At 44.1% G+C, this 241,817-nt stretch overlaps 1 protein-coding gene across 2 annotated transcripts; it reads right to left on the bottom strand.

Annotated features, from left to right (window-relative positions):
* Positions 1-16,086: 16,086 nt before the first annotated feature.
* Positions 16,087-136,430, bottom strand: LOC103184115 (protein diaphanous homolog 1). 2 transcript variants are annotated; one of them, XM_042339834.1, is made up of 28 exons: positions 136,228-136,430; positions 112,805-112,831; positions 110,718-110,861; positions 110,131-110,232; positions 109,628-109,758; positions 109,345-109,428; positions 108,435-108,498; positions 108,154-108,293; positions 107,770-107,878; positions 106,764-106,874; positions 106,000-106,118; positions 104,116-104,232; positions 99,395-99,510; positions 98,959-99,023; positions 97,737-97,916; positions 93,571-94,209; positions 92,069-92,183; positions 90,778-90,786; positions 56,076-56,171; positions 55,020-55,114; positions 54,714-54,815; positions 51,789-52,028; positions 47,674-47,803; positions 46,266-46,390; positions 39,388-39,552; positions 38,336-38,468; positions 25,045-25,134; positions 16,087-16,776 (listed from the first exon to the last, which is right to left on the bottom strand). In XM_042339834.1, the coding sequence occupies exons 1-28, from the start codon at positions 136,360-136,362 to the stop codon at positions 16,604-16,606; spliced, it is 3,756 nt and encodes a 1,251-aa protein (XP_042195768.1). In that variant the 5' UTR covers positions 136,363-136,430; the 3' UTR covers positions 16,087-16,603. The 2 variants fall into 2 exon arrangements, with proteins under 2 accessions (XP_042195768.1, XP_042195769.1); XM_042339835.1 differs by lacking the exon at positions 112,805-112,831.
* Between the last annotated feature and the right edge of the window lie 105,387 nt (positions 136,431-241,817).

Here is a 241,817-nt window from a genome sequence, read left to right as displayed (position 1 = left end):
GTCATGTCTCCCCCAAAACAACTTTTTTGCTCAGTTTTTATTTTTGCCAGTTGTCAATTTTTGCAACTTTGCTCCCCTTCCCCTCACCTCTTCTCTCATTTCTGCTGCACATCAGTCCCACCATTTCCCCTCTGCTAAACAGGGAAAGCTCGCACAGAACAAAGGAAATTAAGACCAAGAGCTCCCCTCCGCCACACTGAGGCAGAAAACATGCTCCCAGCAGCGTTTCATTAACTCTGGAGTGCTTTTAAGCAAATATGAACGTCAAGGATGATTCATGTGAATGTTAGCATTTCACCCGTGCGGTTTGTCACTCCAGTGAACAAAGAATTTACATTGAAGAAATGTAACATTAGCTGTGGCTCCAGACTGCACATGGGATCAGGGCTCCAGTCTTGTCTTTAATTCAATACACATTTATAGAATTCATTGAAGTGGAAACACACATGATTTGGCTCTTAAAAAAATTTTTCTCCCATTTTGATTTTACTTTCTGTTCGTAGAAGTGTCACAAGCGACTATGAAATACACTCTCTTCACGGTGGATCAAGCTTTCAATTGCTTGTAATCCCCCCACACCCCCCACTTTCTGGAACTCTTCCCCCTTTACTTTATTTCAGCTACAAAATATACTGTCAATTCACTTTACAGTAGATTCTGTGAAGCGCTTTGAGACGTCTTGAAGATGTGATAAGGCGCTATTATCAAATGCAAGGATTATCATTATTCGTTCTTTCTCGGTGTTCAAATCCTTCTTAAAACTAAAAGACATAAAGACCACCCCCACACACACACAGAAAACACATAGTTAAACAAAGGATGTGCAATTGTAAATCAAGGAAAATTAAAGGTGACAAATAATTGGGAAGTGAGGGTCTCAAGGGATATGGAGAAAAGGCAAAAGACAGGTAAATGGGATTAGAAGATCTACCTGATCTAATACACTAGCTAAAACAGGCTCGATGGGCTGAATGGCTTCTTCCTTTTCCTGTTCCTCTGTTCCTAGCCAACAACAAGAGGTGCTGAGATGTCAGTCAAGCTCCAAGTGAGGCAAGAGGAAAGCAAACCCAGGGGTTAAACAATATAGAACATACTGAATTCATTTCAGTTATTTAATAGCATTGCATTCAAAATGCCTTCACATTCACATACAACACATACAACACGAGTGAAATCGGAAGGCAGTTTTTCACGCAAAGAGAAGTGGAACTCTCTCCCCCAAAAGGCTGTGGATGCTGTATCCACCCACGTCTTCAAGACTGAGGTGCAGAGATGTTTGTTAGGTCAGGGTATTAAGGGATACGGGGCAAAGGTAGGTAATTGGAGTTGAGGTACAGGTCAGACATGATCTTATGTCATGAATGTCCCCACCCATCCTCTCCGCACATCCATCATTATGGCTGAGGAACAATGGGGCAATGTCGCCGCCCTTGTGGTAACTATGTGGCATTTGCATATCACATCAATACATTGTGGGAGTTGAACGGCTTTATTGCTGAGTGCACTTGTGTAATGTACCACTCTTAATGCAGAATTTCATTCTTTATTTCTCTGCTGACTTCCTGCTGAAGCACTGCTTAGTTTTTTTAAAAAAAAACGCCATCATTGCGTTCAGTGACAGGGAGAGTTAAAATGAAATTCATGGACCTGGAGTCAAGGAAGGACACACAAATCCGATGTAGCACCACCCACCGTTATGTTGCTTTGGTCTTCTGCGAGATTTAAAGCTGTTAACACTATTACTGCTGTTGGTGTAATCCGCCAACAGCAGGTCTACTTTACAAAAACATTCAACAAGAAAATACGTCTCTCAGACTGCATATTCTGCATTTGAGCTCACAGTCCAGGCTGACACCAGTGCAGTGTTGAGGGAGCACTGCAGTGTCAGGGGTGACATCCTTCAGATGAGATGTCTTCTGATGTGAAAAATGCGATAACAAATTGAAGGATTAATTATTGTCTGAACAATTTGTTCACAACTTAGATTCCAAATTTGAGGCTGATTTATTTTCCCGCTATTGGTTAGAGCACTCGCCTCGCAAGTGGGTACGATTGCTGGGCACGGTGAAACCCGAGGCGAGTTTTCTTACTCTGCATGCCTCTGTTTACCTAGTAGTAAGTTGGAACCCAGTTGTTAGTTGATTGACAGATTGTGTCCGGGGGTAATAATCCCTTTTTAAAAAATAATAATAATTTGGTCACTCAATTCATGACTGTGTGATATTGATGTGCACAATTGGCTGCCGTGTTTCATCCACAAAATACACAGACAATTCACTTCACAGTATATTCTGTGAAGCACTTTGAGACGTCTCAACAATGTGATAAGGCGCTGAATCACATGGAAAGATTATTATTATTAATATTATTATTCTCTATCCATGGCCTCTCTTTATAGCCTTCTAGAAATAGATCTTCATTGTGATTGTGGTAGTCAATGAGCATCAATCCCTCTGACATGATTTTTGGCATTTAGCCAAAGTATTTCCGACAAAAATTAATGGAACATGATTGAAGTGACATCTGCTTTATAGACACTTTGCTAATTTGTCACACTCGGGCACATTTAACTACAATTTGTCATGACACAGGACCAGGACAATTTGTCCTGGTTCAGCAGGGTGTCTGGGTGTTTGGGTGTGATAGCATCTCGCTGTCTATATGGGAAAACAAGGTGACCAATTTGGGGTGTAACTAATCATTGTACAAACATCACCAATAGGACCAGATATGCAGTGATGAACTCATTGATATAGACACACTTTAAGTAGAGACAGTAATTTGCTAATTTGCGGTATTTCTTAATAACAGTTCCACATGAATTGTGGGGTGGGGCTGGGGGAGAGGGGGGTTTGGGAAAATGTGTTCTACAGTAAATGGCATTTTGTCCTCCTGACATGTGCAAATTCTCTCCTTGACATCTGGTACAGAGGTCACGAAGGTCGAGGGAGTTCTAAGGAATTCCTTGTTAAGCAATCCTATTAAGAAATGTCACAAGTTAGACCCCCCCCCATGATAGCCATTTGTGTGTTCAAAACCAACCTTATACACTTCATGTTTTCTCAGAACCCGAGGATTGCTTTAGATTTCACTGCAATGAAATTGTAATAATATTAATAAAATTAATAATAATTAGAATAATCTTTGCATTTGCAGTGTCAGCTTAGACTATGCGATTCCAAGTCTCCACATGGGGGCTTGAAACTTTCGAATCTGAGCCATTTGACTCAGAGGTGAGAGCCCTCATACCACTGCACGAGGCTGACACAATACATCCCTGCACAAATATCCTGAGCTGATTTCAACAGATAAACTTGGATTTAAAATGAGTAAGTGAGCAATTCTAAACTGACTAGCATTAGTCTACACGCACCCTTTTTGCATTGATTTTACACCCTTCACCGCATCATTGGAATACATCATTATACGTTTAAAAAGAGGGAGCATTTATTCCAGGCACAGCTCTATTCATTCCCACCCTCGAATCAGCACTCTGTTCCGTTAAGATGCTTTTGGTTCATACTGAACACTTTTTGAAAAAAATACTTGGCTCGTTAAGATTAAGTCGAAATCCATTTTTTTCTTCCTGTGAGCAGCGATATACTCAAGACATTGGCAACTGAAGCCTTTGAGTGATGGTTCCTAACTTAGGGTCGTAGAATTGTTCAGCACAGAAGGAGGCCCATTCCGCCCATCGTGCCTGTGTCGGTTCTTTGAAAGAGCTACTGACAATTCCCACTCCCCCCGCTCTTACCCCACAAGCCCTGCATTTTTTTTCCTTTTCAAGTGCATATCCAATTCCCTTTTGAAAGCTGTTATCGAATCTGCTTCCCCCACCCTTTCAGGCAGTGCATTCCAGACCTTAAACTACTCTCTGGGTAAACAAAATGTCTCTGGGTCACCTCAGAGTTAGAAAAAAATCACTGCTTTAAAACCTCACTGTGTCTGACACGAGTAAGGCATCAGTGCTAAAACTAGGTCAGACTGCTGGGAAGGACATAGCACAAGGCAGTAAGATGAACCCTCAGGGAACATCGCAGTGAGCAGGAAGCTCTACATCATGATCGCTCTGCCCCCTTCCATCTCTTTACTCGCAAATAAATGGAGAAGATTGCCGTTTTTCTTTTTAAAAAAGAGATTAATAGATTCCGACAGTGCAATATCTTTAAATGTGTCATTTCTCCTGATGTGTGACTTTACTGGAGTTTAGTCCTCTAACATATTGCTTGGAGCACACGCCTCGCGAGCAAGAAGCCCTCAGACCTTAGGCAAGTTTCCTAACTTCAGTTTACCTAGCAGTAAGTTAGAACCCAGTTGTTTTGGTGGATCGCTTTAAAGAAAAGAATAATAGTTTGGTCACTCAATCCTTGGCTGTTTGTGGGACGCTGCTGTGTGAAATTCGCTGCCGCGTATTGCCCACAAAATACACAGTCAATTCATTTTACAGTATATTCTGTGAAGCACTTTGAGACATCTCAACGATGTGATAAGGTGTTAAATCAAGTGCAAAAGATTATTATTATAATTATTATATTACTGGGGAGGAGAGGGGGGAACACTTGTATCATTTTTAATACAAGATTGTGAATGAAGCGATATTACCACCCACCAAAGCGAATGCCCAAATGCTGCATAAACCTATCTACGACACAGAGTTAAAGGACTGGAGGCCGGGGGTGGGGGTGGGGGGGGGGAGGGTGAAATATCCTCACTAATTCTCTAAGATGGAACCGCAGAAATCTATCAAATGGTAGGGGGTCATTTGACCCATTGTATTAGTGCCGGTAATTATCTTCACTTGATCTGTTTTTAAGCCCCATCTCACTGCATCCCCCCCCGCGCCCCACACCCCCACCCCCCGACTCGCCTTTCAAACAATTGCAAAGAACGCTCCAGCGTTCCTCAAATTGCTAACAGGTTCTGGAAGCTTCTATCCCACCCTTTGATCAGCACGTTTAGAACATTCCAGGCCTGCGTTAAGCGCACAGGAGAGAGCTGGCTCTTGCGTTGATCCCACACATCCTGAGACAAGGAGAGAATTGGAAATGACAAGCGGAGAGGTTCATCCGCTTAAATAAAGGCTCCTTGTCTTTGATCTCATTAAAATTTCAACACTGCTGCAGAGGGGAAGCAAAGAGTGTGTGTGTGTCGGGGGGTGGGGGGGGGGATGGCGTGGGGGGGCTGGAGGTTGGTGTGTGGGTGGTGGGGCGCTGGGGGTAGGAAGTGGGGGAGGGAAACAGAAGAAATTTTTGCTCACAAAATACACGTCACTGCACTTTGCAGTATATTCTGTGAAGCGCTTTGAGACGTCTCAACAACATGATGATAAGCGCTATAATAATAATCCTTGCATTCAATATAGCGCTTTTCACGTCTTCGAGACGTCTCAAAGCGCTTCACAGAAAATACTGTAAAGTGAATTGACTGTATATTTGTGGGCGAAACGCGGCAGCCAATTGCGCACAGCAGCGTCCCACAAACAGTCGCAATCTGCACGATATCAAATGCAAGGATTATTATTATTGTAAGTGCCAAAGCAATGCATTCTTCTGATTAAGTGACATAATTGGAGCAGCACATTTGAGTGAGGATGGAGAATCGGGATGTGGTGTCTCTATTTTGCCATTTGATTTGAATCTGTTCTGACACGGTTTCTCTCCCATCTGTCCATTCCACTTTCACTCTCCGCGATCCATCATTGCGCCCACCTATCCTATCACACAGAGCCTTTAAAGTCTTCCTGATCCCTTCACTGTTATGTGGCACAGAGACAGAGCCCTTGGGACAAGATTCCTGACGGAAAGCTCCTCTTGTGCTGAGCACAGTCACACAGCCTGTGCCCCTGTCTGTCCCTCCCACTGAGCAACTGAACTCATTTCCTTTAAAGCAAACCTTTTTCTAATTGCAAAAGACTGACAAACCAGAGACTCCTATATTAAAATAAAAAATGTCTGATCAGTGAAGTGCTGGAGCTCATGCAGCGTATATGAATCACTGCAATTAGAGAGGGAGACTGTTTCAGAAACACCAGAGACAACAGAGAGAGACTGTTTCAGAAACAACAAAACATAGGCCTCGCTATCTCAGTGCGTTAATTCTCCAAGACACTGCCCTGCATGTAGGGATCTATGTAAATGCAAATTGATGTTGTTCTAGTTTCTCCCACCCCCTTTATCCACATTCATCTTTTTCTTCAGGATATTCCTGAGGGTATTCCCAAAGATTGCAATCCTTTTGCTGATGAATTTCTGCCACTGATCCTGCATACTACTACTAATAATAATAGTTAGACAGATTAATTAGATTTATTTTAGGAAATAATATCTCAGGATACAGTGTATAGTTTGGGACACCACATATGCATTGCGACTGCCAGGATGGTGGAAGGCGACTGGATGGATTTTGTTCTTCTTTCGACCCGCAAATTCTTAGGTTCTTATAATAATAGAAAGAAAGATGAAGCACATCTCAATCCGCCTCATTGATATTCAAAGCGCGGTGTCCATTTGTTCCATTAAATCTTTAAACCCATATGTGCTGCAATGAGGGAATGACTCACTCATCAAAGCCCGAGAAGCCTAGCTCTGTGTGACTTGATTTATCTATGTTAAGCAGCATTGTTCTGCTTTCAAGGATCTTGCACCAATTTAGCGAGCAGTCACCTCCCACACACACACCCCTTTCCTGGACTTGGCTATTTTGGGATTTCGGTGATATCTCAGCCATTGTGAGTGTTGTGGGCTATAAACAGCTTGTGAATATCTACAGGGAAAAGTTCCAGAATAGGTCAAGCGAGCTTCTGAATGAAGTTCGATGGTGTCACACTTCCTTTCTGTTCCGGATCCGTACACAAACAGCTGAACAAGTGTAAAATAGGATTGACGAGCAGCTGTGAGTCATCTTATATTTGATTCAATTCAATCAATTTCATCTGAGCGCAGGCCACATTTGAGTCACTGACTTCACGTGTGAGTCATCAGCCAGACTCTGACAAAATATACCAAAACAATATCATCCTTACATCCGCTGGGTTTATTTCTGCTTCCCGTTGCTAATTCTTTTGGACTTTTTTTCTTTTTAAAAAACTTCCTATAAACAAATTAGTCGTGATGAGATCATGGAGACATTGAAACCCAGCTACTGGATGGAGTAGGATGGAATAACTTAGTTTAAGAGATTTGCAGTGGAGTTATTATAATAATAATCTTTGCATTTGATATAACGCCTTATCACGTCTTCAGGACATCTCAAAGCGCCTCACAGGATATACTGTCAAGGGAATTGAATGTGTATGTTGTGGGTGAAACGCGTCAGCCGATTGCGCACAGCAGCGTCCCCACAAACCCACCCGGGTCCTCTCGTTTTCGAGGCGAGTGCTCTAACCAATACGTTACAGGACTTCACAAGAGTTGGCAGGGTATAGGTAGAGGGAGGTTGTCTCCCACTGTTTTTACTCTTGAGTCGTTCTTTCTAGGGCCCACTCTGGTTGGTAAATCAAGCATTAAAATCCAGCCACCGTGTGCACAATGTGGGGTAAGATACGCAGTAGTTTCCTAACTTGTTCCTTGTGTTATTTAAGAAATGGATGGAGTCCATTCCCTCCGACATGGAGTTCCAGAGGGTGGGGACAGAAAGGTTGAAAGTCCATCTGTTGATAGTGGAGCGGGCAGGGTGGGGGGGGTGGGGGGGACATGGAGCAGGCCAGTGCCGGCCGAGCAGAGGGAGCGGGTGGGTTGATAACGTTTTAGTAAGTCGCAGAGGTAGGGAGGAGCGAGACCGTGGAGGGCTTTAAAAGTGAGGACGAGGATCTGGGACTCGAAGCTCTTAATCCCATGGGAAAGAACGAGTTCCAGGGGATTCTGTTGAGTTGATTGCGGACGGCACGGAGGAGGCAGGGTATGAAGAGAACGGAGGATGGCATTATTATTCAACAGCTGCAGTTACCTGCAGCTGGTAAGGATGTGTTGAAGTTTTGTAACATCCTCCCTGTTGGTAAGACTTATTGTCTGCTGGTTCCACGGAACTGCATAGCTGAGACAGCTGGATCCCAGATTAAAGTTATTCTTAGCACACTGAGGAGAGAATGCACATTATAATTTGTCAGGCTACCCTTAAACTGTCTTGAAGCAGCTTTCAACAGGAGAAAAAGTTTTAACTTTGCACATTCTTCAGAGACCAGCTGTCGTTCCACAATGAACAATATCCTCGTTGGCAGAATTTCCCAATTCTGCGTCAGATTTTTTTTGGGGGAAAAAAAGTTGGCCTGAGCATCCGCAGCCTGGAGAGAAGGTTCCTGGCTCCTCGTCACTGTCTAGCGACCTCTGCTGGTAAATGATGTGGACATTGGATATTGACAGTCAACGTTGACCTGCACAGCTTTTAACAAAGGACCTTTGAGACAACACGTAGCTCTTAGGCACCAGAGGCCTGAAATACCACCCCTTATTTAGCCTCCAACACTACCTCGGACCCGGGTTCGATTCCCCAGTATGGTGAAACCTTAGGCAAGCTTCCTTACTCCTGTTTACCCAGCAGGAAGTGGGAACCTGGTTGTCAGCTGATTTGTGGATCGCTTTTCGGAGCTAATAATCCCTTAAAAATAAATAAATAATAAGTTGGTCACTCACTCCGCAACTGTTTCTGGGTACTCCGCTGTGCTCAATTAGCTGCCGCGTTTCACCGACAAAATATACAGTCAATTCACTTTACAGTATATTCTGTGAAGCGCTTTGAGATGTCTTAACGATGTGGTAAGGTGCTTATGTCAAATGCAAGGATTATTATTATTTTTATTATCATCCTCAAGTAAAACTCCTGTGTTTATTGAGCTAAAATGAACTTGTGCCATGAGCTAGGTCCCTACATGAAGCCTTTATTCTCATGTTTTCCACCAGCAGACTTGATTATTGCCAACATTTTAAAGTGTTGCAAATATCCACTCAACCATAATAAAAACCCCGGGAAGTGGCTAAGTGCACACACAGAGAGACAGACACCTTACAGACCTTTTTAGAAAATGACAATGCGGTTGTGGCTTATTTATCCGGAAGAATAGATTCTTGATTAACTACATTAAATAGAACAAGCTCGTTAAGAGAATAAGCTTTCCTTTCAGAGTTGAATTGGGTTGCTTGATATTTTGCCTTTGTTAACAATGTATAGGCACGGCAGCTGCCTTGTCTTATAACCCCTACAGACATTTGAAGGGGAAAAGTTTTAAAAAAATAATTATTTCCAGATTTGTCACAGTAAAAAACATCTGCTCAGTATTATCTCCTGTGATCAACCACCAGTGGAAGGAAAAGGAAATGCTCTTTCTTTGACCTAAAATAGCTGCATTATTTAAGACGTTGGATCGACTTTGATGCATTTCAGCCAAAAAACGTTTTTGGGTTTGATCCAGATGGTTTGTAATCGGGGACTATGTTCTGCTCTGTTTGGTCCTTGCACTGACAGCTTTACATCGCAAGCTGTACTTGCTGATTTGTTTTTAATGTTAGAAAATGTCTTATAAAATGTGCACACGACTTTCAAACAGATATCAGTGTAGGTTTCACGAACGCATGGAGTGATAATAAAGTGTGATTTGAATGTAAGAATACGTGCAATTTCAATATTTTTAAATTCTCCAAAAAAACGCAGCAAACCCTTGTCGAGTTTCAATGGCAGAATCTTGAAATTCCACCTCGTCGGAATCTGGAAGATCATTTTACCTCAAAAATTTAAGGTCGTGCTGAATTGTGGAAAATTCTTTTAAGGAATTATCCCGAGAAAGCGATCCGCCAATCAACTAACATCCGGTTTCCTGCTTACTACTGGGTAAACAAGTCGGATAGAGAATATTTATTTAATATAGATAAGAGAATATATAATAGGTAGAGAATATCACTTGGTATTTGAGAAAGGTGCGAGACCAGGAAATCATAGACCAGCTGACAAAACATCAACATTGGGGAAAACACTCAAGGGCATTTCATGGGAACGTCTTAAGGTTTGGCTAAGGACAACAAAGGTCACAGGGGATCATTTGAACGGATTTATAAGAAATTGTTCCAACCTGACTGGAATTATCTGGGAGATAGATGGTGCCTGACAAGGATAATCCTGGGGATATAATCTATTTGAATTTTCAGGAGCCATTTGATAACCTTCCTGATACAAAAGAAGATTGAGGCTCATGGAATTAATGGTTGGATTAAGAACAAACAGAAAGTGATAAATGGAAAAAAGCTCTGACTAAGGAGCTGTGATGATACAATATTATAGGGCTCTCTGCCCTGGGTTCCTCATGTCGTTCACACCATTCATAAATAATAACACTTGCGTTTTATATAACACCTTATCACGTCGTTGAGACTTCTCAAAGCGCTTCACAGAATATATTGTAAAGTAAAATAACTGTATTTTGTGGGCGAAATGCGGCAGCCAATTGTGCACAGAAGTGCCCCAGAAACAGACGTGGATTGAGTCAATTTTTATTTGAGATTGTTATCCCTGGAAAGCGAGCTGCCAATCGACTAACAATCGGGTTCCTACTTACTGCCAGGTAAACAGAAGCGCATGAAGTAAGGTCTAGCCTCGCCCGGGAATCCAGGAACAGGGACACAAACCCATTCCTACTTCAAATAACCAAACAGCAATGCATTTGATAAAATATTTGTTTTTATTTACAATTCAAATCAAAAATTCAATCTTTAGCTTCCAAGCACAGTGAAAACATTTCTATCAAAAAATCCTCAAAAAAACTCCACTTTATGTTTCATAGTAAAGGTTTATTTTCTCCTCATTAAAAAATATTCTAATTGCCAATTGTTTGGCTTTGGTCCACTTAAATTTGTTGCCTTGACGGTTAAGTGAGATGAAGGGGGTTCTGTCTGTCTACGTTGAACTGAACTGAACAGTGGCAAGACAATTACCTCGGAGGACTTTTGGGTGTGAAGTCTGTAGCTCAGACTGTAGGTCAGCAATATGAACAAGAACATTTTCATTATGAAAGCTGAAAAGGCGTAAAGTAAGAACAAGATAGAAATCATACAAATTTAACTCTTTACAGTTCCAGTGACAGACAACCCATGCGGGCAAATTATTAACTACAATCATCAAACTGACTCTTCCAACAGCAACCAGGTCCTAGCCTTATATTCCTTAAAAACAATACGTTGTGGGATTCTGCCTCCCTCAGATATTTTAGAAAAACAAAAAAATGTCTAGCAGGGATGAAGAATGTTGATGTGTCAGAAGTAAAAAATGATGAACTGCAATTGATCAAAAACAAATCCCTGAATAACACAACACTATATGATAAGCATCGATCCAGATATATTACCCCATGTTAGCACAACACTGAATGAATTCAACATTCAAAATGTATGAACCTTGCTTTTCATTGAAATTCAGGCGCGTCTTAGTTACAATGCCAAACTGTGCAGAATGTGCAGCAAATGGGGTTAGGATAAGGAAACCGCATCTGATTTAACCCAGGAGTTTGCACATTTGGGTCTAATTTTCCATCAATCATTGTTCTCTCCAGTGAGTGCTCTACACGTTCAGATAATTGATGACTTCGCAGAATCTGGTTAATATTCTCAGAAACACAACTGTAATTGTGCAGATCAAAATGGCTTCCTGTGTGGATTAGTTCCCCATTCTAGCAATGAACGACGACGAGGGCTTTTCACCATTGGTCAATTGGGGTAAACCAACCCTGGCTTTACATTGGAGATTCCTTCAAGTCAACTGCTTGTGGCATTCCACGGAGGCGGCTTTACAAACACAATTCAAAATTTCATTCGTATAGTGCCTTTCACATCGGGAGGACGTCCCAATGCTCTGACACAAGAACCAGGCACCTGGCAAAACTCGCTCACCACTATGACACACTCACAAGCAGGACTGCAAATGACCTGCAATACAAATAAAATACTCGCTGCAATAATTCAAAGTGATCGGAGGAAATCAACCCTGAACATTCAGGAGCATTTGACTGATATTCTTTATATAAGAATTTATATAAGACAGCTCTGCAGTCTCGAACTCAAAGGATTCCAGCGCTTTTTACAATCACACAATGGCCATAATATTTAGCCAACTATGAAATCATCACAAACAATTTTAATAAAATATGCATCAACTTCAACTCGGTACAGTACATTTAAAAGAATTCCAACCACATTACGGGATTTGACCTTTTAACATCCCCATTAAAAAGAAGTCAATACCATTAAAAAATACCTTTGAACTCCCTCCCTTCAAATAGAGTGCTTCTAATGTTCATTCAGATGAAAAGTTATTGTGTCCTTATAGCGTGGCTGCATCTATGCCCTCAAAGTGCTTAAAGTTGAGAAATTTTTATTTTATTTTATTTTCTGGGGTATTCGATCTTTCATAATAATAATTTAAGTCAACTGTATATTTACAGCAAATTAAATCATTCCAGCAGGATATGTATATCACTTAACTCAGCTCTTATAACACAACTCTGGACAGCTCCATATCCAGTATTACCAGAGTCCATAAGCACTGAACTTAGCTCCGACACTGCCCGCATGTTGGAATAGATTTTGTCTCTTGTCGCACATAAAGAATGGCCACTTGGTTGAGGTACCAGAGGGCATCCAGCACCAACTGAACCAACTGCCCCAACACAAGTCACCAACTTCAGAGGGGGGAGAAGTTTTTATTGGGAAGAGGGAGTAAGAAAGCTTCAATTCGAATAGGATTCACACACAATCAGAAACATTAAGACTCTGTGAATAAGGACCAACGTTCCTTCTACCACAGAAGCCAGTGTACCACTAATTGAGGTCAGTACAACAGAGAATCTAGAATCCAATTAGTGTGAAATCCTGACCACAGGAGTGGCTGGCTGTCAAACACAGGTGCACGTCAAGTCATTAAATTGAAGGTCGAGAGAACGTGCAAAAGAAAAGTGCAACCGATTAATATGTGCTGGTCAGACCTCCTCAATTCACAGCACGAATATACCTGATTACAGCAATAATCCACCACTGGCACAGAGTGCTTGACTACGTTGCTTCACACAATGGGTACGTACGGCCACATATGAACAGCGGCCTTGGGTGACATGTTAACCTGGGAGCGTGCTGTGCTGCCTAATGAGTTACTGATCCCAGCTGGCTTCCAGGCGAGCCACTGCACTGAAGCGTGCTGTCGGTATGTTACGCCACAACAGCTCTTAGTCGCACTAGGATTGTACAATAAACTCCTGGCCCAACAGGAATGGCCAATGTGGAAAATAATAGACCGAGTAAATAACCAACTTAACCCTTTCACCAGCCTGTTATACTTACTCAACGACATACTAGAATGGATATAGTGTAAAGCAGCAATACTTCTGGCTATCAAGGGCTTTGCTTGTGGACAAGGGTATGAAACACTACAGAAAAGCAATTTTAATTCAAACTACAGTGTGGAGTTAACAAACTCTGCAGGAGAAGGGATGGAGTGCAAGCATGTTAATGTGGAGAGAGGAAAAAGGGTAATAATGCCTTAACTGTATCTAATCAGAGCTGAATTCAGCGTGAACCATATTGGCGCCTGGACTTGCACCAACAAGCTCAGAGTGTAAGTCTGTGCGGAATGAATAGCGACTGAGAAATTTATAATTCGACACAACGTCAAAATTGAGATTTTGTGTTTAGCTCCATTATACGTTTAAAATTATCTATTGACCTCAATAATGAACCCTTTTTTTATTAAAAAATAACACTTGCAGAATGTTGCAAATAACTTTTTGAAAAGATATACCTAGATAGAGAAAAAGTAGTATTTTTTTTAATACAAAGAGAAAATAGTGCAATGATAAGATTTCTGGCACCCACAAGGAATTTATTGTGTATAGGGTTTTTTTTGCTGGTGAAAGGGTTTTACGGGTGATATCTATGAATTAATGTATAACTATACAGAGAGGGCTTAATCAGCATTCAAGTGAAATGGGTTCATTTGTTGGAAATCAGTCAAAAACCACATTAACTTGGCCCCACACACAACAGCTGGAGGGAACCACTCAGAATTGTTCCAAAAATGCAAAATTCGAGCAGTCACGGATACGTTTTGTTCTTTCTTTCTCTCTCTCTCTCTCTCTCTCTCTCTTTCCATAACTTCAAAACAAGTTCCAGTTTTACATCGCGGTGAAGTGCAGCTATTTTTATTGTGTCGTTGGCCAAGTAAACCCACTCAAGCCAAAAACCTTGCTACGTTTCTTTGTGAAACCTGGAGCAGTCGTGCTGTAAAGTCTCTGGGTGGGTGTGTTTGAGGGGTGAGCAATAAAACACGAGTACAGTAGTTCTATACAGTAAGACCATCTGCTGATCAAATAGGTTCGAAAAGGTCTGATCACACGCTCCTTTTGACTCCCGCATTGACCCAGACATACAGTAGCAAAGATCCCAGTGACATTCCATCAGGGGTTTATGCAGCTGACAAGCATTAACACCCTCAATAAATACAGCAGGACATGACCTGAATCAGTACACAGGGGCCACGTAAAACAAATTAGCAGCGGATGAGGAATTTGTTTTCTGTGATGAGGAAAAAGTACCCGTACGAGCCCATACATTCATTTCGCAGGGGTTCACAGTCAACAACTTTTTAAAAAGGGTTCTACTGTTTCGCAGTAGTTTCTGATGATACCTGAGAGACATGTAGTGAGCACTTTTCCTGAAAAACAGTGGACGTGTTGTGTGGTATTAAAGTTCCTGGAAAGTGGTGTCTGAGAGAAGAATACGTGAGATTGTAAAGGACATTGATTGTAAGCAAAAATTATTTTTTTCCGATTTCAAAATACTCAGCAGTAGCATTAATTTCACTATGCAGCAGAAGGCACTTTTCCGGGCTTTTTACTGTTTCCTCTCTACCTTCCTCACGGAAGGGTTGTTTTTTGTGCAAACAAACAGAAAAGGGTGGTGCACAATATTCCGCACGATATTCAACCTGCTGTGCTCAGATGAGTAGCTATTTTTTAGCTACAGACATATAACAATAAGTCACTATTAAAGCATTACTATACATCAACATGGTCAAAGGAACTTGCTTTCCGAACACTTGACAATTGTGAATGAACTGAAGCTTTTTTTATGATGTCCGCCAGCTGACATCTCGACCAATTAACAAACTGGGTAACAAGGTGTAAAGCTTATTATGGAGGTGGCTGTGCGCTCATTGTGGCTGACGTTATGGCTTAACAGAGCAGCACGCGGCAGCTGCAACTGAGAATCTATCAACAGAAGTGAATTTACTAGAGTGGAACCTACTGCAGAGAACAAAAGGCAAAATACTGTAGATGCTGGAAATCTGAAATAAAAACAGAAGTGGCTGGGAACACTCAGCAGATAAGGCAGCATCTACAGAGAGAGGAAAGTGAGTCAACGTTTCAGGTCGATGACCTTTCGTCAGTACTCCTTTCGTCAGATGTTGAGTGTTTCCAACCGCTCCTGTTTTAATGTCCTACAGAATGTTGCCCTTTCACATGAAAGTAAACGTGAATACTGAGATCAGAACACTGAAAGATGAGCGATATAACACTGATTAAAAGCAGTGTGAACAAGGTGGCAAAGGTTCATTATGCGGAGTGTCAAGCGCAGGCTGTAAAATGCTGTTGGAATGGTTGGCAGTAAGCAGCCACTCTCTAAACGCTGTGTCGATCTGACAGCTGAAACTTCTCCATTAACACCGTAAACAGCTGACGCACTTGGGATAAAGTGGATGTGGTCTTGGATTTGGGTCTATGCACCAGTGTACAAAAAGGTACATGTTGGGAATTCTGGCTTGTTAAACGTGGCTGTAATACTAAACGTAAAACTGTTCGAGATACTCTTGATAGGTCCTAACAGTGACTGAAATTTGTGTCTCCTTATGTAACATATCTGCGGTGCATATGTGACTGTTAGTCTCTTAACTTTGGACTAACTACAAACACTCTTCCATTGGGTTGAAGAAGCTGGATCGCTCTTTCATATACTGAAACCACTGTGTGTTAATAGTTTGGTGATATAATGGGTGCTGTACAATGGATTTTGTTGGCAGCTTTTGTCCAACATTGGATATTAATTTGCATTCTCTCTGTGATCTGGAAGGAAGCTTTATATTTATTTAACAATACTGACAATTTAAAAAGGTCTGAATGTGAAATCTCTCCGGTAAAGTTGCAGCGATCAATTATCCTTATCTACTAATTTCTTTTAGGTGGCCTCGGGATTCGACGGGCAAACACTTTATTACAGTAACTCGCGATTTAAAAAAATAATAGAAGAATTATCAAAAGATGGAAGAGGATTATCAACAGAACGGTTTAAAAACTTGAGACAACAGAAGCAAAGGCTCCCAAACACCAGAGGTTGGTCTGATAGGACAATCCACGCGCCCATTGCCAAACCTGCACTTGGAGAGAACAACATCCTTGCAGTATTAATTGGATCAGCAGCTCTATAGTGATATGAAGCTGTATCAAACTCCATGGGCCATCTCATGGTGAAACAAAAGTAGTCCAGGAATGTGACTGTAACAAATGCAGAGTACTTGAAGCATTAAAACCAAACAGGAGAAACGGCAGGGAACCTTGGAATCCCAGGAACTTCCTATGAGTTTAACTGGAGCGTGTCAGCATTTCCTCCATTAATTCATCTTGTTCCTTCGGCGTCGCGACCGCCATTTTGTCCTTTTCGATGATCTTCTTTTTACTCGCGGGAAGGCCAATGGCGTCGTCTTTAGTAAGTTCTTTGGCTAAAATCGAGGTCATAGCACATCCTTTTCGGTTAGCTGGCGAGAGTGTGGTGGGGTGGGGTGGTGGGGGAGAGAGAGAGAGAAAGGAATGAAAAAAAATTAGTTTCTATATTACTCTCCAACATTTGTGCGTTCATTCTCAAACAATATACGGATTATCATGCAGTGCGGGTTCCTATGTTTCAGAACGGTGTCTGTTCCCCATACCAAGCATAGCGGAGAATGTAAAACCAAGTAGACAGCACTGACAACCATAACATGACAACTGGCCAAAGAAGGTGAACCCGGACAAATCTGTATTGTTATAACAATCATTCTTGTATTTGATACAGCGCCTCATCACGTCTTCGGGACGTCTCAAAGCGCTTCACAGAATATACTGTAAAGTGAATTGACTGTATATTTTGTGGGCGAAACGCAGCAGCCAATTGCGCACAGCAGTGTCCCCACAAACAGTCGTGGATTGAGTGACATGACACAGCTCATTATCTTGGGCTACTATTGATGGAATTGATTCCATCTCCCCCACTCCCCCTTCCAAACACAGAATATTCCCAAATTCTCTTTTTTTACCATCTGTGCTAGACTGAAGAGAACGTCTGACTCCCCACAATTAGGTACAGCACAGAGATTTGCTCCTTTCACTGGCTGGACCTGTCAAGTTAATGGTTATCTTCTGTCAGTGTAACTGAACGATTCTGGTAATCACTATGCTTAATACCATCAAAATACAATGCACCGATTGTCAAATTGTCTAAGAGGCACTGGGAGTAAGTAGAGCATGCCTGGGGTGGGGTGGGGTGGGAGGGTTGGGATGGGAAGGAGGAGGGAGGAAGGGAGAACATTTTAAATGTTAAAATATTAGCAAAACTACACAACGTAGAAGCAGACCATTTCAGATAAACGTTTACACAAGTTTAATGCACGGGACCAATCTAGTCTGACTTGGTGAAAGTCAGACATCCTGTATTGAGGGCCCTGGAGTATGTATAAGGATAAGGAGCATTTTCTTGCCATTCTATTTCTGCCGTTTACCACACTCACTGATGGAGCAAACTGGACTCTCATGGGCAAAGCCAATTAAATGCTCGATAAACCTGAGACCGATAAAATTCTGCAGAAAGAGTCTTTTTGTCAAAAAATGTAACTATAAATCGTCACCGTTACAACCGATAAAGTCATTGACGTACGGCCGTGTAAACCCTGGCAAGCTAAGCGGTACAGGCGGGGGGTTGGGGAGGGGAGGCTGCTGATCACACCATCTGGCAATGACTTGCAGAAGGTGCACTGCAATTAATACGAGCAGCAGGTAGCTGCCATGCTGTGCCTCACTTACATTGGAATCTTCTTCCAAAGAGCCACGAGGGCTCAGGCTCTCAGCACCACTCCAATGTAATGTTTTAGCCCACGAACTATATATAGCATAGTGGACTATATACACATTATATATGCATCGGGATTTCTTTAGTTAGAATTCTATTTCAGGACTGGGTTTTAATTCGGTGCGGGCATCACTTTGCTATTTTCTTCAATTTCTTCAATGGGTTTTAAATGCCACCCTTGAGATAACGTTAGCTCAACACCTGTGTTCAGGTTCAAAGTAATTTACAGCAAAAATAATCAACTTCAAATAAGCGTGTCTCGTTTTGTCTCGTCTTCTCCCTGAGACTGCAGGGGTTTCACTTGAGAGCAAGACCATCAAACACTACCTTGAGTCCATCGACCTTGCTGAGGCTGCGTAGAAAGAATTAGTGTTAGCGCTGAAGGGTACAAGATGGGGATTAGGGAGAATGAGGGCGAGGATCCCAATGAAACACTGCAGTGAAGGCTGGGAAGATTTGCTGAACATCAATACATCGAGGCAGACCATTCTCAGGACGGAGTGAGATCTGTATATGAATTAAGCAACCGCCTGCTTGAGTCCCTAAAGCCACAAGTAACATACAAGTAAATTAGAGCCATGATCATAGTCATGCGGAATTTAAAAAAATCAATCCATTATCTCCTCTTACACTCAATTGAATTGGGAGTTAGTTTTTTATCCCACGTTAGGCTGTTGTTCATGTACACAGCCGTCAAAGGCCCAAATGTACTAAAGTTAAACATCAATATTCTTGGAAAGTTGCTGTTGAAGGAGATCAGTGACATGGACTGAATGTTGTACCATTCTAACATCTGATTGCATACACAGGCCTATTTGTTGAGAAGACATTTACATTGCCAAGGTCAATAAAGAATGCTGAATTTCTGATGAATTCACTGTGTCATTGCTCAATGATTGAAAGAGCTGAATGCATGTTGGTAAATACAGAACACACAGAAAACAGCCCCACTCATCAAACATAAAGCGCGTGGAATAACACGATTCAAAACTTCAAAAGACGCTATTTTTAAATATCGACTGTTTATAGGGATCCAGAAAGTCTTAAAAACACAGCGAGAAAAATATAAGTACTTTGCGTATTTAACACATAGGAATTATGTGTTGCAGACAAACAGGAGTGTAAACTAATTGGACAAATATTAGGTCCAAGGAGAAGTTGGTGTGTGCCAAATATCTGCCTCGTAATGTTTTCGAATTATCGGTAATGATATTAGCCAAATGGACTTCCCAGCCTTACTGGATGTAACTGCAGGATAAGGATCAGGAACAAGCAAACAGCTTTCGCTATTTATTTTTACCGGATCGTTGTCGCCAGTGAAATCAGAGAGAGACAACACTGAGTCTAAAGGAAATAAAGAGAAGAAGTTAACTAGACAGATAACCAACAAGACTGGATGCACTGAAATACAGCTGACAGAACTGATGATGGGGGGGGGCACAGAGAGAGAAAGGAAATAAAAACATTAAAATCAGAACTGATAATCACATCACCATTAATTATAAGCAGACAAGAACAACTTCATCGGACTTGAATCTTGCACTGTGAGCCACCTAGAGGAATCTGTCCAAGTCCCATTTTGTGCTGACCTTGTTTTTGGTAGATTGCCGGGGTCCGACATACAGTTTACTCAAACAATAAGCATTTTGTCATGGAAATAATTTAAAGTTGATTTGATTCGTGAACAGAAAATCTGATTGTTCATCACAAATGCTCCGTTTTGAAAAGGCGTGACAGACATTTTAAATGTAAAACATAAGTTAAAGAAAACTAGACATTTTTTTAAATACACTTTCCTGGAGAATTCTAACCATTTCATTTACCAAAGCATCATTATCCCAGGACGAGTTGCTCTTTCTATTGTTAAGTAATGAAGCCAAACACAAGTGATTCTCCAAGTAAATTCAACTGTTTTCACTCCAAACAGATTCACACTTGAGCGAGTCGAAAGGCAAACTTTCTCGCTCAGCTGGTACTGAATTCTTACAATATTCGTGGTTCCAAATCAAAGTCAGAGCAGGTAGGATGCCAGTCTCACCTACCACAGAGACAGCTGCTTAGTGACAGACCTTTGCTGTAAGGTAGCTAAGTGCCTCTTTCACACCATTGAGTGCTGACTTGGAGTCTCTGTCAGGCTGCTGGCAGGGGAGAAGCACAGAGATGTGTCGGGGAAGACAGCAAAGATCTTCCGCGATTTCTTTCCTTCTAAACCCAGAGGAAGAGTAACTAACAGTGAAATATCGGTATGGAAATGTTTTTCCTGCCAATAATTCATCTTAAGGGGCATCGCTTACGTGACGAGCAAATGTGTTGGGCCCTTTTAGATGAATCAACGAAATCACAAGCGGCACAAAACCTAATTAGCACCAGCATGACTGTGAAGGATCCGGGGAACATAATAAGGCAGAGAATTGCTTATAGCCCCAATGACCTCAATCTGCTCAGTTCAGACCAAATGTTTATGAGGCAGCAACCCACCGTTTGCCAACCACAGATCCACAGAGCTGCGTGAAGTGGACGGAGAACAATGGTTAAAGGGCTTACGTTCCATCACTTTTACCATCAAACTGTTTCAGCAGGCAGGCAAGTCTCATCTCTGGATCCCGTCTGAAACATTTCAGGCTAACAGAAGGTTGAGATGTGCCCTTGGAGTGAATGACAAAAGGATGTCGGGCGGCGGGGGAGAGCAAAGAGAGAAAAAAAATGGCATCTTTGTTTGAAAGCCATCTGTAGGTTTTTGTTCAGGAATGTCCACACGGTCAAACAAACACGGGCTCGAGCCTCAATTGGCAAAGACGGCGCGTTTTGTTTTCCAAAAAGGGTCTGATCGAACAGCAGCTGTTAGTGAAGATGCCACCATTGTGCACTGGATGCCTCGGGTCAACCATTCAGGAATTCCAATAGACAAGTGTGCAGATGGCTTGCGGGCCGAATGGACATACAATGCCACTACACGCGGCACGGACGCCAGAGTCTGCCACTAATCTGGATGCATGTCCTTCCATCCAAAGGCATCTGTTCATCGCAACCCTTTAACCTTCCCTTTTATACCGTTCACAGAGCAGGCTATCAATTCTTGAAGCACGTCATAAGATTAGCTTTCCTCTTTCTTTGGGTCATTAAAAGTATACACTGCCGGTACGCTCATATCTTAATCTCATTACCAGCCATAACATTTAAGATTTAGATTCAGGCTCTCGTCTTAGAAGACACAATTGGCAAGACAAAGTCTCTTCCAAAATGCAACAAAAGAGTAAGGTGAAAAAGGACATTCACTTGCTAATTTATGAGTAGGGCACAAGGCCTGTTGAGAATGGGCTTGACAAAAGAAAGAACATAAAGGGAAATTAATGTCCAAGACATTCGTCCCTGAAAGGAATTAGGTGATTCTTTCAGTCTACTTTAACCTTGAATAATCTTTAGCCCACGTTACTATTGGAGTTAATGACAACACTCCAGCAAGTCACTTTTGGGCGCTAGACCTTCAAAATAATAAGTTAAAATTGATCACTAATTAAAAGCAGAGCTCTGAAGCTGAGAGCGATTAATTAGTATTATTTGTTTATTAAACTGATCAAAATTCTAAGGCCAATTGTCAAATCAAACTTCAGTTAATTTCCAATAGTTCGCCAACATTTTGCCGAGAAAATATAGTGAATCCACTTTACAGTATATCCCTTGAAGCGCTTTGAGACGTCTCAACAATGTGATAAGGCGCTACATCAAATGCAAGGATTATTATTATTAATAACACAGAAGAAAGCATTGCGAATAGTATGTATTTGTTGCATTCAATGTGTTGCATTACCCTCTCCTTCCACTCTTAAATAATCAGTGAAAGAGTAATTATTTATACTTTATTTACCAGTGTAATTGGGGGTTGGGAGAGGCTATTTAATGTTTTACCAACTGCGATGGTTGTCTGTTCTGGATGTAAGTGCAGTTTTACAAAAAGCAAAAAATATCCCACTGCTTCTGAGAATACATGTATAATATATACAGTGTGTAAAGTGTGCATTCATTCAAAGAAAAAGAGCACTCAGCCATGAGCTGAACAACAGCAAAGGGCTCTGTGCTGGAGTGCAATACATTGTCGAGGTCAGAGTGTGGTGCGCCAGCACTGGGTATTTCCAGGTCAGGCTGAGTGAGCTCTGCGGGGCTGTGAAATGGTTTGAAAATAAGAGTACTTTAAAATAGTAATGATAATGATAATTATTGCATTTGATACAGCGCCTCATCACGTCTTCGAGACGTCTCAAAGCGCTTCACGGAATACACTGTAAAGTGGATTAACCGAGTATTTTGTGGGCGAAACGTGGCAACCAATTGCGCACAGCAGAGTCCCCACAAACAGGCGTGGATTGAGTTTTGATCATGAAAAACACATGCGCCCTTTGTTGTCCTTTGACCAAGGTTCTTTGTGAAATAAATTTAAAGAGACAATGTACATCATCACTCCTTTCAACCTGATAGTTCATGTGCTGTTTCTTCCACGCAGAGAATCTGCAGACAGAGCACAGTCTGGGCATCAATAACCCAAGCTCACCTGACTGACTGTGCGCGTGCTTTGTTAACTGATGTGCAGCCGGGCAAAAGACTGCAGTGATAGCAAACCGCTCACAGCCACACCCAGGCAGGGAGCATAATGCAATGAAATATAGTGCTGCAGTACAAGCAGAATGCCAGATTGCAGGGAGCGAGGACTGGCAATGCATAGTTCAAGGTCTGTAGTGAAGGGCACAGGGAGGAGATGTAAGCTCTGTGTATAAAAGCAGAAGGAAGTCCTTTGTGTATTCAATTTAGAACACTGGTGAAACTTGTGCATCAATATTAGATATATTAACCAATTGACAACTGTTTCAAGTGTACTCACATAGCAGCACACACATCTGGATCTAAACACACCTAAAGGTACATTAGTCCAGAAGGACGGACAAATTGTAACTAGTCTACACGAGGTTAAACTGCTGGAGGATCTTGTGTTTAACAAATGGAATGGTTTGATATAAAGAGAAACAGTGATCTGCACTTTAATCTGATCCTGCAATATGCTATTTTTCATATTTCTTCAAAACGTTTACCATTAGAAACATACAGGGAAATGTATTTATGAAAGGGCATTGCAAACAAATATGTTTATGTACAAAATGCACAGCCACTGTACTTTAGTTTCACCCACAGAAATATACAGTCAATTAACTTTATAGTATACTCTGTGAAGCGGTTTGAGATGTCTTGAAGACGTGATAAGGTGCTGTATCAAATGGAAGAATGATTATTATATCCTGTGAAACACTTTGAGTGGCTTGTCTGATGTGAAAAATTACTCGCTGAAATCAAATAGAAATTTACATTTATATAGTACCTTTCATGTCAGGAAGACACCTAATATTGGCTTGGCTTTACTGTGAGGACTACTATAGTTAAATATGTGGGCAGTTTTACAGTCGTGGATTGTTTAAGATGCGCTATTTCCTGCTGAGCCGAGCAAGACCTGTGAGTCATTCGCCCTCAGCCTCAGAAGATTCAAGGTCTGCAATGCTGACATTACGTCAAGCACTCCCTGAAACAGGAAGATATCATCGAACGCGAAAAAAAANTCTTTACATGTGAGGCACTCAGCAGCGAGTTCAAGACAGCAAACCAATTTCAGTTTCTCATGTTTTATGAGATCGTAAACTCTTTGATTAGGTGACAGGAGCCTCTAACTCACACCCAAGCACCTAGTTTGTGCGTTCACAATAAACAGCTCGGCAAATTAACATTGCTCGGTGAGCAGAACAATAGAAACATAAAGTATTTATTTACGATAGCACTAAGTGGAGGAAAATGTGCTACGTTTCTGAATATTATATTTGACTCTCAAAGCTAAGGCACACAGGTCAACACTTCTCAATCTTTTGTTCTGAATCATTTCCATCTGTAGCTGGACCAGGTTTAAGTTAATAATGGAATGCAATCATTAGGGATTTTCAATCTTTTCAACCCTTTCTGATTTATGGCATTCATATGTTCCTTCTGCAGACACTAAATTAGATTATATTGATTTGACTGTGAAGGTGGTTTAGTGGAGGCTGCTCTTTAAAGTGAAGCTGGATTGTTTTACACCAGTCACTGGGGTGGAGTGTGTTATCATTGATCTACTGAATTCTCATGCGATTCCTTAAGAAAACCACACAGTTGTCATGTTGTCTCCCTGAAACTCCGCTCTAACATCATTAGCTTCTGCATTACCAAAGGGTTCCCTATTCCACTTCTTTAGTAGGGAATACTTTTAGCATTCAATATATATCGGACTCCACATATATATCATATCATCTGCTCCCAAGTAGTCTGTAATTCAATTTCCATCATAAAGCACAGTGGCAATGGATGTCTGTGAATTGCATATCTTTAATTTTAAACCATTCAGGATAATGCGCTCATTTAGTCCAGCAGAACACTGGGCTCTTTGTAAATCTGACATCATCCACCAGGAATAATTGTGACATTAGGTTTTGCAAGTTGAAGGTATTCTGCATAACGTCTGAAATCTTTGTAGCGTACAAAAGATATCCCCTCTGTATAATTTGCCAGAGCGGCTCTCAAATTGGTTCCTATTATCTGATAATCAAATCCTGGTTGATATTAGCGTGGGATCATTTCCTGCGCTCTCTCCTAACCTTTGGCAACCAGTGTGCCACTGAATGAAGAGAGAGAGAAATGACCAAACACACCAAACTGAGAAATGCAATGCATTCTGAAGAAAATACTGAAGAAAACACCACAAAAAGATCTTGGATTTCAGTAAAACCAGTGGCTCCCAGCCCTTTCCAAACCATAGTGAGGGATGCAGGAGCAGGAGAAGTTTAAATGAGTTTCTTCATATTGGTGGTGTACAGTACAGTTATTGTCCAAGGGGGACAAGAGTTTGTGTACATACCAGCTTGCCTTGGGCCACGCTTTCTTCTGAACGCTGCTCCCGACTGTAGGGCCTCCATAAGGCTGTCCATTACTCCCGTCTCATCACCCACTGTGCAGGACAGAACAAGAGAGAAATATGTTTAATAATGTGGTTTAACACCGCAGCACCACAAGATCATTGCCAGACAACCGAGGACTTCCAGACGTTCTTGCAAGTTGTTGAACAATTTAACCCACTTTTAATTCGGAACAGATTCTGCCACCTGACCGTTTGAGAAACGGTAAAATTATGAATATTAATTGAAGTAGAGCTAGAAAGTCTATTCCCAAATTGATCAATATATGACGACAGATTTCTAAAATGGGGGTTTGAGTTCAATATTTGGAAACCTTATTGAGATTCCTCCTGGTACTATTCGCATTTGACTCATCTCACAGACAGTCAGAAAGTCACACCCGGTGACTCAAATCTGGTTTGAAGTCGACTCATTTCTGACCAGAATAGAACCAATATATATTGGAAAACCATAGTGAGGGCTCTGCGAGCTCCTTTTATCATCTGACTTCATTGATATGCTTTTCATCCTCTGTGGCGGCCTTACAGGCAAAGTGTGTGACACTGTGTAGCATCGTCACCGTGACAGCATCATTCGCCTTTCCAGTGAGAATTAGATTTGCAGATAGTGATAGATTCTACAAACTGTACTTCAGAAATAAAATAACTTCAATAAAAGGAATAAAGATGTTCCCAATTCACAGTGTGATGCTCAGAAGATACAACTGTGACCAGGGAATAAATACATCAGACAGAAGGTCAATATATAAATTGGTGTGAAGAAGTCTTAATCATAAAGGCATTTTTCTACTCTATCCCCACACTGTACACTGGAAATATAGTTGTTTTTCCACTTTGCTCCTGAAAGATGATTCATACTGAAGAATCATTCTCCAAAGCACTGAGGAGTTTGCCCTCTGGCTTGTCACAAAAGTAACCTTACGAATTGGCACAGCGAGTGATTTGATTGTGCAGTGCAGATTACCATAGCGCATGAAGCTGAAAGTGAACCTGGATTCTGTGTGCATTGAGGAAGGATATTTGCCCACTGGGGCATCAAAGGAGCTGCTGCCGAGATAATTTCAACAGCGAGAGAAAGTGTGAGACAGCCAAACTATAAATAGCTGTGGAAAGAAATGTGAGATTGCTAGAAATCAGAAGGAAATGGAGAGGCTCGGAATTCAGAGCAGCTTAAATGGAACTTGAAAGAGAAACTTAAGTAAATGATTCAAGGGTGAACTTTCACAGTCTGAATGTTCTACCTGGAACTGCAAGCCGGCAGCAAGCCACAAGCCTCAAGCAAGCCTCTCATCAAGGAACGACGATGTTTGAACACTACTCCAAACCAATTTCAAATCATCTTTCATACATTTAAGTTATTTAACTTTTATACATTTAACCCGCGACTGTTTGTGGGGCATTGCTGCGCGCAATTGGCTGCAGGGTTTCGCCCACAAAGTCTATTCACTTAACAGTATATTCTGCGATGCGCTTTGAGGCGTCTGAACGACGTGATAAGGCGCTATACCAGATGTAAGCATTGTTAATATTATTATTATAATGTGCTGATATTTTAGAATGCAAGAGGTCTTACAATAAAAAGCAAATTCAACAAGCTCCCCTCTCCAAGTGTATCAGGTTTCATTCAGAGTTTTACCATTACACAAACAACTTGTGTTAATGATGGAAAAAAGGTCCAATTCATAGAAAAAAACATCTCACAGCAGTTTAGCAGCTTTTAGTACCAACACTAGTAACAGGTTCGACGAGGGCAAATAGCCACGGTGTCAGAATATGCCTTTAAGTGCTCGGTAGATCCCTTTTTTTTCTTCCAAAGCGCTGCACTGACAAATGGCTGCTGACACAACCCCTGCAAAGTGCAGGCTTTCGGCTGTTTCTGCATCACATGGGATCAGTTCCTTCCTGTACAGATCTGACTGCAGTCGATGGAACAGACTGAGTGCATTTTGACTTTTAAAGCCACACTTCATCCTGGGGCGGCACAGTGTACTCTGTACTCTCCTTTTTAAGAACAATAAAGAGATCTTACGCTGAACATTTATCATGGAAAAGCATTTTCTTGTGCAACTGCTGAATGTCACTTACTCTTTGAAGCGTTAGAAAGAAAATGGTAAATTGCCCATTTTATTAGATTACTCTTTTCTTTGTTGGGACTCGACTAGCTCTTTCCCCACTCTCCATTTGAGATAAAACTGGCTTAGCCATCAGAGATTGCCATACTTTTTTCAAAATAAACATCACTTTAGAGCAGCAGCAGCCATACACAGAGACTATTGGCAATGGCAGTTTTCGTTAGACAGTTGATTTTCTGGTTTAAACGTGTGCCGGGCCTCTGAATATATTGTCCTTCTGATAATGTGCTGCTGTCTGGGGAGGGGGTAAGGTTTTTAAAAAAATATACATTACCCGCGTGACACGCAGGTTTTACGCCCTCTCTCCCCCAAACCCTCCGCCTTGCCCCCTCTCTCCCTCCCTCCCTCCCCTTTTTCAAATCTTGCCTAAAGACCTTCCTTTTTGATTGTAATTACAGTCACCTCCCCCCTCCCTCTTCCCTGGCTCGGTGGGTGTCAGGCTCCCGTCACTGTCAGGCGCTGTGGAACGCTACCCTGTGTGAAGGGCACTATACATAAATACAAGTTGTTGTTTTTGTAAATCTGGCTATTTGAGGAGCTATCTTGCAAAACCGCACGAATAACCTCCTCGGCCCACACTTCACAGTCAATGATTTGCATCTCGTCAGTGCAGCGAGGGTAACAGACTGTGCGTGCAGAGCAAGTGGGGAGACAGGAGGGCTGGGGGAGGCAGAAGGGTTTATTTTTTCAAGAGTCTGCTCTGCTGAAGCCTGACCTTTGGGAAAGCCTCTCTAAGCGACACACCAATATCGAGGCTCGTTTCCTGTGCAGATTATATTAACAGTCTTTTCAAGGCAAAACATTTAGAGTGGATGACATTTGGGTACGGGTTACCACGCCATGAAAACTGTAGCTCGCTCGTCAGGAACGCACTACATCTTTAGTGAATCTGTCTGACGATTCCATACGCCCCCATACTTTCTATGTGTGGAATAACAAGTCAATTTCCCAACAGAGCCAGACAAGAGCCAAGCTCCGTACAGAGGCTCACAGAGACTGTTGCTTAGCGACAACCTTCAGCGGTGAAGTGTATTGGGTCTGCGTATCGGGGGGGAGGTGGGGGTGGGGGGTTGCTTAAGGACAGTCATGTTAAAGCAATTTAATGCAGACAAATTAAAATTGAAATGAAGTTTCGTGTCACCTCTTCTGAGATGGTACAGTCGACCTCTAAGTGAGGGCGATCCCCAGAAGGATGCAATATAAATTGGCTCGGAGCCAGTCTGTAGGAAAGCCTGGTTGTGCTGGACCAATAATAATCAGTGTATGACTTGAGAGCATTTACGGTTACATCATTCTGTTCCAGAGAAGACTGGAACCTGATCAGACCAGATTATATATATTTTTTTTAAAAAAGAGCTGGTTCCCGTTATCTTCTCCTGACCCCTAGGCTCGTGATCCACCACCACCACCACCCACCCCCACCTTCGTATTACACTGTCCCTATGTGTGCTTCTTCTGCTTCTGACCACCCACCCGTACTTCTCTTCGCCTCTCCACGTAAAACCAGCGAGCAGGAATCAAGCGTAAATAATTCATCACAGCCCTTGTATTTCGCCTCCTAATTGCTGGCGTCTCTGCTAATTATAGCAGAAATGTCAAAACAGATAGAGGCCACTCTTGACTTTTAGCAAATCTTAAATGAATCACAGGAGGAGCGATCGACAGATTACTGCAGCTGATCGTAAACTGGGTGAGGTTTATAAATAGGAGTGAGTGGAGAGGTTGCATCATAGCAGCAGGTCATCGCCCATCCTATCCAGGCTGGTGCCAGCTCCCCCTCATCCGAGCTCCCTACTCAAAACCCATTTCCCCCTCGTATATAATGGTACATTTGCAAGTGCAGTTCTTCACGTTTAATATGTCGAGGGTACATTAATGCTGGTTCTGTCCGTTTTTAATTTGCCCTGTGTTCTGAATAACTGCAAATTCAATTTAGTGTACTAATGCTTTTGCTGTCTGACACAACAACTTGCACAATATAACATATTTCATGTGGGACATGAACAACTCGAGTGCCCTAACAGCACAAGTATCGTGAATGAAAACTCACAGTATTGAAACTATTTATGTCTTGAGAAAAAATGGTGTCTTTTCTGTTCAGAGGCGTGATGCGATGTTGCAATGAACATTAAAAATTACAGTGTGCATCTCATCGCGAGCAAGCTAAACACTCCAGCATCAACTAGTGACGAAACCTAGGAAGCGCAACTCAGGTCTGAGCTCGCAGACGTGCGAATCAAATCCGAATATGGAGTTTAAAGTGGGTAATGTTTCTTCAAAAGGCTGAAGAGAATAGATAGCTTTCAATGCTGAAATCCTTTAATGCTTTGGACGTTATGCTTCAAAGATGAAACCCCTTAAATGAAAGCATGCACGGGTTGCTGAAAGGTTATGGAAAAACATTCTGAAGAGAGAAAAATGAAGAAAGCACTGTTGCTCAGTTTAGTGGGGCCCCATCTTTATAAGAGTTGTGGGGGAACAGAGTTCAGCTGGAGTTAACTTGTCTCCTGAATATGATCACCGTGGTTTCTGGGAGGGCGCACAGAACTTGGAGGAATTGCACTGAGATAATAAAAACACGCGTAAGATTTTATTTAAAAAAAAGTGTGGGTAGCGACACTCACTGAGATGCCATCATTGGTACCAATTCTACAACAACGGCGAATGACATTTGCCCGTCACCTTTTGCGTCGAGAAGGTGCTGGACATTCAAGGATTTAGACCCGAGCTGGAGGTTTATATCCTACAAACAACAGTCTGACTTTCTATCCTTGGAACATGCATCACTTTAGGCTATCAAAGTAAAGATTCCAAACACCTTCCAGCTTGTCATCGTGCTGAAGTGGTCACTCATTCTGTGAAGGGCTTTGAGATGTCTAAGACTTGAAAGGCGCTTTATCAAATGCAAGGATTATCATTAAAATCTTAGTAGATTCCTTGCCGATGCACATTTTATCCACTGCGTTATAGAGCATCTACAGCAATACCAGTAAGTTCACTGAAACGGGTCATCACGGCGACATCTAAAGCCGACTGAAAGCACTTAGTGGTTCCAACCTACAATATCATCACCGCCCACACACATCTCTGCAGTGCTTGGATCAGTCTAGACAGTCTGCATCAACAGCACACATTGAGACAACATGGAAACAATCATATGATTAAGAATTTAGGCTTTCCTCATATTAAAAAGAGGCCTTTGAACGCGAGTAAGGGACAAATTGCTCAGCTTCTTCAGTCGAGGCATTTGTTGGAGGGACAAACAGAAGTCATTAACCCAGACAAGTAATGCCGACATACTTCCTGCTGAACACACTAAGATGCAGGAAATGATTGCAAAGGGAATACGGATTGAACATTTAGTGGATTAAGATTAATGTTTGAGTCGCGTCTGCCTATTGACCTCAGAGCTACCCTGTTCTAAATCTCAACAGGCATCTGAGAGGGCTTTAAAGCAGGAGTTTAATATTTCCATTCTCTACCCCCCTGCTCTCTCTCTCCCCACCCTTTCTGATCCCAACCCCCAGCTCAGGTCCAAATCCCTGACTGTCCAGCGCCTTGGGACGTCCTCCTGACTTGAAAGGCGCTGTGTAAATGTCATTTGTTGTTGTTGAGGTGCTATATCGAATGCAAAGATTGTTTCTACATCTGTAAATGGGACCTGTGTGTGTGTGTGTGTGTATGTGGGGAGGGGGGCACGGTCAATGAAGTCTGTCACATCTAACTTACAGCAAGACGATTGGCTGTAAACCTGACTACACTGTTGTATTAAATGCAAGGATTATTATTATTGTTACATTCAGCTGCAGATTATAAGACCATGGAAGAGGAGGAGAGGGAATCACACTGGATCCTGGTAATCATTCCCAACACCGCCAATGACAATATTTTCCAAAATGTTGCCTGCTGAATGGATTAATATCCTTCCCTTTACAGTTGTTACATCTTGGAATAATGTGCATTAATCTCAGTCAGTGCAAAAATAAATATTTTCGTTTTCTACCTTCAAACCTCTCTCAACAGCTTGCATTTACATAGCAGCTGCCACGAAGGAGCAGAGTGCCTTCCTGAGATAATAACAATAATCCTTGTATTTGCTATAGCGTTCCATCACTTCTTCGAGACGTCTCGAAGTGCCTCACAGAATAAACTGTCAAGTGAATCAACTATAATTTGTAGGCGAAACACGACAGCCAATTGCGCACAGCGGAGTGCCACAAACAGTCGTGGATTGAAGCGACTCATTTATCATTATTGTTAATTTTTTTGAAGGAATTATTACGCCTGGAAAAGCGATCGACTACCAACCGGGTTCCGACTTACTGCTAGGTAAACAGAGTGGTGTGCGCGTAGTAAGGAAACTTGCCCAACATTTCGCCCTGCTGGGAATCGAACCCAGGTCCTCGCGCTTGCGAGACGAGTGTTCTAACTACTGAGCTAAAGGATGGCAATGGTTCGATAACTTTCGCAAAAATGACTGCAAGGTTCGAAGGGTTAACAGCCTCACAGAGCATCATTCGCAAGGACGTTGAGTGGAATGATCCCCTGCGCTGAGCTGTGCAATAAGTATTTAATTGCTCAGGAAATTAACAATGACCGAGGGAATACTGTGAGATGACCCTGCAAACCACTCCTTGTGGGCTTTACATCAGGAATGTTCCACTGGTCTGCGATTGCTGTGGTCTTTCTTTATTCTTCCTGGGAAACGTTCCTACCAGTTGTACAAATGCATCGAGAAATATATTGCCCACGCAGTGATGAGGACAGGCAATGGCTATTAATGCTCCTAGTGTTACCATCAATGATAGCGAGAGGACAGTGATTTCATTATAAAAGGAACTAAAGTGGCAATGCCACACAGCCCTTTTTTATGGATTGTATTTAACTCTCTTCTGTTAAAAGTGTGTCTTAAAACAGGGAAATCTCTACAGAAAATTAAAGCAGAAATTGGAGCCAATTCATTCAGTCAAAGGCTTAAACAAAAGGCAGGAAATCTACAGCTCAATCATTTCCTAATGAAAGCCTGATGCAGAATGGGACAGGCCAAGCTATAACAGGTATTGAATAATCCTTTATATCCATAATAAAACAAAATCCTGAGAAATATAGATTACCAAGGAAAGTCGACACCTTCATAATAATCAGAACAATAATCCTTGCATTTGATATAGCGTCTTTTCATGTTGATGAGACGTCTCAAAGCGCGTTGCAGAATATACTGTAAAGTGAATTGACTGTGTAATTTGTGGGCGAAAGACGGCAATTGCACACAGCAGCGTCCCCACAACCAGTGGTGGATTGAGTGATCAAATGGATGGTATTTATATATTACAACTGAAAGAAAATCAATATTTGAAATGTTAAAAATGATTGAACCTTAAATGAATTCGAAACATCTTATTGCTGTGTGCCAATATTTAATCTGCCGCAGAAAATAAGACACCTGTTTGCTAAATTTGAACTCAAGATATCAACCGGCAAGACCGGAGGTGATGTCCTCAAAGGGAATGCTCAGAGTTAAAGCTTCTTTTCCATTGAGATCACTGAATTAAACGAGTCCCCTGCAGTGATTTAATTCCAAGGAATTCCAACGAATACTTGTTTGTACTGTACTTAAGGAAGAATTCACAGTTCATTTCAGCTTTGCCAGATAAAGTGGACATTAGAATGCCTGCAGGGATAATTACAGCCCTGAAAACAGGATTATTTATATGCCAGATCCTAGAATCTTCTAAATACAACACTGACTGACTGTCACTCTCCGTGGCAGCTATATAATTAGGATCAAGGAGAGATGCCGTGCATTTAAAAAAGAAAGCTGAATGTCTCAGCCACCTCTCTGGGAAGCCAAGCAACACTAGTCACAAGATCCAGAATTATTTCCAAAGGAAAATCTTGAAAAAAATTGCTTGTGTCCTTCCTTAAAGGGAACACGTTCTGGGACAGGGAGAAGAGGGGGAAAGAGATGGGACTTTTAATCTAACGTGAAGTACAGTAAACCTCACATAAGTCGTATCATGACATAACATAAGAACATAAGAAATGCTGGACGAAAAAAGACCCAAGGTCCATCTAGTCTGCCTTCCGTCTTCCTGGCGGTCGCATGCACATATGTCCCAAACTCCCTATGTACAATATCCCATAATGTTATTTCCTAAAAGAAAACTATCTAATCTGTATCAGTTGGGACCATACATTTGATATGACTTATGCAAAGTATGAGTTATGTCAAACGTGCATAGAGTATAAACTCTTGAATGGGACTTGAGCAGATGTATGACTTAGGAAGTTACATGATTTATGCAGATCAGGCTTATGCGAATTCTACTGAATTGCACCCGGCCAAAGTTAAGGAGACGCAAGTGATTTCAGGATACGTTGTTAGTCAGGGAAGCTGGTCGGTGAGGCATGAAACAAGTCAAGGATTGCTTTAATAATCGCTTTTCAGTTTCCCAGATTTAAGTGCATCTATGTGGACAGTCTGAGTCTAAGGACTGATCACTGTTACTTGAATGACATGTTGATCCTCAATACACACATACACACGCACACATGGGTAAGGTTACTGAATTTCACTCCCGCCATCACTCACGGAGAAGGGCAAGGGGAGAGCGTTGGAGGACAAAGAAAGATCAATACGCATGTATTAGTTTAACAAAGGAACACTGCAAATAGCAACACTGTGTAGGTTAATGCTATAAGGTGGCACTTGTCCAAGGCAAACAGATTGGGAGGAAAGCAATTGGAATAAATTAAGAATGTGAACATAAAGTATGTTCCTCTGACTGCTTTGTCAATGGGCATTAATATCATAAAGTCTAAACGTCTTGGAAGGAAAACACAATACATAAAAGATGATCTGAAAATACCAGTTTTATAGACGCTTTAATATAAAACAATATCATGTAATAAACTTCACCGTCTTCCCATTTTACTTATAATGATAAAAATTATAATAATCCTCGCAATTGACACAGCGCCTTATCACGTCTTCGAGATGTCTCAAAGCGCTTCACACAATATAATGTAAAGTGGATTGACTGTCGACTTTTTTGTGGGCGAAATATTTTGTGGGTATATTTTTGGTGGTCTTTATAACGTGAATACCTGCAATTAAAGCCACTGAACTCATTTTTTTCTGCATCCACTTATTGAGATGAGAACCGCTGAGCATTTATACAAAGATGTGATTGATGAGGAGTGCCGCCTCACACACTCGCTGGTGTGTGAAGTGCATTTGGCGGTCACTGTCGTATTATAGGCTCACACTGAGCCCAGCGGACACAGCCCAAACAGCTTTGTGTGTCAAGAACTGCAGTGGGAGATAGATTGTGACTGGTCAGGGTCAGTAGGACAACGGATACTAACGATACATGCACTGGAGAGAGCTCAAAAACAGTCACGTTACCATGATATACGTGCAGGCAGATTACTTTCCCCAGATCACACAGAATACAGCCAGAAATGAAATGTTCTGCGCTCGATTAAATCGGCCTAATTCAACATTAAAACTGCACAGGATCTCATTCGTGCACGAGGATGAATGAATAAGGATTAAATAGTTAAATGTTCCAGTGATTTGAGCTGCAAACCTTCCCCACACGCACACACGCGCTATCCCTTTGCTTTCCAACAGAATATCGATTGCCTTTCTGGGCATTGAATGGATCCCACTATGAAATCATAAATTTATATCATGTCACGGATTTCAGGGCTCAATGTATGAAATGAGACAAAATTATTCCACCAAACATATTCAGATATTCCCTGTCAAATATTTGTAAAAGAACATTTCTGTTGTCTTTACAAGGAGCAGTGTAATGCTACATGAGAAAAGGTATAAGGAACATTATTTACTGTACTACAGTGACTGAGTCAATTGCATAATTACCATCCTGCATAGTTGCAGTGCTGCATTTGAGCCTAAAAGAGTTAATGAGAAGCCTGGAAAGCAATCGGATTCTAATCCATCAGAATTGGTCGTTTGAAATCTAATTTTGATAAGATTGTTTAAAAAATATATTTAAAACATATGCACTGCCTCGATTATTAAAACCTGTCTTTTAAATGTAAAATGGCAACAGAAGCATGTGTTTCCATGTGATTTGCAGTCTGTTTAATAAAGAACATCCCTCCCTGAAACCAATGGTAGAGTCTGCGGAGCCTGTGGGCAGCTGTGGCCCTTTGTAGGATTCTACCATTCTACCCCACCCCCCACCCCGATGGTCAGACTCTGCAATATAGCCCAGGACTTAATCAACTGGACGTTTCTGCAGCCACAGAAATTCAGCTTTAAACTAATCTTGTTCATTCATCAGCGTTTCATGTACCAACTGCTTGGCATTACCTCAACCGTAAATCGTTTTTTCTAATGACAGAATTCATTATTGGGTCCTGGTCACAGTGAGAGATTAAAAGAGAATTTTTTCCCCCTTAAAATTCCGTCGACGTCACACATGCAACCCACTTAGCGAAAAAAAAGGCCTAATAGAATAAAGGCTTTTGTTAAAAATAGAAAAAAAATGCACTTTGATCTTACAGTGCCGACTGTGTGCGGTGCTCTGCAATGGAAATCCAGCCAGATTACAAGCTGATGCGATGCTACATTGGAGTGGAATGATCATGTTATGAAGCTAGGATTAATATGTAGGAGAGGTTATCAACTGAGGTGGATTACCTGACCAGAAATTTGGACCGGGGAGGGGGCCAGTTAGGGGGACAGGCGGAGAGAGAAAACCACCCCGACAGAAGAAAATTGTCCCATGTCTCAAACATCTACTTGCCCACACTCTTTTGTGCTAGGAAATGTACAGAAGGCAGGGAGAGGAGAGGTGCGTGTGATTGGGGAGGGAGGAGATCAAGAGAGCAATCTATAGAACAGTGAAGGGATGATATAAGCGATGGGTAGGTGATGTGTGGGGAGGGAGTGGGGGGGGTGGGGAAGAGGGGCCATAGAAGAGATTGGGGTAGAGGAACACGCTATCAGGGGAATGAGGGGCAAAAGGGCTGTGACATGAACAAGAACACAGCTTAGAAATAAAAAGAGGCAACTTTCATCTCTGAAGCGTGAAAGATTCAGAGCTGGGAGCTCGGAAACCTGTTTTTGTTAATGCTGGAACGAACATACACAGACACCGGGGCGTGAAACAAAGAGGAGGTCGGTGACCGAGTCTGACTGCAGAATTCATGCGTCACTTTAAGTGATCTCCAACCCCACCTCTCCCCACCGTACTGTACAGTCGGATGAAATCACGAGCCTCAGCCATGCGGCAGACAAAAAAAAATCTGTAGTGTTGCTGCCATCCTCAGGAATAGACAAGACAGGTAACCACACATCACAAAGCTCCTTACAGAGGATTGAGCAGTGAGCAGCTGCAGATTCTAAACCCGAAAATAAAATAACGTTTAAGGGAAATGCTGCCCCCCCCCACCACCACCCCCCCACACACCGCCACTAAACTGCAGCTTCCAATAAACGCAGGCTGATTAAATCCTAAAAAAAAATCTAGGTTACCATAGAGACTGTGCCACCGGTAAGAAGAGTTTAGTCAGCACAGCCTGTCTGTCAGCATAATAAAAATCTGCAGTTTTTAGACGTCTCTCTCTCTTTGACCTGAGTTAATTCCCCTCCAGCCACCTCCCACCTCCCACCGCCAGGTTTTTGCCGACACCCCCTCCTCCCCGGTGCCTGTGGACACAGCCTGCGTCAGATGTTCAGCTCTCAGCAGCAAAAAACAGTTCTGCTAATCACAGAGCGAGCTCGTAAACTGTCAGCTTTCCTTCCATTTTGTACTGGGTTTGCAAAAACAAGGTCCAATTATATATAACACCTCTCTCTCTCTCTCTCCCTCTCTTACACTCCCCACCCTCTCTCTCTCCCCCCACACATCCTGAGCAGATGTAGCAGACCTACCCAGCAAGCCACCAGACACACAACTAAAAGCAGAGCCTGACCCACTCTGAATATTTATTTACATGTGTATTATTGTACAGCCAATTGTGCATGGCAGTGTCTCACAAACAGTCGTGGATTGAGTGACCAAATCGTGATTGTGTAATTGTTTTTTTTAAGGGATTATTATAGATAATACCAGGCAGGAAAGACAGGGAAAATGGAGAATTTTTTCCCCTCGTTTGAAACCAACGACAAAACTAAACACTCCCAGTTTCAAGGCTGCTGTGGCATGGATCTGACATTATGCAGTATATTTCCTCCCCCCTCCCCCTTCACTGCTTCAATCTCAGCGTCTGTCGAGCACCCTCTGCTGTAACGCGATGCAATTTCTGGTTCCCACAATGTATGGGCACAACATTAATCACACGACACCACTACGGCCTGAAAGTGACATGTACAGAAAAAAAAACATCAAAAAAACCTCCTCCTGTCCAAAATAATTGCTTTGCGATAACAAGAGATAATTTTCTATACACTTCCTCTGGCTATATTTTTTATATATAAAAAAGCAAGCAATACAATGCACAGGCATTTTAAAAAAATAGCGGTCATCATTTTAAAACGCTTCCCATGTTCTACGCATGTCTGATCATCTGAGGCTCATATCAAAAGTAGTCTAAATTTTGATTTCTAATACCAGGGATGAGGGACTTCAGTTATGTGGAGAGACTAAATTGTTGTCCTTTGAGCAGAGAAGGTTAAGAGGAGATTTAATTGAGGTGTTCAAAATTATGAGGGGTTCTGATAGAGTAAATAAGGAGAAACTGTTTCCACTGGCGGGTGGGTCGGTAACCAGAGGTCACAGATTTGAGATAATTGGCAAAAGAACCAGAGGTGAGATGAGAATAATATTTTTTACCCAGCGAGCAGCCGAGATTTGGAACGCACTGCCTGATAGGATGGTGGAAGCAGATTCAATAATAACTTTCGAAAGGGAATTGGATAGGTACTTGAAAATAAAAAAATCGCAAAGCTATGGGATAAGAGCGGGGGAGTGAGACGAATTGGGTAGCTCTTTCAAAGAGCTGGCACAGGCACGATGGGCTGAATGGCCTCCTTCTGTGCTGTAGGATTCTGTCATAATGCCCTAATTGAAATCCCAACACACCAAAATGTTTCAGCAAATAAAGGGGGAAGAATTTCTGACCTTCGCTCATGTCAATCAGCTGGTTCTTCTGTTGTTTTGCCAGCCTATCCTTCTCTGCCTTTTCTCTGGCGAGTTTGGCTCTCTGGATTTTCTCTTCCATCTCTTTCCGTTTCTTGTTTTCTGCCACCGATTGCTGAGGAAGAGGAGAGGGCAAATTAGACAACACGGCAGGTTACAATTCCTTACCTTCGACAGGCTGACTAGCCTGGGTCCTTCTATAATAATACTTGCATTTGATACAGTGCCTTATCATGTCGTTGAGACGTCTCAAAGCGTTTCACAGGATATCATAATAATAATCCTTGCATTTGATATAGCGCTTTTCACGTCGGGAGGACGTCCCAAAGCGCTTCACAGAAGACACTGTAAAGTGGATTGACTGTGTACTTTATGGCTGAAACGCGGCAGCCAATTTCGCACAGCAGGTCCTGTAAACAGCCATGGAATGAGCGACCAAATTTATTTGGGGGATTTGTTGGCCAGGACACCAGGAGAGAGGAACTCCCTTCCTTTTTTTCCAATAGCGCCACGGGATCTTTAAGATCCACATGGACAGGCAGATGGGACCTCATCTCATCTGAAGGACAACACCTCCGACAATCCAACAACCCCACCCAGCACTGCATTGGAGCGTCAGTTTTGATGATGTAACATTAACTTGATAATGAACGTATACGAACAGGACTGTGGTACTCAGTATTCAGCAATCGTGATTTGCCTGACTCCAATTTTGCTGACTTACTCTTGGAACAAAACGTTCTTGTTCCTCAACAGACTGCACTCCCCTTCACTTTAACTCAATCACTGAATGTGCTTCAAACAATACAATGACATTTTAAGCACTTTCTCTCCAACAGGAAAGCCTCAGTTGGCTGTGTTTTATATTAAAAATGACTTAAACTCCAGTAACCTTTGCAGATCTTTTACAACAGTATAAATCCATAAATGCATGCAATGGTAACCATGTGCCAACCAGACCCAGGGTTTGAATGGACAAACCCGTGGCTTTAAAAGGGAACAAATATTTCATTACCTCCACATAAAGCACTTACCAAAAACATATTCTTGAAGTTACACAGGTCGCCAAAGAATTCCTCGATGCTTATTTTCTTGGGATTGAATATAAAGTATTGCCCAAGGTCTTCAAACTCTTTTTCCATGTTCTCATGCATTGTTGACAACTTGTCAAACTGTTCTCTTGCAACTTTTACGAAGCTGTGGGAGGCTTTGGTTAAGGAAAAAGCACTGTCAAAATGGGCAATGCAGCAATCATCACATAGTGGACACACACAGATACGCACACACACAACACATTTTTTGTTAGCACAACTTGTGACTAACTTACAACATACATTATAAACACAGTGCCCCCAATCACAGCTTGCATTTATTTAGTGCCTTTCACATAATAATAAACCTTGCATTTCATAGAGCACCTTATCACAGCTTTGAGGCGTCTCAAAGCGCTTGACAGAATATACTGTAAAGTGAATTGACTGTATATTTTGTGGGCGAAACACAAAATCAACACAGGCCTGACAAACCCATGTCAGTTAGTCACAGCTGCTTCTGCTAATTTACCAGAATCAAATCCTTAATTTCAAATTTGTGCAGGAAATGCAACTCTTATGACCCGGAGTGATGTGATTCCATTAACACAAACAGTTATATTTCATCGAGTTTAACTTTGAGGAAACATGACAATGTCAAATCAGCTGACTGTGACTCCAGCAAATATATTTTTGACAGTAGGTTGGCATTATTTGATCGCTACTTTGCTAAGTCATACCAAATATTGATTTCCCCCACACGCCATTTATGTGATTCCATGTATAGATTTGCTGCAGACCAGTCAAATACTGTGTGCACCCAAAATGCAAGAATGGGCTTTTGTACCACATTTCTCAACACTTCACATACTATCCATGACTTAAGTATCACAAACTAATCATGTTCATCAATTTAATCCATCATCAAAACATTTAAATGAAGCAGAAAGGTCATCCCTGTGTAGTCTCCCCCCCGATCATCTCAAATTAACCGGTTTATGGAGAGTTTCAGCACATCTTTGGAAGTTACGAGCAGTGGAATGAAGTTGATTATGCTCCTACAAATGACAATACTTGGCTCTGAACCCTACCATCATGTCTGCAGAAGCTACTCATTGAAAGTTACACTCTACCCTTCAGGCTCTCCGGAATCTGTGACCTCAATTAATTTTACACAATCTCCTTTTGCGTAAAATTGCAAATCACATGAGATACACGGGATGTTGCTAATTGTGTCTCGACTTCAGTCTTCGAGTTCCTTTTTTCCCCACATTTCATTAGTTTCCCACAACAGCCTTTGATTACCAGAAACATTGGAAATTAACCTCCCAGAGAAAGGAAAGATTTCACCATCATCAATATTGCAGTAAATCTGACAAAAGAACAAGTCCAAAAACAGCAAACAAGTTGTATTTATTGAGCACTTTTCATGCAACAGACTCAAATATTAGCAGATTTCCTACAATGCGAGTACAAACGCAATTTGCCTTTGTATATTATGGTCAGCTTCCACCTTTCAGCACATTTCTGAACAAGCTCGATTTAATAAAGAACTGAAATGTACTCATAAAATATTCACACTTTGCAATTTGGGGTCAGTTTCTGCTGATATGCATTTCTTAAAATTCACGGCAAGCACCTTTTTAATATATATATTATTAAGACTACAATTCTCATCTTATTACTAATAATTTAAAGGTGTGCAATTACTGCAGAGAGGATTGAGTTACAACATGCAAATTCATGCACAAAAGCAATAATGCTGATGAAATGGAGAAAAGGGTAAACAGGCAAGTAATCTGTTGGCATCATCAGCAATGCTAAACTGCTGTTTCGGAAACACTATAAAACCAAATAAACAGCTCGCTGCCTCAATCTTTAAACACTTCAAAGTAATTTAAAAAGTAGTTATTACTTATAAGTAATAATAAGCAACAATACTAATCAACGACTGTGTATGGGACACAACTGGCTGCTGCGTTTTGCCCACAAAATACATAGTCACTACACTTTACAGTATATTCTATGAAGGGCTTTGGAGACCTCTCAACGTGATAAGGCGCTGTATCAAATGTTAGGATTATTATTATAAGTTTATAGAATATATAGTAAAGTTGATTTACTGGTAATCCGCTCAAATGTTTCCATTTGATTTTCCAAATTAAAATTTGCCATTTTAGATGCTACAAGAAATCACACACACACACACAACTAAAATCCTCATTTGGCTCAAATTACACCGACTGAATGTCTGTAGAACATCAAAAGTCACGAGCATTGAGGCAGACATCCGGCAGGTGAAACTCTAAACCTTGTATAAGACTTCAAACCCCCTAATACTTGTGTCATCGAAAAATTGCATTTCACGCAAACCAGACCTTCCTTCCTTAGAACTGTGCGCCAGGTCTCAGTACATCACTTCCTGTCCCGGAGACAGCTAAATAAACAGGAGAATGTGTTGAGTCTTTATATTCTGTCAGGCTCTGTCACGGAGAGCACCAAAGCGAATCAATTAAAATATTGATCGGAGCTGCTTTACAGTAATCAGGAGGTGAAAATGAACGAGCAATTGTGAAAAAAAGTGCCTCCAGTAACGCGAGCCAGTCCTAATGTGAAGAGGAACAAAAATGCGTGTTTGGTTTAAATGCCTTACTGTGTTCTTGGCTCGACAGATTAAAATGGCTGATTAAAATCCCGATGCTCGGCAAAGATCAATAAGGCGGTCAATGTCTTTTCAAAAAATCAGAGAATCATAGAATTGTACAGCAGAAAAAGAGGTCATTTGGCCCATCGAGTTTGTGCCGGCTCTTTGAATAGAGCAATTAATGTCAGTCCCACTCCCCAGCCCTTTCCCCATAACCCTGCAAACCCGTCCTCCTCAAATACCCGTCCACCGCGTTTTTAAAAGTAGCTTTCTGTAATGGGCCACTCAAACCCCACTCAGTATTTTAATCAGAGCCTCACCAATGTCTAGTATTTATACGTGCGAAGAAGAAGGGTCTATATACAAGAAGGACTGAAGTGCTTTGAGATGCTTCGAAGATGTGAGAGAGCGCTATATCAAATACAAGGATTATTATAGTTCATATCAGCATCTTATACTCAACGCTGCTGCTCAGCCAACTCTGAAAACGTACTGGACAAATGATTGAAACCAATATAAAGTGAATTTATGCAGCTAATGACACACTGATAAACTTTCGAAGAAATAATGTTGCACAAAAATATGAAGCATTTTTGGAAATGCATTAAAACATTTACTTCCCTGATCCAAACAAAACTTTTCTCTTAATAGCGATACATTTTTCACTGCTTCATTAACAGAACATCTCTATTATTGGCTTCTTCCTATCCTCACTAAGTGCTGGCTGCTAAAAGCTTTATTCACACTTGTTTACTCTAATCGAATATATGCTGGTGCCTCGTTGAAATGATACAGCCAATTTACAAGCACCAAAGTGTCTCTCATCTTTTTAACAGAGCTTATATCTTAATGAACATCAGTATCGTACCTTCGGGTAAGTGTTTATCTATCACATCAAGAGCAGAACATTATGTAGGTTATGGTACGCACTTTTCACACAAAGCGTAGCAGAAATCTGTGACTTTCTCCCTCCCTCCCCCAATCAATTGGAATTTTCAAGACTGAGGTGAAGAGAGGTTTGTTAGGTCAGGATATCAAGGGATATGGTGCAAAGGCGGGTAATTGGAGTTGAGGTATAGATCAGCCATGATCTAGTAGAATGGCGGAACAGGTTCGAGGGGCTGAATGGCCTCCTCCTGTTCCTATGTACCAATACAAATGCACCTCGCAGTCTGACCTTTTTCAGTGTTCTGCTTTTAAAAGCACTGAACACGGCATTATAAGTAAGTTTCAAGGGGTTTTCTCGATTGTACATTATTTCCTCTGAAAATCCATCCCAGGTTCTCTCAATTTAACCACATGAAATGGACGCTTTTAAAACCTTCTATTTTAACTGTTAGAAACGAGGGAGAACCATCAAATTCAATTCCAAACTGTTATTTTGTATGTACAGCTTTGTCAATGCCAGCGTATTATACAATACTCTGGTTGTTTCGAGCCTGTTATGAACACAGATGAACAAAGCCAACTTGGTTGCTTAGTGCATTTAAATTTCATTTCACTCAGAGGAAGAAAAATCTTGGACTGAACTCAACAGACACCCAATAGCTGGTCGCTGCTTAGCAGATCTTAAGCAAAAAACACCACCTCCCGCTGATGCTGGATTTAACGCGGGCCAAAGTAACGTAAAGGAAGCTACCGAGGGAATAGTCCTCATAAGGCTCCATCTCTCTGAACCCAAAGAGAAGTGTTCAATGTCTCAGTCAGAGAGACATTCCTGATTATGACAAGACATGTTGCAACCGCACTTAGTGGGCTCTGTGATCATCCAAAGTCATTCAACAGTTATGTCTGACACACTAGCTTTCTTGTCATGCAGAACCACCCCCCTCCTTTAAACACCTCAATCTTTACCATCCATTCGACCTCTCCCTAAAAATTCTCCTCGTCAACTCTTCCCTTTCCCCGGCTCGGTGCCGTGCTCCGCCACTGTCGAGAGCCTTGAGACCCTACCCTGGGTGATGGGCGCTGTGTAAATGAAAGTTGTTGTACATCGCCCATGAGTTTTGTCCCTCAGATGATTCAAAAATCTGACAAGTAAATCAATAATGCGCTGAACACGCCTTGAGTCATGGACAATCTCTTCTCGTCTAGAAACCCCAGTACAATTTTTCTAAGTCTCTCTGCGCTCCCAGCAACTAACAAACAGCGATCACTTTGTCAAAACCTGTCCTTGTTTCCAGCTGCATCCTGTTCCCACTGTTGGGAAAGAGGCCAAAATTAGAGCCTAGCTTTTTTCTTCCTGCGTCAGGAATCTTGTTCTTCTCTGAAGAAATAAGCAATTGTGAAATGGATAAAAATGACCAGTATAAAGTGGCCATAAAGTTAAATGACCAACTATTAGACTCCGATTTGCACTTAAAAGAATACGAAACTTGTTACTAAAATTAGCTTCATAACAATATAGAACTTACTATGGAACACCTGGTCAATGTGGGTTGGAAGTCTGTACTCAGCAACAGTGAATGGCATGAATATAAAACTAAAAGTAAACAGTCCCAATGATACACTGAGATGCCAAACCTACAATGTATACGTAACTCCATTGCTCTTTCAAATCAACTTCAACTTCTTAAAAATATATTATACAAAGGTAATAAAATTATATTTTTTTCTCAAACGTGCTTGCATCTTACCAGGATTGGTTGATGACTTGAGTGAGAGGGCCACTTGTAACATCCAATAATTTGAGGATTAAAAATCATGGCAAATCATATTATCCTCCATTTATTTTAATGTCCTTATGCAAGACTTAGAAGAGAATGCAAAGGAAAGTGCGGATTTCAATCATATCCCAAACAAACACAGCACTAAAGCTAAAACTTCTGAGAAAATAAGCAGCAAAGTGATTGCTTTTCCTCATATGCGCCAGCACATCTGATCTCACCAGGTTCTGTGAAGAAAACCAGTGAGTTAGCATCTCTCTGAAGTTAAGTTAACTTAATTCCCCCTTTTCCTTCTTCCTTTTTCATAGAAATGGCACTCAACTTTGTTGAATTGTGAAGGACTGAGTAGTGAGAGAAAGGTCAGACTGTGAGGTCCTTGGCTTAGATTTTGTATATTACACAGAAATATCCTCAAGGAACAAGTTAAACACACAACAGCTGTCAGTACAAGGACTGAGAGTTGGAAATAAACACCTTTTGTCACACCCCGGTTTTCTGTTGATAAGAAAGCCACATGAAAACGACAAGGTTGAAGTAGGGGGTGAACTTTAACCCAGGCTCCCGAAGCAACAGCCAGACAACACTGTGTGTGCTAAAACCCAGATTATTTTACCATTTTCTACAGTGTGGATTTTTGCGAGCGAGCCTTCAAAACTGTGAAAATCAGCAAGGGCCTCACAGTAACAACATGTGTTAGAAGGATACTGCTGTAGATCTGAAGAACATTTATTGCTAGCTTCAGAGGTATAGCCAAGGAGGGCAGAACACTCAATAGCCTCTTTGTCAATCACAGAAGTCTACTTACATTTATTCTCGTTGGCTGGGTTGTAAAAGATGATAAGTGACAAGTCTAACTGGACAACAGAGTACATTCTCGTCATTTTATGAGTGAGAGTAAGTAAAACGTATCAACACAAAAGTATTTATTTGGTCAGCTGGGTGCTGACATACGCGGAAACCCATCACCGTGCTTAAGAGTATCCAAACTAAGCTGAGAATTCCCAGAGATAGATTGTTGGAATGGAATGCGCTCTCTTTCCCTGGAGGAACCCATCCTGCTTACCTAATTCCGGAAAGTATTAGGCGCAGGTTGGCAAGACCCGAGGCTTGGTGACCCCAGAGTGTGTGTTGCGGTAACTGCTGGAGACTGACCAGCTAAAACCACACAGCTTGTACATTGGCAAAGGAAGAGATGATTTTGAAACTCTGTTGAGTTTAGATTTATAGCTGTTGCTGTCGAGCACTGCTGGACATCAGAAAGATATCTCTGAGCCAATCTACAGCAGGTTCTCAGGATCTGTTTCAGATTCCTTGCCTGTGCCACATGCTGCTGATCTCACATGTTTAACCAGCCAACTGGAATCATAACTCTCGGGCATGGATACTGCACAAATAATTAAAGTTGATCAATAAAAATTGATTGAGTTCCTTTCATATCGACAAGCTATTTTGTGAATTCTATTGTTGCTGAATGTAAGATGCAGAGAGAGAGAGTGAGTCAGCTGACACTTACGTTGATCAATATATCAAGGTAATGAAATTTATCGTTCATTGCACCAATAAAAGGATATTGTCATTTTCTCTACAAACTTGTCGTGCTCGTCTTGGGGCTCTGGGAAGTCCGTGATATCCTTTTCCAGTGTGGAAATCTGTTTCCCCATTTGCTCCAAGTTCTTCTGAAGAGTTTCTGCAGAAACTGTAAAAGCAATCAAAGCATCAATGGCTGTACCTGAACACTGAAAATTGTCTTGTAGCTTTCTAAATGAACACCGTATCTAGTAATGTGTTTAGCACGCTCGCCTCGCAAGCGACAAGACCTGGGTTCGATTCCTGGGCGGGGCAAAACCATAGTAAATTTCCTCACTCCACACTCCTCTGTTTATCCAAGCAGTAAGGAACTCAGATGTCAGTCGATTGGTGGATCGCTTTCCGGGGGTAATAATCCCTCAAAGAATCATTTGTCACTCAATCCACAACTATTTGTGAGACACTGTTGTGTGCAATTTTGCCCTCAAAACACAATCAATTCACTTTACAATATATTCTGTAAAGCGCTTTGAGACATTTCAACGGCGTGATAAGGCGCTATATCAAATGCAAGCATTATTATTATTATTCTTGAATACATGAGTCAAATCTGCCTGCACCAAGAGGTGGTTCTTAAGCTCCTTCATCATGTGGGATGGAGTGAAATGTTGGGCAAATCGTCCCTGATCTCAGCTGATAATCCAGCTCACTATCAGTTCATTTTTATTTCAATGATAATAAAACTATTTCAAGCATTTTTTCCAGGCAGACTGGAAGATAAGTTACGTTTTTTTTCTCCAGCTGTGTGATAAGCAGATAGAATTTGGGTATCAACACAATTCTCGTCGGGCTGTGTAATTTTTTTTCTCAAATGAAAGATTACGGCTTTAAACTAAAATGGCACAGGCGACATCTTAATTCGCAGAAGCATCGATGCCTCAAAAGGGTTAAGGCGTACACTGCTATCAGAGGAGGTAAAGGCTTCTGATGGAACCACAGTGTGCTCTAGCGACGACAATCCAAACTGCGCAGCAGGTCTATTTTAAAGTGAACAGCAGCTTTCCTACTCTGATTAATAATTGAAGCCTGCACAAATCCCTGTAGGTGTGTACATCTGCAGATAGGCATCTCCTCCACCTCTTCCATCAGTGAACTCCTTACGCATCTCACCCATTTGTTCATTTTTAATACAATCACTCATTGCGGTTTCCATCAGAGAAGCCAGAAATCATGCCTGCGATGCATGCGCTCGCAAGACAAATTGAATTGAATGCTGGAGGCAAAAGCTCTCAATGCTAAGTAGGTCAGCTACACAGACAACTGCAGTCCCGGTATTGATCAGTGGTGATGCACTTTACAGGAAGCATTAATGGTGGGAGATGGGAATGATGCTATATGCTGCCCATTATCTAGGTCACTGTCTTTACAGACGTACATCTCACACGCCCTCACCTCGGCTCGCCTTTTCCACATGGTTCAGCTCCTCTGTGAAGCCAAGGATGTCGGGGTATTGCTCTTCACAGATTTCACCTAAAAAGTTCATCAGTGTCATCTTCTGATCAGCTGATTTTGTGTCTCTGAGCTATTAAGAAAAAAAGGAGAGAGAAAAAGTGCTCAGTGTGCAGCAACAAACAACAATACATTACATCCACACAGCGCCTTTCATCGAGAGGACATCCCAAGGCGCTAGACAGTCAGGGATTTGGATCTGAGCAGGGAGTTGGGCTCAGGAGAGGTGGAGGGTGGAGAGGGTAGGGTTACGAGAGTGACCAAAGGCGCAGTCGAAGAGTGAAATCCGAAAGCCACAAGAACCCAAACATAATGCATGTTAAAAACAAACCGACAACTGATAATTGCCCTGTTCAATCAATTGACATTGTATGCTATATTAGAACACTACAGGAAGTATTCCTACATTAATGCCCAGAATTCAGAATTGCTGAAATTTCCATGCAACTCCCAGTTGATGTGATTGTACTGCAGGACCTTAATGAACAGCGTTGCCTGGAATACATTTGGGTAACTGTTGTGATTCTCTCCTATTCTCCATCTTGGCCTGTGCCCCATTCGAATAAGTGGTACATGGGTCAACATTCTCTAGTTTACCATCTGTCCTCTGGAAAACCTATAGTAAGATTATGAATTTATGTAGAACCTTTGTTCTACTAATCTGTGGTGGGACATATTCATTGATGAATAAAATGCAGCATCACCTTTTACGGTCAAATCCCACTAAAGCAGCAATTCTTACAGCATCTGTCTTTTATTACATTTTCAGAGGTTGACATGCAGATGTGGTTGAGAGAACCATTCTGCTCTCTGGTTGTGACGTACTTGTAATGGATTGAATAAGTATCGCTGTTTTTTTCCCCACATAGCTGTGGCAAGCGCTGGGAGAAACTGCTTCAGGAGTGAGGCCATTTGTTTGGCTTTGCTCCCTAGAGCTGAGAGGGGAACAGTTTCTGTTACAATTAACCAATAGCTCTCCAGTTTTAGGTCTGATTCGCAGGAGTTGATGGGAACACAGGAACTGGAATAGGCCATTCAGTCCCTTGAGACTGTTCGGCTATTCTATAAGATCATGGCTGATCTGGGGGGGGGAAGAAAGTGGGTGATTGATATTTTTGAAGCGAGAGGGTGTAAAGGATAGTAACATGGAAGGATGCCTGCCATTAAGGCAAGTGTTGACAGCTAAGAACTGTCCTGATGTAATAAATAATTCATGTGATAAAATGTTGCAAACCCATCGTCTTTTAACTTTGTTTTATTTCACGTCTGTGCCTCGTTTCCAAGTTCCTATCATCACATCCTTTTCTTTCATGAGTTTTAGCATTCAGTGTTTTGCAGAGTTTCTGAGTATGGCAGCAGAAACTAAGCTAATTTTCTGAAGCAGTTAGATTTTAGAACCTTATAGGTGAAAATTGACTAATCTTGAAGTAATTACTTGCTAATTGCTTTTGAGGGATTTGACATGAAAGGGTGCTATAAAAATGCTTGGATCTTTCTTATTGCCCTTTGAAACAAAAATAGACCCAAATAAAAATGGTGAGCTTCAGTCTCAAAAAGATGCAATCATGTGTGGGAAGACATACATCACTTTAGAGTTTTTACTTAGCACCGGAGGATAGGAGTGGAAAGTTATTTTAGAATAGATATATATACGACTGTTTGTGGGACACTGCTGGGTGCAACTGGCTGCCGCGTTTTGCCCACAAAATACACAGGCAATCACTTCACAGCATATTCTGTGAAGCGCTTTGAGACATCTCAACGACGTGATAAGGCGCGATATCAAATGCAAGGATTGTTATTATTATTATATCAGGGGAGAACGTCTTTAGGCAAACAAAGAACAAAGTAAGTTAAGAATGAATAACTTTTTTTAAAAAAGTAATTTTGTGCAAACTTAGTAGAATCTTCATCATTAAAACCAGAACTTTTTAAATTAAATACTAAAGTTAAACAAGGATACACGCGGCTAATTTGAAATTAACCCTCATGAAAAATTTAACTCGGTTTATTTGATGCTGTTCCCCAAAAGATCTTTCACTTTCTACAACACCAGAGTAAACCTCAACGTCTTGATCTACTGTGCCGAGAGATAATGAGACTAGTTGGAAAGGTTAAAGCTGTGTTAATAAATATTTCTGCAGGAAAAGTAATTCCAGTCTTCCATTCGAATGGCATTTTATCGGTGAGACCTGCAAATAATATTGAAGTGGGCTGTCGGGAATCAATTTTGAGAGATGTGTGTAATGTGAAAGGTTTCAGATGTACCTCTGCTCGGACAGCAAATACAAGCGTCAACAAACAACTCCGCAAGCATTGGTCTTCATTTCTAACCCATCCCGTTGTATAAATATCATGATTTAAACCATGTCCAAACTGAAATTGCACCAAACGTGTCCTGAATCGTTGCAAAATAATATAGCATACAAGTCTTGTTAGTTTGGGAAGCACTGAAGCAACCTCAAGTACTCTCCTCGCTCCACACACCCAGACCACAGTTGAGATCACCTAAGTTAGCGCAAAGCTAACATAAGAGTCTAATTTCGAACTCGGTTTGTAAGGCTGTGTCCTGAACTAATCTATTAAGAGTCAAATGAACTAAGGAAACTCTTAGAAACTGTCCTTAGCTTCGCAACTGAAACACGGGATTTTTTTAAAAAGAACAAACCTTTATCGCCATTTAATTCACGTTTCACAATATCGAGTTGAAGTTGCATCTCGCTGGGACGTGAACATACTTCATTAAAAAAGACAGGGTGCAGCAAAGTCGATTGAATAACGCTTTCCACTCATTGCTTTGGAGTCAAACCTTTGCCCTCACTGGAAAACGTTATTAACAGAACGCCACTCACACAGAAGCTGCTGAGGGGAAGCAAATTAAAAAAGGCAAAATGTATATAAAGGAAGGGATCCACAAATGATGGCAAAGGTACTCAGCCTTAAACGGGAGAATGGGAAGTTGCAATGATCCTGCTCATAAGACTCCTCTTCAAAACATTCTGACATTATACATTATATTGTGAAGATTTCCAGCTTCTTCATATTTTACGGAGCCAAAGTCTATTCCTTTCCACTCCTGTACATTCTGGACAGAGGACATTGCTGTGACGTTAACCTATCTTTCTGTCTCGAGCAATTTCTGTCTGCGTAATTGGCTGCTGGGTTTTGCCCACAAAATACACAGTCAATTCAATTTACAGTATATTCTGTAGAATGGGATCAGATGAGAAACGTTGGCAAATTTCTTGCTTAATAGCAAAATCCCAAATTCTGTAATCGCAAGTATTTGACCATAGATATCGGGCACTTAAGCTTTTAGTGACAGAAGAACTTCCTCTGTTTCCTGGTCTATTAAAAGCAGAGGAACAATATCAAGTAGGGAATATTGGGAACCTGCCAAAAGCTGGTAACAAAAAGAATTGGGACAGCTGGAGACAGACCACAAGGGAGAAATCTAGCCCAAAGCTGCTTACTTTGTGACATGAAAGTCACAATTCAGTACATCTTCGCAATTTTCACCCACAAAATAAAGTCAATTCACTTTACAGTATAGTCTGTGAAGCGCTTTGAGATGTCTCGACGACCTGCTAAGGCGCTGTATAAATGCGAGGATTATTATTAATAATTGTTTGGAAAAATGATGTGCGCTGATATTCCTGAACTCGGGACAGAGTAAAAACGGAACATTGAAGTTTCAAAGCTAAGGTTGACGTGCCCTTCAGATTAGCCTGGTCATGACGTCAGCCTGTCTCACCATGAACTGCGGGAATCGTAAACTTCAGTCAGGCCTGCCAAAATACAATGTCCGTGGCCTACATTTATCCTCACCACCACAGCATGTGTTTTTATTTCGGAAGATTTCCCAAATGGTTGAGTTCATGGGGAATCGAACGAAAAGTAAACATTTTTATTTTGCTTTCCCTTTGCTTCCCAGGAGTTAGCTGTCACCTCGGCCGTTTGCCATGATATTGAGAGCCTATTTGGCACTGGGCCACACCATACGCAGCTGCTTTAGGAAACAATGAATCACGGTTAAGGGTTGTGAGTGTAACACTTACCTTGCAGAGGAAGCTGATGCTGAAACCAAACGCGCCAGCATTCCTGGATCCAGCGTTCATGAAGTTTCCCACCAACAGGATCAGTTCCATCAACTTGGCAAACTTATCACTGCTCCGCACCTCCTCACAGGCTGCCTTCACAGACACGATGTCCGGCTTCAGGTTACTGACCTGCTCTTCAAACTGCAGCATGAACAGGATCGCCTGTAGCCGAGGCCTCAGGCGGGTGACAGAACTCATCTGCAAGCGGGAGACAAGAAAGGAGAACAAGGAGCAATTGTAACAAGAACACATCTCTCTGTGTCTGGATGAAGCAGCAACAACAACTACCACAACTTGCATTCACACAGCGTCCCTTCATGCAGGGTAACGTCCCAGAGCCCTTGACAGTGGTGGAGCACAACCCCATCAATCGATAACCTTATCAGGTTTGTCTGTCGTTGGACAAGACGAGAAGAGATAATGGAGTGGAGACCTGAAGGGGAACCTTGCTCTCTCTTTTGCTCTTTCACCAGAGCAGAATCCAGATCATCCCTCATGTGTCACTCCCTCGGGTTTGTCTCACTCACACACTCACTCACTTGTCAGACACCCGGCTATCAAAATAAAACAGCTTAACAGTAGTGAGTGGATTCAAAGGACACATAGCTCTGAGGTTTGAGCCATAGACCTGTTGCAATGGATTCTGTTCTATCTGCTGTCCAACTTATTGAGAATAAATGACCAGATGAGGCCTTGCAGTCAGAAGAACAAGGACTATGAGCTTCAGAGCCAATATGTCACCTTGTATTACATTGGTGCATCAAACACAGGAAAAATCAATGTCAGCTCAGATCAGGAGATCAGACAGACACGGTCAGAAAGATGGAGAAATCATTTACATGAGATGCGAGCAGTAAAAGAGTTGATCAAGAAACGTACGCTCGAGAAACACTTTTGTTCTTTTGAATTTTAAAATGATCCTCAGAATAATCCTTTGATTTAAACAGAAACCTCAATCCTTACTTATTTGAATGAATATGTTTGACATTTTTGGAGCTAGTTTGGATGAATGGAATTCTACCACGTTTCCACACAGTAGACGTTTTTTATCAGAAATCACAGTAGAGGAAAATGTATCGCAAAACCCATTTGGCACAAAAAAAAGGAGTGACAATACCCGAAAGCAGTATCAGAGAGAAATGTCAGTAACTGAAACTCTGGAACTCTCTCCCTCTATCTCTCCGCCTTAACCCATCCTTCCCCCATCTTCAGGTCACACCTGAAGACCTTCCCCTTTGACCGTTCCTACGACCTCTCCCTCCCCCTGGCTCGGCATCAGGCTACTCCACAGTCAAATGCTCTAGGGTACTATCCTGCATGAGGGGCGCTGTGTAAGTGCAAGTTGTTGTTGTACTCTCAGCAAAAGGATCATGCATCACATTCATCTACCCTCATTGGGTTAACACTCGATGTTCTCAAAGTCAGCCGGTTAACATTCTGTGAAGGTGGTGAATTTCTTCTGACAGAGGGAGAAGCAGATCAGGGCCATGCCCACCCAACCCCCACACCCTACCCTACTCACCCATCAACAAGTAATGTTCACGACATGCAGCAATATCTAGCTCAGTCTTTCTCCTTCTCCCATGAGGACCCAAGTAGTGAAAGGCAAGTAATGAGGAACTTAAAAGAACTCAAATGTTGAAAGGAACAGGCAGCCAGGACTATCAGCACGACTGAAGTACAAAGCTGGTAGTGACTTGAAATAAACCAATTTTTTTTTATAGGGAAAAATAAAGTTTTTAACTAATAAAATATATTTGTTCAATACATTGGCTACACAGGACCTTAAGGGGCAGTAACAAAAACACTGACTTCCTTCATTCGCACAGTCTACCAGGAGTTTTCTGCCATAAGTGCATGCAAGACTATTAAATAGTCTTTATGCTTTTCCCGGTGACTTGATTTAAAAGGTAAGGCAATAGAGTTAATTAATTGCACGCTCAGTTCCCAGTGTCTCCGTGATTCACAAGGGACGTCAGCGATCGATCGCTCTGCTCTTATCCATTTCTGCTGGATGCCCTGCAAGCTGCCGCAGAAGGGGAGGTGGCAACCAGTTCTCCTTCAGCACGATCAGCAAATGTCACCCTTCTGTGACATTGTGAAGCAAATGCAGTCACCACCCGCAACACGTCTCTGTGACAACACGGACCCCAGCGCTTCACTGCTTACCCGTGAACACTGCTGTTCGTTTCGTACCTTTATTTAACCTGTTCAATAAACCCGTCCTCAGTTCTAGGGATGTCCTCCCGACGCGAAAGGCGATTTGTTGTCGTTGTTTATTTCCCCTGCCAGACTCCACTGGCTCCCTCCCGATCACCGAACATATTCATTTCAAGATCCTCACACTCGCCTTCAAATGCCTTCACGCCCTGGCATCTCCCTAAGTCTCTGACCTACTTGTTCCCCAACCCAGTGCGTCACCTCTGCTCGACAGGCTCCCCAGTCTCCTGTTTGTTGCCCGTGCCTTCCGATCCACCATCGCTCCAAAACTCTCCCCTCTATCCCTCCGCCTTGCCCCCTCCTTCCCCATCTTCAGATCGTGCTTACGGTCACCTACCCCCACCTCCTCCTTCTGCCATTGTCAAGCGCTCTGATTCTACCCTGCGTGAGAGGTGCTGTGTAAATGCAAGTTGTTGTTGTTGTTGAACAGCCAATTTGTGAGCTACTGGCCGAGCAGGAATAGGTCACCCACCCAGCCGCTTACGACATTCAGACAGATTTTAATACCATTTCCCTTTCTTTTTTCCACATCCTTCACCTCCTTCTTCCCAAGGATGTACCTCTCTCTCGCTTCCTTTTAAACATCCTGGTTTAATTTTTCCTTATACTGCCATCTGGATCAGTGCATTCCAAACATCTGAGTGAGTGAAATCTTTCACCTACCACCACTCCGAACTGCTCCGATTCCGAGAGGTCATCGTATTCGTCCTTCAACTCCGCTAAAGCGCTCAGCTGATCCTGTTCGGGAAGTTGCTTCAGGAGGTTCTAGAAAGAAGACGGCGGATTCATGGTTAGACTGCACCAATTCAATGTTATATTGCTTTAACTGATAAGTCATTCAAAGATCATTAAAATGAGCCCGATCTCTATTGTTGGGGGGGGGGCAGGGAGAGAAAAATACTTTCAACACCAAGTGCCTACTTGTCAATGCTCGCGACATGAGGTATTAGATGAATCCCAGTAACTTGCCTGAACAATGGACTCCGTTAGAGTTTTCTCATCCACCTCAAGGATCATGTTTTTGATACTCTTGTAGGGCATTCGAAAAGAACCCAGGAAGATAGCTGGATCAAAACAAGACAGGGTATAAGCGAGCGAATAACAAATTACTTTCATATTTGTGCCCCGGCTGACATTCCCTGGCCATTCGCCTCGTTTCTCTTTCCTAAATGTACAGGAATCGTAGTACGTCACCTCAGCTTGGCTCGGTTACCTCTGGATCAGAAGGTTGTGGGAACAAATCTCATGTTAGGATATGAGACTAGAGAACTGTCTGGCACTATAACGTAGTCCTGGGGTAAGGCCGCATTGTCACAGATGCCGTCCCTCAGTTCAAAGGCGAAACTAAGATCCGCTAAAAGCGGGGGATGTTGAAGGTTATTCTTTAATTGTTCTCCTGGTGTTTTGGCCAACGATGCTCAAGGTGAATGGGCCTCTGAATTCACGGCTGTGTGGTACCTTGTGTGGATATTGGCTGCCCTTTTGGCCTCCAGCTATACAATCACTGAATTTGACCGCAAGTACCTCACACTCATGTTCAAATCCATTCACTCCCTGGCATCTCCGACCTCCTCACTCCGCCAATCTACCATCTGGTGCCTCCGCTCGACTGGCACCGGGCTCCTGCTTGTCCCTCGCACCCTCTGCTCTACCATGGGAGGTTACGCTTTCAGCCACTGCTTCCCGAAACGCTAGCACACACTCCCTCAATCCCTCTGCCTTAACCCTCTCTGCCCTTTTCAAGTCCTGTCTGAAAACCTTCCTTCCTCTGCCCCATCCCCCCCCACACCCACCCCTTGGCTCGGAGTCAGGCTTCGCCACTGTTGAACGCTCTGAGACGCTGCCCTGCATAGAGGGCGCTATATAAGTGCAAGCCGTTGTTGTTGACAGCAATGATCTGTGAAGCTCTTCGAGACGTTTCAACATTACAGGCTCTGTATCAGTGCCCAGGATTATTATGTCAAACAGTGGATTGACTTTGCTGCGCTGCTGTATCCTGAAAAATATCTGAGTGTTTTCTCTTACAAAGATTCTGTGCGGTTTTTCCATCCAGCACTTTTACTTCTTTCGCCTTCTTCTTCAGAACTGTTTTCTCGTCTGCTCCTTCTTGTTCCTTCTTAGCTGTTTACAAAAAAAACAGGAGAACTTTAATTTAATTTTAAATTCAGTAAACAATACTCCACAAAACAATCATGTGTAATAAGCCCAACTTGGCCCCACGCACGCACACACACACCAAAGATATGTTAACTGTGTTTCCCGTTGGATGGAACACAGATTGATCCAGGGAGAGACAACAAGAGTTGGGATTAGGAATTCAGGGCTGCCATAAGCTTCGAGGCACAAAAATCCAATCATGGTTGACAGAAAAATAAAGTAGCTGAAAGTCTGGCCAAGGGGAAATGAATTGAGAAGGCAGGTAAATGTCAGTTTCTATTCTGAATGTCTGTTTCAGGGGGAGGGGGTGGAAGAGAATAATAATAATTCCTGCATTTGATATAGAGCCTTATCACATCGTTGAGACGTCTCAAAGCGCTTCACAGAATACACTGCAAAGTGAAATGACTGTATTTTCTTGGTGAAACACGGCAGCCAATTGCGTACAGCAGCGCCCCCACAAACAGTCGTGGATTGAGTGATCAATTTATAATCTTTTTTTTAAAGAGGGATTATTACCCCCGTAAAGCGAATCCGCCAGTTGACGAACAACTTACTTATGAACACACGGTGTGGCGCAGCCCAAATGCGCTTTACAAAGAATACGCAGTGTGTTTCGGCTTTTGAATGATCACGGCTCAAATAAGTAAAGGCTACAAATCTGATTTCTGTCTAGATTCAATCTGAGATCAATTTCTGATCTAAGGGTATGGATATGAACTACATACACATCAACAAGCAACGCTCTGGAAACTATCTGAGCAATGTCGAATCTTATAACCTGTGTGCGTGTGCTTTTTTAATAACTCATTGCTTATCTTTGTGAATTTTCCACTTAACAGAACACAGACTGTCAAACTGCTATGATACTGTCAACTTTTTCCCTCTCTCGATGAAATTTATGCAATCTGTTCGCGACATCAAAGAGAAGCAGTGTTTGGCAAACCACATATATATTGGGAGAGCCCGGTTAAAGCTGACAGCTCAATTACATTACAGGATATCAGACATCATTGCAGTATGAAAAAAAATAGAAATAATGATCACATTTTAACACCAATCCTAAAAGAATGATGGAACTCCTGATCGCAACCTATAATTGACTGACTCCCAGTAATTTTCTTTTTCAACCAGCAATAGATCTCTGATACAAATAGACATCTCTATAGCTCCGAAAAGCTGACATAATTCAACAATTTCAGTTCATTCAATACCAGGGTTTCAGTTCACTGCACAGCAATGAAGGAGAATGAGTTTTATCAAGAATTAAATCACAACATTTTATAGAAACAGAAATAGTTTCCCAGAGCAGTCCCAAGGACAGATAAGCTCTCAGGCGTACAGGATAGAGCTGTGCTCACACTGTATGGCAGCGTAATTATGGAAGCAAAACTACAGACGTTGTTTACCTCGGATCCTCAGCACTTCACATCAGATAAAATATATATACTGTATATCCGGGATAAGAGCATTAGAACTAAAATAAAGTTATCATCACTTCTTTCTTGCAAGCTTACAGTGGACAATTAAATCTTGTAACATTTTAACTTCATCCCTGTTTCATGCCTTTTCAAGGCTCTGCCACCGTTAAATGCTCCGAGACGCCGCCTTGCACGAAAGGCGCTATATGAATGCAAGTTGTTGTTTTTGTTGTAAGGTTTTGGGGGGAGAAATCTGCCTGCCAGGATTCACGCTCTCCTCAGCGGCCAAAAACGTGCAAAACATTGCTGAATTTTAAACTGACAGTATATTCTGCAGAGCGCTTTGAGAAGCCTCAACGAAGCGATAAGCGCTGTATAAAATCCCAGGATTATTATTATATTCTTATAAACATATCCCTGGATCAAGATTGCCGATGAAAAAAAAGAATAAATTGCAATGTGGGACACAACATGTCAAGCGACTGCCAGGATGGTGGAAGGCAAACTAGATGGAGCTTGGTCTAATTCCGCCTAGCAGACGCTCATGTTCTTATGTTCTTATGTAAGATTTGTGCTCAGACGGTTTAGAATTCCTCAATCTTTGAGCCAAAAAGGAATTTTAACGACTGAGATATAGTGAGTAACAGATGCTGGATGTGTTGGGGCTGAATTATTCAACATGCAGAGTTAGGGCAAAAAAAGGAATAATGGGAGCCATTTACAGTGGGTATGGGGGAGGATTGTAAGTTTAGGCTGAGTGCCTGGTCAGAAATTCAATACAAGAGACAAGAATGAGGGGAAATAGCTTGGCATTAAAATAATTCTATGGTTGCAGCAGGAATGTATTAATATGGCCCTTTCTTAAAATATCTTCACGGACAACTTAGTACATGTTATAGTAAAGTATCTTCTCAAAGGTAAATTTCAATGCTTAAAAAACTAAATAATGTCTTCAATTATTCCCGCTGCAAGCGGGTGAGGAGGAAAGCAAGATGTTTTGGCTTTGTTTAAAGAGCAGGAAGAAGTCTGGTCTCCGGAGGAAGTCTGAACCTTGTCAATCAGCACATTAGTTATTTAATTCTGCTGATGTTTATAAACCAGTTCAAGCTCCCCTTCACCTCCTTCCCGCTTGCGATTTACGATGTGAACAGAACCACTCGAATTACTGTCTGGAAATTTCCTGAGAGACCTTTCTTATCCTTTACATTAACCTTCTCCCTAACACACATCCTTCCCTCCATTTTCGGTCACTCTCTGGTGTCTCCACTTCTTCCTGAAGTCTCTCTCCCGTCAACAAAGACGGCAGGAAATTCTACGCTGAATGAAGTCACGCTCACTGAATCTCAACACGAAACATGGGTCAGTCACTGCGCTGGTCAGTTTTTCTGCTTTGTGCTTAAAGGAACGATCACCTAACTATAAGTCACAGCAGATCAGGATGCCACCTACTGATAACTTGCATTTGATACAGCACCTTATCACGTCATTGAGGTGTCTCAAAGCGCTTCACAGAATAAATTGTAAAGTGGAGTGTATTCCGTGGGCGAAAATACACAGTCCTTAGCTGATCATGCACACTGTTGCTATTAAGGTTTGAGAATGGTTGTTTTTGAGAATTATTAGAATAATTCTCTTGCGATATTGAATGGGGAGAAAAAAAAGGCACCATTTTATCTTTCATTTTGATTCTTAGACGGAAGAGAACAATCTATTGCGTTTTTCCCACAAAATATCAGTCACTCCACTTTACAATATATGCTGTGAAGCGCTTTGAGACGTCTGAATAACGTGATAAGGCGTAAGGCGCTATGTCAAATTCAAACATCATTATTATAGCAGTGTTGCCTATATTCTTCCAAAAGAATGATGCAAACAACTGCAACCTAAACAAAACTCGATCCATTTGAGGGGCAATTTGCAGATATTCTCTCTTCTCCAGAATCAATCAAAGAATAAAATCTAAGGGGCAAGAAATAAAAAGACTTTCATCTAATTCAAAGAGAATTTATCTTTGTATACAGAAAGCTTTTTCAGAAGCGGGCGACGCGCAATTCAGCAAAGATCAAATAAAAACTTCTCAAAAAGTACTCAAAGAGAGCATTAGTATTAATCTAATCTTGTCTTCACAGATGCTTTTCTTTTCCCCCTTTTAATTAAACTAATGGTACAGCAGCCATTCAGAGAAGTCATTTACTGGGATCACATGGGTCAGAAAAGTACGGTTTTAGCTGATTAGTGTATCTGATTCATTAGTCTGTGCATGATCCAATTCAAAAACAGGTTCATGTGCTGGCGGGTCTACTCATCAAAGCAGAAGCCAATCAATCTGCTTCATTAGAACAAGACTGTGAATACAGTGATTCTTAGGAAGAGTCATTAGAAATTCAATTCTTTCCATAATTAATCTTTCCGTCAAGTAGGTCAGATTAATTATATGGAAGGCTAGCAAAATTAACATAAAACTCCAGTTTCATGTAGAAGTAAATCTAGTTTATATTGAGCACCGTAAGGGACCCATTGTAAAGTTTAACTTGAACTTTTTATTGTTTCACTTTCCCCCCCATTGTAACTTTTGCTTTGAATTTCCTCCCTTAATTAACCTCCTGCTGCTGGACAATTAGCAATGAGTAAGAGTGGTCCTGTGGTGTGGGTGGGTTCACAATGCCTGTTGCCCTGGCAGATTTACTGACTGACAAAAAGGAAGAATGCTTAATTGCACAGAAAACTATGTTTGCCTTCAAAGCAGCTATAATAATAATAATAATCCTTGCAATTAATGCAGTGCCTCAGCACGTCGTTAAGACGCCTCAAAGCGCTTCACAGAATATAATGTGAAGTGTAGTGACTGTATTTTGTGGGCAAATCGCGGCAACCAATTGTGCACAGCAGCGTCGCACAAACAGTGATGAACTGCTTTCACTTTTGTTTACCAACTGTCCCCAAAAGCAAAGGTTCCTCTGCATCTCTTCCATGTTCATACCGACATTTCCAATTGCACTGATTGTTAACATCGATGTTTTGCCCTCCTGTCATTTAAATGTGTGTCTCCTCCCCTCAAGCCCCTTAACTGTTCAGTACTAACCCCACCTGAATACATTCCCAGTCTGAGTATGCTTACTCCACTCTTTCTCTGAGCCCATTTGGAAGCAGTGGTACATTTTAAGGCCAGATCCTCTCTTGTAGTTTTACTCCGAGGAATACACAACCACACCCCAAACCGTGGGCCGGCAGGGGTCCCCCACCCTCCTCTCTTTCCTCCATTCTCCCCGCCACACTCCTACCCCCACCCTCCTCCCTTTCCTTCACCCTCCATGCCACCCTATTACCCCCACCTTCCCTGCCCTCCATCTCTCCCAAAACCCAGCTCGGGTGCACATTCTTGGCTGTCCAGCACTTTGGGACGTCCTCCAAGCTTGAAAGGTGTGTAAATGTAACGTGTTTCTAGTAAGATGCACAATTGGTACCGACCCCTTTTCAAGAGAAATACCCAACTGAGCCATGTGTAACGTACACATTTTCATGGCACAGATGCAGCTACCTCAACCTGTCAGAAACAATCATGGTGAGATGTTCCTTTTCGGCTTCTATGTTTAAATCAAGGATGTGAATCATAATCCGCAAATTGTTTACAGATGGAACCTGTGCGGTAATTAAGGCCTGCAAATACTTCATCTTCAATCATACCAGCCCTGAAAGCTGTTGCTGAAAGCTTGGGTGAAGTAACTGCTTTGTCTCTATCTTGCACAGATGTGCCGACCAAATCCCCCAGAGATTTAATCGCCCGACCTAAAAACGTCAGAAAATTACAGCGGGTGCAGTGGAAATTACTAGCGAGCACTTTAATCCACCAAGGTCCTCTCAGTCACACAATTCTCAGCCAATAAAAGTGCTCAGTGCTGTAACACACAGCCTCGCGGCTAGTCTTCAGCTGGCTCGGTTGGGAGAGTGCCTCAGGATGCTTTGATTAAAATGATTTTAGTGTTGTCGGCCTTTAAGATGCTGCGAACATCTCACAGCGCCTCTCTGCTTCAAACCTCTTATATTCTCTGTGCTTTAAAGCTACAGACCTTGAACTACAATAAGCCACTGAACAAAGCAGCTGCAGGTTTAACACTATATATAACATTGTACTTCTTGACTGAATATGATCCTTACAGTGAGGAGGGGGAGGGAAAGCAGCTTACAAACATCTGGTTTCAATAAGTCAGTGAGCCTTCATTCTGATGGGTGCTTTACAGCTCTTTGTTTTCTCTGTGTTCTGTAATAACTTTGAGATGCTCTTTGATCTTCCCTTCAAAACCAACAAGGTTCTGGTTTTGTTTATGGGTATTTGCTATTGAAGTTTTTCAGTCTAACGAACTGCAGAATGCACTGCATTATACTTTTATTAAAACACCCAAACCCTCCTGTAATAGCGATTCTGTGTGCGATATCTGGCTGGGTGAAATCCTGCTTACCTAATTCCTAATACTGAGCCTAATACTTTCCGGAATTAGGTAAGCCCGATGCGTCCCTTGAGGGAGAGAGTGTGCATTTCACTCCAACAATCTATTTCAGGAATTTCCATGTGCAATAATAATAATGCTTGTCCTTGCATTTGACATAGCGCCTTATCAATCACGTCTTCGAGACTTCTGAAAGCGCTTCACAGAACATACTGCAAAGTGAATTGACTGTATATTTTGTGGGCGAGACGCCTGCAAGCTTCCATTTTAACACTGCAGTGTGCGGACGGGATGACTCACATTAGCACCACCTGCTGTTTAAGACACAAAGGCTTTTGCAGCCTGGATTCACACAGAGCTGGCGCACATCTTTGACTAGTCCCTCCACAGTGAAACCTTGACAAACAATCATCTTGCGACTGAGAAACTCTTTCCTTCCAGCAATTCTCCTTGCCATCCGAGTCCTCGACTGCATGATAAAGACTTGCACGTTTTCCTGTTCTTTTATAGGCAGTAAAAGACAATCGTGGGATCTTAAGTTATTTTCCCCACCTATAGTTGTTTATTGGTAACATGTGTTTCTAAGTGAAACCACACCATTAGGCACTAAAATGTACTAAAACAGATTCCCTCCAAACACTCTCCTTGCTGCCATCAGACAAAGAACTTGGCAATTACTTTACTTTATAAACAGCACATTTTCACTGCTGTTTCGGTCTCATCTGTCAATATCACCTCCAAGAGCTTTAGACGTCTTGTCACAAGGCAATAGCAGTTCGGGAAATATCTGGAACCCACTGTTATGGGTGAGAAGTTTTGTTTAGTCCAGTGGCAGCCCTTTTCAGTAGAGTTTTAAATTGGCCTTCAAACACACATGTTCCTCACCCTTGAAGAGACTAGATATAGTATTGGCAGAAAGAACAATACTAAGCTTGTACTACGGCTGTGAGAGTGAGTTGCTGAAAATTGACGCTTCTGTGGGTTCAAAACACTCACCCCATTAAAATGAATGGGTCTGTATGGGAGGTTCGCACACTCTCTCAAATCAGTGGCTTCACCAAAGCAGCCAAGAAATACAGGAGGCAAGAACTGCGTAGCCTCAAAATGCAAGGATTATTAAAATGTACAATTAATCCAAAGTAAATACCCTTTGTCCATAACCAGAGGGACTGCTCTTCCCCTGAAGTATTATTGACACAGCTGAAACCTTTTTTGGTTTGCACAGGTGTGAAGATGAGTCCCACAGGGCAGTCAAATTACCAATCCTGCCGACAGAAACGTCAAGTCAGGTTTCACAATGCGACGCGTGAACACGTCAAAACCAGGGGAAATCAAATCACAAGAACAAGAGGACATTTGTTGATTCGGTGCTGTCCACTCCATTTTCACTCCTTAACCCAAACGCGGTGCCTAACGGAACAAATGTATTGCACGGCACTACTGTCTGCGGGGAAAACAAACACTTCCATCTCACTAATGATAAAGACCTTCATAGCTCACTTCAACCTGCAGCATTTATGAGATCGCTGCTTTCCACGTTCTCAAAATAACATGGGGGTAATGCATTACAGAAGAGCGAGGCCCTATAGAATTATATCCGATTCAGATGCATTGCACAGAACCAGACACAAATGCACGCACTTTACTGTGTGCACAACAGAAAGATGACAGTTAGCACCATCTGAAATAGAGGCTAATGCTTTCGATTTGCCCTATTTGAGAAACGTATGTGGGCGGCATAAGCAATATTTTTGTGTTTGTCTTCCAGAAACAGAACATAACATTTGCAGGTTATGGAGGTGTTCACATACACAATTTATCCATAATACAGTAAACCTAACATAAATCGTATCAGTTGGGAAACAATCATTAATATGACTAATGCGAAGTATAAGTTATCTCAAACTGGTATAGAATATAAACTCTTGAACAGAAATTGGGCAGATGTACGACTTAGGGCGATTATACGATTTATACAGATCAGACTTATGCGAGTTTTACTGTATTGCATTTCTGATCCACCTCAAAGAAACACTTCAATAAAGTGCAATGAATATTCATGACAAAGTAATTGAGTCATGAAACAATAGTCTGAGGTTGCAAAAATCAGAAAAGCAACTAGTCATTAAGTGTTTTGTCTTTATAACTCCAGCTTTTAGTAGCCATGGAAACCCAATCTATTCCTATTGGAGTCTAGGAGACAGAACCTGGGAGATTGATGGACAGTTAGGGCTGTCCAAGATAGAACTCACAAGGCCTCAGTTATCTGGGTTGGAAGGAGCAATTCTTCCACTGACAGACTGTTACCTGATTGAGACCTGGTGTGCCCTCCAACAATCAACAAACCTTTTATTCATGAACAAACCCAAATTTGCCACGCAAGTCAGGATCCGACATTACATCAACATTGCTGTCGTGTCATAAGGGTCTAATGGGGGGAAACGCGAGAGACGAGTCTTGCAAAACAACATATGGTTTTATCGTGAAGAAAGCTACCCGTATTCAGGAAATTGCCTGAAACCACATAAGCACAGAAGTCTATTGACAGAGTGTCAAAAAGGCCATTGTTGCTTAAATCACAGGGTCAATCGGCGATTAGTTGCTAGTGGCCATCAACAATATTCTCCCTGTGACTCCATGGTGAATACACCATGTGGTGTGATGGTGTCATGCCTTGAGCAATTCAAGGCAAGAATCTTTGGTCTGTGTGAATGTAGTTGGTTGATCTCAATTTAGGGCAGTCATTGGTCAAAGACAACTTTGCAGGGCAATGGGGAGAGAGCAGGGGGAGTGGGATTGATTTGGAAGCTCTTTTCAAAGAGCCGGCACAGATACAATGGGCTGAATGGCCTCCTTCTCTGTGCTGTATAATTCTATGATTCTCTGATAGTGTGTTACAGTGTCTCTGGTCGAGAGAGAGAGACAGAGAGAGGGGGGGAGGGCAGGTAAAAATGATTCCAAGATTCTTGTAATCAAACAGCCTACCAACATTTAATGTCACATTAAAGTGTAAGTTACATTTCAGTCAATAGAGGGTGACTGGATATTTAACGTCTGTCCTTGGCCCGAGGTGCTGTTTACTGCTGCTCACCCCATTAATCCAGTAGTTTCCTTACTCTGGTATTTTCACAGTAAGCCCTATTACAGTCGATAACTCTTTGCTTGAAAATGCACTTGAAAATCAGAAGGTAGGATTATGAAAGAAATTGCAATATATGGTACAAAACTAAACTCAAATCTTAAGATATGGGGGAATTATAATTAAGTTTAAAATCCATCTAAACAGATATACTTAGAAAAAAAATTAACGGAGAACATATAGATTCCCTGATAAAAGTGTTGTATAAATGGCATCACTGGAATAATCAGACACCATTATGTCAGAGGATCTTGCCTAAAGCAGCAACCTGAAATTGGATTAATTAAAACTCAAAATCTAAAACTATCAGACATCTTACAGGAGACTAACCAAATTAGATCTTCCAAAGGATCTCTGGTTACTATGCCCAAGGGGGTGATAGCGGGATTTCAATCATCCCCCAAATTAAAAAAATGCAACTTTCAAAAGAATATTTCTACATCTTATCTTAAGTCATCTTTCACAAGCGAAACTCTTTTCTTCCTAGAGGACTGAATATCACTTGCACTGAAAAATAGTTTTGTCGGAAAGAAATGGCTGTAAGTTCTGGAAACTCCAGGACTTGTCCTTCCTCCAATTCATCCATCCTATTTCCCTTTCTCCTCGAACACTCTCCCACAATCCCTCCGCCTTGCTGCCCCTCGTGTAGGATGCTACGTAAATACAAGTTGTTGTTGTTATTATGCGTGCCACAAAATTGTAAGCGTAATGTAAAATATTTTCACACTGTAAGAATTGTATCTCTTTAACTCAAGGTTTTCTTTTCAGTATTGGGTGGAACCTCTTAAGACAACCAGGAATAGACCAATACACAACTGTCCTCAAGCCCCAAATTACACAGCTCTTGTCATCTGCAGAATAACAGTATAAAAATGACTGGTTTATTTTGTCATATAACACCACAATACAGCGTACCGTGGAATATACTACATCAGATACTATGGTTTTACTGAATAGGTGACAAGGGGAATGAAGAGGAAGCAAGTTTATTTTGTGGGGATGAAGGATAGCTTAAATGCCCAATGCAATTCACAAGAACAGCGACATTAAAATTATATTTCAGTGCCGTAGAATACTTCTCAGCTGTTCTGCAATAATCCAGGATTAATCTAAAACCCGGATTTCCTTGATGAAACCGAATCTTTCACAATTATTTTGTCTTACTGAAAAAATAAGACATTTGATATACTTTGCGTAAAATATTTATGAGGTGAATAAGAACAACTGACTTGGAGCCTCAGCACATTTATTTTGCCTTCACATAACAGATTTTAAAAGGGAATTAGGTAAACATTTGAAGAGACAAGGAACAAGAATAGACAGGGCAGGCACAGTGGGTTGAATGAATCCCCCCCTTCTGTGTGGTAAAATGCTCTAAGTGAGCAAGAGAAAAAATAATTTGGTCACTCAATCCACGACTGTGGCACACTGCTGTGCGCAATTGGCTGCCATGTTTCTCCCACAAAATATACAGCCAATTCACTTTACTGTGAAAGCGCTTTGAGACGTCTCGAAGACCTGATCATACGCTATATGAAATGCAAGTATTATTATAACGTAAAGCTGGATCGATATCATCTCTTGAATTCCAACCCTATACAGACTGACTAGAGGGATTATCCTTTGTTGTTGATTCAACTAACATTGAATAATGTTAGTTCGATCTCAAAACCAAACTGTCTTTAATCCAGGTATCACACTTAGAGGGGCCATGGAGTAGCTTGTGAATGAAGTGAAAAACAATCCCAAAGGTATAATAGTGGGGCAGGTGTTTGAGGTTGGCTCTGGGCTATGGTGTTGGGGAACTTTAAGTCCAATTCCGCTCTCCCTGAACTTCCAATGATCAATGCTGACAGTAAGAGATGTGAAAGCGTTCCATTTTCCCCAAACTCACCAACATCCAAACAGTTAAAAGATTTGTTCAAGAACAATCTAGATATTCAACTTGATAGAAAGTACGGCATCAAATATGCAAGACTGAAGGTGATTACATAGCTGTGGCAAGTTACACGGTGTGTGGATTCCACCGTCAACGAAAACGCTACTTCCAATTTACAATTCTGCATTATGTATCATTTCACATCATTATGTATCTTTCAAATCATTTGGACTGGAAAAAAATTCATAATTTAGACTCATTTTAAATTTATGCCATCATTAAAATTAAACTATCCCCCCACCCAAAAAAAAAGATGTTCCAGGTGTTTAAATGATTAAACATGACAAAGGTCACCCTAGGGATACCTTTAGCTGGTCAGTCATTGTTAGTATTTAACAAGAGGTGACATTTCTTTAACAAATACTCTGAAGATGGCTTTACGATTTCCTTAAGGTAGCGCCTTAGCATACACCTTCCCACAGGGTGCTTTTCTCACATGCTCTGCGGAAGCTGATGACTCAGGTTTTGCCTTCTGACAGCTCTGGTATGTTACCCAAATGGTCATTTTACACACATTGCTTATTTGACTGTGGAAACAATCAAACACCGCACTCAGCTCACCCGCCTAGACAGTTTTTAACAGTGACACCTGGATAATAAGTGGATAAAACCTATGGTCAATCCCCCTTTCCCCAAACTATGTGGAAAGAGCGGCGGAGTGGGACTAGTTTGTCAGCTCCTTCAAAGAGTGGGCCCATGCACGATGGGCTGAATGGCCTCCTTCTGTGCTGTAGGATTCTATGACTCTGAATCCAGGGGCAATGAAATCAACAGTGGAGTCATTCCCATTGCTGTTCCAGCTGCAATCAACTAACTCAGCACAGACCAACAATGGAACATAAGACCTTCTTGATCTCTGTGGTTAGCTCTGTCACTGCAATGCAGTCTTGCATCGAGCCATCACATCACAAAGAGTGTGGATACCAAGACGTACATTGAGAGAAAATGTACGTGGCTAATCTGAAACAGATTTACTATTTTAAAAACGTTAACCATGAACAGCAAAAACAGAAGAAAACATTTGTTTTAATCTCCTAAAGAGCTATTCGGAAATTCACTGTTGAAGAAATCCCATGGAATCTTACATTAATACTGAAAGCTCCATTGTTGGCTGCTCACATATTAAATTGGGACCAAGTTGACCGAAAACTTGAGACGCCAAGTAAAAGTGAGCTGAAATAAAAACTTGGCTTTTGCCGAGCAGTTGAATGGTGTCCTGTCCGGGTTTTGACACACAATTAAAATGAAAACCTGAAATGAAACCAGAAAACGCTGGGAATAAACAGCGGGTCAATCAACATCTGAAAGAGAAAGAGGCCATTAACATGAACCTAAACGTTAACCTTGCTTTCTCCTCCTGATACTGATTGATAGGCCATCCATTACCAACAGTCTCGAGTGTAATTTCAGGACGTTTGTTTTACATAGCTGGAGCCACTGCTTTGATCTTCAGCACTGCTCGGCTTTTGAGTTTAGACATTTCTCTGGTGGGGTCTACAAGGTTAACAGATGGTGCCTGAGGTTCATACTGTTCCGCTCTGCTAAGTCACAGCAGCTCCTCACTGAGATCTCTAATAAACACAATGAATGAGATGTATTGTATATCTTCAAGGAAGAACTTAAGACAACAAATGGCAGCAGTTAAGACTATGAAATAAAATGTGACTTAAAACTCAGCCCATGAACCCGAAAAAAAATCCCTTTATCTTCTCTCTGGGCACCGGCACGGACTGGCTGGGCAGAGTGGCCTGTAGTTCTTTGTACTCTTAATAAAAATAAGAATCCGCACATTTGATACTGCGCCTTATCACGTCGTTGAGAAGTCTCAAAACGCTTCACACAATATATTGTAAAGTGCAGTGACTGTGATATTTTGTGGGCGAAAGGCGGCAGCCAATTGCGCACCGCAGTGTCCCACAAACAGTCGTGGGTTGAGTGACCACATTTTTTTTGTCCGTTTTGTGCCCTAGTTCAGCCTCTTTACATCAATGACGTAAGAAAAACTTCCACTTGTGCGCCGTGTTTCACAGGACAAATGTTTTGCAGCACTTCGTAAAATGAGAATAATTAGAAATGCTGTGAACTTTGTTCTGTGGACTTACCTGACAGATAACTTGCACAAACATTCAACATGCCACAAATAGCAGTGAGATGAATAGCCAATTAACCTGCCATTTTGGGGGTGAATATTAATTCTCACATACGATTTGAAGCTTCCTACTTTTCTCTTAAAATCATACCCAGAGATCCTTTATCATACGTCTAAATGGCAAGATAGACAGGTCGTAGGTTTAAGGACTCATTTGGAGAAAAGTGCCCAATTTCACAACTCCTTTGAGATGTGCTACCCTGTGAAAACAGAACATACCACCTTTGCAAAAACACAACTGACATTATTCGTGTCTGTTCTGAAAACACTCACATTCAACAGATGAAATTACTTCACCCAGCTTTCCTGCTCAAGAGAGATGCATAAAGGCAAGTCACCGTGAGGTCGGTAAAGAATAGAGAGATGAGACGGAATTGGAAAGTTTCCCTCATTTCTCAAACTAGAAAAGTTCTCCACATGATATCAAGTGTTCGTGCTCTGTCAATATACTTAAGCCAAGTTTCTTATCAACTATCTGCAGCGACTAAATAATGAGAATGCTGCCTGGAAATGTCAAACCGGGAGCCGCATTTTAATTTGACATTTGGAGAAAATAGATTTCGACTCCGAGGTTGAGAGCCGTGTCGACGAACCAGCAAAATTTACTTTGCCGAGTTTAGAAAAAAAAATTGCTGATTTGTCGATGAAATTAGGTCAGTTATGGTGACCGTACGTGTCTCTGTGACGTTCCTCAAATTAAAGTATAACAAATTGCGAGACGGAAGGTTTTAAAATCCACCCAAATCGGATTATTTATTGGAATGGAATCATTAAGCTAAATATTAAAAGGCAAGTTTAACGATTTGTAATTCTATTTATCAGCTTATGTACAATGATACAGAGCTTCTCACGTTACAATGGTGAAAATGCCTCCACTTAATACAATCACTCATCTGCCAGGGAAAAATAATTCCTCAAAAAATATAATAATTTGGTCACTCAATCCACGACTGTTTGTGGGGACGCTGCTGTGCACAATTGGCTGCCGTGTTTCACCCACAAAATACCCAGGCAAGTCACTTTATAGTATATCCTGTGAAGAGCTTTGAGACGTCTCAACAACTTGATAAGGCGCTGAATCAAATGCAGGTTTATTATTATTATTATTATTATTTTTATAAGAAACTTCTTAGTTGAATGGAAATTTCACTGTGTTCTCTGAAACGCACTCTGCCAATCTATCACAACTTTGTGCACATCAAGGTGAGACATGTTATTGCTGGCAAACAGAACACTTAGCCATTTTGAACATCCAACGCAAAGGATTAAATCCTCACAGGTCAGGCATAGCAAAGCTCCCTCTACTCTACTGCTTCCACTTACATCCGACTGACTGCTTTCAATCGCCTTTCTATTCGACCAGCTCATAATTGTTTTGCAAGATACAAACACAGCATTGATCGCAAAAGATTCAGCATGTAAAACCATTTAACGTCTTAAAAGTAGTACAGTGCCCAAAGTACTACAAAACAAAACCTTCCTGTTCAACCCGACAGTCCACAGTTAAACGTAGAGTAAGGATATATACATTACACAAAAAATGATTGAGGAACTGCGGTATCAACTCAAGACGGCAGCAAATTTACTGAGTGAAATTATGTTGAGATTTATTCTGCAAACAGAAAGCGATTTGACTAGTCCTGTGACTTTAGCTGTCTATTAGTGCTTTGTGCCATACTTTGTGTTTAAGAACTACCTCGGAGAATAAGGTTTTAATAAGCCCAAAACACTGCGGTCACTGAATAAATGACGAGCGAATAACCCCTTCACAACAACAGCTTGCATTTACATAGCGCCCTTCACCCAGGGTAGCGTCTTGGAGAGCTTGAAAGCGCTTGAAACCCCACCCCAAAGCCACACGGAGCAGACAACTGCCACCATCTACCTGGACAGCTGCTCCCAACAAAAAAAAAGACCACAAGGAGTGAACTGCACTACATGGATTAGACAGAAAACAATCCCAGGAGGGATACCAAGGTTGTAATCTCATCTCAGGGGCCCCTTAGATAACCGCAATAATTGCCTCTGCTTTTGCTTTTGTGGTTTATAAGAGCATCTGAGCCCCTTAATAAGAGCGCTGACTTGTAATCACTCCCAGATATCTGCTGTTGTAAAGCCCTCGGGCATTGCTGGTTTTTTCCACCCGCCCCCTCTTCTCCCCCTCTCTCTATGTCTCTTCTCAGCACACAAGGCTGCCTTTCTCCCTGGGATCCCCTCTGTCTGGCAGGACAGGGTCACCAGCCATTTCATTAGCAGCCAGCGGAAGCAGTTTGATTGAGGTTAAATGGATCATGTCAGCATTTCACGAGGTATGATTGCAAACAGTTCAGCTGACAAAGTGGCAAGTATATTCAATTTACACGACCCTTCCTGAGGAACTCGGTGAATTCTCCGGTAAGAATAAAAATGTTGGGACAAATAATAATAATAATCCTTGCATTCGATATAGCACTTTTTCACGTCTTCTGGACGCCTCAAAGCGCTTCACAGAATATACTGTAAAGTGAATTGACTGTATATTTTGTGGGCGAAACGCGGCAGACAATTCACAGTAAGCTCACACATATCGCCACATAACGCCCAACTTTTCATTGGAAAAAAAGAAGCTGCATATTTATAGTGACTATGAGGTTCAAACACCTCAAAGCTCTTCACAGTACAGCGATTACTGTCACGGTGCAGTGACTGAATTTTATTGCCACACATTGACGCCTGTGCACTAAATAGCGAGTACCACTGCCCCTAACAAGCTGCCCTGCCCTGTGTACACTTCACAGCTTTTTGTCAAGACAAAGCAAAGAAAGTTTTGTAACAAAGTTGTTAGGAGGTTTTGAATGATCACCAGCACAAATGACCCTCAATTCCAGAAAACAGGAGCCCTTTATCTGGTGCACTGACGCAAGTCAAACCTTGAAGAATGTTGCCCCCTGTTTAATAGCCTTCATTCTTCAAGCGCCTGAAATGCAATAGGATTCGGTGCTGATTAAACGGCAAAACTGTAATTACATTGCGCAGCGCAATTGTAATAAGTCAAGGGTATCAGTAGTGAGAATAAAGTTTTAAACCAAGCTTTACTGTTTTAGGATGTGACTAATCATTTTCAGAGATTGAAATCTGGGAAACAGTATAAACCCCACAATTAAGAGTGCGTCAACACTTTTTAAAACCAGATTCAATTTTGGAGTTTCATAACCATTCAGGTTTGAAGCAAAATGGGTACATCTATTTTTCTGGATGGCACCTATGAATGCCAAAGCAATAGATTTGTACTCTGACCACACTTTTTGCACACTTCCCTACCCCACACCTCCCCTAACCAGCGACAGATACAAAAGCGACTGATGCTGTCCTCAATTCAAAAGCGACTGCAGAGAAAATCAATACAAAGGCTAATCACATATTAATTCCTGGAACCGATTATGCTGTTCACTGGTTGCTTAATCAGCCAGCCAGCCCGCCAGCTGACTTTGCTTTTGAAAGAAAGCTGTAATAATGCCGTCCCTGTATTCCTGTAGCTTTGGTGACACAAATGACATCTTTCTGGGTTATTTCCATTCTATCAGATGATTCAGATTGGCTCCATTCCTCTTCCCAGCTCTTTCTCTCTCTTCGACCTTGAGCTTTATTGGGTACTTGGACAGCAATGCCAGTTTTATCGGGTTGTAAATATTAACTGTTCCCTCCTTGAACTTGGAAGTCTCAGTAAATGCAAATTCATATTTTTATATAAAAATCATTCATTATTGTATGTAAATAAAACAAATAGACCGAGGTACGACAAATGGCACCAACCTCTTAAAGTCTGGCAAATGTTGCACAAAGGCCTTAAAAACTGCTGATAAAAACTGAGAGGAAACGGTCAGAAAAGACAGAAAGGTTTACAGTGGGGGTGGTGGGGGGTCCTAATGGTGGCTTCAACGCAATTTTAAAAACAGCTTCAACCTGTGCTCCAACCCTCCTGATCCCAACCCCCAGCTCGGATTGCACATCCATGCTTGGCTGTCCAGCGCTTTGGGACATCCTCTCAACGTGAAAGGCACTGTGTGAATGCAATATGTTGTTGTTGTTAAACACTGTAATGTAAGTACAACCCAATTACAAATTTCCAGAAGCTTTTTCAATGTGAAGAACGTGTCCCTTTAAGACTTGCTGCTCAACACAAAGGATGTTTGCATGTCTTCAAGGGGAGCCTTGGTTCCCATGGAGAAATGATTGAGACTGTGCCCTCTTGTCACCACATTTGGTGCACTCTGTGAGCTCATTAGTTTAAAGTAATCAAAATAATCACGCTCTTAAAAATGAGAAGGCTCATCTATTCTCTTTGAGAGCACACACTCTGTGGCAGCAATTTATAGGACATCATTTCACAAATCGTTTGAAATGCAAAGCTCCAGATTTTAAATGCGATTGCAAATAGCCCGCATCAACCTTCAGCGAGCTTTCATGTTGTTTACAGATTTCACACTTTTTCAGGGACTTTTTTCTCTTCAACTTTTTGTTAAAAAATTGCCGTAAAAATTCTGCAGTAAATTTTTCCATATTTCAGATTTGGAAATTTCTTCCAGATTATAAGTGCCACCATTTACAATAATCTTCATTTATAATAATAATAACCCTTTAATTTGATATAGCGCCTTATCAGGTCTTCGAGGTGTCTCAAAATAATATATATCATATATGATTTTACAATAGTATATAATATACCTTAATTTATAATAATCCTTGCCTTGGTAAAGCACCTTATCCCGTCAAAACATCTCAAAGCTGCACAGCAGTTAATTTGGCCATTTGGACAGAAATGACCAAATTAACTGCAACTTATAATTGCTAAATAGACTTGCCAGTGAACGAGAGAACATTTCTCTCTTTCTCTCTTCTATTTTCCTGCCCTTGGTCCTTCGTAAAACAGAAAATAAATAGAATTTTAGTGCAACAAAAGAACATTTTCCTGCTAAATATCTATAACATGCAAAGTATTAACAGTATTCCCAATACTCTACTCTTTTGGGGGGGATTTAACATATTTGGAAAAACCCAAATCTCCATGAGACAACAACATCTTTCATTTGTATAGGGCCCCTCACACAGTATAATAATAATTATAATAATAGTGCAGGGTCCCAGAGAGCTTGAGTCATCTGTTGCGAGACGGATTGGGAACAAATCTAAACCTAGAACTGCGTACACACCCTGCCATTATAAAGCTAAAGACTCCAGAATGATATCATCAGAAGTGCCCAAATAATCTATTTCGATGCACAGAGGCACTTTCAACGGAACACATACTCCGTATAAATTTCAGCAATGGCTTTCTCAGTGACAATGATATATGGGTAAAGCTTGATTTTTTAAGAAACAATCGATGGAAATTATAGGCCAGAAAAATGCATTAAATTACTACATATAAAACGGTTTAGATGTGCTTATGCAATGATAAAGGAACATCTTGACTGCCTGTCGTAATGGAGAGACCTTCATCCTGGTCCACTTAACCCTAATTGTCAGGCATTGAGACCAGTGGATAGTTGAGGTTTCCAATATATTGTACCACCGAGCAACTCAACTGACTAACAACTTAGTTGGAGACATTTGAGAATCGGATATCTAATTGGCGTTTACACAACTGTTGCACATGCAATAGGTTTTATGCCTGGCCTGGTTTGGATGGTCAGAAGCACTCAATGTTCGCACAGCTCAGTTAGTGAGGGATAGCAATTGTTTCACTGTGCTCATCAGCCCACCAGAAAGTCGAGACCAAGCCCCAGACTGGGTTTTAAAAAGCTGGTTGGAGGGGGGAGTAAGTAGGTGGATTATTTGGCATTAATAATCGAGGTTCAAATGTATAATAAAAAAGATAGGGGGTAAAACAGCAATATGGGAATGGTTTTATTGTAGCCTGGGAACAGACACAGCTGAAGTTACAGTGTGTACCATTTCTGTTGACCTCCTTGGCTGCGTAACAATGAGAAATTTCATTGGTGCTGACCAGGCAAACTGATGGATCCCTGCAGCAGCTCAGCCTTTGAATGCAGATTAAGGTTCCAGCAGAGCAGATCACACTCAATTCAGCACAATTGCACGATTACATTTCTGATTGATGTGAACTGCCGATGCAGCTCTGGGACGCTACCCTGTGTGAAGGGCGCTGTAGCTATCGGGAGTGACCTAACAGCCGTTTCGATCTGTTTATAGGTGCGAATAAGGTAGATGGTACGTTAGTCCTATGGCAACTACCTCAAAGTGACACCTGCAGTTTGACAAATCTGCTTTCTCTGCTGCTGGGTTTCTAATTAGGTAGGTTTCACGAAGATAGAAAGTCCGAATAAATCCAATGCTCATTTTGCATGTAACGCACATTTCCTCCATATGCATGCAGGTGCAAATGCGTATACTTTGTGGAGCGGTCTTTGAAACTTGCTCAGCTTTGCAAGAGTAAAGAACTAGGATACTGAACAGATCTGGGCACAGTCTACCTTGACAGAATGTCAAACATGATTTCCGCAAAGTTAACTGAACCAGATAATTGAATGCTCTTAGATACCTGACGCCTGAATAATTTTCGAACTGTTTCTCTGATTTTTTTTGTCCGAGTACCTGCTCGGTGACGTAAGAAACTAACGTTTCAACAAGACAGGTTGAATTGGTAGTCAATGATGTCCTGGCGTTTAACTCCACTCCCCCAAGAAAATCACCGCCTCTTCAGAAATGAAACAGACAAGTCCATTAAGACGAAGAGCAACAAGCATTGTAAATCCCAAACGACACTAAACAATTCTAGGTGGGAAGTACTCCACAGCAAGTCTGGTATATGCGCCTTCAACTAATGGATCCATTAACAGGAGATGAAGGAGCCTTTTTAATCCTGATGTGGAGTTCAACGAACTGCATATAGGAAGGAGGCTTAGCTTGTGTTTGGGAAAAGAGCTGAACACCTTTTAGGATACCAAAGAGCACACAAGTCGAGCTCTCCACCAATTTAACAAAAAGTGAGCTGTTGAAATATTTAAGTAGACACAGGCCTTTTAGGAAGAGGCAGGTGACCCGTAACTTGCATATTCACAGGGAATCCCATAGGTGTTCAATTCTGGTTCATGCACTTTTTTTTATATTACCTTGATGGATGTGAGATCCTCAAGCAGTTATGTTAATTAAAATCATTTTCTCTCGATCGCAAGGCTTCACCCATGAATAAACGCAGCTTGAGTGAAGGAGAGCAAAGAAGGGAGAGAAACTGGCAGAGAGAGAGAGAGAAAAAAAAATTGGGACAATTGTAAGCTTGGAATTTTGGAAGGAATGAAGAAACTGCATTTCATCCGAATAAACGGATGAATCATTCTTCTTACTTCTAAAGGGAGACGAGGACATGAGTATTAATCAGGCTGATTAATATTTTCAACAAATTAACTTCATTAATAAGTAGGCTCCAAAATTCACCTATACACACGTGCATAAAAATTAAACATAATGATAAGTGTATGAGAGAGTCACGGTTGTGATTGGTAAAAGGCTGTGGGCTGCATTGCTTGTGCACCTGTTGCAGATTAAATGGGCAAATGTTAGCTTTAGTGCAGAACATTGCAGCTGCATACTGTTCGACATGAAGGGAATGGGACAGCTGTGTCCAGTTTCTAGTCGTTCTGTGGCTTTTTGATTGAATACAGATACGTTTCAAAACAGTCCAACTCCATTGGAGGAATGCAACGTGAGAATAGATATCTGATCAAAGTAGATTGTATTCTATATAAAATATAGTAAATTTCCTTTGAAAAACACATGCTAATCTGGCTCTAACCCTACTTAATATGCCTCGTTAGAAATGTAATTTTTTTAAAGAAAAAAGTCCAGGATGAAGACTTATGATATGGGTTCAATACCCAATTCAAAAACGAAAGAGAAAAAAATATTTTCTCCTTTCATACAGCTCACAACACGAGAGAATGAAAGAGTGCGAGTGTTTGTGTGTGTTGTGCGTATACTGGTCTTCTGATCAGTCTTCTAGCCTCTCATTAGGAACTGGCGTTAAAATGGCACCTTTTCACCACATAATTTGGGTTTAAAGCACTCTCAAAAGCAAATCTCTTCAAAAAAAAATTGGGTCACTCAATCCACAATGGTTTGTGGGTATGCAATTGGCTGCTGCATTTCGCCCACAAAATAGACAAGTCAATTCAATTCCAGGCACTATCTCAGATGCAAGGATTATTAGTTTTATTATGAAAGCAACAAAATCTTCCAATAATCATCCCCCAGCCCGGATAGGGACCTGATAAATTTACACCGCAACAGAATGAATACAACACATTCAAATTAGTTCCTCGCAACATTCTCCGTTCGTTACCCTTCGGAGGCTTTCTGCACCTGGCAACGTGGGTTACAGCTGAAATCAGAGGATGCTTCTGTTGAAATTAATTTGAATGTTTAGATGCACAAGCGGCCTCATCTCCCATCAAAGGCTGAGCCAAAGGACACCCGTCCTCAATGGGTTATGTCCTCTTTGCTTCAAAGGATGATGAGACTAAAGATAAAAGCGTCTTATGTAAAACCTTTCTTTTGCTAGCCAAAACAACCTCGAAGCACTACAATGTTCTTTCATCAAAACAAACGAGTTTCCTGCTGCAGAAGCTCTTCCCCACTAGGGTCTCTGGCATTTAAAATAATGTCCTGTGCTATTAGACACTGGAAGATGAATGCTGGCTGCCAGAGAGCCAAGCAGCATGCAGTCTCTGCAATGAGATTTCATTATTGTGGAGACTTTAATCAGCCTGCACTCTGAGAGTAAAGGCAAATATCATGGAACACATTAAAGCTACAGTACATTAAACCCGGTGCCTATCTTGGTTCATTGAGGCTTGTGCAGGTCAGAGATGAACGTCTTTTGCCTTTTGGTGCCAAATGACTTGGGAACAAGCCAGTTTGCTGGCTATCCATTTGTTAAACTTCCTTCTACCAGTATCTGTGTCGAGAGGATTTTAACTTCTTATGAACTGTGGTAGCACTTTTTAAAAAAAATCCATAACAAAATGCCACAGGTTGAAAGTTTCCTTGCTTCAATTTAGGAGAATATTACATGCATGGCCCAAAGCTATGTCAGTTGAGTTTTCCCATTCATTGTGCTGAAATATAAGCAAACTCATTTTATTAGGATGATAATAATAATCCTTGCATTTGACAGAACACCTTATCACGTCGTTGATATCACCATCTTAACTGGACACAAGGCAGGAGGTGGGACAAGTTTCCATCTTTCACCACCTCCATTCCCAAGGCAAAAAAACGGGTCTCAAGGTGAGATTTACTGTGCACCACGTGCTCAATCTAACTCACAGAATCTCAGCCAAAACCAAATGGGGTCTTTGCAGTTTGTTGGCTTTGGCTTCCAAATATCACAAATTCATAAATTCCCATCAGGCATATTTCTCTGAACATCTGCTGCTGAGGCACTTGAGAAAAGTAATGAGATATGTGTGTCTGGCATGAGACGTACATGTCTTGCGACCACTGAATTTAAGTTTTATTTCAGATGTTTCTTCTCAAACTTCTGCTTCCTTACCAGTTTGGTGCTGTACTTGCGACGTCCCCAGTTTGCTGTTTGTGTGATGATGAATTAAACATGAATTAAAAGCTTTGATTGAATGGAAACTGTTCATCCACGGAATTTCTCAATCAAGATTTAATCATCACCCACCCAGCTCATGAGCACACGCACACACGATTAGGGCTTAAACACAAGCTCCAATACTGTTGATGACTGTTGATGATTGAAAACAAACTTTGCAAAAATTAGTTTACGTTCACATTTGCCAACTTACAGAATGACACCGTTTAGTGATCTAAAGCTGAACTGTTTGTGTGGGGGAGGAGCGCGCCATTACGGAAATTATAACCAACAACTTGCATGCACACAGCGCCTCACGCAGCTTAGGGTCCCAGAGCGCCCGACAGTGGCAGAGCCCAACACTGAGCCGGGGGTGGGGGGGGGGAGAGAGGGAGGGGGGAGTGACTGTAGGCACAGCCGAAGAGGAAGGTCTTCAGATGCTACCTGAAGATGGGGAAGGAGGAGGGATAGAAGGACAGTGTTCCTGAGTTTCGGGGCGAGGTGGCTTCTACCAGAAATTACTAGGCAGGAAACAAACTAATGTTCCACATGAAACCCATGCTCATCAGTGGAATTGTTAGGCTTACTAAGCCTTAAAGACCATAACAAGAACAAAGATTCAAGGGCATAATATCACAAGTAGAACACTGAAGTGGTAAGCTCACAGAGCAATAAGCAATAACTTAAGATGTTGCAGAAGGAATCAGATGAAACTTGCTTCACTGCTCCTGGTGTTAGAAGGGAAACAGAACAACAACAACAAATTACATTTGTATAGCATCTTGCACGTCGGGAGGACGTCCCAAGGCGCTGATCCTCAGGAATCTTTGTAGAAGCTGAGAAGTATAATCACAATTCAAAGAACATTGCACTTCCCAGTTCTTGAGGGAAATCTGTTAGATAAGAGCTCTTCGACAACCACTGAATAGCACGAAATGGATAAAAACAAGAGCCACTGAACTGAACTGCGACCACCTCTCAAATATTCATCTAAAAAATTTTAAAGCTTATACACTTCTCAGGGCTAAAAGGACGAGAGGTTTTTAATACTCAAGAAGCCATGAAATATTGATGTCTTTTTTTAAAAAATATGATTTCCTAATTCTGAAACGTGAAGTTTCACTTTGCCTGACAGGGACTAATCTGGCTTTTTTTTAGGTGAGTGAATAATATAGCGAGAGATAGGATAGGTGCTGTCAAAGCTTTGTGATGGTAACATGCTAAACAACATGATGCTGAATGCTAAGCAATCTAGCTCTGTCAGATATTTCACCCCTTATCTGATGCATTGACAGTCAATAACAGGAAAAATCTTTTATTCAGGAGTTTTTTTTAAACTTGCTGGGAAGGAAGAGCAATGGTGAAACAGAGATTCGTTCAGCTATAAAACTGCTTCTTAAAAAACAATAACATTAATTTAAAAACCTCTCCGGTTGAAACTACTCTGATTAATTTAGTTTACAAAAAGAATACAAATCATCTGACATTTCTCCGAGTTTTACTTTTTGTGTTTTCTCGTGTGCAATGTCATCTGAGGCGTGTGGAGTAAGGAAACTTGCCTAAGGTTTCGCCCTTTCTGGGAATCAAACCCTGGTCCTCTCGCTTGCAAGGCTAACCTACACTACAGGACTCAGTTTATTATATGGATTCATAATGAAAAAAACTACATTAAAAAAAACTCAGTTCTATTAAAGCTGAAAACCTGTTACCGAGGCAAACTATCACCTCTGAAATTGTTAGCTCTTTCTTCTCCATAAAGCACTGATTTTGAGCAATGAAATTGATTACATTCAGAAAGGTCACACAACCTGTTTGGATGGATTACTGTATAAATTTAGCACCGCAAAGAGTCTGGGTAATTACTTATTGAACCGTCTTGAGTGTGGGTGGACTGAATGAACATCAGATGAAAAAAAAAATAATTCAAAACACAATGTGCAAGAAGACACGCGCTATGTGAAAGCTATTGAGGTATGTTATGTAATTCAAAGTTTCTTAAATGAAAACCTTTTCAGGCTTTTTTTTTCTTCGCCATAAAACAAAAGTCCGTTACCAATTAGTGGTCCTTTGGGCATGACCTTTGCAGCTCGAGCAACAGTGATTTGGGAGTGGAAAATATAAATCCCTTTTGCTGCATTGAAATCAATGTTCAGCTCATAGATGATAAACCTAACATCATGTGAAGTGAACAGCACTAGATGTGCTATGTCTTTCCTTCATCTTTAATATTTGAATACTGTCAGAATTATTTTTCCCTACTTTTCTCTTCCTTTAAATAAAACTGGGACGTTTGACTAATTTTTAACTCGCACAATTTTATAAATGATTAATGACTTAATGCAGCGACTGAACACTGTCATTCGTTTGAGCAAATGAAAGTAACCGATGCCCAACCGACATGTCTACTCAGAATTATTTTGAAAACAATTGCACTTTTGAACCGATTTGAAAAACATTTCCAGCTTGGCTCTCGCTGCCACAGGCGATGTGATAAAGCTCAGAAAGAAACTTAATGAAAGGTTATACTTTGTTCGTGTGAGTCACTTTATTTGACACAAAAAATGTACATTTCAATTAGTCTAACAAGGCACTTAACCTTTAAAAAGTGCCGCTTCCTGAATCTGCTCAAACTGAAAAACACAGAATCAAAACCTGACTATTATCCATTGAACAGACTTCGGGAATTGAATAGACATTGAACAGATTCTAAACTGGGGCCAACCTGATCGATCCTCACACTTGTTTTCAAATCCCTTTACGCCCTGGCACCTCCCTACTTCTCCGACCTGCTTACTTCCCAACCCACTACCCGCTGCCTCTGCTTGACTGGCTCTGGCCTCCTGCTTGTCCCTCGTGCTGTCTGTTCCACCATCGGTGGCCGCGGTTTCAGCCACTACCCCCTGAAACTCTATCCCTCCGCCTCGCCCCCTTCCTTCCCCATCTTCAGGTCGTGCCTGAAGACCATCCTCTTCTCTTCGACTGTGCCTACGGGTCACCTCCCTCTCTGGCTTGGTATCGAGCTCTGTCACCGTCAAGTGCTCTGGGACTCTGCCCTGGGTGAGGGGTGCTATATAAATTCAAGCTGCTGCTGTGGTTGAAAACAATACACTCCTAAAACACGACCAAACATTCTCCGGTTCTCCGGCAGGAACTGGATCCTGTGGCTTAAACGAATCCCTGAGTTGATGGCGGAAACAAGGTCAGACAAGTCCAATGACAATGAATTGTATTTAAGGCGATGTTGCAATACGACAGCTGTTGAACTACTGTGTGTTGTATTAATTAGCGACAGGGACTGGATCCTGTATGTCGATTCGGTGCACTGTTCAAGGCCAGCAGATACACTCATTACCAGCTGCAAAACATTCTCCTCGGGACCGAGTCGAAGCAAAGGGGTCTGTATACATGCACAAAGCTCACAAGTGCAAGTACAGCAACAAGTCACATTAGTACAGCGCCTTTCACGTTGGGAGGACGTCCAAAATGCTGGACAGTGAAGGATTTGCACCCGAGCTGGGGAATGGGATCAAGACGGTTAGAGGATAGGGAGAGACCCGCATGTGCAAAACCATAGTGTTCGATTTCATACCATAATGAGGGAATCACCATACTTAACCAGTCTAACCTTTATCTTTTTACCCTCTAAATCCTTGGAGGGAATTAACAGCACAATGGCAACAATGAATTCAATGGATAAAACATATAAATGGATTTAAAAGGATGAAATTCTGATTTTTTTTGCTGCTTCGCAAAGAACAAGATGCCCCTTGAATGGTGAGATGATATATATGAGCAAATTGAATAACCTGGATAGGTTTATAAATTAAAAAGATACAAGTAATAAAAGCACACTGATGGTCCGAATTAATAAAAAATATATACTTTTTCAATTAAGGTTATATGGAAAGGAATACTACAAGTTTAATGTTGGCTGATTCAATATAGTTAATTTTTAATCTGCAAGTAGGAATGAATGAGCTAATGCAAGACCTGTGTGCAATCAAGCGTATAATGTGGTTAATTAATAATTGTTTTTCACATGAAATATGAAGTTCGGAAGTCCACTGACATCAGGAAACAAAATCGCATGTTTCAGAGATTTACAGAAAAATACTAGTCATTGACTGACTGCTGAACTAACGTGACATTTTAGAAGCTGAAGCATTAAAATCATAGGAAATAGCTCGTGTCTTGCAGAGCAAGTTCTTTTCTCAGAATAAACATTGCAAAATACAGGCACTTATCCAGTGAAGTCCAAGCATATTTCAGATTGATATTTATATTACTCTGGGTTTTTTCCACAGCTAGGAAAAACATCACGCAACAACGATTCAAATGTGTGTATAAATTCTCGGAAAAAATGGCCCTTTAAGTCTCATGAGTTGCGTCTACACTGGAATCTGCGTGGGTCAAACATGTACAAAACTAAACTTGTTTTTTAATGAACCAGTCAGTACTTGCAGAACTTCTCACAGTAGGGCAGTTCAACAGGCAATGCTGCATTATTGAAAGCTAACCCTGAATAATAGATTGGAAATAAATGCACAAATGTGGTTCTTCGGCTTAATGATTACGACAGGCTTCAGCAAAGACCGTGTACATATGTGCAGATTAGCCACAACTGAAGGCGGTGGCATAGTTTTAATTTTAATTTGAAAATTAAAAACCTTACAAGGGTGAAATTAGCCTGAATTTTACCTGTGGATGTGCCTAAACAGAAAGGTTTAGGCGATTTTTAAACGGGACCTGCAAACGGTGACGGGAGGCGTAAAAGAAAAGCCAGCTCACATCAGAAGATAATTTCCTTTATATGACATGGGAACTCTGTTCCAAGTAAATTATACGGACAATGTCCACATAATAATAGTACTTGCATTTGACTTAGTGCCTTATCAGGTCTTCGAGACGTCTCAAAGTGCTTCACAGAATATACTCTAAAGTGTAGTGATTATATATTTTGTATTATTATCATTATTATTATACAAGTTGCAGAGAAGAACCAATTATTTGAACCTTCGCAAGAACAAGAGATAAGCAGATGGATGCATTCTGAAACACTTTCATCACTTTCTGGTTCTCACGGTGTGAGTGAGTCAGTGAAGAGTTAAACGATGGGGGGAAAAAATCTTTCTGATCCAGATAACCAGGAGGAAGGCTGCAGATTTGTTTGAATTATCCCACTTCCTTCTTCTATCTTATAAAACAGAATGTTTTCCGATTGTTTTTGAGTTTCTAAATCAGGCTTAATACCGCCCGCAGGAAATGTCACGACATAAAGAGTTGCAGACACGTGAAGAAATATTTTTAAGACCCATGAAATCATAATCTTAAGTCACAATGTTCTCTTGGTTGCAGTTCAGATCTACTCTTAACACTCTGTGGTTAGTCGATTGGCGGATCGCTTTCCGGGGGTAATAATCCCTTTGAAATTTTTTAAAGAGATTGGTCACTCAATCCATGACTACTTGTGGGATGCTGCTGTGCACAATTGGCTGCCATGTTTCGCCCCCACCAGCATCTACAGTTGATTCACTTTACAATATATTCTGTGGAGCACTTTGAGACTTCTCAAAGACGTGTTAAGGCAGGTTCTATATCAAATGCAAGGGTTATTACTGTATTGTTATAATTATTGGTCCTGTGACACCATTCAAAAAGAGAAAGGGATTTCTCCCTGTCTCCTGGCTCACAATCAATCATCCAGGTAAATTGGTCACTCACTTTGCGGCTGTTTATGGGATCTTGCTGTGTGTAAATTGGTTGCCAAATTTCCCTACAAATAGATCGCTGCACATGAAAGCAATTACCTGTGGAGTATAAGGTGTTTGGGTGTCATAGGAGGCATTTCACACGTAAGGATTATCATCATTATTATCAGATTGTGACAGCTAGGCGTTCAGTGCTCACAGCGGGAGTGAAAGCGACCTGTAAGAATGACAAGGCCATCGAGTTAATAGGTAGCTTTCACCTTCAGTGTGAATCCTGGGGATCACTGCTCCCATTCTATTTTTTCTGAGGTTTTTGACCAGTGAGAGCAGCAGGTCCAGCAGGTTTTGGTTAATTGATTCATTTCAAATGACAAATTTCCAGAATCTCTATTGCTGTCCTGTGAATACTAAACCACAACAAGATGAATACAAGCAACCACAGGCAAGTGTTTACCTACAGCCTTCTCTCAATAACCTGAAAGCCAGTCGACTTTGAGACGTCTCATCGTTGTGATAAGCAGCTATTATCAAGGATTATTATTATTATAATATTCTAAAAAATAAACGGCAGAGCAAGACTCCGGGTAGGAATCTATTGCTTGGTCTATTGAAAGCATTTGCTACAAAAGTCTGTCTTATATTTTTGACTATGAACAGGTCTGGTATAAAACGTAGTACTTTGTCTATAGTTGTCTATAGACGACCTTCTTCAAAAACAAATCAGGGCTTTGCTGGGAATGTGTGAGAACGGGTACAGGATAACACTGGCACGAGATATCCCTGCCATATATCCTCTCAAACTTTCCTTCCCCTTCAAGATGACACGTGATAAATTACTTGAGTGCTTATTGCTCCCTGCTCGTTGATTTTTTTTACATAGATCAGTGTTAGTCTAATAAAAGTGTTTCATAAGTTAAACACATTCATCAGTTCGTTCACTGATATCTTGTGGAGTCCTGTGGTGCAGTGGTTAGAGCACTCGCCTCGCAAGCAAGAGGACCAGGGTTTGATTGCTGGGCAGGGTGAAACGTTGGACAAGTTTCCTTACTTCAGATGCCTATTTACCTAACAGTAAGTAGGAACCTGGTTGTTAGTTGATTGGCGGTTTGCTTCTCAGTAATAATCTCTTCAAAAAAAAGTAATAACAATAATAATTTGGTGACTCAATCCACGACTGTTCGTGGGATGCTGCTGCGCGCAATTGGCTGCCATGTTTCACCCACAAAATATACAGATGATCCACTTTACAGTATATTCTGCAAAGCGCTATAAGACATATAAGTTATTATAAATATTGTTGGTGCAAAACAGTAAGGAGAGGGGAGAAAGAATTTGATATCACATCAGGAATGAACATTTGATATAGCGTTGGCGCTATATCAAGTGCAAGGATTATTATATTATTCAATAATGCGCCAAGGATACTTTGTCCTGCTTGCAGTTGCAGTCTGCCAGCAAGATTAAACAGTGTTTCTGCATCACCTCCAAACACAGATTACATTTTCATTAATTTCCGAAAGTGCTTTCTTTGATTGGAGTAATAATGCTCAAGATCATCTTTTGCTAATTCTGCTAACACGTCTTTGCGCACACCGCAAAAAACAACGGTGACTTCGCATTTTGTTTTCAAATTACACGGCATGTCTGACAATTCATACTCATTTAGAATGAATAAAATGTAATAGGCACAAAGGATTCTAGCGTTTATCCACAACACAGTGTTAAGACTTCTAAATAATTTCCACCCACGTAATGTTTTATTTGGCATGTGAACTTGACATGTTAAGCCTTAACCTGTTTTTTCCAACTAACATTTGCCTGTAACAGATGTTGCTGGATTACTGAATCATCACTGTAATGGCATCGCTCTTGGTCAATTCAGGAAATGAGGTGTCAAGTCCTCAGGAATTTAACCTGTTGACGGCTGAATGGCAAAGCCGCGAACATTTTTTCGACCCATTACAATTTCTATCAATTTGAATTTCTGACTTGTAAAATTGCACTTTGCCCACTGGTCATAAAATTGCATTGTGATTATTTTGCTGAATGCCAAATTACGTTAGCATCTCCAGGCACACGAACTGTGGGAGGAAAAAAAGCGTACAAATGGCCAAAAATGGTGCCTTGGGTCTTTGGGATGTAAAGTACTTTGTGCTTCGAGTCAATCTTTGAGCTGTATGTGTTCCTTGCTGGACATACATTTCTTTTTGGTCCTGCCTTTCGAATGCCTTTTCAACACCGTAAAGCTACTATTCCTAGCGACACCTAAAAAACACTATAATCCTTGCATTTAGCGCCTTATTACGTCTTCTTGGATGTCTCAACGCGCTTTACGGAATATACTGTAGAATTTGTGGGCGTAACACGGTAGACAATTGCGCACAGCAGTGTCCCACAAGCAATCGTGGATTGAGTGACCAAATTATTATCATGATTATTTTTTTTCCCACTTCAGAACACCACAAACAAGTACTGGCTTATCACTCTTGGACACTTGCATCTGCAATGCAAGTTAACATAGGAGGCACTCAGTACCAGAAACGAGCACAGTTTATATCGACTCCAGAAGTGACTTGTAGTTTCTCAATAAGAGCAAATGCAATCCATGATCTCAAGCATTCCAGTGTCTCATTAGCTGCACATGTTCTAGCTCCTTAATTTCCTGTTAACAGGCCCTCACAGCTTTGCTTAGGATTTCCATGCAAATAAAGATTCAATGATCCTTAAGCCAACATTCCTTGCCCGCTATGACTCTCAGCTCGTAGTTTCTATCAGTTCTTCTGTAAAATGTGTGTCTCACTGTGAATGTTTAGCACTCGTAATGGGTTATAAAAATAATAACAATCCTTGCATTGGATATAGCGCCTTGTCACGTCGTTGAGAAGTCTCAAAGCGCTTCACAGGATACACTGTAAATTGGAGTGACTGTGTATTTTGTGGTTTCATTGATTCCTCACACAAAAAGACAGTGACATTCGAAGGCCAACGTCAGTGAGAAATCGAGGTAAAGGAAAACATAAGCAAGAAATTGGGAGAAAAATGTGTAGCACGGACTGATGACCGGTTCTGTGGGCCATGGTAAACCTAAACAGCCTCACTGAAAGTCATGGAACAGTTAAAATGCAAAGGATAATCCAACAGTCACCCAGTAAACAGAAAACCACAAGCACTTAAAATCTGTTCCATTACCAACATCGCTGCCTATTTTCATAAGAAATTATCTCATACACCGAGCATTCATCTACTCAAACATTTTTTCGTCTAAATAATGGATTTTTTTTCCCAATAGTGATGTTTTTTAGGGTCACTCTGTCCGGACACATTAGGCTTGCAATTTGAGTGACTAATATTTAATTTCCCTCCCAAAATAGATTGGTACATTAATGCATCAAGTGGTAAACAGGACAAAGGTCCCATGTTCGATCCCTTGTTTATCTTGAACTCGTCCATCTCCAGTGGTAATAGTCAGCGCGGAAGGATAAGAGCGTGTGTGCATGCAGACATTTGTATTTATGCTTCCCAACCTACTTCCCGCAGCCTCTGCTCGACTGGCTCTGGCCTCCTGCATGTCCCCCGTGCCCTCAAATGCAAGGATTATTATTATTATTATATAAGAAATGCGATAGCATATTGTGAAGAGGATGACACAGTTAATTTACCGTTTTGCAGTCTTTTCTGAAAAAGCTCACAAAAAAAGCCTTTGTCAATTTAGTTGCCACACTAAGGTACAGCTAACACTGTCCGACCCTAACACACATACAATATGTTCCTTGTCACTCGCTGGCAACAGAGAGATGCATTTAAGCGCGCAATATAAATCTTTCTAAAAATTAGTCAGAGTCCTCAGCAAGTCGGAACTGTATTGAAGACAATTCTGATGCAATAGTTTAACCACAACAAAGTAGACACATAGGCAGCTTTGAAAACAGCAGGAAATTTCCCCTCTCTTTGACTTAAGACATCGCTAAACTCTCTCTGAAATACTGCAAGTATTGAAACACAAGTGTCAATTAATCAATGACCCACAGGCGACAATTCCATCAGGACACTTATTTCTCCATTTACTCACTGCGGGCGGTCTTGTAAACGCAGAATTTCAATTTACTGTTAAAACTTTTAACATAGTTATGTCAAGGCATTTTGTACTACAAATAGCTTCAGCTACATAGCAAAAAGTCACAGAATCCTACACTTTACGAAACGGTGCGGGGGGGAGAGGAGAGAGAAGAGCGAGAGATGTTGCACCCCAGTAGTAAAAGCTGAGCACACTCAACAATGTGTTTAAGCAGTGCGATTTTCCATCGTGTGAGTACTTCAAAGTGCAAAAAACTTCAAGCCATGTGAAGCATCAACCCCCTTGCATTATAATAATCCTTGCATTTGATTAACGCCTCATTCAAGTCGTTGAGCCATCTCAAACGCTTCACAGACTGTAAAGTGACTCGACTGTATATTTTATATCGCAGAGCCTTTAGTTACAAAATGCGACAAAAGATATTTTAAAGCAGAGAGTCAACAAGGAATCTGCATTTCAATTGGTATGATTCACAACGGCAAAAAATGCCATTTCATATCAGCATGAACTGAGTTGCACAAGCTACAAAGCCTATGATTTTTCCCCCAGAGCCACAGGACTGAATTCCCATCCTGACACAGCTTTGAGCCCCACAGCTCCCATTACTCAACCTGCCGCAGTCAAACTGAATTGCATTCGATCTCGGTTGGATGCAAATGGACGTCAGAAAAGATGATCATTATAGTGAGTGTTAAGCTCCACTCAGCCTGTGTGCATGGTTACATTAGAAGGAGCGGGAATGGAAAGATATCATGGTACTTTTTCTCGCATTGTACACAAGTGAAAAACTGGTATGCAAAAGAGGTATACTTCTGCAAATATACCAGTGTAGGCACGACAAGTGTTCAGGTTCTTTTCACAATGAACAGAGAATTTCCTGCCAAGGCTTATCCTGTGATGTTGACTCAACTACCTGAACTTTAAACAGGTGTCCCTTCCATATAAGGCGGTCCCTGCACCTTCCCCATCTCTCCTGAACGCTCTCCGCCCTTGTACGGTATATTGATTTCCAGAGTGGGGATTTCACTCTCGATGTGTTTCTAATACAAGAGTTTAAGACGAGGAAATCAGAAGATTACAGACATTTGGAATCCTTTATAAAAAAGGTCTTAAATCCAGTCAGTAATCAGTGAAAATGGAAGTAGGATTAAGTGCGATGCTGGACATGTAGCTTCTTGATGATTAACTTTGGTCTGACTTTCAGCACTATAATATGGGCAGTGGAAGTTTTTTTATCATCAGAGCAGCCCAGATAAGGAGTTGGACAAATCTTGCACCATTTGCTCTATTTTGTCCCACAATATTCCTTACCCCCAATGAGCAAAATAGCAAAACTACATACAATGTAGATAGACCAATAACAGTGCTAGCCTGTGTTGTGTAAGCTGATACGATTTGAAGCCGTCATAGGAATACTGAAATTGGTGGGAGTGGGAAAGCATGCACTATAATTATTTTGGGTGCCTCTGTCAAGGGAGAGGAGACAAACATGTAAAAAAGATACTGCTTCAAATATAAAAGAACACTGTATTTAGAGACTACATTCCTGTATGTGGTTTATATCTAGAAAGCTTCAGCTAACATCAACTTAAAAATAAAATTGCAACAACCCTCTCAAACCCATTCACATATTTCCTCATTAAAAACAATTAGTAGAACATCCAAGTTAATTCAGCGTACTCAAAAAATCAATCAAGTCAGGATGAAAAATACTGTACGAAGAATCGATTAATTTTCAGATCCTTGACATTGTTACTTGCCTGGGATCTACATGAAGTCAACACTGATTTACTTTGTTCCTCGTCTCTCTCCTATTCCAATATGTCAAGCTTGCACTGGTGCCTCTCAGGATATTTCTACCTCTCCTACCCACGTGTTAAATCAGTTTTGTTTGTTCAAAGTGGCTTCGAAGGTTTCCGTACACTTGTTTTCGAGGTTGCAGGTAAGGAAACCTGTTTGACACCCACTGTTTTTAACATATACACAGCAGGGAACTCTTACGAGAGGATGCTTGAGCTTGCTGAAAAAAATTGCACTTACCCTAAAATGCTCCAATAAACAGATACATTTAACCAGTTTCAAATAAAGCCATTCCTTACCTTTCTTATCTGTATGATTTTTCATTGAAGAATTTCATTGTGTGCGAGGAAGGAGATGGGGGGGTTGGGGGAGGGGGGGAGGGCAAAAGAATAAAGACAAGATCAATTCCAGGACAGATATAATGTTAAACATATTCAGCTTCAAACTATGAGCGAACTCATTACAACTCCAGAGTTTCCAGCAGTACACTCATTCAGTTTGAAGCTATTTGAACAGTTCTGGATATAGTTGTGTGAAATGCAATAGAGAAATGCAAGTGAAGGGTTACATTAACGCTTACATCTACTGGAGCAATACTCCAGTTTACTCTGTATCTGGAATACTGCTTAGAATCCACGACGCACTGAATTTCCTTCACAATTAGTTTCTACCTGTAGGTTTCCCTTGCATTTTCCACCTGCAGAAATATCGAATGCGATATGTGACAATAGGCATTCTTTGTTCTATGGAATGTCTTCTCCCATAATTGTCGAGTTTAAATAACAATCAATCACAGTTATCCAGCAAATCATTTTGTCTCATTATGAAATTGGGTGGAATAATTCACGTATTCCATACAAACTAAACAATGGAAATGTGTTGTCACTGTTGAGATGGCGAAATACATCAGTGTACCATGGTGTGAATGTGAATATCAGATGCCTAGTTTGTAAGAGCACAACAGTGACTAACTCCTAGGTAGGATAGGCCTTGAAGTATAAGGGATCACAAGTACATTTATAAGCGATTAAGTCAGTAATCAGACAACATTGAGACGTCAGTTTAAAACCTCATTAACCACAAATGGGTATTATTTGTTTTGTTTAATTTGTCATTCATTTATTTTTAGACATACTCATTAAGTATTGAACTTTTGGGAAAAAGCCAGGTATTTCGTGACTATATTAAAAAACAATGGCTCTATTGATTCCGCCCTCCACATCAGCAGAACGAGGATAGAAAGTGTGGGAGCAAGCACACACCATCTTCGGTCAACTCCAGGTCTATAAATAATAATCCTTGCATTTGATATAGCACCTTATCACGTCTGCGAGACGTCTCAAAGCGCTTCACAGATTATACTGTAAAGTGGATTGATTTTTTTGCACAGAAAACACAGTGAATCCACTTTACAATATATTCTGTGAAGCGCGTTGAAATGTGTCAATGACGTGATAAGGTGCTATATAAAATGCAAGGGTTATTATTATTATTATTATTATCTGGGATGAATTGAATTCTAGATCCCTCAGGCTTCCATATGACCTAAACAACCCAGTCAGCATAGAAAATATCGGCCAAAATACTTACTCCTTGCCTGTGAGGAGAATGCGACTGTGAGTTTTGCGAAGAGTTCTGTACTCTCAAATTTATCTTCCTTCACCTTGACCCAGAAACACTTCTCTGTCATTTTTTCAGGTTCAATCTAAAGCAAAAAAAAGCACAAAAATGGCAAATAAAGATTATAGATTCGAGTCATTTATAAAATTGTTAAGTGAATCAATCACTGAGCATTGCTGAACTAGATTTGCTGCTGAACAGTGTTAGTTAGAGCAATTAAGGGTCATTTTCAACCTCATGGCAGTCATTGATACAATTTCCAAGCAATCTATCTGCCAGCGAGGGATAGGAAACAGAGTGGGAAGAAACTGTAAAGACCCATCACTTTGCACTTGAGGATAAAAGTAGACAAAGGCTTTTCTTATTCCCGTCTCTCCCCCTTCCACCTCTATCATGCCCACCAGAGACAGTGTACAAATGCACAGGGGAAAACGATCATATATTTAGATTCATCGGCAACAAAGAACAAGGTGAGAATTGTTGCCAACAGTGTTACCATCCATCAATAGATAATCCAACTCAGAGATGGCCATTGAAAATTGGTCCACTGCCAAATACCAGCCTCAACCAGAAATACACTTGGGAGCAAAGTATAGCATTGGAAGTCAAGATGATCACACTACAGTAACGATTACAAGACATCAGAAGCTACTAATTGCATTTTTTTTCTGAAAATACGTGCTAATGAATACCAAAAGTATCTTTTTTTTCCTGAAGTCTGTTTACCTGCACACGAACCTCTAGCAGTAACGGCAGCAGAAAGAGACAGAAGGACTGGTAATATACTTGAGATACATTAATCAATGCAGCCACCGTAAAGATTCCTTACTAAGCTTTTCAATGTGCCTGTGTACTGTAAATAATTGATACTCATAAACTGGAATACATTACCCTCCGCACTTTATGAATCCATACCTAGCAATTGACTCCCGTTAATTGCAACATTTTTCATACTGTTTTCCAGGTTAACTATTTCTCAGTTTTTAATAAGTCAGTTAAGTCGTCTACCACCCGAAAATGGTAATAAGACCCTTTAAATTATAAGGAGCGTATTATTACCATTTCAAAAGAGTCTGAAATTTATTTCTTCCATTCTTCCATACTGAGGAATAATTCGTCGTGAAAAGACGAAGCCTGTTAGGCCAAATCTATGACCAGAGGTGCCAAAGACTTCCACCTGAAACACAGGGTAGCTTTCGAACACTCAAGGTGCTCCCATCCTCGCCTCCTGCAATGCACGTCTCAAGACCCTCCTCTTCGACCATGCCTTCGGTCACCCTCCTACCACTAGCCTCCCCGCCCTCCACCCCCTCCTGATCCCATCCCCCAGCTCGGGTCCAAATCCCTGACTGGCCAGTGCCTTGGCACGTCCTCCCATTGTGAAAGGCGCCGCCGTGTAAATGCCATTTATTATTGTTGTTGTGAGAGCAGGGGAAAAAAATGTCGACCTTAAGACGAGCTCTTCCACTTACTTTTGACCAGTTCGCCCTTTTGAGTTGAACTTCCGGCTTGTAAGTCTTTTTGGTTTGCAGTCCGAACGGCAAGGCAGGAGCTCCCCAGGCACAGGCCGGGGGAGGGGGAGCCCCTGGTGGGAACGGAGCCCCAGGAGGTGGGGGAGCACATGGAGGCATCCCAGGTAATGGGGGAGGTGGCGGGGGTCCTCCAAATTGCCCTGGTGGTGGAGGTGGTGGAGGAGGACATCCTGGCAGCGGAGGTGGTGGAGGTGGTCCTCCTAGTTGCCCTGGGAAGGGAGGCGCTGGTGGAGGACCTCCCAGTTGCCCTGGCAAGGGAGGAGCTGGTGGAGGACCTCCCAATTGCCCTGGCAACGGAGGAGCTGGTGGAGGACCTCCCAGTTGCCCTGGCAACGGAGGAGCTGGTGGAGGACCTCCCAGTTGCCCTGGCAACGGAGGAGCTGGTGGAGGACCTCCCAGTTGCCCTGGGAACGGAGGTGCTGGTGGAGGACCTCCCAGTTGCCACGGCAGCGGAGGAGCTGGAGGTGGTCCTCCCAATTGCGTTGGCAACAGAGGTGCTGGTGTGATGTTAAGAGGCTCTTTTGGGATGTTGGCTAACTTGGTCTTTGCTTCCTTCAAATCGTCAGATAATTGTTTGATCTATGGACAGAAGTGACATAATTAAAAGTAGGAACTCAATAAACTTGGTGCTGGTAATCGCTTGATACCAGAATGAAGCCGTGTTGCAACTTATAGTAAATTACATCCACACAAAGAACATTGAAAAATCAACAACAACAACAACTTACATTTATATAGTGCCCTTCTCTCCAATGCAGATCTCAAAAGTAATCATCAAAACGTGCAGCACTGAATGAGCCCTGTGAATATCCGTCAGGACAAGTAACTGTTCCTTTATTTTGCAGGCGAATGCGGCAGTCAATTTGTGCACTGCTGGGACTAACTCTGGAACTCTCCCCCTCACTCCCTCCACCTTCCCCACTTTCAAATCCCGCCTAAAGAACTTCCGATTTGATTGTACTAACAGATGGGCGCTATATCAATGCAAGTTGTTGTTGTTGTTGTTGACATCTTATGTCGCATCTTACGTGAATTTAAAATCCAAGAATTTAACATCTTAAATACTGTATCTCTATAAGATCTCCTTTGAGATGTCTCGTTCAAGCCTGAAGTAAGTCCCGAAAAGAAAAGTTTCTAAAACTGCAGGAGGTGGTGCTGCAGTCATCAGTCTCAGTCCAGCAAAACACTGCAGGCAAATCAGCCTCTCTAAGGACACCTTATATATTGGCTGCAGTGCCCCTTCTAACATACTGTGGTAATGAACTGAGACAGCCTTGAAACACTATGGACTATGCCAACGTAGCAAAAAAAAATACACATTGCTCAGCTAGTTCCTCCAGGACAATGCAAGGACCTGTTCCTGTAATGAAATTCCTTCACAGCCTGTAACTCAAGAGTAATACAATTTATTTATAAGGACAGTAATATATCGAGGATATAAAATAAGGAGAACAGTGGTGGGTAGAAGCTCAAACATATGCTCCACTCCTCTTCAGGGCAAGGTCAACACAGCAAGGAATTAAAGATAATAAAAATCTTTGGGAGTCATTACATTTACACTGAAACCAATCCACCTGGATAGCAGTTTGATAATTCACTCAACAGTTAATGAGATTTAAGGAACTATAGGATTGGATTGTCCAGAGCTGCTCTTTCATAATAAAAATAATCCTTGCATTTGATACAGCGCCTTATCACGTCATCGAGACGTCTCAAAGCGCTTCACAGAATATACCGTAAAGTGAATTGACTGTATAATTTGTGGGCGAAACGTGTCAGCCAATTGCGCACCGCAGCGTCCCACAAACAGTCGTGGATTGAAGTGACCACATTATTATTTTTTAAATTTTATTGAAGGGATTATTACCCCCGGATCAGCCATCCGCCAATCGACTAACAACTGGTTTCCTACTTAATCCTAGGTTAACAGAGGCGTGTGGAATAAGAAAACTTAAAGGAAAAGGTTTGGATCTGCCCGGTAATTGAACCTAGGTCCTTTCGCTTGCAAGGTGAGTGCTCTAACCACTACGCTACAGGACTTCATTTTTGATACTAAATCCTGCAAGATTTGTACAGTATTTGGTGAGAGAAATCCACTCTAGCAGTTAACCAGTTAACGAAGTAATTCAATCAGAAAGTAAGAATAGGTTTTCGTTTTCTGGTTTCTGAAAAATTTAGAGTTTGAAGCCAAACACAAACCCTAAATGAAGGTTCTTTCAGACTGTGACTGCAGCGGGAGAGAAACACATCCAAAATTGTCACCAGCAGGACTTTTACACAAGAAAAATAGGAGCAGTGTTTCTCTTCAGTGAACTGAACAGCTGCTAAAGTTAACATATGTCCCATAATAGTGTTGGTTCTGCCTCTTGCTTCTTTTGAGCACCGTAATGAATTGCTGCTGTAAAAGCCTCCAGTACTGAAGCAAACCACATAACGCACACTCGTCATAGTGACATGTTTGAAGACTCTAAAAAAAACAATGTTACTGGCCAGACCATTACTGCAACTCCTAACAGCAGTAATTTAATCCCTAAACCCCAGTCAGTCAGTCAGTCAAGACTTGCTGCACAAACAATGCAAAATGTTTGCATATTCATTAGAATAGGGGTGAGCGAGAGTCAGTGTGCATCAGCAGATCCCACTGCCTCCTTCACTGGTCGGGTCTGAGAAATAATAATGTGGTGACATGTTGAGAAGGAAAAGGCTAACACGAACTTCAGCATTTTTACTGAATAGAAGGAAGTTGCCTGGAGGAAAAGCCAGCCCCATAATTAGGGCAGCACAAAGTGTGTGTTTGGACAATACATACTCTCGCGTTTTAGGCCAAACTTTTAAGTTTGGAACAATAAATTATTCAGGACAAACCGTCAAATGTCTCGGCTGCAAAAGATGCAATTTTAAGGGGAAGGGGATGAAAGCTCAAGTCCGCATTAAGTTTTATTGATAAGTCTAAGTTCATAGTCATGGTATTCCTGAAAACCAGGACTGGATAATAATAATCTTTGCACTTGATATAGCGCCTTATAATGTCATTGAGATGTCTCAAAGCGGTTCACAGAATATACTGTAAAGTGGATTGACTGCGTATTTTGTGGACGAAACACGGCAGCCAATTGTGCACAGCAGCGTCCCACAAAGAAGTGGATTGAGTTTTTTTTAATTAAATAATTAAGTCATTTGTATTGATGAAATCCAACCCTTTCAAAAAAGCTGCACAGTGCAGTAAGTAAAATTATGGGTAAATTGCCAAACACAGCTTTTACCATTGGCGGGTTATTGGAATGGCAGGAATGTTTGTCTGTCTGTCTGTCTGTCTGCCATAAACATCACATCATTAAATAAAATGGCCAAATAGATCTCATGTTTCTAAGATGCACAGTTGGGACGATATATTCGTCCATATAGTCCACTTGTTCTGACACTCCCCCAGTGGGAATAGAGTTAGGTGGCCAGTTTAAGGCAGACAAGCTGAGGCTGTTAACTATTGACTGGACGCAAAAAATATTTCGAAGGTTAAGTTTGTTGAACAAGTTGCCTCAACTATAACATGGGAAAATAAATGGATCTCAAAAGTCACTGCACATGTCTCGTCATGAAAGAATCTGTTATCATCTCTGGCGGGTGGGTTGGTAACTAGAGAAGACAGATTTAAGATAATTGGCAATCCACTGCCAGGTTCGATAATAGCTTTCAAACGGGAATAAGAACATAAGAAATAGGAGCAGGAGTAGGCCATTCGGCCCCTCGAGACTGCCCCGGCATTCAATAAGATCATAGCTGATCTATTCTAACTCCACCCACCCGCCTTAGCCCCATATCCCTTAATCCCTTTATCCACAAGAAATCTATCAATCTCAGTTCTGAATTGGATATGTATTTGAAAAGGAAAAAAATGCAGGGCTGTGGGTTAAGAGCGGGGGATTGGGACTAGTTGGAAGCGCTCTCAAAGAGCTGTCACAGGCACGATGGGCCGAATGGCCTCTTTGTGTGCTGTTAGATTCTGCGATTCTATATATATATTCCTGTGGTTGCAAATATTTTACATTCAAGTCTCTGTAATGAAAACCATCTAGTCTGGGAGCTTGCTCTGAAATGACCCTCGTTACCTCTTCCTTCAGATGATTAATTTCACTGTTCAGTAAGCTGTTTTCTACGTCTGCGTCAGACTTTGCCTTCTCTAATGTCTGCTGCTTTGTGTGAAGCTCTGTGAGTTTCCCTTCATAATCACATTCTTTCTTCCTGATTTCCGCCTGCAGTTCATGGCGGGCTGTCAGCTCGCTATCCAGCTGTGAAATACAGAAGCCAATTAATATTAATCCACACATATACACAATACTCACGATGACTACATCTGTGTGGCACCTGGTACAAACCTGAGAAGTAGGAACAAAAAGCGAGGGGTGGGGTGGGGGGCGGGGTAGGAGAGATGGGAAAATGCTGGACATTTTGGTAATATCTGTAACTTGATGGACTTGTGACTATTTTAAGAGATATTGTTAATGGACACATTTTCAATGACGGTTCAGAAAACATAAAATTTCAGAAGCCCTGGCCTGGCCACCCTCCCTCCCCGCCCTCCACTCGATCCCAAACCCCAGCTCGGGTTCAAGTCCTTGACTGTCCAGCGCCTTGGGACGTCCTCCCGACGTGAAAGTCGCCGTGTCAATGTCATTTGTCATTACTGTAATTATCAGACGGCTTAACGCCTTGCAAAGGCTGTCAGGTGCATAGTCGGTGCTACACAATCGTGGGGGAAAGAAACACAACATAGGGTCATCTTGTATGGAAAAACCAGAGCCAGAGCCAGTCATGAAGACTGGTTTGCAACACTGGTGGACCCGTATAGCCCAGACTGACAAACAATGGTAAGAACTTTGTATAAGCGCTTCACGGTGATGGGTGGCGAGGGGTAAGGGGCTTTATCCTGGTCTCTCAAGACAGCAAAATAAACAAGGCTTATAAAAACAAATTTAAGAGCAGAAATTAACCTGCGGAAAATACTGCTTGGAAATTACATTGCAATGAAAGTTCCGGGGTCAGTCAGAAGCATTTGGATGATGACAGTTAAATTATTTTTTTTAAACCGATAGTGCAAGACACCATTTACTTTTCACTGATAAGGCCAACCCTGGCTGTCAAGCCATTAACTGAGAACATCCGTACATAAAAGTGCCAGCGAGGGGCGATTTAAAGGCTCGCTCAGGCACATTATTAAAGGTCTGACCATCTGACATGTCTGTGGCGTTCTGAGAGTGGACCCGTCCATCACACACACACTGCCAAGGCCAAATTGACTTCCAAACCTAAATTAACTTTCTGCTGAATTACCTTTTTTTCCAGATCTACAGCTTTGGCCTCACTGTTCTGCACTTTGGTTTTGTCAATCAAGTTGTCTGCAGAAAAAAAATGTTCAATGACAGGGTTGTTCGATCTCTCAAATCTGCCAGACTGAGAGTGCCTTCCGTTCCACCATCGGCCACACGACGCCCCGAAAATCTGGGATGCTCTTCCTCTATCCCTCCGCCTTGCCCCCACCTTCAGATCACGCCTGAATGACCTCACTCTTCGACCGTGCCTCCGGTCACCCCAACCCCCACCCCCCCTCCCCGGCTCAGTGTCGTGCCCTGCCATGTCAAGCACTCTGGGACACTGCCCTGTGTGAGGAGCAGTTGTGGTTGCTCTTGTTGTTGGCCCATTAGCTGCACCGCAACATCAGACCAGGAGACGCGTTAGAAATTCCTTAATAGCTTGAAACTGCACTTACCGATTAAATGGTCTACATTCAACTGAAATCTCTTGCATTTGAAGTCCGGATCACTTCCATTTTTGTGCAGAACGATCTGGGACACGCACTCATCTAAAAGCTTGTAATAGTGTGGCCTACAAAACAGGTAAACGTCTGTGTAAGGACATTGTCAACCCTTTGGTGTTGTTATAACGCTGCTCGATCTGCAGTACTACCGGACAATCTATTGCTTTTTAATATCATCGGTGGCCGCTCATTCAGCCACTAAGCCCCAAACTCTGGAACTCTCTGCTTCAATCCCTCTGCCTTGCTCCTTTCCTTCCCCATCTCCAGGTCATGCCTGAAGACCTCCCTCTTCGACCGTACCTACAGTCACCTCCCCCCTTCCCCTGGCTCCGCCACTGTCAAGCGCTCTGGGACATTGCCCTGCACGAGGGGCGCTGTGTAAATGCAAGTTATTGTTGCTATTCCATTTTTCACGAGTTTGAATGTGAATGAATCACAAAGCAATGCTCAAAAGCACAAATGGGGAGTTTTCGGTTTGTAGCTTCTAAATAGTGTCCGGAAGGTTTTACATAAAAAAAAGTTGGTAAAGTACTCCCAATTCCAAATCTGTATCTAATACAGATTGTTGGCTTCACAGATGGAAAACATAACTTTCCAAGGAACGGCACACACACTACACCCACAGACACACACACGACACACGCATAAACAGACACACACACTACACCCACAGACACACACACGACACACGCATACACAGACACACACACTACATCCACAGACACACACAGACACACACACTACACCCACACTACACACACAGACACACACAACCCACAGACACACACAACCCACAGACACACACACTACATACACAGACACACACACACACACTATAAACACCCACAACACACCCACACACACACACAGACAGACACACAGACAGATACGCGCACGCACACACACACAAAATGTACAACTGGTCTCAGAGCCCCTGGGGTTACGAAGGGCAAAACAAATACACATCCAGAGTTCCTGCTGCTGAGATATATCCAGTAGTTCCAGCTCCCGGAGAACAGGCGTCTCCTGTGGAGTTCTAGGTTTGTGTGAGTTGAGGTCTTGGAAATGCAATGGTAGAAGGGAAAGAGGAAATTGAAGAGGAAAAACAAACATGGGTTCCCAAAACTCTGGAAGACTCTCTCACAAACCCTCTGCCTTGCCCCCTCTTGCCCCATCTTCAGGTAATGCCTGAAGACCTTCCAGTTTGACGGTGCCCACCATCACCACCGCCCACCCCCCCCCCCACCGGCTCTGCCTCTGTCAAGCGCTATATAAATGCAAGTTGTTGTTGCTTTTAAATCTGTCCCCTGTATTCCATGTCCCCCGTGTTAAAGAGAACAGAATTGTTTTGGTGTAGTTATCAAGGGGTTAAGCATTGCTGCAACACTGCCCTTTAGGTCATCTCGAGAAGGGTATTGATTCTCCTTAAAAGTTACATTCAACGAAGGTGCATTGAAACGACCGGGACGCAACAGGATTTATCCTTAAAAATCCTCAACGATATTTGCGATTTTATGAGAAAGTTGGAAAAAAAGGTTGTAATGGGGAACCATTAACGTGGAAACAAAGCAGGGAGGGGCACTGCAGTGCACGCTGATGTGTAGTGGATTACTGGCTGGCAGACACACAGCCCAGCACAGCTCACAGGGAAAAAAACACAGAACCCTCCATCTCCTAATTTCATTTCAGGCAGAAGACGGAATTATATATTTTTTAAAAAAATTATACAAATTATTTTCTGCACCTGGAGGCACGGACGGTTTGGGCTTTTATCACTGTTTATAACAAATAAAATAACAATGATAATTTGGTCACTCAATCCACGACTGTGCTTGTGGGACACTGCCGTGCGCATTTGGCTGCCGCGTTGCGCCCACACAAAAAAAAATCAGAGTAAAGCCGGTCTCGTAATCCCACACAAAACTCTGTTAAATTAAGCTGCTGTAAATCCTGACAAAGAAATGAGGGTGGTTGCTTGTACAGTACGACAGACAGACGGCATGTTACAAAATGGAGTAGCTTTAGTTTAAGGCAAACAATTTAGTTGGAAGTCTCTCTCCTCCGTGCCCCTTCCCCCAACCCCTCCCCACACACACACACACACACAACACACAGGATACTGAGTCACAAACACACACGCAAACAGAAGTTAAATCCGCAATCCATGGCATTCTCAGAACAGTTGCCAGTACAAATTTTGCTTGAAAGAAAATACGCTGAAAAGCATTTATGAAATCATTTTTTTCCCCAGCTTGTGAAGAACCATGGTGGTTTGGCAATAAAGCGGTTCACATTGTTCAGACCATCTGTTTGTCATTAGGGGATACTTCACTTGGTCTTAATTCCGACCCCCCCCCCTCCCCCCCCCCCCCCCACCAAAAAAGAGTTTTATTATTATTAAAAAAAACGGCGCAGCAGAATTTCGCTAACCTTTTGAAAACGCAACACAGAAACTGGCAGATTTTAACCTTTAGACAAGTCTAAAAGTATAAAAAGTTATATATACGGTGATTCCTGATGAAAGTTAAAGCCCATTCGTGAAATAACGCAACACAACAGTGACACCTGCGGACTTACTGCTGTCAGTACAACGGAGGAGTGACATCTGACTGCTGTCCATCACAAATAAGGCCATCCCTACACCCCACATACATTATATCTTAAAGCTGGACTGTCTTTTACAAAATAAATCAGAAAATACTTTGCAGATGATCAAAAGTGAACTGAACAAACCTGGCAAATTTATTCTTAATTTAGTTTATCCCCCAGAGGGTAGCGTTCAAAATCCTCAACCTGGCCTTCAAACCGCTCCACTGCCTACTTCCTACCTCTGTAGGCATCGACCTGTCCTCTCTCTCTCTCCGCTCAGCTGGCTCCGCAGCCATCGGTGGTCGGGCCTTCGGCTTCTCTGCCCCCACCCTTTGGAACTCTATCTCAGTCCGCTCGCCTCGCTCACTCCTCCGCCTCCTTCAATGCACGTTTCAAGACCCTCCTCTTGGACCGCGCCTTCAGTCATCCTAACTACCCTTAGCCTCGCTGTCCTCCACCCCTCCTGATCCCAACCCCCAGCTCGGGTCCGAATCCCTCATTGTCCAACGCCTTGGGTCATCCTCCTGACGTGAAATGCTCCGTGTAAATGTCATTTGTTGTCACTTGGAACAGTTATCACAGTCTCCTGATGCGTCGCTGAGAACCTCCATCATTTGCAACAATACGGAGCCCAAACTCGCTATTTTTATTGAACATTTGGGAAAATGGAGGAACGGTGACAGGTTACTTTGTGTTAGAAATGCTGGGGGCACCTTATCCAAAAGCACACACTTTGCTGCAGTCAACACTTTTACCATAATCATATCAATAATCCTTGGATTATTTGACGCAGCGCCTTATCACGTCAAAGAGATGTCTCAAAGCGCTTCACGGAATAGATTGTAAAGTGGATTGTTTTGGGGGATGGGAAGGAGACCGATTAGCAACCAACTTTTTTTTAGACAAATACACACACACACACATATATATATGTATATAAAGATGCTTAAAAAAACATTGGGATTGCAGAGGGGAATCCATTCTTATTTGTCCTTCCCGGCAATGTCAGTGGCTTTAAAGGTAGAGCAACGGCGCCACTTACTGTTGAGCATCATTTACAGCAGTTTGTCTGGGTTTCCAGAATTAAGATTTTGAGCTGCAATATTCTTCCGGTTGAGACAGTCAAAGTTAGTGGAATGAATCTCAGCGCTAACCCCCGGTCACAGAATCCACTTCCTCCCTCCGACTTGTCAAAAATGACTCAACACCACCACCGACAACTTGCATTCATATATATAGCACCTCTCACATCGGGCGGACGATATATTTCATGGATGAAATGGGTTCTCAGTTTACCTGCCGCTCAATATGAAGCCACAGAATATTAACCGACTGTTGGTCAATCTGAAGAGCCAGTGACAGCTTATATTGTGGATTCCCACCACCAAATCCAGTATCAACTCATTATTATATTTCTCCCGGAGCTCTTTTGAAAAAGAACATCGCTGACACCTACTGTTTGGGATCACTCACCGCATCCAGATCCCACACAACACCAACAGCCTCAACCATCTTTAAGATTTAATGTGCATTGATTTTTACATTACTCTCAGTAAACAAGGCAGGGAGGTGACAAGGACCTGCAAAATCTGGCTATGCTACACCACAAAGCGCTATTACATGGGCTTAATAGGACCGTTAAGAATTATTGGGGGAAATTAAAAGGACTAAAGAAAATGAAGGCATGAAGCAGGCTGGAGAAGGGAGAATAATAAATCCAATAGGTTCATGTAAGGGAGAACAATTAATAGCCTGGAATGCTGGCAGCCCCCGCCTTCCCCTCTTTTAGATCACCACTGAAGACCTTCCTTTTCGACTGCTCTTACGGTCACCTCCTCGCTCTCCCCGCTTCGACGTCAGGCTCCTGAATGAAGGGCGCTATATCAATGTTGTTGTTGCTCAGTACAACATTTCGCTGAAGGCATCAAGACAGCACCGCAACTTGCTCAAGGGAAGCTGAAGTGGTTTAGAATAGTACGGCCCAGAAACAGGCCATTTGGCTCAACCAGTCCCTGCCAGCAATAAGCCAGCGTTAAACAGTACCTGACACGCACTGGACAGGATTCTGGGAAAGAGTCACTCACCTGGCCTGGTAATCGTTGCGTATCAAAAGCATGTGCTGGAGTATAGAAAGGAAGTACAGTTCTGCCTTGGAGTCCTTGACAGTGTTCAGTAACATCTGGAAGACTTCAGTAACATCTGTGCAACTGTTGTTAAGGACACACACCCACTGCACCATTCAGAGAACCCGCCTTCCTAAGTGCCCAGCGCTTCCTTTTTGGGCACAGTGCAGGACTCAAGATCTCAGATATAAGGTGCAGTATAATAGATCAAAGTTAATGTCAAAAACAAACTCCCTTCCTGGTGATAATATAATAATAAACCTTGCAATTTATACAGCGCCTTATCACGTCTTTGAAACATCTCAAAGTGCTTCAGACTACACCGTAAAGTGAATTGACTGTGTATTTTGTGGACGAAACGCGGAAGCCAATTGCGCAGAGCAGCGTCCCACCAACAGTTGACCAAATTGTTTTTTTTAACGGAAGGGATTATTACCTCCGGAAAGCGATCCGCCAATCGACTAACAACCGGGTTCCTACTTACTACTGGGTAAACAGAGGCGTGTCTGTAGAGTAAGGAAACTTGCCTTAAGTTTCACCCTGCCTGGGAATCGCACCCGGGTCCTCTCGCTTGCGGGGCAAGTACTCTTAACAAATACACTTCAGGATTCCCATCAAACATTCCTTTATTTGGAAGATTCGATGCGCTGATCAGGTTACTTTATCCAGTCCCGGTTTATAGTATTTCCAAAAAAAACTTCTGTGTCAGAACAAGTCGGTTTACTCTGTTATCATACCGCTGTTTCAGATCAGCGGCTAATTGCAGATATTTGGGAGCTCTGTTTAATGGAGTCAGGAAACCCCCCCAGGAGCGGAATCCAAAGTGAATTAAGGAGCAGTAACAGCCACACAGGCGATTTTAGTGCGAATGAGTAATTTGCTGCCATCGAACAAGTGCTGCATTTTAGGAAATTCATGCATGAAGCAGCCACACTGATTAGGTAATCACAGTAAGTTGTTTGAAGGATGTAATGACTTAGCGCAGTCATTATATCACTAATACTAGTCTTCAATGGGAGCTCAAGACAAATGTGCTTGTGAATGTTGCGGTGCTAAAAGAATTTAAAACATATTATGTACCATGGCCATAATTACAGGCTCTGAATATCTCCTATCATCTCAACACACTCCTCACGTCTGCTTGGGAAACCGCTACCTTCCTCTTTGATTGCTTCAAACTCGACAGCAATTTAAGATATAATTCAGTACAATTATAATTCTGGGGCCTAATTCCTTACCTCAGCCGAGGAAATGCTTTCTTTTGAGATTAAATCAAGAAAAAAAAATCTGTACGATAAACACATTTTAGATATCCTAATAATGACGTCTTTCACCCATTGCCCAGAAAATCCCCTCGAGTCACCGTTGATACGAAGCTTTCCTCTTGTGCCCGGGAAATCGAGTTGCATTCATCTCTCTTTTAATTTCTTTACGTTTTGAACGTTTCACGGACAGGGTGAAACCCCAGACAATTTCTTCATTTGCGAGTTGAACAACAGAACAATCGCAATCTAATTGAAACGTTCCGGAGGACCACTTGTGCGGATGCAAAGCTCAGCTCCACATCACACTTGCCATCTCTATAAGCACCATCTGACAATGCTTCAACACTGAAGCAATTTGTGTTTAGTTTAGCTCCACACTTTACCTTTACTTACACCCCTCCCACTCGTGCCCCCGTGGTACCAGTCTACAATGAGAGCAAAGGTTTTCATGAGCAAACGGGGAAAAAGCTCCAACACCCTCCAATGCCTGTGCCAGGTTTCGAGACTCTCGGATCTGAATCTAACTCAGCGGATCTCCCGAACAAATCGTTGCGCAGTTTTTTATAAAAGAAAAGGATATTCCATTTCTATCCTGATATCATCCAGGCGAGTTTTCAAATCATCCGAGTCCTCCTCCCCATGTTCGTCAAAGACATTCAACTGAACTTTAAGCTCTTCGGTCTCGATACGTCTCAGCTCCTGTGAAGCAGTGAATGAAACTCTTTGAAGTACACGCGGATCATTAACAGTTACAGAGTTCTATTGCTGCGTCACAGGTTGGTTAGAAGTGTCTGAACGTGGAAAACGATGGTTCATCTCAAGCCTCCCTAATGTGTGCAAAATATTTCTGTCACTGTCCCAAGCACACGCTTTGCAAGAAAGTTATCAGAAGGTGTGAGAGTTCAAGACTTAACCGTTTTCAGGGCTGCAGATGTATGTTCTTAATTAACAATGCACAAACAAGCCACACGGTGTCAGCCTGCTTCTGAACACCGGGAAAGATGCCAGTTGTGTGGAAAATCAGCCCGGGACTCAAGGAGAAACCACTCAGTCAAAACCGTCTCAAACCCCCTTAAACGACGGGGTTAACTTCGATTAGTTAACTTCTGATCGGGAGGGCATTCTTAACATCAAAATAAATGTGATAAATGTTAGCGTACACTGGAGCTGTGAACTGCACAGGTGCCACTTGAGAATAAGACTATTTATTAGATCAGGGTATTAAAGAATAGAGGGCAAGGGCGGGTAAATTGGACTTAAGGTCCAGATCAGCCATGATCTTATAGAATGGCGGAACAGGCTCGAGGGGCTGAATGGCCTCCTCCTGTTTCTAGAAGTCCTTACCGGTAATAACTGACTAAGTCCTGATCGTAGCAGTTCACTCCGCAAGTGAATTCGGAAGTCGAGTTCGTCAGCGGGGATGATGAGAGCGTTAATGAACTGCATACACGCCACCTAAAGGGAGGGTGGGGAAAAAAAATATTGAAGCACGTTCAAAAATCCCAACACAGTTTATTACAAAAAAAAACTAATTTTAATCCAAAAGAAAAGTGGACACGAAGAAGAAATTGTTAAATCGATAAGTTTTATCTATATTTATTAGAAGAATCCAGAACAGAAAGCTGGGTGTGGTTTTGTAACACAAGGATGTGAACAAGACGACATAAAACTGTAAAGAAACACCAAATAAGATGTTCTTGTGATGTACATTTTTGATGATCTCAGCAGCGTTAACTTTACTGCTGAGAAAGCATTTGATGATGACAACCATTTAGCTTATTGGTACGAAACACTGATGGGCTTCTTGTCAAGCTACCCTACCCATTAGGGCTGGGGCTGACAGTATTGACAGCACATCTACTTCCTCCGAGTATTACTGCTGAGCCAGACAGACTCATCAACCGTGGAATATTGCGTGTCTGATCACGGAGCCTCTTTGGCTCCAACGAGACACTTTCCCCGCTATGTCATGAGCCGCACACAGGCTCCGCTGAGAACGAGGGCTTTCTTGTTGCATTTCAGAATTCATTCAACAGCAACTAATGACATTTTACACACACAGCGCCTCGCACGTTGGGAGGATGTCCCGAGGCAGTGGACAGTTGGGGAGCTGGGGTTGGGATCAGGAGGAATGGAGGGCAGGGAGGGTGGGCGGATGAGGGAAGGCACGGTCAAAGAAGAGGAGGGTCTCGTGACGGGCCTTGAAGTAGGCAAGGGAAGGGGTGAGGCGAAGGGACTGTGCGATGGAGTTCCAAAGGATGGGAGTGGGGGGGGGGGCAGAGAGGCTGTTAGTAAATAGTGTAACTAATTTGGGCTGTTTTATTCACTTATATCTTTTCAGGTGAGTTACCTTCAGCTGAATACTGGATTTATTTATCAACCCATCCAGCACCGGTTTGAACCGTTCACTGTCCTCCTGCTCCGCTCTCTCTGTTAACGCTCCCAATACTTTTTCATGTCTGGAGAAATAAGAAGAACAAAAAAAACAAACTTTTTATTTTACATTTAGCTTTAGTTCTACATTTTCGAAATGATTGAAACATAATTGACTGATTTGCAATCTTTTGGTTCTTTCCTCATCTCTGTGACGTCTGCCTTATCCGAGGTTCAATGCAATACCTAAGTACAGTACGTTGGTATGGACGAGCGAATGTTGTGAAGTCTTAATATAAGAGCACAGAGTCACTTGCTCTTATCGTCTGTACAATATCTTGAACCAAAATGATAAGCTTACATGCTCTCTGTGTGCGGCAGGATGCAAATAGCAGAGAGGATCTTCACAGCATCTGTCATCATGCTCGGAACTTTAGGATCGACAGCCTTGACCAACAGAAGAATACCTTCCTCCGAATTCAGCATCGTTTTTATTCCATACTGTAGGGAGCGAGAGCCAACACTGTATTATTATCTACGACAGTCTTTCAGAAATGAACACAAAAGCCTGTAAACACAGGTGAGCCAATGATATGCTAAATGATTTGTTACGATCTGGAACACACTGCTTGTTGTACTCACCTTGTTGTTCATAAATGCTTTTAGGCACCTGATAATTTCATGCTGAATCCTGTGATTCAAGGAGCTAAAAGAGAATGCGACACATTAGTACAGCGCGAAACTAAAGTGGTAATGTGGCCAATAGCTCTCATGCGAGTAATAATAATAATACTTTCATACAGCGACTTATCAAGTCTTTGAAACGTCTCAAAGCGCTTCACAGAATATCCCGTAAAGTGAACTGACTGTATATTTTGTGGGCAGAAGTAACAGATGGAATCAGAAATTTCAGAGGAAAAAGGTTAGAGATTTGGATCGCACAAGTTTCCATGTTTATTTTGGGGGCTCCCGTTCTGCTTTTAAAAATCTGAATGATTTAAAATTAAGACAAAGGAGCGGAATTGCCAATCATGTGACAAGTAAAACATGGAGCACAGTTTCTCGTCAGGACCTATCGATCGCAGTGAGGTGGTAAAAGAACAGCCAAACACGGCCTACAAGTAATGTGATCTACAATGCCTTCACTGACGGGAAAAGTGGGTCCAAGTCATCACTAAATGTGCTGCTTCATCAACGAGACTCCAGCAGTTACCCCCAACGAACACTTTGGGCTCCCCCCCTCCAAGCCTTGCTTCTCGCAAACCTGCGGCTAATACTTTTTGGAATTAGGTAAGCAGGATGCATTTCTCCAGGGGAAGAGAGAGAGAGAGAGAGCGCAATCCACCTTTCCATGTGTAGGTGGGTTGCATGGAACTCTCAGCTTGGTTTGGCGACAACAGTGATGGGTTTCCGCGTGTGTCAGACGCCCGGTTGACCCAAACAAAAACATAGAACTAGTGGGAAGCAACCGAGAGAGTGACGGAAGCAGAAATGGTGAGAACTAAATAACATACAGCCCCTTGCAATAATTGTAAATGGGATGCTTGCTTACCCTGGTTCCTGCTGTTCATCTTGAAGCCCTTTCAATAGATCTAAGAGCGTTGCCAATCCCTCCGCACCAAAGTTCTGCACCCAGCTGTGTTGTCACAAAAGAACATAATTACTTAAGATGATTCTAATCAGTTCCCGATTTCTTAGCAGTCTCCCTCAACTTGTGTTTAAACAACGGCACAGACTTGCTGGGCCGAATGGCCTGTTTCCCAGCTGCATGTTCTATGCTGAAACCTTGGGTATTACAACGCACTAACTATGAGTAGCAAATCCCACATCGTTACCTGACTGGATTATTATTGAGAGAGACTCGCAAGGATTCCAAACAATTCAGCAACGGTCCCTCTCGCACTCCCGACTTCAGTTCCTGGATGTACATCACAGCTGAGCGGGAACTTTCTTTCTGGCTTTGTCCCTGAGTAAAGCAAACACAAGTCAAAGACACTTCTACTTAACGTGAACGAGTAATACAGAAATACTTGCATTAAATATAGCTCCTGATCACGTCGTTGAGACGTCTCAAAGTGCTTCACAGAATATAATGTAAAGTGGAGTGACTGTGTGTTTCGTGGGAGATACGCGGCCGCCAATTGCACACAGCAGCGTCCCACAAAGTCGCGGATTGAGTGACCAAATTATTATGAATACAGTGTGTATTAGGGTACTATTACTCATTAGAGGGGCAAGGGAATTCTTTACAATTGTGTGTGTATGAGGGAAGAGATGGGGAGGGGGCTGAATGGGAAGGCATTGGGTGTTGAGGACTTGTCTTCTCTTATTAACTCACCGCTTTGGAGGTATGTAGATACTGTGAAACCATTTCTCTTTTTATCATGATGTCTTTGTTTCTCAACGGTCGTTGTCTCTCTTCATTCAGATTCATGTCGACCTGACGAATGAAACATCCAGCGAAAGCATCGTTGAAAGAGAATTAATAAGATTAATGGGTTCAGAACAATAGATTGTTTGAAACAATAATAATGATAATAATCGCTGCATTTGATACAGCGCCTTATCACGTCGTTGAGACCTCTCAAAGCACTTCACAGGATACACTGTCAAGTGAATCGACTGTGTATTTTGAGGGCAAAAACCCAGCAGCCAATTGCGCACATCAGCGTCCCACAAACAGTCATGGATTGAGTGACCAATTCTTTTGGGGAGGTATAATTACCCACGGAAAAGTGATCCACCAATCGACTAACGATAACCAGGTTCCTACTTACTGCTTGGTAAACAGAGTGTGTGTGTGTGTGTGTGTGTGTGGAGTAAGGGAAACTTGCCTAAGGTTTCGCCCTGCCTGGGAATCGAACCCGGGTCCTTTCGCTTGCGAGACGAATGCTCTAACCACTGAACTACAGGAATAGCACCTACCAGCATCTGCTCAAACAGCTCCAGCACATCTTTATCAGACAATGAATCCAACGTGGACGACTGTGTTTCATAAATCGGTGGAGCAGAGTGTTTCGACTGTAAGGACGGCTTCTCCTTTTTCCTCATGCTGGTGAAGCGTTCCAACTGCAACGCAAACCAAACAATTAACATCAAAATGTTTCCTCGTGTGGATTACGCACACACTCACACACACATACATACATACACGTGGTCATTTTCAAATGAACTGCTTTGTGGTGTAAACTTGGAAATTAAGAAAGCTTTCACTTGTATGTAATGTATAGCTCTGTCCTGCCAGGTGTTCTCACACTACAAGTCGTGTCGGTTTTTTCCCTCCCTCTCATTATCTTTTGAGGCTTATTCATAAGGGGGCAAAGAAAATGATAGCATATTGCAAATGCTAAAAATATACAATAATAATAATCCTTACATTTGATATAGCGTCTTATCACATTGTTGAGACGTCTCAAAGCGCTTCACAGGTTATACCGTAAAGTGAATTGACTGTGTCCTTTGTGGGTCAAACGCGGCAGCCAATTGCGCACAGCAGCGTCCCCACAAACAGTCATGGATTGAGTGACCAAATTATTATTGATTTTTTTTAAAGGGATTATCATCCCCGGAAAAGCGATCCGCCAATCAACTAACAACTGGGTTCCTACTTACTGCTGGGTAAACAGATTTATTTGTGTGTGGGGTAAGGAAACTTGCCCAACGTTTCGCCCTGCCTGGGAATTAAACTTGCGAGGCAAGAGCTCTAACCACTGAGCTGCAGGACACTTTGCCCTGGAAGAAAACGCAGTCCATGACATCAAAGAGATTATCAGTCAACTACATGAACATGATATACTATGCTGAAGTTTACGGTTTGCATGCCCAGTGTAGCAGAACATAATAAATTTCTATGCAGTGTTGAAAGGAACCAAATGTACTATTCAAAGGTCGTGCTTGCCAACTTAATTAAGGTAAAGTCAGCGTCGGCTGACACAAAGCCTCACTACCTTTCTTTGAAGCAGAAAATCATATTTTGCTCAACGCTCTGCATCATCATCGCTTCCCCTAACTTCCTCTCTCAACCTGTTCGATGTCCTCACACAGTTCATGAAAAGTGCTTCCCGAACGCCGTGACTGGTAATAATGGTGATTTGGGACCTTCGAATCAAGCTACAATTTGCAACAGCTTTCTGCACCAACTGCTTGGCAATTCTGAGAAATTGGCATCAGAAGCAGAATTCGGGGCCTGTCCAAAGTTCATAGTCCAATGATTTAACCACAAAAGAAAATCACAAGACAAGATGATTCGATCCATAATTTCCATTCCTTCTACAGCACATCAGTCATTACACTTGCATTTGATATCGCACGCTTTCACACTGAAAGGTCTCAAAGCTTCACATGAAATTTAAACTGCAGCGATTGTTAAGGAAAAAAGGTAATGAGGATTGCTCTCCATTGCTCTCCAGTGCGACGCTTAAGCGAGGAAAGATCTGGTTCGCTGTTAAGGCTCTCAAATAAATAAAAGCTACTCCGCGTGAGGTACGAGAGGACATGTAATGGAAAAGGAGAGAAACCACAATCAGGGAGGGGAAGGAAAGGAGAAAATTGGCGAGTAAATAATCATGACGGTATTTTAATAATAATAATGCTTGCTTTTAATGTAGCCCCTTATCACGTCTTCGAGACGTCTCAAAGCGCTTCACAGAATATACTGTAGAGCAAATTGACTGTATATTTTGTGGGTGAAACGCGGCAGACAATATGTTCACAGCAGTATCCCACAAACAGGATTGAGTGGTCAATCGACTAGCAACTGCGTTCCTACTCACTGCTGGATAAACAGAACCATGCAGAATAAGGAAATTTGCCCAAAATTTCGCCCTGCCTGGAACCGAACCCAGGTCCTCTCGCTTGTGAGGCGAATGCTCTAACCACTGAGCTGCAGGAATCAATTATATAACCAAAGCAAATTAAGCCACGTCGTCAAGTCTGCCTGAAATCAGCAACATTGAGTTTCAAAAGCATGAATTTGCAGTAAAAGACAGTGTGGGGGAATCCAATACTCTTACCTCATCAGGAATCAGCTTCTTTAAAGTCTGTGTGTCAGAAGGAGAGAGAGAGAGAGAGAGAGAAAAAAAGATAAGTTTGAGTCCACCACCAAAAATAAAAAAAAAACTCAGAAATCACCCAAGGAGCAGTTCTGAATCAGTGGAGACACAATGTACAATTTTTACTTACTTTCCAACACATGTAAAAGTTAAGAGTACGTATTTGGCAAGTAACGCAGCCAGAATATCAATTGCCCAAATGTGAGTGAGTGGGTGTTTCAGCGACGCTGCTTGTAGTACCGATTATCTTCCGTTAGAGGGAACTAGTGCACTGTGAAAACACCATCTCGTGAACATCCAACGTGGAAACCCCTCACCGTTGCCTAAGAGTCTCCAAACCAAGCTGAGGACTCCACGCCGCCCACACCTACACGTGGAAATCCCAGAGGTAGATTGCTGGAACGGAATGCGCTCTCTCTCTCTCCCTCCCCCTGGCGGGACGCCCTGTTTCTTTGGGGGGCAGCCCAGGGTGTGCGTTGGGGGTGACTGCTGGATTCTAAACTCAATCCAGTAGTACCCTCAAGATCACTGTGTCAACACTGATAAGATCGCACAGAACTGTGGAAAACCCTTCAATTCGAGCGTAATTCGGAAGCCCGTCTTTTTAAGAACTGCAGAAAACTGGATTCCAAATTAAGAACGAATTCAAGAATTGTTCACAATTCAGCGCAATTTTTAATCCGTTACGGAAATAATATGTCAGGATACAGCGTGTAGTTTGGGACACAACATGTCAAGCGACTGCCAGGGACGGTGGAAGGCAAACTGGTTGGAACTCAGTCTCCTATCGTCAGCAAGTTCTTATGTACTATAATTCAAGCAACGTGAATTGTTACAAGTCTCTTATCCAAAACTTGTGATCTTAACATGAAAGAGCATTAAAGCACCTGGGTTGTGATCAACAACTAACGGCCTAGGATTGTTAATATCAAAAGTCAGGTACTTATTTTATTCCCAACACAGAAAAGAAAAACAAAACATGTCAGTGAGTTCCCTCTGAGATCTATTACAGCGACCTGACAGTAAAACAGTAAAACACAGTAAAACACTGGCTCAGGCGAGTATTGCAGTGAGTACTTTTCCATACACACACACAGCCACTGAAAGGATTAATGCGCCGCCGTCAATGCCGGGTACCTGTTAATCAAGCAGGTTTAGAAAAACAACTGTGGTTCCATCTGGAACATTGCAGACGGGAGGGAGTGTTTGATACATGGTCATTCACCTGGTTTCTGCTTACTCGATGAATGCATTCCCCCCCCCCACACACCACATCCACACACGCACGCACGCACTCCCACCCAAAGTATAACTCACGTCCAGCCCCCCCCCCACATCAGTCAGAGCTATCGCAGTTGAGATATGTGAAAGTGCACTGTGATTGATTGCTGATTAAAAGAAATCTTACTGGCCCAGCGCCCACCAGTCAAAGGCAATTTGTTTTGTGAGGTTGGTCAACAGTATGGAAAACAGTGACAGGAACCAGGAATGTATGCACATTCCGATAAAGTTCAGAAAGCTTAATATACCCTGAAAATTTGAAAAGTGCCATAAATCTCACAAAATATCGGGCACGTGCTCGGGTGAGATTTGCCCTCTCCCTTGCTTTGGCACGTTTTTTTCAACATAAATTAAGCTTGATTAATTTTTGTTCCTTTTCAGGCCTGCTGTTACCTGCTTGATGTTGGTACAGAAGTGGCTTTGATTTGGATACGGTCACATTTGAAAAAAAAAGATTTTTTTTTTCCTCATTGTATTTTCTTGAAAGCAAGGCGAGTAATTAGGTTAACGAGATTGATGTTGGAGCATGGAACCACTTCACAATTACACGATGCTTTTGTGATGTCTGACATCCCAGTTGCATGTGGAATAAACGCTAACACGATGTACGTTTAAGAGAGTAAAGCAAAATGTGTTCCTGCATGTTACTGCAATTTCCCCGAGTCAAAAACAGGTCACAACAATGCGAAACAGTTTATTAAAATTTCCTAATACCCTTGAGGTCATTACAGCAGCATTAATGAACGCTGCTCATTAAAATACTGTTCAGCAGGAGTCATGTTTGCACCCAGTTTCATCTAAACAATTCGACATTAATTCTAAATTATTCCTAAATCCAATTCTTAAGATTCGGCTTAATATAATTACTCACATTGTGAGTTGTTGAGAAAAACTAGGAATTACCATAAAGCTCTTAAGACCAAAAACCTTGGTCTACAAGTCTGTAATTTGACATCTTGTAGCTCTTTATAAAACATAACTGATTAGAAATGACAGCGTATGTTGTTATAAAGGTAAATGATTGTCAAGTCAATCTTGCCAAGCACTGTCCCACAATTAATTCCAACAATTTGGAGCACTAACTGAAAATTTATTGAACCAAGTAAAAAAGAAAGAAGTGCATTGTTAATGGGTCTCGTCTTAGAATTACAGAATCATAGAATCGTAGGGCTCAGAAGCCATTCGGCCCATCTCCCCTCTGGTTCGTTTGCCAATCTTCTTAAATCTTTGTCCTCTGGTTTCCGACCCACCCGCCCGGCAGCGGAAACACTTTCTCCCCATTTACCCTTTCAAATCCTCTCATGATTTTGAACACCTCTATTAAATCTCCTCCACCCTCTCTGTTCTAAGGAGAACAGGTTCTCAAGTCTCTCCAAATAAATGAAGTCCGTCTCCAAGATCCTGACATGTTTTCGCTATAGATCACTGATTTCCTTTCCTGTGATGACATTGTGAGAGGATTTAAGAGGCGACCCAAAAATTATGTTGAACAATCTCTGTTCCATCACTGTAATTGCTTTCTGAAGTGATTTATGTTAAATTAAATGAAATGTAACATCTACAATCATTAATTACATTTTTTTTAAAAAAAGAAGAGCTATTTTTGTTTCCAGGGTGATGTTGCATAAAATATTCACTGTGCCGATGATAAAAACATTACCGTTAATAGCGACTGGTCTGCAGATCATCCAATGCCCTTTATATCTCCATTGGATTCAAGTTTGATACAAGAACAATAATTGAATTTATGCAGCGCCTTTCGCATCGGGAGGACGTCCCAAGGCGCTGGACAGTCAGGGATTTGGACCAAAGCTGGGGGTTGGGGCTCAGAGGGGTGGAGGGTGGGATTAGGAGGGTGACCGCGAAGGCGCGGTTGGTCGAAGAGGAAGGTCGTGAGTCGGGCCTTGAAGGAGGCGAGGGAGGGAGGGGGCGAGGCGAAGGGACTGTGGGATGGAGTTCCGGAGAGTGGGGGCAGAGAGGCTGAAGGCCTGACCGCCGACAGTGGGGCGGGCCGGGCGAGGGATGTGGAGCAGACCAGAGCCAGCTGAGCGGAGGGGACAGGTGGATAGGAGCACGATCTTGGTGCGTTTCCTGTTCCCTCCTCTCCAATGCCAATTTTGAGCTCCGACCAGTCTAACCGTTCGTATCTTTGAGTTCAGCAACGTAGAGGTTCTCTCCTGACCGAACGAGAAGGAAACTCATTCAGGACACATCACAGCGCTGAGGAAATGGGGCCATGCAACCCAAGCACTCCAGCTGCCATGTTAATCTTCTTAATTGTGATCCGGTATTGAAGACATCATAATTACAGCTTCACACATTAGTGGTGAATAACTGATCGTGTTTCAGCCTCCGTAGGGATGTTGTAACGTATTTTTGGATACTCAGCCTTTGCATAAGATCTGGATCACACATTTCGATTATAAATAAGGTGTGACGAGCAACACGGATGATTCCCTTCGTGTGAGGAGATGAGCTATGAGAATGATTATTAGGTGAGTTTTTTTTCTGTCTTAAAAAACAGACTGCGCCGAAGTAACTTTAATAACGATAATCCTTGTGTTGGATACAACGCCTTATCGTGTTGTTGAGACGTCTCAAAGCGCTTCACAAGAATATACTGTCAAGTGGATTGATTATTTTGTGGGTGAAACGCGGCAGCCAAATGCCAGAGCAGCGTCCCCACAAACAGTCGGGGATCGAGTGACGACATTATTCTTATAATTTTTTTTTTGAAGGGATTATTACCAAAATATATAAAAGATGTCGTAGGCACTAACATAAATTGCCCCAATGCAGTTGTCAGATAATTTCCCGAAAGAGCACTGCTGACGAGCCAGACAGTTTGAACAAGTGCAGGACACAAAGGCCTGCTGTTGTGAATGTATGTACAGTACTATAATAAAATTGATAGGAAGACATTGAATTATATTCAGTACACATAGGTAATTACATCCTTTCCTAGAGTGCATTGTTTGTGCAACACTTCTCGGTTTCACCTCTGTGATTGCCATTCCGAGCACACACTCCGAGACTTTACAATTTTTTTTAACTTGTCACACTGTATAACATTTCATTAATCAACAAATCAAATACATTGAGTGATGATTACTATCAACTGCAAGTCTGAGAGTCAATGTTTCACCGGGAGCTTTATTTTAGCACACGATTTAGATAAGAAATACAATTTCCAATATCATTCTTTAAATCAACGAAATAATGATTATTTTGCGAAACCGTTTTTTTTCCCCGGATATGAAAATATGCATTAGAGTTTAGATTTTTAAACTTTGGTTTAGACTGCGAGCAGATGTAAATTCCATTTCCATTTTAATCTGTTCTACACTTAGCGGTCTCGCGCACTGCGAATTGATCTCAGTTTAGAGGACAACCCGCAAAATATAGTCAATTCACTCGACAAGTATATTCTATGAAGCGCTTTGAGACGTCTCAACGACGTGAAAAGGCGCTATATCAAATGCAAGGATCAGTATTATTTACAGTATATTCTGTGAAGGGTTTTGAGATGTCTCTCGGACGTGATAAGGGGCTGTATCAATATCATTTTTATTATTATTATTATGCAGTAAAAAAAATAGGCAGTATGTAGTATTCTTGCAAACCGCAAAAGCAACACTCAAAAGATTTTTCAATCGGTCCGAGAGATCCTGAAGGCCGAGAGGTGGCCGAAGAAAGGGTTAAAAGGACAGGCCCCGCTTCCGCAATGCATTTGGCACAGCCACTTGTTTTGGTATTTAATAGGCTTCTTTTGGATTAGCAAAATAATTGGTTGGTGCTGAGATCAATCTCTGGGGAATCCTGAAAGCTGTTCAGCCCTGAAGCAGTATTTACATGTTACACATTTGCAGGAATCTGCAAGGTTGCACATCACACGGTTCATCGGTTAACCTTGCCACTGTGTTCCTTGAGCCAAACCGTCTCTCAAAGGGATTTTAAAAAAAAATTTACATTAATTGGAGCAACCGGTTCAGCGGACCGCTAGCGGTGTATTTAAGTACCATTGCGCTTTAAAAGCTCGCGGTAAAGAGGCGTTTCGTTCTGCCCACAAAATACACAGACACTCCACTTTACAGTGTGTCCCGCGAAGCGCTTTGAGACGTCTCGAAGACGTGATGAGGCGCTGTATCAAATACAAGAGTTATTATGATTGTTAAAATTGCAGCTATCGCATCCAATCAGTGGAAGTCGGCAAGTTACTTACGAGACTCTTCCCCATTTCCGAAACCAATTCTCAGATACACAAGTTGAAAACAGTCGGACCTTTGACCCGTCATTTGTTCCCGGGGTGAGGAGGAATAGTTACACACACACAAACCATTTATTTATATAGACAACTTTATGAAACTTTGGGATTAATGTTGACCTCGGGTTCAACTAAACTTTCTTACTTCGCTTGTTAAACTCACTTGGGTCCAATTTGGAAAAGTATTTCTAATTAGCCAATTTAATTTAAATATACACGCACATATTTTGCATTTTCTGGCATTCAACTAAAGTACACACCAAAGTTTTGTGCCACTAGAACATTTTATCTTTTTTTTTAACTCTGTGAATCACTGGATAAGGCTGAGATGACACTGATGATAATAATAATCCTTGCATTTGATATAGCGCCTTATAACGTCGTCGAGATGTCTCAAATTGCTTCACAGAATACACAGTAAAATGGATTGACTGCGCATTTTGTGGGCGAAACGCGGCAGCCAATTGCGCACACTTTAAGCGAGGATGGTTTCGGCAAGAAACGGATTCCCCGCAAACAGCCATGGGGGAATCTTCAATTAAGATAGAAGACTGTTGGTTAGCAGTGAGGGAGTGAGAGCGAGTGAGCGAGCGAGAAGGACTTTTGGCTTTAATAAATAAAACTCTTCACAAGATTTCCCCCAGGAACGTGGCTGCACAGTGTGTCAGTGAAGTGTAGAAACTGGGACACTTTCTCAGTGGCGTCGCTTATCAAGCGTCTAACCACCCGCTCAAGCAAGTGGTGACTGATAGCATCCATTCATCCACCCATTTCTGGCTCAGATTGCTAAAGTACAGTCAGAGTCTATTTGATGGACTTCTCCAAACACTTAACATTCCTCATTTCTCTTCCACATAACAAGCCCTGCTTGTCTTACGCATTCTCCTTCAGGTCAGAGGGCGAACAAACACTCACAGCCCTCATAACTCCCACGTGAGTTGCGGATGAAGTCATCGAAGGAAGTACCAAATAAAAGCTTTGATGGAGAGTCAGCAAATAGATTAAGCGTCACACCCAGGCGCTCCTAAACACTAAGCTAACTAACTCGAATTAAGTACGCAGTCAAAATATACTCTTTTTTTAATATATAAAAAAGAAGAAGTTTTCTGGGGCAGAAAATCGGTCTGAAAGTTTAAAGTAAGAGGATGGTGACCCAGTTGACTTTTACGGTTTGATTATGCAGTACTGCGCAAAAATTCATAGTCAACTGTTTCAGCAAAGTATTTTGCAGCACACAGAGGAATTGGGTACGTGGAGTGTGGTCCAGTACTGTGAAGGCAGATTGTCTTGGGTTAAGCTCAGAGCTGGTATCCATTTATAGGTTAATCTGCCTATTATGCTTTCGCCCACAAAAAAACAGTAAATTCACTTTACAGCGTATCCTGTGAAGCGTTTTGAGACGTCTCGCAGGCGTGATAAGGAGCTGTACCAGATGCGAGGGTTATAATTAGAATTCTTCAACTGACGGTATTCTGAGTAAAGGTGCTATTTGTTCAGCCTATTGTGTAACGAGACTGGGTTCGTTTTGTTAAAAATACAAAATATTAGGCCACAAATGGAAACAAGTTAGTTTAGCTAGAGCGTACAAACATTCACAAGAACCTATAAAAATATTTACTCAGGGAGTGAACACAAGTTTTGTGTTATTGCTACAGACATTTCCTTTTGTTAAAAATATAGAAACTCGGAAAGGCTAAATATCACTTTCATTTACAACCATTATATTTTGTATAAGGCTCTGAGTTAATTTTTAAGTAAAACGTGCTCTATACATGTAAATTATAATTAAACTCACTGCAGTTGTATTATTATTAGTTGCTGGTTCCAACGCACAGCAAATAGGCACTTTTTCACTCAGCAACTCTGCCTAATTTACTTTGAATTGAATCGACTTTTAAAGCCTGTTTCTTATATTTAGTCCAACATACTTAATCCAAGAATAATAACTGTTCGTTGCAGTGTTGCAGTTGGCTTAATTATTTTTCTTCTCGATTTTATCTCACCTCAATTTCTATTTAGTATGTGTTACGTATTAATACGTGTTAATGCAAATTAGTACATTTTTGTTCCCTTCTGCGCCTTTCAAAGCGCCCCCTTCCAAGTCCTAATTGCCCGCTTTGTTTCTCTCAATTTCCCCATAATTTCAGCAGTTAGTTGCACTGAGCTTTGTAAAGTTCCTTAAGCCGCTGCGTCATTGCAACTTATAAAGACATAAAAATACACTCCCTTCCACCCTGTTAGGGCACCACGCCTGCTACTTAAGTCAGTGCAGGAAATCAGAGAAAACAGAAAACAGTTCAGTCCTGTCTCCTGTACTTTGAACTACACAACGTGTTAAAATGGCTCTACCAACAGTCAAGATTAATTTTAACCCTATCCCCTAAATACTTCTGCTGACATACTTCCAGCAGTATACAATACGGCAGTTTGAATCAATCAATTTTCCCCAAGAACAATCACGTCTATATTTAAAACTTTACTGCAATAAACTCTACTGTGACTCACTACACATGATTGTTATTCCCTACAGAAGTGCAAAATTAAATACTGCAAATAGATTCACCCCTTTTATTAAAAAAAATGCTAGAATTAAGCGCTTTGACCTTGGGCTCCTACAACGGCTCAGTAGGTGCGTGCGGTATGAGGTGTGCGCAGTTAAATGGTACTTCACGCCGGCTCTCGTCAGGCTTCACTGGCTCCCTATCGCAGGACGGATCGATTTCAAGATCCTCACACTCGTCTTCAAATCCTTTCAGCCCCTGGTACTTCCCTACCTCTCCCACCTGCTTACCCCCCCAACCCACGACCCGCTGCCTCCGCTCGACTGGCTCCGGCCTCCTGATCGCGCCCTCTGTTCCACCATCAGTGGCCACAATGTCTGCCACTACCCCCCGAAACTCCCTCTATTCCTTTGCCTTGCCCCTTCCTTCCCTATCTTCAGGCTTGTGCCTCAAGACCTTCCTCTTCGACCGCGTCTACAGTCACCTTCCACCTCCCGCCGGCTCTGCCACCGTCAAGCGCTCTGGGGCACTACACTGTGTGAGGGGCGCTGTGTAAATGCAAATTGCTGTTGGTGGAGAAGCAGGATTTAGGATATCCTATTTTTTTTTAAATAAATATTTCAGGTGGGGAAAGGAGGGAAGTTTTTGTTTGCAAAGTTAAGACAGAAATTTGTCAGCTTTTTTTGAATATTAAATAAGTTCCTTAAAATGTTTTCCTTTACCCACACAAGTTTAAAACAGTGACCAACTCGCCCATAAACCCCAAGTAAGACTGGCACAGAGGTGAAATGAAACTGCTGCAGGAAGGAAAATCTTCCTTCACAATTTATACTAAAACCGAAGAGTTAATGGTGCAATAGGATTTCAATTGTGCTGATCGCATATGGTAATATCCGGTTCCCATCATAATAATCCTTGCATTTGATATAGCACCTCATCTAATAAAAAATTGGACTTCATCCACACTGTTTGTGGGGACGCCTCTGTGCGCAATTGGCTGCCGTGTTTCGCCCACAAAATATGCAGTCAATTCGCTTTATGGTATATTCTGTGAAGCGCTTTGAGACGCCTCGAAGAAGTGATAAGGCGCTGTGTCAAATGCAAGGATTATTATCATCTCATTGTTGAGACGTCTCGATGCAAAAGGTACCAACCAGAGAGACAAAGACTTTTTAAAAATACAGCTTAAACCGGACACATCGGGTTAACAAGCAGACAAGATAGGAGTCAACTTAAGTAATTACCAACTGTCAGAGTTAAAAAAAAACTTGCATTTTTATTGTGGTTATGACAAAATTCTGGGGAAGATTGTCTTTAATAGATTGTGGCAATTTATTGATCGCAGAGATCGCACACGGTGATGTGCCACCACTGTCGCCCTCAAAGTTTCTGGTTATATCAACCTGTCCACTTCCTCCACTCAGCAGTCTCTACGTCCTCTGCCCGGCCCATCGGCGGTCGGGCCTTCAGCCTCTCTGACCCCACAGTCCCTTCGCCTCGCTCCCTCCTTCCTTCCCTCCCTCGCCTCCTTCAATGTCTCAAGACCTTCCTCTTCGACCGCACCTTCTGTCACTCTCCTAACCCCACCCTTCTGATCCCCAACCCCCAGCTCGGGTCCAAATCCCTGACTGTCCAGCGCCTTGGGACGTCCTCCCGACGTGAAAGGCGCCGCGTGAATGTCATTCGTTTTGCTGTTGTTGCGTTGGCTACAATAAAGTTATTCTACAAGAAGGGTCTTATAGGTCCTCACGGATGTTTGCAAAACCTTCCTGCGTGTCAAATGGCTGCTTCGTGTGCCTACAAAACCAGGCACAGCGCTCGTCAGTGATTATTAGTGAAGTGCAATGAGGCACTGACATGATAAGGCCCTACAAAAATGCAAGTTCTTTCTATAATTCTCAAAAATCTTATCTTCCTTCACACATATGCCTTCCGCCTTTTGCAAGTCTTCCACAAAGCCCTACAGTAATTTCAAACGGTTGCTCAACCTCTCACATATCAGCTTCCTATTCATTTGTTCAATAAAAACCGCAGTATTATGTTCAGGATATGCGTCGATACAGAACCTGCGCGTTTCAACAGAAAAGAAGTAAAAGTCTCAGACAGCCTTTCAAGTTACATTTTCTTAATAAAGTTTTCCCTCGTTTGTCGGGAGCTGTTCAGGTCTGAACAGTCGAGTGTCCAGCAAGTTGCAGATCTGTGTAGAAAGAAGGTATGGGGGAAGCAAAGGTTTGCTACTTCTCCTTTGTGGTTTTGAACACAGGAAATGTCAGCTTCTAACTTTGGTGCTCGGATGCTGGCCTGTGCGTGCATCTATCTCCCTCTCAGCCAACGGCAGCTTCTCGAGGGCCAATCAGCTATTTGAATAATGATCCTTGCAACGAAACACGCTGGCACCATAATGCCCACACTGCTCACTCTGCAAGCTGACTATTGCTCACGTGGATGAGACCCTTTAAAAAACACGAGACTTCATTTTGTGATCCACTTTCTTTCGCCTTGACCGCACCGCACGCTGCAGTAAATCGTGTGAAGCGGTTCGAGATGTCTTCCTGCCGTGAAAGGCGCTGGATCAAACGCTAGGGTTATGATTCACGGAAAGCGGCGTAATCAAAAGTTAGAACGGAAAATGTTAAATCTATTCCAAGAGAATTTTGTTTCAAAAAGTCGTCATCAATGGGGCAGATCACAGTAATTTCACGGATCTTTCAGATCACGACTGAAGAAACTTCCTCTTCGGCCATGCTTACGGTCACCCTCCTCTCCTCTCCCCCCACCCCCCCCCACCACCCCAGCTGGGTGTCAGGCTCCGCCACTGCGACCATCGGTGGTCGGGCTTTCATCCTCTCTGCCCCCACACTCTGGAACTCCATCCCACGGTCCCTTGGCCTCGCTCCCTCCCTCGCCTCCATCAAGGCCGGTCTCAAGACCCTTCTCTTCGCCCGTGCCTTTGGTCTCCCTCCCACCTCTCTGCCTTCCCTCACCCCTACCCCACCCCTCCCCCCATGCTCGGGCCCCGACCTGACTGTTCAGCGCTTTTGGGACGTCCTCCCGACGTGAAAGGCGCTCTACACATGTCGTTTTGCTGTTGTCGTTGCAAATGTGCACGCCCCTGTTGAAGCTCGGACTGTACAAGTGCATGTTTAACATCCAAGGATTAACATCTTAGCACATAATTGCACCACTTCTAACAGCGGGCAGCACAAACTCCAGAATACGTTTTACGCAACCGTTTGAGTCAAACCAACATTGTCACACTCCAACGGGGGGAGGAAATGAAATCACACAGTCCCTCCAATCTGACAAATGCACGGTGTTTCACTTGCCAACTCCAGCTGTACATCTACCGTGTTCACAACACGTCACGTTTATGGTACCCAGCACGCAACATATTCCTTTCCACCGCTGCAAGAAGTCGTGAGGTTATGCAGTGGATCTATACTGAATCTATGACTCAATCACGAATCCGGCAATAATCGCAGCCAACACAATATTAATACTTCATGTTTAGGAGGCAGTTCATGACATGATATGGAATACTGAGCATCCACTACGCTCGTAACAACTGGCATCGAAAAAAATATGTGCCTCCTGACTCTACAAACCGAATAAACTGTGAACATTAACAGATAATTGCACTTGTGAGCAAGATCTTCAAAATCAATTCATAACTTTAGGAGCATCTTTGTGGCTGGCTACGTAAAGTATAGGGCTCACCATTCCATCTTACTGAAGCTTTATTTGGGGGAAAAGTACAAATACCACTCTTAAAAACTTACAGCACAGTTGTGTATCTCACGCTCAATTAATTTCATGCCCTGAAACTACCTTCCTGAGGCTGAACAAGTGAGAGATGGCTTTGCTTCTGACCGCAAGGGGCGGGGGCTGGAGGAAGGGGCACATATTTCGGTCGTGCTCTTCGGTTATTCGTGCATAATTATAGAAGTTACCCTGTATAGTGCTGTGAAAATGGAAACGCCCCACTATGCACCACCAACATCAGAGTACAGGCCATTTAGTAGGCGTGTTGAAAATGATGATGGGTTTTGATAGAGCAGCTGGGGAGAAACTGTTTCCGCTGGCGGGTAAGGTCGGTAACCAGAGGACACAGATTTAAAATAATTGGCAAAAGAATCAGAGGGGAGACGAGGAGAATTCTTTTGTTACCCAGAGAATTGTTACGGTCTGGAATGCACTAACTGAAAGGGTGGTGGACGCAGATTCGATAATAGCTTTCAAAAAAGGCCATTGGATGGGTACTTAAACAGGAACAAATGTGCAGAGCTATGGGGTAAGAGGGAGTGGGGTGGGTGTGTGTGGGGGACTAGTTGGTAGCTCTTCCAAAGAATCGGCACAGGCACAGGAATGGTCCCCTTCTGTGCTGTAAGATCTATGATTTGAACGTTTCAGCAAAATCTATGAACACTTGCCAATAATTTACTGCTTTGTATTTGAAATGGCTCGGAAAGTGCTCTGCCAAGTTTTTTTTTTTGATTCCCAATGAAGTCCTATGAAACACTGTGCCAAATGGTCGCTAATGCAATAACTCTACCTACACTTCAGAAAGTGACAACGCAAGCAGAACCGGCCAACAAGCACTGAGCAAAACAGGATATGTATTAGCAGCTTAGAGCAAAGTTGCTAACAAATGGATCTCTTTCTTCATGACCAATGCAACCGGCTCACGTGATCACAGCGACACAGAGAAAAACAAACATCTCAAGAGTAAAATGACCATCGCAAAAATAACATTTTCTACAGAGGTAGTGTTGAATTTAATAATGATAATCCTTGCATCCGATGCAGCACCTTATCACGCTGTCGAGACGTCTCAAAGCGCTTCACAGAATATACTGTAAAGTGGATTGACTGTTGTGGGCCGAACGCAGCAGCCAATTCAGCACAGCAGCGTCACGCAAGTTTTGAAACTGGAATGAGACTTTTGAATTAAACAATGCAGTTTGGGTTATCAAAAGTTGGAACTTTTTATTTTAAGCAACAGTTACAAGTCTGCCTCGTCTCCCACGTCTTCAGTTTCCTCTCTGGCTCTACAGTGTAACTTTTCCAAGATCACCCTTCACAGAATAATTCACAGGTCCACTTCACTCAAAGTACTACGTTTAATTGTCTAACGGGGCCGAAATGTTTACAATCCCCATTCTATCTAAAGACTGGTTGGGGAGCAAGTGGAGCGAATAGGGCTTGTGATCCTCATTATGCAGACAATAATTTTGAGGGCAGGTCAGACTTAAAAGTGTGCACCGTAAGAGGAATACTTGCAAAGTTACCTTGGGCCAAAGTAAGATTACATTTCAATGTAGATGCAACTGCTGGAACAATGCTCTTGAACATGAATCACACAGCAACTTCATTATTGTCAACCATACCAATCTCAAGACCCTCTTATTAACCGCTTCTTCCATCCCAACCCTCCCTACCCTCCCTCCCTCCTACCCCAACCCTCCCTCCCTCCTACCCAACCCTCCCTCCATCCTCCTCCTAACCCCAACCCTCCTCCCTCAACCCAACTCCCTCCATCCTCCCTCCTACCCCAACCCTCCCTCCCTCCTACCCCAACCCTCCCTCCATCCCTCCCTCCTACCCCAACCCTCCCTACCCCCCCTCCTCCCTCCTACCCCAACCCTCCATCCCTCCTACCCCAACCCTCCCTCCCTCCTACCCCAACCCTCCCTACCCTTCATCCCTCCTACTCCAACCCTCCCTACCCTCCATCCCTCCTACCCCAACCCTCCCTCCATCCCTCCTACCCCAACCCTCCCTACCCTCCATCCCTCCTATCCTGTGAAGCGCTTCGTGCAGTTCTCAATGACGTGATAAGGCGCTGGTATCAAATGCAAGGATGATTATTGTCGTCATAAAGGAGAATTCAGAGTGAAACAAAACGCTGAGATTCCGCACAGGCTCCGCGAGTTGGAGTCGGCAGACAAAGAGGCCATGAGCACTGCAGGTTTACGAAGGAACAGATGCACCGGTACAGCAAGAACAAAACTGAACACACCCCACCATTTGCTGCTTTGCAAAGAGCCAACAGCTTAAGACAAGTCATTCTGCCTTGTCAGCCCGGACGGAGTGCAGTCTTGCTCTGCGAGGCCACGTGCAGTAACAAGGGTCGCTTTCCACCACCCCAGAACAGCTCCGAAACGAAGAGGCCCCTCACAAATACCGATCAGCTGATTAGGCTTTGGGCTGGTTTACCACTGAGCCGACACTAACATAAGTTCACTTGACCCCTGCCGCCCGCAATATTTAACATTCCAGAAGCTTTCATTCAGCGTTTCTGCCTCCGCACTCCCAACTCATTGCCTTGAAAATGTTCTTCGGCCAAGAATATAGCACTTCTCAATGATCACGTCTGCCTCGCTCAAGGGCATGAGTCACTACCCCAGTGCCCTCCTCACTGGTCCCCAGCTCCACCTCCCACAACTGATTCAGAACACCGCCGCCCACACTAAAGAGACCGTACCCCCCCGCCACCCCCTCCATCACACCAGCCCTCACTTGGCTCCACTGGCTCCCTATCACAGAACGGATCGATTTCAAGATCCTCTCACTCGTCTACAAATCCCTTCATGCCTTGGCACTCCCCTACCTCTCCGACCTGCTTACCCCCCCCCCCCCACTCCACTACCCGCTGCCTCCGCTCGGCTGTCTCTGGCCTCCTGCTTGTCCCTCCTCTTCCGCTCCACTATTGGTGGCCGCGCTTTCAGCCACTACTCCCCGAAGCTTTGGAACTCTCTCCCCCAATCCCTCCGCCTTGCCGCCTCTTTCCCCTCTTTTCGATCACGACTGAAGACCTCGCTCTTCGACTGTGCTGACGGTCACCTCCTCCCGCCCCTCGGCTCGGCGCCAGACTCCGCCACCGTTAAGTCCTCCTAGACCCTGCCACCGTGGAGGGGGGGCCGTGTAAATTGCAAGTTATAGCTGCTGTTGTCACTTCTTTTAGCATTTCCACCATTCCCTTTGTTTCACGCAGCCAACGGCACTTCATATGTGTGCGCCTTTCTGTGATTGCGTCCGTTAAACAACATCAAATTGAAAGGGAATGCCAGAAGATGCGTTAAGCAACAGGTTTGGGATAACAGGAGGCATTGCCTCCCACTTGATGGCAATAAACGTGAATGCGTCCAATCTGCTCACGTCAGAGAATGCAGAGAATGCTCCAATGCCTTGTGCCGAGTGGTACAGCATAACACCAACTGAGCAACGTTCCAGAAGGAGCTTTTGTGTTTAAGCAAATTCCATCCAAGCACAACCCAAACAACATCTCGCATTGAACAGAATGGCCAATTTTTTTAAATTTTTTTTTTAAAAACGAGCCAGAATATTAGTGCTTTTCAAAAGTGCACACTGTAGAGATGTTTTTTTTTAAACGGGTTACACACTGCGTGTAGTGGGACGGTTTGTTAACGGTTCACTAGTGCTCCATTCACTCGGGGCAGTTCAACAGAAAAGAAACCGACGTAAAAAATAGGTCACCCGTCCTGAGCTAAAGAGAAACTGCGCGCCAGAGTAACACAGGAACCGGAACCACAACCTCAACGCACAGGCGCTCACACGCCCTTCCACAGTACAATCCACAGCAAAGGATGCAATAGATCAATCAAAGTTTAATCCCATCGCAGCCTTTGGAAATTTTGACACAGGCTCACAAACGTCGCCTGGATTCAAATCCATTTATCAAGGCAGTCAAAGTCACTCAGTCTACTCTGCAATTATTTTCCGCCGGGCTGTGTCCCCAATTGGCTGGTTGGCAGGTACACTGAGATATTGTTTTTCTCGGAGTCTTATAAATTATACATCCCACGCGAGAGTAGATCAATTTCGCAGCCCAGAGAAGCTGCAGGCAACACATCTAACAAACAACGGAAGTACAATCAAAATATTGAATTATTGAAAGCGTAATATGTTGATTTTCCAAGTAGTGATATTAAATAAAAAAGTACACACTGATAGATACCACCAGCAAACATTTATGCAAATATTTCATCAACAGAAAAGTAAAGATTGCACATTATAAAATGACTGTATCATTCCCCCCCTACACATAATTTGAAAACTGGTGCTTATTCGGAATTTGGGACAAAATCCGATGATCAGATCGGTTCTGCATATTGCGGTTCACGCAAATTACACACTTGAAATGGAAAGACCTTTTTTTTAAGTGCGTTTTTCTAATCCAGAAACCATCATCACATAATTGTTTTCAAATTGTGTATCTATCACTTCTTGCAAACACAAGTTTTCTAAACCGCAGACTTTTTGACCCTAACTATCAATTTTGATTGTAATTATCAGTTAATACTTAATGTAAATCAGTGAGCGTTAACTCAGGGCTCTGGGACGCTACCCTGGGTGGGGGGGGGGGGGGGGAGCGCTGTATAAAGGAAAGTTGTTGTTGAAACAAAACGCAATAAAGAGGTAAATCCAAGATCGGAAATTTTATGTATCTAAATGTCTGCAGAAACCTGCGTAAATCCATAAGAATCTGCGGTGGATTCCGACACTGCAGTGCAAGATTTCTGCCAGTTTCCGCCAAACAAGACTTAAATACCACAACGTTACGGTGGTGGATATTTAAAGGAAGGACGCTTAAAATGGCTTAGACTGGAATTCTTATGCCAGTATATAAGCAAATAAAAGCACACTTCTAAGAACGAAATATACCACGTCAATATAAAGATGAAAAACGAACACGTTAAGTGGCACGATCCACAGTGTGATGGCATTCAAGCATACGTCGGCCAGTTTAACATATAAATCCCGCAAAATGGAAACTAAGCCGATGAAATACACCCGCACCACAGTGCCAGGACTCTAATGATCAGATCAGCTGAAACGAGTCTTGAGGAGAAGGATTTCTGGAGGGAGTTTTAAACCGCCGAGTTTAAACAACAGCTGCGTTTCCAAGAAAAAAGATTTATTCTGCGGGAACGAGATTAGCGAAACGCGGCAGCGCAGTCTAGGGATTGAACGGCAAATGGAATGTGGACAAACCTCAGTGTACTTATTTTAATTGCATCACAAACTTTAATCAGCCTAAAATGGAAGATATTGTGGTTACTGCATTCACTTCCTCCATTAATGTTGGAGGCTCTATTCGAAATACATCAGCAATGAGAGCCTGTTTCTCACAATCCAGACAGAACAGGCGCATGTTTGGAGCAAGCAGATAGATCAAGAAGGATAAATCAGTCACCGCAATAGATCCAAATCAAGTTAAAAGACAGAAAATCTATAGTGCACATGTTCGGAACTGTTGCACAAAAAATAAGTTTGATTTTCGAAGCATTTTGCTTCTGTTTCTTAATGTCTTATTTATCTGAGTATTATCGGATGCTGGATCCATTTAAATGTTCAACACTGAGGTGAATAGATAGGTAATTTGCTAGGTAAGGGTATCAAGGGATAATAATAATAATATGGTGCTAAAGGCAGGTAATTGGAGTTGAGGTACAGATCAACCACGATTTTATAGGATGGCAGAACAGACTCGAAAGGCTGAATGGCCTACTCCTGTTCCTATGTTCCTATAAGTGTAATATAAATTGTGCCGCTTTTCTCCCACAAAATATACAGTCAATACACTTTGCAGTATATTCGAAGCGCTTTGAGATACCTCGAAGACATGATAAGGCGCTATATCAAATGCAAGAATTATTATTATTATAATCCTACCCAAGGAAGGCTAAAGCTCGAGACGGAAACCATTATCATAATTAAATGGTTGAGCTAAAAGAACACCTTCAGAAAACACAAGACAACAGGATCAGAGCAAGAAATTAAAGGCGAGGAAGATAATGACTATTTACCTGCTGTGTCTTTCAGCATATTGCTTTCATAGCTTAGAATCTGATCTGCTAATTATTTGCTGCACGTTGCTTTGGTTGAGAACAAGAGTACACAACCAGTCCAAAAGTATGTGCTTAAGCCTAGTGGCTGGTAATAATCAATTAACATTGCACAGTTTACAATTAAGTGTGGAGCGGTCGGTTCCCAATTGGTGCACTGTGCTTCAAACCGTTTTGGTATGAAGTTGAATTGCTCTTTCGAAGAGCTGGCACAGGCGCGATGGGCCGAATGGCCTCCTTCTGTACTGTAGGGTTCCATGGCATCCGCACAACGGGTGCAATGATATACGAGCAAATTCTCCAATTGTGCAACTGTGCCCCATTTGAACCTGTACGGTTATTATCTTATTATTAAGATTTTTACAGTAGGAGTTTTCAAAAAATAGTATGCAATAGGGCCTGTGTTTTTACAGCATATCTTGCTCTTGGGGAATGTTCTGCGCCAGAAAATGAGTTATAACTTTTTTTNAACGTTCTACGCCAATGTCATATTTTTCAGTTGATGAAGGTGACGAAGATGATTCATTGGGATAGTCCCCCACCCTCTCTCCACCCCCAGGAAAACAATGGGATGAGCTGTCAGGGAAAAGATCAGTGGGAATGTGAACCCACACATTCCCACTGTTTGTAAACTGGAACCTCTGACTCACAGTATTGTACTTCCTTTTTTTTAAACAATAGTCTACTTGACTGTATGACTTCTCGTCTAAGTATAAGTCCCCATCCGTCACTTCAGGAATCAGGCAGAAAGTACAGATCACTTAAATTGTTATGCGTCACACTTCCATTCTACAAAGAGTTACCATTCCGCATAACTGAACCAGCAGATAGATAGCCTTCGAATGTATTCCTGAAAAACTAGTCTGTGCAGAAATGAGATCATGCCGAATAAATGCACTCAAGAGACAAGCATAAAGGGTACACTTGTCCACTGTCGGACTCGTAGGCTCTCACTCCAGCGCAACAGCTGAGGTTGAGTGCCGCATTTTCAGAGGTACCATCTTTCGGAACAGACTTTAAACCACTGATATTTCGGAAAGGTGTTGAAACACCCAGTGTCACGACGAGAAGGGAGAGCAGTAAACTTCCAGCCCAGGGCAGAATGAATAACTCTAGCAGGTGACACAGAAACTTGGAAAGGTGTCAAATCTGCAGAGGTTTTGTAAGACAGAGGAAACGCCTGTGTCCTTTATCAAATTGATATCACGCTTGTTTATTTATAAGCAAAACAGAACTCGGGGACTCTTTTTTTTTAAAAAGAAAAGCAGCGTTATCTTGAAAATAGCAGTGTTAAAGCAACAGGATTGGTACCTAAACTGTGCAGCTATTAATGAAAGAGTTGCAACTCATCTCGAAGATTAGATAATGTCTCGCTCTCAATTCAGTGTAACTTCCTGTTTATGGCAGAGACACTGCACATTCCACTACAAAGAAACCCTTTATATTTAGTTCACAAAGCGGTTTGATGATCCTTCATTCACTCACTCACTGCAAACTCTGAACAGCAAATGGCCTACAATTAACTATCATCCACCACGATCATATTTCACCCTCAGGTGGAATTCTGAAGATGATTATTCTCAGTACACCTGTATGCCCCGAACTCTTTTGGGGCGTTGAGGATTCCCTGGGGGGGGGGGGGGGGAGATGTATGTCGCAGTGAGGTAGTGTGATGGACAGCGTCACACCTGGTCCTCTCGTTGCTTGCGATTGTCGAAATTTTACAAGAACGAGCACGCCAAAAAAGATTTTTTTTTCCACAATGTATGCATCTCGCTCGGGTGCCTGTGCGGAAGGCCCCGGCCTGCCGGCAACTATGTAAACAGATTTGTGGTCTTGCAGTTAGTTTGGAGAAGAGGTTGTCTGAGGACGTTTCTGTTTCAAAAGGGAAAGCGCTGGTGGTTGCCATGATCTGATTTGCGTGTGGAAATCCCCGTTAAACACAATGTGGTGTACAGGAAACTCAGAAGTTTGATTCAATCAGGTCTCTAGGAATCTCCAATTAACCTGATGGGCGAAGGGTCATCACTGGTGTAGCGCTGGACAATGTCGACTAGAAGGTCCCAGTATCAAGTTCCAATTGGTATTGATATCAGTCAGGGCCTACGATTGGCCTCAGGACCCTGGGTTAGGGAGGAGAAAACTCAAAAGGGGTTTCCATCACTCACAGTCAAGGCTACTTGGCCAAAATACTATGAGGACAACAAACAGCCTTCTATGGAACAATATCGGAATAATACCCGAGTACGAGAGAAAAGGAGTTACAGTATATTCTGTGAAGCGCTTTGAGACGTCTCAACCACGTGATAAGGCGCTGTATCAAATGCAAGGATTATTACTGTATTAAACACCTTCTGGAGAGAAGAGAGCAGAGAAAAAGTTAAGTTCCAATTTTTTCCCCCATTGTTTTCTCATAAAATTGACTTCCATCCAACACGAAATTCAGATGCGGAGATTGAAAAGTCTTTCACTGAATCCAACCATCAATAATTGATGTTATTATGACCGCACCCCACCCCAAAAAGAGCTTATCCTCCTCAAATTGAACGTTTTAAAATTCCAATTGCAACTGAAAAGCATTAACTTCCTCATCTCTTCAGCAATTGAGATAATCAGAAATATTGTGAGGGTTGTTGAAGGCTGTTAAGCAAACCCAACGGTCAAACAGGCACTAATATTTCTAACGCAATAGGTTAGGGTTCCTTGAAATTTTCGAGTTGAATGAAGTAGCCAAAGATAATTACTGAGTGGCAGCTCCCCAAATATAATTTGCTCAAAATACGACTCGTGCTAATTTAAATACATCTGCCCTTCTTATCACGCTTAAGCAGCATGCACGGCGCTCGGGGAGAGAGCCAGTCAGGTGCGAATCAGTGAGTGCGAGAAATACTAAGCCGGACGTCCTCCATTGGCACGAAGAGCAAATATAAAAAGAAACCCACTTCCATCACGAGAATAGAACGGCGGCATGCAGCAGAACCTTGGATAAGTACCCCCCCCACCCCACCCCACCCCCCCCCCCGCCCCCGCGTGCACCTCGATTGGTAAGAGCGCAACAGGCGGAGGTAGCAAATCGTCAAAAAAAAAAACAACAATCACTCTTATTTTTTTCCAAACGCAAGAAAATAAGCAAAACGTTCGAGGGTGTCTGAGGGAGGAGACCCCAAAGGTCGCAAGGTCTCCAAGCGATTTACGGGTGATTACTCTCGAGCCCGAGTGACCTCTCGGTGGGCCGAACGCCGCGGGCAGCCGGTCCGCGCGCCAGCCCGGTCGGTGGAGGGTGGAAAAAAAACCCCCACCACTGGGAGAGACTTCCCTCGCTTTCCGAACCGGGTCACCAGATCTCGAGAGTCCACCTAAGTAAAGGTTTGCCGTCTGCCGTAAGAAGGAAGGATGCTGACCCCCCACCGCGGCTCCCCTGGAGCGTCAGCCTGGACTGGACTGGACTGGACTGACAGCAGACTGACTGCTGCTGCTGCTGTTGTTGTTGTTGTTGTGCTGTTCAGTGTAGTGACTGTGCGTCTTGTAAGCGAGTGCACAACCTCCTCCTCCCACCCCCCCCCCCCCAGCACACGGGCAGAGACAGAAATAAAGAAGGAAAGGGGAGAAAGAAAGAAGGAATGAGATGAAAGGTGAAGTGAATAAAGGAAGAAAGAAGGAGAGGGAAAGACAGACAGAGAGAGAGAGAGAGTTGGTGTGAAGGTGAAGGAGGGGGAGAGGGAGTGAGAGTGGCAGTGAAGGTGAAGGAGGGGGAGAGGGAGTGAGAGTGGCAGTGAAGGTGAAGGAGGGAGATAGGAAGGGAGAGGGGGAAGGAGTGAGAGTGGCAGTGAAGGTGAAGGAGGGAGAGAGTGAGTGAGAGTTGTGGTGAAGGTGAAGGAGGGAGAGAGTGAGTGAGAGTGGCAGTGAAGGTGAAGGAAGGAGAGAGGGAGTGAGAGTGGCAGTGAAGGTGAAGGAGGGAGAGAGGAAGGGAGAGGGGGAAGGAGTGAGAGTGGCGGTGAGGGTGAAGGAGGGAGAGAGTGAGTGAGAGTGGCAGTGAAGGTGAAGGAGGGAGAGGGGAAGGGAGAGGGGGAAGGAGTGAGAGTGGCGGTGAGGGTGAAGGAAGGAGAGAGGGAGTGAGAGTGGCAGTGAAGGTGAAGGAAGGAGAGAGGGAGTGAGAGTGACAGTGAGGGTGAAGGAGGGAGAGAGGAAGGGAGAGGGGGAGAGTGAGTGAGAGTGGTGGTGAAGGTGAAGGAGGGAGAGAGGGAGTGAGAGTGGCAGTGAAGGTGAAGGAAGGAGAGAGGGAGTGAGAGTGACAGTGAGGGTGAAGGAGGGAGAGAGGAAGGGAGAGGGGGAAGGAGTGAGAGTGGCAGTGAAGGTGAAGGAAGGAGAGAGGGAGTGAGAGTGAAGGTGAAGGAGGGAGAGAGGGAGTGAGAGTGGCGGTGAGGGTGAAGGAAGGAGAGAGGAAGGGAGAGGGGGAGAGGGAGTGAGAGTGGCGGTGAGGGTGAAGGAGGGAGAGAGGAAGGGAGAGGGGGAGAGTGAGTGAGAGTGGCGGTGAAGGTGAAGGAAGGAGAGAGGGAGTGAGAGTGAAGGTGAAGGAGGGAGAGAGGGAGTGAGAGTGGCGGTGAGGGTGAAGGAGGGAGAGAGGAAGGGAGAGGGAGAGAGGGAGTGAGAGTGGCGGTGAGGGTGAAGGAGGGAGAGAGGAAGGGAGAGGGAGAGAGGGAGTGAGAGTGGCGGTGAGGGTGAAGGAGGGAGAGAGGAAGGTAGAGGGGGAGAGTGAGTGAGAGTGGCGGTGAAGGTGAAGGAAGGAGAGAGGGAGTGAGAGTGGCAGTGAAGGTGAAGGAGGGAGAGAGGGAGTGAGAGTGGCGGTGAGGGTGAAGGAGGGAGAGAGGGAGTGAGAGTGGCGGTGAGGGTGAAGGAGGGAGAGAGGGAGTGAGAGTGGCGGTGAGGGTGAAGGAAGGAGAGAGGGAGTGAGAGTGACAGTGAGGGTGAAGGAGGGAGAGAGGAAGGGAGAGGGGAGAGTGAGTGAGAGTGGCGGTGAAGGTGAAGGAAGGAGAGAGGGAGTGAGAGTGAAGGTGAAGGAGGGAGAGAGGGAGTGAGAGTGGCGGTGAGGGTGAAGGAGGGAGAGAGGAAGGGAGAGGGGGAGAGTGAGTGAGAGTGGCGGTGAAGGTGAAGGAAGGAGAGAGGGAGTGAGAGTGAAGGTGAAGGAGGGAGAGAGGGAGTGAGAGTGGCGGTGAGGGTGAAGGAAGGAGAGAGGGAGTGAGAGTGACAGTGAGGGTGAAGGAGGGAGAGAGGAAGGGAGAGGGGGAGAGTGAGTGAGAGTGGCGGTGAAGGTGAAGGAAGGAGAGAGGGAGTGAGAGTGACGTGAGGTGAGGAGGGAAGAGGAAGGGAGAGGGGAGAGTGAGTGAGAGTGGCTGAAGGTGAAGGAAGGAGAGAGTGAGTGAGAGTGGCGGTGAGGGTGAAGGAGGGGGAGGGGGGAGTTTGGTGACTTACGAACTTGCTCCTCCTCTCCCCCTCCTCGAGGCCGCGCTTGGCTTTGCTGGACTTGCTGTCCCTGTCCTTGTCTTTGCCGCGGGCCGGGCCCTGGGCCTGGGCCTGGGCCTGGGGGTCCCCGCGCTGCCACTCCATCCTCAGCCCCGGGCCTAGCGCTCAGGCTCCCGGCGCCGACCTCACGGGAGAGAGTGAGTGACTGAGTGAGTGAGAGAGAGAGAGAGAGAGGCGGGGAATCAGGAGGGGATCAGCACAGACACAGAGAGAGGGGGGGGCAGGGGGGGCGGGGCTATGTGGGGGGCGTGGCTGTGGTGCGGGGCGGGGCTATGTGGGGGCGTGGCTGTGGTGTGGGGGCGTGGCTGTGGTGTGGGGGCGTGGCTGTGAGGGGCGTGGCCATGTGGGACGCTGTGGTGGGGGGCGGGGCTATATTGGGATGGGCGGGGCCGCAGTCGCATGGTGGGCGGGGCTAAGGTGGGGGTCAGGGTGGGCGGGGCTGGGTTGTGGGGTCAGGGGGCGGGCTTGGCTGGGGTTGGTGGGGGGGGGGGGTCACCCCTTCAACAGGGAGGCTCTCAGCACTGAGTGAGTGTGTACAGCCACTGAGAGACGGGGGGGGCACTGAGAGAGGGGGGACACTGAGAGAGGGGGGGGGGGGACACAGCCACTGAGAGAGGGGGGGGGCACTGAGAGGGGGGAGGGTGACACTGAGAGAGGGGGGGACACTGAGAGAGGGGGGACACTGAGGGGGGGGGGGAACACAGCCACTGAGAGGGGGTGGGGGGAGGGACACTGAGAGGGGGGGGGGGGGGACACAGCCACTGAGAGGGGGGGGGGGGACACAGCCACTGAGAGAGGGGGGGGCACTGAGAGAGGGGGAGGGTGACACTGAGAGAGGGGGGGGACACTGAGAGGGGGGGACACTGAGAGGGGGGTACACAGCCACTGAGAGAGGGGGGGGGGGCACTGAGAGAGGGGGGGCGCACTGAGAGGGGGGGGACACACAGCCACTGAGAGAGGGGGGGAGGCACTGAGAGAGAGGGGGGGTACACAGCCACTGAGAGGGGCGGGGGTGGGGGGGGGGTACAGAGCACACAGAGAGAGTGGACACAGAGCGCACACGACTGCACAGTGACCCGGCGTCAGTACACTGCAGCGCACAGCTCACACCGTGCAGTCTGTGCTGTGTGTACACACTGTATGTGCTGCATATCATTGTGCGCGCGCGAGCCTGCGCGCGTACAGCGTGTGTCACCGTTGTAGCGAGCGGGTTGACACGCAGAGTGACACACATCACGCAGCCTACGCTCACACTGCGCACTCTGTATATGAGCCCAACCCCCCCCCCCCCCCGGTCATGAAGGGCGCTGTGTAAATGCAAGTTATTGTTGCTGTATTTAGCACACAGAGACGCACAACGCGCGCACGCGCACACACAGACACACACACGCACATAGACACACACGCGCGCACAGACACACGCGCACACAGACACGCACACGCACATAGACACACACGCGCGCACAGACACACACAGACACACACGCACACACAGACACACACACGCACATAGACACACACGCGCGCACAGACACACACGCGCACACAGACACACACGCGCACACAGACACGCACGCGCACGCAGGCAATAGGGTTTTGCAGTTACACGGCTTTTCTCTATTACGTTCCTGTTTTTTATTGCACTGCAGTTGTTCCTTTAATAATACTCCTGTATCTTCGAAACAAACTCAAGAGGTGCTCCAAATAAAATTGCTGTAAACCGAAGCGGCTATTTGTCGTCTCCAGTACAGCGGCCAACGCGTGCGCAGTAAACAGCCGCGAGCAATGTATTTTGTTGTGTCTGTCCAGGATGAAGAGCGCATTCCGTCAACTGAGCTTGTGTTTGAGGCGTCGTGCAAAAGGGTCCCGGCCATAAAGGTCTCTGACGCCGAGAGCCGCCGGGAGTGCAAATCAATAAAGAAACCATTGTCGGTTACGGGGGCGTACAAGGTGTTTAATTGTCCAGCCATCTAAGCGACTTGATTCAATTCAAGTCATCAAATAAATGCGTGCATCGTAAAGCGTAATTTATTTACAGCAGAAGGCTACAACCGTGCCCTTCCACCCCCCCCCCCCCCCCCCCCCCCCCCACCACTAAATCCGCAGCATACAGAATTTCGGTCTCTTTCTTCAGCCTCTTTCACCGCCGCTGGAAATAATCAACACAGCTTGGAGCAGAAGAACAACTGGGAGCAGGAAGCTAAATTAATACTACACTGTCCGCTCCGGATTGCTCTCGCCAGAGGTTTAATAGCATCGCAAGTTACTGCGAGAACTGACGAGAATTGAGTCTGCATTTCGAGCAGATATTGGGTTACGAACTTCGACTGTACGGCATGTTTTCCATCTGAAGCTCCCACTGGTAAAGAAAGAAAAGGACTATTAAGACACAGTTCTCACAAGAACAAAGGTCAGTTATTGCCTTACAGAGAAAAGGGGGACGACAGTGGAATCTCACTACTGTTAGACAAGAAAAGCCCTTGAGAAAGAACGGCGTAGATTTTGACTCCTATAGAGTATTGGGTAGAGCGCTCCCCTCGCAGGCGAGAGGACCCGGACGCGATTCCCACGTAGGGTGAACATTTGCTCATATAATTACAACGGTTCTTCACGTGAGGAGAAATTATTGTCATGCGTTAGCGTTGCTTTCTCCCCACTCCGCTCCCCGCTGCCTCCGCTCGGCTGGCTCTGGTGTCCTACTTGTCCCTTGTCCTCTCCGCTCCTCCATCGGCGGCTGCACTTTCAGCCATTACCCCCCCCCCCGAAGCTTTGGAAGTCTCTCCCCCAATCTCTCCGCCTTGCCCCCTCCTTCCCCTCTTTTTAGTTCACAACCGAAGACCTTCCTCTTCGACCGTGCTTATGGTTATCTCCTCCCCTCCCCCCCCGGCTCGGAGTCAGGCTCCGCCACTGTTAAGCGCTCAGAGACACTGCCCTGCACAAAGGCGGCTGTGTAAATGCTAGCTGTTGTGATTAGGTAGAGGTTGGAAGAGGACTTCCACTAAAAATAAATACAACAATAACTGCAGAACACCACCTTAGTTTCAAATCATTTCACAGTTCACTAAACTCAAGAGGCAAGTGAGAATTCTTCAGCATAATAAAAATCGAAGAGGCCAAATATAGGTTCATCTGAGAATATTGCCACAAATCTCAGCTTTGAACACTTGGTCGGGATCTTACGGATTCTGGAAATTTCAATTCACTTTCAATGAAACATTGGCGTTGACTATTCCTGCTTCGTTTTGAAAGTGCCAAGTGGAATCACTGTCCACTTCACACTCACTTCCCAGGCCTTGAAGTTGAAGGTGAAATATTTTGTGCGTTGAAATATCTGTTAGGTGCAAAAAAAATAAAGGTGACATTCATTTGGGGGTCATTCCCTTCTGGAGCAGTCATGTTCTTTTTAAGCAATGCATAAACGAACCTTGTTAACGAGCAGCGTAAAAGCTCTGCGGAACTTGGCCGGTTGTCAGTCAACTGGTGGATCACTTTCCGGGGGTGTAATAACCCCTCCAAAAAAAAATTGGTCACTTCAACCCACGACTGTTTGTGGGGCACTGCTTTTGTGCAATTGGCTGCCAGGTCCCTCCCCCTCTCCCCTCCAAATACACAAATAAGTCCACTTTACAGTATATTCTGCGAAGCGCTTTGAGACGTCTCAATGACATGATGAGGTTCTATGAGGTCAACACTGAAACGTACTCAGTTCTCAACATTATTTATCAAGGGCAATGACGCCAATGGGGAAAAAAATATTTGCAATGTAAAATACTCGTCCCTTGGAGTTTAGGGGGAAAAATTCATTACAAAGTCCTTTTGCTTCTGAGAAGGCTGCACGTCAATATTCAAAGCGCCAGTCAGCTAAATTATCCACGATGTCTTGAAGCAAAGACTCTAACTGCAAACTAGGCTGGACAAGCATCTTTCTCTGCCCTTGATGTGGATCCTGGAACTGGCAGCATTTCAAAGCTTTCAGTACGAACCAATTCTTTTCAACAAGAGGACTGATGCTGAGTGGAATATCGTTCAGATTGTGAACTCCTGTATCCTTGAATTTCACTCCCTGCCTTTCAGTTCGTTTGCCTTTGGAAAACGCCAGCAGCTTATTTTGCAACAGCATCATCTCTTGAGCGAATTCCCATCGGCAACCAACTCAACCATTCTCTTGCAAGCTTCAGTCAGAAAATGGAGCAAGCACATTTTGTTTGTTAGTCGTACAGAATCCATGCGAGGAAAGCAAATGTGTTTCAGTCTAGTCGGACTTGTGCTTCTGAGCCCTGGCTGGAGGAGACACGTTTCAGCAAAGCTTCCGATAGGATGTCAGGCCATACGTTCGAGGTGTGTGTTATTGAGAATCGGTCCAATTCATTGGTGGTATCTTTCTCCCACCCCCGCACCTCGTGCAGTTCCTGTTTTTCATTTCACATCCTGAAGATTCCTGCTCATTATACTTTCACCTTTATGTAGTGTGTACACCCCTGTTGACTCTAACAACAACTTTGACAGCGCCCTTCATGCAGGGCAGCATCTTGGACCGCTTGACAGTGACGGAGCCTGATGCCGAGCCATGGAAAGGGTGGAGGTGACCGTGGGCACGGTCAAAGAGGAAGGTCTTCAGTTGTGATGTAAGCTAGGGGAAGGAGGGGGCGAGGTGGAGGGATTGGGGGAGAAAGTTCCAAACATTCGGGGTGCGGCTTGAAGCACGGTTCTTGATGGTGGAGCGGAGGGGCCGAGGGACAAGCAGGAGGCCGGAGTTGGCTGAGCGGAAGCAGCGGGTAATGCAGTGGGGAGAAAACACCTCAAGGCAGGGAGGTGCCAGGGTGCGAAGGGCTTTGTAGATTAGCTGGTTAAACTCCAGCAGTTACCCCCAGTGCACACTCTGCCCCCCCCACCGCCCACCCCAATATTAACACATGATAATATCCCATGTTGCAAATTTACCTTCCCCAATGTGTGTGTGTTTAACTTGGTACAAATGGGAGCAATCAACTCACAGAAACCTTGTGTTGTCTGACCTTTTTCCGGCCATTATTGTATTTAGCAGCAAAAAGTCATGCCCCCCTCTTGTGCTTGATTCCCGGCATGATTAAGAGGCAGAGATCCACAGTCAAGTTTAGACATTCTCATGCATTTAATAAAGGAAAGTACAACTGGAAAAATAAAGCGGTGCATCAGTTCAAGAGAGAACAGAGGCAGGAAAGACAGATCTTGTTTCCTGAATGGAAAAAAAGATTGTTTTGAAAATCAAGATGACAATGTTTTTTNGGCATCTTTAAGAAAGGGGACGGAACTGAAGGTTGGTGAGACGCAAGAAAGAAATTGGAAGCAAAGAAAAGAACTTGCATTTGTATCACATCTTATCAGCCCCAAACTTCTCCCAAGCAATTCACAAGTAACATCTGATGTGTGATGAGTGCATGGGGTAATATTCATACTCTATTTTGAGAATTCCTTGGGGTAATTAAGAAATATTTGATAAGCAACAGTAGTGGAGCATTCAGCTCCAGGAATCGACTTCAACTAACTTGCTCGACCCCCATTTTTATTTATTGAATTGGGCGACTTTTTAAATGTTGTTCGTCAGACGTTGGTTGGGGCAACTTCCAACTTTTTTTATGTTTTAATATTTGTTTTCTGGACTTGATCCATTGAGGAGAAGCGAAACTGTTCACTCTCATGCTCCAAAATAACTTTTAAGTTGATCGTCTGGCTTAGGCTAGGAATAGGTTCACTTAGAAGCAATGGAGAATCTCTTCTCTTTTCCATCATCCATCAAGACAGGGAATCAGGCAGAGAAAGGAACAGGCGATCAATCTAATTTGCGGCCCAAATGTGGAACGCAAATCACAGTTCAACTCTGTGTAGATTCATGCCCAGAGTAAAATGGATGATGGGGGTGGGGGGTTAAAAACAACACAAACAACACATTATATTTACACAGCGTCTTTCACATCGGAAGGATGTCCCAAGGCGCTGGACAGTCAGGGACTTGGATCCGAGTAGGGGGTTGGGATCAGGAGGGGTAGAGATAGGAGAGAGGAGAGTGATTGAAGGCGCGGTCAAAGAGGATGGGTCTTGGGACACTGCTTGAAGGAGGCGAGGGAGGGAGTGAGTCAGGCGTAGGGACTGTAGGATAAAGAAGACATTATTCAAAATATTTCCACCAAGTGCTTGCCAAAAATAACATAATGTAAGTAAAGGCCAAGCGAGCGAAGTAGCAAATGATTTGAAATGATGGTTTATTTAGCGGAGAAGCTTGCAAGCTCAGATAATGTCATTCTCCAAAAGGTCAATGTAACCTTTTGTAAAATAATTTGAGTGACAACTTGTGATTTGTATACAGAGCCCTCAATCCCAGGACCCCTCCCCTCCCGAGGAACATTAGAAAGGAGTACAAGAAAGAATAGTAATGAGAAGCACAAAGAGAGAGAGAGAGAGAATCAGATTTTATCGATTGGAGATGTGTGTGACAGAAATCGTGTGCAGGCAGGTGTTGAACAAAGGTAATAAAAATGTCAAGGAAAATAGTGCAGACGTGAATTCTTGGAATTAGTTATGCTTTTTATCGTTATGGTTCTCTTCCTCCCTTTGGTTAGAGAAAAAAAACTTAGATTTTAATCACAACAAAACGTGGTTTACTGCATAAATCAAGAAATATTCAATCAAGGACATTTATTTTGTCGACTGGTCTCACAAAGGTTAGCCATCACTGCACTAGAAAGGTCAGCCTAGTGTATGACAGCTCAATCCTACAGTACTCTCAACCTCCTGACCCAGAGCTAATAATAATAATCTTCGCATTTGACACAGCGTCTCATCCCATCTTCGAGACGTCTCAAAGTGCTTCACAGAATATATTGTAAAGTGAATTGACTGTGTATTTGTGGGCGAAACGCGGCAGCGAAATGTGTACAGCAGCGTCCACACAAATTATTTTACCCCACTGAAAACGATCCGCCAATCGACTAACAACCGGGTTCCTGCTTTCTGCTGGGTAAACAGAGGCGCGCGCGTGTGCGTGTGTGCGCGTGTGTGTGGAGTAAGGAAACTTGCCTAACGTTTCACTCTGCCGGGAATCAAACCCGGGTCCTCTCCCTTGCGAGGTGAGCGCTCTAACTAATACGCTGCAAGACTCCACGATGAGAGGCTGACACACAGTTATGTTCCCTCTTACCCGGCTTTCGACGTACGCAAAACAGTTGTCTATTGCAAATTTGGAATAATTTAAATGCTAAAGAATCCGAGCAGCACTAATCCATGATCCAGCCTTAAAGACCTTCGCTAGTCACCACTGCCCAATTAGGACCACTGCCATTGATAACTGCCTTCCTATTGTCTCACTGCTTGATTTGCCAGCTCACTCCTCGATACCATTAACTTCTCTCTTCGGCTAAAAGCCTCACATGAGAGCCTTTATTTACTGTTTTATTGAAAGCCAAAATATATAACGTCAGCCACATTACCTTCATCCACTTTGTTAAATCTTCAAACCATTTCAATAGATTTGTTAGGGACTCGTTAGTCCTTTCTTCGGTTGCTTTGATTTGGATATATTACCATTACGTTTGCCTGATGTGCTTGACTTATTCCTTTTACAATAGAGGCCGATAATTTCACAGCTATAAACGTCAAAGCTAACAGGTTTACAATTCCCAGGATCATGCTTCTGACATGTTTACAGATTGGATTCACATTAGCTCGTTTTCAATCCTCTGGCACTGTTCCCATCCCCAGTGAGCTTTGCATATTGGTTAGCACAGAAACCCTTACATTTAGGTCAGTACATTGAGATCTGTTCCACCTGCGCTTCATGCCTCGCGACTCCCTCTGACACGCTGGTTTCTTTACGCCCATTTCATTAATAACCGATGGAGCGCGATTAGAGCACTCGGCTCGCAAGCCAGAGGACCTGGGTTCGATTCCCGCGCGGGGGCGAGATGTTGGGCAGGTTTCCGCACTCCACACGCCTTTGTTTACCTAGCAGTAAGTAGGAACCTGGTTATTAGTCGATTGGCGGATCAGGGAACAATAATCCCTTCAAAAAAAATAATAATTATAATAATTTGGTCACTAAATCCATGACTGTTTGTGGGGACATGCTGTGCACAATTGGCTGTCAATTCACTTTACAGTGTATTATGTGAAGCGCTTTGAGGCATCTCCAAGATGTGAGAAGGTGGTGTAGCACATGCAAGGAATATTATTATTATATTGCGACAATAACATGCCATGGGGAATCGCTGTTATGTGTAGTGACTGTGCATTTGTTGGCAAAAATGGCAGCTGTAAAAAAATTTACACACGCTTGGGTTGCACGTGAATGAAAGTGAACGTTCGGTTTAGCTGTTAACCGGGAATACTGAGAGAAACTCACTTCTCTTTTCAAATATTGTCCGGGATCGTTTAACACTAACCTGAACAGGCAGGTAGGGCATCATTTTGACGTCTCATCTGAAGGACACCTCCGACAATGAAGCACTCCCCTCTTATTCCCATCTCTCCACCTCTGCGTTTGCAAACATAACCTCAGTAATCTCCCATCCCCCCAATGTATAAATATTTTCCCCATTCTTCTCTCTTGCAATAATTTTTTAAACAGCTCTTGCTTTTATATATATGTGTGTGTGTGTAATATATATATTCCAATCTTCTTTCTATTCAATTTCTCTAAATCTCTAAGAACATCTCTATATGCTTGCTTTAACTTCCATTTACTGGTAAGATCTGGGTTTTGATGTTTGTCTCCTTTTTCGTTTCTAGCTTGTCCAATATGTTCCTGTGCACATTCAATTTTTCGCTAGTGTTTTTCACTTCCCTTAATGTTGTTAAATGCATCTTTCCTTATTGCCTTAAGACCAGCTTTGCTGAAATTCGCTCCATTAATTTTATTATCCTTTGCCTCAGCTCTGCATTTCAAACCCAAACTAATGATCACAGCCACCAAACTATTCCCCAATCTCTCATTTTCAACCCACACATAATTTAGAGGAGAAAGGAGTTGTGAGAGTAAGAATCCTTGGTAGCAAATAGAACAGGGGGCAACATTTGCAACGTTTGATGTGTTACTTGTCTCCCGGTGATAATTATCGCATCACAGAAATTCCACTTTGTCGATCTTGTAGCCTGTTGGTGAACTCAAGTCAAATTCAACTCTGCCCTGTGGCGTAATAATAATAATAATAATAATAATAATAATCCTTGCATTTGATATAGCACATTAACACGTCTATTGAGAAATCTCCAAGCGCTTCACAGAATAGACTGTCAAGTGAATTGACTATGTATTTTGTGCGCAAAATGCAGAAGCCAATTGCACACAGCAGCGTCCCACAAACAGTCGTGGATTGAGAGATCAAAATATTATTATTAATTTTTTTGGTGGGGGAGGGAGTGTTCCCATGAAAGCCATCGCATTGACTAGCAACCAGGATCCTACTTACTACTAGGCAAACAGAGGAGCGTGGAGTAAGGAATCGTGCTTAAGGTTTCGCCTCGCTCGAGAATCAAACCCGGGTCCTCTCGCCTGTGAGCCGAGCGCTCTAACCACTACACTGCAGAACTCCACGAATCTCAAAGAGAGAAAAAAAAAGTCATCATTTTTGTTCCATTTCCAACAGCCTTCTTCAGTGCCTCTCTGAGCGAGGTTGTCAATTCCGTGACAATTCACGCTGAACGCTTGGCTTTACTCCCGTGTGGCATTGAGATCACAAGGGCAAGCTCTACTGTGTTTGGCAGCATTCAAACTCCTTCAAGTAGGACCTTTCATAGTGGGAAGAGAGCAAACTTCCAGCCAATCAATTTGAGCTTACTTCAAATAAAGGCAAAAGGCAATGTGCTTACCCAATGTAATAGCTTGCGTTGCCTTCATGAATTTTAATATCGGATAACACGACAGTTTCTCAGATAGGTCGTGATATCTATTTGTAAAAAATGTAGATTTGTCTCTCTACACCTCAAAAAAAAGGCGCTGTGCAGCATAGATAAGAGCGGTTGAAATATTTTCTTATCCGTGCTGGTTTCTAATGGACAGTCAATGAATGAAAAGAAGCAATGTCTTGCAAGGCACATTTTAATGGCCAGTCTAGGTATTCCAGGCATGTATTAACAGCGAAGAGGGTGCTTTAGAATAAACTTGACTCCAGTCAAGTTCAAGGCGCATTTTCTGAATCATGTTATTTTATGACTGAAATATTCCAGTGTCGCTCAAGAGTCGAGCAGGACTTTTTGGGGGGCAAACACATGACCCATTTCAATTGACTATTCTTATCGAGCAATTAGCAATTTTACTCGCCATTTATTCACATACATCTTTTGATTTTATTATATGATCTATCCTTGCATTGATTAACACGTAGCTAGAAAGAGAGAGAGAGACGGCAGCGTATACTGACAAGGATGTTACAAAGGACTAATGGATATAGTCGGTAAGAAAGATTGGACTGGAGATGAGAAGATTGAGAGATGGCCTGATAGAAGTCCTTCAGATTATGAAAAGGTTCAATAAGATGGATGTTAGTAGGCTCTATCCACTTGTTAGTGAGTGGAATCCCGTAGCATAGTGATTAACGCACTCGCCTGTGGGATAATAATAATCCTTGCATTTGATATAGCGCCTTATCACATCTATTGAGAAATCTCCAAGCGCTTCACAGAATAGACTGTCAAGTGAATTGACTATGTATTTTGTGGGCAAAATGCAGAAGCCAATGGCACACAGCAGCGTCCCACAAACAGTCGTGGATTGAGTGATCAAAATATTATTATTAATTTTTTTGGTGGGGGAGGGATTATCACCCATGGAAAGCCATCTGCATTGACTAGAATCAGGATCTTACTTACTACTAGGCAAACAGAGGAGCGTGGAGTAAGGAATCGTGCCAAGCTAGAGGGCAAGCTGGTGGACCCGGGTTCGATTCCCGGGCAGGACGAAATCTTAGTTTCCTTACTCCACATACACGCCTCTGTTTACCTAGCAGTAAGCGCTCTGAGACGCTACCCTTGGAGGATGCTATATAAGTGCAAGTTGTTGTTGTTGTAGGAGTAAGTAGGAACTCAGTTGTTAGGCGATTGTTGGATCACTTTCTGAGAGTAATAATCCCTCCAAAAAAAAAGGTTGGGTCACTCAATCCATGACTCTTTGTGGGACGCCGCTGTGTGCAATTGGCTGCCACGTTTCACCCACAAAATACACAGTCACTACACTTTGCAGTATATTCTGTGTAGATTGCCTGTGGGCAAACCGCTGCATCCATTTGCAACCAGCAGTGTCCTACAAGCAGTTGTGAATTACGTGACCAAATTATAATTTTTTTTGAAGGGATTATTATCTCCGGAAAGCATGCGGATTAAGGAAACTTGCCCAAAGTTTCACCCCGCCCGGGAATCGAACCCGGGTCCTCTCGCTTGCGAGGCGACTGCTCTAACCACCACGACACAGGACTTCATAAACCCTTCTTTAAAAGATGGAAACATTGGTCCGCAGAGCAGCGAGGCGGCCTACGGGTTAACAAAACAAAACAAAACAAAACAAAAAGCCGCTAATATTTCCAAAATGATTGAAAGATCCGAGATGCGGATTTCAGATGACAGTTGGCGTTCCACACTTTAAATTTGTAATTTTCAAACGCCTAGCATTCTGTGGTAATTAACCTGAAGTCATACATCCTCTGATCACGTTAATTAACAGTGCGAGCATGCCAGCCTTTAGACAGAGCTGCAGGAATGCAAACGGTTAGCAGGCAATTAAAACAAGACCTGCGCTAACGCACATTAATCACATTGGAAAAGTCTGTGGAAAGTCAAAGCAGGATTGTCGTACCTTCAGCTTCATGTGATGAAACGCCAAGAGGACATTTATGATACCGTCAAAAATAAATGACAAATCACAGAACGTACAGAAACGGTGTTGTGACTGTGTATTTTGTGGGCGAAAGGCAGCAGCCAGTTGCGAGCAGCAGTGTCCCCACAAACACTCGTGGATTGAGTGACCAAATTATTATTATTATTAGTTAACCCACGAAAGCCATCCGCCAATCGACTTACAACCGGGTTCTCACTTACTGCTGGTAAACAGAGCCGTGAGTGTGTGTGGAATAAGGAAACTTGCCTAAGGTTTGGCCCTGCCCGGAAATCAAACAGTCCTCTCGCTCTCGAGGTGAGCGCTCTTACCCCTGAGCGACAGGACTCCACAATGACACAGTCCGGGTCACTGATGTCAGCCATTGACTCCATCAACATGAGTCTTTCTCCGCATTAACAAAGGAGTTGCATTCTATTGGAGATTGATATCCTGTGTGACCTGCTCCATGCTCGCTGCCACCACAAATACGTGTATAGGTCACAAGCAGATCACTTGCCTGGGTAAGCACAGGAAACATGTTATAATGTTAACTGACATCTCTTTGAGCATCTTAGAATGTTTCCACCCAAACATAAACAAAAGCAACGGAGGGGAAGACTGTGCCCGATTGGGGACAAGTCTGTGGCATTAATATAGGAACATAGAAACAGGAGGAGGCCATTCAGCCCCTCGAGCCTGTTCTGCCCTTCTATTAGATCATGGCTGATCTGTACCTCAACTCCATTTACCTATATTTGCTCTTTATGTCTTTATACACTGACCTAACAAAAATCTATTCACCTCAGTCGATTGATATAATCTTACAATGGAGGGGATTTGTTAGAGCAAATAAGGCTGAAACTGCAATATTTCCACTGGTCCATGAGTCAGTAAATATATCAATTTAAGATCAACGCCAAATTATATTTCAAAAAGCCAATTACACACAACAGTGTCCCGCAAACAGTCGTGGATCGAGTGACAAAATTATCGTTTATTTTTTTGAATGGATTATCACTCGTGGAAAGCGATCCGCCGATCGATTGACAACCGGGTTCCTACTTGCTGTTCGGTAAACAGAGGCGTGCGTGTGGAGTAAAAGAAACTTGCCTAAGAAGTTTCCTAAGGACCCGGGTCCTCTCGCTCGCGAGGGGAGCGCTCTAATCACTATGCTACGGAACTCCGCTAGTCACGTGAGTCCCATTCTGTGAGTGGGTCTAATGCATCTATCTGAAGAGCCTCTACATATGCCTGTGAAATCGCCCCCCACCCCCCCCTGGTTTCCCAGGCAATCTTTGAGCATTCATCCATTACATGCAACTGAACTGAATAAACCATTTCCATTTGAGGATTCACTGACTGCAGGCTATTATGCTATTTCCTCTTGGTTTCATTTTGCACATGTTGTCTCTACTGCATATGAAATATTTTCAGGAGCCCTGGTCAGTGTCATTTAAGTTGTTTTCCCAGTGCATCTAATAGACAGAGTTTCTGCACCATATAACCCACGAATACATTAGCATCTAAACAGTCCCTGACTATTGAGTTAATCCCCTCATCTTTTTCAATGCAGTCCCAATATTTTCCACACAAACTCTAATCTCTTTAAATCGTGCGTCCCTGCTTATTTTCTTTCGATCCTTTTCATTCTATTTTACTGCCTCTGTTTTTTTGGCCCCCTTTACACTCATTCTTGAAATTGATTACACGCCATTTGAGATAAGACTGGGAATCGAACCTGTGACATTCGGGTCTGTCTCCACTGGGTTTTGCTTTTCGCTCTGTAACCCACTGGGAGGAACCTGTTTATGTTCTGTTTTAGCAATCGACGGTAGATTGGTTGAATCACTCACTGAGAGTTTTGTTGTTTCGATTTCAAGATCCTCACATTCGTCTTCAAATCCCTTCATGTCCTGCCAACAATTCCCCAAATAAAATTGGATCACTCACTCCACGACTGTTTGTGGTGGACGCTGCTGTGCACAATTGGCTGCCGCGTTTCGCCCACAAAATATACGGTCAATCCACTTTACAGTATATCCTGTGAAGCACCTTGAGGCGTCTCAATGACATGATAAAGCCCGATATCAAATGCAAGGATTATTATTACTACTACACTACAACACAACATTACACTTGAGCAGAGAGCCCAACAGGATAAAGAGAGAATGGAGTGAGGTGGAACAGAGCGAGAATTCTGTTAAGGAATTTGGTGAGAGTGGGAATTCTTCAGCAAGAGATTATTATGATTATTATTGTTATATCAACAAAGTCTCTTGAAACATCTGCGTGCTTCTCTGTGCTTTGGGTCATGACACAAACCAATGTTCACTGAAGCAATGGATTCATCATCTGAATTCTCCCCATGGAAACTGCTAATGTCTTCATTGACATGTTAATTTAACACTGAATTTTCACAAACTACTACAGTGGAGTGGGTGATATCCTGTGTATACTTACCTTGCATCCTGTAAGCTGTTTTCTCTGCAATCATCATGCCAAGGAGAACTCTTGGCTTCTGCCACGTTTCCATTACAATGTCCTGAGTTCCCGGCTCTGTGATGTTATCTTTCTTTACAGCGTACATAATCTACGCTTTCGGGATTATTAGCAAAGTTATTTTATTAACCACATTTTTCCATTTTGCCCACAGTCAATCTACTTTACAATATATTAATGATAAACTATTAAATATAATAGTAATTTGGTCACTCAATCCAACAACCACAACTTGCATTTGTATTGCGCCTTTCGCGTCGGGGAGGACGTCCCAATCCACGGCTGTTTGCGGGGACGCTGCTGTGCGCAATTGACTGCCGCATTTCGCCCACAAAATATACAGTCAATTCACTTTACAGTGTATTCTGTGAAGCGCTTTGAGACGTCTCGAAGACGTGATAAGGCGCTGTGTCAAATGCCGGGATTAGTATTATTATGCTTCACAGAATATACTGTAAAGTGTAGTGACTGTGTATTTTGTGGGCAAAAGTTAGTTCTGTTAAACACAATTCTGTTTCTTCTGTTGGGTTAAAGCCAAAGCCATCATTGCAAGTGTAAATTTTCAGTGTTGAATGTCACAGACACTCAACTAACTGAACGACTGTGAATAGACCGCACACAGAGCGGAGCAACTTTCAGATGCAGATTAGGAGTTCAGATCCTCCCTATTACCAACACCATTTGTTAACCTCTTGTCAAAATGAGACAGTTTAGCGGTTCAGCCCTGGGTCCCGGAGAAAGAGCAGCGACGATTCCTTTAAGCCGTTTTAAATGAGTGTATTATTCTACATCCACTGCAACATATTTCAGAATTAACACTCCGGGCTGCTTTTTTTGTGTGTCACTGGGGCTCGACAATATGAATTCCACCCCCTCCCCTCTCTACCCATCTCCCCTCCTTCTCCCCCTGGGATAATTGTGGGCAAAAGTGCTGAAAATCAGCGAGGCACTTCGTAGAAAGCACTGTGGAACACAAGGGTGAGCGTGACTGCTGGCTACAGATAGGGCTATTTACTGAAATGAAAGGATTATGAAGAATGCTATTTACTTTTCGTTTAAAGCCTTTATCATGTGACCCGCCGCTGACAGCCCGAAAATGATTTCCAGTCTTGTGAAGACATGAAAATCATCAGTCCTTTTACCGGGCGGCTGAGTTTCATCAGTCGAACACATTCCAGGACTTCAGTGTGCTGAGGAATTAATGTTCCCTGACTTTTTTTGCGTCCCACTTTCTGAAAGACGGCATCTCCAAATGCAGATTAATGTTATTCAGCACTTGAACCGAATTAAATTCCCTACCCCTAAGATAGCTTGTGTCAAAAGGCAATCGTTCAAATGCCAGCAGCCACAAACCCACTCAACCACTTTTTCTGCATTAAGTGACAGTCTCCAGTGAAAATCTGTGAATGTCTAACTGCAAAATAACCAATGCCTTGCAACAAGAAAAATGTGGGTTTAGAGTTGAAGACGGAACATTATACAGTACCTTGATCAGCTTAAGAACAGTATTTTCCTGCGGCTTTCACTATCCCATTGGGTATGTGAATTCTCTCAGCGTGAAATGCTCTTTTTGGCTTTCTAAGGGAATCGTCCCACTCAGCTCCTGTTATCCCTGCAAGTCAAGCCCTAATGGTAGGATGGTCCTCGCTGGACAAACGGGCCTCTCAATGCAAGCTGTATGGGTTTAGCTGGTTAGACTCCAGCAGTTACCCTAATGCACACTCTGGGCTCGCCCCCTCCAAGTCTTGGCTCTCGGCAACCTGCACCTAATAGTCTCCGGAATTAGGTAAGCAGATTGCGTCCCTCCACGGAGAGAAAGAGAGAGAGAGAGAGAGAGAGAGAGAGCACGTATTCCGTTCCAACACTCTATCTTTGGGATTTCCAGGGGTTGGTGGGATGAATGGAATTCTCAGCTTAGTTTGGAGACTCTTAAGCAACGGTGATGGGTTTCCGCGTGTGTCAGACACCCCGGCTGACCACCCCTCCCCACACCCTCCCCACCCCACCCCAGTTTAGTAAATACCCGTGGCAATTTCTGACCACGATTTCAACCACCACCACAACAACAACAACAACAACAAAAAGCAGTGCCTTGGGACACCCTCCCTGATATGATGGGCCGCGAATTACGAATGCAATTAATTGTTGTTTTGTTGCCGACGGACGCATCACGATCTTCGCACCGCGAAAACTTTTAACGGCGTGAAAAACAAAACGACGTTCAACACAGTTTAAGATTTTTTTTAAAGTTACGGAGAGAGGCGGCACAGGAGCTTCGAAAGGACTCTCTCACTCTCTCTTTCCTCCTGTAACTGGAAGGAGAACATCTCAGTGTGTTACGTATCCAGAAGATGGAGCTCCAGACCTATGATTTTGTGGTTCCTTTGCACTGATCACATCCAAGGGCCTGAGATTGATGGCCTTGGTTTATCTTGGTGGAAAGACATACGGCACAACATCACAAGATGGGTTTGGATAAAATAAAGCCCTCTGACCCATCTGATCTCATCCCTCCAACCTGACCATTACCCCCCACCCCATCGCAGCACAGAGTTGCTTATTAAATGACTCCCAGGATCCTGGCCTCAACCACCCTTCCTGACAACCCTATTCCACTCGTTAATTACCCTCTACGTTAGGGTGGTCCAGGCTGGATGAGCGGTGAGGTGAGAAAGCTTGCCAGAGAGCAATATCAGTGGGCGAAACGCGGCAGCAAATTGCGCACAGCAGTGTGCCACAAGCCTCCGTGGATTGAGTGACCAAATTACTATTATTATGTTTAAGGGATTATTACTTACGGAAAACGATCCGTCAATCGACTAACAACCTACTTACTTACGGTAGGTAAACAGAGGGGGGTGTGCAGAGTTAGGAAACTTGCCTAAGGTTTGGTCCTGTCCTGTCCGGGAATCGAACCCGGGTCCTCTCACTTGCGAGGCGAGTGCTCCAACCACTACACTACAGGGCTCCACGTCAGAATATATGTACCGATCCCTCCCCACTGTGAGAGTAAGGACAAGTCTGTCTGCTTCAGTCTTTGTCCCTGAACAAAGTTTTTCCAGTCTTATAACCAGACGGCCCAGTGGTGCACAAGCCTCTTAATCTGAAAAACGGGAGGAAAAGAGAGAAGCCATTCCATAATTACCTCTACAGGGAGCGAGAGACAGTGTGGCTCCAAATGGAGGGGGAAAAAAAAGCCACCAAACACACCACTGCAGCCACACTCTGCGTGTAATACATTACAAGCTGCCCTTGACTTTAATTCCCCCGGAGTAACACCAATAAAATTGTAATACACTCACCTTTTCCAGCACGTTAATTGTCACCGTGCTTACCTGTTAAGAGGCCGTGTTCTATACCCACACAGGCTCTGCTGTGCCGACGTCTCAGTCAGTTCTCGCACACAGACTGACGGGGAGAAATTCCACTGAGGTCTAAGATTTGCTCCATTTAATCGGAGGGCTGCCTCTGTACGATTTCTTATTCCGCGTGACAGGTAGGTACACGTTAAACACAGCAAACACGAGAGTTGGGGAATACTAACCGACAGCACAGGAGGTCTTTAGCAAGGATGACAATCACCCACAGCACGTCTCCATTCATAAGAATATTAGACTCAATACCACCCCTGGAGAGACTCCAGAGAGAGGGAGAGCGAGAGGGCAAGGATTTAGAGCACAGCTGCCTGCAGTATATTCTGTGAAGCACTTTGAGACGTGATAAGGCGCTATATCAAATGCAGGGCTTAGTATTATTATTATTATTATTATCATCATCTGCAGCCTCAGTCTGGGCCTTTGTGGGAGGGTTCAGGCACTTCCTAAGGTGACCGCAAGTCTCAAACGGAACCTTTGTACTTTGTACCACACGCCCACATCACGCACACACACACACACACACACGCGCACTGCTTTCATTCTGCATAAAACCCATGCATTATTTCCGAGGTAGCGACCGTCGTGGGACGTTGCTTCACATTAATAACCTTCCATAATTTATAAGTCAGCACTTAACGACGCTCTGGCCTTTACCTCCCCCCAAACCCACTGTTCATCTCTGTTCCAAGTTCCAAGAGCGCTGATCGTTCATTTCAGTCAGGGTGACAGGTCCACCCAACCTGCTCCCCCTCCTTCTCCCCCTCACCACCACCAACCTGCGTGGAGTCCCGTGGTGTATTCGTTAGAGCACTCGCCTTGCCAGCGAGAGAACCTGGGTTGAATTCCCGGCAGGGCAAAACCTTGGGCAAGTTTCCTTCCTCCACATGCCTCCATTTACCTACCAGTAAGTTGGAGCCCGGGAGTTAATAATCCTTAAAAAGAAATTTGCTCACTCAATCCACGGCTATTTGTGGGGACGCTGCTGTGCGCAATGGGCTGCCGCGTTTCGCCCACAAAATGCAGAGTCACTACACTTTACAGTATATCTTGTGAAGCGCTTTGAGACAAAGCTAAGATGTGATAAGGCGCTGTATCAAATGCAAGGATTATTATTATTATTATTATTATTAGAACCGTCCCAATAACAACGCCACCGCAGCAAATCGCATTTCCAAAATCTAAAAAATACAGCAAAATCGACCCCTCCGAACCTCCGCCGTTGGCCCCTGGTTCCAATTAACAGGAGCGAGAGCCGGTCACGCCAGCCTTTGCCCTCGCTTCACAAAAGCAGCCGTGCGCGGCAATTCGCAATGTTAAAAGAAGCTCAGCAACTCTAAATACCAGAGGCACGCAGCTCGCAAACCCTTCCATTAGCAACGTGCTTCACACTTGTACAAATTATTTTTTAATAAGGTTAACGTTGTATTCTCTCGCCTTGTTCTTTCCAGCCCCGACTTAATTGCCAAGCCATTAGCGAAGGCACATCCGCGCGGGCAACTAGGAATCCACGAGTTATAAATTATTAGCAATAATTCCCCAGATGGATTGCCGCGCTGCGTGTGTGTGAGTGTGTGTGTGTGTGTGTTGCTGCGAGAGAAATGCCACCGTTTCCCATTTAAGTTATGTGTTTCTTTCCCGACAGAGCGCAGGGGTGTTGGGAGTCACTGAATTCTCAGGAATTGTGCCCGGTTTATGGTAATGAACGGGAGGAACATGCCACCTGTCTAAATCGCGCCATTAAATGGTGAATTTCACAGCCGCCGAGCACAAAAACGTGACATCTTCCAGCTCTTCACTGATCTTCACTTAATAATTTCCCGTCAGCCCTCCTCCCGTTCAGAGGTCAGGCAAAGCGACCCAATTTGTAGCGACCTAAAAGGTTTGTTCTTGGGAGCGGATTGAGAATGGGTTGCTTTTAGTTAACAAGCTGAGATTTGCTCTAATTGTCGCTTGGCGAGGTTAGCAGAGGTTTGACGTAGGGGTGGGGAGAAGTGGGGAGGGGGGGGCGGGGGGGGTTGTCGGGCGAGATGGAAGTTCCGAGATTCGGAAATGGACCCCCATCTTAAGCTTGAACAAACAAGACCGAAAGAAAAGTGATTAGCCAGCGGGCGGGTGGCATTTCCTTGGCGGCTTTCCCTTCATGTCTCAGTGATAATGGAACTGCGAGTGGGCATGTTTACTTCCCCCGTGGTCGAGTCCCAATGATTAATGGGCTCTGGCAACTTTCGCTGGAGTCTGAATCTATTATGCTTACATGCAGAATTCTGATTGCGAGTGGAAATAAAGGAGCTAAATTTAGAAATTCCCTCAGTTTGGGATTGTGAATGGACTCATACCTGTAGCAAGAGGCGACTTGCAGTGGGTCTAAGGGAAGGGTTAAGACCCCACGGTACAAGACAGGACAGGAGTGATAATAACTTGGTCACTCAATCCACGACTGTTTGTGTGGGACGCTGCTGTGCGCGATTGGCTGCCGCGTTTCGCCCACAAAATATACAGTCACGACACTTCACAGTGTATTTTGTGAAGCGCTTTGAGGCGTCTCGAAGACGCGATCAGGCGCTGTATCAAATGAAAGGATTATAATTATTGAGTCTCAAAGACTATGACAGATGAACTAAATAGTTGCTAGCTGGCTGATGCTCAGCTTGGGCTCTAATAGCTTATGGAGAGTGGCAGGAAGGGAAACTTGAGGAGGAGAGTAATCCTGTAAAAATAATAATAGTAAAAATAATCCTTTCATTTGATGTAAATGCAAGGATTGCATCAAGTCTCTGGACGTCTCAAAGCGCTTCACAGAATATACTGCAAAGTGGAGCGACTGTATATTTTGTGGGTGAAGTGGAGGAAGGCTGGAGTTCGACAATCTTGAGGTGATGGGTTGGAATAGTAGCAGGAAGCCTCACGTCAACCCCCTGAAGTTGAGGCAAAGATGAGAGCTTGAGAGGAACATGAAGAGAGGGGAACAAATCTGTGGAAAGACTAAATCAGTGAGCGAGCAGTAAATGTATGGAACAGGCTCCCCAGAGAGAGAAAGGCGTCAATTCTTTCAAAAGCAAATGAGTTAGATTTCTTTTAGTAAATAATATCTTGGGATACAGTCTATAGTTTGGGGCATGACATGTACAAGTGACTGCCAGGATGGTGGAAGGTGAACTGGATGGATCTTGGTCTTCTTTTGTCAAGCAAATTCTTATGTTCTTATGAAGAGGAGGAGACGAGTAGTCTTAATGAATCAGAAAAAATATGAACGAGAGAGAGGGGGGGGAGGGAGAGAGATCACTTCAAACGAGAACCTTCTTCTTGTATTCTGCCTGTAGTGCGAGAGGTGCTATAGGAACCTCCTCAGATTTATGTGAAGCCTTGGATGGATTCAAGCTTCATACGGAGATAAGAGTTTTTGAGCAAAAAGAAGTGTTCGGATATAAAGATGAAACCTGGTGTCTCGGAAGCAGCTTTAGCAATGGAGATGAGAGCGTTAACTTTGAGATGAGAAGGACTGGGGGAGGCCTGGGTGAAGGAATAATGTGTGGCTGGGGAAACATCTGAAAAGGGAGACTTAGCATAAAATTAACATAACATTCAAAGAGGAAGAAAGTCGAAAGAACTTCAATCCGACGTTGAATTCTATATTGGTGACATTTTCCGGGAGATGGACATTTTAGTGAATGATCATTATAATAATCCTTACATGGGATGTAGCGCCTTATCACGTCGTCGAGACGTCTCCACAGATATATTGTAAAGTGAATTGACTAGGTGTTTTGTGGATGACACGTGGCAGCCAATTGAGCACAGCAAAGATATTTTGTCCTGTGAAGTGCGAGTCTGTGACCTGGGTACAAACTCCATTAGGATTATTGCATTCGCTTCTGGAATCTCATTAGAACTGTTGACAAAGTCCAATATTTATATTTTGCCCACAGAATATACAGCCGGTTTTTGTCGGTGCTTAAAAATGGGGTTAAGGGCCGAGACTGGGTGGAATTTCAGGCATCTGAAGTGACAGCCAAATATGTTTTGGGGTCAGCCAGGTTTAAGGATCTCCAAACCAAAGTGAGAATTGCACGCATCCCACCTACACATGGAAATTCCAGAGATAGATTGTGAAATGGGATGCGCTCTCTCTCTCTCTCTATCTCTATCTCTCCCCCCCACCCACCCCACACCCAGAGGGAAGCATCCTACTTACCTAATTCCAGAAAGTCTCAGGCACAGGTTGGCAAGAGCCAAGGCTTGGCGGTGGGGGGGCGGTGGAGGGGGGAGCCCAGAGTGTGCGATGGGGTAGCTGCTGGAGTCTAACCAGTAGCTTTCCCCCTACTTGTCCAGCTAGGACAACCCCCCCCACCCCCACCCCACTACCCTGTCGGCAGCCACATTATAACCTACCATGCGGTTATATTACGAGACATTCCAAGTCTGAACAGCAGAGGGCGGTCTCGGCTTGTGATCTTCCATCAGGGAGTGAGGCTGATCTGAAAGAAAGAATAAAAGAATAAGCAAAGCTAATGGGTTTTACAGTCTAACGCCAGAAGCCCAAGCAGATAATACTACCAATTTGGTTAATGGAACAGGCGGTTTGGAAACTTTCGGGGCACGGCGACGTCTACATGTGGGCAGGACTCTCCGGTCAAGGGGTTGGTGGATTTTTCTTGGAAGACACAACCAGCTGTTCATGAACACTTGGGGGAAAAAAAGTCACTTGGAGCAGCAGCAGCAACAACAACTTGTATTTATATAGCGGCCTTCAAACTGGGTAGCGTCCTGGGACGCTTGATGGTGGTGGAGTCTGACACCGACCATGCGGAGAGGGAGGGGGAGATGACCGTAAGCACGAACAAAAACCTTCAGGCGGGATTTGACAGTGGGGAGAGAGGGGGCGAGGTGGAGGGATTGAGGGAGAGAGTTCCAACAACCACCACCACCGACATCTCGAGACCTTCACGGAAGGGATGGGGGCGCGGTGGAGGGGGTAAAGGGGAAGGAGAATTGAAGTTTTGACTTGGTCGGAAAACGGTAAGGAACAGAAGACAGGTCTCCGCTCAAAAAGTCTCTCTACTGATCATCGGTGTGTGAAAAGGAGAATTATCAGCGTGTGAGTTATACTGCGATGTGAAAGCTCCATTTGACGGGTGCTTAATTGCTGAGGTGTTATTTTATTTAGCGTGGTGCTCCTTAATTAGTGCTGCTGGCTACAGTATTAAGATTCCAATTCCAGAAACGGCGGGGAGCAAATTAAAATACGTATATAATTGCAATTTTAGGAAAAGAAAGATATTTCAAGCAAATTAGAAGTGCAACTACCTGCCGGGCCAAGGTTCGTACATATAGATCAGTGGAGCAAAGTGAGGTTCTCACCTCTGGGAACCAGCGCTGTGTTTATAATAATAATAATAATAATAACTCTTGCACTTGATATAGCGCCTTGTCACTTCACAGTATATTCTGTGAAGAATTGAGACGTCTCGAAGACGTGACAATGCGCTATATCAAATGCAAGGATTACCATTAATAATAAGAGTGAATACCCAAGATAAAAGAAATTGTGCCCAATGAACTGCCGTGTTCTCCTACGAAAAAAACTACGCGGTCGCTCCGCTCGATCGTAAAATCCTGCGAAGCACGTTGAGACGTTGTGTGCCAGGCGCTGTGTCAAACACAAGGATTATTATTATTAGTAGTATTATTATTAAGCGGATCAAAGACACTTTCCTTTGGTTTTATTCCAAAGTAAGCCCCTTGGGGGTGGGGTGGTGGGTGAGTGAGGGGAAGGGGGGGGGTGGTGTGGGGGTAGGTGGGGTTGGGGTTGGGGCGGGCACACAGATGAATTCACTGATGGGTTCAATCCCAATTGCACAATTGCCTTCGGGATCAGAGATGCCTGGCTGGGTCCCTCCATCGGAGCTGTTACATTCTCGTGGAGTTCGAGTGGGAGCTGATGATGGCACAGATGTAATCTCATGAGATGAGACTCAGAGTTTATGAGATTTCACAATTTGTACAATTGAATTCGGAGGCTTGGTACTGGTATGGCTCGCTCTGCGTTGCCCCTGGTCCTGACCGTCAATTTAGAAGCGAGAGACTCGAGGCAGGGAGAGATCGGGATTAACCCCTCGATTTCCAGAAAGAAGGCAGCCATTTTCTGTTCCAAGACGAAACCGGTTTGGTATTGTTTTCACCCGACAGACTGTGACACTGAAATTAATAATAATTCTTGCATAATGTTATAAATGATATAATAATAATAATAATAATCCTTGCATCTAATATAATGCCTTATCATGTCGTAGAGACATTTCAAAGCGCTTGACAGAATATACCATAAAATGATTTGTTTGTATTTTGGGACGAAACGTGGCAGGCAATTGCATGCTTTGAGTGACCAAATTATTATTATTATGTTTTTTGAAGACATTATTACCCCTGGAAAACGCTCTGCCAATCGACTAACAACCGGGTTCCTACTTACTGCTGGGTACACAGAGGCGTGTGTGTAGAGTAAGGAAACTCGCCTCAGGTTTCGCCCTGTCTGGGAATCGAACCTGGGTCCTCTCGCTTGGCAGGCGAACCTGGGTCCTCTCGCTTGGCAGGCGAACCTGGGTCCTCTCGCTTGGCAGGCGAACCTGGGTCCTCTCGCTTGGCAGGCGAGCACTCTAACCACTGAACCACAGGACTCCACTCATTTGGAGGACGGCTTTTCTGAGAAGTTTTTGCTCTCCCAGGTAATGTCAGCCTAAACTGTGAGCTCAAGAGCTTGACGTGGAGCTAGAACCCACAACCTTCTGACTCCGAGGTGAGAGTGTTAGCGGCTAAGCCATGTAGGTAATTGGATGCTTTACGGCAGTCAGTCTGAAGGGGTCAAAGGTTGGTCACGTCTCTATGTTCTGAAATGTATTGACGCAGCTCAATTGGAACAGAAATAATTGGGTTTCAGGATGTGATCAACCTTCTCCCCCGGGGAAAGACAAGAAATATCTGAACAAACACATTACACTCAATTAATTTTGTCAATAAAATGCTTAGATACGGGCAATTAACCCATTGAGACTTGCCCTCAGCTCCGAAAATAACACGGCGGCGAGCCAGGACCCTGGAAGTAAAGTTAATTGTATTTTAATGAAGTCAGGAGATTGATCCTGTTAATCCTGTCTGTATAAAATCCACTCACACAACATGCTATATTAAATATAAATTTGTTATGTATTTTCCAGATCATCACCTTGCTGATTTTTTGAATGGTTCTTAATTTGGTTTCTGTCCGCCTTGCGATTGAGACAGGCCTGAAGGAAATCACTATTACAAAGAAACATGGAATCTTTCTCTCAGTTAATTCTATTTTATATCCCCTCCAAACCCAAGAAAAATTCCTGGCGTCTCCGACAACACAGCACTGTATAACAATGTCAGTCTGGACCGTGAGCCCAATGTCCTGACGTGGGGGCTTCAGCACACGACCTTCTGCCTCAGACATGAGATGTGCTACCAACTGAGCCAGGCTGAGACCTTGGTCTTCTAGTTGTGGGGGAATCGTAATCAAAAGAGAGAACCTTGGCTGATGTCCACCTTTCTGTGTCTGTTTTGGATGAAATGCGGCAGCCAATTGCGCACAGCAGTGTCCCACAAACAGTCTTGGTTTGAGTGACCAATTTCTTTTGCGGTGGGAGGATTATTACCCCCAGAAAGCGATCCTCCAATTGCCTAACAACGGGGTTCCTACTCCTCACTGCTTGTTAAACAGAGGCATGTGTGTGTGTGTGGAGTAAGGAAACTTGCCTAAGGTTTCCCCCTCTGGGAATCGAACCCGGGTCCTCTTGCCTGCGAGTGCTCTCACCACTGAGCTACGGGAGGGATTGCACTACACCTAAGCGAGTGCTGTGAAGGCTGAGCATTCAGCAAAACCCAATGCCTTTCTGCAAATAATTTTGCTTGTCCTGCAATATAAAATAATCGCCCAGATTTTAAATTTGATGGAGGGTTTGCTCATTAAAACGTCAAAACTATTCAGTTCGGCGGTGAGAAATGCCTGCCGAATAATTTGCAATAATAAAATCAGCTTCGATTAGATGCAACAGTGGCAATTGAATCAGTAATGAAATATGAACCAAATTAATCTCAGGCTGGGTACATTACTGGGTTCTGTGTTGTCATTTTCTTTTACTCTAGGAATACCGCACTTAATCAAACGGTTTTGCACCAATGAGTTTTACCTTAATATCATTCTGTCACTCGCCCACACGCGCCCCCAACAGCACAGCTCCTCACCAGCTTCCTCCACACCTTATTTGTCTTTTCCTTCTCCTTTTTACCCCTCCCGCCTACCCACTCCCCGTATCGCGGCACTCCCCCCACCCGCCCGTCCCACCCACATCTGTGCCGTGCTGGGGGGGGGGGGGGTTTGCGGGGGTGGGGAGAATGTCACACTGCCACAACTGAAACAGGAATAATCCTTGCACTCGATACGGCGCCTTATCACGTCTTCGAGACGCCTCAAAGCGCTTCGCAGGACACACTGTAAAGTTTTGTGGGCCAATTGCACAGTGACCCACAACCCACTTACTCCCCAACCCACTACCCGATGCCCCCCCTCCCCCGAAACTCTGGAACACACCCCCTCTATCCCTCCTCCTCGTCCCCTTCCTTCCCCATCTTCAAGTCGCAACTGAAGACCTCCTCTTCAACCGTGCCTGCGGCCACCTCCGCCATCCCCTCCCCCTGGCTCGGTGTCGTGCTCCGACACTGTTGAGTGCTCTGGGACTCTACCCTGCCTGAAGGGCGCTATATAAATGCAAGTTGTTGTTGTTGTAGTTGATTCCCAGGGCCTGCCCAGGGCTCTCAGTTTCCAGCCTCCACCATTTTTATTCAGAGCTTGATTTCATCTTGATTTAAGTACACTCTGCGATTGGAAACCATCAGGAGACTCAAGTCCCTACAAGGCATTAATTTCCGGAAAGCGACATCTCATCCGGGTTAGCCACAAGATATTGAACAAAGTAATTATCTCACAAACTTGGCCCTTTTTGTCAGTGCTTCTCTTTTCGGAAAGAATTTCTCCTGAAACGTTAATGAATGATAACTTCACCGGAGGGTTCAAACCTGCTGTGGAGAGATATGCTACCCCCACTAACAGTGTCCAGCTAACACTAACGCTAACGCAACGCACGGATGTTCTGCAGCTCTCTAATCGTGGAGGTTTGAACGATTATGTTGTGCGGAGCAAGTCGGCGTTCAATGAGCATCACCATCATCACACAAAAAAAATCCAGACCACAACAACAACAACCTGCATTGACTTGGACCCAAGAGGCCGTCGAAGCTGAGAGACCGCCATATTTAACAGGAAATTGGATAATAATACAAATAATACTCCTTGCATTTCTTACGGCACCTTATCACGTCGTTGAGACATCTTAAAGCGCTTCACAGAATATACTGTACAGTGAATTGACTGTGCATTTTGTGGGCGAAATGCGGCAGCCGATTGCACACAGCGGCGTTCCCCACAGACGGTCGTGGATTGAGTGACCCAATTTTGTCTTGAGGGATTATTACTCCCGGAAAGTGATCGGCCGATCGACTAACAATCATGTTCCTATTTACTGCTGGTAAACAGAGGCGTGAGGGAACTTGCCCAGGGTTTCGCCCCCGCCCAGGGAATTAAACTTCGGTTCTGCCTTCGCTGTGCGCAATTGGCTGCCGTGCTTTGTGCCAACAAAATACTCAGTGAATCCAATTTACAGCCTGGCCCGTGAAACGCTTTGGGACATCTCAACCGTGTGAAAAGGCGCTTTATCAAATGCAAGGGTTTTATTATTAATATTATATCTGTGTTCACTTCACGGGTATTTTACGGAATGCCTTTTCTTTTGTCGCTTTGTGGTTCTTATTCCTCTGACATCGCCCGACTCCCCGGAAGCGAAAGATTTCATTTCCAATGGTTTCCCTCTGATTTAGTTTAACATCTCCTGTGCGCTCTCTCTCTCTCTCTCTCTCTCTCTCTCTCTCCCCTAAACTAAAAGAAGCACACTTGTAAATCCTGAGCATCAATAGTAAAGACAAGCGGCAGAGGTAATGAACAGTATTCAAAGCATAATCAATACAGCTCGTTTGCTAGACTTCAAAACTGCTTCTGCAACGAATTGATATCCAAGAGCCATTTACAGCTAATGATGACGACAGTTTGCTCCTTCTCTCTGCGGGTGTCACTTTCTGATTGAAGATACAAGGGGACCGGAGACACGCTGTGCACTCTAGCAAGGGTGGAGGGGGGAGGGAGTGGTGGGGGGAGGTTGTGGAAGAGGGTGGATGTGGGGTAGGGAAGAGCTACAGTGCAAGCGAAACAGAATGACAGGGAGATAATTAACTGACAAGTGTCACCATCACCAAAGACAGCGAACCAAGTTATCCTGTGCCCAATGCAATTGGTGGTAACGGGGGAGGCGGTGGTGTTGGTGGGGTGGGGGTTGCGGAGATATCATCAGCCACCCCCTACCCTCCCATTGATTTATACGATTGATACTCTTCACATCCTCTCTCTCTCTCTTTATTTCTTACCCCTGCATCTTCGATTACCACCCAAAGAAATACATAAACAGCAAAAGGAGCTTGGCTGTAATCAATGCGGCTCCATAAATACTGCCTTTTAAAAGGCTTTTTATTTTCTCGCTGGCAAGCAATTAAGTAGACAGCAGTAAATATGGTTTTGTGCGACACGGTTGCTGAAGCATCCGAGGTTGTTATTGGGGAGGGGAGGGAGAGGGAGGGGTTTGTGGGTTATAAAAAAATCATGGCTGTTCATAAATGGGTTTGTTCAAAGTGACTGGGAGAGACCAACAGAGAATATTGTCAATAATAATAATGCAGTGAAACTTGCATAAGTCTGATCTGTATAAATCGTGTAATTGCCTAAATCATACATCTGCATATTATACTAAATATTATATATTACGATACAGTATATTCGGAGACATCTCAATGACCTGATAAGGCGCTGTGTCAAATGCAAGGATTATTATTATTATTATTATTATTATTATTATCTGCTCAAGTCTCGATTAATTTCCTGAAACTTGTGCGCGTTTTACAGAACTCATACTTTGAATAAGTTGCATTAAATGTTTGGTCCCAACTGACGTGACTTAAGTGAGGTTTACTGTAATATAATTGTATTTAACGCAGCCTTTGGTGTCAGGAGGTTGCCTCGAAGAGGCTCAAGGGGCTGTTACCGTGAAGTGCAGTGATTGTGTGTTTTCCTTCCCTCCTCCTGCAAAAAGGTCTTCAGAGAGGTTTCTCACCTGGTCTGGGTTATTGTGGTAATTGACAGCTGATAGGTTTCTTCACTCACCAGGTTTCGACTGGGGCAGCAGTTAATAATGTCGGAGCCTGACATCAAGCCGGTGGTGGGGATTAATCAATAGTAGGCTCCTCACCCTGCTCTTTGCTATTCAGTAAAGCAAGACTCTGTTCTGATATCTCACTGACGCACTTCACTACGGAGTCATTCCTGGGGTTAATTCAGAGAATGTGTTTTGCGAAAGCGAGTCCTTCAGCAGATTTCCTGAACTGTGATCAATCCCCGCCCCTCCACCCACCCAACGGGCTGACATTTCTTTACCACTACACCCACCCACAGCGAGCATTCCACAAGGAAGATAATTACAGCTTGAGATTTAATTCGAGGACGAGAAGGAGTTCCTCTGGTTCCCCATGACCCGCTTCCTCGTTTCTTGTCAGCGAGTCAGTCTGACAGAACAAACCCACGTTTAGTTTTTAACTAAAGGTGTTCGAAAGCTCGGTCAAACGAGATGGAGCTTTAGGAAACAGCTCGATGTTGTATTGAGATAATGGAGGGCAGAGACGCTGGAAGGATGAGATCAAATAATAAGAATAATATTAATAATAACCCTTGCATTTGATATAAAACCTGCTCACATCTTCCAGACGTTTCAAAGCGCTTCACGGAATATACTGTAAAGTGAAGTGACTGTGTGTTTTGTGGGTGAAACATGGGAGCCAATAGCGCACAGGAATGTCCACACAAACATTCGTTGATTGAGCGAACAAATTATTATTTATATATTTATTTTTTGAAGGGATTATTACCCCTGGAAAAGCGATCCACCAATCGACTGACATCCAGGTTCCTACTTACTGCTGAATAAACAGAGGCGTGTGGAGTAAGGAAACTTGCCTAAGGTTTTGCCCCCATCGGGAATCGACCCAGGTCCTCTCACCTGCGAGTCGAGTGCTCTAACCACTACACAACAAGACATCACAATAAGCCAAAGGGTCTTCTTCCTTCAAACCTCTCTCACGAATCCTTCCTACTTGTGTGACTGATTTCACATTGGGCCATGTCTTTAGCTCGGGGGGGAATAGATTCTGCTGAATCCAGCTTTGTAACATCATCAGTGTATTTTCACATCTCACTGGTGACATTTAATAACACAGAGGTTTCGGCGAGAACTTTTCAAAATTAAATTACGTTGTGAATGGGATTTTGATGGCTTGGCACCCAACTTATTTATTTTTCACACACGCAGCCTGACCGAGAGTTAATACAGGCTGTAATGGCTTTCTGCAGATGACCCTTCAAAGAAAATGCAACTTAATTCAAACCAGGATATGTGTCTCACGCGTAAACAGAAATGTAATTCAGGGAGAAGCTGGACTAACAAATATATATATCTTTTGAACATTTCGCCAACAAAATATACTTTTAATTCACTTTACAGTATATCCTGTGAAGCACTTTGAGATGCCTCGACGATGTGTTAAGGCGCTGTATCAAATGAAAGGATTATTACTAGTGTTAATTTTATGATTCCCTGTCTCGCCTGTGCCTTGTTAGCTTTGCATCCCTGTTGTGCAGCTTTGCTTTCTCAAGTCAAGTTAAAAAACACAGTCACTACACTTTACAGTACGTCCTGTGAAGCTTGTTGAGATGTCTCAAAGACGTAATAAAGCACTATATCAGATGCAAGGATTATTATTACTACTACACTACACAACACAACACTACAGTACACTACACTTGAGCAGAGAGCCCAGCCATGTGAGGAGGGAACTGAGTGAGGTGGAACAGAGTGAGAATTCTGTTAAGGAATTTGGTGAGAGTGGGAATTCTGATAAGGAATTTGGTGCGAGTGGGAATTCGGTGCAGAGGGGGAAAGAGATGCATAATTATAAAATATATAATAGTTATATTAAAATAATATAAAATATGTCTGGGAATATAACTGCGCAGCTAAGATTGGTTGCATGCACAATGTGGGCTATGTGGGAACTCCAGGATGCTTTGTGTGCCCTGGACAAACATGTTCGATTCAATAACAAATTTTAAGAGAGAAGTAGATAATTATTAGGGGAGGACAAGTTTGCAGGGCTATGGGGTGAGAGCGGGGGAGTGGGGTTGATCAGGGCTGCGGGGGGAGAGCGGGGAAGTGGATTTGATCAGGGCTTTGGGGAGATAGCGGGGGAGTGGGGTTGATTTGGAAAAGCTCTTTTCAAAGAGCAGCACAGACACGATGGGCCGAATGGCCTCTTTCTGTGCTGTATAATTCTGTGAATCCACACAACACTGCATTACACTACATTACAATCAACCCAACAGGCCATTTGGAAGAAATACAATCCTCGGCTTGTGCGGTGGTGCTTTTAACAACTGGCACGGCTGACCTCTAACAACCGGGGAAGTTAAGGCTTTAAATCAAGCAGAGTTATCAACCTTTCGTGAGGACAGATATTGATTTCAATTAAAAGACAGGTTAATTGCGGCAGGCGGCTAATTGCTTATTGGAGGTGGTGTTGGGGGGGAGTGACTGGGGGCTGCGGGGTAGAACAATGCCGTAAAAGTGGCGACTGGGTTTCTGTCACACTTTGACTCCGTGTTGGGTTCAAAGCACCTTTCACAAGCCAACTGCCGATCGATAGACACGATTGTACGTGAGAAGGGTTGCGGCTTGACTATTAATTCTGACTATTCCCATCAATTGATGCTGTGCCTTGACAAGGAATTCCCAGGACTGCCAACTCTACTCCGTTTCTTACGCAAGTTTCCTTACTCCGCACACAGGCCTCTGTTTACCGAGCAGTCAGTAGGAATCCGGTTGTCAGTCGATTGACGGACCGCTTTCCGGGGGTAGTGAGGGGTAACAATCCCTTAAATAATAATAATAGTTCGGTCAATTAATCCACGATTATTGTGGGACCACTTCTGCGCATAAATTGGCTGTAGGGTTCCTCCACAAATACCAACTTTACAGTCTGTGAAGTAGTTTCTATTTTCTCTACAGATCAAGAGACCCTTTCCTGGTTTCTCTAAAAACAACAACAACAACAAATTACATTTAAAAGTGCCTTTCATGCCGTTAGGACGTCCCAAGACGTGGACAGTTAATTTAAGAGTTTGTGCCTGAGCTGGGGGTTGGAATGAAGAGGGGTAGGAGGGCAAGGTAAGGGTAAGAGGGTCACCAAAGTCGCGGTCAAAGAGGAAGGTCTTGAGATCGATCTTGAAGGAGGTGAAGGTGGGGGCGAGGACAGAGGGACTCCGGGATGGAGTTCCAGAGGGTGGGGACAGAAAAGCTGAAGGCCTGACCGTCAATGGTGGGGCGGGGGACATGGATCACTCTCCAATCCAGCATTCCCATCCGGACTCGCTTTCCAGCCACTTCTCCGCTCCCCCATCTTCAGACTGAGCCGTCACAGTTACCCACTCAAATCTCCCTGAGTCAGCGGATCTCAGTGAAGCCGAGGGCATGATTACATTCGCAGCTTTCGCTCTGTTTTCGAGGTGCAAACTGATATGTTTCTGGATGTGCATAAGTATAATCCATTAGTATTTCACCTTCCGTGCTGCTGATCAGCAGAACGTGTCTGTTCACATTCACTGGGTGGCTAGGGTATCATCCGTCAACTGGCTTGTCACTATGCAAGGCTGCAACTGTCATTTAGCCACCGACGCTTTTAATAACGGAGAGAGAAGGGATCTGAGAGAGAGAGAGAGAGTCAAATAACATTTCTGAGATCTGTCACTTTAACAAGAGGTGAGGGAGTGTGTGTGTGTGTGAGTGTGTGTGAGAGAGAGAGAGAGAGAGAGAGAGGGTGGGGGGGGGAAAGCCGTGCCTTATAAAATGCGAGAAACGTAGATCTTAACGGAACATAAACCCAACAACGTCTTCCCGTTGATGCAGCGCGTTTCACGCGGGATAGCTCCTCGGAACGCGAGTCGCAGGCGCCAAGTAACGAAAATAATAATTCTTGCATTTGATATAACGCCCTTATCACATGTTTGACACGTCTCAACGGGCTTACAGGAGGGCTGCATTGTCGGGGGTGCCCTCCTTAGGTGGGACGTTAAACCGAGCTCCAGTATCTAGGGATGTGGAAATCTGGACCTCTTTCCCTCCCCAAAAGGCTGTGCATTACGGCTGATCCATTCACAGTTTCAAGACTGAGGTGGAAAATATTTGGCAGATCAGGGTATCAAGGGATATGGAACAAAGGCGGGTAATTGGAGTTGAGGTACAGATCAGCCATGATCTAATAGAATGGCGGAAGACGCTTGAGGGGCTGAATGGCCTCTTCCTATTCCTATGTTCCGATATAGAAAATCAGTCCTGCGCAGTCGGTTTGAGGTGTAATTCAGCAGCAAGCAACGGCCCATTCTAATCAACATCTCTGTGAAATTGCGGTCAGTCTGTCAGGCAGTCAGAGCACAGAAAGATGACCAATTTATTGAGTAATTATGCTTCAAAATTGATGCTGGTGAAAGGTTTTCTGATGAACATTGGCGGCATTGTATTGCCACATTACCTTGTTATTGGGATTGAATGCTCGCTTTGCACTTTGTTGCCTGACAAAATGAAAGGACAATAACAGTAATCAAGCATTCACACATTGACGGGCAGAGAAAGTATAGCAATAAATCGCCTCTGTATACCAACAAATCTCCAGCTCCAAGTTCCGCCCAGTCTCAGCCTCTCATGGTAATTTTGTCTTGCAGTTCAACATGGAGCAAGGTTTGTAGCAAATGCTTCAATTTCATAATTATAATCACAATCCTCGCGTTTGATATGGTGGCTTACCACGCCATTCTGACTTCTAAAAGTGCTTCACAGAATATACTGTAAAATGCGGTGACTCTGTACATTGTGAGCAGCCAATTGCACACTGCAGTGGTCCACAAATAGTCGTGGATTCAAAATACTTTGTTTGAAAGTATTATTATCCCCAGAAAGCGATCTGCCAATCGACGAACAACCAGGCTCCTGCTTACTGCTAGGTAAACGGAGGTGTGCGGAGTAAGGAAACTTGCCTTAGATTCCCTGCTCAGGAATCAAACTCGAGTCCTCTCACATGCAAGGCGAGTGCTCTAACCACTACGCTACAGATCTCCATGATGAAGGATGCAGAAGGTCCTTCGACCATTTGATCTCATCCCTTCACCACACACACAAGCTGACTGTTCTCCCATCACACCATCGAGCTGTTTCTCAAAAAGTCCCACTGTCCTGGCCTTAACCCCCTTCCCTTCCTGGGAGCCCTTTTTTCCAGTCGCTTGAGGGGCTGAATGGGCTCCTCCTGTTCCCTCTGGGGGTAAAGAAATACTTCCTGACGACTGTCCCGAAATTGGTGAGTGAACTCGAGTAGCTTCCAGGGAAACACACGAGACCCAAATGAAAACAGGAGAACTCTACACTGTCTCGAAATAAAAACAGAAGTCGCTGGGAACACACTGCAGGTCAGGCAACATCTATGGAGAGAGGAAAATGAGTAACGTTTCAGGTTGATGACTTTGCAGCTACACCGTCTCGCCCGCCTGTTGAGGGATATTACACAATGGGACGTGACACTCTGGGAAAACGAGAGGGAGTTTCTGCCCCGGTCTCCTGGCCAACAATCCTCGAGATAAATTGAAGTGCTAGAAAAAAAAACATTCTAGCCCAGATGTACATACGTGCCGAGATCCAAAATGTAATTAAAAAGCTTTATACTGCAGTAAGCAGGTCAGATTGTGCCGGAAATCTGCTATTTAATTCATGACCCTTTGGTTGCGGCTTAAATTTCCAACTTTCAATATTAAAGGCACAGCCTAAATCCGGGCCTAATGTTATTGTCCATTATTTTGCTGCTCAGCGCACTGCGTAACGTCAACCCAATTGAAGTCGGATTAGTCATTGGGTTGGCAGCAATGAATGCACGCAGCATTCAAATTGACAGTTTAGGACAATTTAAGGGGTTTTTGTTTGGGGGAGAGGGGTGGGTTTGGGTGTGGAGAGGGGTGGGGTGGGACATTAACACAAGGCAAAAATAAATAAGATTGCTTGCTTTTGATGTGGTGCCTTATCATGTTGAAACATCTCAAAGTACCTCACCATAATTGCTGTTCAGGTTAGTAACCGGTTCTTTTGAGGGCAAACGTGGCGCTCAGCAACCCACACGGATAATATCTATCCTTGCATTTGATACAGTGCCTTTCACGTTATGTCGGGAGGAGCTCTCAAAACGCTTCACAGGATATACTGTAAAATGTAATGACTGTGTTTTGTTGGTGAGCAGCTGGAGGTTATTTCGGCCAGGACACCGGAAGAAACTCCCTTCTCTTTCCCAATAGTGTCTAAACAAGAGCACAGACAGGGCCTGAGTTTGACGTCTCATTAAATTCATTAAACAAATGAAACTCACAATTCGGCAGAGAGGCTGAAGGGCTGATCCCGGATGGTGGGGTGGGCCGGGCTGGGCCGGGGGGACGTGGAGCAGGCCGGAGCCAGCTGAGCGGAGGGAACGGACAGGTTGATATGGCATTAGCAGGTCACAGAGGTAGGAAGGATAAGGTCATGGAGGGCTTTGAAGGCAAGGACGAGGATCTTGAATTCCATTCAGCTCGTTCAGTTTTTATTTGGGGACTGATCTTCCGTAACCTCAAAGAAAATGGAAGAGGAAAAAAAAACAGTTTCAAATGAAAACTGCCTTTAGGACTCATCCAAAATTTGACACAGCCTTAAAACTTGAAGAAGGCACTCTTAAGGCTGAGAATATGAGGAATTTCAGACCTCGGGCACCTAATCCTTGTGAGACTGAGACTTGTGACAACCTGCCCAAGTCTCTGAAACACATCAAATATTATTTCACTAGTCTGCAGATTGAAACACCAAACGAAAAGCGAGCGATATATTAATTTCCGATTGAATAATTCATTTCCTGACTTTTTTTTTTGAGTTAAAAAAAACACACAAAGACGTGCTTTAATCCGAAGACGGGCTGATATTTTTTCAAACCTTCCAGAGTGTGAGGGTGAGGCGGGCGCTGCGTGAGAATGGCTGCATTAAAATAAATAAAGCCGGTGACTGTGATTTAGTTAAACATCACAGAACGGAATTAAAGCTGAATTATTCATGCCACAAAATGGACCCTTCAGATTCTGTTCCTCTCAAATTGCAGTCAGAAGCAATCATAGTCATCCCACACCCCCAGGCTTGTGTTTTAATAACTCGAAATGCTAACAAGTCCAATTTATGTAAGCCGTGTTGAAGTTATTAGAATTTAAGTGAATTGATTTTTACCCTTTCACGTCTTTTGTCTCAGACGTGGCGGAAATTTGGTGTCGGAACTCCATCTCCATCTCACACTTCCTTCACCTCCCTCCCTCCCTCCTTCCCTCAACTCCTTCAAGGCCTGTTTCAAGACCCTCCTCTTCGCCAGCACCTTATCACGTCGTTGAGACATCTCAAAGCGCTTCACGGATTATACCGTATAGTGCAGTGATTGTACGTGTATTTTGTGGGCGAATCACGGCAGCCAATCGCACGCCGCACTGTCCCACAAACAGTCGTGGATTGAGCGATCAGATTTTATTTGTGGAGGGGTTATTACCCCCGGAAAGCAATCTGCTATTTGAATGACAACTGAGTTCCTACTTACTGCTGGGTAAACAGAGGCGTGTGGAGTAAGGAAACTGGCCTAGCATTTCACCACTTTGTGGACACCCTGTAGATACATTTCCTGATTAGGGTTCAAAGCAGGTTTAAAAAGTGAAGGACGCACACACACACACATATATATATATATATAATAATCCTTGCATTTGATACAGCGTCTTATCACGTCTTCGAGACTTCTCAAAGCGCTTCACAGAATGTACTGTAAAGGGGATTGACTGTGTATACATGCGGGCATTTTAAAAACATATCATTTTAATCACCACAATCACTGTGTCACCTCTTGCTCTGTGACACTGTACGATTTGCAGGTTGCTATGAAGCACTCGCGGCTGCGTAAGGAATCAAGCGGAAAAAAAAACCCTCTTTAAAACGCACTTAGGACCATATCTAAAAATTACCATAACGATTGGGTCTAGGACAACACAATTAAATATTTAGAGGTTGAATTTAATACCCTCTCTGCTGAATTAAAGTGCTTCTCTGGGTTAATCGTGTCATTTTTTTAAAAATCCATAGGGGATGCCTAATTTAATTTCTCAAAGAAAATCATTTCAGTGTGGAGGAACCGTGGCAACAGCCCTGATAAAATGTCACAAAACTAGTTATTTCACTACGCGAACTTGGGAGACAGAGTAAGAGACGCTGTCCTTCGGATAGACGTTAAACCTCACTCCCCGTCTGCCTGTTCAGGTGGATGTTAAAGATCCCGCAGAGCTGTTCAAAAAGAGAAGGGAGTTTCTCTCTCTCTCTCTCTCTCTTTCTCTCCCGGTGTCCTGGCCGACAATCCTCACCAAATAAAATTGGTCACTCGCTCCACGGCAGCTTGTGGGGACGCTGCTGTGCGCAATTGGTTGCCGCGTTTCGCCCACGGCATACACACCTTACAGTATGTCACGTGAAGCACTTTGAGACGTCTCGACAACGTGCTGAGACGCTGTATCAAATGCGAGACCTCGCAAAGCGCTTCGCAGAATTATTCCAGCGAAAGTGAATTGACTGTGTATTTTGTGATCGATTGTTTAAAGAGGAACTGAACAGTGAGGAGGTCATTGCGTTATAAAATAGCAATTCATTTGTATGGATTGTCTGACTATTAACAATTGTAAATTCCCATCAGACCTGCATTTAATTAAATGCTTCAACTATTGTCACAGTTTACCCCCCCCCCCCCCCCCACGCACCCCAACAACAGAAAGACCACAATTTAACCAGATGGTCTTTTTTCGGAGCTAATTTAATTCCATTATCTTCCCAACCGTAATTTTCAATTGACAGACAAGCCATGTTAATGAGATTTGCTGAATTGAATTTGTTTGACCCAATCTTGTTGCACCCCCACTCCCCCTCCGACTCGTCAGGTAGACAGTTCACTCAGTGTTGAGTCTAACTCACGTAGCTGGACAAGCAGTTGATGGAAGCAATTCTAAAAACAGTCAAACTTTTATCTTTCGGCTAATAAATTACTCGTTAAAAAGTGGCGAGGAGAGAAAGGAAAAGGAAATTTGAATTTTTAGAGTAATTTCGAAAGGGAAATTACTGTCAAGTGTAGTGACTGTGTGGTTGTAAGGGAACGTGACAGCCAATTTGTACACAATAAGATCCCACAAAGAGCCATGAAATGAATGACAAGTTAATCTGGTAGGTTGTGGTGCAGGACACCAGGAGAAAGTTCCTTCCTTTCTCTTTCCCATGGGTATTACAGGATCTTTAATGTACACCAATGGGAACAAAATGCATTTATGTCTCTACAAACACAAAGTCACTACAATTCACTGTAAAGTCCTGTGAAGAACTTTGAGATGTGATACGGCGCTGTATCAAATGCAAGCGTTAAATTTAAATTTAAAAAGAATTTGGCCACTCAATCCGCGACTGTTTGTGGGACAATTGGCTGCCGCGTTTCGCCCACAAAACACACAATCAATTCACTTTACAGTATATTCTGTGAAGCGCTTTGAGAAGTCTCGAAGACGTGACAAGGCACTGTATCAAATGCAAGGATTATTATTATTATCTCTGTTATTATACAGTACTTTTCACCTGGATGTCTGAAGCACTTTATAGAGACTGAGTGTAACTGGGGCAAGATGGAAAATAGGAGGGAAATTGTCCTGAGGCAGAGCTGAATGGTTAGTTTTTTTTTAAGAAAGATTTTGAAGGCAAGGCAGGAGTGTCCGTGCCAAGACTGGTCACCTCTTATGATGGAGACGTGGTGTGATTTGTATCATTTCTCAGCAGCATTCCTTAATAAGTGGGTCAAGTATAGAATCTTTCCGGTGATTGTATTCCTAGCCCCGGGGTAGATATCTTCCGGGGTTCCCTGCCAACAAGTAAAATCAGTCGCTCACTCCATTTGTGGGGATGGTGCTGTGAGCAAAAATTGGCTGCCCATGTTGGACCACAAAATACCCGCAATCACACCACTCTATATAGGATAACTCTCGCTCGTCTCCAAATCCCTTCACACCCTGGCACCTCCCTACCAATCCAACCATCTTACTCCCCCACCCCACTCCACCATTGCCTCCACTCGACTGGCTGCGGCCTCTAGCTTGTCCCTTGTCCGCTCCACCATCGGCAGCTGCCCTTTTAGCCACTACGCCTCGAAGTTTTGGTACTCTCTCCCTCAATCCCTCCGCCTTGCCCCATCCTTCCCCCTCTTCAGATCGCGCCTGAAGACCTTCCTCTTGGACTGTGCTGACGGTCACCTCCTCCCTCTCCCCGGCTTGGCGGTGTCCTCCACCACCGTTAAGGGTTAGTTAACTGAGACTGTATCTCACGTAAAGAGCGCTGTGTGATGTTGTATGTCCTATAAAAGCTTTGAGACATCTCAACGACACAATAAGGAACTGCATCAAATGCCAGGCTTATTATTGTTACTGGTGTTATAATATCAACTGCTTGACCACTCAATATTTACAGCTGTTGTCCACTCTTGTAAGCAAAGGCTCCTTTGTAAATGTTTAACCGACATGATGTAGATTGTGATGAAGGAAGTCAACAGGGGTGATCCATGATTTATGAGCACATCTGATGAGCACAGCTTTGCCTCTTAATGACTTATGACTGGAAAAGAAAGTAAGATAACCTCCCCTCCATTAGCATTCCACCATCTATTACCAGCTTGTGATATTGAGTTTTTTCATAATTAATGGCTTTACAGTGCTCGTTTCTGTTGGAGGCGAGCACCCTATTAGATCACGCAATAGATTAGTTTGGAATTAACTCGGGTCCCTCGAATGACGGGCGCGGGTTATTATTATTCCACGGAATCCTTGGCAAAGAGAGAGAGAAAGAGAGAAAGAGAGAGAGAGAGAGAGAGAGTGAGGGAGAATTGATAAGGCAAGCGCCAGATCGATACAGAAACACAATCGTACAAAGTCCCATTGGGGAAGACTCCATCACATAAGAATCCATTTGTGACTTTACTGCAGTCAACAGGTAATAAATTATACTTCTCTTAACACATCTGTCCTGATCTATTGGATTCATTAGCGGACAAGTGGTCTGGATAACACAGTGACCTGGAGCACTGACACTGACTGTGTGAACAGGGACAGATGCACGCATTTGGAGCCCCAGAGAGTAGTGGCTGGAGCACTCGCCTCGCAAGCGAGAGGACCCGGGTTCGATTCCCGGCCGGGTCAGGGCGAAACCTCGGGCAAATTTCCCTTACTCCACACACACACACACACGCGCATGCCTCCGTTTATCGAGCAGTAAATAGGAAACCAGTTGCTAGTCACGATGGCGGATCGCTTTTCGGGTGTAATAAATCCCTTAACAAACAACCAAAGTTTGTGGGACTTTGCCGTGCGCAAGTGACTGCCGCGTTTCGCCCGCAAAGTGTACAGTCTTTACAGTATATTCTGTGAAGCACTTTGAAAATGTCCTCTTGACATGAAAGGTGCTGTAACCAAATTTAAAGATTATCAGATTAAAAACTCTCACGTCTTCAGAGGAGGAAAAGGGGAGATAAACAGAACAAACACTGTTGAAATTGGTTGACAGGAGAATACAGTTATCTCGGGGAAGAAACGAGTGGTTTGAATTTCTATTTTCAAATGCTTTGATATTAAATTGCGTTGTTTATTTGCATTTGTAATTATGGAGAGAGGTCCACTTTTATTATGATCAAAGCATAATAATAAAAATGATCTTTTCAGGGTAGATTTGTGATTTCTTTGTTTAGAATTTCAGCACTTGTCTGTACCAGGCTTTATCCAACCCTCCTATAGCTGTCACCTATACCTTTCCATATTATATAATAATATAATACAATAATATAATACAATATAATAATTCTTTATTTGAAACAGCGCTTTATCATGTATTCGAAATGTCTCAAAGCACTTCACAGAATACACTGTAAAGCGGAGTGACCGTATGACTTGTGGGCGAAACGCGGCAGCCAACTGCGCACGGCAGGGTCGTGGATTGAGCGACCAAATTATTGTTATTATTATTGTAATTTTTTTACAGAACAATCACATCAAACCCCTTAACTTTACGCCAAGCTCAAGATTTTCCTTTAAACTCAGCCCGCTTTACCCAGATCAGAAAGTAGAATTATGCAGCACTAATGAGTTACCCCCAGTGAGTTTTAGTGCTCAATTGCTCAACCGTCCCACTGATGCTGAGCTTCATTATTCCTTTGTGCTTGTGAAGCAGCGAGGGTCTATGTTTTTGATGGATCTCTCACGCTAAGCACAAGCTCAAGGCTTCCTTCCAACCCAGCTTGCCACCGCGACCTCAAGAACGTGTGCAGGAAAGAATGCACTGCAGAAGGAGATCTGCTCCTTGATTGATAACAATATAAAGACTTGATTGAAGAATCTTGTCGTTGGAGAACCTACAGAGTACAGGTAGAGGCCATTCAGCCCATCGTGTCTGTGCTGCCCCACTGGAGCTCTCTACTCCAACCCCATCCGCCACTCTCTCCCCATGGTGTTTGTGCTGGTGCTCACTCCCCTACTGCTCCTGCTGTGTAGACTTGGCCACTCCTGCCACGGATTCAGTGACAAAAACAGTAATAACAATAACAACAATCCTTGCATCTGACACAGCGCCTCATCACGTCTTCGGGACGTCTCAGAGCCCTTCACAGGAGACACTGTAAAGTGAATTGGCTGTGTATTTTGTGGGCGAAACTCGGCAGAAAGCAGCCCGAGCAGAAAATACCTTTATAATTATTGTTTTCCGCACGAAGTGTACTGAATTTAGTTTAAAAAAAATGCCCCCAGATTGGGCGACTTCGGGAGCTTGTTGAGCGGCAAATAATTTCTGCAATAACACCTCAGTGGATGGAGATGCTAATTACTATTTGTAATCTGCTGATTCTCCAAACCTCCCAGTAAGTCAAGAACCACCCAACCCTGACAACTAATAATTAAAAAGAAATGCGAGAGAGAAGATTAGAACCCAAACATGGCATTGCTGCTGATTGTGGAAACGCTCTGGGTCCGCACACCAGATAGACTTCCAACCCTGACGCTCCCAGCAATTTATATCCGGAGCTGCCGAGATTGCGGAACGAATAACAGCATCAAAGTAAGCGTCTGACAGTGGGGGGGGGGGGGTGCAGGTGAAGAGGAAGGCAGTCAGGTGCCCACAAAACACAGTCACTTCACTTGGCGGCATATCCCTGTGAAGCGCTTTGAGCCGTCCTTCCGACGCGTAGCTGTGGCTCAGCCACCTCCGCTATAGAAATGTAAGGGATTGCTATTAATGATACTATCATCTTATATCTGGGGATCAAATCTACGCACTAGTTTGCCTGTGTAGCCATTGAGCTACAGAACAATAGAGATTTTTTTTTTAAAAAGTATAATAGCAAATGCATAAAAGGAACTGGTGCATTTTTTCTAACAACCAAAGTGTTTGATTTTTGGAAAAATCTGCACGTCAATCATTTCCATTTGGGCTTGTTTTGAAAGGTGCTGCGTATATTCACAATTTATGTCAATCACGGCTACTTTTATCTATAATTGTGGCAGCGAACACGAGCATCCTGATAGTCCCCTCACATCTCAAGACGGGGAGAACAGAAAGAAAGCGCTAGAACAAGCCCAGCTAGCGGCAGATTCATCTAATTACCTGACAGCGATATGGATCTGGACTCGGAGAGCACGGCGAGGACAGCTTGGCAGGTAGTGATGGGAGAGGCCAGGTTTGGAATATTGCACACAGTGTGGGCACGTCACCTTTAAACGAAGATTGACGTATCATGGAGGGTGAAGGGAACGTGGATAATTCTACCATCTGGGCTCCAACACACGAGGAACTTCTCACAGAACAGATGGTTTCACTGGAGGACACCTGAATTGGACAATCGAGGGACATGATTTGGGAGTTTAAATCATAGAGATCTGCAGAGGACGTGCTCCAGGTCTATAATGATGATGATAATAATAATCCTTGCATTTCATGTAACGCCCTATCACGTCTTCGAGCACGTCTCAATGCGCTTCACGGGATACACTGTAATTGGCAGCCAATGGCGCCCAGCGGGTTCCCCACAAACAGTTGTGGTTTGAAGTGACCAAATTCTATCTGTTTTTTGTTTGTTTATTGAGGACGTCTCAACGACGTGATAAGGCGCTATATCAAATGCAAGGATTATATTGCAGTGATAAAGGTATCTAAGACAATAAAGGGTCTAGAGCAAGGAAATAGAACTGACTCATTGACGAGCAAACACTGACATACAAAAATGATCCGGCTGGCCTTTTACAATGTTGTATATTTCTAAGGTATGTGGTTGAACGTCTCACCTGAAGGACGGCAGAGCTCTCCCAGTACCGCACTGGAGCAACCGCCAGCCGAGGCTGTTGAGCTCACGTAACTGACGTGGGGCTTGAACCCACAAACTTCTGAACCCAGAGAGCGCTACTGACTGAGCCAGGGTGATGCTCTCAATCTCACACCTGCCAGAACACAGCACATCGAGGTGTACAAGGCTCTGCCGAAGCAATTCAGTAAAATAATCTCTGGTAGCAAAGCAAACAAACACACGCAGAAACACACAAAGATTAAGCAACAAAGCAAATGCAATAAACCTCAAAAGAACTGAACGGCTGACGGGTGAAGGCACAAAACAACTGAGCTGTCCGAATCGCTGGGATTAAAGTGAATCGCTGTGTCCACGAGTCAAGATTACATTTCGCTTTGAAAAGGCAAAGCGCGGTGCTATCTGCAACAGGCTGCTGAATGCGTTATGTAAATTGGGACAACTCCGTGTCATTTATATGGCGTGATTAACAAAGCAGGCCAAGGCTGCCCGTTCCAAGTAAATCTTCAAACTCACATCAATATCAGGCCGAGAGAGTGCTGGCTCGATTCTGACATTCAGTAGCCAAACGTGTCACCTCGGAGCCAGTTCAGCACCAAGGAGACCCCACTTACCTCCCTCCCCAACACACGGCGTTAAGTGCTTTGAGGCAATTCGCCTCATTGTGCAAGGCTCTACATAAGTAGCGAAAGGGCGGGGCGAAACCTTAGGCAAGTTTCCTTACTCCACACGCCTCTGTTTATCCAGCAGAAAGTCGGAACCAGGTTCTTAGTCGATTGGTGGATTGAAAAATATAATAATAATAATTTGGTCGCTGAATATAAGATTGTTTGTGGGCAATTGGCTGCCCTGTTTCTCCCATATAATGTACATACAGTGCATTCACTTTAGAGCATACTCTGTGAAGCACTTTGAGACGTCTCAAAGACACGATAAGGCGCTGTATAAATGCGAGGATTATTATTATTATTATGGTAAACACAAGTTGTTCTTGTTTAGGAATACAGATGTGGTAATCTGGCACCTTTCACAAACCAGCTGTTGCTTGGTGTATCCCTCCACTGTTTTTATTTGCAAGTGATAAAAAAAATTGTTGTGTTTTATTTTTCCGATTGCTTTTTTAGTTACGGGGTAAAAAAACAGATGAAAAACTGCCAACTGCTCATATTTTATACATATATATATATATAGATACACACTTAGTGAAGACACAAAACCCTGATTCAAACAGATTCCTTGCCAAATCACTAATGAATTAGCCCATTAAGATTAATGAAAAAGAGTTTCCCCAAATGTATCACGAGCCTCAGTGTCCTGCAAACCATGTTCCATTTCACCTCAAAGTTGCTGATTTGCAATTCCATGGGCACTGATCCATCTCCGGTCTCTCACTCTGTAGAACATCGGTCACCGTGAGTGTGGAGAGTGTGTGATTCACTGAGCCAAGCTCGCACAACGTCCGTCCACCAGTGGGTACACTCTCGAGCAAGGAATGACAATCAGAGGCCTTAAATTCCACCTAGACTTACAACTTGCATTTACACAGCGCCCTTCATGTGGGGCAGTGTCTCAGAGCGTCTAATGGAGCCTGACACCGAGCCGTGGGGGGGAGGGAGAAGGTGATGGTAAGCACGGTCATAGAGGAAGGTCTTCAGTTGTGATCTAAAAGAAGGGAAGGAGGGGGCAAGGCGGAGGGATTGGGGGAGAGAGTTCCAAAGCTTCTGGGCTTCGTGGCGGGAAACACGGCTCGTATGGAGTGGAAGGGATGTGGGATAAGCAGGAGGACGGAGCAAGCTGAGCAGAGGCAGCAGGTAGGAGTGGAGTGGGGAGAGAGGAGGTCAGAGAGGTAGGGAGGTGCCAGGGCCTGAAGGGATTTGTAGACGAGTGAGGGATTTGGAGACCAAGCTAAGAGTCGGATTCAGAAAGATTCACCAATTCTGGGTCAATTTAAATCCAAAAACAAAACAAACCACACCAAAGGACCGGATGGAGTTACAGACTCCGCTCGAAAAGCCAGGCAAGATTCCGGACACTGTTAAACATCAATATGAACCTGCGGTTTTATTTTTGGGGGCGTTGGGTTGGACAGAAATAGACGCAAAGTCATGGCTGGCCTCCAATACGGGACTCGTGCTCATTAAGGCCTAGAAGGGAACAGGTTGTGGGAAGGGTCTCTATGTATAGCCTGAGCAGCGTGCCCTGCCTCCGCTCCTGCACAGAATCATTTGGCGGAAAAAGATCAGAAGAAAGCACATCAAAGCAGAACGCCTTTTGGTATCAGTCAAAAACATTTTGCTCATTATTGTAGATCATTGATCAGGACTGAGTTCTATCTTTAGATACGAGCGCCCATTCCCCTTTCCTGACGAGACTTGTTTTGCCCTCGATTGCCATCCTTTGAGCTGCCTCCAAGGTATTGAATGTTATTATCAGTCGAGTTTCTCTGCCGAGTGGCGTGAAGTGAACTGAATCCATGGGACCCATTTGAGACCAATTCTTCCTTGTATGAAGCCACACGGCCAACAGCCTGGGATGGCAATCCTGCCTCCCTGTCTATCCCAGAGTTCTGCTAATTGGTGCCCAAGTGCCCGTTACTTTTCATTCAAGGGGTGAGGTTTGTGACATTTCAACGTGCCCTTGAATGCGATGCGATAACGCTGCACATCTCATCCTCCCGCGGCTAATGAACACATGAAACACTCGGGCGTCTGCCGTGTGAAGACAAGGTCTTTTTCATGTGGAATCAATGAAACTCTTTCCCCCTTATAAAGAAAAGAGGGGATGTGATTGCTTATCCTTTGCAGACTCCAGGGACACTTACTGACTATTAAATGGGGTGGGGTGGGGGGGAGTGGGGAGAAGGGACGAGATCACAGGCAATTGGCAGACCGATCTATATACTCCTTTTGATGGATATTGATTAGAGCGGTCGCCTCGCAAGCGAGAGGGACCTGGGATCGATTGCCAGCCAGGGCGAGACCTCAGGCAAGTTTCTTTACTCCGCACGCACGACTTTGTTTACCGAGCGGTAATTAGGAACCCGGTTGTCAGTTGATTGGCAGATTAACTTTCCTGGGGTAATAATCCCTCAAAAAAAGAATAATCAGTTGGGACACCTGCTATGTGCAATTGGCTGACATGTTTCTCCCACAAAAGACACTTTACAGTATGTGCTTTGAAATGCTTCGAGGTGTCTCAACGACGTGATAAGGTGCTGTATCATACGCGAGGATTATTAGGAGTAGTCGTAGCATATGCTGGAGCAGAGAAGATCCATCAGGTCGACAATACTTTGTTAGATCTACAAATCCTAATTTATTAAAAGCAAACATTTGGTTTGCATGCCACCTAGACTGTCCATCAAAGCTCGGTCTATAAAACATGCAGTGCGATGTAAATCAAAAAGGTTAAACATTACAGCGATGGGACACCAAGTCCCTACAGTCGATTTAGAGCTACATGATGGCTCAGCTGATATCAGCACTGCCAATACTGTGTCAATGTTGTGTCTATGTTTCAGCACTTTCTACAAATATTCTATGGATCAGCCCTCGGAAGTTAAATTAAATTGATGAACACACGGCACAGATGGAAAGTTAGGTGATAACTCACTGCCACGTTTATGAATGAGCCTGAATGCGAGTGTATTTATTTACACCGGAGATTTATGTGGATACAAGCAAACTATCAGAGCAGAATCGGAAGCCAAGGGTCCAAATTAACACGCTCAAAAGTGGCACGAGAGATCAGAGAGAGAAAATATTCTCTCACACAGCAGTGGGGCAAGAACAATGCTGATCTGTGTTGCCAATTCGTTTTAAGAGGACATCTTGACGTTGTGATGGGGAGGATGAGACAATAACGATAATAATCCTTGCATTTGATACAGCGCCTTATCACGTCCCCGACACATCTCAAAGCGTTTCGCAGACGACAAAGTGGATTGAATGCGTACTTTGTTATGTACCTTTTGTGCCACCAATTGCAGTGTCCCACAAACATTCGTGGATTGTCTCAAGACTTTACTCTTTGACTGCGCTTTTGGTCATCTTCCCGCCCCTACCCCACTTTGCCCTCCGCCCCTCCTGAATCTAATCCTCAGCTCGGGTCCAAACCCTTCACTGTCCAGCAACTTGGGATGGTCTTCTGAGGTGAAGGCCGCAAGCATAAATGCAATTTGTTGTTGTTTTATCGTTGTTGTTGGTGGCACATTTTTTGCACGGCCCTAAACGGGAAGAAAATCCTCCCATTCTCAACTCCAGACCCCTTTTTCGCTGTTAATTTTTAACACCTAACTTTGGGAATCTCTTCGTTAACGAGAACAAAAGAAAATAATGTTATATAACTGTGCAATGGAGTAACGTTAGCTCAGTGACCACGGTTTATTGATAATAATAATCCTTGCATTTGATATAGCGCCTTATCACATCTTTGAGAGATCTCAAAGCGCTTCGCAGGAGACACGGTGGAGTGAATGTTTGTTGGGGAGGAAGCCCATAATTTATGCGTGAATCAATAAGATAATGGGTTTGACGTATAAACACTAGGTGGTATTAACACACAGATAATATGGAAAGAGGCTGGACAGATGTTACAAGGAACACAAGCGAGATTATTGCTGGATAAAACCTTTGCTCAGTTACGATGCCAGGGACTGCTGGGCAGGATGAAAGACTGCAAACAAGAATCGAGCGGTTTTAATGCATTCTCCCCCAAATTCCCCCCGGGGCCTGAGAGTACAACAGAAAAGGAAAGTGCAGATGAGCTGTTGACTTGCTGGGCTGTGCGAGGGGAGTTGCAATTGCATGTGAATGCTTTTTTTTAATATGCAAAGCTTTTTCCCCTCACTGACTGTGGAGAGGGGAATCCACATTCACTAGGAATTAATACAACTCTGGGTTTAACATCCAGGCTTATCCCAAAACTGCCTGGAACATCATGGGAACAAATTAATGCTTCCCTTTGATAATAATCCTTGCATTTGATACAGCGCCTCATTATGCCTTCGAGATGTCTCAAAACGCTTCACAGGATTCACCGTAAAGTGAATTGAACGTGTATTTTGTGGACCAAATGCGACAGCCAATTGCGCACAGCAGCGTCCCCGCAAACAGGAGCTAATCAGGATGCCTCCCACTCACTGCAATGTTCTCCTGGCTCCAGGAAATATCTGTGCCCGTCACAACACAAGATTTGCTGAAAGACTTTACACCCAGCCCGAGCTACAATTAATTCATAGAATCATAGAACCTTACAGCACAGAAAGAGGCCATTCGGCCCATTGTGCCTGTGTCGGCTCTTTGAAAGAGCTACTGACTAGCCCCACAGCCCCCACCCACTCTTCCCCCCATAGCCCTGCACATGTTTTACCTTTCAAGTCCCTATCAATTCCCTTTTGAAATCTGCTTCCACCACTCTTTCAGGCAGTGCATTCCAGACCGTAACAACTCTCTGAGTAAAAGGTTACCGACCAGTTTCGCCTGATGTCCTCTGCAGGAGTACTTAACTACTTAACTACGGCTCCATCCAGAATTAAAGTCCTTCTTCCACCAACCTTATTAATAACCAGAATGTATTAGGTGCAGGTTGGCGAGAGCCAAGGCTTAGGGGGGGGGGAGACCAGCGTGTGCGTTGGAGTAACTGCTGGAGTCTAACCAGCTAAACCGCACAGCTTGCCATCGAGAGCCCTGTCTGGCCAGCTTTCCTGCTGCTTGTCCAGCTAGGACCACCCTCCCTGTTACGGCCCTGGCTTGCAGGGTTAACAGGAGCTGAGTTGGATGACTCCTTGCCCCCACTCAAAACAACAGGAGCACTACCGTAACAGGTAGAAGGCAAAATGAATGTGTGCCTCGCACGGTTGGAAAGGGAACCTTTAAATGCATTACTTGACATGGAAAGGATAAAAAAAGGATCGAGGGCATTGCGCAGGCTGTGAATCAGCGCGGAAGAAATGTGGTGCAACAATCATTTAAACTGAATTTTTTAGTACCATTAAAGTCTGAATATTTTAACATCAACTTTTAACCTGATTTTAATCATATTTCACGGGGCGAGGGGGTGGGGTGGAGGGGGAAGTGCTTTCTCAACAGCTACAAATCCTTGAGAGAGAGCAAGTGTGTGTGTGGGGGGTGGGGGGGGGGGTGGGGGTTGATATGTTCAGTCACAAGCGATGTGTTAATTAACCCAGCGGGTGTTAACCCTGGAGGTAAGCAGGGAAAGGGGAGGGAGGGACGTGGGGACATTCAAACAAATCATTTTAAAAATAATAATGTGGTCACTTCAATTCACGGCTATTTGTGGGGACGCTGCTGTGCGCAATTGGCTGCCGCGTTTCGCGCACCGAAGATGCAGCCAATTCGCTTCGCAGTGTAACCTGTAAAGCTCTTTGAGACTTCTCGGAGACGGGATGAGGCAAGGGTTAACTGACAACAAGTCCGCTAGCATTGTGGAGCACACAGGTCTTCACTCACTATCATGTAACCGGTCATGTCACAGCTAAAGGTATTTATAATTTATTGGTGACTGACATTTCTTTTGTAGCAGTCAAAGTCAATGTGAAATCATTCTATTTCACACAGTAGAGAAAACCCACCCTCACTGCGGGAATCAGCTCTCCCCCCCCCCCCATCCCTCTCCCTCTCTGCTCCATGTGCAGATTGCCTGCTCGGAAATCCAGGGCTGGGCTGACCAGGGAAATCGCAACCCTCGTCCATTCAGGAGGAGTCAAACTCTACAAATTTGTGGATCGTTTTCCGTTCCCTCCCTGCTTCTCTCCCACCATCTCTCCCTCCCTGAACTGCACACACACACACAAACATCGTGTGAAACACACACAATCAATCACACACACATACACACACACACAGTGAAACACACACATACACACACGCACAGAGTGAAACACACATACACACATGCGCACACATACACAGTGTAAAATCCTATGGGCAAGCCTGGAGTTGAGATTTCTCCACTGGTCGAAACCAGGGAAACCTTCTTTAATAATAATCTTTGCATTTGACTATAGCGGCTTATCACATCTTCGAGACGTCTTAAAGCGCTTCACAGAATATACCGCAGAGTGAATTGACTGTATATGTTACGGACGAAATGCGGCTTTGTACTGAGAGCTCAGACTGTGGGGGCTGATTGGCGTAGGACCCTGTGGGAAATTGGATGTTTGAGGTCAGGACAGTGGACTCATCGAAGAAAACGGGAATTATTTCTGCTCCGACACCTTGCAAAACGTTTTCCTTCAAATGCAGCCGTTTGCAGTTTGTCTCAATTAAACAAACATCCAGGCGGTGATTAGAATAAAGCCCATTTTTCACTCAGGACGTCAGATATTCTCATTAGCATCGCAGAATTTAATACAGATGTAATTAGTTTCAGATTCACTCCTCTTCGTTAGGTTTTGTTCTCGAGCTCTCATTAGCAAATTCATTCAGTCATTTAGTCAGTTAATGGTGGCCTGGAATTAATAATAATAATGATAATTCTTATGTTAGATACGGCGCCTTATCACATCGTCGAGACGTCTCAAAGCGCTTCACAGGATATACCGTAAAGCGAGTTGACTGTATATTTTGTGGGCGAAACGCGGCAACCGATTGCGCCCAGCAGCGTCCCCGCAAACAGTCGTGGATTGAGTGACCACATTTTTTTTGTCTTGGATGGGATTGATACCCCCGGGAAAGCGATCCGCCAATGGACGCACAACCTGTGACAGGATTCTAAAAGTAATATTAATAAAAATAAACAAAAGAGGCTGTGTCAGAGATTTCTCTGCTTTGGGACGTCGTCCTGACGTGAAAGGCATGATACAAATGTCATTTTTTTGTTGCTTTCTCTCCCCTCCTCGAAGCGCTCTCTCTCTCTCTCTCTCTCTCTTTCTCTCGGTTGCTCAGTACAGCTTCGAGATCGGAAGGCCATCCGGCAAGGCAGCAGATGGCACCTTTGATAATTAATTTATAAATAAAACACAAATCCAACTGCTTCAGTAATCCATAGTCATCTGATTAAAGAGGAATTTGCTCATTAATCCACTGGTGTCTGTGCACAGAGCGAAGAGGGAAGGGCAGAGTTGGTTAGTGTCTGTCTTCAGTGCGGGAGCTGGTGAGCCCATGAAATACATACATGTACGCACACACGCACACACATGCCTTCACACACACACACACACACGCGTACCCGCACACACATGCTCACTCGCGCGCACTCTTGCGCACGCGCCTGTGTCCGCACACCTGCGCACACACGCATGCTCGCACGCGCACACACTCATGCACACGCACACACACACACACCCAAGCACTTTACCGTATGTCTTATGAACCCCTTTGAGACATCACAATGATGGGCTGAGGCTCGGTATCAAATGCAAGGATTATTAATTAATATTATGATGATAATAATGTTGTTCGCTCAGATGCCGGCTGGAGGGAATTAGGTCACGTTTCATAGCCCCGTCCAGCCAAAATGGCATCCGCGTCACAAAAATAAATGTTATTTTCTCCTCACAGTTGGATGTCACATTTCCAGCCCATTTTCCTTGAGTTTGAAGCCAGTTACCTTTCGCCTTCGACGTAATTCACAATACATTTTAAATCAATTGCCCAAAGCAGGAAATATTGTATTCGCCTGCATTCCGACATGTCATTCACTTCCTTACAATTCAGAGAGAGAGAGAAAGCGAGAGCAAAAATTATATGTATTTTCAGAGTAAAATATTGCTTCACAAATGGTACGAGAAGCAAACAAGGAATCCAGGAATAAAAAAAAACAAATTGCCTCCTTCACTCAAGACTCAATATTACCAGCCAACATCTTAGTGTCTGTGTTGCAGATTTGGAAAGATGAATATTTCACACACGGTCTTCAAACCTTGGCTGCAGGTTTAATCTGACGTTAAGAAAAAAACCCTAAAACAAGCCACCGCCAAGATGCCACGAGATAAATGGAGACCATTTTTCATGATTATTGTTGTGGGAATGCCAAGTGCCGTGAATACAATCCTCAACAGAACCTTTCAGACAGTTGTTGGGATCTGTGCTACATTCACTGATATGAACCTTGGCACATAGATTTAAGATAATTGCCAGAAGAACCAGAGGGGAGATGAGGAGACTTTTTTTATTACCCAGAGAGTTGTTATGATCTGGAACACACTGCCTCAAAGGGCGGAGGAAACAGATTCAATAGTAACTTTCAAAAGTGAATTGGATAGATACTGGACTAGGAGAAATTGCAGTGTCCCACAAGCAGTCGTGGATTGGTGACCAAATTATTATTATTTCCCCCCGGAAAGCGATCCGCCAAATGACTAACAACCGGGTTCCTACTTACTGCCGGTAAACAGAGGCGTGTGGAGTAAGGAAACGTGCTCCGCCCAGGTTTTACCCCACCTGGGAATCGAATCCAGGTCCCCTCGCTTGTGAGGCGAGTGTTTCTAACCGCTACCCTATAGGACTCGACGCATAGCGGCGAATGGTGAAAGCGAGAGAAAATTGCACTTGTGAAATAGCAAAACAGATTCCAGCTGAGAATGAGGACCATTTGAACTTCGGTAATAACCTTTGTGATTTGAAACGGGAAGATATTGAGCAAAGCAGCGAAACAGCGGCAATGGGAATTGTAATATAACTCAGGGGGGAACAACTTTTAATACACGTCTTCGGTCCATTAAAATAAATCTCTTTTCTTTTTTTAAAAAAAAAATGTCTTTATTGCTTTTCTCTCGAAGCAGGGCAATTCAAAAAGGATTATAAGACGTTGCCAGAAGGAACGATCACAATGGTTGCATTGCATTGTAGCGCATCTCACATCATTTATTCCTTCACAGCTAAAAAGAGAATTTTCAATTCGCAGCTAAAATGTTATCCCATAAATACTTTACCAGTATTTACATATTTATGAAAGTAAAACATTTATATTGCGTTATGGTGTGTTTTGCTTGATGGTTACCTAAGGGTTGTGTGTGTGGGGGGGGGGTGAGGGGAGTGGGGGGGTGGTGAGGGGGGAGGGCAGAGGAGGGGTTGAGCGATAAGCACATCATAATTATTCTGCGAAGAACGTAATGGGGTCCACAATTCTTCAGAAAACAGGGGAAGAAATCTCGCCCACACGATACACAGCCATTTCACTTTATTACAGTATGTTCTGTGAGGCTCTTTGAGATGTCTCAACGCCGTGGTAAGACGCTATATCAATCGCAAGGATTATTGTATTATTATTATTATTGCAGTTATTACTATTCCACTTTCTCGAGCCATCTCGAAGCGATTCCCGTGTTTTCATTGCAAACCGCAGTGACCGCACACATGTGGCGCCATAAAAAGAATGAATCCTTGCGCCTACACGCTCAAAGAATACCTCAAAGCGCTTCATGGGTAATTGCTACCATGTGTAGTGACTGTGTACTGGGATGACACCCAGTCCTTTCACCTTTATGGAAGACAGCAGTATTTGGGGGGCAGGGGTGAGGGTGAGTCCCTATAAAGATACACGGTCACTACACTTTACAGCAAATCCTGTGAAACGCTTTGAGTCACCAAACCCCGATGACCAAAAGACCAGGGTCCAACACTCCTTTGGCTGTCAGTACCATTGCATACCTGTTGGTGGTGCTGCTGAGAGCAGGGACTCCCAACAGCTCCGTAGCGCCTTCAAGAGGGACATTGTGGTACTGCAACAGTGGACAACACTCCACATCACCCTGAACCTCTGCCTTGAAGGTTCCTCCTCTGATCCCTCCCCTCCCAGATTTCTCCCACACACTATTCTCTTGAAGGTGTCGACTCCTTGTACTTGGGACACAGTCCCGGGGGCACACCTGACCCAACCGTCTCCCGCGCCCCCCCCCCCCCCACTCCCCCTTCCCCCCTCACCCTCGGTTTTCTCTGCTGGGAAATGCAACTCTTCCAAGATGGAGTCCTATCGTGCGATAATAATAATAATAATAATCATCATCCTTGCATTTGATACGTATAGCTCCTTATCACGTCTTCTAGACGTCCAAAGCGCTCCACAGAATATACCGTAAAGTGTAGTGACCGTACGTTTTGTGGTAGAAATACAGCAGCCAATTGCACACAGCAGCCTCCCCACAAACAGTCATGGATTAAGTGACCACAGTCTTATTGTTTTTTTTTCTTGTGGGATAATTATCAGGTGTGTGGAGTAAAGAAACTTGCCCAAGATTTCGCCCTCCTGGGAATCGAATCCAGGTCTGTCGCTTGCGAGGCGGGAATGCTCTAACCACTGAGCTACAGGACTCCTAAACTATCGACCGTTAAGCACACAATAATCTGCTGGGGCAATAAAACAATAGTCACAGAACATTCTGCTGGTAATAAACTGTTAAACATCTGTGCAAACCAGCAAATGCACCCCAAACTGGCAGATAATAAACCGTTACGCACCTCACTCTGCTGGTAATAAACCAAGGGAGAAGGTGCCTTTTGACCTGTAATCTACGATGTGAGCTGTAACAGCGGAGGCTACGGCGGTGGAAGTAGGGACACATGGCTCTCATTTCTCACTGTGATCCTCTCCAGCAGCCCACACCCCGGTGATAGCCTCACAGGTGCACAACAGCCAGGTGTGTGTGAGGTCCTGCAGGAGATGATGTTTTTCTAGTCAATGATGTACATGATGCTTCTGTTCCCCCAATCCCCCACCCACCCCCTGAGGTATTCTGACTGTCCTTAGTGAGACCAATATTTCCATTCAAAGCCACTGTAATTCTATTAGATTCCCAATTAACCTCAGAGCCTTAGCATTTCCTCCCAAATCCCCCTGCCCTCACCCCCCACACCACGTCTCCCCCCTCCCCTCCCTGGCACATGGTCAGGAGAGAAGGTTAGAGCATTAGCCTCACACGCGAGAGAGCCTGGGTTCGATTCCCGGACAGGGTGAAACCTTAGGCAATTTAGGAGGGACCCGGTTGTTAGTCGATTGGCGGATCGCTTTCCGGGGCGAATAATCCCTTCCAAAAAATTTTGGTCACTCAATCTACGAGTGTTTGTGGGGGACCCTGCTGTGCCCATTTGGCTGCCGCGTTTCGCTTACAAAATCCACAGTCACTACACTGTACAGTATATTCTGTGAAGCGCTTTGCGACTTCTTGATGCCGTGATAAATCACTATATCAAATGTGAAGGTCGTTACAATTATTATTATTATTATTATTATTATAAGGTGTGAATGAATCCTGGGGGGGAAACCTATCAAGGAGTGAATGTTCTTGAAATGTAATTTCAGTTATAAAGAGATGCACTTAACTCACTGCTGGAATCAAAGACGCCTGTCTCCAGGGAGGGGAGGGGGCGGGGGGGAGACGTGGTGGGGGGGGGTGGGGCTGAGGGCAGGGGTTTTGGGAGAAAATCTTACGGCTTCGAGGTTAATTGGGAATCTAATAGAATTACAGTGGATTTGAATGGAATTAATGGTCTCACTAATGACAGTCAGAATACCTCGGAGGAGGGTGGGGAGGGTGGGTGTTCGGGGAACAGAAGCGTCATGTACATCATTGTGAATTGACTAGAAAAAAAACCCACAGAGCAGATTTTTTACTCCCATCACTCGCCTCGCAAGCGAGAGAACCTGGGGTTCGATTCCTGGGTGGGTCAGGGCGAAACCTCAGGCAAGTTCCCTTACTCCACACACGCGCACGCCTCTGTGTTCCCAGCAGTAAGTAGGAACCCCTGTTGTTAGTCGATGGGCGGATGGTAATAATCCCTCTGGAAAAAAATAATGGGGGAGAGGGAGTAAAGAGATTTAAAAAATGACAAAATGCAAAGAATCCAAACTTTTCCCCGTAGATTCCTTTCCCCTTTTGTGATAATTGCACTTGAATTTATCATCCAATAATTGAATATTGCCAGAATTGTTCCGACAATTTGCAAGTTGCGTAAAATAATGAACCCTTTCTTACAGCACAGGCCTCACCCCCTGTGAGGCTTGTAATGATAATTTGGTTCCTCTCGGTTGTGAATGGTGAATCAGCCCGACTGACAATGGCTGTTTGAGAGTCTGTAATGATTCTGCCTAATCCAATCAAGTCACCGGTTGTCTCGCTAATTTCGCGCTGACTCGTTCTGACTCGTAAATCTTAACCCAATCTATTTTTTTTTAATTATTTCAAATCAGTCGCTCGACTCCACAGCTGCGACTGTGTGTTTTTAGGGGTTAACTTCGGCAACTGATTTGCGCGCAGTGACGTCCCACAAACTGGCCATGAAGTGAACTGGGTTTGGGGCTGGGTTGGGAGTGGGGGAGAGGGAGGGGGGAATGGGGAGAGAAAGACTATTGGCCAGGACACTGGGAGAAGTTAGCCTCTCTATTTTCTGTGGGGTTTGTTTAACACCCACCCCGAGAGCAGGTAAGAGGGAAGAGGTGGGCTTGACAGACTGCTCTGAAAAAGTGGCACCTCAAACGCTGTGCCAGAGAATCAGCCTGGGCTTGAGGTCAAGTCTCGAGTTGGAGGCTTGAACCTGCGAGAGGAACACAGGCTCGACAGTGACCCAACAACAACAACAGCAAATGACATTTACGCAGCGTCTTTCACATCGGGAGGACGTCCCAAGGCGCTGGACAGTCAGGGATTTGGAGCCGAGCTGGGGGGTTGGGATCGGGAGGGGCTGGAGGGCGGGGAAAGTAGGGGGTAGGAGGGTGACCGAAGGCGCGGTTGGTCGAAGAGATGGGTCTTGAGACAGGCCTTGAAGGAGGCGAGGGAGGGAGCGAGGCGAAGGGACTGTGGGATGGAGTTCAAAAGGGTGCGTGGGGGTGGGGTGGGGGGTGAGATACACAATGTTCACCAGTGGCTCGAGGCAAAAACATCATTCTTATTTGCTTAGTCGCGCGCACATCGAACATCGTCTAAAGGAGCAAGGATAATGGATGTTTGTACAGTTTTGTTCCAACTGTTCCCAAGGCAATTAGTTTAAACAGATTAGACATCTTCTCTTGCCCTTTTGTGTCTTATCTGCGGTCTTGTTTGAATGGTATTATGATTTGAATTAATCCTGGAAAACAAACGTGCATTACATGCCTTTTTATTCGTTTACCCATTTTCGCTGCGACGAGAGGGAGAGAGAGAGAAAAAGAAGCCATAAGATGCCGTCAGGATACCAGCGAATGAATCAAGCTGAAATGATGAGTTAATTCTGATGCTTGTGTTTGCTTAGGAGCCAATAAAAGAAACCCTGGGTATGTGCACAGGAGAGAGCGATTAATATAGACGAACACTTAAGAGGTCCCCTGGAGGTTTTGTTGGTAAAGTCATTATGCACTGTGCCACGCAGATCCACACTCAACTTGGGGTTGTGTTGAGTGAGGAGGACTCAGATGGTGGAGCATTTGAACGTGGGGAGCTCTAATGAGCCAGGTCACAAACGGAAACTCAGCTCTCCTGGTGTGAAGACCCGTTGAGTAATGGTTAGCACCTCACTTCAAAAGGAGAGGACCCAGGTTTGATTCCAAGGCAGGTTTTGGCAAGTTTCCTCACTCCCCACACACGCCTCTGTTTACCAGCAGTTAAGTAGGAACCCGGTTGTTAGTTGATCGGAGGATCGCTTTCCTGGGGGGATAATAATCCCTTCAAAAAAAAATAATAATAATCTGGTCACTCAATCCACGACTGTTTGTGGGACGCTACTGTGCGCAATGGGCTGCCGCCTCTTGCCCACAAAATATACCAACAATAACAACTTGCATTTATATACTGCCCTCCACCCCGGGCGGTGTCTCAGAGGGCTTGAATCAGAGGCGCTTCACAGGCACTTCAGTTTACTGTATATTCTGCGAAGCCCTTTGAGACATGATAAGGCGCCATATCAAATGCAAGGATCGTTATCAAAGGGAAGCTTCCTTTGATCCTGCAGCCTGCCAGGCAGTTTTGGGTTAAGCCTGGATGTTAAGCCCAGTGTTGTATTTGCACACAGTTGCATCCCAACAAGTGTGTTGCTGTGTTTAATAATAATAATCATTGCATTTGACACAGCCCCTCATCACGTCTTCGAGATGTCTCAAAGCGCTTCACAGGGTACACTGTAAAGTGAATTGACTGTATATATTGTGGGGGAAACGCGGCAGCCGATCGCGCACAGCAGCGTCCCACAAACACCTGTGGATTGAGTGTGGATTTGCCTACAAACAGTCACTGCACTGGAGAACAGTTCTGTGAAGCTCTTTGAGATATTTTGACATTCTTGAGGATTATTGACTTTATTACGTGGGATACAAGTTTAGCTGTTCTAAGTTACTGAGGGTTGGTTGTTCTATATGAATTACAATGACACAGGGACTTGCAAAGATGTTCTTAATATTTACAGACGGAGAAAACACTCTGTATCTTTTGTTTTTTTTCATGTTTTCCGATTTAGCAACTATTCCCAACGTACAAGACGGGATTAAATATTTAGCTCACTTCTGTTTACTTGTCTAAACACTGTCAATATTTTATAGCCACCAACAGATGATAAGTAGAGAGACAGAGACAGAGACACAGACAGAAACAGAGACTCAGACAGAGACACAGACAGAGAAAGGCTCTCGCTCTGTCCCTCCTGCTTGTCCCTCATCCCATCAGCTCCGCCACTGGCGGCTGTGCTTTCAGCCACTGCGCCCCGAAACTCTGGAACTCTCTCTCCCCCCCCCCCCTCCACCCCAATCCCTGCACCTTGCTCCCTCCTTCCCCTCTTTTAGATCGTGCCTGAAGATCTTCCTCTTCGATCGTGCTTACGGTCACCTCCTCCCTCCCCCTTGGCTCGGGGTCAGGCTCCGCCACTGTTAAGCGCTCCGATACAAACAGGTTGCGGTCTCTGCTGTTGTCTGGCAAGGCAGCGCTGGTTTCCCCTCCTCCACTTCACCTCCTCACCAGCACAACACCGGAACATTAGCCTGGACTGCAAGCGAGGGGTTTAAACCCACAATTCTCCGACCCGGCGGTGAGAACGGGAGCGACTGAGCCAGGCTGACGGGACGCACCGAGAGAGAGAGAGAGAGAGAGAGAGAGAGCCAACGTGCTATAAAGCCAGGCGTTTTAAAATTCCCCAAACGTGTGATTGGAGCTCGCTGACTCTAATTACCAGATCGCCAGCGACAGCAGATGAAAAGGCAATGAATTGGCGGAGAGAGAGAGAGAGAGTTCAGACAGCGAGAGTCAAAAACAAAACAAAAAAAAAACTCCCTCATTTTATTTTCATCTTCGGGCCTTTTTATTCCCTTCCCAGTTTCTATAATTATAGCAAAGTGTAGTTTATTATCGCGGCGGGTTCAGAAGTCCATATTGTGCGTTATTAGCATTTCTCATTAGAGGTACACATTCCCTCAGGAGAGATCTCGCGCTCTCTCGCAGTGTGAACTTCAGGGAACAATAGATTTTTTTTTTTTCGCTGATGTTCCAAAACAGGGAAGTGCTTCAAACAAGGAATGATTAACCTCAAAAGCAAAAATCAGGGGCATCGAGTGTCACAGAATAAATGAATGAATGAATGAATGTGAAGTCACGCACAGTCCGGTAGCTCAGTGGTGAGAGCGCTCGCCTCTCAAGCAAGAGGACCCCGGTTCGATTCCCGGGCGGGGAGAAATCTTAGGCAAGTTTCCTTACTCCACACACACACACGCACACACGCGCGCCTCTGATTACAGAGCAGTAAGTAGGAACCCAGTCGTTAGTCGATTGGCAGATCGTTTTTCTGGGAGCGTTAGTCTCTTAAAAAAAAGGCAGCCTCCTGATGCGAATTGTGCAATAGAAAATATAAGGATTATTTTTTAAAAAATGTACAGTGTATGTGTATCTCTGTGTGTCTGTGTGTGAGCATGTGAGTGTCCGTGTAAATGTATATGTCTATGCGTGTGTGCCTGTGTGAGTATATCTATGCGTGTGCGTGTATATACTGTATAAGTGTTCCTGTGCATAAATGTGGATGTTTGTGTCTGAGTGCGTATATATATACACATATACAGTCTGTGTGTGTATGTCTATGTGTGTGAGTTCTGGGTGTGTCTGTGCGTGAGTGTCTTTGTGTGTATGTATGTTATGTGTCTGTCTGTGTGTGTGTCTGTGTGTGTGTCTGTGTGTGTGTCTATGTATGTGTATGTATGTCTATGTGTCTGTGTGTGTCTATGTGTGTGTCCGTGTGTCTATGTGTGTGTATGTATGTCTATGTGTGTGTCTATGTGTGTGAATCTGTGTGTGTTCTCGAACGGTAAGACAGAATGAGCCATTGGGCTCTTTCTACCCACCCGCTCCTGTGAAACACACGGCAGATTAAAAAACCCATCTCCACAGCAACGCAAGCCAAAACAACACAAGGTGTGGCTATACACCGTGAGCGTCCCTCTCCCTCTCCCTCTCCCTCTCCCCCTCTCCCTTTCCCCCTCTCCCTCTTCCTCCCTCTCTCTCTCCGCGGCTGATTCCCATCGTCAGTTCCTTGACCCCACGCCTCCTCGGCTCATCTGCGGATGTAAATAATTAAGACGCTCGATATTAACACGGTGAAGTTGGCTGCCAGCGCATATCTGCCTCTCATTACGAGCTGCTCACTCACTCCCAGAAACCCCAAACACCCTCTCGTTCACAAAACACAGGCGGCAAAAGCGTGTTCGGCAGATAGAAGAAGCGGGTGTTAGCTCCGGGCCTGGAAATGGAGGGAGGGTAGAGAGGCAAGGAGGGAAGCGAGGGAGCGAACGAGTAGGTTCGATCAATTCTGCGGAGAACCCAACAAAGCCCACAGGTTTGCCATCAAACACGCAGTCGCTAGCCACAGCGCAGCCCTGTAGCTCAGTAGGTCAGAGGACCCGGGTTCAATTCCCGGGCGGGTCAGGGCGAAACCTCGGGCAAGTTTCCTTACTCCAGAGCCGCGAAGCGCTTTGAGACGTCTCAACCGCGTGCGAGTTTGTTGATATTTCGCCTAAAACATTCGTTGCATCTCAGAGCTCTTCACGGGCTATTGACAATGAAATACATATCAATATTTATTAGTATTTATAATAAGAAAATGCATTATTTATTTGATGAATAAATATATCGGCTGCAAAGTACGGAGACCGTGTATTTCGTAGGAAAACACGGCAGCCAATTCCCACACGGGAAGGTCTGATAAACGGCGTGAACCGATAGACGATACCTCTGACAATGCAGTGGGGTCCTCGACCCCTTTCACTCTCTTCCCCCACACCCCCCCCCCCCACACACACACAGTCACCCCACCCCACACAGCACTGTGCACACAGACAGACACGCAAGCATTGACACACAAGGACAGACACACACTCGCACAGACAGACAGATAGACACTCACAGACATAAACAGCAACTCTCCTGACGTGATGGGAACCCTCTTCCTCAATCCCTCAGCCTCTCCCCCTTGCTTCCCCATCTTCGGGTCCCGAAAACCTTCCTCTTCGACCATGCCTACGGTCACTCTCCCCTCCAGCGCCCTCCCCCACCACCACCACCACCCCCACCACTCCCCCCAGCTCGGCATCTTGCTCTGCCACTGTCAAGTGCTCGGGGACGCTGCCCTGGGCTGAGGGGCGCTGTTTACGTGCAAGTTTTAGTTGTTAAAATACGTCCCCTTTCAAACCGTCCCAGAGAGCAGGACAGATAAGCCTGAGAAGTGCTTGGAACATCAGGACAACGCGATCGGCAGGAAAGATACATTAGCCCCCAGAAAACAGCAATCATTCTGCAGGTTGGCATCTTAAGGAGCTCTTCATAAATAACTGGATTCAGTAGGGCACAGGCCATAATGGGAAAGAATATGACTATAATGATTTTATCTACCTCACTGATGATAAAACCGTCAAAGCTATTAGGATTTAATGGAGAGAGAGCTGGCTTTCCTTTGTTGGCAATTTCGCTTCGAAAACACAATTCGGCAGAACAAATAAAAACCATGGATTCATCTGAGGTGAAATCACCATGAGAGGGAGAGAGCAAGAGAGCGAGAGAGAGAGAGAGAGAGAAAGAGAAGAGGGGAAGAGAGAGCACCCGAGAGAGAGAGAAAAAAAATTCAAATCAAAATAAAAGGCGGCGTGTGTGCAATCTGCAATTGAGCTTTTGTCAGGGGGGAAATGTGTGATGGCTGTTGCATGTAAATCTCGCGTTTTTATTATAAAATATAATTATAATGATAATTCGATCACCCCGGCCACGACTGTTTGTGGGGACGCTGCCGGGCGCAATTGGCTGCTGCGTTTCGCCCACAAAATACAGTCACTCCACTTTACAACACATTCTGTGAAGCGCTTTGAGACGTCTGATCAAATGCAAGGATTACTATTGTGTTGTATTATTAACAGCAATTCCTCTTGAAGCGCTTAGATCTGCCGACACTGCGATGGGATGTCAAACGCAAGGATTACTCTCGTTGCTAAGTGAATCCACGAGATACAAATTCCCTGTAAGCCTGATGCGTGGCTCGCTCACAACAGACACAGAAGCACACTCTGGCAACTTTGCCCAGAGACGTGTTGCTAAGAAACAAGTGGTTGGAGACCTGTGCTTGGTCTTGAAAATTACGCTGTGTGTGTGTGTATGTGTGTGTCTGAGCGTATATGTATGCTGGTGTGTGTGCGTATCTGTGTGTGTGTGTGTGTGTGTGTGCTTTGTTTTCCGCTCTGCACAATAAAGCTCACTGAACTTGCTAAATTGCTCATCGATCACAGCAGGTTTACGCTGCTAGACAAACAGCTCCCAGGTGCAAAGGCAAGAAGTCAGGCGCTAAACCATAAACGCACAGAAATGTGAATATTAACACCAACGTTTAAAAAAAAAAAAATAATCTTGCCAGCAGTGCTCAAGTCTAGCGAGCGAGGGCCAGAGTTTACTCCAGGTCACTCGCTACCTTTGGCCAGACAGCTCTGTGCTTGGCTGGCTCCAGCCTCCTGTTTGCCCTTCGCCCCACCATCGGTGACCGTGCCTTCCGCCGCTATGCCCCGAAACTATGGAATTCCCTCGCTCCCTCCCTCCCTCCCTCCCTCCCTCGCTCCCTCCCTCCCTCCCTCCCTCCCTCCCTCCCCACTTTCCAATCCCACCTAATGACCTTCATTTTTGATCGTGCTTACAGTCACCTTCCTCGTCTGTTCCGTGTCTTTGTTTTTAAAATAAAAGACGGATTCGTAAAGAAGGAGGGAGGGAGAGAGGGGGAGGGAGGGAGAGAGGGAGGGAGGGTGCGGAGGGAAGGAGGTAGAGAAGGAGGAAGAGAGTGAGGGAGGGAGAAAGGGGGTTAGGGTGCAGATGGAGGGAGGGAAGAAGGTAGGAGAGGAGGGATTGAGGGAGGGAGGGAGGGAGAGGAGGGAGGGAGGGAAAGGAGGGAGTAGGGCAGAGAGATTGAGGGAGTTAACATATTTTAAATCAGACTGTGTGGATTGAGCTGCCAAGACCAAAGCGAGGAATTTGCCAATCCCTCTGTGGGTTTAATTGTGAAAATATTTTCGTGGCCTGCAATGGTGTTGATGTGATTCTTTATTCCCTGAGGTGTCGCCGTCAACCAGGGACTTTCTGCTTTCTGCTTTGGTGTTGGATGTGGAGCTGCGACTGTGCGCAGAGACAGACAGTGAAGCTCGGTGCGTCCCCAGCCCGAAACAACTCACTCCCACCCTCAGCACACAAACTCCCAATGGGGCCAGGGAATTCACTGCATAAATTCTGCTCGTTTGCCCACTGCATACACACAGACGCACGCGCGCGGACGGACAGGCACATGCACGCGCAGCAACACACACAAAGACAGAGGCGCGCACACACACACGCACATGGACATGCGCACACACACACGTTCTGACACGCACACACCAACTCTCCTGATGTGATGTGTGTGAGATTGTCTAATCAGTCCCACAAGGCGCTGAATCACGGTTTGCTGTGCGCTGCTGTCTCTATCCCTCTGAGAACCCGCTTGACATTTCGCCAAACGCCTCTCCCCTCGGTCTCTGACAGTGAGCAGTGAGGACAGTGCTGCCTGGGCTGGACTCAACCCTCAGCCCGCGGAGGACTCGGCTCCAATCCACTCCATCGCCCCGCTTCCCCCCTCTGAACATTTCTTTAATTAATAAGATGTATTTGAAATCATCGTGGATGTATTATTAATGCCCTAAAAGCTTCCCATCACTTTTAATTTAAAATGCGCCATTCCATAAAGGTGGACAAAGTTATTCCAGCACTTTAACTCTGTCTGTCAGCCTGGGTTTGGCCAGGAATTGGCCTCATTTTTCTATCCGAATTTTTAACGTTCCCTGAGTCAAAATCCCTTCCACACCGCCCGCGCCCCCTCAAAAAATAAAGCAACGTCCCACAAACAGCCCTGGAGTGAGTGACTGATTTCATTTGGGGGATTACCGGGCGTGGGGGGTGGGGGGGAGAGAGAGGTGGGTGGGGGGCTTTAAACCCACAACCTTCTGACTTAACCCTTCATAAGATGCTTAAAACTCCACCTCGCCTTAGCTTACAGGACGCTGGGTGACCTAGAATTTAAGAGTGGCGTAAGATTTAATTCAGGATTGAATGCAGGGGGTGTTTGGTCAAAGATCCGGTTCCCAAATTAACTCCCAAGATTTCACGCCACCTTAAAGCTTAAGACAAAAAAACATTTCACAGGCTAAGACTGAGCAGAATTCGAGTGCGGGAGTGAATCCAAACCGAATCCGAGAGAGTCCGCCTTTGCCCAAATCCTGTCACTCTCTGACATCCCCCCCACCACCATCCCACACCCTCGGTAACCATTCGTTTCATTTTTATTTGAATCGAATCGAATAAACCTTTCCTCGTAAGGGTTTTAATGCTCCTCGCGAAGTCTGAAACTTTGGAAGAAAAAAAAATCAATCGGCCTTTTTCAATATTTGATGAAATTATGCCCGCTTAAAAAAATGCTTCCACTGCTTATAAATAATGAAGGAACTTTGAGGTGCTTCCAATAGCGCGGCAGTCCTGTGATTCACAGCAAAACCCACCTCATCAAACAGGCAGCGTAGTTTGGGTCACAGAGCCATTGGCAAAATCTCACAATTCAGATTTAATAACAACGAGAACATAAAATTATTCACTTATTAGGGTATTCAGAGCTTTTAGAATTGTGCCAATATTGGCTTTACTCTTTTTTTTAATTTCAGGGCAGACCTCACATCTTTGCCTCGTAACTTTTCTACCTGTTTGTTTGCTGCCTTTCCTGTTTAACGATCCTCCAGCTATTATATATATATACATTTTGTTTTAAAATCGCTTGTTCAATCACTTAGCTTCGCAAACGAGAGGACCCGGGTTCGATTCCCGGCAGGGCAAAACGTTGGGCATTTTTCTTTACTCCACACACACGCCTCTGTTTACCCACAGTAAGTAGGAACCCGGTTGTTAGTTGATGGTGGATCGCTTTTCTGGAGGTAATAATCCCTCCAAAATATAATAATAATTTGGCCACTCAATCCACGGGTGTTTGTGGAACGCTACTGTGCGCAATTGGCTTCCGCGCTTTGCCCACAAAGTACACAGCTAATTCACTTTACAATATATCCTGTGAAGCGCTTTGAGACGTCTCGAAGACGTGATAAGGCGCTGTATCAAATGCCAGGATTAGTATTATTATCATCATACGTCTCCCTTTCCCGCCACACATTAAACACAACGGTCTGGCGACTCGAGCGAGTGAGAGTGAACAACTTTTGAAGGAAGTCAAGATAAAAAGTATCTAAAGAGAAATTCAAGTTCCAGTTTTATTGCCGTCAGCAACAAAAAAACAAACACAAGTAAAAATCAGTTCTCTCTATGTCTTTTTTTTTAAATGTCCAGCCCTGCGCTGCAGTGATAACAGGCGGATGTGTCGAAATGAAATAACTTATATAAATTGCCATTAGCTCTGTATGAAAGCCATATCCCTCGCTCTATCTCCAGGGCACTCCTTAATGTGATTATTCAATGATTCCCATTTCCCTGTCCATTGAGCCGTGAACTGGCTTAAGATTCCCCTCGAAATATCTTCCTATTTCTCCACTCAACTTTAGCGAGCTTTTATCCTGAAATCGATCGACGAGATCGCACGTTTATTCCCATTTGCCCCAAGTTTTCAAAGGGAGAGAGAATTTTTTTTTTTTTTTTGCTTTTTCTCTTTTTTTTTTCGAAAAACGCAAAACACTTCTCGGAAATCGTAACTCCTTTATCCGTAAGGAAAACACTTTTTGAGGTCCCGGCAGCAACTAAGGCATCTTTTAGGAAACGAGTGCTTCTTACAACCGTCAAGGTTTACAGCCCATCGCGTCTGTGTCGGGTGGTTTTAAAGAGCTATCCTTTCAGTCGCATTTAGCTGCCCACAACCCTATAGTTTCTTCCTTTCTAGATACCTATCTATCTATCTATCTATCTATCTATCTATCTATCTATCTATCTATCTATCTATCTATCTATCTATCTATCTATCTATCTATCTATCTATCTATCTATCTATCTATCTATCTATCTATCTATCTATCTATCTATCTATCTATCTATCTATCTATCTATCTATCTATCTATCTATCTATCTATCTATCTATCTATCTATCTATCTATCTATCCAGTTCCATTTTCCCTAAAGGTCAGTGTGGTCTTTAGGGAAAAGGCATTGCTCTCAATTGCAAACCACACGGTTTTATGGTTAGACTCCAGCAGTCCCCCAACCCCCCCAATGCACTCTCTGGGGATCCCCCCCCGCCCAAGCCTCGGTTTGGATACTCTTAAACACGGTGACTGCTTTCCGCATGTGTCAGATGACCAAAAAAGATAAAGCCTTTGAAAGCTAACATGGATTCTGCCTGAACCACTGCTCCCGGCAGGACATTTCACGTCCCTTTAAATGACTGTCAGCCAGCATGTTGGTCTCAGCTGTTGTTTTGTGATCAAGGCCACGGATCGGAGACTCATTTAAGAAACAACAAAGCGAATAATCAGCTTGTGAATCACATTAGGTGTTGCTCGCTTGAAATCCCTTGTGCCGGGAGAGGCTAGAACATATCGCTGGGCAAATGGGATCGCACACAGCTGGACAAGGTGACAGAAAGCACCTAAATACGGATTTCAGCGCCCGATTAATGCGAGGCATTGCCCTCCAAGACTGAATTGGCTTTCGTCAGGAGAAGACTTGGCGTTGGAGATATTGCGTGAACGCTACTTTGCCCGAATGTCTTGCAGCAGAGAAAGAAATCATGGACATTTTATCCCGGGTCCCAGGAGATTGGGCTGAAAGCAGAACACTTCTATTATACATTATAAATCTTAAATGTGTCTCGAGTGTTAGCCCATTAAACTACAAAGTACAAAAGCACTTTGCATTTCCATCGTAGAGATTTGACACAGCTCCACGAATGCTTCGCCACAATGCAAAGCTTTTCCTCGTGAAAATAAAATCGAGGGATTATTTAATAATAATGATAATAATCCTTGCATTTGATACAGCGCCTCATCACATCATTGGGACCCTCAGTGCACCTCACAGAATACACTGCAAAGTGGATTGACCGTAATAATCTCTTCCCCCCAAAATAATAATGATAATTTGATCACACACTCCACGACTGTTCGTGGGACGCTGCTGTGTGCAATTGGCTGCCATGGTTTTGCCCACAAAAACATACAGTCAATTCACTTTACAGTGTATTCTGTGAAGGGCTTTGAGAAGTCTCGAAGACTTGATAAGGCGCTGTATCAAATGTAAGGATTATATTAGATTAGATATATTAAATCCTAAAATAGGCTTGAACCCCATAACCTTCTGACCCAGAGACGAGAGTGTTATCCATTGAGCCAAAGAGATAAATCCTCTTTTACTTGTAAAGTGCAGAGACTGGAGCAGATGAAGAACGACACTACTCAGGGAGGTAACCGACAGTGGAAAAGACAAACAGATTTGGATTGATGTGCTGGATCGGGTGCAGTGTAGCGCTCAGCGCAAACACATAACTTCAGTAAAAGTAATGAGACTGAAAGCCGAGATATTCCCACTTCCTATACTATCAGTTCCCGTGTCTGCTTCGAGATTGCTCCGTTAGTGCCTCTTCTCCTCCCAAAATCAGCACAATTTCACGCTGCTCTTGAATCCAACTGGAAACTCAGCTGAAAACAGTCTTGTGGTAAGGCTTTATATTAGAGGAAGCTTTAAACCCACTGTATAATAGATGTTTCAGGATCCTGTTCACTGGCTCTGCATCAAGAAATCAGCTTCTCCCAGTGACAGATTGGGTAAATCATGGACTGAATCTCCAGCCAGTGAAGTCCAAACATCCAAAACCCAATCCTACACACTGGACTAGTATTTGAGCAAGCAAACATGAAAGGATATTAGACCAGTCACTGGGGGCAGGGAATCCTCTCACTCAGCTCCTGTCAACCCTGCAAGCCAAAGCCCTGATGGGGAGGGTGGTCCTAGCAGGGCAAGCAGTGGAAAAGCTTGCCAGACCTCTCTCAATGGCAAGCTGCGTGATTTTAGCTGCTTAGACTCAGCAGTTACCCCAACGCATACTCTGGGCTCCCCCCCACCAAGCCTTGGCTCATGTTAACCTGTGCCTAATACTTTCCGGAATTAGATAAGCAGGATGCATCCCTCCACGGAGGGAGGGGGAGAGGGAGCGAGTGCATTCCATTCCAACAATCTATCTCTGGGGTTTCCATGTGTAGAAGGGATGCCTGGAAATCTCAGCTTGGTTTGGAGACCCTTAAGCAACGGTGATGGGTTTCCGTGTGTGTCGATGTCCTTGGCTCGGAATCAGGTGGTTGCTTGTTCATGTCGGGGACATTGAGCCCATGTTCCAGGCTGACGCTCCAGCACAGTACTGGGGGGCGTCGGGTTGGCTAAGGTGCCGTCTTTCAGATGAGACGTTAAACTAAAGTCCTGTCTGCGCCCCTGTTCAGGGGGATGTTAAAGATCCTGCAGTGCAATTGGAAAATAGAAGGTGGTTTCCCTCTCTCTCTCTCTCTCTTTCTCTCTCCTGCTGTCCTGGCTGACAATCCCACAAATAAAATTAGCCACCCTCTTGACAACTGTTCGTGGAACTTTGCCGTGTCTAAGCTGAGCGACTCATTCGCCAATAGACACAGTCACTACACTTGTCAGCAATTACCTGTGAAACTCGATGAGACATTGACGTAATAGGCACAATGTCAAACACAAGGAGGGTTGTCGTTAAACTGATTGCTGTTAGACAGCCTACAGTGCCCTGAAATTCTATGAAATGCCGCAAATTAGACAAGATCACAATCTTCTCACAAACTATTATATTCCCTTTCAATTAGCAGCTCGACTGACCCACAGACGGAACAACAGTAAAAAGTCTTGTACTGAGGAGTTTCTCTTAGTGTCCAGGCCAACGGTGTGGGGACGGTGGGGGGGGTGGGGGAATGACCATTAGTAACTGTTTGCACAAATTGGCTGCTGTGAGATGTTTTGAAGTGCAATGCTCTGTCTCAAATGCGAGGATTATCGTAATTATCCAGCGCCGAGAATAATCAAATGCCTCGAAGCACTTCACTGCCATCAATCAATGTATTATGTATGATTAAAAACAATAATAATTTTTATTAATAATGATAACAATAATGATGAGTAGTGTCTGGGCATTTTTAGAGGCCAATTGCGTACAGCGACATCCTTCACAAAACAGCCATAAAAACAACAGACAGTCACTTAACTTCACGGTATATTCTGTGAAGGGATTTGAAACGTCTCAACGACGTGACAAGGTGCTGTATCGAATGCAAGGATTATTATTATGTGTTATTGTCATTATTATAATGAAGTGATCGGGCGTGAGGCACGCAAGGGAGGATGGAGTCCATCGCTCGCTCCTCCCCACGCTGTGAAGGCTGACGTGCTTTAGTCCGGAGCTCTCGAAAGCCACGCGTGAAAAAAAAACTGTGCAGTCGGCAGGAATCCGCTCACATACATCACCGGGCCAAGTGACACCGAGGCAATATTGCAACTGCAACCCGCGAGCACATTCTCGCTGTCTGATGAAGAATTTATTACCCAAAGGGTACAATTACGCTGCGCACTGAAGGCAAATTAGATTATTGCTTGTCATTACCAAGATTGCACCTCTCTTTAAGTCACGAGATTGTAATACACTTTAAGTTCATTATCACATTCAGCATCGGAAGATATTGCCAGCTGATGTGGATAGATCATGCTTTGGAAGGCAACATAAATCACTTTGCTTTATTACTGAAATGTTTAGTTTTTATAATCCCGATGCTTTATCTCTGCGACCGACAGATATAAACAATATAGTTTAGAGGCTTAGAAATGAAAAAAAACCACTAAACCACCCCCCACCGCCGCCGCATCTGCTTTCCCCACGCCCAGGACTTCTCTGTAAAGCTCAGCGCTGCATTGAACAGACCCACGGGCTGGGCGAGAGGGGGCGAGACCTATGACTCTTTTATTCACTGATTTTTTGTGGTGATTCAACACCTAAAGCGTCAGCCTGGCTCAGTCGTTAGCACTTTTGTCTCAGAGACAGAAACTTGTGGGTTCAAATTAAATATGATGACGATAATAATAATACTAATACTAATCCCTGCATTTGGTGTAGCTCCTCCTCACGTCGGCAGAGCATCGCAAAGCGCTGCTCATTGTGCGGTGTAGGCCCGTACGTGGGCAAATGGCGGGAGCACAATTGCGCACAGCGATGTCCCCACGAACAGCTGTGAAACAAGCGAGCGATTTTATTGGGTGCGGTGCGGGGTGGGGGGGAATGTTGGCCAGGACGCGGGGAGAGAGAAATTCCCTTCTCTTTTCAAATAGGGCCACAAGGCTTCTGAGCTCACTTTCCAGGCTGAAGTTCATGGACTGACTGTAGTAGTACAGCGTACAGTGAAAGCTGCCTCCATTTATGAGGGCCAGATAGTCATAGCAAAGTACCTTCATGGTCGAGTGTACGTGTTATATCAGTAGCTCAATGGTGCAATGTACAGACTGGACTGGACATGCAATGCTGAAATTTGGGTTGGTTCTGGATCCAGTGAATGTGGTGGATTTTTTTTGGGGGTGGGGGAGGGAATAGGGAGGAGGGAGAAATAACATAATGAATCAATCCTGTGCCCTATCTTAATTACCCTAGCAGGAAGAAGGAACCCGGTTGTCAGGGGGTAATAATCCCTCCAAGAAAAATAAATGTGGTCACTCAATCCACAACTGTTTGTGGGACGCTGCTGTGCACAATTGGCTTCCGTGTTTCACCCCAAAAATACACTGTCACTCCACTTTACAGTGTATCCTGTGAAGCGCTTTGAGACGTCTTTACTTACTATATCAAACACAAGGATTATTATTGTTATTATTATTAGCAACTGACCCCGTTGATGACAATTTGCCTGAGAACAGCATTGATAATTCTTACTGATGTTAATTAACACAACCCAAGTATGAATATTCACCTTTCCCCCCCAACTAGTGTGGTTTTATGCCGGGAAATAGCAAAATATTTGGGATAGGGTCATGGGATGGAATATTAGCAATATATTTACAATATATATACATGAAGAGATATCTCCGAGGAAGCTGCACTACAATTTTTAATAGTTTGTAAGATTAAAGGCAATTTGTCTTAATCAGCAAAGAACCTAGGGAAGCTTCATAAAAGTGGGATTAGAATAATGATCTCCTTGTTTTGGATCGAAGTTCCACTGTCTTTAATATGTAATTACAGTCGGATTCGTTTAAAAAATATTCCTCTTAAGTGCACGACCCATTTTGTTGAAGGCAACAATTTCCGCCATTAATTCTCCTGGCAACCTGTGTGACAAATGCATAATAATAATGAATAATGATCGTATAATAAGGGCTGGTTAATAAACCCAAGTTGCTGTGCAATTTCAGACCCAGCCCTGCACACTTACATGGCAGATTAATTACCCCGGTCGTTCCTCCGCTCATCCTGATCTCACTTAATTATTCTTTCCCAGTTTTTAAATCGGAAACCTGCGGTTCCATTTCACAATTCCTCTGCTGCGGGGGAAGGAGCGGGGAGGTGGGGTGGGGGGGAGGAGGAAGGTTGAGCAGGAGGGGGTGGTGGGGGCGGTGTGGAGGGAGGAATTCAGATTCACGTTGCCGCATTGGGAAAATCCCCCCCCAAAAAATTGGATCGTATTTTGGAGAGTGAATTCTCAATGTCTGTCCAAACAGAGAGAGAACGAGATGTTGGCTGAAGATTTTGGATGAACGATGGGATCTTCCAATAATAAACGATTACAATAATCTTTGAATTTGACACAGTGCCTCCAGCCTCCAAACCTCTCAAAGAGGTCTCGCGAGATCTTGTGGCCAAGTGTATTTGTGAGGAGAAGGTAACAATGATAATATTAGGGCCTGATCATGTCTTCGAGACGTCTCAAAGTGCTTCACAGATTAAACTATAAAGTGAATTGACTGTATATACAAAAAAAACGAACATAGCAGCCAACTTAATGCCCCTAACAGCGCTGTAGTCCCGGGAAAGAGGCTGAGAGGAGGAGATTGCAGGAGAAATTTGGATGAAGTCCTTTGGCTCATTTGATCTCCTTCCAGAATACAATCCCTCTCATCTTCCCATCCCAGCACCAGGCTGTTTATTAACCGAGACCAAAATCTTAGTGAGAAAATGAGACAAGGTTTGGTTTCAACATAGGTTGGATGAAGAGTGAGTGGGACAATGGCAATGGAAACTGTGATGGTCAAGGCAATGGGCCTGCTCCACCATTGGAGGTCAAGCATTCAGCCTCTTTGCCCCCATGCTCTGGAACTCCGTCCTGGAGCCCCTCGCCCCCACCCCGGTCGCCTTCTTCAAGACTCATTTCAACACCTTCCTCTTCGACCACGCCTTCGGTCACCACCCCACTTTGCCCTCCACCCCTCTCGACGCCAGCCCCGCAGCTACGGTGCAAACCCTTGACTCCAATGCCTTGGGATGCCCTTGCGATGTGAACGGAGCTGAGTAAATGCAATTTGTTCTTGTTACTGATATTGTTGGGACAGTCCAGAGGAGTGGGGGGGAGTGGCGGGAATGGGGGGGGAGGGGAGGTGTGTGGGTGGTGGAGGAAAATGGAATGAACGAGCGATGGCTTCTGACGCTCGAGTGCTTTGCAGCCACACAGTGATCCTCGCCGCAAGTCAAGCTGAGGAACAGATGGTTGAGCCAAGGCACAGACTACGTTGGAAAATGAAGCAATCAATCTCCCTGAAAACCAGAGCAAAGCCCATTGTACAACACTGAGCACCGTGCTAATGGGAGATTAATAGCCAGGAACAGTCTTGAAGGCAACAACATGGGTCCACTGAAGGGCCAGGTGGGACTGCGCTCGGAGACACGGAGTGCGATAAATACAGAATCTCAATTCTGACAATTTTCCACAATTATTCAAATTGCCGATTTAATTCCCTTAACTGTACAGCCACACACATACCCCCCCCCCCCCCCCCCCCACCACCCCCACCCCCACCCTCTCCCTCCCTCCCCCCTACTTCAGCTGACAGCTAAATTGCTACTGTGTGAAGCCGGAAGGGGGTCTTTGTCTGAGCTGCACCCAACATTTGTGTACTCCGAGTTGATTAAATGACTGTAATTATGAAAATACGCCACAAAGCAGCCTTAAGCAATATTGGACTGCGAGGTGCATGTATGCATAAGTTATCTGTCTAATGGACACACTGGGTAATGCTCTCTTGCGATAGACAGGACACATTGTGGAGCAAGGACACGCACCCACCCATACCCACCCACCCCCGCAACACCCACCCCCCACACCCAGTGTTTCAATTGCCTCCGCTTTATGAGAGGGAAGATGTGTGATATCCAGGTCCATTTTATTTCTTAATTAAGAAATCTGAGTTGTGTACGTACATGTGCCTGCGTGCGTGCGTGTGTGTGTGCGCGTGCAGTGGGGGTGTGGGGGAAAGAGAGAGGGACATTTCGCTGATTGCCGAAAATACTCCACCACACTTTGAGGGGAATCTCGCTATGAAATTAGGTTGCGTTTCCCCAGTTTGGCATCGAAGACCCAGGCATTTCTTAATTAAGAAATCCATTAAGAAATCCAGCAAAATGGACTCTTTGCACCCACCCAAAACAAAACATGTGATCACTCAATCCGCGGTTGTTTGCGGGACGCTGCTGTGCGCAATTGGCTGATGCGTCTTGCCCACAAATACACAGTCGCTACACTTTACAATATACTCTGTGAAACGCTTTGAGACGTCTCAATGACTTTACAGCAGCAGCAGCAACTTACAAGCATGTAGCAACCTTCACACCGGATGGAGTCTCGGAGCTCTTGATAAGGTGCAATACCAAACCCAAGGATTATTATTATTGCCACTATTACCACTATTATTACTACTATTACTATTATTATTAGCCTGGGAGAGGGCACAGGAATGTGAGTGAACATGGCTTGACTGGCACTAACACAGGGTGATATTACAGAGTGGGATTGAGAGAAACAGAGCCTGGAGCCAAGCTGCATAATGAACTCATCAAATGTCCTGCTAGTTCTTCGGAGGCCAGAGTTCTCCTTTAACCTCGCTTCCCGCTCGGCTTAATGCCTCCACATCAAAATGTACTACATCAAAGCGTCCAACCTTGCAGTGAACTCCCACTGACTCGCAGTCTCAATCCACCGTGGGCGGAATACATTTATACATCATTTTTTTTACATACGATATTTTGGATTTACATTGAATGTTGAATGGGGGGGTGGGGTGTGTGGGGGTGGGGGGTAGTTAAGAGAAGAAAAGTTATTCTCCCTTTCTTCCTATACACAATAACAATCATAAATTGGTCAATTTAATCCACGGGTGTTTGTGAGACGCTGCTGTGGCTGCCGCGTTTCGCCCACAAAATATGCAGTCAATTCACTTTACAGAATATCCTGTGAAGCGCTTTGAGACGTCTGGAAGACGTGATAAGGTGCTGTATCAAATGCAAGGATTGTTATTAATGATTATTATTATTATCATTATCATCCACGTGCAGATGCCTCCCGGAAACTGGAGGTTTGGTCGGGGAATCCTGCTGCGAAAATACAGAGAGTTGGAATATTGAACCTGGTTTCATGGATGTACAGATTTCTTAATTAAGAAATTTGTTAAGAAACATCGCAAATTAGACCCCGTTCTTTATCTGAAAAGCCCTTTCCAATTGCCATCTCTCCTCGAGCTGTCTACCCCACGTTGACTCATCTCCTCCGCTGTGCCCTCCTCTACGGCTGTTGCGAAGTCTAGGTAAATATACATCCTCTCTTTCGAACAGCTCCCTGATGAGTGTTAATGTTGAGCACATCAACCCAGATAGCACAAGTGATTAAAAATGCTGTGCTGTTAATGAGGCCCTGGGCAAAATTAAGCAACCTTATTGTTGGGAAATTTGAGTTTAAAAGACTCCGCTCAGGCTACAGAGCCACGTTATTTTGTAATGGAACGAGTTACCACATTGATTTGTGCCGTTTCCATCACTTCAGGGAACTTGGACAGTTTTCAGAGTGTTATTGTGTTCCACGGCTGATGTGTAGTTATTGGAACACACACTCTTGGAAGTGTTAATGCCTTTTGGCTGCTTGAAAAGGCACGCAACACTATTTAACCACAATAATCCTTCACTTGACACAGCCCCTTGTCACGTCTTCGAGACGTCTCAAAGCGCTTCACAGAATATAGCGTAGAGTGGATTGACTTGCGCAGAGTAGCGTCCCCACAAACAGTCGCGAACTGAGTGACCAAATTATTTTTTTTTTTGGAGGGGGCGGTGTGTAGAGTGCGGAGAGGAGAGGAGAGAGGAACAGAAGAATGTTCAAAGAGTCTCATCTTGAGAATAGAGCAGAACACTCACCAGCACTTGGAAATAAAATAAGGTTCCAGGGCTTTGAAAGAAAGAAAAACACACAAGAATCGTTCACTGCATTAAAAAGGCCAACACCCTTAAGGCAGATTGAGAGGACGATTTCAGGCCTAAAGATATTTAAAAATAGACAAGAGCCGGGAAAAAAAAAATGCTCATCTGCTCCAGCCACCTGAGGGATTCAATCCATTGGAATAAGTCCACCGGCAACACATGCTGCCTGTCTGGAGTTATTAAGCGAAGTGATTGATTGTCTTTTCTTTAAAGTTCTGCTTCACTTTGCTCGATGTGATCCAGGGCATTGGCGAGTGGAACAATTCGCAAACGCTTACACTTTAATGAAATGCACGTTGCTGAGTGGAATCGATGGGCGCGGAGTCCTGTGGCTGGCCGGCGTGAGGACCCGGGTTCGATTCTCGGTTGGGGGTGGGGGGTGGGAGGCGTGTGGAGAGCAAAACCTTAGGGATGTTTCATTATCCCCTTTCTCTCTCCTTGCTGGGATGCTACCCTATGTGAGGGGTGCTCTCTTACCAATGCAAGTTGCTGTCCTGATGTGAGAAGCGTTGTACCGAACGCAAGGATTATTGTCATTATTATTATTATTATCACCATCGATCAACAAAATAGCGTGAAAAATGGGCACTTTGCTTAGAAAAGTACTGAATGAATTGGAAATGGATTTTCTGAGCAAGAACGAGGAGAGTGATTTGGAAGATTTCGCCTGTGAAGAAAAGAAAGTGACAGGAGCGATCTACTACTCACAGGGAACAGGAATAAATCAGGCCTTTCACACGATGAGAGGCGCATAGAATGTAGATTTTGGAAACACCACGATCTTAGACCCCGATCACAGGGCTCGAGGACATGAACACAGAAAATTAAACGGCTTCAATTCAATCCGTGGGACAGAAAAAAAAACTCTCGTCTGGGATTTGGTGAATAAACTCCCTTCAAAATGCACTGCACTTGATGCTATCTCAATAATTCCTTCAGAAATGAGCCAGATAAACACCAGCTTAAGAATGAATTGAAAGTTTCTCACCTCCCCCCCCCCCCATCACAATGGCTCACTGCCTCGCTGGTTATCAAAGAGAGAGAGAGAGAGACGGGGTTTTTCCTGCAGTTCTGGCCAAATCATCTGGATAATCTGCGCATTGGGGGTAAATTGGTACACCAACAACAACAGCAATTTACATTTACACAGCGCCTTTCATGTCAGGAGGACGTCCCAAGCCCTGAACAGTTAAAGGGCTTGCACCCACCCTGGGGGTTGGAATCAAGAGCTTTGGAGGGTAGGGGGAGGGTGGCTGAAGGCATGGTCAAAGAGGAAGGTCTCGAGATGGGCCTTGAAGGAGGGGAGGGCGGGAGCGAGGCAGAGGGATTTGGGGATGGAGTTCCAGAGGATGGGATCAATGAATGAATCAATCAATGATCCCTGCAGTGTCTTTCACACCCAGGGGATGTTTCAAGGCGCTTTACAGTACTCCGGGGTTAATGGGATTTGTGGATCTGGAGAAAACGTGGACAACAGGATTAAAAGATCTGCCATGATCTAATGAAATGGTTCCAATGGGATGAATCTCTTCTCAAGTTCCATGTTAGGTCTGCGGAGAGAGGAATGGGGGTGGATTTTAGCTGGGAACAGGACTGAGACGGTGGAAGTTTATTAACGCGAGATACTTTTACTTGAAAATCTGCCAAGCAAATTTTCCCGTTCACTTTGGTGGGTGAGTGAACCAGGAGAGGATTGAATTAAGACTCCATACAGAACAGCAAAAAAGGCTGATTTATACCCCAACGGTAATTAATAAACAGCTTCAGAATGTGTTCCAGCCTCCAGACTTCAAAATATAATCCTTCACAAGTCACGCTTGAAAACTTTCAGAAGGATTTAGACATCTCCCAATTGACTAATCAGGAGAGTGAGAAGCAATGCCTGAAAATGCCTGCAATTAACACAAGCCAGTTTTCAGGGGGGGGGGGGGAGAAATCGACCTCTTTCGCAATGTCCACATTTCCAAATGTACTTTGTCTCCAGGACGTGCAGATCCAATCTTTACAGCCAACACTGTCCCTGGTTACACAACCCCCCCACCCCACTCCCCCTGGCTCACCATTGAGCTCCGCCGCTATTCAGTGCTATGAAATCCCGTCCGACGTGAAGGGTGCTTCATAAATACAAGTTGTTATAAGCAGGTTAGAGGGAACTTGCATTGCAAACCTGTGAACCAAACAGCCAAACAATGCTCTTCCAGCGCAGAGAGGAATAACAATAATCCTTGCATTTGAGACTGCGCCTTATCACGTCATTGAGACGTCTCAAAGCGCTTCACAGAGTATACTGTAAAGTCGATTGACTGTGTAGTTTGTGGGTGAAACGCGGCAGCCAATTGCACACAGCAGCGTCCCCGCAAACAGTCGTGGATTTGAGCGACTAAGTTATTATTTTTTTGGAGGGATTATTACCCGTGGAAAGTGATCCGCCAATTGACTAACAAGCAGGTTCCTACTTACTGCTGGGTAAACAGAAGCGTGTCGAGTAAGGAAACTTGTCTAAGGTTTTGCCCTGCCCGGGAATCAAATATTGCATTTTCACCCACACCCTTTTTAATAAATCGAGGCTCTATTTGGTTCTATTTATAGCTGTGAACTTGAAAACTCAGTGTTGGTTGATTCGTGCTGTGAGGATAAAATACGGGGAAGATCACAGGAAAGCTGATTAACAGAGCGACCAGAGACTGGGAAGATTTATTTTAAACCTCATGGGTTTTGTTTTTAATGTTACCTTTATTAATTTAACACTCATACTGTTTGTTTTGAGCAACAGAAAGAGAGAGTTTAGTATACCTTCACAGCTTCAGAGGAATCTATTAAAAAGTCACTCACTGTAGCTTCAAGTCGTGTAGTGATTGCCGTGTTTCATCCACAAAATACACAGTCAATCTATTTTACAGTATATTCTGTGAAGCGTTTTGAGACGTCTCAACCATGTGATAAGGTGCTACATCAAATGCGAGGATTATTATTATATTATTATTTAATTGAACCTGTTGCTCAAACACCGGGTTGATTCGTAGAATCCAGGATCATCACAACGCAGACAGAGGCTATGCGGCCCATCAAGCCTGTGCCAACTCTCTCTCGAAAGAATGAATTTCCAATATAGTCCCACTTACATTTAGAGTGATGATCTTAAATGCACACCCGCCTGAAATTGCCAAAGCTGACTCACCAAACCGTGGAAAAACAAAACAGTGTGTACAGTACTTTGGACAAAGAATAATGCGCTCCCTTTTAGACTTTGGTTCCTCTGCAACAAAGGAGTAATTTCCTCCGAGGAACCAGCTAATGAAGTAGGAGAGAATATTAGACAGATTTATACAGTACATTAGAACCAGCAAGAAAGAGAAGGGTTTCTCATTAAACTTCATGTTTGTTCATTCAGTCGGAATTTCCTACCAGGCTGTTTGGGATTATAAAACCCTTAATTGCATTTGGAAGGAGCACAACCAGGTCACCACCTGTGGCTGTGATCAGGTTATTGCCCGCTTGTTAAACCCAACCCGCAAATTAGACCCAATCGCAGAGCCATGGCAATTGGCACCGAGGGAGAGATAAGGGAGTCAGGACGGTGCGAGCACTTGCAATAATGTACAGGTTATCCCCTTCCACAAAGTCAATCCTGGTAAAGTGGAAAAGCGACCTCTCATAAGACAGGGACCTTATAAAGGTGGATGGAGGAAGCTCGGTAAACAGAGGCATGTGGAGTAAGGAAACTTGCCTACGAATCGAACCTGGGTCCTCTCGCTTGCGAGGCGAGCTCTCTAACCACTGCGCTGCAGGACTGAATGAATTTTACAGCAAAGAAGGGAGACTGTTTAGTTCCCATCTTTTTACCGTAGACAAAGTAGCCCCAAATGGGGAATCATACTGATGTTGGTGAATATCTCAAAACAGGTACACACAGCTGTTGATTGAAGTGGATTAGAATTAGGGGAATTGTGTTTGAGGCAGGACCTACCTTCAGGCCTTTGGGTTGGTGGTGGAGTCTCACTGATACTAAAGTCAGGTGGAATCTCAACTCTCTTGTCAAAGAAGCTGTCTCGCTCCTCATTAATGCACTCCGGCAGCAGGTGTGCTTTAATGAGGCTCTGCACTTGGTTTAAAACATTTTCTTCTTCGAACTTGGCTTTTGCATTTCTGTACACTGACTGGAGCTGAGGAAGGAGGGAGAGTGGGGGAGGGAGAATGGAAGGAGGGAGAGAGATGAGAGGCAGAGAGAGAGTGGAGGGAGAGAGAGGAGGGAGGGAGGGAGAAAGAGAACTAACTATCTTATCTACACCATCAACTGCGGCCAATAATTCCAACTGCCCACCTCAAACTCCACCCCCACCCCCTTCCTTAATCAGCACATTTCAGATGTGATAGATCGGGTTCTAGATCATCATTAAGATGCCACCTGTCATTTTTGGCAACACAGATTTTTTAAAATTTATATTTTATATATATAAATAAAAAAAGGCATTCAGCATTTCAAATGCAATGAAAGCTGCAACAACCTACTTAAGCAATTAACACTCATTTAAACTGAGAAACATTCATTAATTGCAAATGATTTACCAAATGCAAACCCCAAAAGGGTGAATTCAGCAGCCAAAAGCACTGAAGCTACTTTTGCAAGGCGTTTGTGCAATATAACTGTATTTGACACCAGAAACCAGCTTACGTTCCCATCTGCGTGACTGTGTTGGCCAATATAACCAGTCTTGCCGCGAATTCTCTCTGTCATCTCGCCTTCTGATGTCCACTTTCCTATTTTGATTCCTCCTTTACCCTGTAATCACTGTGAGGTTCTTGTGATAGGAAAAGAGAGAGGAGTTTTTCTCACTGCCTGACATACTGACACCTTGCTTAAACATAACCAAACTAAGAATTCCACGCATCCCACCTGCACATGGAAATCAACCAACAATCCTCTGGACAAATTGATCGTTCTTCCCACCTGTATATTTTGGGGTCTGTGCTGGACAGTTGGGTCGGGACCCGAGCAGTGGGGGAAATGGTCAGGGGGAGGGAAGGGAGGGAGCGAGGAGGGGGTAGAGAGTCGAGAGGGGAGCTGAAGGCACAGTCAAAGAGAAAGGTCTTGAGACCGGCCTTGGAGGAGGAAAGGGAGGAAGCGGCGAAGGCACTGGGGATGGAGTTCCAGAGCCTCGGGGCTGAGAGGCTGAAGGTCCGGCCACCGATGGTAGGGCAGTCGGGGTGGGGGATGTGGAGCAGACCGGAGCCAGAGGAACGGAGGGTACGGGCAGGTAAGTAGGGGGAGAGGTAGGAGGGTGCAAGGCCATGAATGGCCTTGTAGGTGAGGACGAGGATCATGAATTGGAGGCGCTGTACAAAATGTAAATTGTTATTGTTGCTGCGGGTTAATTCATTCATAAAATCCCCATCATTTTGCCTTTGGTTTTCCCCCCAAAATCTGTTCATACCTGAGACTTTTTCCATCCATTTTGATGTTACTTCTCTTCCTAGCTGTGGCCATTGCAGTGTTCTCACTCTCCCAGCTTCATGACTGGTGGGAATCAGGGGAGATTGAGCTCCAGTGGGTGTGGTGACCTCAACAAGACAAGGGCCAAGGAACAGCTGCAGAGGGAACACAATACGATTTACATTTGATCCAGTGCTTTTCACGTCGGGAGTACGTCTCAAAGCCCTTCACCGGACACACTGTTACATGTGGTGACTGTGGGCGAAACGCGGCAGCCAATTTGCGAGCAGCGACGACCCCGCAAACAGCCGCGGATTGAGCGACCGATTCACTCAGTCCGGTAGCGTAGCGGTTACAGCACTCGCCTGGCAAGCGAGAGGACCCGGTTTTGATTCCCGGGAAGGGATGAAACCGTAGGCAAGTTTTGTTTGTGGGACGCTGCCGTGCGCAATTGGCTGCCACGTTTCGGGGGCAAGATACACAGTCAATCGACTTTATAGTATATTCTATGAACCGCTTTGAGACGTCTCAACGACGCTACGTCAAATGCAAGGATTATTATTGTTGTTGTCATTTGGTTTCTCTGCCCGTCCGCACATAGTTTGCCTCTGTGGCCACCGTTCCTGTTTCCATTGAAGCTAAGGTACCCACTGGCCCTGTCACTTGTCACACACTCTGTTAAGTTGATGCAGTGATTCACTGAGCCGCAGTATCAACCTTAATGGAACACTTGTCATTCCTGAGTTCTTTGGAGCCTGATTTTTCTGGTTGCGAGTGGCTCAGCGGCTGGTAACTGTGATGAATATACAATTACCTTCATCCCATATTCAGTAGCTCTTTTCATTAGTGTACACGGAAAGAATTTCCATTCAATAACGGGTGTTAACACTGATCCATTTTGTCCTGGCTGGCGGCCGGGCATGAGTTGGGAGCCATCAAATATTAAAGACCTTAAACATTTTCGAGGTGGTGGCTTTTCGGTGCATTTGCGCTGTCATGAAGCATTCATGAGACGTGGCGAACAATTAACCTTGCGAGAGAGAAAAAGCGGAATGAACTGGAAGCACTTGTTCAGAGACAAGATCTGCAGCTATAACCTCTTTGCTCGGAAAGGGAGAAAAAGCTAGAAATCCCAATTGACCCCAGGCCATCAATGCAACGTGGAGGTTAATAGCGAATAGAGTAAAAGCTGCTGCCGAGGCTTTATCTTTCTTTCTCTTCAGCTTTCTGGGGCCAAGGTTTATTGCTTGTCAAAGGCAAAGATTTCAGTCCTCAGACATAGGATTAAGAATACTATTATGAGTTGCGTAGTCAATAGGAAGGCAGGAACATTCAGGACCGGAAAGGGCTGTTTTCGGGGTCTTTCTCGCTCCGATTCCGACGCACCTTATCCCAGCAAAACGCCTCCAATCACTTTGCACAACAGCCGTCACCCAGTAGCGATCTCCCTCTAAGATCTCTGTAAGCAGATGTAATGGAATACTAGCAATCCTTGCATTTGGTGCAACACCTTTGATGTCAAGCGGACGCATTAAAGCGCTTCACAGGATTTACGGCAAAGTGCAGTGACTGTGTATCTTGCTGGGACGTCGCTGTGGGCAAATTGGCTGTCACCGTTGGTCCCACAAAGCACACAGTGACTGTGCTACATAGCAAAATCCTCCTAAAGGCTTTGAGATGTCATGACGTGAGAAGCACTATGCGAAAAAATGTGTCCTCCCTACATGATAAGGGGCTGTATCAAACGCGAGGATTATCATTATATAAGAGGCTTTGTAATCAGCTGTGTATGTGTGTCTGTGTGTGTGAGAGACTGTGTGTTATATGTGGAGGTGGGTGCTCTGGTTCTATAGGGAGTTGGGGGTCTTGAGGTAAGAACAATCTCGAAGTGTGGGGAGCTGCTGGCTTAGGGCAGTTGCCATCTGCTTTGTAGGCAGGTGGTCTGATCCCTCCACTAACTTAGCTGCCACAAACATATGTTTTGTGAAATTATATTTCATGGAAACATGGCACTGATGTTACACAACATATTGAGAAGGAGCAGACAGATGAAGCTAGCTGATGCCTGAGATTCTCTCGTTCCTTTACACTCCCTCTCGCCTTCTGTTCCGAGTGCTTCGATGGTGCCTGGGAACCCTTATCTAGACACAGGCCAACCAACCTGACACACGAAGCTTCTATTGAAACGCATGCTCTGTCTTTTTTCCTTTCCATGTTTCATCTTTCAGCCACCTTGTCTCAACGCCCTCCCCAAAGCCCTCCGACTCACTCCCTCTCTAACCACCTTGAAGTGCTAACTAACACCTGTGATAACATCACCTGCCACAAATTGGAGTCCTGTAGCTCAGTGGTTAGAGCACTCTCCTCGCAAGCCAGGGCGAAACTTAGGCAAGTTTCCTTACTCCACATGCCTGTTTACTAAGCAGTAAGTAAGAATCTGGGGGTAATAATCCCTTCAAAATAAATAAATAAAATAATAATTTGGTCATTCAATCCACAGCTGTTTGTGGGACACTGCTCTGTGCAATTGGCTGTCGGGTTTCGCCCTCAAAAACATACATTGGATTCACTTTACAGTATATTCTGTGAAGCGCTTTGAAACATCTCGACGATGTGATAAAGCGCTATATCAAATGCACGGATTATTATTATTTATTTTAATACACGGGAATTTCAATGTGTGGGTGGGATACATGGAATTCTCAGTCTGGTTTGGAGGCTCTTAAGCACGGTGATGAATTTCCACTTGCGTCAGACACCCGGCTGACCAAAAAAAAGACAAGAACTTTAGCAAACGGCATCGGAGGGTGGTTGGGTGGGGGGGAAGAAACAAATAGAAAAGTTCTTGATAAAAGTTTCTGAATTGAGCAGTCTTCAGTATTTAATAAAAAAAAAGCTGTTTTCTAGGGCTAATTGCCCACTGTGTTGCAGAATTATATTTTGCAATTACAGGGAAAATTATTTTGAAACTTTGATGCATGGAAGAAATATGAAATTAGCACCTAACTATCAGCGATGATGGATTGGCCACATTAAATGGTTTTTAAACTAGTTTGGAGATGAATTTATGATCTGTTAATGGATTGAGCTAATGTTATCAGTTGTTGCAATATTCTTGACTAACAAATCAAATTAGCATAATCATTAGGGTTTCCATCAATTTACCATCACAAGGTATTTACCAACAGAATGGTGTAATTGAATTTTTTTCTCTCTCTCTCTCTCCTGCTCTGTGCAAAATGTCTGGAGGTCAGAGGTGATGTTTGGAGAATCACTTTATCAAGCGGAGATTATAAACCGACCTGATTGAAAACGAACAACGATTCGCGCTAACAATAATAATAATCGTCATTGCATTTGATACAGCGCCTTATCACGTTGTTGTGATGTCTCAAAGCGCTTCACAGAATAAACTGTAAAGTGATTTGACGGCATATTTTTTGGTGGCAAAGCGTGGTAGCCAATTGTACACAGCAGGGTCCCACCAATGAGTGACCATTTTTGTTTTGAAGGGATTTATTACCCCTCGCAAAGCAAGCTGCCAATCGACTAACAGCCAGGTTCCTACTTGCTGCTGGGTAAATGGAGGTGTGTGACGTAAGGAAAATTGCCTGAGGCTTCACCCCATCTTGGAATTGTACCCCGGGTCCTCTTACTTGTGAGGTGCAAGCACTGAGCTGGGGACTCCTGTTGACAACAGGATTGGGTACTCGGGTAGCCAGAAGTGAGAGCAGAATAATATATTTCCATCAAACTCTGCAACTTGCACTTACCACGTGTTAACACTATTCTCCCACCTTCCAATTGTAGTCAAAGAGCGATCGCACATTACATGGTGCTAAACGTAGATCAGAACGCAAGCGGTTAATGCAAATGGATCCTTTTTTCGTTGCCTTAATCGTGTTTGTCCTTTACTGAGCCCCCATAATCCCTGCAGGCTGTGCGATCATGTCAGATCCTTTGATTTAATTAGAAATTTCTGCTTGGTCGTTGCTTCTCTCAGCCGCCTGGCATTTGGCCACAGCCTGACACATCCCTCTGTCTGTGTTGGATTATTCAGTGAACAAACCCGCAGTACAGAGCCGTGTGTACTTACATTCTGCCGGCTTCGTTCATCGCTATCCCCTTGTGAGACTGAGTCACCAGAACACGATCGAACAAGACACCCTGTGTTGGACGAGATGTAGTCGGAGTCTATTTGTGAGCGAGCCAGGCTTGGGTGAGCGCCAACTGTATTGGCAATTAGTTTCCCTTATAGAGCAGGGCTCACACCCACCCTTGCTGGCAAATGTTGGACCTCATTAATGTGTGCTTTAAGGTCCAATGTTGGGAGTTTTTTTTGGGTGGGGGTCTGAATTGGATCCATGCTGACGCACACGCCTGGCAACGGAATAGCAAAAGGTGGAGGCCATTCAGCACCTCAAGCCCATTCCGCCATTCTATTAGATCATGGCTGATCTGTAATTCAACTCCAATTCTACACATCATACACAGCCTAATCACCTTACAACCCAAAGCCCTATGGGCTAGACAGGAACCAGCTAGACAAGCAGCAGGAAACTTGTCAGGCCAATGGTTCTAACTAACTGTCACCTGAATCCCGCGCCCCAGGATTAGGTAAGCAAGGTGTGTCTCTCCAGGAAGAGAGAGAGAGAGTGTGTGTGCACTTCATACCTTACAGAGATGCTCTGTAGTTTGGTTTAGGCACTCAGTCTGTGGTGACGAAGGGCCGAAACAAAGAGTGACCTCGAACCAGAACACAAGGAGTGATAGTTACTCAACACTCAAGCACATTCGCTCCACAGTTAGTTTCAATACATCCTCGTATACAATGTACTGATCACTGAACGTTGGCTGGAAGGAGCCTGGCTATGTCAATCAATAGGAGATGGTTAGCGTAGGAGATGCGGATGGACCTTTAGTATTCCTGCGGGATTGCCTTTCCACTTCGCTGACCCAGGGAGAAACTCTTAATGATTGCCTGACAGATAAAAGCTGCCAATGAGAGCACCTTGATGGCTGGGGAGGGCTACACACACACACACACGTCAGGGAGGTGTCATTCAAACAAACACCTGCCCTTTTCATTGATTAATACAAAAACGATCAATAATAAAAGTGTCGACTGAGAGAAAAATCGCAGACAGTAATAACACCAACACAGAGGGCTAGACCGTGATCGCTCAATCCATGACTTGGGATGCTGCTGTATGCAATTGGCTGCCGTGTTTCGCCCACAAAATGTGCAGGCAATCCACTGTAGTACAATACTAATAATAATCATGCTTGCATTTGATATAACACCTTATCATGTCTTCGAGACGTCTCAAATCACTTCACATAATATTACCGTAGAGTGAATTTGCTGTACATTTTGTGGGCAAAATACACTGAAACTTTACAGTATATTATGTATTATTATTATATATTATTATGCCTCTATTTGTTACAGTTATAAATAGTTCATCTGCTTTTGCCCACTTGTTGTTTTCCAACTCTCTAACGCTTATTGGGAAAGCAGTAATTGTGTTTAACTTTCCCATCTCTGCAGCAAATTAGTTTTATCCGTCAAGATACAATAAACTGTTGATTTAGTGTGTTACTCTAAGTGCTCTCATGGCGGAGAGGAATAATATTTAACAGGGAAGAAATAGTATCTGTCTCTCGCTCTCCCTCGCTTGCATCAATATTATTGGAGTCCTGTTGCTCAGTGGTTAGAGCACTCGCCTCGCAAGCCATAGGACCTGGGTGTCGATTCCCGGGAAAGGCGAAATGTTGGGCAAGTTTCCTTATTCCACACACAGACCACTGTGTAATCAGCAGTGAGTAGGAACCCGGTTGTTAGTCGATTGGCGGATCGCTTTCCCGGGGGTAATAATCCCTTCAAAATGTATAACAACAATAATAATGATTTGGTCACTGAATCTATAACTGTTTGTGGGACACTGCTGGGTGTAATTGTCTGCCGCGTTCCTCCCACAAAATATACAGTCAATTTATTGTGCAGTTTATTGTGTGAAGCGCCTTTGAGATGTCTCGAGACGCGATAAGGGGCTATATCAAATGCAAGGATTTTTATTAGATTCTGTTGTCTTTCTTTCATGCACATGATGTGTCCCAGTTACCAGCCTGACAAAGGCGATGGGAAATCACACACACACAGACTGACGTTCTCTGGCAGCTCTCAGCAACGCAATGCACCTTAGGCTTATTTAAATAATCCCAGACCAACAAGTGACGACAGAGGAGGTGTGGAAATAAATCACTCTCTTCCCCACAGGGCAGCACAATGTTACCGACCGCAGACAACAACACATGCTCCGGCTATGATGGAAGGCTGTTCCACGCTGCTGTTATTCCCCTTGGTGACATCATCCGCAAACATGGGGTTAACTTCCACATGTATGCGGATGACACCCAACTCTACCTTTCCTCCTCTACTCTCAACTCCACGACCCCCGATGTCCTGACAGCTGTCTGTCCGACATCGAGTCCTGGACGAGAGACAACTTTCTTCAGCTCAACGTGCGAAAAACCGAGGCCCTCCTGATTGGCTCACGTCAGCGCCTCCGCACCTCAGGCGCTGACACCATCAGCATCCAAGGCTGCACTCTCCACCTCTCAAAGCCAGTCAGGAACCTCGGCGTTTTGTTCGACCCTGAGCTGTCCTTTCTCCCTCACATCCGCACCACAACTGGCACCGCCTTCCATCACCTCCGGAATATCGCCAGACTACGGCATTACCTCACCCCTCACGCTGCTGAAACCCTGGTTCACGCCTTTGTCACCTCAAGGCTGGACTATGGGAACTCTCTCCTCGCCGGCCTTCCCGCCACCTCCCTCCACAAGCTGCAGGTCATTCAGAACTCTGCAGCTCGTGTACTGTCCCGCACCAGGCTTCGCGACCACATCACTCCCACCCTCGCTCGCCTCCACTGGCTCCCCATCCCCCAGAGGATTGATTTCAAGATCCTCATCCTCACCTACAAGGCCATTCACGGCCTTGCTCCCTCCTACCTCTCCAACCTACTATCCCCCTACCTACCTGCCCGTACCCTCCGTTCCTCTGGCTCCGGTCTGCTCCACGTCCCCCGCCCCAACCGCCCTACCATCGGTGGTCGGGCCTTCAGCCTCTCAGCCCCAGGCTCTGGAACTCCATCCCCCAGTGCCTTCGCCGCTTCCTCCCTTTCCTCCTTCAAGGCCGGTCTCAAAACCTTTCTCTTTGACCGTGCCTTCAGCTCCCCTCTCGACTCTCTTCCTCCTCCTCTCTCCCTCCCTTCCCTCCCCTCACCCTGACCATTTCCCCCTCCTCTCTCCCTCCCTTCCCTCCCCTCACCCTGACCATTTCCCCCCTGCTCGGGTCATGACCCAACTGTGCAGCGCCTTGGGACGTCCTCCTGACGTGAAAGGCGCTCTATAAATGGAATCTTGTTGTTGTTGTTGTTGTATTTGTTTTCTTGAGGGACAGGAAACCACTTAGATACTTAGGAAGCAACAAGACACGATGCTCCACTATTTCTCTGTAACGCAGTACAAAACAGCGGTTGAGCAACTGAACGGAAAACTGTTGTCCTGTGGTAAGTTAAAGATGCCACTGATGAAATACACTAAAGAAAAATAAATGTGGTCACTCAATCCACGACTGTGTGTGGGGACGCTGCTGCGCGCAATTGGGTGCCGTGTTTCGCCCACAAAATACGCAGTCAAATCCACGTTATCATATATTCCGTGAGACGTCTGAATGACGTGATGAGGCCCTCTATCAAAGGCAAGGATTATTATTATTATTATTCGATTAATTAATAGCACCTGATCACGTCGTCGAAACATACATCTGATCTCATAATATTCCACATTTATTTCAAGCATATGTTTCGCCTATTTCGAGTCTCTCAAAAGTACAATTTTCTTGACAGCGCAATGCAACAGAGCAGCATCCAGTGTTTGGGATTCCAAGTTGTTAGACTGGTTTGCGATATTGTTATTGTATAAAAAGATATGATCCTTGGGTTGGAAATCCGCCTGTGTCAGGGCTAAGCTGAATGCATCGGGAAGCGTTTAGCTCATGACATTCCTGCAAGCAAGATTGTTAATCCTGCGATGGGATGGAAACGGAAACCACACGCATTAAAACAAACGGAATGAACAAGAATTACCCTTTCGCAAAGAAGGTCTTCACGTGCAAAGCTACCGACACGATTTCAGGTACAATTAGGGAACCCACTGACAGAGCTGGGAGCTTGGCTCTGACGAGCTGAAAAATTGGGAGACGATTTTGTGCCTGGATCAGGTTTAGATGCAGCGAAATATTACACTTTCAGCACAATATCTTTATTCTCCTTCTTCACCCCATGGGATTTTGATCGGAAATGTTGCTTGGGCTCCAAAGGTGACACAGTTTGGCGGAGAGAGAGAGAGTGTGGCGGTGGAGGAACAAAGAGTAAGAGAGAGGAGGAAGGAGAGACAGAGAGAGAGAGAGAAATTAAGTTTGATCTTAATTTCAGGAGAGTTTCACACGGTTTCCCGGCCGACAATTGCCCCACTTCCCCCCCCACTACCGCCCACCGATTAAACTGCTTAATCACTTCATGGCTGTGTGTGGGGACGTTGCTGTGTGCAAATTGTCTGCCGCCTTTGCCTACAAGACACACAGTCACTACACTTCGCAGTTGAAAAAAAAAGGAGTCCTGAGCGATCTCGCAATGAGCTGCCACATCGACAGGCGAGGACAATAAAATAGTTACCCAACAGAAGAGCATAAGAGTTTGCTGGACAAAAGAAGACAGAGTTTGCCTTCCGCCATTCTGGCAGTCGCTTGAACATGTCGTGTCCCAAACTATATGCGGAATCCCGAGATAACATTAATAATAATAATAATCCTTCCATTTGACACAGTGCCTCATCACATCTTCGGGACGTCTCAAAGCGCTTCGCAGAATATATTGTAAAGTGAACTGACTGCATATTTCGTGGGCGAAATGCGACAGCCAGTTGCGCAAGGCAGCGTCACAGACATTCGTGGGTTGAGTGAGCAATTTGTGTTAGTTTCTAACAAAAATCTATCTCATTTGCTCTTGAACGCATCAACATTTTCTGTTTCCACCGTCCGTCTGCCCCGGGGAGCCTGTTGCGTTGGTTCTTCAGGCTAAGAGCAGGCGGCGGTTCAGCCCCGGCATCCTTTGCAGGCTCCAACCTGTAACCCAGAGTAATTGGCTCCCAATCTTGAACGTGCTTTCAAGAGTAGAGAAAAATTAATTGGGATCTCTTTGAAATTAGACTGGCCGGCCTTCAGATGGCTGCTTCCAGGCTGCGTTGTTTAATAGATTTAGCATTGAGCCATCCACGCCATGTCACTTCACAACAACTGGGGCTCACTGATTGCTCCCACCGCTTCCAGATTTTTTTTCTCTCTCTCTCATCTCATTTTTATTAATGACGCGACGCAAATATGTAAACTAACTCGCTCTCTCACTCTTTCTCCCTCCTTCTCTCTCCTTCTCTCTCTCTGCATTTTTTTCCATCATGAATTAATTTTTTTGGCTCATTCTTTGTACGAAGCATCAAGCTCATCCCTGCGAGTAAAATTAATGGACGGCAGGTAAGTTCGGACGCCGAGTTTTAAAGAAAGGTTCTTGCTCGGAACAATCCCCGCCCCCACCCTCCCTCCCACCTCGAGCAAAGCCTTTGGAATCTAAATAGACATGCCTAGTCTACCTTCTGTCCAGCTTTGACGCAAGACGTTAAGCTGAATTGAGTTCCCCCCCCCCCCGCTCCCCCCCCCCCCCCCCTCACCCCTCCTCCCTCCCCACTTTTAAATTCAATACTTGTGAGAGCGTGAGCAGAGCTTTACATATATTAATAAATTATCATCCTTCAGGCTATAAAATAAGCAAGAGCCTCCGAGGGATGCCGACACCACTCCATATCTCTGGGAATATCATTCCCACTACAGTTACTGAGATGTTTCTCCCACCCCGCCCCACCCCCCCAGAGAGCACTTTGGTCTTAACATCGAAGATTGTGCAAAAATTCCTCACTTTTTTGAAATCGATTCGCAAACCTTCGCGGGATTTACCGCCCACTGTAGTGACCGTGTATTCTGTAAACCAACTCGGCAGCTAATAATAATCATAATAATAATAATAATAAAGTTTGCATTTGATACAGCACATGATCACGTCGTCGAGACGTCTCAAAGCGCTTCACGGAATACACTGCAACGTGTAGTGACTGTATATTTTGTGGGCGAAACGCGGCAGCCAATTGCGCACAGCAGCGTTTCCGCAAACAGTTGTGGATTGAGTGACCGAATTTTTTTTATACATTTTTTTTAAGGGACTATTACCCCCGAAATGCGATCCGCGAATCGATTCACAACAAGGAAGCCTTGCCTCAGGTTTCGCCCTGCCTGCCCGGGAATCAAACCCGGCTCCACTATATATTCCTCCATTGGGGTAGGCAGCTCCAGTGGAAGCACTGGCACAAGCCTTGGTTTGAAAGCCTCCTTCTGCGCTATAATTTCTATGATTAATATAGACAATCAGCAGAGGAGAGCAGTGTGAGTGTGATGGGCCAGCCATGCAGATCCCAATGGAGGTGTAGTATAGCCTCTAAATGGCAACACATTACCGTAAAACTTGCCCTACCACTTCACCATCGTGTATTCCCACTGCGCTGTGTGTTATTGAACCTTTTGTGCAGTATTTCGCCCGGTTTGTGCCAACGAGCTGAAAAATTATGGGCATTTATTTTTTGCGCCAGCCAGCTCCGCTGCCGATAGGGAATCATCTTACATCAAAGTCGTTTTCATTCTGGAACCTTCTCGACTGCGTGAAAGGAACAGAAGAACATCCATTATGGCTGCTTTCCAACCCAGGTCCCAGAGGTGAGAGGACAGTGGTTTCAATTAGATTAACATTTTATTTCATCCGCTGTTCCACAGTAGGTTTCTGTTCACTTGCTAATGTAAGCATTTGTTAAGGATATAATGAATCGCCCCTTTTTTCTACCTTTATCGTGAGAAAAAAGTGACCTGGTTTTGTAACTACTTATATTAATAAAAATAATAATAATCACCATCATTGCATTTGATACAGCGCCTTATCACGTCGTTGAGACGTCTCAAAGCGCTTCGCAGAATCCACTGTCAAGTGGATTGACTGGGTATTTTGTGGGCGAAACGTGGCAGCCAAATTGCACACAGAGACTCCCCACAAACAGCCGTGGATTGAGAGATGAAGTTTTTTTGTCCTTTTCTTGGGGAGGGATTATTGCCTCCAGAAAAGTGATCCGTCATTCGACGGATGGCGCGTGGAGTAAGGAAACTCTCCTAAGGTTTCACACTGGACTGGAATCGAACCCGGGTCCTCTTGCTTGCGAGACTAGCGCTCTAATCACTTTGCTACAGGACTCCAAGCTAGCGGTTGTTATTCACTCCCGTTTCCCCTCCGCTGCCTTCCTCTTTTACCTTGCTTTTCCCACACATTACGCAATCGATTCACTTTACAGCGTATTATAATAATACTAATAATAATAATCCTTGCATTTGATATAGCGCTTTTCACGTCGGGAGGACGTCCCAAAGCGCTTCACAGAACACACTGTAAAGTGAATTGACTGTATATTTGTGGGCGAACGCGGCAGCCAATTGCGCACAGCAATGTCCCACAAACAGTCGTAGATTGAAAATGACCGATTTATTATTGTTTTGGATTTGGGAGGGATTATTATTAGGCTCTGTGTGGAGTAAGGAAACTTGCCCAAGGTTTCGCCCTCTGCCTGGGATTGAACTCAGGTCTCTCACTTGCAAAGCGAGTGCTCTAACCACTGAGCTACAGGACTCCACATCCTGTGAAATGCTTTGAGACGTCTCAACGGCGTGGTGAGGCGCTGTATCAAATGCAACGATTATTATTATTATATTATTATCTCCGTGCTGGACGCAATGTGGGGGAGTTTTCCATCGCCGAGGAAAAAAAAAATCGCACACACACACACAACAACATAAAAAGGCAACTTGTGTGCCCTCCTGGAAGGTAACAGATAATCAAAAGATGAATTACATCTGTGCGATTTGTCTTTCATTGGTTCTTAACATGTGCACAAGCTCGAGTCATGGCCACTCATCAACCCACTTGTTTAGAGCTCCCCGGAGATCACAGTGACATCTATATTTCATCACTAACCATCTGCTAACTACTCAAGGAGTTTGCCTCAGTACAAAAGCCAAATCTGTACAAATGGCTTCCTTGAGGGAGTTGGAGACAAGTGGATGACAATAAATAAATAATAAAAATAATAATAATAAAAAAGAACGATACCGCGTGCATTTGTCGAAGCATATTATCGCATCATCCAAGCACCTAAATGCACTTAACATCCTGCCCTGTAGTGTGGAGTGACTGTGCGTTTGCCAAGCAATCGCAGGGCATGTTTTAGATATTTGGATAACCGCAGATTTCTTCTTTTGCAAACACATTAAGAAATAATTCTACAAATAATAATGCTCTCCTTCGGTACAGCACCTTATCACGTCTCCGAGACGTCCCAAAGCAGTTCAGAGGATGCACTGGTACAGTGAATTGACTGCATATTTTGTGGGCAAAACAGCAAATGTCGCAAATTAGCCCCCAGTGTGAGGGAGAAATTCCAAGAGCCAGGATGTATAGTTGTGTTCAGCCTTTACAACGCAAACCGGCTAGACAGCAATTAGCTCAGGTTTGGCTGTTGCACAGTGAAGAGTTGCACAAAGGAGGAAAAGTACTGTATTCAAGTCGAACGTGGATGAGCGAGGAATACAAATGAGAGAGTCTCAAGCTTCGGAGTGTGGAGAGGAAGGCAATTAAAGGGAAACCTCATTGAAATATCTCAATATTTAATGTTATGAATAAAGTGTAACCCAGGCTATTACTTCAGTAAGCACGGACCACAGGATATATATGGAAATGAGCGTGAGAGCAGCTGTCAGGAAAAATGTCTTCACTTTGAGTTACAAGGGTTTGGACTAATCTACCAAGCAAGAGACAAGAAAATTGCGGTTGTTCAAAATACAATTAGGTGCCACAACAGAAGCTCATGTAAATAGAGAGTGAAACTTCCGTGGATCAAATACCCCGCGCTGGGCTCTCTCCCTGATCGGTGCTATAATAAATAATGATAATAATAATATAATGATCCTTGCATTTGATACAGGGCCTCGAATGCTCTGGGATGCTACCCAGCGTGATGGGCGCGATATAAAGACAAGTTGTTGAAGTTGTTGCCTTCTCACTTCATTGAGACGTCTCAAGGCGCTTCACGGAATACACTGTTAAGCGAAATGACTGTGCATTTTGTGGGCGAAACGCGACAGCCAATTGCACTCAGCAGCGTCCCCACAAACAGTCGTGGATTGAGTGTCTCAATTTTCAAAAACAGTTTGGAGGGATTATTACCCCCGGAAAAGTGATCCGCCAATCGATTAACAGCCGGGTTCCTACTTATAATAATAATAATAATAATAATAATAATAATTGGAGTCCTGTAGCTCAGTGGTTAGAGCACTCGCTTTGCAAGCGAGAGACCTGAGTTCAATCCCAGGCAGAGGGCGAAACCTTGGGCAAGTTTCCTTATTCCACACAAAGCCTAATAATAATCCCTCCAAAAAAACCAAAAAAACCCAATAATAAATTGGTCATTTTCTATCTACGACTGTTTGTGGGACATCGCTGTGCGCAATTGGCTGCCGCGTTCGCCCACAAATATACAGTCAATTCACTTTACAGTGTGTTCTGTGAAGCGCTTTGGGACGTCCTCCCGACGTGAAAAGCGCTATATCAAATGCAAGGATTATTATTATTATTATTATTATTTGCTATAAACAACTAAAAGGTGATGATAAGATTGGGGAGATATCACTTGATGAACTGTCAGACTCTGGAAACCCACAGGATAAGACATTGAGTTTCTGTATCAATACAATTACGATAACCTTTCGCCAACTAATAAATACAGAAAAATAAGGTTCAAATTACATCGGGACCTGTTCTTCTTTTCTCTCGCTTGACACCAATAATAATAATAATTACAAAGCAAATGGAGTAGTGTGCCAGGCTTTTGCACAAGGTTAGGATTAGATGCTGCGGCAACTCACAGAGAAGGGTATAATTACCAGATTATCATCTTTTGTTGTCATCAATTAAATATTAGCCACTTTGCAAAATTAATATCTGCCGTGTAGACATTGCCAAGAGAGATTATTTAGCAAAACTCCCTGGAAAGAGAGGCAATAAAACAACTTAGAGTCCAGTTACTCCGACTATTTTTTTTGATGATTAATGTCCTTTTCTTTCCCCCCGCCCCCGCCCGCCGCCCCCCGCCCCCGCCCTGCCCGTCCCCAGCAAAAGAAAAAAAGAGAAGAAAGATAGTTACAGGCCCTCACAAGTTAATTGCTGGCTAGAATATTAAACTAATCAAATGTGTGTGTGTGTGTGGTGGGGGCGGGGGATGGAGTGGGGAAGAGGAGGGGGTTACGGATTCTCATCCTCTCATTCTCCCTCCCCAACCCCCACGTTGGCACAATGGCTCAAAAACAACAGCAGCAACAAGAACAACTTGCATTTGTACATCACCGCTCACACAGAGCAGCATCCCAGGGCGCCCCCCAGCACTGCATTGGAATGCAGACGGATACAAGAGTCCGAGCCGGGGAGTTGGGGCGTTAAGAGGGGTTGTTCTGTGAGAGTAAAGGATGAGTCAACGTCCTTGTGATGCAGGCGGGGGGTGGGGAGCGGGTGGGCAAGATACACAAATCATCTTCGCCACTGTTCATTCCGCCGCTTGGCAAACACCCGTTGAGTTGGTGAATTAGTTCAGAGGCTGCTCCAACGCTGTTTACTCGCACGGAACAGGCAGCTAATGGCAGTGCTTATTGAGGGGACTATTTCTGCGCTTTTCAAGAGCCGGCAAGTGTAGAGAGGAGGGTGCTTGTGATTACTAACTGCCTGGCCAGACACCTTGCAATCTGTTCGAAGGAATATTTTTTTAAGGGACTATTACCCCCGGAAAAGCGATCCGCCAATTGACTAACAACTGAGTTCCTACTTACTGCTGGTAAAAAAAGACGTGTGCGTGTGTGGAGTAAGGAAACTTGCCCAACGTTTCCTCCTGCCCGGCCGGGAATCCAACGCGGGTCCTCTCGCTTGCGAGGCGAGTGTTTAATAAATGCAAATTGTTGCTGTTGTTGCCACGTTTATCTATTTACCTAATGATTTGGTGGCTTTGGAGGCTCGTGTTAATTCAGCTCTGACCACAGACGTTAGCATTCCCTCGGCATTCGCTGTAATGTCGAAGCGTAGCATTGACCGCTGATTACCGACATCAGATAATCCCGTAAAGGTTGACTTGTGCTCTGTGCAGACCAAGCCAAGCCTATAACTCTTAATGATATCCACCTGATTTCCATTATAATGCAATTCATTAGTGGCTGACCAAACACATCCCTCAGATCGATCGATGGCTCGTTGGTGGACAGCCACAATTCCTGATACGCATCAGCTACAAGACTGTGCGAGAGTTCAGACTGTGGCCGTCGCTATAAGGCTCTGACAATCTGACCCACTATCTGCCCCCCGCACCCCCCCCAAATTGGAGGCCGAGCTTTTAGCCACTGCGCTCCGACAACCCCCTCCCGCAAAATCTCTCACCTCCCGCTCTCCCGCTCTGCATTACAAAATGCAGTTCCTTTATGTCTTCAGTCAACTCTCCTATTCTGTTTCCTGAGCAGTAACAAGAGATTGGGTTGTTAGTCTATTGGCGGATCGCTTTTCGGGGTGTAATAATCCTTCTCCCCCCAAAAAAATCCACGACTGTTTGTGGGACACTGTGTATACTGCTTACCTAATTCCGCATAGCATTAAGGCCTAAATTTGCAAGATTCAAGGTTTGGGGACCCAGTAATCCCAATTTCACCCTATCCCATGACAACCTCTAAGTTCCTGTAGTGAGTTGCATTTGCTGGTGGTGTGGAGAGAAGGGGAGGCGGGCAGCGGTGGGGGAGGAATGAAGATGAAACGGCAAAGATAGTGGAAGTGGGAAGTCAATACACCAATGACAAAGGGACAGCTTCAAACTGAGTAATTGCCTTGTGCACACATCCGATCAATAGAGATCAATAGGCCTCTGTCCAGCTCCTGTCTGTGTGAGGCATCGATTGTCCAGGGTTCATTATATGGTGGTGAAATGATGATATCAGCTGTGCGATGGTCCCACGCACGCAGTGTAACAAGGATTCGGGCACAGAAAGGGAGAGAGAGAGAGAGAGAGACACACGCAACAATTCACAGAAGTCCACCTGGAGCTCAATTATCCCATCTCACCTGGTCTTTTTTCAGCGTCAGGAAGTCAGCCAGCCCGCCTTACAAACAAACAACAGGTTTATCACTGGAGGCAGGGAATCCTCCCTCACTCGGCTCCTGTTAACCCCACAAGCCAAAGCCCTAACCGGGAGAGTGGTCCTAGTTGGACAAACAGCGGGAAAGCTGGCCAGACAGGGCTCTCGATGGCAAGCCATGTGGTTTTAGGTGGTTAGACTCCAGCAGTTACCCCAATGCACACTCTGGGGACCACTCATGCCCCCCCACCCCCCCCGCCGCCCCAAGCCTTGGCTCTTGCCAACCTGCATCTAGATGCAGGAATTAGGTAAGCGGGATGAATCCCTCCAGGGAGAGAGCGTGTTCCATTCCAACAATCTCTCTCTGGGAATTTCCATGTGTTGGTGGGATGCCTGGAATTCTCAGTTTGGTTCGGAGCCTCTTAAGCAACGGTGATGGGCTTCCACGTGTGTCAGACAACAGCAATATTACATTTGTCTAGCGCCTTTCGCGTTGGATGGTGGAGGGGGTGGGGGGGGGGGGGAAGCCGTCTCAATGTTGACCCCCCAAAAATTGATTGAGGAAGATATTGTGGTTGAAATTCTTCGCGGGGTTAAATCCTCAAACGGTTACTGTGGCAGTTTATCACATTCTTTATCCGCCCGAAAGTTGCTTCCGTTTCATTTTATGATGCGCGAAAAAAAAAAANCTCTTTTCCACTCGGTCTCCTGAGTTTGCAGGTTCTCATGTTGTCTTGTGAGAGCCCCAGTGGATGGTTTCCTATTCTGCCAACAGAGCAGATGTGGTCTGTGTGTGTGTGTGTGTAGGGAGGTGTGTGTGTATCTCTCTCTATCTGATGGGCCCTTCAGTCTGAGTGCGTTACCTGGATAGGGAAATATCTGGAGCTGCCAGCAGGAGGCAGTCTTACACCCCAAAACTCACCTTGAAATATACAACACACAAGGATGGCAGTGATAGTCAAACCCTCCGAGTCCTTCACCTACGTAAACACACAGTCACCGTGCTCGCACTTTGCAACACATCCTGTAACACAGTGATCAGTGAGCGCTCGCCTCGCAAGCGAGAGGGCCCGGGTTCGATTCCCGGGCAGGAGGACGAAACCTTGGGCAAGTTTTCTTACTCCACACACACACACACACACACACGCGCGCGCGCGTGCCTCTGTTTACCAGCACTAAGCAGTTAGTCGATTGGCGGATTGCTTTCCAGGGGGTAATAACCCATTCAAAAAAAATAATAATTAGGTCACTCAATCCACGACTGTCTGCGTGGACGCTGCTGTGCGCAATTGGCTGCCGCGTTTCGCCCACAAAATACACGGTCAATCCACTTTACAGTATATATCCTGTGAAGTGCTTTGAGACGTCTCCTAGCCATGATAAGGCGCTGTATCAAATGCAAGGATTATTATTGTTATCTACTGAGCTTTTCTTGCCTGTGGTGTCTGGCAGGAGAGAAGATGTCTTCTGGGATGAGTAGTGACTTCCAAATAGAGTTTGATGGATGGTCGGGATTGAGGGCTTGTTACAATCACCATCTGCTGAGGTCCTGTCACATTCAAATGAGATGAATTCACCTGCGAGGCATCAGGCAGGTGATGGCAAGTGGAAAAGTCACAAGTGGGTACTGGAATTGAAGGAACTGGCACGAGTAGAGGAAAAGCAGCTCTTGGCTAAGGCTTTAGGCTTGGGATGAAGCAACTGGAGAGAGCCAGCGAGCCAGCCAGCCAAGACTAGCGAAAAAAAAAAATTTGCAGTCAAACAAGAGAATTGCTGTCAGCAAATTCAAGAGGGAATGAGATAAGCGTTTTGTGAAGGAATCAATTGAGGGCAATGAGATTCAGAATGGTGTGTGATCTATTTATGTTGCTTTGGGAGAGACCAGATGGACTTCGATGGTCTCGCCTTGGCTCCGTGAACTCCAAGCTCTCTTCTCGGAGAAGCCTGGAAATTTACAGAGCAGAAGGAGGCCATTCAGACCTTTGAGTCTGTGCAGTTATTTTCTGGGTTACTAAATTACGTTTTTTTTTCTCCCCATTTCTCTGTCTCATTCCCCACATCCCCTGATCTTCTTTCACGGCCCAGGTCTTATCCAGTTCTCCTTTGGAACTGTTCTATTATCAACAGACACTCGTTGAAATTCCTTCTGCTCAAACTGATACCAGAGCGGAGAAGCAATCACACAGCTTGTCGAGTCAAAGGGAATTGGAAACGTATTTGGAGAGGAACCGTACAACAACAATAATAATAATAGTCCTTGCATTTGATACAGTGCATTATCACATCTTCGAGACGTCTCAAAGCGCTTCATAGGATATAGTGTAAAGTGTAGTGATTGCATATTTTGTGGGCGAAACACGGCAGCCAATTGCGCACAGCAGCGTCCCCACAAACAGTCTTAGACTGAGTGACCATATTATTGTTGTTGTAAAAGGGAGAGTCAAGGATTTGGTATGCATTCCATTCCAGTACACGGGTATTTCCATGGGTGGGTGGGTGGGTGGGTGGGATACATGGAATTCTCAGTCAGGTTTGGATAATCTTAAGCAGCGTGATGGGTTTCCACATACGTCACACCTCAAAAATAAGTACAAAATACTTCAAGCAACACACTACAGGACTCCACTACAGGTGAGACGTCCTCACAAGATGAAAGGCGTTGGATCAAATGTAAGGATTATTACTATTAATAATAATGGACAATAATAACAATGCCCGTGAGGTGTGGGGGGAAGGGGGAGCTAAAGAATTCAGGTATTTCATTCCTAGCTCCGTTCATCTTAGAACTTGTTCCTGGCATCAAAGCAATGTAATCTTTTTGTTTGGGAAGAGGGGGTTGGGTTGGGGGGGGGAGAGAGAGAGAGACTGCTGGTAGAAACGCATCTGAATAATGATGTGGTATGTTATACCCTGACACGGAACATGATAATTTTTGATCCGCTGTGAAATTGGACTTTGTATTACTTGAAGTTCCAGATTGTAAATGTGATGATCCCTACATCTCCTTCTCTCTCTCTCTCTCGCTGGACGACGGTAGGTTCTTTCAGGACGCAGACCCTTTTAGGAACAGGCCATAGACGCCGAAAGGCGGAAACAGTGGGTTTCTACGGAAGCAGATCAGCACGAAGCTGGGAGAGAGTGAGACAGGTCACACTGAGTTACAGAGAACATCACAGCACGGAAACAGGCCCTTTGGCCCAATTAGTCCGTGCTGGTGTTTCAGCTCAGCTGGACACTGGGAGAAACTCCCTCCTTATTTTCTGCATTTTTTCTCCGGTTGTTAGTCACTTTCCGGAGGAAATAATCCCTCCCCTCCCCCCCAAAAATAATAATAATGAGATTGCTCATTCCACGACTGTTTGTGGTACACTGCTGTGCGCAATTGTCCGCCGGGTTTCGCCCACAAAATATTTTCTGTGGAGCGCTTTGAGACGTCTCAACGACGTGATAAGGCGCTGTATCAAATGTGAGGGCTATTGTTATTATTATTCATAGCGCCAATGAAACTTTAATGTTCATTCGAACAGGTGCAGACGGGGAACTCGGTTTAACATCTAAACAGCACATCCAACAACACTCCTTGGAGTTTCAGCTGAAACGATGTGAGTTGAAGCCCCCTCAACCTTGTGACTCAGACGAGAGCGAGAGAGCGACTGAGCCATGAAACAAACAGAACCAGTTAGCAGAGAGGTCCTCTGACTGAGATAAACCTACATTCTCATGACAATTATAAGCAATGCCTTGAAACAGATGAATCCACTTAACTGCGCCAATTAGATACACGAAGGGAGCTGCGATTAATCATTCTGCTCCGAATTCTTCCCCACTGAAAGCACCAGATTTTTGGAATAGCTGAGGCGATCAATTAAAAATTTACATTTTTCTGGAGTCCTCAATTTTTTCCCTACGCCCCCGATCTTCAGCTGATGCTATTGCATGTTGGAAACCGAGAAACAAATAGCTGCATTAAAATAAAATATGCGCTTGGAAATCTGGAGGTCTTCGGGAATAAATAAACCATTTGAGCTTTGAGATTATTTTTCTCCTCCACTACCCACCCTCTACAAGTGCCACACAGAATTACACTGTAAAGTGGAACTGACTATATATTTTGTGCATTTTGTTCACTGCATATACATATACAGTTAATTCACTTTACAGTATATTGTGTGAAGCGCTTTGAGACGTCGCGAAGAAGTGATAAGGCGCTGTATCAAATGCAAGGATTATTATTAGTGGTAGAAACTATTATTATTCCCTCCCAATTGTTCATCGTTCTGCCTTCCCTCAAAAGACTATCAACTCAAGACGACCCAGAAGAAAATCCGTGGGTTAGCTGTGGAAGCCTCGGATATAGACGTCACTTCAGACGAGAGAGAGAGAGAGAGAGAGATAGAGAGAGGGAGGGAGAATATTTATATCTTTGCAAAAACTGTAGAGCAGATCTGCAGGTGCTACTTGTTTTTCCCCTTTGTGTTGAGTTGCATAAATATTTCAGTGAATATATCCGCCGGCAATTACTTTGTGCAGTAATTAACAGTCAAGTTGGACGTAATGGTTTTTCTGATCCATGCGACTTCCATTTTCCCCTCTGCGGGTCCAAGTGCGTGCGTGATCTGATAGTGAGAAGTCTCTCCTCCCCCAGCAGTCAGACACACTCATAACCACACTCGCCGTTCAGTGACTGAATCTCATACGCTGGGAATCACAGCAGTCGCTTCCTTGGCTTCAGCACAGACGGAGGCCATTCGGCCCGTGGTGTCTGCCTTGGCTCTCAGAGTAAACTGTCCATCCAGAGTTTATATTTTGCTTTCGCACAGTGTCTTTCACGGTGGAAGGACATCTCAAAGCGATTTGTGATAAGCGGGCTGGGGTGGGCTGGGGTGGGGTGGGGTGGGGAGATGGGGGAGGAGATGACGGGGGAGATGGGTGGGTGGGGGGAAGATTTGACTAGCCAGTGACCAAACTTAATGGAATGGAAAGCTCCACGTTCTGTCAGCCCGTGTCTATCGTGTGTGCAGCAACGCAGCTTTGATTGACTAGAGCAAACCGTGACAAGTAAGGGGAATGAAGCCCGATGTGGAGCCTTGCGAGATAATCTCATTTAACAGCGAGGGGGGTTTAAGAGAGATTAGACGGATTTAATATTAATTTTCAGATTAATTACTGGAATCAAAAAAGCGGGTAAGTTAAGTTTAATTCCCGGCGAGGCGAATGTTGGATGAACGCTAATTGTTTTTTGGTGGTGGGTGGGGGGAAGAGGGGATGTTTCAAAGTTTCCACCGGCTTTCTTGAACGAAAATTGACTGTAACATCAGGGTATTAATGGTTCTTTGTTAATTGACACAGAGTTCGATGCTATTTCCTCATGCTCGGATTTCCAGTGCAAGGAACATAATCCCTGATGCTGATCCAAGTGTCTAAGGAGCCAAAACCATCTCCGTTTGCTTATCCGTAGAAACAGCCAGCGTTCCGTCAGGACCACAAGAGCTTAAACAAAACACGAAGCACCTGCATGGGGAGAGACCAGGGGAGCGAGAGAGAGAGAGAGAGAGAGAGAGAAACTCCCTTCGCTTTTCCAATAGTGTCGCGGGATGTTTACCACCTAAATAATGATAAGCCTTGCGTTTGATACAGCGCCTTATCACGTCTTGGAGACGTCTCAAAGCGCTTCACAGACTATACTGTAAAGTGATTTAACTGTATATTTTGTGGGTGAAACGCGGCAGCCAATTGCGCACAGCAGCGTCCCCGCAAACAGTCGTGGGTTGAGTGGCAAATTCTTTTTTAAAGGAATTATTCTCCAGAAAACGATCCTCCAATCGACTAATAACCAGGTTCCTAATTACTGCTGGTAACCAGCAGGGTGTGGAGTAAGGAAACTTGCCTAACGATTCTCCTTCCCGGGAATCAAACCCAGGTGTCTGGCTCGCAAGGCGAGTGCTCTAATCACTGAGCTACAGGACTTCACGTATATACAATATATTCTGTAAAGTAGATTCACTGGGGCAAGGATCCACAGGGCAGTGTGGAGGTAAGGCAGGCCGCTTACCTCGGACGCCAATCACGGAACAAGAGGACAAATTAGCAAAGCCTCGAGGGATATAAGAAATGCGAGGATTTTTTTCCTTCCCATGGAGCAGTGGAGTGGTGGAAGCTAATGTGAGTAATAGCGTGCCATGTCAATTAATTCCTTTAAGCCCTTGGTGTTATGGATGAGATCTGTGATCCAGACACGCTGTTTCCGCTTTGTGCAATTGGGGGCAATATTGCCTCGTGTCAGTCTACGGCTCTCTTGCTCTCTCACTTCCGAGTCAGAAAGTTTTGGGTTCATCAAGCCCCACAGTTTGTGGAGAAACTTTGGGCTCACAGTCTACAACAACCACAACGAGATTACATTTGTGTAGCGCCTTTCACATCGGGAGGACGTCCCAAGGCGCTGGACAGAGTACAGCATTTCAGACCCGAGCTGGGGTCAGGGGGGTGGGAAGGGAGGGGAGGGGAAAGGGGGGTGGCCGATGGTATGTGCTAGTGCAGTCCTGGGGGGAATGATGATAATAATAATAATAAAAATAATCCTAATAGTAATTAGCTCGAAACGCTTTGCACTATTTTGACTTTGCTCTAAAAATGCCAGTCCTTCTTTCTTAAAGTGTCGAGCTGTGCGGTTTTAGCTGGTTATACACGCCAGCATTTACCCCAACGCACACTCTGGCATTCGACCAACTTGTCTGTCACTCTCTCTCTCTCTTTCTCTACTTACAATCACCACACAGAGCTCCTCAACCCCTCCCCCCGCCCCACCCACCCATCTCCCCCCACGCCTTGCTCATCAGTCAGCCTTCCACGCTGGTACCAAGTGGCCCTAATAGAGTTGTTCAACAAATCAACTCAACTTGTTGTGAAGCATTGCGCGCTCTGGTGTTCGGGCTGCTCACTGTGAAAATGAGTGGCTCAGAAGTTTTCTCCGAACCCAAAGCATCTGGAAATACAGCGTAAACGAGAGCCCCCAAGCGCCTGACCCCCCGCCCCGGCCAATAATTTCTTACCCCTGACCACGCGTTGACAATTTGCCAGTCAGCTTTCTTCTCTGCCTTGTGATCCTCACCTCTCAGCCGGGCTCGTCAGTCAATCTCAGCCTCGCAGCGTGTCCAGCAGGGATCAAGTCGATTGCCTCAGAGCAGATTCACGTCTCCCTTTACAACAGCAACAACAACAATTACCATCTTGATTGGCACCGCGCCCCTTACTCACGCAGAGCAGCGTCTCAGAGCGCTTGACAGTGGAGTAGCAGGACCCCAAGCACTGGGGGGAAGAGGCTTGACAAGAGCCCAGGCTTCGGGCGGGGGGAGCCCAGGAGTGTGCGTTGGGGTAACTACTAGAGTCTAACCAACTAAATAGCTTGCC

Source organism: Callorhinchus milii, unplaced genomic scaffold (genome assembly GCF_018977255.1).
Source record: "Callorhinchus milii isolate IMCB2004 unplaced genomic scaffold, IMCB_Cmil_1.0 Scaffold13, whole genome shotgun sequence".
In the NCBI taxonomy this organism is placed as follows: Eukaryota; Metazoa; Chordata; class Chondrichthyes; order Chimaeriformes; family Callorhinchidae; genus Callorhinchus; species Callorhinchus milii.
Note: the sequence above shows the minus strand (reverse complement) of the source record. Positions and strands in the feature narration are given on the sequence as shown.

Bases quoted from the DNA above. Each gene is read 5' to 3' on its own strand.
- LOC103184115 (XM_042339834.1), bottom strand. From the start codon at position 136,362: ATGGAGTGGCAGCGCGGGGACCCCCAGGCCCAGGCCCAGGCCCAGGGC. The intron at 92,184-93,570 runs GTAAGTGGAAGA...TTTTTGCTTTAG, and splicing joins AAAGGGCGAACTGGTCAAAA to ATTGAACCTGAAAAAATGAC. The intron at 55,115-56,075 runs GTAAGAGAAAAC...GTTTTGATCCAG, and splicing joins AAAAACCGCACAGAATCTTT to CTATCTTCCTGGGTTCTTTT.